The sequence below is a fragment of the Pelodiscus sinensis genome, chromosome 20, assembly GCF_052426305.1.
Source record: "Pelodiscus sinensis isolate ZL-2025 chromosome 20, ASM5242630v1, whole genome shotgun sequence".
Taxonomy (NCBI): domain Eukaryota; kingdom Metazoa; phylum Chordata; order Testudines; family Trionychidae; genus Pelodiscus; species Pelodiscus sinensis.
The window spans coordinates 3954606-4230097 of NC_143071.1; the positions used below are offsets into that span (position 1 = coordinate 3954606).

General features: G+C 59.6%; 6 protein-coding genes across 19 annotated transcripts in view; 4 read left to right on the top strand and 2 right to left on the bottom strand.

Annotated features, from left to right (window-relative positions):
• Positions 1-8870: 8870 nt before the first annotated feature.
• Positions 8871-190128, top strand: SDK2 (sidekick cell adhesion molecule 2). 4 transcript variants are annotated; one of them, XM_075904029.2, is made up of 45 exons: positions 8871-9637; positions 91231-91390; positions 127197-127303; positions 132566-132713; positions 138246-138379; positions 141291-141402; positions 141911-142101; positions 142453-142536; positions 142625-142819; positions 144308-144424; positions 145650-145817; positions 146137-146239; positions 148720-148896; positions 150676-150812; positions 151127-151274; positions 151360-151500; positions 151607-151788; positions 152251-152366; positions 156682-156877; positions 157138-157236; positions 157481-157672; positions 158513-158634; positions 158746-158855; positions 159279-159429; positions 161222-161459; positions 161581-161696; positions 162093-162282; positions 164632-164730; positions 165262-165456; positions 165974-166175; positions 166757-166860; positions 167172-167242; positions 167701-167836; positions 168850-168906; positions 170471-170572; positions 170968-171083; positions 173139-173325; positions 175666-175803; positions 177555-177716; positions 177966-178091; positions 178636-178800; positions 179561-179701; positions 182286-182424; positions 182944-183070; positions 186531-190102. In XM_075904029.2, the coding sequence occupies exons 1-45, from the start codon at positions 9559-9561 to the stop codon at positions 186882-186884; spliced, it is 6534 nt and encodes a 2177-aa protein (XP_075760144.2). In that variant the 5' UTR covers positions 8871-9558; the 3' UTR covers positions 186885-190102. The 4 variants fall into 4 exon arrangements, with proteins under 4 accessions (XP_075760144.2, XP_075760145.2, XP_075760146.2 ...); XM_075904030.2 differs by lacking the exon at positions 168850-168906 and having other exon boundaries at positions 186531-190128; XM_075904031.2 differs by lacking the exons at positions 8871-9637; positions 127197-127303 and having other exon boundaries at positions 91253-91390.
• Positions 190129-207203: 17075 nt separating this feature from the next.
• Positions 207204-223851, top strand: CDC42EP4 (CDC42 effector protein 4). 3 transcript variants are annotated; one of them, XM_075904024.2, is made up of 2 exons: positions 207204-207356; positions 220983-223851. In XM_075904024.2, the coding sequence occupies exon 2, from the start codon at positions 221069-221071 to the stop codon at positions 222056-222058; it is 990 nt and encodes a 329-aa protein (XP_075760139.2). In that variant the 5' UTR covers positions 207204-207356; positions 220983-221068; the 3' UTR covers positions 222059-223851. The 3 variants fall into 3 exon arrangements, with proteins under 3 accessions (XP_075760139.2, XP_075760141.2, XP_075760142.2); XM_075904026.2 differs by lacking the exon at positions 207204-207356 and adding an exon at positions 207653-208048; XM_075904027.2 differs by lacking the exon at positions 207204-207356 and adding an exon at positions 211366-211791.
• Positions 223852-230381: 6530 nt separating this feature from the next.
• CPSF4L (cleavage and polyadenylation specific factor 4 like) lies at positions 230382-240204 on the top strand. Of its 3 annotated transcripts, XM_075904023.2 has the most exons (8): positions 230409-230762; positions 231285-231335; positions 233052-233204; positions 234938-235033; positions 235660-235753; positions 236201-236282; positions 238051-238230; positions 239518-240204. In XM_075904023.2, exons 1-8 carry the CDS (start codon positions 230660-230662, stop codon positions 239584-239586), a joined length of 828 nt encoding a protein of 275 aa, XP_075760138.1. In that variant the 5' UTR covers positions 230409-230659; the 3' UTR covers positions 239587-240204. The 3 variants fall into 3 exon arrangements, with proteins under 3 accessions (XP_075760136.1, XP_075760135.1, XP_075760138.1); XM_075904021.2 differs by lacking the exon at positions 234938-235033 and having other exon boundaries at positions 230382-230762; XM_075904020.2 differs by lacking the exon at positions 231285-231335 and having other exon boundaries at positions 230387-230762.
• A 186-nt stretch (positions 240205-240390) lies between these two features.
• MTNAP1 (mitochondrial nucleoid associated protein 1) lies at positions 240391-248369 on the bottom strand. Of its 3 annotated transcripts, none has more exons than XM_006119068.5 (5): positions 248191-248369; positions 245740-247308; positions 244461-244568; positions 243761-243877; positions 240391-242210 (listed from the first exon to the last, which is right to left on the bottom strand). In XM_006119068.5, exons 2-5 carry the CDS (start codon positions 247298-247300, stop codon positions 242131-242133), a joined length of 1866 nt encoding a protein of 621 aa, XP_006119130.3. In that variant the 5' UTR covers positions 247301-247308; positions 248191-248369; the 3' UTR covers positions 240391-242130. The 3 variants fall into 3 exon arrangements, with proteins under 3 accessions (XP_006119130.3, XP_006119131.3, XP_006119132.3); XM_006119069.5 differs by having other exon boundaries at positions 240391-242215; XM_006119070.5 differs by lacking the exon at positions 243761-243877 and having other exon boundaries at positions 240391-242215.
• Positions 248370-250307: 1938 nt separating this feature from the next.
• Positions 250308-263316, top strand: VCF1 (VCP nuclear cofactor family member 1). 4 transcript variants are annotated; one of them, XM_075904018.2, is made up of 4 exons: positions 250318-250569; positions 253425-253521; positions 259616-259678; positions 262682-263316. In XM_075904018.2, exons 1-4 carry the CDS (start codon positions 250523-250525, stop codon positions 262913-262915), a joined length of 441 nt encoding a protein of 146 aa, XP_075760133.2. In that variant the 5' UTR covers positions 250318-250522; the 3' UTR covers positions 262916-263316. The 4 variants fall into 4 exon arrangements, with proteins under 4 accessions (XP_075760134.2, XP_075760133.2, XP_025038398.2 ...); XM_025182612.3 differs by lacking the exon at positions 250318-250569 and adding an exon at positions 252220-252390; XM_075904019.2 differs by lacking the exon at positions 259616-259678 and having other exon boundaries at positions 250308-250569.
• A 946-nt stretch (positions 263317-264262) lies between these two features.
• The window catches only part of COG1 (component of oligomeric golgi complex 1), a 13642-nt gene continuing 2412 nt past the window's right edge, over positions 264263-275492 (bottom strand). The window contains exons 2-14 of one of the 2 annotated variants that reach the window (XM_089771826.1): positions 274891-275072; positions 273921-274091; positions 273630-273786; positions 272390-272600; positions 271098-271886; positions 269864-270010; positions 268686-268847; positions 267701-267825; positions 266741-266849; positions 266002-266111; positions 265822-265900; positions 265261-265299; positions 264263-264425 (exon numbers count right to left, since the gene is read on the bottom strand). In XM_089771826.1, coding sequence (XP_089627952.1) covers positions 265276-265299; positions 265822-265900; positions 266002-266111; positions 266741-266849; positions 267701-267825; positions 268686-268847; positions 269864-270010; positions 271098-271886; positions 272390-272600; positions 273630-273786; positions 273921-274091; positions 274891-275072 — 2266 coding nt within the window. In that variant the 3' untranslated portion in view covers positions 264263-264425; positions 265261-265275. The remainder of the gene's footprint in view (positions 264426-265260; positions 265300-265821; positions 265901-266001; positions 266112-266740; positions 266850-267700; positions 267826-268685; positions 268848-269863; positions 270011-271097; positions 271887-272389; positions 272601-273629; positions 273787-273920; positions 274092-274890; positions 275073-275492) is intronic. The other variant, XM_089771827.1, reaches the window with a different exon arrangement.

Genomic DNA, 275492 nt, shown 5'->3' on the forward strand with positions numbered 1-275492 from the left:
TATCAAAAGCCTTGCTAAAGTCAAGGTATATCACATCCACTGACTTTCCCACATCCACCGAGCCAGTTACGTCATCATAGAAGCTAATCAGATTGGTCAGGCACGACTTGCCCTTTGTGAATCCATGCTGACTATTCCTAATCACTTTCCTCTCATCCAAGTGCCTCAATATGGATTCCTTAAGGATCCCTTCCATGATTTTTCCAGGAACCGAGGTAAGACTGACCAGCCTATAGTTCCCTGGATTGTCCTTCTTCCCTTTTTTGAAGATGGGCACTACATTTGCCTTTTTCCAATCATCCGGGATTTCTCCCGATCTCCACGACTTTTCAAAGATAATAGCCAAAGGCTCCTCAATGACATTTGCCAACTCCCTCAGTACCCTCAGATGCATTAAGTCCGGACCCATGGATTTGTGTACGTTTAGCTTTTCTAAATAGTTCCTAACCTGTTCTTTACCCACGGGCTGTCCATCTTCATCCCATCTTGCGTCACTTGGCGCAGAAGTCCAGGAGCCGACCTTGTCCGTGAATACAGAGGCAAAGAAAGCATTGAGTACTTCAGCTTTCCCCACATCATCTGTCACTAGGTTACCTCCTTCATCCATTAGGGGCCGCACACCCTCTCTGATCACCTTCTTCTCGTTAACATGCCTGTAGAAACCTTTCTCGTTATCCTTCACATCCTTAGCCAGTCGCAATTCCATTTGCGCTTTCGCCTTCCTGATAACCCCCCGGCATTCTCGAGCTAGACATTTAAACTACTCCCTGGTTATTTGTCCAAGTTTCCACTTTTTGTAAGCTTCCTTTTTGTGCTTAAGTTCACCAAGGATTTCCCTTGTAAGCCAGTCCGGTCTCCTACCATGTTTGCCTCTCTTGCTACGCGTCGGGATGGTTTCTTTCTGTACCTTCAAAAAGGCTTCTTTAAAATACTGCCAGCTGTCCTGGACTCCTTTCCCCTTCATGTTAGCATCCCAGGGGATTCTGCCCATCATATCTCAGAGAGAGTCAAAATCTGCTTTTCTGAAGTCCAAGGTGTGTATTTTACTACTCTCTTGTCTTCCTTTGGTCAGGATCCTGAAATCTACCATCTCATGATCACTGCTTCCCAGGTTGTCACCCACCTCCACTTCCCCTATTAGTTCCTCCCTGTTTGTGAGCAGAAGGTCAAGCTGCGCACGGCCCCTGGTCGGATCCTTCAGCACTTGTGTCAAGAAGTTATCCCCAACATTCTCCAAAAACTTCCTGGATTGCCTGTGTACTGCCGTATTGATTTCCCAACAGATGTCAGGGTGATTAAAGTCCCCCACGAGAACCAGGGCCTGCAATCTGGAAGCTTTGCTCAGTTATCCAAAGAAAGCCTCATCTACCTCATCCAGCTGATTCGGTGGCCTGTAGCAGACACCAACCACAACATCACTGCTGTTGTTTGCTCCTTTAAACTTAACCCATAGACTCTCAACAGGTTTTTCTCCCTCTTTATACTGGAGTTCAGAGCAATCATAGTGCCCTCTTACATATAGTGCAACTCCTCCTCCTTTTCTCCCCTGCCTGTTCTTCCTGAACAGTCTATACCCTTCCATGACAGCGCGCCAGTCATGCGAGTCATCCCACCAAGTCTCTGTTATCCCAATTAAATTATATTTCTTGGACTGGGCCAGGGCCTCCAGTTCTTCCTGCTTGTTGCCCAGGCTTCTCGCATTAGTGTACAAACACCTCAGATAACCAGTTGATTGCCCTATCTTCTCCATTCGAAACAGAGGTCCTCCTTTCTTGATCCTTCCTCTCTGCATTTCTTCCCGGTATCCGACTTTCCCACTCCCCTCAGGGTTTTGGTCACTGTCCCCCGATGAACCTAGTTTAAAGCCCTCCTCACTAGGATTGTGAGCCTTCCCACGAAGATGCTCCTTCCTCTCTTCGTTAGGTGGATCCCATCTCTTCCTAACAATCCTTGCGCCCGGAACAGAGTCCCATGGTCGAAGAAACCAAAGCCCTCTCTGCGACACCACCTGCGCAACCACGCATTTACATCCTCAATTCGACGATCCCTGCCCAGTCCTTTCCCTTCAACAGGGAGGATGGACGAGAACACCACTTGCGCTCCGAATTCTTGGATCCTTCTTCCCAGCGCTACATAATCCGCAGTAACGCGCTCAAGGTCATTCTTGGCCGTATCATTAGTTCGGACATAAAAACACCAAAGTGTCACCGTGCACGGTTACTGACAAATCGCAGTTACTGACACATCACTGACTTTCTCCTTTTTACAATTGAATTCTCAAACGAACCAGCTGGAATATAAATTTTGTACCTACATTTCAGTGTATAGGATATAGAGCCGTATAAACAAGTCCTTGTAGGAAAGATTAGTCGGTACTGACTTTGCCGGTGTTTTTTATGTCGCCTCTTGTAAAACTAGGCACGGTTTAGATGAGTTGATGTCCCCCTTGGGAAGATCTGTGTACCCCAAGGGGTACGCATCCCCCTGGTTGAGCCCCACTGTTGTGAATAGCAAAGGGGCAGGAGATAGACGCCAAGAAGAAAGCCTGGCAGCTCGGAAGCGGGGAAAAGAAATCCATTCCTATTGCTGGGTTTCTCTCCAGCATCACAGGCTGGCAAATCCCAGAGAGTCTGGCATGTCAGGGAGGATTTCTCCTTTTCAGATAAGCCCTTCATCTTTTTTGTAACTGGCCCCGGTTTCTAGAAGAAGTTTTAATTCAAACCCAGCGAAGTATTTTGGGGTTTCTCTTTGATGCGCCCTCTTCAAGCACAGAGCAAAATAACAGCTTTGAAACCTGCAAATAGTGCAGTCAGCCCATTTGCCACATGCCACATGGGTTACACAAGAGCTAACTGGTCATTAGGGAGACGGCTGCCTTCCTTCCTCCTTGGTTTAAGAGCTTAGATTCTGGGCCACGCTGGCGGCAGGCACCGCTAGCCCCGCAGAGCTTGTGTGCAGAAGCCGGGGACTGGGAAACTGTAAATTGATCTCTCCCCGGAGTGCCGCTGCCAGAGACTTGTGAGATTCACGCGGGGGAGGATTCCTACAGAAAGCCCCAGAACGGTATTTTGGTACCCAGACCGACCTGCTTCTCTGGCCTGGCGCAGTCCAACTCCTGCATTTTCCCCTTCCGGCACTGGTCCCATTTCAGGGCAGGTGTTCCAGCCATTCAGTATTGACCGGGGCTAGTTTGCTGTTCAGAATATGACCCTTCAAAGGTTCATCCAAAGTATGGGGGCCCCACGTGCTGGCCTGGAAGGGGGGAAGACTGGGCAGGTATCGTTCGAGAGTTCTGGGGTAAGCACAGTGCGTGGCCTGTAGGGTTGCCAGATGGTTTAACCAAAAATACCAACCCCCCCCCCAAAAAAAAACACCAGGGGAAAAAATTCAGTTGAGAAAAAAAGGGGGATGGGAGGACAAAGTTGTTGAGCAAAAAAAAAAAAAAGTGTAGCCCCTTTAAGAAATACTTTTGAGGCTTTTTGGCCCAAACAGGCTTCTGGAGGCGAAAATACCGGATCAATACCGGACACCTGACTACCCTAGTGGCCTGGGAGGATGTCGGTTCCCTGAAGACAGGAGTCCCTATTCTCTACGGAGCAAGGCCTTGATCCCAGAAAGGTTTGTGCAGAACGACTTGTGTGGCAGGCACAGCGGCGTGCTGCTCTCGACTCTAGTGCAGTGGTGGGTTACCAGCAGCCTGCAGGCCCCCCGTGGCCCATGGGGGTTGCCAGGTTCCGCTGGCATCTGTATTGGGCGTTTTCCTGCCCGTGTTACGAAAGTGACATGCACGAAACGCAAGTGCAGGTGAGCTGACAGACTGGGCCCCTGGGTAAGCTAGGAGGGGCCCGGCTCCATGCTCCCGAAAGGGGCGGGGTCTCGGTGGAAGGGGCGGGGCAAGGCAGCCGGCCCGCAGCACTGCTGGGATCGCGCCATCCCTGCTCCGCTCAGTGCTGTCCGGAGTGCGCTGCCCAGCGATCCGGGAGCAATGTAAAGGGACCGGGATTTCGGCAGCTGGGAGCCTCTGAATCTCCGGGTCCCGGGGCAGTTGGCCCCTTAACTTCCCCGTCGTCAGGCCTGAGCACTGGCCCATGAAGATAGCTGCGTGCTGACTGCACACAACACACACTGAGACCCGGGAGCTCCCTCTGCAGCCAGTCCCAGCTCTGCTACGGTTCAGTCGGCATGCCCTGCACATTCTAGCTACGCCAGCGCCGGGAGCAAAACTGCTCTCATCCCGGAGAGCATTTTAGTTACGATAATTTTGTGGCCAACCGAAATGAAAGCCCCCTCACTAGCCTAGGTTGCCCATCGCTGCTCTGCTACAGGATAACAGTCTACTACTGCTACTGGCTAATGGAGTTACTTCTCTAGCTCATGTGTTAGAGTGTTCCTGGATGAGGGCTCAAACCAAGTGCAGTAACCGGATGCCTCCCTGGTCCCTTTTGGCTGTAGGCCTTGACTTCTCATGACAATGGCCCCCTTTAGTGATGAGGTAGGACTACAAGCTGCTGGGCCTGGACAGTCCCTGTCCTCTGCTGGGAAAGCCAGCAAAGAGGCTAACAAGTCCAGGTGAGGAGGGTAATTGAGTGAGTGCTGGGTTCTTACTGGTGGTGTCATTTCAACACAAGTTGACCATTTTCCCCCCAGAAAATCTGGCTACTATGATTCATATAAACCAGCCAGGATGGGTGGGAAATGGTGTCCCTAGCCTCTCTTTGACAAGGGCAGCACACAGTCAACTTGTGGAACTCCTTGCCAGAGGAAGTTGTGAAGACCAGGACTTTAACAGGGTGCAAAAAAGAGCTAGATAAATGCATGGAGGTTAGGTCCATCGATGGCTATTAGCCAGGATGGGCACAGCTGGTGTCCCAGGCCTCTGTTTGTCAGGGGCTGAGAATGGATGACAGGCGAGGAATCACTCAGAGAGTCCCTGTTCTGTTCATTCCCTCTGGGGCACCTGATGCTGGCCACTGTCGGCCGACAGGACACTGGGCGAGATGGACCTTTGGTCTGACCCAGTGTGGCTGTTCTGATAGTCTTAAACTCTCATAGCTAAAATTGGGAAAGAACTAATTAAAAATTACCTAGACAAGCGAGGTGTCTCCAAGTCGCCAGGGCCTGAGGGAATGTATCCTAGCACGCTGAAGGTGTTGATTGAGGAGGTGTCTGAGCCATGAGCTATCATCTTTGAAAGGTCACGGAAGACAGGAGAGATTCCAAAAGACTGGAAAAGGGCAAATCTGGTGCCCCTCTATAAACAGGGAACTAAAGACAACCCAGGGAATTGCCGGCCACTCAGCTTGGCTTCTGTAACAGGAAAGATAAAGGAGCAAATAATTAGGGAATCCATTTGCAAACATCTCGAAGATAATAAGGTGATGAGTAACAGTCAGCCTGGATTTGTCAAGAGCTAATTGTGTCAAACCAACCTGCTAGCTTTCTCTGGCAGGGGAGCCGGCCGTGTGGATATGGACTGGGTAGATGTGGTTCTATCCAGACTTTAGTTAGGTGTTTGATACAGTCTCGTGTGACCGTCTCGTGCACATCCCAGGGAAGAACAAGTACAACCTAGATAGAGCTACGGTTAGGTGGGTGCATAACTGGTTGGAAAACTGTTCCTAGAGCGTAGTGATGGAGGGTTTAGACTCATGCTACAAGGGCATAACGAGCGGGGTTCTGCAGGGATTCGCTTGGGGTCCCATTCGGTTCAATATCTGCATCGACGGTTTAGATAATGCCACAGACAGGATGCTTATCACGTTTGCAGATGATGCCACGCTGGGAGGAGTTACGTGTGCTAGATACACAGAGAAATGCAAATATGTAGAACGAAAAGACTTACCCAGTGTTGCTTATGTCTAGGGCAGCAGGAGGGCCTCCCGCCAGCTTCTCCCCAAGGCCGGCTCAGCCTAGCAGGAGCTGAGCAGCATGATGGGTGGCTGCTCCCTGCGGCTGAGGCGCTTGCTGCCCCCTTGTGGTCATTTCTGAGTGTAACTGTCCCTGCTATCATACCCCTCCCTTCCCATTTGCTGGGAAACAATCCCATTCCACACGCATCCCATTGTCCTGGCACAACCAAACCCTGACCTTGCTTTAAGTTACGCAAAGTGAAAGCTGCCTACTGAATGTGGTGGCCCTAGCTCTTACTGTTTCAGAGATGGTCTTGAACAAACAGACTGATGGATGGACAGACAAATATATAGTAGATTTATGGGTGCATGACGAGACACAAACATATAATAGCTGTGCGTCTAAGAAATGCAGACAACTGCTTTATGTATAAAGAAGCAATACACCTTATTTAAAAAATGTCCTGTATTCCCAACCCAATTCGACCTTCTAAATTTAGTCAGAGAAAAAGACCTGGATGTGAATGTGAGGAACACGGACAAAAGCTGGAGAGAATTAGAGAAGGTGGCTTGGAAAGAAATTATGGCTGGCCCATGTTCCCATAGGAGCTAAGGGCAAAGAGAGAGAGTACCTGATGCTCCAAGGGAAAGTAGGGGAACCCCAGTCATGGACAGGGGTGGTGCGTGGGAGGGGAGGGGCACACAACTCCCCCAAATGCTGTAAGTGGGAGGAGCAAGGGGATGTGGGAGGGTCTGGAGCCCAAGGCAGGGGTTGCCCCCCGAGCAGAGCAAAGCAGCTCCCCTCTCCCTGCTGCCAGCACACAGGTCCCCCAAGCAGTGCCGCAGGGTGGGGTGAGTGGGGGGAAGAGGCGGAGCAAGGGTGGGATAGAGGCGGGGAGAGGGCGGAGCTGGGGAGGGGCCGGTGCCTGGAGCAGAGCGGGGGTTGTCCTGGCCTCCTCCGGTCTAGTGGTGTCGGGAGCAGTCACCTGGGGGGGCACGTGCCCTCCCTTCATCCCTCCTCACCAGGCGCCCCATCTCTGTGTGTTCCTTCCGAGGCCCGGCTCTTCCAGGCTGACTTTCGCAGGGAGTGGGAGGTTCTGACTCTTTGAGGGGGGCAGGGCTGGGGCAGGAGGGGGTTCCCTCGAGTGGCCCCGGGCAGTGGTGCAGCGGGGGGGGGGGGCTATGGCAGCTTCCTGCCTCTCCTGGCCCCGCAGACCAGGCTGCACCCCAGAAGTAGCCAGCAGCCGGTTCCCCGCCAATGGGGGTGTGGAGCTAGTGTGCATGGAGACCTGTGCATGGAGACCTGTGCTCTCCCCTACACCTCAGAGCCGGGCCTGCTGCTGGCTGCTGCACGGTCTGCGGTGCCAGGCCAGGCAGGGAGCTGCCTTAGCCCCCCACTGCTCACCTGATTCCCCTGCCGCAACGGGCCCCAGACACTCCAGAGCCAGCGCTGGGGCGCGACCCATCATTTGCAAACCCCTGCTCCAGCGGGATGAAGAAATCGTCTCCAGAGCGCACGTGAACGGCACCAAGGAGCTGCATCATCCCATGCCCGCCACCCCGCCCCCTCTGCGCCGCAGGGTTCGGGCGGCAGAGTCAGATGTGAGGTCATAGACGAGTTGTGACAATCGGGGGCGGATTACCACTGCTTACTTACAATACGGTAGGGCCCAGAAGTCACAGCCACCCGCGCAGTGCCGGGCGCTGCACCAACACGACATAAGCTGCTTGCTGTCCCAAAGGGTTCACACACCAAGGCCCCCTGTCCTGCTGGGGGTGGACCACAGTCCTTCAAGGGGCCCTACAAGGAGGCAGGACTGGGACCTGGAGTCTTTTGGGGGGCAGAGCTATTAATTCATAGGTGTCTAAAGCTCTTCTTTTGAAATGCCTTTAAGCCGGCTTTCTCAACAATCTAGTGGCGGTGAGTTCCGCTGGCTCAGTGTGCATTTGTATTGTTTTTTTTAAGTATACGGATTTTTAAAGACCCCAGCCACCCTCCTCAGACTACACAGAAGATCGGAGAAGCTATCCCCAACTAGGGCACTCTGGGAGGAGAGCAAAACCCGATCCCTGAGTTCTATTCCCAGCTGGTCGTAAGACTGCTCCAGTTTGGCTTATCTAAGAGCATCAGAACGGCCACCCGGGGTCAGCCCAAAGGCCCATCTAGCCCGGTGTCCTGTCTGCTGACAGTGGCCAGTGCCAGGTGCCCCAGAAGAAGTGAACAGAACAGGGAATCATCAAGTGATCCCTGTGCTGTTACCTATTCCCAGCTTCTGACAAACAGAGGCTAAGGACATTACCTCTACCCATCCTGGCTAATAAGCATGGATGGACCTAACCTCCATGAATTTATCTAGTTCTTTTTGGAACCCTATTAAAGACCTGGTCTTCACAACATCCTCTGGCGAGGAGTTCCACAGGTTGTGTGCTGCAGGGAAGAAAAACTTCCTTTTGTTTGTTTTAAACCTGCTACCTATTCATTTCCTTTGGTGACCCCTAGTTCTTATGTGATGGGAATAAGCACATAACTTTTCCTTATGCCCTTTCTCCACACCCTTGATGATTTTATAGACCGCCTAGACTCCCGCCCCTTAGTCTCCAGTCCCCATCTTTTCACTCTTTCCGCACGTGGCAGCCATTCCAAACCTCTCATCCTTTTATTGCCCTGCTTGGCTAATTGCCCGGACGCACCATCTGAGGAAAAGACCCTTTGGCCCCCCCCCCCCCCCCAGGCGCTGCCGGCCTCTCTCAGTGGCTCTTTGACTCGCCCTGGCCCGCTGGGGGCCAAGTTCCCCCCCCGCGCTTTGCCAGCGAGCTCCAGCCCGGAGCAGGGAGGGACGAGCAGCTCTGCCGGGAGGTTACCAGGCCCGGAGGAGGAGGCAGGAGCAGCCGCCGCCCTGGGGCCCTTCTGCGCACCCGGCGCTGGTGGCGAGCTCCGCGCCCTCTCCACGGCTGGCCACCGGGTAGCGCTGTGCGCCGCTCCGTCTCCCCGCCTCCCCCGGCGGAGGCTGCCCCCACTGCTCGCGGCTCTGCTGCCGCTGCCAGAGAGCGCCTCACTCCGCTGCCAGCCACAGGCGAGGCGGCAGCCCGCCCGAGAGCCCAGCGAGCCGGAGAGGCGAGAGCCGGGCAGGGGCGCACGCCAGGCGGCGGCAAGCAGAGCCGGGGCGCGCCGGTGCCTCGCTTTCCTCGGGCACCTCTGCGGGCTCCGGAGCGCGGCTGGCAGCCGGAGAAGCCGCGGAGCCTCGGGCCATGGGGATCGCTCGGCTGGCGGGATAAGGAGGGCGCGCCCCTCCCCCCATCGGATCCCTCCCCCAAATAACTTTCCTGCCGAGATGCGGAGCGGGGGTTTCGTCCCGCGTGGCTAAAACTGCCCCGCGCTTGGCGGCTTCTCCGCCCCGCGTGTCCGGGCGGGGGATCCCCCGCAGCTCCCCACGCTCCGGGTTGTGCCCTCCACGAAGCGGGGGCGGGGCTCGGTGAGAGGGGGGCAGCCGAGCCCCGGTCCAAGGCGGGACCTTGCTGCGGACAAGCCCGGGAGGGCTACGTGTCCTGCCCCCGGACCGGGAGCGGAGCCTTCTTCGCCCGGCGCGCTCGCCCGGCGGCCGGGAGCTGTTTCTCCGGGTGCCCCAGGAGCGACGGGGCGCGTGTGCCGGCCCGGCCAAAGGATTATAAAAGTCGGGGAAAGTTCCCTGCCCGCCCCCCCTCGCGGACCATGGCAGGGGGCGGCCGCTGGCGGCTGCTGCTCGGCGTGTTCCTGGCTCTCCAGCGGACCCCCGGCGCCGGCGCTCAAGGTAAAACTGGGGGCTGTTGGGGGCACGGATCTAGGGCTGGGGGGGGGGGGGCTTTCCAGCTCGGCCCCCACCGGGCCTGGAGCAGCCTGCGGGATTGCCTGGGAGGCTCCTGCAGGTTCCAGAAATGTGACCCCCCCCTTGGAGGGGTTTCCCCTCAGGGCTGTCTCTGGGGTTGCCCTTCGCCAGGCGTTTGCGCCTCGGGGCCAGGCAGCGGCGGGTGCCTGCGCTTGTTTCAAACAGTTTTGTTGTGCCTGGATTCTGGAAGGGAGAAGGGGGGCAGCGCTTTGCTGCCGGAGAGGCGGAGCCGGTGGGGGTGGAAAGTTGAGCGTGATGGAGACTATGCGCCCCCCCCCTCCCCGGTTTCCCCCCGAGATCAGAGCGCTGGAGAAGGAGCCGAGTCCTGGGTCTGTGCTTGGAAAAACCAAACCAAAGCCTGGAGCCCGGCTTGCAGAGAGAGGTCACGGGGGAGGGTGTCAAATCTTTGCCTGGCTGAGATCTGGCGGGCCAGGTTGTGACTAACCCTCCAGCCATGAAAACCCTGGTGCAACCTTAGTGGGGTTGCGGGGAGGGGAGCGGAGCCCTTTCCAGACAGGATGTTGCGTCCCGCCCTGGCTGGGCTGCTCAGAAAGTCTTGGGCTTGTCTGCGGGTTTGTTTGCGTTGTCTGGCTCAGGAGGGTGAAGGGTGAGACCTGGGACTTCTCTTTCCTTACCCCCCCACCCGGAGTTCACAGCAACCGGTGGGTCCCCGGTGGCACCTCAGAGACTCACCCACGTATCTACACGTGTGGGCGAAACCCACCTCCTCTGGTCACCCGTAGGGGTGACAGTAGCCAGCTGGGCATCCCATCCATCCGTGCGTGTCCTGAGTCCTCATGGGCGCTGGCCTTTGCCTTCTGGCCCATGCTGGCTTTCTACCACGAACGGTGACCTCCGTTTCCCCAGGCCCTCCCGTCTGGGGCCGACCATAAGGGGTGGGGCTGGTGAGTGGCCAGAGCAAGGCCAAGCTTGTCCGTACCATGGCTCTGGGGGACACGGCTCCCTGCCCCATGCCCGCTTTTCCAGAGCTCGTCTCGTGCGGCTGGTTCCCCCGTTGGCGGTTTGCGGGCCGTGCCGCATGGATGTGCCCCAGCTGTTTCCCCAGGCTGCATGCAGCCCTCCATCAGGTTCCAGTCGCTGGGCGGGAGGCCGTTTCCACGCCAGGAAGTGGTGAACTGTGTTACATCAGCAAACTGCCCGAGGCTGGCTTTCTTTTTCCCCAACCGTGGGGCTATGGCAATGTACCTGGAGAATAGTGCCCATTTGCCAAGCCCCGTCTACACCAGCCAGGCTCCGGATCGGCTGTCTAGAAGCCCCATTTACACCAGCCAGGCTCCGGATCGGCTGTCTAGAAGCCCCGTTTACACCAGCCAGGCTCCGGATCGGCTGTCTAGAAGCCCCGTTTACACCAGCCAGGCTCCAGATCATCTGTCTAGAAGCCCCGTTTACACCAGCCAGGCTCCGGATCATCTGTCTAGAAGCCCCGTTTACACCAGCCAGGCTCCAGATTGGCTGTCTAGAATCCCCGTTTACACCAGCCAGGCTCTGGATCATCTGTCTAGAAGCCCCGTTTACACCAGCCAGACTCCAGATCATCTGTCTAGAAGCCCCGTTTACACCAGCCAGGCTCCGGATCATCTGTCTAGAAGCCCCGTTTACACCAGCCAGGCTCCAGATTGGCTGTCTAGAATCCCCGTTTACACCAGCCAGGCTCCGGATCATCTGTCTAGAAGCCCCGTTTACACCAGCCAGGCTCCAGATCATCTGTCTAGAAGCCCCGTTTACACCAGCCAGGCTCCAGATCATCTGTCTAGAAGCCCCGTTTACACCAGCCAGGCTCCAGATCATCTGTCTAGAAGCCCCGTTTACACCAGCCAGGCTCCAGATTGGCTGTCATAGAGCGAAAGCCGGTGGCTGACATCAGGAATGTGCTTTCCAGGCGGCAAAGTGCATTGGGGAAAAAGGCTTCTTTGACTATTTGATTGTCTGATGTGACACTCGATGAGTCCCTCACCATACACTAAGGAAGGGGGTTTCAATACAACCTCTCTCCCTCCTCCTTTGTTCCCAGCACTCGCTGCTCGGAAAGTTTCAGAAAGGGGTTGAATGTTTGGCGAGGTTTCCAAACAGCTGCCTTAAACGACTAGGAGCAGCTTTTACACTGTGTGTATCTCTCCCAAGCACCTTACTCTCTCTCTCTGCCTTATCTCAAGACCTGTCAAGATAACAATACAGCCAGGCGAGATTTACCTTCAGGAGACAGGAGAAGGTGGCTGTCTGAACCCTGGAAACTTATTACGGTTCCTTAGGAAGGGGGGAGGGACTGTACGCCAACCCCCCGGTGTTGAACTTTATTCCTTTTCTTCCAAGGTCTGCTGAGAGCTGGCAGCTCTTTATAGCAGAGCCTTGTTCAGGGAGCTGCAACTGTGTAGCATGGCCAGCTACAGACCGTTGGGCCGGCTGAATCGGAACAAAAACCCTACAGGGGCATGGAAAAAGGCATCAGGTGGGGGGGGGGGGGGGAGCAGAGCTATAAATACCTATAATGGGGAAGGTGGGCTGTGCAGGAAAATGCTCCATAATCTTTCTGGGTAGGTGGATGGTAAATGCCTTGGTTGCATCCTATTTCACGCTCTTGAATTCCTGCGTCCACGCTAGGCGAATTCTGCTGAGATTAACCATCTGTGCACACTGGGACGAGGCCGGGAGGCAGCCCTGGAATGCGTTCCCGCCCCTGGCTTCCAGAGGCCCCATCCCGAGTCGAGTGGCTGAGAAGTTGCACGCTTGGGTAGTTCAAAGGCCGGCCTGCGAGGTGTCCGGCTGCCCTGTCCGTCTGTCCGTCCCCTTACCCGCTGCAGTCGTGGAAGCGGACGGGAGCTGCAGTTGGAAGGGGATTGGAGGCCACGCGCAGGGAGCTAATACTGCGCTGCCGCACCGATAAGCTAATTGCCTCCCGGGTGCATATGTGCCGACGAGCCTATTTTCAGCTGCCTCTGCCGGGCATGGGCTGGATAGATCGGGGCCTGGTTCCCGGAGGTACAGGGAGAGGCCAGCAGAGCGCAGGCGAGGCCGGGCTGAGGGCTTGCCCTGGCAGAGAGAGACTTCCCTTTTGGACTTCTCCAAAGGAGGACTCGAGCGAGTAGAGAATCTCTTGGCTTCCCCAGCCACGCCAGGGTGCAAAGAATTCAGGGGGAAGCTGCTCACCCAGGGCCCGTCTCCTGCCTACGCATGTTGGGTTTGTGTGGCATAGACTCCTAGAATCCCAGGGCTGGCCGAGACCTCAGGAGTCATCGAGTCCAGCCCCCTGCCCAAAGCAGGACCAACCCAACTCAATCATCCCAGCCAGGGCTTGGTCAAGCCAGGACTTAAACACCTCCAGGGATGGAGATTCCACCCCCTCCCTAGGGAACCCAGCCCAGGGCTTCCCCACCCGCTTAGGGAAACAGTTTTTCCTAATATCCCACCTAGACCTCCCCCACTGCAACTTGAGTCCATTGCTCCTCATTCTGCCATCCCCTACTAAGACCAGCCTCTCTCCATCCTCTCTGGAACCCCCCTTCAGGGAGTTGAAGGCTGCTCTCAAATCCCCCCTCGCTCTTCTCTTCTGCAGACTAAACAAACCCCAATCCCTCAGCCTCTCCTGTAGCTCATGCGCTCCAGCCCCCTCGTTATTTTGGTTGCCCTCCGCTGGACCCTCTCCAGTGCGTCCACATCCCTTCTATCGTGGGGGCCCCAGAACTAGAGGCGGTACTCCAGACCTTCCCGGCTGCTTGCAGCCCAGGAACAGGGAGTACCTCTCCGGGCAGGTGCAAGGGGGAAAGGATGCGCTTTGGGCCCAGGCTGCAGAGGGAGGATCATGGGGCAGCTGGGGCAGCTGGGGCAGGCTTCGGGGGCTGCACAGGAGATGAAGCCGCAGTGGGACGCGGGGGTGCGAGCTAGAGAGGCAGGAGGGAGGGCTGAAAAGAAGTCAGGTGTCTGATGCGCCCGGTTGTCCGTCCACGGAAGGTGCATGGGATGCACATGCGTGTTAAGTGCACGGTTCCATGCAGCACATTTGCCTGCCTCCTGACTGCTCTGTAGCTCTGCTTAGCACCTCCCCGCGGCTTCCAGGTTCTGGTGGTTGGGTGTCCAGAGTCTCTGTGATCAGACAGGGTGGGGATCTCTGAGACGGGCAGATGCCCCCGAAACAAGTCTCTTGGAGAAAGGGAACGGGGTGGGGAGGCAGGTATCTAGATCCCTCCCTCGAGACGGGCAGTATTCCAGGCGTATAATATACGCTCCCTCTAAATTTATAGCCATCGTTTTCAGCAGCAAATGGAGCCAAAGCCCTCTCTGCCCCTGGCTTCACACTCCCCATCCACTGCCTCGCCTTAGCTCCGGCGCTATAATTTCTCAGTAATTAAGTTCCGAACATACCATATAAACTGGCAGTATATTACCCAGGCAGTCCCTGGGTCGGAAGCGGTGAAGGTCTCTTTGATTGATTCACTTTCTCTCTGAGTTGCTCTTCTCCTTGTCTTTGAATCTCTGCCTTTCAGGTTCCCCGCGGCTGCGTTTGTTCCTTGGCTTCGGAGCGCTTTCCTGGCGTGAGGAACGTAGCCTCTCGCATCCTGCGGGGCTCCGTGGGGCGCAGGGAATTTGGTTTGGGTGGATAGTTTTGCCTTGTTGAAAGGTGTCTGGGTCAAAAGTGAGGATGGGGGGGTTGCTTGGTGTCCCCCCCCCCCATTATTTAATTAATGGAACTTGAATTGAATTCCACGGGCCAAGGTGCTGTAAATATGTGTGAGCTTCAGGAAATGGAGCAATCCAGGGAGATGGGAGAGAATTTGGTGGTGAGGCTTAGCCTGTCCTTATTTTAAAAATACTAGAGTGATGGGCCCAAACACCCCTGCTTCACCAGGGCTGGGGTCCGGACAGCATGGCCCAATGGGGAATCTGACGCCTTGGCACGTCTCTTGGGACATCGCCTCTTTGCAACCTGCTGGGGCTTTTAGGAGCCCCTGGTCGGAGCTGGGTGATGTGGGGTTTACACGGGGGTGCTTCCAGCAAGGGCTTGGCCTAGATTTGGGCCTAGTGGCCCCGATGCAGAGGCCCGTGGCTTGCCATCTCCTTCGTGCTGGCAGGGAGGGTAACTTCCCAGCTGCAGCCAGAGGTGGGAGTCACCTTACTAACACCTGGGGGGCTGCTCCTGAGCGTTTTCCTCACCCAGGGCCAGGCAGCTGGAGGACGGGACAAAGGAAACCCGCAGGGGCAGCCCCCCCAGGTGGCTGTGGGCCACAGAAGCTGGGAGCACAGTGCCAACGTGCGTGCGTCATTCCAGTGGTGCCCGCTGGGAGGAGTCGGGCTGTAGCCAACGTGGCCAAGCCGGTGGGCTGAGAGAGGCAGTGAGGGGAGACGGGGGCTGGAGCAAAATCACAGCTGGGTTGGGGGCAAAGCTGCTACACTCCCCCTCGCTCCCCAGCCCAGCCATTGGGTCCCAAGTGGGAGAAACCTCATCAAGTCGCCGTCTGTGTCCGGCTCGCGATGCCAGCCGCGTCCGACCCGCCCACCGCTCTTCCCCACCGACGCGGACCCCCACCCCCTTCGCAGCATACCCCTCCCCTCCTCCGCCCGAAACTCAGCTGATGGGCTGGGAGCTGGAGATCCCGTTGTGGCTCATTCCTGGTGGAAAAGCGCCTCGTCCTCCAGGAACGCCGGGCTGGCTCCTCCAGGGTGCCCGCCCCGCCCCGCCGGGGAATGCCTGGCCGATTCCCGCTTTCCTGCGCCCCGGTCCCTTGACTGTGGCCCCCAGGGCTGAGCAGAGCATCTGGACTCGGTCCCCTGGGGCTCCCGGTCTGGGCGCTGCCCGTGTGAGCTGCGACTTACCAGTGCGGGCCCCGGGCAGGGAGTGGCCCAATCCAGCCCAGCCCCAGTGCCCAGCCCAGCTGATGGCTGCTTCGTATCCACCTAGGTAGCAAACTGGGTTGTCTGTGAGTCGCTGATGGCCGTTTCGGGGGCAGAGATGCCAGCTCCGGAGCCACGGAGACAGAACCGGCTCCGGATCACCTGCGGTACACAGAGGCACCCGTAGCTGTGCTCACTGTACCCCCAGGGCTCTGCCGGTCCGGGCTACGTCTTGGCCCCCAGACTCCATTCGCTGCCGTTGGACGCGGGAAGTAAATCACCAAGCAGAGGCACCAGAGCGTGGGCACCCGACCCACTTTGCTGGTTGGGTGCCTACGCTCTGCGGCTGCGGGGGGGCCGCTCGGCGCCTCGATTCCCTCTTGTGTTAGGGACTTTCAGTCTCCCACTGCTCCCGAAACGCCCCCAGGCCCAAGTGTGGGAAACGTTCCTGCCTGGCGGGGGCGGCTCCCCCCCCCCCCACCTTCCTATTGAGCTACAGCCGGCTTTTGTGTGCGCGCTGTCGATTCAGCCGGCTGGAGAGAGACGGATCGATGGAGCGAAGGAGGGGAAGGCTGAAAAAGTGAAACCGCTCCGGTGCTGCCCCGGCGGAACCGGCCCAGCACCACCAGCTGATTCTAGCTCCCAAGAGAGAGGAGGGGGGCGTTTATAACGGGCTGTCATTAAAACAAAAGACACCCTGACACCTGGAGAAGAGGGAATGAAAGTCTAATTACTGCCTGGCTGTGCCATGTAATTATTAATTACCCACAGCAAAAAATAACTTATTGATTAGGGCCTCTTGCTAATTACACAGCAGAATGCAGTGCTCGGCCCTGGCTAATCAGTCATGCATCTGAAGAAGCAGGGTGCTGGGTGGCATCCCCCCACAACCCACTTCACTGCCTGGCTTTCCCCAGCTGCAGTGGCCAGGGGATGCATCTGCTCTGTCTCCTGGCTGTGGTGAGTTTGGCTTAGGCCCTGACCCCGTGATCAGAGCCCTAGTGTGTGCCAGGTGCTGTTGCAAGATTAAAGCTGTGACGGCGAGGTCTCAAGCCTGTTGTGTTTGTACAGCTCCGGGCGCGCCGACGCTCGGCAATGAAATAGAGCCTGCTGCTATCCCATCCAGGGGACGCTTCCGTTTTGGGGACGTCAGATCTTTGGTTTGTCAAGCCTGTCCTGGCCCAAGAGAGAGGTTCCCTCTAATTTTTCCATCCACGTGTGGAATAAATTTTTGTCATATGCACGGAGGCATGTGCAGATGTGCACCACCCATAAAACATGCTGCCGGCTGTGGGCGCTCTGCTGGGTGGCATTTGACTCTCTCCTGGGCGGCCACCCAAGTGTGAAGCTTAGAGGGAACGCTGCCCAAGAATTTCTTTTGTTGGGGACTGAGAAGGAAATGCCAGCGCTAGGCCTCATGACCTTGCTTGGAACAGCCCGGGCTGGACAGGGCAATAGAGCCAGCGGCTGGTGGAGGCGTCAAAGTTTCACTGAAAAGGGTTTTGCGCAGCCAGGTGGGTTAACTGGCAAATTTCTACTTTTTCCTCAGTTTCCTTCCGCAGGGAGCTCTGCCCAACCCCCTCTCGTGAAATCCCGTCTGGGGACAGAAGGGAGTGAGGCTCCGGGGGAAGGAAGCCAAGATCCGCGTGGGACTTAAACTGCTGTGCTCAGCTCTGCAAGGGATTGGGAGGCTTAGGGCTCCAGACAGGATTTTGGGGGGTGAGGAGACCAGACTAAGTCTCCAAGCCAAAGGGGCACCTGCTCGGGCTTTGGGCCGCCCCACGGCTCTGCACGCCCGTGTTTGCTGGCTTCCCGCCCACCTCTAGCCGGGCTCTGTGCGGTGTTCCAGGCTGCAATGTCTGGGCGGATTTGCTTTGTGGGGAGGGAGTGTTGAACTGGAGGAGGGTAGAGGCCTGTTCCCCTGCTACCAGGAGGCAAACGGGGCTCAGGGAGTTTGCAGTCGGAATTCGTCGGAGCAGATCCAGCAGGGCAGAACGGCCCTGACCCCAGGCCGACTCTGGCGATCGCCTCCTGGCCCCGCGTTCTCCCACCCAGCCCAGTTCCTGGGCAGCCCCCTTCTTCCCCCATAAGCAGCTTCTCCCTGCCAGCCCTCGGCTGATTAGCAGAGCACCCCCGGCCAGCAGCCTGTCTATGAGTGGTGCACATCCACACATCTTGGTGTGCAGAACAAAATTCATTCCGCACATGGCTGGAAATGATTCGAGGGAACATTCACCCTGGGCTCCTCCATCCCCTGGGGCAGGGTGCTGCTTGCGGCCTTCCTCAGCTTTGCTCCCCACTAGGCTGAGATTCCCCCCCCCTTCCCGTCCTACTGATCTTTCACTGCTGCCTCGCACCATTTCCCATAGGCTGAGCCCTCTTGTGCGATTCTCTGTCCCGCCCCCTCCCTGGCCCCTTGGGAGATCTTTGCCGGGGGGTGCCCATCGCCGTACTAGGGGAGAGTTGCGGTGTAACAGGCACCAGCAGGCCAGCCAGCATCGTTCACCAATCCAGCTGCCGAGCGCCGTGCCGGATCGCGGCTCCCCCCTTCCCCGGGTGGCTTGCCCCTCCCCCCATGGCACTGCCCCTTTTTTTAAGGGGGGGCGCCCGAGCTGCCGGCCTGCTGCGAAGCGGGCAGGGAGGGAAAGTGGCTTTCGGGGGCGAAGGGGGCGAGGGAGAACGGGCGATTAAAATTTGATGCGGCTTAGAAAGCCATTAGTGGCCTGCGATGGCCATGAAATGTTGATGATATGATAATCGGGAGGGAGGGACATATTATGGGCTGCCACGCCGCCCGTTAATGACGCTGGCGGGCCGGCCGGTTGGAGCAGGCCGGCGGGGAACACAGAGCCATTGTCTGGAACCTCGTCGAGCGGCTCTAAGCTGGCGTCTCGCTCTGGGTCTCGGTTCCCCAACGGTAACGAGAGAAACAGAATCCTCCGACTTCCCGCCTCTGAGGCCACGGGAGGGGCATGGCCAAGCCCGGGGCGCAGGCCTAAAGCCAGGGGGCAGAATTCCCCCTGACGGCCGCCCAGGCGAACGCTTAAGGATCGGATTTGGCTCACTGGCTGCAGGGGCAGGAAGGCCTAGGTGGGGGTGCCATGTCCCTTTGGATTGGTGCCAGGGGGTGCTGAGCAGGACTGGCTGGATCGAGAGTTTCCTGGGGTGAGTCACTGCCCACCTCTGTGACTCAGTTTCCCCACTTGTAAAAACAGAGGCTATTTTTGGCCCTCTCTCCTCAGCCAGGAACATCGGGCTTAGCCCGTGTCTGCCAAGCAAAGGGACAACGTATTCCCATGGCTTATCACGACTGGGTCTTAGGGAGAGGCCCTTCGTAACCGGTGCTCCCCCATAGTGCAGGGGTGGGCAATCATTTTTGCAGGGGGCCACAATACGAATTTTGGCAGTGGCTGCGGGCTGCCCCCGCAGGGGCGGGCCCTCGGGCAGAAGGGGGCTGTTCCCTCTAGGTGCGGCCCACCCCTGGGGGGGGAGGAGATTTCGTGTGATTCCCCTGACCCCAGACCCTGATTGGCTGGGCGCAGCATGAGCGGAACTGGAGTCGGTTAACGGTGGACGGGGGCCAGGAGAGCGCTCCGAGGCAGGCCGCGCGTCTGGGGGCAGGCGCCAACAGCAGCATTGGGAGGGGGCCCCCGTCCCGCCTGTGGGTTAGCGTCCCTTTTCGCTGTCTGCTGCCATGGGGCCGGGCTGAGCGCTGACCTCGGTGCATGCGCTGAACTGCGTCTAGGTTGCCGTGGGCCCGCGGAACCGAGGCTGTGGCTAGTCTGGGATCAGAACCTGTCCGTCCGTCCTTCTTGTGAGAGGTGACCTGAAGCCACGGGGATGGGCTCCACATGGGAACCGGGGGGTCATTCGAAAGCAAACCCCTACCATGTTGAAGACTCTCTCTCTCTCGCTCTCTCTCTCTCTGCCCCCTTGTAAGCCGTGTTCCCTGCAAGCTGAGCACTTGGGCAGCTGCCCCGGAAAGATTCCATTGCTGCCCACAGCCGCCTGTATGTGTTTCTGCTGGCGGTGCCCTTCTGCACATGCCTCGGTGCACGTAATACAGTTTATTCCGCACCTGGATGGAAATAATTAGAGAGGATCTGTCTGGGAATAGCTGGCCTCCCATTCCCCCACCCTCTGCTGGGGCTTCCTGGGCCGTTTGACCACTCCCCTCTGGCTTTGTGGCGTGGCAGGAACAGGAGGCCTGCAGGAGTTGCTGTCCACCTGCCGAGGTGAGCCAGGGGCGCGCTGGTACGTAGCATCCGGTGGGTCCCAGCATGCCAGAGGAGCGGGTCATGCGAGGCGTCATCGCTGCTGTTCAGGCAGCCTTCGGGGATGTGTCTAAGGAGTCCCAGGGAAGGACCGCCTGCCTCTTCCTCCCCTCCGTCAGACGTCTGGCTTGCGCACCTCGCGCCAGGCTAGTTTCCACGGCAGCAGCTGGCTGTCCTCCCCCTGAAATGCTTTCCCGGCATGGAGGGGCACCCCGCGAGTCCCAGTCTGCAGCGCCTTCTCGAGAGCCCCCCAGCTGGCAGCACTGCGGGATGGGACGTGCCATCGGAGCACGGCCCCTTGGCACCGGGAAGGATGGTGTTGCTGCCTGGCACTCTCAGAACCAGCTTGGACCGGACCCTTGGGCTCTTGGGGGGTCTTTGCCACAGTGACCCTCCCTTGGTCAGGCTCCGAGTGCAGGAAGTTTGCGCGGGAGCGGTCCACAAAACGCGGTCAGTTTCAGCCGTGCTGCAGCTGGCTTTGGAAGTGGCCAGGCCCTTCGAATCCAACTCTGGGCTGTTGCTTTAACACAGAATAATCCTTCCCCTGTCAGTTCGTGTCTCCTTCTCAGTCTGTTTCCAGAAGGGCCAGTGCAGCTTGGCTCCTGTGGGGGGCGAGGCCTTGGCAGAAGAGGCAGGGCTGGGCTGGGCTGGGCTGGGGTGGGGCCAAGGACTTGCTTTCCCCAGCCCTACCTTCACCCACCACCCATGCTGATCCCAACAAAGAGGGAGGAAGGTAGGGGGTTCGCTGCATGCCTGGGAATGTTTCAAGACAAGGGGAGCTGTGTTCGGGTTGGTAGGCGGAAGCTGCACTTACGAATCAAATGCTGGAGCCAAACGTCCGGGGGTCGCTGGCCTGGACTGGATGCAGGCCCTCGGCTTCCCCCCTGGTTTTGGAGTTTGAGGGAGTATCGGGGGTACCGAGACGCTTGGCTGGCGGAAGGGCCTGCGGGAAGCAAGGAGCCCCGGTGGATTTCTTCGACTGTGTTTAGTCAAACTCGCTGGGGGGCGATATGATTAGGGGTTTGGAACGGGTCCCATATGAGGAGAGGTTAAAGCGACTGGGACTTTTCAGTTTAGAGAAGAGGAGACCGAGGGGGGATAGGATAGAGGTCTATAAAATCATGAGTGGTGTGGAGAGGGCCGATAAAGAAAAGTTATTTATTAGTTCCCTAAATAGAAGAACTAGAGGACACCAAATGAAATTAATGGGGAGCAGGTTTAAAACGAATAAAAGAAAGTTCTTCTTCACACAGCGTGTAGTCAACCTGTGGAACTCCTTGCCAGAGGAGGCTGTGAGGTCTAGGACTATAACAGAGTTTAAAGAGAAGCTAGATAATGTCATGGAGATTAGGTCCATAAAAGGCTATTAGCCAGGGGATAAAATGGTGTCCTTGGCCTCTGTTTGTCAGAGGCTGGAGAGGGATGGCAGGAGACAAATCGCTTGATCATTGTCTTCGGTCCACCCCTCTGGGGCACCTGGCGCTGGCCACTGTGGGCAGACAGGCTACTGGGCTAGATGGACCTTTGGTCTGACCCCGCACGGCCGTTCTGATGTTCTTATATCTCCAGGGGGCTGCTGGCAGGGAGCAACCAGTCTACTTGCCATGTGGTTACTTCTATTGATGCCTCCTGTGCCCACATCCATGCTCGGGAATCCCTTTACCTGCCCTGCCTCTGCTAGTGGGCCCACGGAGGGCGTTTCTCCCTACTCCTTACCCCGTGGCATCTCAGCCAGTATTGCTCCCCTTTTGCATCCAATGGGGGGACTTGTGCTTGCTTTCTGTTCCACCCTGTGGGAGCAGGATGCCGCATGTTGTAGGTCCTACGTAAACAGAGCTGGTGGGTGGCCTTCACGTTTTCTCAGCCGCCCCGGGGCGTTGCGTTTGAATCGAGTGTGGAATCCGCCAGGCCTGGCAGGTTACACTGCCCGGCTCAGATCTGCAGCGCGACCTCTGCAGACGCGAAATCCTCGTGCTCCGTCCCAAAGGGGCTAGTTAAACAATTAACACCTTTGTTCCCCGGGCACGCTGTGCACTCCCCTCCCCTCCCGATGGCTGCCCACTGCTGAAGCGAGGCTCTTGGCCAGCGAGATGCCAGCTTCCCACTCCGGGTGGGTGAAGCAGGGCACAGAGGGGCCGGGCAGTAGAAAGCTCCCTCGTTAGCTGCCCTCCGAGCTCATTATCAAGTGGTGCGGTGCTGGGTGAAAACAGTCCGTGCTGGGACCATAATAAATCTGCCGCTGTCAGTGTTGATGTGATTGCACTAATGAAGAGAAATCAGCCGCGAACCGGAGCTGCCACAAGCTACCCCTCGCCCGGCTGGCGCGCTGAGCCCCTTGGTCCCGGGGTTCCGCCAGAGAGGGAGGCCGCCAGGGGACTGTGACAGGCGGGTGGGCGGAGGTGGTGGGCAAGCGAGAGGGGGCTGCTCCCCAGTGGCCCCGGGCAAACACGACAGGAGTTCGGCACCTGCTTGTGAAAGGGGATTTGGGTGTGTCCCCCGAGCGCACGGCGCTTCCCAGGGAACATGCCGCTTTCCAGGTTCGACGCCCGCCCAGGGGGGCTGCTGCCTTGGGAAGGTGCCAAAGGGAGTCACCTGCACCAGGGGATCTGTCGAGCCTCCAGCTGGACCATCCCAGAGGCCGGCAGGGAAACCTTTCCTGGGAGGAGAGGCAGGAGGTTGACTTTTGGGACTCCTGCTGCCGTGGCCTGCGAGACCTGCTTGCACTGTCCTGCCACGCAGCCTCCGTGGCTCGGTCCCACGTGACTCTCTAGCCTCGGTAGGCTCAGCTCGAGGGGAGAAATGGCCTTTGACTTTCCCAGGGAGTTTTCCGAGCAGAATCCTCACCCAAGCCACACGCTCACACCCTGACTGCGGGACAGGCGGCCCAGCCTCTAGGAGGCGCTGTCCTGGGTGGGGCTCTCGGGCCGGTCAGCTGCCTGGCCTAGGGTGGCATGGCTAGGCGGGCGCGGGTCCATCCAGCTGGCCGTATCTGGCATTCCTTCATGCCTTTCTGTCCCTATGCCCCGGGGGAATCCAGGCCAGGGCAGCCTGGCTGCAGGAAGCCAGCGGCTGCCTGTCTGCGGGGCACAGGGCAGGAACCCATCCGTGCCACCTGGCGCCGGGGTGGACCCCGACCCTTGCCTCCAAACGCGGGAGCCGGCTGGCGGTTTCCTTTCCAGCCGGTGTCTCTGAGCGGGTAATTAAGCGCAGCGCCTGCAGGGCTGGGTTCCTCGTGTGCCCGGCGAATGGGCGGGCGGCTCACTGGTGACCTCGTCCCGTGGGCCAGTTCCCAAAGTCCCCGGCCCGCCAGGGGCACTGGCATGCCCGTGCTGAGTAGGGGACCGGCCTGAGGAGCTGTCTTAGGGTAAATTCCCTGCCCTTTGAGGGACACGGAGTTGCCCCCTTCAGCCCTCCCCTGCGGATGCTCTTCTCCCTGGCGGAGGGCTTGGGGGCTGCTCCCTCCAGACCCACTGTGCCCTGCTGATTCGGGGCTGGCGGGATGGTCTGCGGCGTATCTCCTGGGCTGCACCAGGCCTCTGTCCCACGTGGAAGGAGCTGTGGGAGAGCCCCGGAGCCGCCCCGCCCCGAGCTGGCAAATGCTTCACGTTCCTTCCCGGCCCCTCTGTCAGCAGCCCTCTGGGGGCCACCTGCCTCCCGCCGGTTGGGCAGCCCCCTCTTGGGATTTCAGGAATGCGGCTGCTGCCCAAACCCTGGCGGGCGCTGGAGGTGGCTGGGAACGCAGTAACCGGAGCCTGGGAACGGGGCGGAGGGAGGCTGGGGTGAGGGGCAGTGGGTGTGTTGCCTTCTGAGAACGCAGGGGCCGGCTCGCTGCACCGTCCCCCCGGCAACTAGGTGTGATGTCACAAACAGGATTATGACCTCACGGGCAGGAACAAGCAGCCGAATGGGACTGGAATTTTCCACAGCAGACATCTCCTGCGTCTGGTTTTCCTCCCCCGTTCAAGCAGGCTCCATGGCAGAGCAAGGGGAGCGGGGCAGGAATGTTAATAGAAATGGGGGCCACCCGGCACCCCCAAACCACTGTGCAGGCCTGGCCCCCGTGCGCAAAGCCCTGCCTGGCCGAGAGAGGGAGGAGGCCTCTGGGAAGCTAGAAGCTGGAGAGGGGAAGGGGTCGGTTTCCCTGCGTCACACCCTGCCAGGGGTGAGCGCTTGGTGCCCCACGTGGGGCTGGGAAGCTCAGTCAGGGGAGTAGGGCACGGGGAGCCATTCCTGCTCTCTGGAGCCCCAGGGTGTTCTCCCCCCTTCCCCTCCCTCCCCTGCCCCGTTTCTCGGTCTCTCCAGGGGTTTTGTTCTTCAGTTTATAAAAACAGCAGTTCATCCTTTCACCTGACCTGCAAGGGTTAACGAAGCGCATTCATGGGGGAGGGGTAGCTCAGTGGTCTGAGGATTGGCCTGCTAAACCCAGGGTTGTGAGTTCAATCCCTGAAGGGGCTATTTAGGGATCTGAGGCAAATCTGTCAGGGATGGTCCTTGGTTCTGCCGTGAGGGCAGGGGACTGGACTTGATGACCTCTCCAAGGTCCCTTCCAGCGCTATGAGAGAGCATTCCTCCAGTGAGGTGTTGGAGCACTAAGCAGTCATCCCTGCAGCCCTCAGGAGTGCTCCTGTTCAGATGGGGGAAACTGAGGCACCAAGGTGACACAACTTGACTCGAGCCAGCCCTAGAGCTGGGGAGGGGACCCAGGCATCCAACCCACAACTTTTGCTGCTGGGCCACACGTCCTCTTCCCCTCACTGTGGTGCGGGTGACCCCCGAAGCGGCGGCTGCGTCCGGCCCCCTGCGTGAGGCTGGCCGGGTTTGGCTGGTGCCGCGAGCTCGCATGTGCACGCGTCTCGCTCGGCCCCGTCTCATAAATCATTCCCAGCCCTCCTGTGCCAGCGCCACATTCCTCGGAGCAGGGGAAGGGAAGGAAACCTTGACAGCTTCGACCATTAGCGGCAGGAAGTCATTGATCTAATTTTAGCAGCGCCGGCTAATTGCCTTTTACGGTGCTCCCTGCGATGACTACCTGAGCCCCCTCCCTCTTGTAACCTTGAGCGCACGCCCTGGCTCACATCTGGGCACGGTTCCACGCGCTGCGCCGGGCGCTCGGGCCGGCCAGGTTGGCCAAGTCCCCTCCGTGCCCAGGGCGCCTGGCCGGACAGAGCGCTTTGCTCCTGGCAGAGGGCAGTGCTGCCGCGGGCTCTGGGCCGAGCCTGGCTCCGGCGTGCTTGAGATGCATGACGTGTCGGGAGGCAGTGCCGCTAGCTGGGACCCCGTCCAGCGCCCTGCTGTGTCTGGTGGGCCCGCGTCTGAGGCCCGAAGGGCTGAGCCGATGCAGGCGGGATGCGCTGGCCTTGGCTGCCTGGGTTAGTGCGGCGGGTTTCAAACTTGGTGTCTCGTGACCCCGACAGAATGTGGCTGGGGGGCGGGCTCCGGGGCGGGCTGAGGATGGGGGAGGCTCCGGCTTTGGGGGGGCAGGAGGGGATAACCTCGAGCAGCTCCCAGTCAGCTGTGCAGTGGGAGAGGCGACCTCCCCCCCCCCCCAGCCCTGCCTTGGATGGCTAGTTGCAATGAGACAGGGGGCTCCTTGCTGCAGGGGGGTCGGGGGAGCAGTGGGTGGGGGGGAGGCTGAGGCCGCTTCCTGCCTGTCCTGGCACCGCGCTGCATCCCAGAAGCTGCTGCCAGCAGGCCCAGCTCTTCAATGGGGGGGTTGGGAAGGGAGCTGGGACCCTGCTGGCGGCTGCTTCTGGGACGTAGCGCAGTCTGCGGTGCCTGGACAGGCAGGGAGCTGCCTCAGCTTCCCCCCCTCCCCGATCCCCCTGCAGCAAGGAGCCCCAGGGCCCAGCGTTCCACCCCCCAGCACGGGGGCGGGACCCCTCGTTTGAAACCCCCTGTCTCATTGCAACAAGTTGCCCGAGGCCAGGCCGGGGGGGTCTCCTCCCTCGTCAGCTACAGGACTGCGGGCCGGGCTGTGGGCCTGAGCAGTACGTCTGGAGCTGGCCCTGCCTGGCAAGGGAAGGAGCCGTGGGACTAGACCAGGGGTTCCCCCCCCTCACTTTCTGCTCTCCCGTCTCCAGCGCCACTGACCAGGCTCTTGCCTGGCGATCCCGGCTCGCTGGCGCCTGCCTGGGGGCTGTTCTTGGCTGGTGGAGGCTTCCCCAGCCGGGCTGCCGGCTCCCCCGGGGCTGCCCCCATGTGCCGCCTGACAGGTCGGTGCACGTGGCCACCTAGCAACCGATCTACCCCAGCAACGCGCCTAGCAACGGGCAGCATCTCCCTGCTCTTACGCCAGGTTCCTGGCCAGGTAGCAGCAGCCTCCTCCCACTGGCCCTTGCACCGAGCTGGCGCTGCCCCCGCTGGCCGAGCCAAGCGCGGTGTTGGGGCTGCCCGGCCAACCTGGGCAAGTGCTGCCCCCCGCAGGGCGTTTCCCTGGCAGGCCGTTCCCCGAGTGCCCTCCTGCAGCCGCGCTGGGAGGAGAAGCTGGCATCGGCCTGCAGCGAGTTGGTCCGGCTGCCCCGTCACGCAACATGTGGCTGTTCTTTGGCCGTCGACAGGCATGAGACCAGCCCCATTGCAGTGGGGCGGGGGAACGAGATCCCTCTGCGGACACTTTCCTAGGCTAGTTCCCTCCATCCCGGGGCAGCAGCGCACGCTGCCGGCACAGGACGTGCACCTTGGCAGATGGGAACCGAGCCCGGTCCCAGGTGCCTGTGGAGGAGAGCCATACGAGAGGCTGGCGAGCCAGGGGGGCTGCAAATCCGATGGCTCCCAGCCTCTCCTGCCAGCCGGGAGAGGCCCGCGCCGCGGGGGAGAGGGCAGCTCATCTTCCCGCCGCCGGAGCATCCGGCTGCCTGAGTTCATTCTGGGCTCAGAGCACGTTGCGGGAGCGGAGCGCCGTTTTTAGAGCCCTTTTGGGGTGGGGCTGCATGTACGTTCCCCGGCCAGCACACGGGTGTTTCGACGGGACAGTTGACTACATGCGCCCGCGGAGCTATCTGGGCTGGCCCTGCCCCATGGCGTGCGGCAGGTGCCAGCCCCGGGTGCATGGCCGGTCCCGACCCCGGGTGCACCGCGCGTGCCCTGGCACCGGCCCTGGCCTTGGCCCCGCCCCTGGGCACGCGGCGCTTACGGGGGGGGCGCCGGCCCCGGGCACGTGGCTATGGGGGGGGCCGCCCCCAGGCGGGCAAGTGTCCCCGCCCCCTGGTGCCCAGCCGGCGAACGGCCACGCCCCCTGGCGCCCGACAACCTGAAAAGGTTGGGGACCACTGCCATACGGCGTCTGCGAAATGGGGGGACGAGTGCCCAAATCCGCTCCTTCCTTCCTTGTGGTTTTTCCTTGGTTTGTCTCCCCCCTCTCTCCATCCCGCATGGGGGCCTGGCCTCTGGAATGAGATCAGCCAGCCGTCGCCTTCCTGCTAGCTCCAGAGAGTGGCATGACCCTCCTTTCTTCCCCCTGCGCCCAAATCCAGACCTCCCCCGCTTCTAGATTTGTGGTAACTCCAAACCTGCTCCTGAGCGTGTCCTTCAGCCAGCGGCAGCTTGAAAAGAGCTGCCCCCAAATGGGAGACGTCGGGCTTGATCGGTGCCAGCTGTTACCTGGCTCACTCCCTCTCCAGGTGGCTCCGGCATGGAAGCTGCAGGCGCCTGCGTTTCCAAAGGGGCTCTGGTCTACAGGCTGTGTTGCTGCCTGAGAATTGTTCCGCTGCACCCCTCCCAGATAACCCCTTCGGATCAGTGCTCGCTTTCATTTTTTTCCCCATTCATGTGCAGAATAAAATTTGTAGTGTGCACCAAGGCGTGTGTGGCGGTGCACCACCAACAGAAACACATGCTGCCGGCTGATCGGCTGGGCAGCATTTGACTCCCTGTATGGCTGCCCAAGCCAAGTGAATCCCAGCTCTGACACTTGGTCACGCCCTTCTCCTAGTCTCTTGACCCATAGACTCAGACTTTAAGGTCAGAAGGGACCATTATGATCATCTAGTCCGACCCCCTGCACAGAGCAGGCCACAGAATCTCACCCACCCCTCCTAGAATAATCCTCTCACCTATATCTCAGATATTAAAGCCTTCAAATACTTTGAAGACCCCAAGATGCAGAGAATCCTCCAGCTGTGATCTGTGCCCCATGCTACAGAGGAAGGCGAAAAACCTCCAGGGCCTCTGCCAATCTACCCTGGAGGAAAATTCCTTCCCGACCCCAAATATGGCGATCAGCTAAACCCTGAGCATGTGGGCAAGGCTCACCAGCCAGACACCCAGAAAGTTCTCTCTAGTAACTCCTATCATCCCTCCATTGACCTATTTCCCACTGATAATGAATGGTCAATTAGTTACCAAGATCATGTTATCTCAAACCATCCCCTTATCATAGAACCATAGAGCTGGAAGAGATCTCAGAAGGTCGTCAAGTCCAGCCCCCTGCTCTAGGCAGGACCAATCCCATGAGTGTGGCCTTGAGGAGACTGGCTACCTGGCCGGGTGGTTTAAGTCGTACAATGGCCGTGGGTTCTATTCAGGCTTGTCCTTGATGCCCCAGCGTCCCCCTGCCTCCCGTCCCTTTCCAGCCCTGCCTTTCCCGTTTCCACCACGGCGGGAGCTGAGCGCCGTGTCCGGTTTCTAACCGGCGGCCGAGCGTTCCACTCCAGCGCCTGTTTCTCTCTGTTTGCTGCTGAGTCACCCCCCCCCCCCCCCACTCCTACTGCCCTGCTGATATAGGGCTGGGGGGGCCAGGCTGACCACAGAGCAGGTCCAGCGGGAGCCGATCACCCTGTGCTGCCCCAGCCAGGGCTGGATTAAGGGGGGGGCTAACCAGGCAGCTGCCAACCTCTGGGGGCGCCGCACAGTGCCCGTTAGGGCTGCCATCAGGGGCCGCGTGCCCGATTGCAGCTGTAAGGTGCGCAATGCACCCTGGGACAGGGCCGCGCCCTGCGCCCGGGGGTGGAGCTGCGCATGTGTCGCACGCCCACTGCCCAGGGCGCAGAAATGGCTCACGCCGGCCCTGGCCCCACCAATGCGGGGGGGAGTCTCCAGGCCTTGGCCTCTACGCTACCCAGCAAAGGGACCCATTCATGACACCTCTTGGGTGGAGGTTCCTGTATGCCCGGGCTGGGGGTCCCAGGTGGTTGGGTGAGTCTCCCGCAGCTGTTCTCCGTGTTCCATCAATTGCTAATTGCGCCACGCCCTCCTGCTCCCCTTCCGATCCCCCTGGGGCGAGATCTGGTTTCTCTCCGGTCAATTCCTTCTGGTGCCTGGGACCGCGGTGCTGAGCAAGCTGGGAGCCAGGGCGAATAAGCTGCCTGGCAGTTTGCGAGAACCCCACCCATCAGCTGGCCCCTTCGCCCCCGTGACTCCGTTTGGTGCTGGCAGGACAGGCTGGGCCAGCGGGCCTGGAGCCCACGGTTGTAGAGCAGAGGGGGCTGGGTATGTCTGGAAGAGGGACTCGGCGGGGTGCAAGTTCTGGGGAACTCCGGGAAGAGCCTCCGTTTTGCCTAGCTGGGGGCTCCTGCATCTTTCCCGTGGCCCCGTGGCCCATAGAGTGGGCAGCTCCGTGCAGCTGGTGCTCTCGTTCCGAGTCCTCACGCTCGTGGAAATTCCTTTCCGCCAGTCCCTGTGGGCACATCGCCCGGCCCGGCCCCGCTGAGGCATGCCTTCCCAGCCTGAATTAGCCACGCCGGGGCGGGGGGCAGGAACGCCATTCCAGGGGGATTTGAGAAAGGCTCATTCCCGGCCGACACTATTGACTGACACAGTAGGTGGGGAGCAGGGGTCGGGGGTCGGGCACAATAGCTCCCATTTCAGAGCCCCGCATCCAGCATGCCTGAAAACAGCTGACAGCCGCGAAGGGGGATCAAATGGGATTAGCCCATCCTTTCCAAAGAGAGACCGGTCCGCCGAGCATGACAATGCCCTCGCTGTCCCGCCGGCTTCACGCTTAACTTCTCAACCCCCCGCCGAGGGGCGGAGAGGGAGTGGGATGTGGGTTGGCCGATGCGCTGGTAGGACGGGACAATGCCACGGCTGGCTGTGGGGCCCTGCGTTTCCTCCCTTAGCCTCCCTGCCATCCACTCTTCCTCTGCAAGCACACGACCCCACCTGGAATTTCTCCCATGTCTCCGCTGCCTCTGTCCAGCCCCCACCACCCCATACACGCAGCAGCTGCTGCCCTTCTCTGTATTAGGGCTGCTTCCCAGCACATTGCCATGTAGGGAGAGGGCCGCGTGCGTCCGCGGCTGGAAGCCTCGTGGGGACCGCGAACTGGGCTACTCTGCAGGGTGAGAGCAGCCTCTGGTGTTTCTCTTCTGCTCTCAGACCAGGCAGGCTGGGGAGCATCTTCCAGCGGAGAGAATTAAGGGACCTGGCTGCCTCTCCTGCAGACAGGCCGGGGCATTTCTGCAGGCCCTGGAACGGGGTGGGAGGGTGGCAGTAATGTGGGGGGAGGGGGGCGTGTTCGTTATTCCCAGCGAACCTTACTCTTGCAAGCGACCGATCCTAGAATCAGGGGGGCCCCGCACCCCACAGAGATGGGCCCGGCTCTCAATCCCACAGACTCGCCAAGACTTCAGGGGCAGTCGGCCCACTGGACCCTGGGTCGCCTTTGAATTTGGGAGGGCCGGGCGGCTGCTGAATGGAGAGGAATCCGCGAATCGAATTGTCGATGGAATTTGCATCGACGGTGCGATTAGTCGATAAGGGCGCCGCCCCCTGCTGCTGGCTCTCGCTACATTTCAAAGGCGGAAGCACCACGGGGTCAGCAGGAGAGTGTGACGGCGCGTTGGGGTTTTCCCGTCTCCTGCACCCCCGTAATGGCACGAACAGACTCCACCAGCCAGTAGAATAGAGGGAGTTTATTGCTTGTCCAGGATACAGCACAGATGTAATCCGGTTACAGGAACTGGGGCTAGGAGGCCTCAGTGCCCCCCCTTGAGATGGGGGGTGGCTGGGCCCCTAAATCCCAGCGCCCTCCCCAGCTCCTTCCCCCCTGCTTCCCAGACAGAAACTAACCAACTCTCTTCCAGCCCTGCCCCCCAGCCAGGGGCTGCATTCCACCTTCCTTTGTTCCTCTCCCTGGGGGGTAGCTGGTTGGACAGGTTGAGAGATCCCTTTGCATAATGACCCATCCCCTGTCCCGCTGGGCCGTGGTACAGACAGCAGCCAGTGGGGGTTACCACAGCCCCAGCATAGAAACTAGCAAGGTACTCCCACTACGTCACAGTGAGTCACGCAGTCCCCCGCTGGCTGTGGTCCTCACGGTGCTTCTGCTTTTGAAATGTAGCAAGAGCCCCGCTCTTGCTGCATTTCCCAGACAGAAGCACTGCCAGTTCCCTGCTTTTAAGCTGGCTCCCCCCATCACCAGCTCCTGCTTCTTCCACCCCCTTGCTGCCTCTCTCTGACTAGTCACTTCCATCCCTATTGCTGATCCCACGGAGATCGCCTCTTGCCCCATACGTCGGCCATTCCGAGCGACATCCTGGAGAAGGGACTGCATCCGCTACTGTACTTTCCTGCTGGGGAGCCCAGGTCAAGCCTTCCCCAAGGGAAAGAGCCGGAGACGCAGGCTCCATCATCTCCCGTAGCTTGCGGAGGGCCCCGGGGTTTGCCACTCAGGGCTCGGTTACTTTAGCAACGCTGCACATCGAAGAGCAAATTCCATGAGGGGACCCGGCGCACCGATCGATTGTGTACATTGCAGAAGAGCAACGACACACAAGGAAGGGGGCGACGACAGCAGCGACGGAGTCGCACCTGGTTAATTTTCAGCCGCCACGCTGTTGCGATGGGGGGGGGTGGAGTTGGAGAAACGAATTGCTGTTTGTTTTGATAATGAGTTCTCAGTGCATTCCCAAACTAATAAAATCAATTCATTAGGCAGCCTGTTTAATTCAAAACTCCGCTGGGGGGTGATTCCCCCCTCTCAGTGGCTAATGGGTAGTATTCGCACCCTGTCTGGCGTGTGTATATTCTGTATCTGGGTGCGCACCAAGATGGTGAGGGTAGTATGAGGCGGTGTGGGGGAGAGGAGAAGTAGGCATGAGCCCTTTCCCAATTTTGCTGGTTGATAATGCAGAAAGCCGGGCTGACTGCTTTGAAGGGAGAATGAAACGCAGTGGCTAGGCACTAAAGCGAAACAATTTCAGCCTAGAAACAGGGTGCAGTATTTGAAGTGAGGGCAATTAACCACTGGAAGGAATTACCAAAGGGTGCCGTGGATTGTCCAGCCCTTGCAGAGTTATTAGGTGTCTCTGCCTATGACGAGCGCGGGACGAGTACCCATAAGGGTACTTGATCCAAGTCTGGGGAGGGTGCGTTAACACCACTAAAATGTGGAGAAAACTGAACTTTTGTGTTAAGTTTCACAGCGCTTTATTCATTTTGTACTTTTTACACCCAAAAATTTCATCGCCCGCCCGGCTACGATTAAGTTGTTTAAACAAATGTGTGGCAATGTTAGAAAAAAAGTTTGTGTCTGAAAACTGTAGGTACTGGGGGTACTTATAATTTTTTTTAACAGGGGTACTTTATTAAAAAAGGTTGAGAAACACTGCTGTAGCTCAACCACAGGATATGGGGCTGGGGCGGGAATTGCTGAGCAAAATGCTCTGGTCAGGCTAAGTTCACACAGTGACCTTGTGTGGCCTTAAAAATCGATCCTTCGGTATCGATAAACACAAGCATGCTGCTCCCTTTCTTTATATTACCTGGGGAACCCATTAGAGGCTGACTGGCAAATTAGTATGGAGGTGACATGCCAAGACCTAGGAGAGGGGAGTGGATCAGCTGAGTGTGGGAAGGATTTTTAGCCAGACTCTATCGCTGTGGTTGTGTTGTTTAGAACAACTAGAACTGCAATGACTGACCAACTTTCTGGAGAAAGGAAGTCATTGTTAAAGACCCTCTGCCCTGTCCCTAAGACCTTGAATTCAGCATCGTTCCCTGGGTTGGGCTGGCAGACACCTGGATTGCGTTGTGGGTGACAAAGTGTCCAAAAGCATCATTTTTGTGCTGGGCTTTCCCCCACATGGAAGTGTGCGTGAGAGGGGAACTGAGCCCCGTGGGCATGTGGGAACCCTGCAGAGCGTGGGCCACAAAGCGTGGTGCTCGGGCCCCGTGTGACAGGCCGGGGGTGGCGTGCTTTCAGTATGGCAATGCCTTCTGCTGCTGGTAACGCAGAAATTGTTCTTGGCTGCCGCTTCCAGGAGCGATCTCGCAGGTGGACCAGCGCGCGTCCATTAGAGATGGCGAGGGTTAACCAGTTACCCGGCAAGTGTTGTTTTACCGGCATGCTTACTGAGGTAACTCGTAAACCGGCACCCAGGCGAGCTGGAGCAGCCCCCTGCCCGTGGCTTGCTGTTCCAGGCTGGCCAGGCCCACCGCACTGCAGCGAGCCACTTAACCAGTCAAGCATATAAGAACAGCCAGACTGGGTCAGACCAAAGGTCCATCCAGCCCAGCGTCCTGTCTGCGGACAGTGACCAATGCCAGATGCCCCAGAGGGAGGGAACCCAACAGGTAACCCTCCCGGGATCCCTCCCCTGTCACCCACCTCCAGAGAAACAGAGGCTAGGGACACCATTCCTACCCATCCTGGCTAATAGCCATTGATGGACCCAACCCCCCATGAATCCATCTAGCTCATTTTTGGACCCTGTTAAAGTTCTAGCCTTCACCACATCCTCTGGCAAGGAGTTCCACAGGTTGACTGTGTGCCAAGTGAAGAAAAACTTCCTTTTGCTTGTTTTAAACCTGCTGCCTATTAATTTCATTTGGTGACTCCTAGTTTTTTTATATTGTGGCAATAAGGGTATGTTTACACTTGCACCCTCTTTCGAGAGAGAGATGCAAATGAAGACATTCGAAATTGCAAATGAAGTGGGATTTAAATATCCCACGCTTCATTTGCATAATCGCGCTATGGCGCAATTTCGAAATACAATACGTGGTGTAGATCCGGTTATTTCGGGAGAACACCCTTCTTCTGAAATACCCTTATTCCTCATAAAATGAGGTTTAACAGTTATTAAACTGTTCGGAAGAAGGATGTTCTTCTGAAATAACCGCATCTACACCACGTTTTTTATTTTGAAATAGTGCCATAATGCAATTATGCAAATAAAGCATGGGATATGTAAATCCTGGCTTCGTTTGCAATTTCGAATGTCTTCATTTGCATCTCTCTCTCGAAAGAGGGTACAAGTGTAGACATACCCATAGTAAATAACTTTTCCTTATTTGCTTTTTCCACACCAGTATGATTTTATAGATCTGTATCATATCCCCACCCCCCAGTCTCCTCTTTTCTAAGCTGAAAAGTCCCAGTCATTTTAATCTCTCTGCATATGGGACCTGTTCATCATAGTTTAACTGGTTAATGTTTTAAACGGGATTTTACATTCCTAGCATCCGTTCTGCTCAATGCCAGCACTAGGCCATGGGAGCCATGTGCAGCATGCTGTTCCGGGGCATGCAGTGTCAACATTTCATAACTCTGGTGCTTTCTAGCCATCTACCTCAATGCACTTAGGTCTCCTCAGTTAGGACCTGAACTCCTTGCCAGCCCCTGCGTGTGTTCCTTATAAGCTGTGCGCTTGGGCACGTAGGACAGATTCAGCCATGCAGCTGATTAGCAGAGTGCCCACAGTGGCAGCATGTGTTTCTACTGGTGGTGCACACCTGCACATGCCTTGGTGCATTGAACAAAATTTATTCCGCACATGAGTGCGAAAAAAATTTGAGGGAACACTGCTCCTGACTCCTATCCCAGTGCGCTATCTACGGCACTGCAGAGTCTCCTCCTAACAAAGCAAGATCAAAACGGCAGGGTCCTGCTTGACCCCCTTGTGGGGTAGCCGCTCAGGCGAGCCTCGGGAGACGGCAGAGAATTGGGGCTAGACATGCAGCAAGTCTATGTGCAAGCATAATGGGGCACAAGCCACGGGCAAACACCAGTGCTCCCTGCGCGGAGCGTGTTCCCGGCAACGCTCATCACGGGCGACGTGACCTTTCTTCTGCTGCGGCTGTTAGAGAGAGACCCAGCGCTGGGTGCTGCGGGGAAGATCCCCCGTCACCTTTAGCAAGCGTCAGTCGGGGGCTGCACGCTTCCCCCGGCGTTTATTTTTAACCCGGGCCAGAGAAAGAGACGTGAGCGGTTTGAGCGGCTCCCCTCCTCCACACTCCAACCGTGACGGCATCCGCTTCCCTGCCTTCCCCTCCAGCGCCAGCCCTTGGGAGCGGCTTCCCCCCACCCTCAACCCGGGGCTCCTTAAACATCCACAGAGGTGCAAGCCTGAGTCTCCTTCCAGCCCCCTGGCTCCTCCCAGCTCCAGGGCAGCGGGGTGATACGGGGGCTCCCTGGTGCCCCGTCGGCCTGCGGGCTCCCTGGTGCCCCGTCGGCCTGCGGGCTCCCAGGCTGGGGGGGCCGCAGGGGCTGGGGCAAAACAGCCCCCAGCAGGGCTGTCCGTCGCTGCCCTTGGCGCCTGCCCTCCCCCGGACGGCCCTGGCCCGGGCTGTGCTGTGTGGGCCTCTGAAGCGCCAGGCCCCTGCGCCCTTCTGTCGGTGACGCTGCCCACAGGGAGCCGCCTGGGCCGGCCGGCCGTCACTCTCGCCGGTTGTCCGTACCCATGGGATGTAGCGGTGGGGGGAGGGGTGCTGCTGCACCCGCAGGTTTCCCCGCATCTGGGGTTGGCCCCACTGCCAACTCCCCCAGCCCTGGGTGCCAGCCTCCGGGCAGCCGCTGCAGGCCCCTTGGGGTTAAGGATGTAACAGTGCAGTCGATTAAGCAAAAGCGTATTGGTTAATGCTATAGACGACATGCATCCCCCTTCCCGTCCCCCAGTAAATTTTGTAGCAGGCTGACCAGCGCCCGGCTCAGTCCTGGCTCGCGCCAGGTCCGGGACCTTCCCACACTGCGGCTCTGCATTCCAAGTGTATTAGGAGCCGGGCAGGCAGCTCAGCTCAGCTCTGGCTTGTGCCAGTTCTGGCATCTCAGCCCCTCCCCCCCCGGACAGGGGCTGCTGCCACCCCCGCTGCTGCCTCTGTATCAGAGGCAGCAGTGCAGAGTGATGGGCAGCTGGTCCGCGAGGGGAGCTGCTTTTTAAACGGGCTCCCCTTGCGGACTAGCTCCCGCCTGGCCCCCCTGCGCTGCTACAGAGTGGCAGGGTCTCCTCAGGAGCAGGGCCGGATGAACTGGCTGCCGGCCCTGCCCCCGGGGACTCTAGAACAGTCGAGTTCCCTAAGAATTCGTGAGGTGAATCGACTGTTCCGTTAACCGATATTTAACATCCCTACTTGGGTCCCGCCACCTGCTGCCCCGGTGGACTCGGCCGGCCCTTGGCATCACGTGATGGTTCCCTGGTCCCTCTGGGGCCCCTGGTGTTGGCTGCTGTCGGCAGACAGGGCACTGGGCTAGCCGGACCCAGTCTGGCCGTTCTGATGTTCTTAAAGGGGGCCCTGGTGATCATCGTCTGACCTCCTGTAATCACAGGCCAGAGACCTGTCCCGACCCATCCCCCTCCCAAAATCTGGAGGATCCCTCCCCCCACTCCCTCCTTGCCCTGAAAGCTACTCCTGGGGAAATTAGCGGCTCCCATTCCCTTCCCCCTTCTGGCCCAGGCTTCCTTGCACTGAGTCACGGCCAGTGAGTGACCCAGATACGGAGAGTCGTGGCGTCTGAAGGATTTGGCAGCCTCGGAAGAAGTTTGGAGGCATTTCAGGCGGGTAGCTGGAGCGGCCAAATGTGGAGAGCAGGGGTGCTGGGGCCGGGTGCGTGGCTGGTATCTGCTTGACGGACGCCCACCCAACGCCGGCCCCTGCCCGCGCTGCGTCTTGGCCCCTGGCTGAGCGCCTGGGTATGCAGAGCGGGAGTGAATGTGAATCCGGTCCGGGCTTCAACGGCAGTGAGGACGCGTGTCCCCTCTCCTCTACACCGGTGCTTTTGGGGGAGCGGAGCCCCTGTGAATTCCTGCAGACTCTCCTTCTGCCGTGAGGGTCCTGCAGGAGGGGCGGGGGAGCCACAGCTGCTGTCACCTCCCCTACAGACGTTGGGGGCAGAGGCCGGGTGCATGGCCCAAGAGGCTGGCAGCAATGTTCCTTCAAATCGGTTCCAGCCTGGTGCGGAATAATTTTTTTGGATGTGCACTGAGGCATGTGCAGATGTGCACCACCTGTACAACCACAAACCCAACTGGGAGCGTTCTGCTGATCTGCTGGGTGGCATTGAATCTCTACTGCGCGGCTGCATGAGAGCACGGCTCACAGGGACCGCTGGCCGGCAGTGCCAATGGCTGGGGGGAAGAGGTGCCGGGAAGGACTTGGCAACAGCCCCGCCCTGCTCCTTGTGCCCCCCAAAGCTCTGCAACTGGCAGTGCTGGTCACAGACCTGGCCCAGGCTAATGGCTGCTGTGTTGGAGTGAGGGGAAGGGTTTCCTAGTGCAAGCAGATGCCCCCCCCTCCCCACCGGGAATCACCAGCCCTACACCCCAGGCAGGCCCTCAGTGCGTGGTGAGGGGGCTGAGGAAACGTGACCCCCCCACCCTTCTTTGCCCCCCTGCCCTTTCTGTTTTGGGTGTGGCCGCAGAGTCCAAAGCTGGAGGCGTTGAATAGAGCTATTTTTAACCCTGTGAATTCACAGCTCCTTCCCTGCCAGCCAGGGCTTGGGGGGGGGGGGGGGTATGGAGAGACAGCTTTGGTTCTGGGGTGCCGACTGAGCCCTGCCTGGGAGCTCGGGGTCAGCGGCCCGGCCGCTTGCCGTGTGGAGCTGAGCTCGTTAATTGGCAACCCTAATCCGGTGCCAGGGTGCTAATCCAGCAGCTGCTGCCTGCAGACACGGCCGGCCTGCTCATGGCTGACCCAGAGGTCGGCGATAGGCCGGGGGACCCAGCATCTCCGGTGCCCGGGCTGCTCAGTGTCTGTAACCGCAGTGCTTGTCCTCCAGCCGTGGAGCCTGCCTGCACGGGATGGAGCATGAACCCGCCCCATCCTGCTCAGCTGGTGCAGGAAAACCCTTGGGGTTGGGTCCACAGCCTCTAGGCCCAAGCAGGGTCCTTGCCTGGCCCCTGTAACCTCCATGTCTGAGCCCCTCGCCGTGCAATGGGTCTATCCTCGCACGCACCCCCGGGCAGCAGGGAAACTGAGGCACAGCACAATGAAGGGCCCTCTCCACGGAGGCGCCCCCTGGGTGAAACGAAGCTCCCACCGACGGTGAGCGCGCTTCAGCTTGGCACCTTCGGCGCGCTCGGGCGAGCTCTCCCGCGTGTAGCCATGGCGTGAGTGGCGTGGCCATGCCGGGCGTTGGTGGCGCAGCAGGGAAGCAAGCCCAGGCCTCCTGGGGCGCTGACCGCTGGGCTGTTCTGGTTCTCCATCGGGACCATGCGCGCGATGTGTTAAGCGAGAGAGGGGCAACCTAAGCTGGGGGGGGGGGGGATACATGAATTCTCCTCGTTCATCTCTGCATAATCAAGACAGTCTCTTTGCCCACAGGTTGCCCATCACCCTCTTCCTGCCTGGGGAGAGAAGTTGACAATGGCTCCATCTCCTGCCCCCTTTCTCCTGCGCCCCATACCTCTCCAGCGCCTCGGCGTGACACGAAGCCGCGCTAAGGAACGCGCCAGGCGCACAGGAGGGTCGCCAGTGCCGGGCCGGGCTCGGGGACAGTGCGACCTTGCAGTGTTAATGCCTCCCTGCGTCCCATGCCCAGCCCTCCCCCCCCCCAAAAAAAGTCCCCAGAGCGCAGCCTCCGTGTCGGTCGTGTCCCCTGGTTCTCTGCGCCACCCAGCTGGTGTCAGCGCTGATTGATCGGGTGGGACGGCTGGCCAGCCGACGGAGCGGGCAGCCGTTCTCGGCCCCGTGCGCTGATGCAGGCTGACAAGTGAATTTGCCGAAAATGTCGACTGTAATATCAGCGGCACTTGGGGAGGGGCTGATTGGTGGGGGGAGGCTGGAGGATCTGCGCGAGCTGACCGGCAGCAAATGATTCAGCGCCGGCTGGGGGCTGGTCTCCATGTGCACCCCCGTGCGCTGCACCCCCCTCACACGCCTGCTGGGGTCCTGGCGGGGGGAGGCTCCATGGGATTCTCCAAACAAAAGGCAGGGGAAAGGCTCCCCCCCCCCCCATTGACGGTGAAGGAGCTGAGCATGGGAGCCCGTTTCCCCGGGGGGAGCGGGGAACCAGTCTGGCAGCTCCAGGCAGGCAGCCTGTCTGCCCTTGCCGCATATCGCGCTCGCCTCGCCTCCCTGACCGCCTGGCAGCCTCGCCGCAGTGAACCAAGTGCCTGGGCTGGCGTTGGGGGGGGGACCTTTCCGAATGCCCAGTGGCCTTGTACGCATTGCAACTGAGCTCTTGCCCCAGAGTCTGGGGCGGGGGGTTATTAGGCAGGGCCGGACAGACAGACAGACAGTCTCGTCCCATGGCTCCGCAGCCCACAATGGCGCCACCACTGGGGGGTCCGTGTTGCCAGGGTTCGTCAGAGGTTCTCGTTCTCTCTGGCCTGGTTCATCCTCCGGCTCCTCCGCCCCCGCAGCGCCTGGCACCGTGGGCGGGGGCGTGTTCCCAAACTGCCCGCCGGGCGTGTGCCCCGCCGCCCCGCCCGAAGGGCCCTTCCCAGGCCGTTGGGGCGGAACAAAGATGCCAGTGTGCAGGCCTGTGCGCTTCATCCGGGGGCAAATATTGGTTTTTCCAGCAGGCAGGGCTGGCGCTGCGGCCGCCCAGCCTCCCCCAGACAAACGCTTCTTTTCCTAGCTCGTGTCAACAGGCCCCGGCTGAATGCAGCTGTGTTCCCCGGCCAGGACCAGGGCTCCTCGCCCAGCCGAAAAGCGGCTGGCTCTCCGTGCTTGGCCCCGTTCCCTGCCTAGCTCCCTGGGGGTGGAAACATCCGCGCCTGCCCCACCCTGGGAGAAACACGAAGCCCCCCCCCCCCCCGGAACAGCCCAGCCGAGGCCCCTGCTGTCCCTGGAGCGCGCTCTTCAGCCCACCCATGGCCCCACATGTCGGAGCTGGAGGCAAACGGATCGGAGCCGAGTCCGCTTCTTCCCACCCCCGGCCAGCCCAGACGGGACTTCCAGGGACGCTGGAGGGGGGAGGCAGCCGCCCCCTCCATGGGGTCTGTAACCACCCAGGGCTCCCTGCGTCTGTTCCCGGATGGGGCACCGATTTCCGGGAGCCAAGGGATGTTGGGGGCCCCTGCGAGTCCTAGTTCCCAGCCCTGTGGCTGCGTGTGCCCTGGGCCCAGAGGGCTCCTAGAACTGCAGTGATAGAAGAGGGGGGAGATGGGTGGCTGTTGGCAGCGGCAGGTGAAGGGACCCGGTTGAGTGGGGCAGGGGAGGTCAGAGAGACCCCGGAAGGGGGGGATGGTTTGGGGTTCCCGGGGCCGTGTGGCGTTACAGCCTCCCTGCCGTGGAGCAAAGCAAAGCGGTGCTGGCTGGAGGCAGCTGGCGCACCAGCAGGACCTCCGCCCTGAGAGCCGAGCCCCCAGCCTCGGACGCTGGGCAGGGAGAGGGGTTCTCCAGCACCCTGGGTTCCAGGCTGGGATGATAGAGCCCCTGAGCTCTAGGGCTCCCTCTGCCCAGAGCCACCGCTGCCGGGGCAGATGGAGCTGTTTGCTTTGGGGGTCAGCCTCTCTCAAGAGCCTCCTGCCTCTCCGGCCCACGTCCACACACCGGTGGGAGCACCAGGTCCCGGCGCCTCCCGCCGCTGGAGCGCTTGGGTTAGATGTGCGCCCCCCCGGTGGTGCCCCTCAGCCTCCGGGCCCGTGTCCCCTCCCATCTTCCGGGCCACGCTGGCATGGGCGTGCTGACCTCCTTCGCGGAGGCGGGAGGGGGGTGGGCAGAGGGTCTCGTTAGGAAGCCAGCCTGCTTTTAATTAACAAATTTCAGATCCTCGTTAACAACGCTGCCCCAGGGCTGAGGGAGGCCAGGAGAAGCCAGCGCATTTGTTATGGAAACAGCCGCTAATTAAAATAAATAAATAAATAAATGGCCCCAGCCCGGAGCCAGCCGCGGGAGGGGAAGCGGAAAGTCCCCATGCGGCCCGGCTGCGGGCCGGGAAGGCTGGGCTAGCGGGCAGAGGGCTGGTTGCCGGCTCGGCTCGAGTGACCCTAATCCTTGCCCAGGGTTTGGAGGGGCGGGGGCGGTAGGGGGTCGGCTCCTGCCCTGGGGTAAATGCACTGACTTCTGTGGCGTAACTCTGGATTCGCACTGGCGTCCCAGCTTGGGGCCGTGGGGCCGGTCAGGGCTGCGGGGGGCTGGTGGCTCTGGGCTCGGCCCAGGTGGTCGGAGCTGAGTGTAACGCGTCTCGCTGCAAACCGGCGCAGCCTCTGCCCAGCACGTGAGGCGGCGGGAGCCCTCTGGGCTTTGCCCAGCGCCGGGAGAGAAGCCGAGGACGGGCTAGCGAAGTGGCTGATGGATACGTCCGGCCCTGGCCTACGCCAGCGGCCAGCCTCCCACGCCCCCTGGACTCCCTGCCAGCCCCCCGGCGCCTTCTCCAGCCTCGCGGTGCTGCATGTGCGGTGGTGCCCACGGACCGGGGGTGGGCAATGATTTTTGAAGGGGGGCCACTTCCTGAATTTTGAGAGCGGTCGCTGGCTGGCTCCGCCCCCCCGAAAAGGTGGCGCCTGAAGCAGAATGGGGCGGTTCCCTCTAGGCGCGTCTCTTGGCAGCAGGAGGAGATGTGGTGCACACCCCCCACCCCCTGGGTCTTGATTGGCCGTGGGGCGGGGGAGTGACAGGGTGGGGCAGGTCAAACGGCTCGGTGGGCCAGATGTGGCCTGCCTCTGCCTTGAACCCAGCACTGCTGCCTCCAGCAGGACTGGCAGCCCACACCTGTGTCAGGCCCCGTAGGTCTCTCTCCCGGGTCAGCCCTTCCCGTGGGAATCCGGGGGGCGCTGTGTGGCCCCTCCCAGCCTGCCCTCAATGGGGAGGAGGGGGCAGCCCACATGAGGCCTGAGCTGAGCTGCCTGGGGGGGCGGTGTGACCGGCAGGGGAGGGAGGCCAGGGCTGTGACCACGTGTGTGAAGCGAGCACCGTCAGCGAAAGCAGCCGTGGTCATGGGCAGGGCCGTTGTCAGCCTGGGAGGGATTCAGCTGTCGGCGCCTGGTGGGGGGGGGGGACGACCCCGCACAGCCGGCCCCCCGTGTCTCCCGTGACAAGGTTAGGGCGCCCTGCTCTGCTCGGGCTCCGGCGCTTGCCCTGTCAGCACGGGGAGCTGTCACGGCATCCGTCCCGATCGAGGGGGGCACGGGAGACAGCTGCCCCCCCTCCCCAGCCTCCCTGGGCTCCGCGGAAGGCAGCTCGACCTTCCTTGGCTTTGCCGCCGGGCCCTCCGGGAGGGACTGGCCCCCCGCCTGCAAAACAAGGTCACCCCGGCCTTAGCTTCCCGGCAGCCCCGAGCTCATTGCACGGGGCCCGTGCCAGCGGAGCGCTCTGCTCTCTGGGCACTGGCCGTTCCCTGGCCAGGTTGGCAGCGCGGAGCCTGGCGGCGTGACAGCGCCAGCCCCGGCTGTGTCCTCCGGGGGGGGGGAGGGCATGGAGCCAGGACAATGCAGGAGGGCAGCGGCTGTGAAACATCAGGGGTTTCACTCCCCCCTGCGGATGCCTCTGCCCCCCACAGGGGTGCCCTGCCCCCACCCCGCCAGGGATGGGGCTCCTGCCCCCTGGTCGCGGCCCTGCCCTCGGCCCTCTACGGCTGGGTTTCCTGGCTCCCGTCTTGCCCCTCAGCCAGATGTGCTGGGATCCAGGTGGGCCCGAGATCCTGCCTCCCAGCACAGGTCTCCCTGGGCCTCCTGGGGACCGCTGAGACCTCCTTGGCAGTCGCCATGGCAACTCCACAGGCTGCAGCCAATCTCAGCCCCTCTAAGCCCCCCTCACTGCAGCATCTCCCTGGATCGTGTCCCCTGCGTCTTCCCATTGAGCCGCGGGTGCCAGGCAGGTTTTGTCCGGACGTGGCCGTGCAGCTCAGGGCTGCAGCCGGGCCGGGGGGCTGGCGGGAGGAATCTTGCCGTAGGTGGGCACGTGGGTGTCTGCTGCCAGCGCCGCCGTTTCAGCGTGTGGGAGCGCGGGCTAGCGGCTAGAGCAGAGGCCTGGGACCAGGACTCCTGGTGCCTCTTCCGAGTGGCTTTCCCCCCCTGCCTCATTCTGGGCAGCGGGGCTTGTGCGTGCCTCTCCAGGGTGGCGTATGAACTGGTCCATGCTAGCACCGCAGACATGCTGGGCAGTGCCATGGGGGCTGGGGGCCCTGCCAGACCCATAGCGAGCCTTTTTGGCTCTTGACATCTGTTGGGGGGTGTTGTTTTGTGGGTGCCGGGTCACTTTGGCCTCGCCGTCCCCGCTCCCAGCTGTAGGCTGGCATCTCCATCAGCTGATGCTGGGGGTTCCCGGCTTTCCCCAGAGGGAGCTGTAACCATAGAGCAAGGGAATACAAGCAGCGTCCCTGCTAAACTTTTCCATTCACTACAGATTTTTTTCCATCTGTGTGCGGAATAAATTGTATGTGCACCAAGGCATGTGCCAATGTGCACCACTGGTAGAAACAGAAACTTAGCTGTGAGCACTCTGCTAATCAGCTGGGTGGCACTGGAGTCTCCTGAGCGGCCGCACAAGCACACAGCTCACAGGGAACCATGGACAACACCCAGCTCAACCTGAGAGTCTGTTGCCCAGACCCACAGGGAGCAGCCCATCCTACCGGCCGCACGGCCTGACCATGTACCACCCCTCTGCCTGCTCCGATCCGGCCCCCTCCAAGCAGCCCTTGCCACCCGGGTCAGGAGGAGCCGGGTGAGTTTGCGGCTTCATCCCGGTCACATTGTATCCTGCACCTCAGGGCTAGGGGACCCGATCCTGTGTGAATGAACTGTCTGTGCTGGAATGTGGGGGCACAGCCGTGTGGCTTCCTTTGGGCCCCAGCTGGGGTGGGGTGCCCTGCGGCTGAGTCAGCAGGATCGGGACTGGCCCCTCGGCCAGGAGCTCCCTGCTCTTGCGTTTGCAAACCCGCCGGTTGCTTACATGGGGCTTTGCCGACCAGCAGCCCTGGGACACCTGGCTGTGTGACGGTGCCGAGGTCGGCTGTGGGCCCCCTCCCCGGCCCGCCCAGGCAGCTGCACGGAGTCTCTGCAGCCGGTTTCCTCCTGTGTCGTGTTCAAAGGGGATTTTGAGCTGGCGTCTGCAGCAAAGGTGGCCTGGGCCGCAGTGCCCTGCGGGTCATACTCAGGCACCTACCCACTGCATCAGGCCTGAGAGCTGCAGCCAGGGGCCAAGCGCAGCGTGTGTGTGCAGTGACCCCCTGTCCCCGGGCCGTCTAGCCTTCCAGCCCGCCAAGGGAGGGGCAGCCGGCCCTCCAGCAGTGGCATCTCTCCAGGGGCTTAGGTTAAGAACGCAGGTTAACAGCTCCAACGTGGGCAGGAGGCTACATGCTGCTTAACGAGTGTGTGTGTGTTGCTGTCTAGTGTGTGTGTGTGTGTGTGTTGCTGTCTAGTGTGTGTGTGTTGCTGTCTAGTGTCTGTGTGTGTGTGTGTGTGTGTTGCTGTCTAGTGTGTGTGTGTGTGTTGCTGTCTAGTGTGTGTGTGTGTTGTTGTCTTGTGTGTGTGTGTGTGTGTGTGTGTGTTGCTGTCTAGTGTGTGTGTGTGTGTGTGTTGCTGTCTAGTGTGTGTGTGTGTTGCTGTCTAGTGTGTGTGTGTGTGTGTTGCTGTCTAGTGTGTGTGTGTGTTGCTGTCTAGTGTGTGTGTGTGTCTGCTCTGCACTTCAACCCCTGCAGCCGACCCAGCTCGGGGCTATAAAACTGCAGTGTTGGCATTCAAGGCTCGGAGGGACCCCGGGCCCCTCCTTCCACGGGGGTCCCAACCCAAAGAGCCTCTGACCCCGCAGCCCCTCCCTCGTCAGGGAATCCAGGTCAGCTGCAGGGTTTTACCCCTGGGTAGACCTGCCCTCTTGGAAGCCTGCGGCCTAATCCACTTACCACCCCTGTGCAATCTGATTAGCCGGGTTAGAAATCCCCAGCTCCTCAGCCAGAGTCATGTGAGTGGCTGCGGGGGAAGCCGCTTCACCACCATATGCTCCTGCGGGGGCCCTGCTGGGAACAGCGATGCTGCCAGGAGCAGCAGGCTGGCTCCCCTAGCAGCCCTGCGGAGGGAGGGGGACGAGAGTTCCGGCATGGGAGATCGGGGTGGGATTCCCTGGGGGACCTGCTTGGGCCCTGGATGACAGTGGGGTCTGCCCTCTGCCGAGTGCATTTGGATGGGGAGCTCTTTGGGGCCGGCTGCCTCTCCTGCGTTTGTGCAGCGCCTGGCGCGGAGGGATGCCCGAGCCAGGCTGGCGTACCTGCTTCCCCCTTCATCCCCCTTCCTCCTGCTCACCAAGACCTTGGCTGATACTCACTGAAGTGACGTGCCCATGTGACCGCTCTAACCCCGGGGCAGCTGTGCTGCCCTTCAGAGCGGCGTTTGCTGTCCACACCTCAACCCGAGTAGCGACATGGGCCAATCCTTCATGTGGGGGACAAACCCTGAGCCTCACAAGCCTGGCTTGTGTCGTCGTACAGGTGGGGAAACTGAGGCAGGCAGGGGCTACGTGCCCTGGTGAGTCAGTGCTGTAGAATCCAGCCAACTTTCCCTCCAGCTCTGCCCGGTTCTAACCACTAGACATGCTTCCCTCTTGCATATCCTCCACCCCCTTACACTTTGTGATGAGCAGTCCACTTTCCCTCCTCTTCAGTGATGATGCGGGGGCGCTGCTGTGAGCATCTGCACACACACACACACACACACACACACACCCTGTGCTGTGAGCAGCTGAGAAACACACACACCCAGACCCTGTGCAGTGAGCAGCTGAGAGACACACGTGCGAACACACATGCACACGTGGACACACATGCGCACACACACACACCTTACATGCACACGTGGACACACATGCGCACACACACACCTTGTACAGTTAGCAGCTGAGAAACACACACACTCTGTGCGGTGAGCAGTTGAGAGAGACACACGTGTGCGCGCGCACACACCCCTGTGCAGTTAGCAGCTGAGAAACACACCCACCCATACCCTGTGCAGTGAGCAGCTGAGACACACTTGCGTGTGCGCGCACACACACGTACACACACGTGCACGCACACGCACACGCTGTGCAGTGAGCAGCAGAGAGAGGCACACACATGTGCACACACACATAGACACACACCCTGTGCAGTGAGCAGCTGAGAGAGAGGCGGCATGTTCTGCGAAGTTCCAGGTCCAATTACTCTCTTGGAAGAAAGGAACCAGGCTGTGGTATACCTGGCTTGGGAGTGTGTAGGGACAGAGAAAATACATTTGACAGCCACATACGTTATCCCTTATGAACGGCTGGTCTGGCCTTCCCATTTATTATTTGCATTGCACTGTACAGCCCCTCATCCCCCCACACACGCATACACAACCCCCCTTTCGGAAACCTGGCCCAGCCCCCAAGCGGCTCTTCCCAGCTCAGAGTCAGGCCTGCTCCATCGGAGAAAGATGCGCCCATTTCACAGCTTTTGAATCTTACCACATTAAGGCAGCACCAGCCCGTGTGGAAGTTGCCCTCATGGGTCCGAACCGACTCCAGCAAGGGAAAGCCAGCGTGCCCCACAAGCTAACCCCCAGTGGGGGTCTCCTGTAGACAAGCTGGAGAGACGGTGACTCCAACACGCAGCTGCAGGAAGGGGAATGAGGCAGCAAGAGCACACTCCAAACCCTGCCTTTGCCAAATATTTTACAGTCGGCCGTGAGCGTCCGGTCAGAACGGGCTCCGGCCCGGATAGCTGTTGGCCGGGGCATGACACAAGTCACACACACACAGCTATCTGAAAGGGGGTCACAAGGAAGAGGGAGAAAAATTGTCCTTGGCCTCTGAGGTGAGGAGAAGCAGCAAGGGGCTTGAATTGCAGCAAGGGAGGTTGAGGTTGGACATTAGGAAAAACTCCCTACTTGTCAGGGTGGTTAAACACTGGGATAAATTGCCCAGGGGGTTGTGGGCTCTCCAGTAGTGGAGATATTTCAGAGCAGGTTGGACAGACACCTGTCAGGGATGATCTAGTCGCTGCTTGAGGGCCTCACAAGGTCCCTTCCAGTTCTAGAGTTCTGTGATTCTGGGGGAGGCTTGGGGGTAAACTCTTCCCAGCTCAGACTGGTCCCCTCTGGGCGTGGGGTGGGTTCTGAACCGACGTGCCCTGGCAGTCCCCCCTCGCTCCTCCTCACCGTGGCCGCGCAGCCGGCTGCCCCGTGGCCAGAAGCCCAGCGTGAGGCTGTCCGGGCGCAGACAGATCCCTTTCCGCCAGCAAGGTGTGCGGGCGGCACGCTGGCAGATGGCTAGAGGGCACCGGGGGCGGGGAGGCCGGCTGAGCTGCGCCGGAACAATGGAGCGCACGGGGTAGCGTCAGCGCAGGTTAGCTGGCCCGGGCGGCTGACTCGGCCCACAGTTCGTGCTTGCTTTTCGGATTAGTCCTGGTGGCTCAGCGGGAGGTTTTATCCTGCAGCCCGGTGATTAGCAAGTGGGACTGGCGGTGCTGTGACCTTGACACCGGAATGGCGGGGGGCTGGAATGCAGCCGGGAGGCCCGTGCCCTCGGAGGGGTGGCATTCGTGGGCTTTCCAGAGCCCCCTCCAAAGTGATCTGCCCCTCCGGCCCGGCGGCAAGTCACGGAGCAACCCGGAGGAGCACTGCCAAGAACGTGGGGGCCCTGGTACGGGGGGGAGGGGGAGTAAGCCAGGTGGATTTCGCATCTTTCTTGGCCGCCGGTGCTTTTAAGTGCTCGTGCATCTTTCAAAGCAAGGCAGCTGAGCTCCGACCTAGCGGGTACCTTTAGGCCCTGGCGGGGCGGGGCGGGGGGGGAGAGGTTTATTTTTAGAGCTTGCTACGATCTCACACATTAGGCACCGCGAGGGGGCGGGGGGAGCTCTCTGCCTCGCTGTCTCTTGGAAACCCTCGCAACGCTGCTTTGCGCTCGCTGAGAATAGACAGCACCTTCCTGGTGGATCCCCAACCCCAGGATGTGAGCTCCCCCCGTTGTCTCTTACACCCCTTCTCAGGCTGACCCCGGGGCTCAAAACCCTCCCTGTTCACATGGGGAAAGGAGGATACAGGAGGCCGGGGCGTGGCTGCCAAATAGGAAAATGAGCTTTTCCAAGTGGGATTATGAGTCCCAGCCCTGGCCTGGCAAAGAAATGGCACTCAGGAAGCAGGGTGAGTCCCTCGCTGTGTTTCGGGTCTCAAGTTCTCTTAAAGAGGCATAAACACCCTCCCCCCCCATATTTATTGTTTTTGTAGGGCCTATAATGCCTGCTGGGTTGTGGCTCCCACCTGGCCTGCAAATGGGAGTGCAGGGGTGGCAGGGGGGATCGGCATGTCTGGGGGGATGGTCAGAAGGGAAGTGGGGTTAAAGTGCCAGACTCCGATGCAGACCAAGGATTTCGTGACCCTGCCGGGGCCCAGAGAAAGACACCGGAAAAGCCTCGACGTGACTCCTTGGCGCGTGGGCTGGCCCCTCGGGGGACGGCCAGTCATTGTAGAACGGGATTGGACAAGACGCCGGCACTGGCCGGAGGGGAGGGGCACGGCTAGAAGTCTCAATGTTTTCCAAAGTGCCTAGGTGAGTTGGGCACCTCCGTGGTTTTCAATGAGAGCCTCACCTGTGTATTTGCTTCTGCAAATCTCACTAAGCCCCTAACTCCCTTGGCAGCCCGTCGGCCCTTTGGAAGGTTTTCCCTGAGACGTACGCAAGGTTTCTCAAGCATTTGAGCTGTGTCCTTACAGCGGTGGGCGTACCCCGAACACAAAGCAAATTGCACGGCGCGGGTGAGTGGGTTGTTTCAGGTGCACAGCAGTGTGTGTGGAGGGGAGGGGGGGCTCCAGGGGTGCTCAGTCTGTGTATATCCATGCACAGAGCTTTTTCGGATGCTTCCATCTGCAAGACCTGTAACTTTTCCCTTATCACCCCCATCCACGAGGAGTAACAGTAGTTTGGAATAGGAAGCCTAATCCGAACTACCTAGTTCGTGCCGCCTGTAGCCGCAGGCATGGAGTCCGAACTAGCGGACATTTAAAAATGGCGGCACCCGGCAATATGCAAATGAAGCCCGGGAAATTCAAATCCCGGGCTTCATTTGCAACTCCGGTTGCCTACATTAACCACCCTAGTTCGAACTAGGGTGGTAGTGTAGACATACCCATAGTTATTTCAGTTTTACAAGCCTTACAAACAATCACTATACAATTGAAAACATTGAAGGTTTAAAATCTAAAGCAATTAATACAGCGCAAAGCAAAGCAAAAGCAAGTAGTAAAAGATTACTATAATACAAGAATTAAGCCTAGTTCACTTACACTTCACCCGTATGCTACCTACAGTGCTAGGCAGGAGGTCGTGGTTCCTTTGTTTCCCTCGCGTTGGAACGCCAGGCATTGGGCTCGCCGGTGTGAAGGGGTCCGTTCCTTCTTGTTACATCGAAGGCAGGACCTGTGGGTCAATCCTGTGGGTCAGTCCTGCTTATTCCCTCTGTGACGTAGTGGGGGGTGCCTAGTATGCCAATATCTAGGATACATTGTGCTGTGCCAAAATATTGCAAACGTGCTTAATTAATAGGGTTTTTTTGGCTGTCTCTGGTAGGGTTGCCAGGTGTCCAGTATTGACCCGGACAGTCCGGTATTTTCGCCTCCTGTCCGGTAAAAAAAATTCAGAAAATACCAGACACTCAAAATGTCCGGTATTTTCTGATTTCTTTTCCTGGCCAGGAGGTGAAAATACCGGACACCTGGCAACCCTACGACACACTCGGCAACTGGGCCCAGCCCCCCGGGCTGTCCTCCCAACACTCCCAGCCCCCTCCGCCCCCGGACTCTCTGCTCACCTGGTTCCGCAGGGAAGCTGTGTTCTGGCTTGATCAAGAAAACAAAATGGCCACCAGCAAAAAGCCTAAAGACCAAGGGGAAGCAATGCCTTCCCTGGGTCTTAGTGCTCTCCTTCTCCCCTGTTCCTATCCCTATTCTGACTCTGCAGGCACTCTGAAAGGGGCCATGCTGTTTTAATACTGTTTTATTATTTAATTTTTTTTCTTAACTCTCAGAGTTCTTTTTTTGCTCAACAACTTCGGTCCCCCCCCCCTTTTTTTTCCCCTCAACAGAATTTTTTCCCCAGTGCTTTTTTTTGGGGGGGGGGGGGGAGGGGGGATTCGGTATTGTTGGTTAAACCATCTGCAACCCTAGTCGCTGGAGTTTTTCTCTTAGCAAAAAATGGGATGTACGAGTGCCAGGTTGTTTCTGGTCTTCCTGACCTGGTCTTGCTGTCCTGTACCAGTGATGCATAACTGGGCAAGCACTCCTGACTTTCCCCCACCCTTTCTGGCCTGGCCTGCGTGCATGCGTGCTGCCCAGACTGGAATCAGGCCTAGGGTGGTGTGTTAGAGATCCATACTTTGGACAAGGCCGGGAGAGGCCTAGCACAGCAGACAGTGTTGTTCTGGTCACGGGAGGGCTGTCCAGACTTCCCTATAGGTCCCTTGGCGCGTGCGCCTCTAGGAGCCAGCTGCCATGCCGGGGCTTGGGGGGTGCGGCTTGTAGCTGGCTCTGTGGGCGGGGAGGGAGCGGTGGCCCGTGCCCGTGGCTCCCTGGACCCTCTCCCGGATCAGTAGGGCAGGAAAGGACGTTCCCAAGTCTTGGGGGTTTAGAGGCGCCCACGAGGTGCCAAGAGCAACCCACTCGGAGCAGTCCCACGGCCCCGGGGACTCTCACCTGGGTGAGAGCTGCAGAACTGCCTGCCCCCTCGCCCCCCACACGTGTGTGGGGGGGAATGAGGGTCCAGCGGAACTGCCCCGACGTGCTTGGCCGGTGCAGCCCAGGGCGTGTGTCCGTGGGGGCTGCACCGGGCTCCAGGAACCAGAAAGGGGGTCGAGCTGCCGGATGGACCCTCCTGCCCCCTCGCTGTGTTGACTCATTCTTGCCCTGCTGCGGGCGGGGAGTGTCTCCGTCCACCCTCCTCTTCCCAGCAAATGGCTCCTCGGCTGTGCCAGGCTCGCCCGCCCCGGCGGAGCTGGGAGAGAGGCAGATGGAGCCGTCTGGCCCCAGCCAGGACAGAGAGCAGCTGCCCTGTGGCACAAGGCACTGGCCACGCGCCCGCAGGAACAGCAAAGCCAGGCAGCGGGGGGACGTCGTTCTCTCCTCCTCCCTCTCTGCCCGCCTAGCACCTTCCTCCCCCGGATCTCCAGGCGGCAGAGCACTTCCAGGGCTAATGGGACCTTCCCTCGGCGCTCCCGGGCTGCTGGGACGTGGCTCGCGCTGCTGTAAAAGCTCTCTGGGTCGTGCGGAGAAAGCTCTTCCCGCAGCCGTATGGCCCCTCAGCTTCTCTCATGCGTGTGACCTCCTCCTCCTACCCAGGGTGTCTGTGTGTGTGGGGGGGGGCTGCCTCTTAGCGCCTCTCCTCTCCTCTCCTCCAGCCTGGGTCGTCTCTGGGCCTGGCACACAGGCCTGGCCTGGCTCTCTGGGGTGTGTGTGGTGGTGGTGGTGGTGGGGGGGGGGTTGCAGGCTACCGGGGAAGGGGAAACTTGGCTGAGGAGCTGTTTGGGGTGGATAACGTCCTCACGTAGCACCCCTTCACCACCCCGGTTTTGGGGGGGCCTGGCCAGCGCCCTCGTGGCGAATCCCACCAGGTCTCGCTACCCCCTAGCTCCCCTTGCATCCCTCCCTCCCACCCGATTCTCCTCATGTGAGGAGCCTCAGTGGACTCTAGAGAGACCCCCCCCCCCCGGCTGCTTTGCTCTCAGGTACCTACTCCTTTGCCCCCGTCTCAGCACCTGCCTGCCCCCAGCGAGGCGTGGAAAGCTGCGACGGGCCTGGTGGGGGAATAGCAATCGGGGCTGTGACAGGCCTACCCGTTCCCTGGCAGCCAAGCAGAGGTCGACGGAAAGATTCTCTCTGAGTCTGATTCCCTTTGGATCCTGCCCTTCATGGACCATAGAGACGGTGCTGGGCTCGGTCCCTAGTGATTTGTGCTCGTGCTGCCTGGCCACCGACGTTCCCTCTAATTTGTTTTCCATCCAGGTGTGGAATAAATTTTGTGCTGTGCACCGAGGCATGTGCGCACCACCGATAGAATCATCACCGGGCTGTGGGTGCTCTGCTCATCAGCTGGGGGGGGCATTGGAATCCCTCCTGGGCTGCGGCCCCCTCCCCTGGACACGTCCTGAGGCCCAAACAGCCCCTGGAGCTGGCTCTTTGTGGACGGGGCCCATGTTGGTTCCGTGCGCCTGCCTGTCGGAGAGAGGCAGCGAGGAGGACTGCGAGAGGGAAAGTTCCTGGAGCGTCTCCTGGAAACTCGCGGCGTGCTGAGCCAAAACCCGCCCGCTCCGCTGGACTTTTTAAATAATGCAGAAATGGTAGAGCCGTCCGCGGAGGCTGAGAAATGGAGCGTGACTGCGGGGAGCCGCGTCCGGGGCCCTGTGCGGACCGCCCCGTCCTCCATGCCTGGGCCAACCCCACGGTGCCCAAGTGGGGAGAGGGCAGGTTGTGATGGCCTGGGAGGCTGGGAATCCGGGTTAGGGACAGGTGTGTGCGGGGAGAGGGGGGTAGTGGAGCATTGGAAATTACATTTCACGGCACGGCGGGCGGCGAGGCCGCGTCCTGCCCCGTGCGCTCAGCGCGCGGCGAGGAGATAAGATTTGATTAAGAAGGCTGCGATTAATTTATGGCAAGTACACTCGTGATAACAGAGAGGTTGCTTTTAATTAATAGCCAGGAGGAGTTGGAAAGCGCTTTGTCTCGGCGGGGGGAAGGGGGGAGGCGAGCCCGGGGATAGGGGAAGAGAATGGAGCAAAGTAAGTTACCAAGATTAATGGACACGTCTGCAATTATCTGCCGGCACGGTCGCCGCGGTGACGCGGGCGGGGGGGTGGGGGGGAGGACCGGGGCGCACGGAGCACCAGGAGCCCTGGGTTCCCTTTGCGGATTAGTTTTTAATTGTGCCTCTTGTCCTCTTGCAGGGGGTGGGGGAGGACGCAGGTGGGGGGGGAGAGAAAAGGGGGGTGTTGCAGAGAGCCATCCACAGTGGTGCCTGGCTAGCTGCCCAGTTCCCCTTCCCGGTTAAACATGCTGGGCCCAAAGTCCCAGTGCGGGTCCTTTTTCTCCCCTGCTCCACCCCCCCAGCCTGTTCCTGGCCACTCCTCATGCTGCCCGGCCTAGTGTCCTCTGTAGCTGCCCCAAAGCACACCCCCACCCCCCAGCCCTGCCCCGGGTACTTGGCTGCAAGAGTCCTGCCTCCGGAGCTGAAAGCAGATGCTTGCAACTTTGGCCGTGGGTGGACTGTGGATGTGGGTGGACTGCTGATTGGCAGAGCACCCACAGCTAGGTGCTTTGCTGCTCCTGCTGGTGCACAGTCACACATGCCTCGGTGCACCGAACAAAATTTATTCTGCACCTGGGTGGAAAAGATGAGGGAGCATTGGACAAGACCAGCATTCAGAGTGGGAGACTGACTGTCCCAGTCCCCAGCTGGCAAGTGGCAGAGACAGCACCGGAACCCAGATCCCCTGAGTTCCAGACCAGTGCTCTACCCACTGGGAAACGCTGCCTCTCATCTGCCACAGCGGGGTCACTGGGCTCTAGTAGCCTGGCAGGGTCCGTGGAGACAGATCCAGGCTCCTCGTAGCTGGGCTGCACTAATGACCGATGCCTTTTAATGTAAATATTTCGCTGGCTGTGCTGGCGATTGACAGAGCCGGGGCCCGCCGGCTGGGGCAGGAAGGACGTTGGAGCCATGACGCCTCCCAGGTGCTGGGGCGACTTGCTAGGGGAGGGCCAGGCTGGCGAGAAGTTGTCCTTCCAAAGGGGAGGGGAGCAGAGCGTAGGTCCTGGCCCGTGGTCTGAGATAACCCCATGCTCCGGCCCAACAAGTGATCATCGCCTGGCTCTGCTGTGCCCGTTCTGCCTGGTGGCGGATCTTCCGGGGCGGTGTTGACTTTGCCTGGCATGCGGCGCCCTGGACCTGTGTGGCACCCCGGCGGCAAGCAGAGATCTCTGCCCCCACAGCCCCCGGCCAGTGCTCATCCCGACAGTGTGTTCTTCCCTTGGCACTTGCAAGTCCCCCGGCCTTTAACGGGTGCTTAGGCCCTTGGATGAGCACAGCGTCTTCCCTCCTTCCGCTGCTGAGCTTTGCTGTGTCCCGGGATGCCCCTGCCTTCCCTGGCACGGCCACGGATCTGTCCCACCCGCTTCCCCGTCGCTTTTGGCTGGGCCAGCATGGGCTTGGCAGAACCCCCCACCCCGCCCTCCGGACTCCCTGAGCCTCCAGGGAGCAGCCACCCGGCTGAGCAAGCACCAATGTGCCCTTGGGACCAAGGAGTACCCCTCCATGCTGGCATCTCCCCTCCCCGGCGCGGCTCGCCCACTGACTCTGACCCTCGCGGCTGCAGGAGGGGTGTGACTTCGCTCGCCTCGTCGGCCCGGCGGGCTCGGGGTCCAGCGGGAGGAGTGGGTTCCGCTGGCCGCGGAGCGGTGGGGAGGGGTGTCCCTGGGTGATGGAGAGAGGAGGCAAAGTCAGGCCGGCGCTGCTGGAGAGCCGGAGTCGCGTGTTAAGCTAGTGCCGTTGTGTGCGCTGGCGGGGGGCGAACCGTTTGTGTGTTCAGCCCAGATGGTGAGTTACGGGGCCCGTTGTGCCCTGGCACCAGAAATATTCCTGGCCCGGGGCCGGGTTCTACCAAAGTCACCACCTGCCGCCCCCTGCGTTCCCTGCGTCCGCCCGTCTCCCTGATGCCACATGCGCTCCCCCCGGCGTGTCCCTGGGCACTTGTGTCCCTGCGGCCGAGGGGAAGGGAGAAGGGGTCTGTGACAGCGCGTGGGGGACCCCCCGACCCTGCACCCCCGTCTGCAGGCAGATGTGACTCTCAGCCGGCCAGTAGAGTAGGAAGTTTTATTGGTTCACAGAGACACAGCGCAGCTTAGGATCGATGTTAACTCCGGGGCCGGGGCAGGCAGCCTTATTCCTCTCGGGGAGCAGGGGCTTCACCCCACCCACCCCCCGTCCTTGGTCTAAAACATCCTCGCTCAGCGGAGACAAATTCAACTCCCAGCACCAGGGCGCTGACCCCAGGCGGGCCCACCTCTTGCTTTGTTCAGATTCTTCCACCTAGCCCGGGCGTCAGGCAGCCGGGCCGTTTCCTACCTGTCTCCCCCCAGGGACCACCCCCCGCTGGGCGCTGCACCCAGAGTCTCTGCAGACCAGCACAGGGGAGTAGGGATCACACCCGGCACCGCACAGCAACCTGTCTTATCCTGCCAGCTCCGTCCCTGCGGCGGCCTGTGCCGGCTGTCCGGCTGCTCCCAGGGTGGGGCGACCGGTGGTCTCCATGCCGCGCGCCGCTCCAGCTGCGGGGAGCCCCCCACCATTTCTGCCCCCCTGCAGCCCTGGATTTAGTTCCTAAGTTTCCCTTTGGGGCTCTCGGTCCTGACGCAATCCCCTCTCCCCCATTTCCTGACTGTCCCACAACTGCCAAGGTTTCGGTCGGGGCCATTAGAAACAAGGCTTTGGAATGAACCCCATTGTCTGTTGCAGCGGCTTCAACCCCCCGGTGACTTCTGCCCAGCCCCGCCGGGCTTTTGCCTCCTGCTCGGGGCCCGGGGCTCTGAGCGCACGGCTACACCCGGTCGCGTGCGGCTGGCTGTCCCCCCAGGCGAGAAGTGCGCGTGTCCCTCACAGAACCCCCCTTGCCAAAGGGGGCGAGGGCTCTCTCGCGTCAAGGAGACCAGCCAGGCTCGCCCCTCGGTGTGCGCGGCTCCCCATCTTGCCCCAGCCCCGGCCTGGTGTCGCTTCATTTCGGTGCCTGTCTGGAGTTGCCACAGCCTCTCCCTCCGCCCCTGCCGGCGCCCGCGGCTCGGAGGGATTCAGGAGTAAATTAGAGACGGCCTCGAGCTCCCTTGGGAGCAGCTGTGGTGGGATATCCCCGTGCCCCCCGTGCTTCTCGTGGGGGTTTTCCACACGGGCGGTGGAACGCGTCTGGTGCCTGCTCCCCTGCATGTTTTGCGACCCCAGCCACGAAGCTGGGGCGGCCGTGGCAAGCGCAGGCCTGCTCCGCAGAGCGCAGGAGAGGCTAGTTGCGACCCCCCCACCTCCCCTATCTCTGCTAGGAACGCAGCCGTGCGGATCCCAGCTCGGGGCGGGCCGGGAGGCCGTGCGCTGGGACGCCTCGTCTGTCTGCCCAGGTTATCGATGGCCTCGTGCCGAGCGGCACGGCGCCCCGAGTGAGCCACGGAAGGTCACATCAATAACGCGCAGCGATCGGCGACGGAGCCGGTGTCGGCCCTGCGGCAAGAGCGGCAGATGATGAAGGAGCTTGAGGAAGGGCAGGGGGGTTGGCGGCTGAGAGGGGAGGGTCCTTCCAGGTGCCGGAGGCTGCGTCTCAGGTGAGGCAGGGCCAAGTCCTTCATCCCGGACCAGGGCGGGTAAAGGACTCTCTGTCCAGGCGCGGAGCCCTGCGAATGTGGAGTGAGGTGGGAGCGCTGCAGGGCCAGGGGCTCTCCCTGGAAAAGGGGGTGCTGCTGAACCCCAGGGAGTGGGTCCCTGGTGGAGGTGCCCTGCCCGGCTCCGCCTGCCAGGGCCGCCTGTCTGGGAGAGGGAAGTGGTGGGATGCAGTGGCGTGGTGGTTTCTCCGCGCTGTCGTGAGGGGGGAGCGAGTGGCAGAGGGACCGGGCGTGAATTGGTTCGGTGCCGCCACCTCACATCAGGCGCCTTCGTCCGAAGAGCCAAGCGTGGCCGTAGCGGCCGCGTTCCTCGTGGGAGGGAAGCCCGTGTTCCTGCCGAGGCTCCGTGTCCGCTAGGCCCCTTCCTGCGGTAGCCGGCTCCCTGGCGCGTCCCTCCTCAGCCTGGCGTCCGGGTCAGGCAGGGACACTCAGACCGGTGGGCCTAAGGCTGGTTTGGGTCAGGACCTGCCTCGCCTCAGAGACGACCTGGGATTCAGCCCTGGCTCTCCGTGGGCTTTCTTGGCTCATACCCGGGAGGAAAAGGGGGTCTGGCTGATACGGGCCTGGCCCTCTGTCTGCAACGCTGCCCGTGCCCCTCAATCCTGACCCACGGCCCTCCTGCTTGTCCAGCCCACCCCCAGCTCTGCCCATGCCCCTCAGCAACCTCCCCCCCCCCAATTCTGTCCCTGTTTCCCCCAAATCTTGAGCTTCTTCACCAGTGGTGGCAGCTTGCATGGCACATTGTTGGGGAGGGGGCGTTACGGGCCAGCCCCTCTAGAAGGGTCACAAACAGCCTTTCCCTTGAGCTGCCCCCGGGGGGGAGCATCTGAGCTCTTCCAACCCCCCCACAAGTGGGCGCAGTGCCCAGCTGCCAGGGGTGCCCATTGGCGAGAGTGATGGGCATTGAATGTCTGGGTAGTGGTACCAGATGGGTGGCTGCCTCCTGGCTCGTGGGTGGGGCTCAACCCCACAGTCCCAGCTTCCGGAGGCTGAGGTCTTATCCACTAGGCCACAGGGCCCCCCCCCCTCCCTAGCGCCAGCTGACCCCAGCCTTGTGCCGTGTCCCCTGTGAGGCGCGAGGTCGCGGAAGGGGGCGGCGAGCAGCCATCCAGCCCAGAAGCCTGCCCAGGTGAGTGCGAGTGTCGGTGGCCACTGGCAAGGAGCTGAGATGCCCAGTCCCGTGCGGCAGAGAGGTGGGAGAGAAGGGAGCTAAAAACATCACAGAGCTAAAAACTCGGGGGGCAGAGCATGAGGTGGGGCTGTGGATTGGCACGGCCGGGACCTGTAACCCACCCTCAGCAGGGGGCGGCGCTAGCGCTGGTCCCATACGGGTAGATATGGCCCATCTAGGAAGTGAGAGTGCAGGAGACAGGCTAGTGCTTGGCACGTTCCCTCCTCCCTTCGGCAAGCTGCGGCCATGTCTGGGGAGGAGAGGCCAGGGCTGGCAAGGAACAGGGGGCTCCGCCGTGGCTCAGCAGCTTGCTGTATCTCGCCGGACAAGTGGGTCTGAGCGGGGGGGCGAGGGGGTGACCGGCCCCCAGGCCTAGCGCCCTGGCGTTCCCGGCGCCCTGGCATTCCCAGCAGGGCGGGACGCGGAGCTGTCAATCCGCAGCCGGCTGGTGGGGAGGGGAGGGTGCTGGAACGAGACTCTTTCAACCTCGCCGTCTTGGTTCCAAGGGGATCAATCAAGCCAGAGTGAGCGATGCAAATGAACCCTGCCTGATCCTTCCCAGGAAGCGCAGGGAGAGGCAGGCAGAGCCGGGGCTGCGGTAATGAAGACCCTTGGCACAGAAGCTAGGGCGGGGGGGGGGGGGGCACACCTTTTCCCTGCTCGCCCCCAGGGTGGGGGGCAGCCCAGCTCTGCAGGGGGCTCAGCCTGCCGAGAGTGATGGCAGTAGGGGCTCAGGGCACCTCTCGGGGCTACAGCCTGCCCGATCTGCACCCTGTGCCGCCCTGCGAGGCTCTGTCCCATCCTCAGTCTGGGGCTGCTGGTGCCGGTTTACTATTGGCGGCTGGTCCAGAGGCTGGGCCATGCAGGATGGTTGGTTACGGGGGGGTTGGCCAGGGGCTGTGTGCGCTGGTGTGTTAGGGTAGGGTGGGGGGGCTGTGTGCGCTGGTGTGTTAGGGTAGGGTGGGGGGCTGTGTGCGCTGGTGTGTTAGGGTAGGGTCGGGGGGGCTGTGTGCGCTGGTGTGTTAGGGTAGGCTGGGGGGGCTGTGTGCGCTGGTGTGTTAGGGTAGGATCGGGGGGGCTGTGTGCGCTTGTGTGTTAGGGTAGGATCGGGGGGCTGTGTGCGCTGGTGTGTTAGGGTAGGATCGGGGGGGCTGTGTGCGCTGGTGTGTTAGGGTAGGATGGGGGGGCTGTGTGCACTGGTGTGTTAGCGTAGGATGGGGGGGCTGTGTGCGCTGGTGTGTTAGGGTAGGATCGGGGGGCTGTGTGCGCTGGTGTGTTAGGGTAGGATCGGGGGGACTGTGTGTGCTGGTGTGTTAGGGTAGGATCGGGGGGGCTGTGTGAGCTGGTGTGTTAGGGTAGGATGGGGGGGCTGTGTGCGCTGGTGTGTTAGGGTAGGGTCGGGGGGGCTGTGTGCGCTGGTGTTAGGGTAGGATTGGGGGGGCTGTGTGCGCTGGTGTGTTAGGGTAGGATGGGGGGGCTGTGTGCGCTGGTGTGTTAGGGTAGGGTGGGGGGCTGTGTGCGCTGGTGTGTTAGGGTGGGGTGGGGGGGCTGTGTGCGCTGGTGTGTTAGGGTAGGATGGGGGGGCTGTGTGCGCTGGTGTGTTAGGGTAGGATCGGGGGGGCTGTGTGCGCTGGTGTGTTAGGGTAGGGTCGGAGGGGCTGTGTGCGCTGGTGTGTTTGGGTGGGATCGGGGGGGCTGTGTGCGCTGGTGTGTTTGGGTGGGATCGGGGGGGCTGTGTGCGCTGGTGTGTTAGGGTAGGGTCGGGGGGGCTGTGTGCGCTGGTGTGTTAGGGTAGCATGGGGGGGCTGTGTGCGCTGGTGTGTTAGGGTAGCATGGGGGGGCTGTGTGCGCTGGTGTGTTAGGGTAGGATCGGGGGGGCTGTGTGCGCTGGTGTGTTAGGGTAGGATCGCGGGGGCTGTGTGCGCTGGTGTGTTAGGGTAGGATCGGGGGGGCTGTGTGCGCTGGTGTGTTAGGGTAGGATCGCGGGGGCTGTGTGCGCTGGTGTGTTAGGGTAGGATCGGGGGGGCTGTGTGCGCTGGTGTGTTAGGGTAGGATCGGGGGGGCTGTGTGCGCTGGTGTGTTAGGGTAGGATCGCGGGGGCTGTGTGCGCTGGTGTGTTAGGGTAGGATGGGGGGGCTGTGTGCGCTGGTGTGTTAGGGTAGGATCGGGGGGGCTGTGTGCGCTGGTGTGTTAGGGTAGGATCGGGGGGGCTGTGTGCGCTGGTGTGTTAGGGTAGGATGGGGGGGCTGTGTGCGCTGGTGTGTTAGGGTAGGATCGGGGGGGCTGTGTGCGCTGGTGTGTTAGGGTAGGATCGGGGGGGCTGTGTGCACTGGTGTGTTAGGGTAGGGTGGGGGGCTGTGTGTGCTGGTGTGTTAGGGTAGGATCGGGGGGGCTGTGTGCGCTGGTGTGTTAGGGTAGGATCGGGGGGGCTGTGTGCGCTGGTGTGTTAGGGTAGGATCGGGGGGGCTGTGTGCGCTGGTGTGTTAGGGTAGGATCGGGGGGGCTGTGTGCGCTGGTGTGTTAGGGTAGGATCGGGGGGGCTGTGTGCGCTGGTGTGTTAGGGTAGGATCGGGGGGGCTGTGTGCGCTGGTGTGTTAGGGTAGGATGGGGGGGCTGTGTGCGCTGGTGTGTTAGGGTAGGATCGGGGGGGCTGTGTGCGCTGGTGTGTTAGGGTAGGATCGGGGGGGCTGTGTGCGCTGGTGTGTTAGGGTAGGATGGGGGGGCTGTGTGCGCTGGTGTGTTAGGGTAGGATCGGGGGGGCTGTGTGCGCTGGTGTGTTAGGGTAGGATCGGGGGGGCTGTGTGCACTGGTGTGTTAGGGTAGGGTGGGGGGCTGTGTGTGCTGGTGTGTTAGGGTAGGATCGGGGGGGCTGTGTGCGCTGGTGTGTTAGGGTAGGGTGGGGGGCTGTGTGCGCTGGTGTGTTAGGGTAGGATCGGGGGGGCTGTGTGCGCTGGTGTGTTAGGGTAGGATCGGGGGGGCTGTGTGCACTGGTGTGTTAGGGTAGGGTGGGGGGCTGTGTGCGCTGGTGTGTTAGGGTAGGATCGGGGGGGCTGTGTGCGCTGGTGTGTTAGGGTAGGATCGGGGGGGCTGTGTGCGCTGGTGTGTTAGGGTAGGATCGGGGGGGCTGTGTGCACTGGTGTGTTAGGGTAGGGTGGGGGGCTGTGTGTGCTGGTGTGTTAGGGTAGGATCGGGGGGGCTGTGTGCGCTGGTGTGTTAGGGTAGGATCGGGGGGGCTGTGTGCGCTGGTGTGTTAGGGTAGGATCGGGGGGGCTGTGTGCGCTGGTGTGTTAGGGTAGGATCGGGGGGCTGTGTGCGCTGGTGTGTTAGGGTAGGATCGGGGGGGCTGTGTGCGCTGGTGTGTTAGGGTAGGATGGGGGGGCTGTGTGCGCTGGTGTGTTAGGGTAGGATCGGGGGGGCTGTGTGCGCTGGTGTGTTAGGGTAGGATGGGGGGGCTGTGTGCGCTGGTGTGTTAGGGTAGGATCGGGGGGGCTGTGTGCGCTGGTGTGTTAGGGTAGGATCGGGGGGGCTGTGTGCGCTGGTGTGTTAGGGTAGGATGGGGGGGCTGTGTGCGCTGGTGTGTTAGGGTAGGATCGGGGGGGGCTGTGTGCGCTGGTGTGTTAGGGTAGGATGGGGGGGCTGTGTGCGCTGGTGTCTTAGGGTAGGATCGGGGGGGCTGTGTGCGCTGGTGTGTTAGGGTAGGGTGGGGGGCTGTGTGCGCTGGTGTGTTAGGGTAGGGTCGGGGGGGCTGTGTGCGCTGGTGTGTTAGGGTAGGGTGGGGGGCTGTGTGCGCTGGTGTGTTAGGGTAGGATCGGGGGGGCTGTGTGCGCTGGTGTGTTAGGGTAGGGTGGGGGGCTGTGTGCGCTGGTGTGTTAGGGTAGGATCGGGGGGGCTGTGTGCGCTGGTGTGTTAGAGTAGGATCGGGGGGCTGTGTGCGCTGGTGTGTTAGGGTAGGATCGGGGGGGCTGTGTGCGCTGGTGTGTTAGGGTAGGGTGGGGGGCTGTGTGCGCTGGTGTGTTAGGGTAGGATCGGGGGGGCTGTGTGCGCTGGTGTGTTAGGGTAGGATCGGGGGGGCTGTGTGCGCTGGTGTGTTAGGGTAGGATCGGGGGGGCTGTGTGCGCTGGTGTGTTAGGGTAGGATCGGGGGGGCTGTGTGCGCTGGTGTGTTAGGGTAGGATCGGGGGGGCTGTGTGCGCTGGTGTGTTAGGGTAGGATCGGGGGGGCTGTGTGCGCTGGTGTGTTAGGGTAGGATCGGGGGGGCTGTGTGCGCTGGTGTGTTAGGGTAGGATCGGGGGGGCTGTGTGCGCTGGTGTGTTAGGGTAGGATCGGGGGGGCTGTGTGCGCTGGTGTGTTAGGGTAGGATCGGGGGGCTGTGTGCGCTGGTGTGTTAGGGTAGGATCGGGGGGCTGTGTGCGCTGGTGTGTTAGGGTAGGATCGGGGGGCTGTGTGCGCTGGTGTGTTAGGGTAGGATCGGGGGGCTGTGTGCGCTGGTGTGTTAGGGTAGGATCGGGGGGCTGTGTGCGCTGGTGTGTTAGGGTAGGATCGGGGGGGCTGTGTGCGCTGGTGTGTTAGGGTAGGATCGGGGGGGCTGTGTGCGCTGGTGTGTTAGGGTAGGATCGGGGGGCTGTGTGCGCTGGTGTGTTAGGGTAGGATCGGGGGGGCTGTGTGCGCTGGTGTGTTAGGGTGGGATCGGGGGGGCTGTGTGCGCTGGTGTGTTAGGGTAGGATCGGGGGGGCTGTGTGCGCTGGTGTGTTAGGGTAGGATCGGGGGGGCTGTGTGCGCTGGTGTGTTAGGGTAGGATCGGGGGGGCTGTGTGCGCTGGTTTCTTGGGGTAGCTTGGCTGTGTTTTCCATGGCCGCTGGCTTTGACCTCGCTGTGGGCCTGAGGCGGAGGGAGCGCGGGAGCAGCTCTTCTCATTGTGTGCCCACGGTTGTGCGTGCTGGACTTGGCTGCCAGTTACGAGGAGTAACGGGAGTTCGGAGTAGGAAGCCTAGTCCGAACTACCTAGTCTGTGCCGCGTGTAGCCGCGGGGCACGGAGTCCGCACTAGCAGACATTTAAAAATGGCGGCGCCTGGCAAGATGCAAATGAAGCCCGGGAAATTCAAATCCCAGGCTTCATTTGCAACTCCGGTTGCCTACATTAACCACCCGAGTTCGAAGTGGGGTGGTCGTGCCGACATACCCACATTTTGGTGACAATCTGGGTGCTGGCGAACCCAGCCGGTAATTCCCAGTTACCCAGTCGGTAACCGGGACGCTGGCCCTGTCTTTCTGCCACTCACTCTGTCCTACCTCTGCAGAGCAGCCTCGCGGCCGGTCTCCCTGTGTCCGCGCAGCACCGGGCCCAGCTGTGGGCGATTGTGTGTCTGGCCAGGGGAGATGAAAGTGGGGAGCGGCGGGGAGAGGGGTCCCTGTCCTGGCTGGGAATTGCCCCAAACATCCCAGGGCTGCACTTCACCTGCTCCACTCCTAGACCCCCATGGGGCTTGGGGAAAGCGGGGCAGGACACCCCCAGACAGCACCAGATAAGGCTTTGGCGCACTGGGGTCCCTGGCGGTGGCCAACAGAGCCGGGCGCGTGGGGGGGAGTTTCAGGGCTGGGTTAGCAGGGGCTGCAGTTCGGGACTGAGGTGGGGGGTGCCGAGAGACGTTTCCGCGGTCCCTCGACTCAGCTTTCCCCCAAATCCATCTCACCCCAAAGCACACGATCCCCGCCCCGGCACGGCAGCGCCTCCGGCCCGCTGCCCCCGCGCTGCTGCCCTGGAGAGGGGCTGTGGGAGTCTGCGGCCGGACCGTGGCTGGGGCAGCAGCGGGTGTAGGATGGGAAAGGCCGGAGCCCAGGCTGGAGCCTACCTGGAAATGGCTGGAATTCCTCTGCGTCTGGCTCGCTGCATGGAGCTGTGCCCCGTGGGCAGAGGGTGGGCACATGAGTCCCAACCCCTGCCCCACTCTTGAACCCCCCCCAGAAGAACACACCGGACCTGCCCTCCCCCCAGCCCTTCCGTCGATCGGAGCGAGGTGCCGGGGGGCAGGAATGGGGGCAGACAGCAATCGCTGCCGTCGGCCAGAGCTAAGGTGCTTCAGCAGAGCCCGACAGGGTCCCCGGACTGAGACAGCGCAGGGCGGGGGAGGCTGTGTGGTCCCCTGGCAGAACCAAGGGGGTCCCGGCAGGCTGTGTGCGGGCGCATGGCCAGGAGGTGGGGGGGTCTGTCCTATCTTCTCCCCCAAAAGAGCCCTTGAAGAGAACAGCCTCTCCCCATGCGCGCGCGTGATTCCAGCCCCTCTCTGCAGGCAGGGCGCCGGCCCCCGAAGGAAAGCGTCCCCCGTCCCCCCGCCTCCCCCGGATCTTTGAACTGCAGCTTCTGCGCGGCGACGCTCCCTTTAATGTGTGTCGCTTTAACGAGCGCATAAAAATTAAACAAGTTCCTTCCCTCCAGCTACGTTTTGTTCTTTGGCAAATATTTGCCGAGGCTGGGTTTGGCCGGGGGCGCCGTGTGTGACAGAGGCAGATTAGAGAGGAGCAAAAGGAGCTTTTGCTTTGCGATTTGCCGCGCGTGGAATACGGAAAGAGGGGCCCAGAAGAAACCCTTTGCAGACAGCTATTGCTGGCGCGGCTTTGTGTTCCAGCTCAGTGTCGGCTCAAGTGTGCGAGGAGCTGGCAGCCGGCGGGGGGACAGGCTCAGGGTCCCGCCGGGAGCAGCCCAGAGCGGGGGGAGGCGATACCGTGGTTAAAACGCTGGTGCCCCGTGTAAACCTCCGAGCTATGGGGCGGGGGATGTTCGGGGCAGATGAGGCCTGCTGAAGGATTGAGGGGGGAAGCTTGTAAATTAAGGGGGGTTGTTGGTCAGCATTGAGGGGTGTCAGCTGGGGCAGGGAAAAGCCAAGACCATGGATAGCAGGGAGGTGTGGGCTGGGATGGAGGGGCACCAGCAGATCTGGGGGGAGCCCAGGGCTGGGTTGGCAGGGGGCTGCGGGTCGGGAGCGAGGGGCACCAGCAGAGCGGGGGGGGGGGGGTAGGGCTGGGTCGGCAGGGGGCTGTGGGTCGGGAGCGAGGGGCACCAGCAGAGCGGGGGGGGGTAGGGTTGGGTCGGCAGGGGGCTGTGGGTCGGGAGCGAGGGGCACCAGCAGAGCGGGGGGGGGGGTAGGGCTGAGTTGGCAGGGGGCTGTGGGTTGGGAGCGAGGGGCACCAGCAGAGCGGGGGGGGTAGGGCTGGGTTGGCAGGGGGCTGTGGGTCGGGAGCGAGGGGCACCAGCAGAGCGGGGGGGGTAGGGCTGGGTTGGCAGGGGGCTGTGGGTCGGGAGCGAGGGGCACCAGCAGAGCGGGGGGGGTAGGGCTGGGTTGGCAGGGGGCTGTGGGTCGGGAGCGAGGGACCCAGCAGAGCGGGGGGGGTAGGGTTGGGTCGGCAGGGGGCTGTGGGTCGGGAGCGAGGGGCACCAGCAGAGCAGGGGGGGTAGGGCTGGGTTGGCAGGGGGCTGTGGGTCGGGAGTGAGGGGCCTAGCAGAGCGGGGGGGTAGGGCTCGGTTGGCAGGGGGCTGTGGGTCGGGAGTGAGGGGCCTAGCAGAGCGGGGGGGTAGGGCTCGGTTGGCAGGGGGCTGTGGGTCGGGAGTGAGGGGCCCAGCAGAGCGGGGGGGGTAGGGCTGGGTCGGCAGGGGGCTGTGGGTCGGGAGTGAGGGGCCCAGCAGAGCGGGGGGGGTAGGGCTGGGTCGGCAGGGGGCTGTGGGTCGGGAGTGAGGGGCCTAGCAGAGCGGGGGGGTAGGGCTCGGTTGGCAGGGGGCTGTGGGTCGGGAGCGAGGGACCCAGCAGAGCGGGGGGGTAGGGCTGGGTTGGCAGGGGGCTGTGGGTCGGGAGCGAGGGGCCCAGCAGAGCGGGGGGGAGCCCAGGGCTGGGTTGGCAGGGGGCTGTGGGTCGGGAGCGAGGGGCACCAGCAGAGCAGGGGGGGTAGGGCTGGGTCGGCAGGGGGCTGTGGGTCGGGAGCGAGGGGCACCAGCAGAGCGGGGGGGTAGGGCTGGGTCGGCAGGGGGCTGTGGGTCGGGAGCGAGGGGCACCAGCAGAGCAGGGGGGTAGGGCTGGGTTGGCAGGGGGCTGTGGGTCGGGAGCGAGGGGCCCAGCAGAGCGGGGGGGGTAGGGCTGGGTTGGCAGGGGGCTGTGGGTCGGGAGCGAGGGACACCAGCAGAGCGGGGGGGGTAGGGCTGGGTTGGCAGGGGGCTGTGGGTCGGGAGCGAGGGACCCAGCAGAGCGGGGGGGAGCCCAGGGCTGGGTTGGCAGGGGGCTGTGGGTCGGGAGCGAGGGGCCCAGCAGAGCGGGGGGGGTAGGGCTGGGTCGGCAGGGGGCCGTGGGTCGGGAGCGAGGGGCACCGGTACAGCTGTGGGCACTGGGGGGAGCCCGGGGCTGGGATACCGGGGTGTGAAGAGCAGCAATAGACCGGGGTATGTAAAGGTTTTGCTGGCTCGCTCCACCTGTCCGGGGGGAGCCTGCCCCCTGGGGACGCAGCCTTGGGGCCGGGGCGGAGCTGTTCCTCCCCCCGGCCACCTGGCCAATACAAACTGCGGGCGGGATTGGGAGGACCCCTCCCTTTGCGCGGTGGGGCAGCGGAAGGAGCCGTAAAGAGGGGGTCGGCGGGGGGGGGTCAGTTTGGCTGGCGGAGGAGGCTGGCGATGTCTAGTCCCAGATTGTCTTGTGCTCAAAAAAGCCAGAAAATATTCCGGGGTGGGGGGCTGGGGGGGCTCAGCGAGAGGGTTTGCCGTGGGGACATGCGGCGTCAGGCCGGGCTGGCGGGGGGGTCTAGGGAAGAGCTTTGCGGTTCCCCCCCCTCGCCCCTCGGTTGAGGCCGACAGGATATCGTGGCAGAAGAGTCCAGAAGTCGATAGGGGCCGTGTCTGAAATAACCAGACAGGGTGCCGGGGTGTCGCGGGGGGCTGGAGCAGCGGGAGCAGCCGTCTGCCCGCGTTGCAGGTGGGCCTAGGTGGGCAGGTCGGAGGGCAGGGAGCTCCCAGAGGCTTGGGAACACACACACACACACACACACACACACTCTCTCTCTCTCTCTCTCTCTCTCTCTCTCTGTAGCTGTGTACATACACAAATACACACACACTTTGTGCCATAGCCATGTACACACGCACACACGTGCTCCTTCTGTGTCATGGCCTGTTGCTGTGTGCACACACACCATGTCATGTCCCCTAGCCGGGTATGACCATGCACACACACTCATGATCTGTGCCATAGTGATGTACACACACACTCTCTCTGTGCCATGCCCTGTAGCTGTGTACACACTCACACGCTCCATGTGATGCTCCGTTGCCCTGTACACACACACACTCCAGGTCATGCTTCATTGCCCCGTACACACACACACACATTCTGAGCCATGTTCCATTGCCCTATACACACACACACACTCGGTGCGATGCTCCGTTGCCCTATACACACACACACGCACACGCATTCTGTTCCATGACCCATAGCTGTACGTACACACACACACATGCGTGCACACACACACACACACACATTCACACGAAAGGCCATGCCCCGTCACCATGTGTGCACACACGCACACACAGACAGACACACGCGCATGCCATTTAATCAGCGCAATTACTCTACGCAACCGATGAAAAATTAATGGCTCCTAACCGCACGCTGACATTTAACAAGCAGCAAATGTAAGTTGCACGGTGCCGCGCTCAGTTGGCCCCAGAGCAGGGACACAGCTGAACACGCGCCGGTCCCCAGCCTCCTCTCCACCACCAGCACCCGTCTCTCTGCGCACCTGCGAGGTGAAGGGACGGGTGACCCGGGTCAGCCTGGCGTGGGACCCTCCCCTGCCCTGCCAAACTGCCTGTGCAGAGGAAGGCCGGTGCACAGGGCAGGGCTCTGGAGACCTGAGTGCCATTCCCTGCTTTGACATACATCCCGTGGCAGGTCATTTTGTTTCATTGGGCCTCGGCTTAGACCCCCGACCTACTATGGAGGGTAAACACGTTAACGACTGTGAGGTGCACAAAGATACGGTAATTGGGCCACTGAAATTCCTTAGCTGGGGGAAGCGATATCTTGAAGCGCTCAGCCTCCATGGCATCCAGGGGCAGTGAGTTCCGCAGGTTAATTACGCCAATTGGGCAATGCGGTGCACCAGAAGGCGGAGCAAAGCTGACCCTTCCTGCCCATTCCTGAGGCGTTGAGGATTGAAGGCCCTTACCTGGGGTTTTCTCATCAGCTAAATGAATTGACGAGTTGGTTTTGATTGTGTGGGGGGGAGAGAGTTAAATAACTTCCAGCTCATGTACGTGTGCATGCGTGTAAGGACATGTGCATGGGTGTGTGCACATGCACAGCCAGTGGCACGGCCGTGGCTCACGCTCCCGAAGGCGGGAAGGGCGGAGGAGGGGCGGTTTGTTTCGAGGAGCCCATAGTTGTGAAGTCGGCAGCCCAGCCAACCCAGGCCACATCTGGGGGCAGCGGTGTTCCTAGTGCCGGCTGCTGAGCTGTATTTAGGAGAGGGACGGTATTAGGAATCGGAGCAGCCCGGGCTGGCTCCATGTGACTTTGGAGTGGGAGGAGCAGACATGGGGTTACCAGGTAGCTTCGGAAAAAATACCGGACACACTTGATTGGGGGGTGGGAAGGGACCAGCCGGGAGGGGAGCGGGGCTGGCCGGAGGGAGATCAGGGGGGGTGGGGGGAGCGGGGCTGGCTGGGGGGGAAGAGAATCGGCCAGCAGGGGGCAGGATTGACCTGGGCACATGCAGATCCCAGGGCACTGCCTGTCCTGCGCACGGTCGAGTGAGTCAGGCTACAGCTCCACAAGGCGCTTGGCCAGCGCTCAGGAGCACGGACAGGGCTTCCCCTCCTCCCCACGGCGTCACTCCTACATCAGACGCAACTACGGGCTCCCAGCCGCTCCCCCCACCCCCTCCAGGCTTCCGTCCAGCGTCCAGCCGGAAAACCAGGAAATACCGAACATTGCACGTGTCCGGTATTTTCTGCATTTTTTTACTGGACAGAGGGCCCAAAAACCGGACTGTCCGGTCGAATACCGGACACCTGGCAACGCTAGGCAGACGCTGCTGGGCCGGGCTCGCCCTGGGTAAGCGTGGTTGGGGTGAGGATCTAGCCGGCAGGAAAGGGGTCAGACCAGTCACGTGCAAATTCCTCCCAGGTCCCCGGGGCCCGTGCAGCCCGAGCACACCCCCCAGTCGGCTTCTGAGGGGAGGGCCCGGACCTCTTGGAGAAGACCGGGCTGAGAGCTGCTGAAATGTGGGAACCAAAACGGGATTCGAACCCGGCTCTCGGGGGAGGCCAAAGGGCTCACGCTGTCACTCCTTGGCCACTCTGTGTGCATGCCCCCCCAGCAGCTCTATGCATGTGCATGTACACACCCCTGCCACTTGCCTGTGGACACACATATGTACTTGCTCATGCATGCAGATCCCAAATAGGCAGACAATGCCGGCAGGCGGAACCGAACCTGGGACCTTTATGCATGAACCTCTGCAGCTTGAGTTACAAACCAGCGGGCTCGCAGCTAAGGCTGCAGAGCAGACTCGTTCGCTCTCTCTCTGTAAGTGATCTTGGTGCCCGTCCATGGGACAGTGACCCGCACCCAGCAGGGGGTGTAAGTTATGCACGTATGCCCATAAACTCCGCCCCAGCACGTGTGCATGCGTGCAGCCGTACGTGTGTACACGCCACCCCGTCACACGTGTGTGCACGTGTGCCAGCACATCCCTCCGCCCTCTCAGCCAGCCCTGCCTGTTTCTCCAGCTGCAGATCGCTTCTCCTCGAAGCTGCTCCGGCACCGGGGAATTACACCTCGAATATGTTACACAGATGAATAATAAAAACAAAGGAAAATGACCCTCTTTATGGAAACTCATTTTATGAATAAAACAATTATTCTGGTAATTGAAAAAATGTGTCGTTAAATTAAATGCAGCGGTTTCTATTAAAATTTTAGTGGATTTCTTTTCTTTTTTTTTTCTCCCTTGCTCTCATTGCTGGCGGCTAAGGGCTGGTAATTATAGCAGAGGGTTTCGCTTTCTCTTTATTGGTTTTTAATCTCTCTCTGTGCTGTGTGGCTCTGATGATATTGTGATGCCAAAGAGACTTCACTCGAGACCTGGTGAGGGAGAGAAGAAATAGGGATGGGGGCGGACATGCCTGTTGGGCCTCTTGGCTGTCCGGGAAGCAGGTGTTGACCAGCGTTCCCTGTCAGCGGAGCGCTTGGACGGTCACCCAGGAGAGATTCTAATGCCGCTCTGCTAATTAGCAGAGTGCTCACAGCCGGCAGCGTGTGTTTCTATGGGTGGTGCACATCTGCACATGCCTTGGTGCATGTAACAAAATTTATTCTACACGTGGGCAGTAAAAATTAGAGGGGACATTGGTGGCAGCTAGTGGTTGCATGGGATTTTCACACCTTTGCCCCACCTCCTCATTGGCTCCCTCCTCCGGCTCCCCCTTCTCTCGAGTCCTAAAGAAAAGGATTCCAAGAAAGAACAGAAGTAAAGTGTCTGCAGAGAGAGTGCAGTGTGGGTGTTTCCTCTGCCACAGGCTTTGGCAATTTGGAAGCTAAAGTGACTGCGTAGAGATTTTAAAGGTGTAGTGGGCAAGAAATCCAGCATGCAGACGTGCCCTTCCAACAGATAGGGAGAGCATCCCGAGAGGGGATGTGATGCTGATGCTGATGCAGAAGGCCGACCTTGGTCACATCCCCAGCTGCTAGGTGTGGGCTTTGCTCGCCGTCTTAGCAGCACTCTCCTGGCTCTGCTCGTGTTGGCTGCGCCACTAGCCAAGTCTCTGTTGGATTCTCACCAGCATGGAGGGGCTGGATCCTTCGGCTGGGAGGGGAACTCATCTCTCTTCTGGGGGGACGGAGGGCCGGCCCAGCTGGAGGAATCCTTTCCTGGCCCAGGCGAGATGCAGCTTTGCTCCCGCATTGCAGCTGCATTGCAGGCTCAGGTGAGCACACCGCCTGCCTAGCCCTGCTCTGAGCCAAAACATTCCAGCGGGAGACGAGGTCTGGGTCACCTGACCAGGGGCAGGGGGCAGGTATCCCCGGGACACCTTGGGGCTCTTGCTATGGGTCACATGTTTGTCGATGACCTGGAAAAACACCCTCAACTCACACCTGACGCAAACATGGGAGAGCAGGAAATAATCACAGAACCCTCGAACTGGAAGGGACCCTCGTGAGGTCATCAAGTGCGCCGTGGCTGAGGGGTGTGTGAAGAGCTGCTGTGCTCCACCCAAGAAGTGGCTGCATTTCCGTGCTGAATGAGCAGTCTCTGTGCAGCGTGGCTGTGGGGTGGTGAAATAGAATCATAAAATCCTCGGATCCTAGAACTAGAAGAGACCTCAAGACGTCATCGAATCCAGTCCCCTGCCCTCCTGGCAGGACCAAGCCCCAGCTAGACCATCCCTGACAGGTGTCTGTTTAACCTGCTCTGCAATATCTCCAGCGATGGAGATTCCACAACCCCCCTAGGCAATTTATTCCAGTGCCTAACAGTTCGGAAGTTTTTCCTAATGTCCAACCTAAACCTCCCTTGCTGCAGTTTAAGCCCATTGCTTCTTGGCCGATCCTCAGAGGCCAAGGGGAACAATTTCTCTCCCTCCTTCCTGTGACACCCTTTTAGGTGCTTGAAAACCGCTCTCCTGTCCTCTCGGTCTTCTCCGTTCCAGACTAAACAAGCCCGGTTCTTTCAGTCTTCCCTCGTCGCTCCTGTTTTCAGATTCTTGTTGCTCTTCTCTGGACCCTCGCCAGTTTCTCCACATCGTGCCTGAAATGTGCTGCCCAGAACTGGACACAGGACTCCAGCTGAGGCCTAATGAGCGCAGAGCAGAGCGGAAAAATCCCTTCTCGTGCCCTGCTCACCACACTCGTGTGACGGCCTCCCCGAATCACGTCATAAGCAGAGGCCACGTCAATGACACGGAGCGAAGCGTCGCTTGGTCCCCTGGGCCTGGGCAAACAACGGGGATTCTAATGCGCCGGCGTGGGAGCGGCTCTATCTGGGAACAGAGCCCCCAGGCCAAGCCGGGGGAAGGGGGATGCCATAGGGAGCAGGGATGCTAAGGACGATTTGGGGAGCACGGTGGATAATCCGCTGGGAGATCCCCTGCCGCCGGCAAAAGGGCGAACGCGATCCTTGCTCTGGCATCAGGAGGGGCATCGGAAGGGAGCGGTTCTCTCACCTCTGGAGTTGGGGTGAGGCAGCTGCTGGAGCCGGCGGCAGCGCCGGTGTCCACGGTTCGACCCGCCGATACGCTGGTGACGGGTGGGCGAGCCCGGGGAACGGGCGAGGGGCTAGAAACCCCCGTTGGAGCGACAGGCTCACAGCTCTGTCTGTTTAGCTCTGGGCTGGGCAAAATGCGGCCTGGGGCCGGATCCGGGCCTCCTAACACTTGGATGCAGCCTGCCGATGGCATCTGGCCACTTTCGATTTCTAGTCTCCTGCCCGGGCCACCGAATTTCCAGGCAGTGGCTCCGGCAGCAGGATCCTATTGAAATGGAGCTCAGCTCCTGGTCAGGATGCTACCCTGGCAGGGCCCGGAGCCGCGAGCCCTTTAAATAGCCACAGCAGGCCCGGGCGGCTGCCTGGCAACCCGGTAGCGGCAGGGCCCGGAGCCGCGAGCCCTTGGCTGTGTGTTTCATTCAAAGACTCCGGCTCCAGACCACTCCGGGGGGGAGGGGCCAGTCCCCGGCCCCGCCCCTTCCACCTCAGGCCCCGCCCTTTCTGGGGGTGGGGTGGAGCCAGCCCGTGACCAGTTCCAAAATTCATTAAGTGCCCCCCCACACAAAAATTATCGCCCACCCCTCCCCAGCCCTGCCGGTGCCCCTCACTCCCGACCCACAACCCTGCCAGCCCTGCCCTGGGGTGAGGGTCTGCTGGGGGGTGTTAAACATTCCCTGAGGCTTGCACGGTAAATTCCGTCTGAGAGCGGGCGGGCGGCGGGTACCTTGGCAGGCCTGCATCTTTCATTTAACAGGCGTGGGCTTTTCTGTCCAGCTACCCGCCACGTTTCCCTTGTGTCCACATGCTCTCCAGCTGTTGGGGTGGGGCGCGCTCACTGGGCTAGGACCTTCCCCTCGCTGCATCCCTCCGGGTGGCCCTGCCTCCCCGAGGGGCACCCGGCCCTGAGGGGCCCACGCCCTGCAGGGAGACCAACCCGGGAAAGGTCGGTGGAAGGCAGCAGGGAGGTGAGATCCCTGCACGTTCTGCCCCGTCCCCTTCTGCTTGCAATTACCCGTGCGCCGCTGGAGCCGAGCCGTCTTGGCCTCTCCCCGGCTCCTGGGACGGGAGCGCGGGTATAAATAGATACGCAGGCTTTTCGGCAGGCGCTCGGCCGGGCCTGCGCTGCTCCTTGCACGAGGGACGTTCCAAACACAGGCTGGCGGGTCGTGCGAGGGATGTAAACTCCCGTTGAGCTAGTTAACTGGCTGAATGTGGCGTTTGACTCGTTAGCTGATTAAGCAGGGCGGCGGAGGGCTGCTCCCGCTGGAGAACCCTAATCGGTAAGCCTGGCCCAGTAAGGGTGAGGCTTACTGGTTAACCCGTTAGCCATGAACACCCGAGGTTGTGTCCAGGGGCGCGTGCCTTCAGCACCTTGCTGGGGGTAGCCCATTCCCGGAGGCACCGTGCCGGAGGAGTGATCGCCCCGTGCACAGGGGAAAGGGGACTTGTGCGCCTCTTGCCCGTTTCACCTCCCTGCAGGGTCAGAAGGTGAAACACTGAATCACCGAGCTCTGGGAGGTACAAGCTCCACACCTTTCTGCCGGCTTTGGGGGCTTTTCCGGCTGGGCGGGGGCTGCTCTGAGGCTCAGCTTCTCAAGTCATGAGCACTTGTGTGTGCTTGCATGCATGTGCGAGTAATGAGTGAGTGTGCAAGTAATGAGCAGGTGTGCGTGTGCAAGTAATGAGTGTGCACGCGTGTGTGAGTAATAAGCATGCGTGCGTGCGAGTAATGAGCGTGTGCGTGTGCGAGTAATGAGTGTGTGCGAGTAATAAGCATGTGCGCATGTGTGAGTAATAAGCATGTGTGCATGCGAGTAACTAGCGTGTGCGTGTGCGAGTAATGAGCATGTGTGCGCGTGCGAGTAACGAGCGTATGCGTGTGTGAGTAATAAGCATGTGTGCGCGTGCGAGTAATGAGCATGTTCATGTGCAAGTAATGAGCGTGTGCGTGTGAGTAATAAGCATGTGTGCGCGTGCGAGTAATGAGTGTGTGCATGTGAGTAATAAGCATATGTGCGCGTGCAAGTAATGCGCGTGTGCGTGTTCGAGTAATGAGCGTGTGTGTGTGAGTAATAAGCATGTGCGTGTGTGTGTGAGTAGTAAGCATGTGTGCATGTGCGAGTAATGAGCGTGTGCGTGTGCGAGCAATGAGTGTGTGCGTGTGTGAGTAATATGCATGTGTGCGCGTGCGAGTAATGAGTGTGTGCGTCTGCGAGTAATGAGCGTGTGCGCGTGCGAGTAATGAGCGTATGCGTGTGTGAGTAATAAGCATGTGTGCGCGTGCGAGTAATGAGCGTGTGCACGTGCGAGTAATGAGCATGTTCATGTGCAAGTAATGAGCGTGTGCGTGTGAGTAATAAGCATATGTGCGTGTGCGAGTAATACGCGTGTGCGTGTGCGAGTAATGGGCGTGTGCGTGTGAGTAATAAGCATGTGCGTGTGTGTGTGAGTAATAAGCATGTGTGCGTGTGCGAGTAATGGGCGTGTGCGTGTGAGTAATAAGCATGTGCGTGTGTGTGTGAGTAATAAGCATGTGTGCGTGTGCGAGTAATGAGCGTGTGCGTGTGCGAGCAATGAGTGTGTGCGTGTGTGAGTAATAACCATGTGTGCACGTGCGAGTAATGAGCGTGTGCATCTGCGAGTAAGGAGTGTGTGCGCGTGCGAGTAATGAGCGTGTGCGAGTGCGAGTAATGAGCGTGTGCGTCTGCGAGTAATGAGTGTGTGCGCGTGCGAGTAATGAGCGTGCGCGAGTAATGAGCGTGTGCGAGTGCGAGTAATGAGCGTGTGCGAGTAATGAGCGTGTGCGTCTGCGAGTAATGAGTGTGTGCGCGTGCGAGTAATGAGCGTGTGCGAGTAATGAGCGTGTGCGCGTGCGAGTAATGAGCGTGTGCGAGTGCGAGTAATGAGCGTGTGCGTCTGCGAGTAATGAGTGTGTGCGCGTGCGAGTAATGAGCGTGTGCGAGTAATGAGCGTGTGCGCGTGCGAGTAATGAGCGTGTGCGAGTAATGAGCGTGTGCGCGTGCGAGTAATGAGCATGTGCGTGCGTGTAACGAGCAGGTTTGTTGACAGGGCGGCAGTGAGCCGTGTGCAGAGCTGACACAGAGAGGGATCACGCTTGTCACTGAGGCCTCTCGTTAGCCTCTCTCTCTTCTCCCCGCGTGCAGCAGATTTACACACTCTTCTCTGAGGATACAGCCCAGGGTGGCTTGTCAGACTGAGCCCTGTCGGGGTCCCTCTGGCCGGGCCGTAAGTCGCTCCGCAGGGGGCAGAGAGCTCCTGGAGACGCCAACCCCTGCCCCCCTCCGCCAGCCGCCCTGCGTCCGGGCCGCCTCTCTGCTGCTGTTCCCCGTGGGACTCGCGCAGCCTCCTGCAGGTTTTCTGTTCACCGTTCCCAGCTGCCTTGGCAGGATCCGGGGAGCCGCCCTCAGGGGAGCGGGTTTGGCTTTGCCCGGCGCTGCCGGGGACGACAGTTCGGACTGCTCCTGTCGAGGGGCTCTCGGTGCGCCCCTCCTCCCTGTGCCTCCGAGGGATGCTCCGGGCCGGGAGCTGATAGGCCCCGATGGAGCCGGTAGGATGAGTCCGTGGACTGTCTGTGCATCCCCGTGCCGGGTCCTGGCACCCGCTGCTTTGCTAACCCCAGGCTGGCTGACGGCTCTGTGGGGCTGGCTCCTCGCCCTGTCCGAGAGAGGCCACCGGCTCCACCCCCCTTTCCCGGCGGGTCCGAGCGCTGCCTCTGCTGGCCGCGGGGGGAGCCGGCGCCGTGGAGCTGAGTGGGGGGGGGCGTCCGGGGCGGGGAGAGCAGCCTCCATCTGCATGACTTGGTGGGCCCAGGCCACGATGAGACTTTTCCCATCGGAGCTGCCGAGAGCAATTTCCCCCACAGATGCCTGTGGCTGGTCCCGGGATCCTGTCCGTTCTGACCCAGGCGCTGCCCCGGAGAAGAGCTCAAAGCCCCCATCCTGGTTAGGCAGGAGACGCTCCAACAGCCTCCACACTGACTTAGCCACCCTCGTGCACCCCCCGCCCTTCGGTATTTTCACCAGTGTCAGAAGGGACTTGCAGCCGTGCCGGGTGTCTGCGCTCCTGGCGGGCGCCTGGGGCAGTGAGGTCAATGGGGTTACCCCGCGGACGCTCCCCAGGGGCGCGACAGGCCTCCACCAGCCCACCTCCTCTGCACAGGGGGACTGGAAGGCAGGGGCACGTGCGAGCCGGGGGCGCCCAGGCAAAGGGCAGAGTCGCGCACTGGCAGGCAGCCGCCCCCCTTTGGCGGGAGCGTCGTCAGGGGGCCGGGGCAGCGGTGGAGTGCTTCACAGAGGCCGCGCTTGCTAATCCAGCGGTGTCTTAGCCTGGTTAACATCGATTAGCGGGGAGCAGGCGCCGGGCGGTGGCGCTTCCTATAAACCGACCTCCCTCGGGGGAGGCAAGAGAATTGGACCGGGTCTTGCACTGGAATGATGCCCCTCCCCCTGCAGGAAGTGGGGCTGGATGGCAACCCCCATTTTAGAGAAGGGGAAACTGAGGCCCGGAGCAGGGTGGTGCCTCCCCCCACAAACAGTGAGGTGGGAATAGAGCGCCGGCATGGGACAGCATCCCCAAGCTCATCCCTGCCCCTGTAGGGTCCCTGCCCATGCTCCTGGAGTCGGGGCCTTTCTCCCCACAGGGAAATGGAGGCGCAGCAGGGCAGGGATCCTTCTGCATCCAGGCTGGAGCCACTGTCCCCCTCCCCCGCGCCAGACTGCCTCTCTGACGTCTGCGCCTGCCCCTTGCCACATTCCCAGTGAGGGGTCTGAGACCAGCCACTCACCACCCTGGCTACAGACGGGCAGTTGTACCTGCCAGCCTGGTGCGTACTCAGTGCACCCGCGGACCGGCCCGACGAAGCTGTGATTGTGGGAATTGGGTATCTGAGCATAGGGTTGCCAGATGGTTGAGACAAAAATACCAACCCCCCCCCCAAAAAAAAAACACCGGGAGAAAATTCCGTTGGGGGGGGGGAGACCAAAGTTGTTGAGAGAAAAAAAAGAGGACTCCACGACTTATTAAACAAACAAACAAAAATTAAAATAAAACAGCATGTCCCCTTTAAGACTGAGTGCAGGGATAGGAACAAGGGAGAGGTTGAGCACTAAGACCCAGGGGAGTCGTTGCTTCCCCATGGTCTTTTTGCTGGCAGCCATATTGTGCTGGCAGCCTTGCGGAACCAGGTAAGCATGGGGGCTGGGGTTGGAGGGCTGTGGGTGTTGGGAGCCAGGGGTAGGGTGGGTGGGTTCAGGGATGCTGGGTGCTGAGTGTTTGTAGGATTGCCAAGTGCCCTGCATTTTCGCCTCTTGGCTGGGGGGGGGGGAGGAATCAGGTGTCCGGTATTTTCTGAATTTTTTACCGGACTGGAGGCAAAAATACCGGACTGTCCAGGTGAATACCAGACACCTGGCAGCCCTATCTGGGCAGCGCTCGGCCTGCAGGGCTGTGATCGCGGGTGTTGTGTGTCTGGGCAGCGCCCAGCCCGACAAGGCTGTGATCACGCTTATTAGGTGTCTTGGTAGCGTCCGGCCATGTGGGACTGTGATCGCGGTGTTGGGTGTCTGCACAGTGCCCGGCCCAACAGCGCTGTGATTGCGACTTTAATAGGGTTAAAAAAAGAACGATATAGATTCATGGAGGGTAGGTCCCTCAAAGGCTATTAGCCAGGAGGGGTAGGGGCGGTGTCCCTTGCCTCTGTTTGTCTGGAGCTGGGTGACAGGAGCGGGATCATGTGAGGATTCCCTGTTGTGTTCCCTCCCACTGGGGCGTCTGACATTGACCGCTGTCGGCCGACATTACAGTGGACGGGATACCAGGATACTGGTCTGACCCAGTCTGGCCGTTCTTAAGTTCTAGCTCAGGGATGGATTGGCAGGGGCTGTGGGTCGGGAGTGAGGGCACTGGCAGAGCTGGGGGGCTGGGCTGGCAGGGGCTGTGGGTCGGGAGTGAGGGCACTGGCGGAGCTGTGGGTCTGGAGGGAGGGCACTGGCGGAGCTGTGGGTCGGGAGGGAGGGCACTGGCGGAGCTGGGGGGCTGGGCTGGCAGGGGCTGTGGGTCGGGAGGGAGGGCACTGGCGGAGCTGGGGGGCTGGGCTGGCAGTGGGGCTGTGGGTCGGGAGGGAGGGCACTGGCGGAGCTGGGGGGCTGGGCTGGCAGGGGCTGTGGGTCTGGAGGGAGGGCACTGGCGGAGCTGGGGGGCTGGGCTGGCAGGGGCTGTGGGTCTGGAGGGAGGGCACTGGCGGAGCTGGGGGGCTGGGCTGGCAGCAGGCGAAGGGGCGTGCAATGTCTCTCTTACTGGCTTTTCCCAGCACGTGGCTGAGCCTGCTGCCCATTTGTGTGCGGCCTCTGCCCTTTCCCGCCCCGCCCGGGCCTGCCTGACACCAGCTCTTCGCGCTCGCTGGGTGTGGCCCCTGCCCCCTACCGGGGCTGAGCCCGGCCCCCGGCCCCGCTGCGTCAGTTACGGAAGCAAAATTGCGTCCTGCCCGCACCTCTCGGTCGGCCCCCGTCTCCAGGCGCCCGTCACTAACCCGCCCTCGCCCGCTGCCAGCACCTGGGGGCTGCCAGGGACGCGACGTAGCCTCGGCCGCCACCAAACCTCCTTGGCTGCCCTCGGTGGGTCTCCCGCGTTGGCGGCCCCCTCGGCCGGCGTGGCGCTTGGCAGGGGCTGGTATCTCGGGGCTTAGGAGGTGGCGTCTGCAAAAGGGGATTTGCCTGGGCAGGGCGAGGGGCTCTCTCGGGGGTTTATCCGCACAGCTGCCCCATCACGGAGGGGAATTAGGCTCCATTACTTGGTGTCAGCGTGGGGCCGCCAAGCGCTCCCTTGACCTAGATAAGCGGCAGCCCCCTGCTAATGCACGGGGCGCGACTCCTGATGCTGTTGTGTAACTAAAGTGCAGGGCAAAGATCTGGATCCCATTAGGAGGATTAGGGCCTTGCAGCTCTGCCATTACCGGGGCCATGCGAGGGAGCGCCTTGCTCTTTCCACTGGCTTTCCATCCCCGCCCCGGCGCCCCCGCCGGCTCGGGCAGTCTGGCTTGTGCGGGTAGGCGCGCCCGCCGGCTGGGACGGGAGCGGCTCCCTCTCTCTCGCCGCCTTTCCCGGAGCCGCAGCTGCTCCGCAGCCCGCAGGACCACTGGGGCTAATCTGCACCGGCGGAGGGCAAACGCCGCAGCCGGTGCCGGGGTTAACTGGAGCGGGAGCGCCGTGTCTCAGCTCCGACAGGGTGACCGGAGAGCAAGGGTGAAAAATCAGGGAGAGGGGTAGGCATTTGTAGAAGACAAAGCCCCAAATATTGAGACTGCCCTATAAAATGGGGACATCCAGTCACCCTCCCCCCATCCACTGTCCTCGGCTAGTTCTCCCTCCCCTCCGTGCCCCACATGTGTGCCAGGGCCCGTGCCAACCTGCAGGGGACAGAGGCACATTTTTGCTGAGTCGGGATTGAAGGGCACTGGCTGAGCTGTGGAAGGGCAGGACCAGCATAGAGGGGGGGAGAAAGGGGGGAATTGCCGGCCAGTCCGTCTCGTCAGGACAGCGTGGGGGGTGAGCAGGGGAAGGGGGCGCTCTGGTAGCTGAGTTCCCACCGCTGGGCCCCAATTTGATTGCCCCCAGCCCCCGTGCAGCCCTCTCCCTTGCTGCATGGTGCTGGCGCCCGCCCCGGCAGGAAGCAGATGTGCAGATGTTGCGGCGCCCGCGTCGGGGAAGTGATGAATTCCTGCACCAACTAATTAGTCTCTAATTAGCCAGCGGCGTGTCAACAATCCCCACCGAGGGGGGAGAAGGTGGCACCGGCAATAATGACCTGGCAGGGCCAGGGCTGCTTCTGCCAGACAATTTCCTGCCAGGTCCTGGCACCTGAGAGAGAGGGGCTGCACCCCGCCGGGGCTGTGTCCCCTCTGATAGCGCCGCACCTGCCAGTACATGTGTGTGTGCGCGTGTGTGCCCGTCCGGGGGTTGCCTGAGGGCCGGGGGAGCCGTTGGTGCAGACGCTGCTGCCCGTTCTGGGGTGCCCAGCAGCACAGCTGCTGCCCCATGTGGCACAGGGGCAGGGCCCTCTGTAGGGTAAAGGGCCGCTCCCGGTCCCTGGTGCCCTTTGCACGCTCTTTGGCTGAGCAAGAGAAGGCGCCGGTGCCGGGGCGTGAATTGGAAATGGCCTGTTGATACACTCGGCCCATCAATCACGCCTGAGCCGCTCACGTCCCCGCCTGTCAAAGTGCCAATCATCCGGCCGCTGCACGCCTGCTGCATAATGGCATTGTCAGTTACCATTACCGCCGCCCGGGACTGGGGAGCGCTGCGTCTGCTCGGCGGGGGGGTAGGAAGGGCGGAAGGCTGGGAAATGCTATACGGTGGCGGGGGGAGGTCGGTGTGTCTGTCTGTCTCCCTACACTCCCATCTAGCTCCGTGTGTCTCAGCCACTCCTCCTATGGAGCCCCTCACCATTGCATCAAGCCTTCCTCCCGCTTGCCTGGCTGCTCTGCCCGCCACCAATGCCCTCCCCCTCTGGGCAGGATTCAAACTAGCCACCTGGAAGTGTAACACGCCACCTGGCTCCTGTCCCACCGCTCCTCAGCAGCTGTCACCCCCTGCGTACCCCTCCCAGGCCGGCAGAGGCAGCGTTATTGTCACTCGTGAGTTGTACCACTGTGACGTAGTGCGGGGTACCTTGCCGGTTGCTATGCTGGGCAGTGGGTTGTGAGTGACCTCCACTGGCTGCTGGCTGCAGCACGGCCCAGCAGGGCAGGGGATGAGTCATTATGCAAGGGGGCTAAGAACCTGTCTGACCAGTGATCTCCCAGGGAGCGGAAGAAGGGGAGGGGAGCCCTGGCTGGGGGCAGGGCTGGAAGTAAGTTAGTTTTGGTCTGGGAAGCAGGGGAGAAGGAGCTAGGGAGGGGGCTGGGATTGTAGGGCCCAGCCACCCCCCCATCTCAAGGGGGGGCACTGAGGCCTCCTAGCCCCAGTTCCTGTAACCAGATTACATCTGTGCTGTGCTGTATCCTGGAGAAGCAATAAACTCCCTCTATTCTACTGGCTGGTGGAGTCTGTCCGTGCCATTACGGGGGTGCAGGAGACAGGAAAACCCCAACGCGCTGTCACAACCACAATGGCTGCAGGGCCCTCTGTAGGCTTCCGGACCCTGGTGCCCTTTGCACACTCTTTGGCTGAGCAAGAGAGTGCTGCTGCTATCCCCATGGGGAAACTGAGGCACGGTGCTATAACGTGGCTTACTCAGGGTAACACAGGCAGGTGTCCTAGCAGGGAATTGAACCCAGTACTGCCTAGACCCAGGCTAATGCCCGAACCTTCAGAGATCCACCTCCGCACTAAGCCAGGTTTTCTCCTCTCTCCCAGCCCTGCGCAGCCCCTGAGCACCTCTGAATCATTTTGTATTCCCCCCGCAGCTCTTCCTTTTCAAAGCTGAGCCACCCAGGTGCCAGAACCCACATGCTCTGCCTTCCAACTCCAGGAGCTCTAAGCTAAAGGCCTCAAAAAAAAAAAAAAAAAAAAAAAGACAGAGAAAATTCCCAGGGAAAGAACTTTGCCGCATGTAAATTGGAGGCCCAGAAATCTCCCGGCCTCTGCTCTCGCTGGTGCTCCAGTTCGGCAAGCCTGAATCCTGGTGGCTAGTTTGAATCCTGCCCAGAGGGGGAGGGCATTGGTGGCGGGCGGAGCAGCCAGGCAAGCGGGAGGAAGGCTTGATGCAATGGTGAGGGGCTCCATAGGAGGAGTGGCTGAGACACACGTCGCTAGATGGCTGATGCGTGAATTCCAGAGCCCCTCGGCCAGACCCAGTCCAAATTGTCACTTGTGGGATTTTTGCGATTGGGATTTTAGGAAGACGTTGCTGGAGCGGCGCCCCGTAAGCAGGCTCCTTTCTCGGCCGCTGCCGGGATATTAACTTCCCTCCAGGGCGTCGGGTGGCAAAGGCGGCGGCAGCGAGGCAGAAAACGAGGGTTGGTAGGAAAGCGGGGAGGCCAGTTCTGCCTCGGCTGAGGATAAGTCGCTGACTGAATGGCAGTGGCCCCACTGGGCTGCAGCTGAGACCGGAGCCCGACGTGCAGGACGGACACCCGGTGATCGAGCGGCTCTGCCCCAAAAGAGGGATCAGTGACCTAAGGAGGGGGAGAGGCCCAGAGATGAAGGGATGTGCACAAGGACGCACAGGGAGGCAGTGGCAGAGTTAGGAGCTGAAACGGAGAGTTCTAAGCCTGTGCCTCAGCTGGCGGGTCCGTTCCCACTAAGGGGAGCAGGGAGCCGGACACCGACAGGGCAGAGCTGAGCTGTGAGCTGCCACCTGATTTCAGGAGCAGGCTCCGACTCAGGCCCTTGGTTAGTGCTGAACCCGCTCCCTGCAAAGTCAAGGGGCGTCTAGCTCTCGGTTTCCGCAAGTGGCAGAGCAGGGCCTGTGAAGGGAGATTGGCAGGGCAGGCGGAGAGCAGGTTAATCTTGTGAGCAGCCTGCCTCATGTTCCCTCCTCCGCCTCCCGCAGGCCTCCAGCTCAGGTTCTCAGGGCTCCTGCTGCTTCCTCTCCCAGCCCCACCTGAAATCCCAGCCTGCCCTGCCTCCCTCCCCCGCCAGCTGCCTCCTCATTTCCACAGCAACCATCCTCGTCATCATGGAGCGGGGCTGCAGGACTCCAGTGGGGAAGGAGCAAGCAAAATCTTCAGGCCCCAGCGTGCCCTCGGCATGCAGAAGAGGAGCACGTCTGCGGGAGGAGAATCAGAGTTTCTAGTCACATTCTGCCGACACCGGTCCATCGCAGCCACCTCTGGGGTGGAGCACGGCCACCTGCCAGTGCACAGAACAGACACGGAGACCCGAAAGCCGAGCCGGGGAAAGCCCTCGGCCTTGTGAAAGCCATCGTGAGACGCTTGGTGTGGCAGAAATACAGAGGGACCGGCGGCGGGGATGGGGCAGGGGAGTTTGCTGAGGATTTAAGAGCAATGCAGGCTCTGCCCGGAGCCGGCTGCGTTTCCGTCCTGAGCGAGCAATCGCTGTGCGACGTTGCTGAGGGTGTGTCAATAGCTGCTGCGCCCCACCTAAGAGGTGGCTGCATTTCCGTGCTGAATGAGCAGCCTCTGTGCAGTGTTGCTGTGGGGTGGTGAAATAGAATCATAAAATCCGAGCATCCTAGAACAGGAAGGGACCTCGAGAGGCCATCGAGTCCAGTCCCCCACCCTCACGGCAGGACTAAGCACCATCTACATCAGGGTTTCTCACCTTTTTTTTAAATAAAGTACACCTTTTTCCAAAAAAACAGTTCTAAGTACCCCCAGTACCTACAGTTTTCAGATACATGAAATTTTTTGTCTACCATTGCAACACATTTGTTTAAACAACTTAATTGTAGCTGGGCGGGCAATGAAATTTTTGAGTGTAAAAAGTACAAAAATAATAAAGCGCTGTAACACTTAAAAGAAAAATTCAGTTTTCTCCAAATTTCAGTTGTGTAGACGTACCCCCCCCCCCCCAGACTTCTCTCCAGTACCCCTGAGGGTATTTGTACCCCTGGTTGAGAAACACGGATCTAGATCATCCCTGACAGGTGTCTGTCTAATCTGCTCTTAAATCTCTCCAGTGATGGAGATTCTACAACCTCCCTAGGCAATTTATTCCCGTGTTTAACCATCCTGCCAGTTGGGAAGTTTTTCCTAATGTCCAATCTAAACTCCCTTCCTGCAATTTAAGCCCATTGCTGCTTATCCTGTCCTCAGAGGCCAAGGAGAATAATTTTTCTCCCTCCTCCCTGTGATCAAAGCTGCTATCATATCCCTTCTCAGTCTTCTCTTTTCCAAACCAAACATACCCAAGTCTTTCGATCTTCCCTTGTTCGTCACGTTTTCTAGCCCGTTCATCATTTTTGTTGCTCTTCTCTGGTCCTTCTACAATTTGTCCCCCTCCTTCCTGAAATGTGGAGCCCAGAATTGGACCCATTACTTCAGCAGAGGCTGTATCAGCACAGAGTAGAGCGGAAGAATGACTTCTCGGGTCTTGCTCATGACACTCCTGTTCATACATCCCAGAATGATGTTTGCTTTTTCTAGCCAATAGCTGCTGTGCCTCACCCCAGAGGTGGCTGCATTTCGGTGCTGTGAGGGGAATTCAGCTCCGTGGTGGTGCTTTGCAGAGCTCTGGCTGCCAGCGTTCCTCTGCCCCCGTCTCAGCTCCTGCACAAAGCTGGGATGCGTTCCCGGTGCTGCTGCAGTCCCCGCTGCTTGCTGGCAGGCACTCGGCAGATGGGGCTGGGCAGGGGAACACAGAACTAGCTGGCTCTAAAATGTGACCTTTGCGAGCACATAACCAGGGCAGGATGCAGGCCAAGCCGCTTCTCCTCTTCTGCGCGGCGTCTCAGCGGGCGGGGGGGGAGGACTTCAAGGCAGCAGAGTTCACTGTCTGGAGGGGGCTCTCGGCTTGGCACGGGGAGGGGAAGCCCAGGTGCTCTGAAGATGCCCGGCCTAGGCCCTGGGTGTGTCTGGTGCGGCTGCCTGCAGCCCTAGCACATCGCTTGCTGCTGGTGGATTGGGGGGAGGGGGAGATTCTGGGGCCCTGACCTGGTTGCTGACACTTTCTGGAGTGGGAGGGGCTGGTCTCACCCCGCTGCCATGACTAGGATCAGAGTCGGGGGTGGCCAGAAAGGGAGACTTAGGGATGGGGGGGGTCAACTGCCATCCCCGCTTCCTCTCACCCCTCAGGGGGAGCCCCCCAATACCCCCCCCCCCGGAACAGGCTCCCTCCCTCCCTGGGTCTCCGCGGTCTGTCTTCCCCTCCACCTCCTGGGTGTTCTCCTGCCGATCCGGTTTGCCAGTCACCTGTAGCCGGGATGTTTGGGCCTTGCTCATTTCAGAGGGGCCGTGCCACCAGAGCGGGGGGGGGGGGGGTCATTCAGTATAACCCCTACCCCCTCCTGCCCTTCTTGGGGGCAGTCAGGGCACGGGGGCAGGGCTAGAGACTGGCTGTGTGGGAGGAGGCATCTGTCCAGTGGTTAGGACCCTCCCTGGCTCGTTCTTCTGTCTCCTGCCAGGCCCTGTCCCCTGGATGCTTTCTACCTGCGTGGGTGAGGGGCTAGCTGGCTCGCAGGGGTATGTTCTGGGTGTGTCCGGCACCCGGGCTGGCTGTTCCGGAGTCAGCAGCAAGGCACGGATGGGGGCGCCGAATAAACCCGGCCAGGCTCAGACACCGATGCCATGTCGCCCATCCCCCCTGGCCTGCCCGCTGCGGGTCTGAAATGGTCCGGCCAGGCACAGCAAGGAGCTGCGTGCTGGGGGGCAGGCGGAGAGCTGAGTGTGGGGTCTGCCTGCCTATGGGAATGGGGAGGGGACCTCCAGCCTGGAAGCAAGGCAAGAAGATACAGCCAGGGGAGGGGGGTTGCAGGAGGGTAGCCTTCCCTTTCACTGCGGGGTCGGCCTGTTGGAGCAGCCAGCTCTGGCTGGCGCGTTTCAGCCAGGGGGGATGGGCGCGGGGGCCTTTAATACCCCAGATGTGTGTATCCCATGCTCTCCCTGCCAAAGGGTCGTGCATGGGGGCAGGGGGTCCCTCTGATCTCCCTCCACTGCGAGGAATGCGTCAGGCTAGTAGACAGAAGGCATTTGTAGTCGAGATTGGCATCCATTTATTGTCTTCCTCTCGGCTCCCAAGACTTAGCCGTTTCACTTAAGCTAAAGAGCTTGACTTATCCCGGGGGGCGGGGGTGAAGGCGTTTTCTCCTTCGTTCCTCTTTTCCTTCTCCAAGAAGATTGAAAATAAAAGAGAGGGAGATTCGCCAGCATTGGAGAGTCTGGGGGAGTCAATGGAAGAGACGTTTGGGGGGGGACTTGAAACCCCCAAGAGGATGGAGCATGAGAAGGCGTCAGACCCCCCCTTGCGGTGTGGGGTGCCCCAAAACACACCAGGATCCGGTTTGTTATTGTCCTGTTCCTGGGCCTGCCGCAGGTACCCTTTGTCGCTGCGTTTCAAAGCACTGCCCCAGCATCACGGTGCGCCTGCTAGGCAGCTGCGTGTGGCGGGGGATCCCGAAGGGCACAGCAAGCAGGTCTAGACGGGGGAATAGATCACCTATAATTAGCGTTCCCTCCAAGCTGTGGGCAGCCCCCAGCTGGTTAGCAGAGCGCCCACAACTGGCTGCATTTGTTTCTCCTGGTGGTGCACATCCGCACATGCTGCAGTGCACATAAAATTTATTCTGCACGTGAGTGGAAAATGGGGAGGGAAGACTGCTTATAATCTGGGTGCATGCGTGCAGACTGGCTTCCCTTGTCTGCACTGGGCATGGCCGAGGCGTCATTCGCCTCCCGCCCTCCTCTGGGCCCAGCCAGCCTCTGGGCGCAAGGGGATCGCCGAGAGCCAGGCATGAGAACCTGAGGCCTTCAGTGTTAAGTGTTCAGCGGAGACTTTGTGCTGCCTTTACTGGGACAGTCCGGAGTTTGGTCAGCGGGCGAGAGAAGCCAGGAAATCCAGACGCTCCTCTGGGCTGGAAAGGCGCGTGGAGCCTTTTAATGCTCTCCCCTCTCGCTGGGGTTGCTGGTGGCTGTGAGCAGGCACCCGGAGGCACTATTGTCTTCGAGCACACGGTGATGACGAGGGAGGGGAAGCGGCTTTGTGCCGTGTTTATTTGCCCCCTCCCCCCAGTAAATAAATAACTCAAATAAAACTGCAATTCAAAGCGCACTTGAAAGCTACGGGGGAATATGAATGTGCCTTTGAAGTCCAAGGGCTTCCATTTGTTAAGCCGAAAATGGAGCGGTGTGTTTCTACTTAGCGTTCCCTCAGCAAATGAAAGCAGAGCGGAGCATCGCTCTCGTCTCTCTCTGCTGCGCCGCAGCCCCCAGGGTTAAAAGTCCCGCACTGTCAGCGCCCCTGCAAAGGGAATAAAGGAAACAAAGCGGCTTCAGTTAGCCCTGGACGGACTAAGCCCTTGTCAATGGGGTAGCCAAAAGGGCTTGGAGGGGAGAGGTGGAGGGAGGGTTCGGAGCCGTGTGATTAATAGAGGTGACCTCTTGGGGGTAACCAGGTTCAGACACCCCCTGTTGGAAGAGTGACTGCCTGGCAGAGGGAAAGGGGGTTGCATCTAGCTGTGTCTGTGGGCCTACCGCCCTCTAGCGGATGGATCAGAACAGCTCTGTTGTGTGGCATACGACCTATATGGTCCTCGCTAATGGAGATTCTCCTTTAGCTCAGGTGGCAAGGGCTTGAGCTTCTGGATAGGAAGATCCGAATTCTGCCCCATTCATGCCAGGATGTTCCAATGGCAGCCGTGAACTCCTAGGTATCCCAAGAGCACCCATTGGCTTGAGTCAGTAACCCCATTTACATGGGGTGCAGGGGAGGGATTGGGGTGGAGCAGCGGCTCTCAACCTGCCCAGACACCTGTCTCCCCTTTCAGGCGTCTGATTGGTCTTGTGGGCTCCCAAGTTCCACCTCACTTCAGAACGCCTTGCTCGACAAAATCGGGCACAAAGCCCAGGCGGGTCCCAGTGTGCTGTGACGGACAAATCATAGAATCATAGAATAATAGGACTGGAAGGGACCTCGAGAGGTCATCGAGTCCAGCCCCCCGCCCTCAAGGCAGGATCAAGCTCCGTCTACACCATCCCTGACAGATGTCTATCTAACCTGTTCTTAAATATCTCCAGAGAGGGAGATTCCACCACCTCCCTTGGCAATTTATTCCAATATTTGACCACCCTGACAGTTAGGAATTTTTTCCTAATGTCCAATCTAAACCTCCCCTGCTGCACTTTAAGCCCATTACTCCTTGTCCTGTCCTCAGAAACCAAGAGGAACAAATTTTCTCCTTCCTCCTTGTGACACCCTTTTAGATATTTGAAAACCGCTATCATGTCCCCCCTTAATCTTTTTTTCCAAACTAAACAAGCCCAGTTCATGAAGCCTGGCTTCATAGGTCATGTTCTCTAGACCTTTAATCATTCTTGTCGCTCTTCTCGGTACCCTTTCCAATTTCTCCACATCTTTCTTGAAATGTGGCGCCCAGAACTGGACACAGTACTCCAGCTGAGGCCTAACTAGTGCAGAGTAGAGCGGCAGCATGACTTCACGAGTTTTGCTTACAACACACCTGTTGATACAACCTAGAATCATATTTGCTTTTTTTGCAACAGCATCACACTGTTGACTCATATTCAACTTGTGGTCCACTATGACCCCTAGATCCCTTTCCGCCATGCTCCTTCCTAGACAGTCGCTTCCCATCTTGTATGTATGGAACTGATTGTTCCTTCCTAAGTGGAGCACTTTGCATTTCTCTTTATTAAACCTCATCCTGTTTACCTCTGACCATTTCTCTAACTTGCTAAGGTCATTTTGAATTATGTCCCTATCCTCCAAAGAAGTCGCAACCCCACCCAGTTTGGTATCATCTGCAAACTTAATAAGCGTACTCTCTATCCCAATATCTACATCATTGATGAAGATATTGAACAGTACGGGTCCCAAAACAGACCCTTGCGGAACTCCACTTGTTATCCCTTTCCAGCAGGATTTAGAACCGTTAACAACAACTCTCTGACTACGCTTACCTTCGCCTTTTCCCCGCGGATTGTAAACGCCCTCGACTGCGATAGAAACGTGGAGCTTACGTTTCAAGGTCTAGTATTCAGAGCCGTGAAAACAAGTCTTGGTGTGAAATTGTAGTTGGTGCTGACTTGGCAAACGAGGCGACGATCTAGAGCAGGGGTCCCCAACGCGGTGCCTGCCGGGGCATTTATGTATGTAGCCTCCCCAGGAATTGAAATTAGGGGGGTGTTCGAATTTACGGGGGGGTCAGGGCCGATGAGGGGTGAGACCGCGAGGGTGAAGGTGGGCTGTATGGCAGCATAGTTCACAAAACTGGGGGGATACACCCCTATGGGAGGAACAACGCTGGGAGGAACAACGCTGTAGAAGAGCAGCACCTCCATAGGCAGGCCCCCCTGCCTGCTCCTCCACCCCCTGCAGGATCCTGCCAGTCCCTGGGGTCCTGCCTCCTTGGACTTTGCTGGCCCTCAGGGTCCCATCACCAGCTGGCCCCATGGGCTCTGCAGCTGCCCCCAGTTGTGACCCCGGTCTGTGGTGGGGAGGGTTGCCAACTCTCCCGGACTGGACAGACCGGGTGCCGTTTGCAGCAAGGTCCGGTGGAGTTGGCCCCCCGATCTCAACAGGGCTTGGGGGAGGGGGTGCTGCTCGGCACCCCCACCCCACAAATAGTCCCCAGGCCCCGAGCACCTGAACGTCCCAGAGACGGTCACAACGACACCCCAGGGAGAGCCAGTCCGGCCGCGTCCTTCGCATTCTAATCCCGGCTGGACCAATACCCGCCCGCCCGCCAGCCCAGCGGCTCCCAGCTACCGAGCGTCCAGCAGAGACGGAGGGCCCTGGGCACGAGGAGAGGCCTGTGCAGAGACGTAATGTGTCTCTGCGCCCGGACCTGCGCAAAGGAGCCGCGGATGGGAAGTGAGTGTCCATGGATGGGCAGGGCTCTCGGCACTCACCACCAGCGTCACGTGGGCAAAGGCCGGTGGAAAAGGAGGGCTGAATGTGAGAGGGGGTGGTGTCGGGCGGCAGACAGCAGGGGGGAGCCTTGTTCGGTTGATGGCCCATGGACGGCGGGGTGCCAAGGTTGTCTGGGTGACGGCTGGTGGCCAGGGAGATGGTCAAGGGGCACTGTCTATCGCCACGTGCCCCCCACTCTGCCGGGGGCGGAGAGCGCTTGGCGTGTGGAGAAAGTGAATAAGGAAAAGTTATTTACTTGTTCCCATAATATAAAAACTAGGGGGCCCCAAACGACATTAATGAGCAGCAGGTTTAAAACAAACAAAAGGAAGTTTTTCTTCACGCAGCGCGCAGTCAACCTGTGGAACTCCTCGCCTGAGGAGGTTGTGAAGGCCAGGACTATCACAGGGTTTAAAAGAGAACTAGATAAATTCATGGAGGTTAAGTCCATTAATGGCTATTAGCCAGGAGGGGTAAGGACTGGTGTCCCCAGCCTCTGTATGTCAGAGGGTGGAGATGGATGGCGGGAGAGATATCGCTTGATCATTCCCTGTTCTGTTCCCTCCCTCTGGGGCACCTGGCCTTGGCCACTGTGGGCAGACAGGACGCTGGGCTGGATGGACCTTTGGTCTGACCCAGTCTGGCCGTTCTGATGTTCTTATGTTTAACGGCCTCAGCCTGTGAGCCTGGACTCCTGGCTTCCACCCCCTCGTGCGACCAGGGGCTCTGCCCTCGTGGGTTCCCCGGTCTGCGGCGCCGGGGCACGGCTCCTGCCCTGCCTGGCAGGGTGGGGAGGAGGTTAGCAAAGAGCTCAGAGACCCCCTGGAACGAAAGCCTCGTTCTCTCCCTCCCCTGGCCAGCCTGGAAGCCGTGGCTGTCAGCACAGGAGGAATCTTCCCCAGGGCAAAGACGTCCTCAGTCTCCTCTCAGCCTTGGCAGGGCTCTTTGAAGCCGCAGGTGGCTGGAAAGAACAAACCCATCAAAGCCCCCTCACACTCTCGCTTCCCTTCATTCTGCGCTTTTCCTCCTTCTCCGTCCCTCCCTCCTGCCCCGGCTGCCCGCGCCTCCTCACCCGGACCAGGCCTCTGCCCCTCTGAGAAGGGTCCAGGCGGGCGAGGGGCGCAGCCTGAGAGCAAGGCCACCGGGGCTGGCCCTGCCTCGCTGAGGCTCAGCCCAGGCAGGTCGCGGTGCTTGCGGAGGAGAGAATCGGCTCCGTGTCACAGCCCAGCTGGACGCCGGCCCTGCCAGCCAGGGGTGACGATGAATACGCCCCCGGCAGCTCCGTCGGGGGGGGGGTTCTCGGTGGAAAACCTGCCCCCGCCCCCTCCCGGCTCCGGTATAACGCGTTACCCCGGTTCTGGCAACAGCGGGCCGGGCCCGTGAGCATGGGCACCAGGGGAGAGCAGGGGGCTGGGAGGCGGGTCAGGCCAGGTTCCTGCCATTGAGGAGGGCGCTTGTTCTAGCTGGTTGAGCAGGACTCCTGGCTCTGTCCCTGCCCCGTGCCGCCCTGCCCTCCGTCTGCCGAGTGGGGCTGAGACTGGCTGTGGTGGGTCAGGGGGTCCCTGCAGAAGCACTGTGCCTAGGCCTGGCACCCCTGGGAGAGGGAAGCAGGCCTTGGGGTGCAGCACTGGGCTGGGACTCAGGAGATCAGCTCCCTTCCCTGCCACTGAGCCCCGGTGTGCCCTGGGCAAGGCTCTTCACCTCCCAGGGCCTCCGTCCCCACTGTGTCATCCTGGCGCTCTGAGCCCAGCACCGTCCGGGCTCTGCCAGCCAGGAGGAGGCCTCAGACTCACGCCAGCCCCGTGGTGCCGCCCCCCATCTCCCTGCTGCTCTGTGGGAGTCAACGGACGCCCCTGCCAGCCACTCGGGGAGGCGGCGGGACTGGCATGTGCACCCCGACGGGCTGAGGCTGGTCGTGAGAGGTTGGGTCACTCCTGGGGGGCTGCGGGAGACCCGTGAGGCCGTGGGCAGGGGGCAGTTTTGCGGTGGGTGCTGGGGAGCCAGCGGGTTTCATGTTGGCCTCTCTTTGCAGACGACGTCGCGCCGTATTTCAAAACGGAGCCCGTCCGGAGCCAGGTGCACCTGGAAGGGAACCGCCTGGTCCTGACCTGCATGGCGGAGGGCAGCTGGCCGCTGGAATTCAAGTGGCTTCACAACAACAAGGAGCTGACCAAGTTCTCTCTGGAGTACAGGTGAGCGAGCCTCTGCACCCGCCCCGGACCTTTCATGTCCAGAGTAGCTGCAGTCAAGCGCCGGAGCCGCAGGGGTCCCGGAGCCCTCAGCCACGCTGTTCCCCTTGCTCGGTCGCCTGCCAGCTCCGTCCCCGGAGCCGGCTCTCTCGTTTACCCAGAGGAGCCCCTCCGGATGTGGCTCTTGAGGCTGTCTGTCTCAGGCAGGCTGGCCGTGGCTCCGCTCTCGGCTCCGGGAGGGGTTGTGCTCAGCTCTTTCGTCTGCTCAGGCTGTTGTGTGGGGGACGCGGGATCCTGGTGGGGGGCACACGCATCAGGGGTGACTTGCCGGGGAAGAGGGTGCAGGGACAAGCTCGGAGCCAAAATGGAATGATGGAGCCCTCTCCCCAATCCACCAGTTGCAGCCCCCCCGAGGCTGGTCAACACACCAGGCCTGGGAGGGAGGGCAGGCAGGACTCCCAGGGGTGCACCGGCTCCCACCTCCAAAGGATTGGAGAGCAGCAAAGGAGTCGGGGCTGCGGACACAGGGAAAGTGGTGGCAAACGTCTGTCCCCTTTGCTCTCTGAGCTCCTGTCTCTCAAGACCTCCCCTCCCCTCCCTACCTTCAGGGCACCCTTTAGCCTCCTCTTCTAATGCAGGAGCCAGCTCCATCCCTGGGGTAGTTGGTGCTGGCTGCTCCTAGGAGGCGCTGGACTTGAACCCACCACCCTGCTCTCCCCCGGTGAATGCCGTAGCTCCTGGGCCACTCCAGAACCTCACCCTACGTCGAGACAGTCCCTTATCCTGCACCTTCCTAATGCAGGCGCCAGCTTCATCCCTGGGCAGCTGGTGCTGGCTACCCTTCCCAGGCAACCGGCTAGCAAGGGTGGCAGGTGCCGGCTGGTTTCCCAGGGGTGCGGGTAGCTGCCCTGCGCTGGCCAGGCCCATCCAAGAGGGAAGTGCCGGTTACTTCCCGGATTCACCCTTCTCCCAGATGCTACAGGCAATCTCAGGCACGTGCCGGTCGGTGGCAGTCTGCCAGCTCTCCCTGGGGGCTGCCCCACAGACATTAGGCAGGGGGCTGGGCAGGGGCTGACCCGTCCCTTTGAACACAGAGTCGAGACTACAGGTCCCAGCATTCAAGGCTCCATCTAGGCCCAGTACAGAGATGAAGGGGGCGCATTGCCTGCAGAGGCCTGTGCTCTCTGCTGCCTGGCTCCCTGCACAGAGGAGAGCGACTGGTCCTGGCCACATTTTTTAGACAAATGACATGGCACTGGTGTTCCCTGTAAGCTGAGCGCTTGAGCGGCCACTCAGGAGAGAATCAGGTGCCACCCAGCTGATTAGCAGAGCACCGACTGCCCGCAGTGTGTGTTTCTCCTGGTGGTGCACATCCATTCATGCCTTGGTGCACAGAACAAAATGTATTCCACAGATGGATGGAAAAACGAGAGATATCGCTGTGTGACCCCTTCCCACCCCACCCTCTGCTGCGTTTCTCTTTCGGGACTGGCCACTCTTGTTCGGGACTGGCCTCTGTTTCTGGCCCATCTGGGTGGGAGGAAGGAGCCATGCGTGCGGTGTCCATGGCGTTGGCGCGTGTCTGGCGGACATGCCAGGGAAGCAGATTGTATCACGCCAGCATCAGGAGGAAGTGCTCTGACAGAGCGGCATGAGGGCTGTGCCGTGGGCGGAGGCCAGGGCGAGCCAGGCCATGGGTGGGAGAGGTCTGCGTGTTTGTCAAGGGGGAAGGAGGCAGGAACCGGAGCCCAAAACTCCCTACCAGGAAGGTTTAAAACCTGCTTCCCGGGAGCAGCGTGGCTGCGGACTCTGCCCTGGACCAGCACCGACACATTTCTAGGGAGCGGGTGCGGGGCACGGGGAGCATGGAGAAACCCCATTGGACGTTGAAGTATTTAGCAATGGATTTCACTGCAGTTGGCAAGGCCGCCTCCTCAGCCCGGCGGCCACGGCCCCTCACTCCGACCCCGGGGCCTGACCCCCCCGAGCAGGGGGCAGGAAACCCAGAGTCGCGGCCACGCAGGGCTCGCTTTCTCATCATGCCGGGCGCCTCTCCCCGTCTCCTCCGCGTGTGTCAGCCTCCACGTTAATCAATAATTCAGCCCTCGACTCGCCGCTCCCCATTTCCAGTAATCAAATCCAAAGGCTTCTCGTTGCCCTAGCAACGCCTAAGTGGTCCAGGACCTGGGGAAGGCAGACAATGGGCCTGCCTGTGAAATCCACCCTCCCCCCCGCTCGCCTCCTCAGGGGCCCGGGGCTGGCGGCTGGGCCCCGGGCCTGCTGCGGAGGGACGTAACTTTGTGTTGTGCGGGCTGAGCATGGAGGACCCAGGGAGGCTGCGCTCGGTCTTTGCCGGGGGGAGGGGGATGTGATTTCCGGAGCCCAGCGGGTGGGATGCTCTGACGAGTTCCCTGGCGTGTCCGTGGGAGCCCTCCCCAGGAGGCCGGCTCTGTCCCACCTCGCACAGTGCCGCCGGGCCGGGAGGGGGTGGGGGGGCTTTGCTTTGAGGTTTTATTTTTCCCGTTGAAATCCTGGGAGGAGCAATACAGAGCCGAGAGGCACTTCTGCCCCTCTGTGCTGCGCCCCGGGGAAGGCCAGAGTCACACCTCAGCCCCTTGCCCCCAGGCCCATTCCTGGGGCCTGTGCCCCAGCTAGCCCCTCGGGGCATTGGCCTGGGTGAACGATGCCTCTCCTAAGGGCACCTCGCCAGCATTAATGAGCTTGCATAAATCCCTGGAGCTGGGCCAGAGCCACTGTCCCCGTATTAGAGAGGGAAACTGAGGCACGGAGCTGCACAGAGTCTTGCGTGGAGAACCAGAAGCAGCTGGGGGGGGGGGGGATGGAACCCAGAGCTCCCCGGTACCGGCCAAACACCTTAACCGCTACCCCCCAGTGAGCACCCAAGGCCTGCGGGGAATCTCCAGGACAGGGCCGGGGTGTGGAACTCACCAACAGGACAAGTGTAGAATAAATGGAGAGCGCTCAAAGCTGGTGCCACCCAGTGGAGTCAGGGTCGGGTGGGGGAGCAAGAACCAGCACAACCCACGGGTGTTTCACACACAGCCCATCACATGCTCGGCCTTCCCTGCCCCCTGCCGCGAGACCACACCTCCCCCGGCTCCTGCACCCCAGCCTGGGAGGGAAGCCCCACCGTGATGCCTGTAGAAGCCTCGTGTGCTCAGGAGGAGTGTGAGGCAGTGAGGGGAGGGGGGAGAGCTGTCCAGGGTCCATGAGAGCCCCCTGCAATGCAGCTAGTCCCATGAACACAGCTGACAATTTGCAGGTGCCAAGCAGTGTTCCTTGTAAGCTGAGCACTTGGGTGGCTGCCCAGGAGAGATTCGAATGCCACCCGGCTGTTTAGCAGAGTGCCCACAGCTGGCAGCGTGTGTTTCTATGGGTGGTGCACATCTGTGTGTGCATGGGTGCACTTAGCAAAATTTATTCCACACATGGATGGAAAACATTCGAGGGAACATTGGTGCTAGGGAGCTGTGGGTGCAAAGGGTCCCAGTCATGGGTCTGAAAGCTCAGCTATGCCCTGCAAGCCCCAAGAAATCCTCCTCGGCTTTCAGCAGCACCCGCCGCTGGAACCAACCCACAGGGATACTGAGTGCAGCCATCTCCAGGGACTGACAGGCCAGGGGAGGCACCGAAATGGGGACTAGAGGGCACAGTTGCAGGGGGGAAGCTTGTGAGAGTCCCAGCCGGGCCATGGCCCCACAGAGAAGGAGCCAGAATGTGAGTGTCTGTAAACTGCCCTTCGCTGCCAGAGGCGACAGAAGAACCGTGGGCGCTGAGGGGGGGTGGATTCTGGGCCGCCGCAGGGGGGCCGGGGATCGGCGTGATGAGCAATATGGGGAGCCAATTAAACAGGGCAGCGAGAGACGCGCCGAGGTGGATTCCGACATGACAGCTCCTCTGGCAGCTGCCTGCCGCGGCGTTTCCAAGGTGGGTTTATTTATTCATGTGACAGGTGCTGGGGCCGGCTCGGCAGCGTGCTGCGGAGCTGCCTGGAGAGGAGCCAGGCGTTGCTCGTCAAGAAGACGGGAAATTGGCTCCCGCTTCACTTGTTGCGGCCCAGGGCGGCGTGGCCCGGGTTTCTTCCCGTCCACTTGCCACGGCCGCGTGGCGCAGCACCGGGCCCCGGAGCCACCCTGCTCGCCAGCCTCGCTGCCGCGGTGCATCTCAATCCGGGCTGGCTCTGCCGGGAACCCCGCTGGCAGTTTTGTGAGCTGGGGAGGGGGAATCGAGACCTGTCCCCGTGGGAAAGGCCTGGGTGGCTAGGGCTGCTTGGAGGGGAGAGATGTCAGGAAATGTCGATTTCACCCTCTCCCTCCGCACACGAACCCACGCGCCAGGTGCTCCATCTGTGAGAAGTGAAACATCCAGCGAGGCAGAGGAAGGGGATGGCTGCTTGAGAACTTGTTTGACTTGGATTTACGGTTCCTTACAGTAAAAAGCCTCAGCGGGATGGCCGAGTTAGTCTGTAACTGGAAACATTTTAAAAGCAATGAACAGTCTAGCAGCACCTTAAAGACTAACAAAACACGTACAGAGGATCATGAGCTTCCGTGGGCACCACCCACATCTTCAGATGACTGGAGTGTTAAAAGTCCGGATCCAAAAATAAACAAGGAAAGGCAGCGGCAGGGGGAGGAGAGGAAGGAAGGGGGAAAAGAAAAAAAGAGAGGAAAAAAAGTAGTGAATTAGATTGTTCAAGTGACAAGAGGCTGATAAGAACAATTTGCACCTCCGTAAGTACCCCGAGTTAGGTTGTCATCTGGAGAAGTGGGTTGTACCCATGAAAGCTCATGATCCCATCTACAGGTTTTGTGAGTCTCTAAGGTGCTGCGAGACTATTTGTTGTGTTTTAAGTTTTTTCACTGTTAGGTTGGTTGGTTAAGTCATTAGGATGTGGAAGGGAGTGTACCAGCCGGCCTGTCGCTTTATTCATTCCTCTCTGATAGGAATCAAACTTGTACATGAAGTTAAGTTCCAACCCTTCCCTGTGTATCAGGCTTGTGGAATTGGCCTGAAACGACAGGGTGACTTGGAGATCTATTAAGGCAGTGTAGCCCAAATGGTGTTCCACGAAACCCTGGGATTCCACGAAGTGAAAGTAAGGGTTCTGCGAGAAAATTCCATTACAATAACATTTTATGCTTTTAAAAATATATAGTAATTAATATTTAAGCATTTATGAATGTTATTGAAAACAATTTTCATCTGTGTTGATCTCATGAACTTGTTTAGCATTTGTTTATCATGACCCTTACTTATCAGTGCTCTACTTTTTCAGCTCCATATATAAAACTGTTATTAGGGGTTCCACAAAATTCTTTCGAATTTAAAAGGGTTCCGTGGCCAAATAAAATTGGGAAACACTGCATTAAGGAGTGCCCAGGCAGGTGAAAGTGTTCTCCAGCAGGTTTCTGTGTGTTGCTTCTTTGGATATCTGCTTTGTGTCCATTAAGTCTTTCCCGCGGAGACTGTCCTGTTTGGCCAATATATATGGCAGTGGGGCATTGCTGGCATTTGATGGCATAGATCACATTAGTGGATGTGCATGTAAATGAGCCGCTGATGTAGTGGTTGGTTCCAGTGATGAAATCACTAGTATATGTGTGGACAGAGCTGACACTGGGGCTGATTGCAGGGGTGGGTTTCTGGGTGATTATGATGGAGGTGTGCTGCGTGGTTACTGGAAAGAATTTGTTTGAGGTTAGGGGGTTGTCTGTAGGTGAGGATTGGCCTTTCCCTCAAGGCCTGTGAGGGGTCATTTCCAGGATAGGCTGTAGATCAGTGGTCCCCAAACTTTTGTGGCTGCCGGGCACCCAGGGGCGGGGCCGCTCACATGCCGGGCATCCGGGGGCGGGGCCGCTCACGTGCCGGGCATCCGGGGGCGGGGCCGCTCACGTGCCGGGCATCCGGGGGCGGGGCCGCTCACGTGTCACACTTCCGGGGGCGGGGCCGCTCACGTGTCACGCTTCCGGGGGTGGGGCCATGCATGTGCCACGTGCTGGGGGTAGGAGCCGCCCACACGCCCTGAGCCCAGGGCCGGCACCACGCATGTGCCACACACCGGGGGCGGGGCCAGCCCAGATCGTTCGGTGGGCGCACATAAATGCCCCGGCGGGTGCCATGGTGCCAGCGGGCACCGCGTTGGGGACCACTGCTGTAGATTGTTGAAAATGCTTTGAGGAGGAGGGGTGTTAAGTTATGGGCTGTAGTTGATGACAAGTGGAATTCTGTTGTTTTCTCTTCTTGGCCTGTCTTGAAGTAGTTCGTGTCTGGGGATTCTTCTGGCTCTGTCGATCTGTTTTTCCACTTCTCCGGGTGGGTATTTCAGTTGTAAGAATGCTCGATATAGATCCTGTGGGTGTTTGTCTCTGCCTGTGGGATTGGAGCAAATCTGGTTGTATTTTAGGGCTTGGCTGTAAACAGTAGTTTGAGAAACGTGTTTGGGATGGAAGCTAGAGGCATGAAGGTAAGTGTAGCGGCCGGTAGGTTTCCGGTATGTGTCCGTCACGTAATTGTACTGCAGTGTCAAGGAAGTGGATCTCTCGTGTGGACCGATCCAGGCTGAGGCTGATGCTGGGGTGGAAGTTGTTGAAATCCCTGTGAAATTCTTCAAGGGCTTGTCGGTTAATCCTGTCGACTACGGGCACTCCCACCCCCCACTGCTGCTGTATCAGAGGCAGCAAGGTGAGGGGAGACAGGGTCTGCATGCACAAGGAGCCAGCTTTTAAGGCAGCTCTCCTGCCCTCCCTCCTTGCTGCCTCCCACAGTGGGGGGTGGGAGGTGGGAGCCGGTGCTTGTGGGGAGCCAGCTGCCCACGAGCACTAGCTCCCACCAGCCTCCCCCGACCCCCACCACGTGTAAACGTGTAACCGCTAAAATGTCGTGCGGTGACACGTTTACCCAGCTCCCCGATCGTTAACATCCCTCCTGCGGATCCCGCGTGTAAAATGTTGACTCTCAGGTCCACCGTCGTTCCAGAATTGTCTGACCCTCCCCCGCCCCGTAGTCGGTCACTTCTGGGAACGTTTAAATTGCCGACAGACGAAAGGGCTTGAAAAGAAACATCGCCAGTCCCCATCCAGCAGAGGCAAACCTGAAAATGGGACCCAGCCCCGCCTAGAGGGGGCACATGTGATGCCAGGGTGGGAGGGAGGGACGTGGAAAGTGCTTGGGGCAAACAGGGAAGATTAGATTTTGTCCGGGGCCTTATGCAAGGGATAAATGACTTGGTGGCTTGTGCCTCGGAGCTGCTGGCGGAGGGAAACCTTTCCCCTTCCCCGAGCAGCGTGGAAAGGCAGGACAGCTGACATAACCATTCCTCTAAGGTAGTGGTTCCCAAACTTTTCAGCAATACGCCCCCTCTTTTGATTTTTAAGAAATCCTCACCCCCCCCCTTAGCAAAAAAACTTGCTGAGCAAAAAACAAAAATAGCAGCAGAACTTAAGGGGTGATTGACCGGGGGAGGGGGGGTGTCTGGGTCACCTTGTGCCCCCCCTGGAGTTTCTTCACGCCCCCACAGTTTGGGAACCTATACTCTAAGGACTCTGGTCCGTCTACGCTACAGAGGAAGAGTGACGCTGCCGGTGTCGATCTTCCAGGGCTCGACTTAACGGGTCTCATGAAGACAGCTGATTCGAACTGAGAGGGGCGCTCCGGGCTGGTAGTCCTGCTTCCACGGGGAGTGAGGGAAGTCGAAGGAAGTGTTCTCCCTTCAGCTTCCTGCAGTGCGGACAGCGCCCAACGCCGAGTGAACGGTGCTTCGATATCAGCGACGCAATTAACGTAGCTGAAGTTGTGTAGCTTAATTCGACTTTGTCCCGTTGTGTAGACGTACCCTCTGGCTACCAGGGCGAATCTATCCTGGGGCGCTATTTCAAAATAACTCCCCTTATTTCGAAATAACGAGGTGAGCATCCGCACAATCCAGCCTGTTATTTCGAAAGAAGGGGCTAGTTATCAAATAACAACTCCTGCTTTCCTTGGGGAATAAGCTTATTACTTCGAAGTAAGTGATTTCGAAATAACTCCCCAGTGTCGACAAGGGTCCAGCTCCCAAAAGGGTCGGTGGAGATTAACCCTTTCTCTCCCTGGCTACATTGGGCCACAAGCCCTAGAGCGCGAGGGAACGTTCTCTGGATTTTTCAAGGCTGTGCCCAGGATTCCTGGACTTCGGGCATCCAGGGCGCAGGGCCAGGTGGAGGTCGTCGAGCCGACGGTCTTGGTGGCCTGGGCAGATTGGAAAACGAGCAGAAACAAGCGCGTGGTGCAGAGTGAAAAAGAATAATTTCTCCAGTAACAGTTCTGGCCCCGGACTCTGCGGCCCCCTCAGGCGTCCCTCTCCTCGGTCAATCCCTGCCAACACCGAGGGGCAGAAGAACGCTCCGGAGTCACTGATCCAGCGTCTGGCCAGAGGCCTGCGCGAGGAGACGCACGCGTGCAGCAGGGGAAAGCAAGCGGCCCCCAGCACCTACCACTGCTCACCATGAACCTGCCTTCTCCAGCAGCCCGCGTCCCGCCGGCCCTCGGCAGCTCGTTGCACCAGTCCCTGAGGAGACCGATGCCCCGGAGAGGCGGCCTCCTGTCTGGACATTGAAGGCAGCCGAAGCGCTGGAATTAGCCGTGATGGGCGTGCACGGGAGGTTAATAGAGATGTCGGTGGCACGGCGCCAGCCCGCGCAGCCAGTGGTGCGGCTGTAATGAGCCGTTAACGAATTTAGAAACGGACTCGTCCCTGGGGATGGCCGGGCAGGCCTGGGCGGCCCCTTTATGCCGAGGGTGCCGACCTGCCTTTGGTCGTGCTAAGGTGGCCGGGGAGCCACCGTGGGCACCTCTCCGGCAGGGGAGGGTATCGGCGCCGTGGGGCCGCCTTGCAGAGCGTCTCACGCCTCAGGAACTCTAGAAGTTTTGTTCTTTGCTGCCGGTTTGGGCTTGGGAGAACTCACACCCACCGGCCCAGGTGCCTGAAGAATGAGGCACCCCCAGGAAACCCACTGCCCAGCCTGGGCGGGGCATCGCAGCGGGGTGGGCTGGAAGGATGTGGAACTGCGTGGGCATCGCTTCTCGCCTTAGGCCGCCGGCCTGCTCACACCGAGCCTGCGTCCATCCACCGGTGCACTGAGTAGGCGCTCCGGCAGGGCGTGCTCCCCGGCCTCGTCCGCACGGTCCGGGTGCATACGGCGCCTTGGGACCGTCAGCCGAGCAGCGGACGCCCCGTAGGGCTGCCAGACGGTCACTCCCGCGGGGATGCTTTGGGGCTTAGCTGCGATGCGGGAATGTGACCTGAAACCCAATGCTGCGGCTTTCTTCCCCTTGTCTCTGCAGCAAGCCCTGCCAAGAGCTCGCGCTTAATGGCACAATTACTGCACTGTGTGGCCCTCGTAACAGGAAAATCACTCTTGGTTTTTTAGCAACTACCAGTTTCAGGGGGGAAAAGTAATTACGTGGGTCACAATTGTTTATCATGTTTAGCGCTTCTCTGTGCGAGCCGGGGCTTTGGCTCGGAGCAATTGCTTTAGCAGTGAAGTTATTTCACAATTAAGAATGGATCCTGCCGCTGTGGGTGCCAGCGTTTTCCCGTCAGGTGCGCCGGGAGGAAGGCAGGCGGGCCGTGGAGTTGGCTGTTCTAACGCTCGGCACGGGGGGCGTGGGAGTTCTGATCCTGCCTTTGCGAGTCGTCGGCCTTCCCCTCTGCCCTCAGTTTCCCCGTTTGCAGAGGGGTTCTAAAGAGAGGCTGGGATGCCGGGGGGGCAAGGCGCTTTTGAAAGGCCCAGTGTGGTATTTTAGATGCACTGTGGTAGCACCAAGAGGGCAGGGCCGAGACCCAAAGGTATCTAGGCCCCTCGATTTTAAGGGGAGTTAGGCACTCCAATGCATTGATGATCTGAGCCCCATGGCCCTGGGCACAGCAGACACGATCCCTGCCCTGCAACGCTGAGTTTCAGACGAGAGGTGCTGGCAGCAGATCCCAGAGGTGCAGCGAGCCGGCAGACAGCAACAGGACAGGGTGAGCATGGGCCGTTTCCAGCCGCTCAATCTGGCCGGCTCCATGGCCGAGGCTACGAATTAATGCCCAGGGGGATTTCTCCCTCTTTCTCCATCCAGTGGAGGGAGCCGGCCATGGCGTGGGGGGTTATCTGACAGCCACGGCTTGGATGGTGGCCCTGGCCATTGGTTACTGTCTGGGTCACTGTGTCACCCCGACACGGAGCCAGGACTTCGGTCGCTGCATGTGGGACAAACACCGGACAGAGAGCCACGCCCAGTCCCAAACCATGGGCAGCCTCTCAACCTACCACAGGGAGCCCGCAGGCCTGGACTGAGAGATGCGAGCGCTGGATGTGCGGGCGGTGGGGGAGTTGTTACCACAGAATCCTAGAACGGGAAGGGACCTTGTGAGGGCATCGAGTCCAGACCCCTGCCCTCACGGCAGGACCAAGCACCGTCTAGATCATCCCTGACAGGTGTCTGTCCAACCTGCTCTTAAATATCTCCAGAGATGGAGATTCAACAACCTCCCCAGGCAACTTGTTCCAGTGTTTAGCCTCCCTGACAGAAAGTTTTTCCTAAGGTCCAACCTGAACCTCCATTGCTGCAATTTAAGCCCATTGCTTCTTGCCCTATCCTCAGAGACCAAGGAGAACAATTTTTCTCCCTCTTCCTCGTGACACCCTTTTAGGTACTTGAAAGCTGCTATAAAGAACATAAGAACGGCCGTACTGCGCCGGACCAAAGGTCCATCTAGCCCAGTGTCCTGTCTGCCAACAGTGGCCAATACCAGATGCCCCAGAGGGAGGGAACACAATAGATAATCGACATGTAATCCCTCTCCTGTCACTCATTTCCAGACAAACAGAGGCTGGGGACATCATTCTACCCATCCTGGCTAATACCCATTGATGGACCTAACCTCCATGAATCTATCTAGCTCTTTTTTGAACCCTGTTAAAGTCCTCGTCTGCACCACATCCTCTGGCAAGGAGTTCCACAGGTTGACTGTGCACTGTGTGAAGAAAAAATTCCTTTTGTTTGTTTTAAACCTGCTGCCTATTCATTTCATTTGGTGACCCCCTAGTTCTTATACTGTGGGAATAGGTAAATCACTTTTCCTTATTCTCTTTTTCCACACCAGTCATGATTGTATAGACCTTTATCACGTCCCCCCTTGGTCTCCTCTTTTCTAAGCTGAAAAGTCCGTCTTTTTAATCGCTCTTCATATGGGACCTGTTCCAAGCCCCTCATCATTTTTGTTGCTCTTTTTTTGAACCGTTTCCAATGCCAATATATCTTTTTTGAGATGAGGCGACCACATCTGTACGCAGTATTCAAGATGTGGGCGTCCCATGGTTTTATACAGAGGCAATATGATATTTTCTGTCTTATTCTCTATCCCTTTTTTAATGACTCCTAACATTCTATTTGGTTTTTTGACGGCCGCTGCACACAGAGCGGATGTTTTCAGAGAACTAGCCACAATGACTCCAAGATCTCTCTCTTGAATGGTTGTAGCTGAATTAGTCCCCATCATATTGTATATATAGTTGGGATTATTTTTTCCAGTGTGTATTACTTTACCTTTATCAACATTACATTTCATTTGCCATTTTGTTGCCCAGTCACTTAGTCTGGTGAGATCTTTTTGAAGCTCTTCCCAGTCTGCTTTGGTCTTAACTATCTTGTGCAGTTTGGTGTCACCTGCAAATTTTGCCACCTCCCTGTTTACCCCTTTCTCTAGATTATTTATAAATAAATTGAATGGGATTGGTCCCAGGACAGACCCTTGGGGGACACCCACTAGTTATCTCTTTCAACTCTGAAAACTGACCATTTATTTCTACCCTTTGTTTCCTGTCTTTTAACCAGTTATCAGTCCCCTCTCAGGGTACGTCTACACTAACCCCCTAGATCGATCTAGGGAGGGTAATGAGGGCAACCGGAATTGCAAATCAAGCCCAGGATTTAAATATCCCACGCTTGATTTGCATGATCCCGGCCGGTTGCCATTTTATAAATTGACTAGCACGAAGTAACTGCCTGCGTCTGCATGCGGCAGTGAAACGGGATTCTGATTTAAAGCCCTAACTCGAATTAGCTGGTATTCCTCTTTCAATAAGGTTTACCAGCTAATTCGAATTAGGGGCTTTAAATCGGAATCCTGTTTCACTGCCACGTGTAGATGCAGGCAGTTACTTCGGGCTAGACAATTTCTAAAATGGCGACCGGCCAGCAATATGCAAATCAAGCACAGGATATTTAAATCCTGGGCTTGATTTGCAATTCTGGTCACCCTCATTAGCCTCCTGTCATGAGTCCTCCCCACTCTCCAGGAGGGTCTGATGCCCGGTGGTGCCGGGCCTTCCCGCGTTCCTACGCGGCTACGCTTAGCCCCACTGGGCTAAGCGCCGAGCAATGGGTGATCCGACGCTCCTTCCTGCACTTGTACACAGGGGAGAGGGGAAGGGGGTCCGGGCCCCCGACCCAGGGCCCTAAGGTGAGGTCAGCATCCTCACTCAACGGAGGGGGTAGCTAACCCCAAACCCTCCGTTCTCGGGTTTCGCGGCCCCGCCCTGGGCCACTTCTTCCCCCTCCTCAGACAGCAAACTGCCCCTCTGGGTTCCTGTCCGGTGGGGTACCTTACCCTCCTCGGCCTCCCTGTCCACCTCCGGCCGCCCCTGTCCCTCCTCTGGAGGGCCTCCCTGGCCCCCTTTTGAGTTCCCCGCCGTCCGCTGCTGGCCCCACCCCCACGCAGCGTCCCTACCATCCGGTAGCCCCGTCCCCGGCGCGGGGACGTCGGTGACGTCATCAGTCGGCGCCGGGGGTTGGTCCGCCCACCTCCCGCCAGCAGTGCCAGCCGGGCCTGTGTTGCCCCTGCTCGGTGGCGCCTCCGAGCCCGCCCGCTGGGTCCCGGGATTGGCCGGAGTGCGGGGCGCGGGTGCACCGGACGCCGCCCCGTCACACCTCCCTAGATCGATCTCGGGGGCTAGTGTAGATGAAACCTCAGTCTTCTCTTTGCCAGAGTAAACAAACCCAGTTCTTTCCATCTTCCCTCATAGGTCATGTTTTCTGGACTTTTAATCATTTGTGTTGCTCTTCTCTGGATCCTCTCCAGTTTCCCCACATCTTCCCTGACATGTGGTGCACCCACCCTGCAATCTAGAACGGCTTTGGCCCCTGGCTCTCTGTGGGACACGGAGCAAGGCGCAGGCAGGGTGGGCCAGGAACCCAGGCATCCTGCCTCAGTCTCCCATTTCACTGCTCCTGCGAGACCCGCTCTCTCGCCCCTGACAGGAAAGCAGCCCTCGGCCACACGCCGGGCAGAGACACCCCCCAACCCCATGGGCAGAGCAAGGGGGAGTGAGGGCCGTGACTCCAGAGGAGTTTAAGCGGTGCACTCTTGAATCAGGGTGCTACCTCCGCCCAGCCCCAATCTGTGCTGCCCCCGGCAAGGCAGAATCCGCCCTCGCAGGGAGCATCTGAGGAAGTGGCAGCCCGTCTGCCGAGGTGGATCCAGGCGAGCCCTCGGCCAGGCATTGCTGGCTCCTTGTGCCGGCTTGGGGACTGCCCAGCCTCAGGTTCCCCTCACCAAGGCCGGCCTCGCTAATTCCCAATGCAAGCACGCCGCCACCCGGCCGGGCAGCAGCTCCGTTGGTTTTCCCACCTCATGCCTGATGTGGGGCCGGGTGCCTCCATCCCCACCTCCCCCCCTTTCCCTGCAGACGCGGAAGGGATTGAAAGGACCAGGCCTGGCCCTGCGAAGCCCTGCGGCCGTAGCCCCCGGCAGCGGAGGAGGAAGGCGCGGGGGCACGAAGGCTGATTAGCCCAGCGGGGCGCCCCGCGCGGCCTCTCAGTCATTACGGCGTTCAAGGCTAAGAAGTTCACTTTTCCCCTTTTCAGAGCGAAGGAGCTTTGGTCTCTCCCAGTTTGGCGTCGGGTTTCCATAGCAACGCCCCTTTTCTTCCCGCCGGGATTCCGGGCCCGGCACACAAAGGGGAGCAGAGAAGGGCGAGGGGGAAGGATGCGGGTCAAGCGGCCCTTCCTCCGCGTGCCGGCCTGCGCTCGCCTCAGCCTGGCGCAGAGCCGGCGAGCTTCCGCTGTCAAGCGTGCAGGGCTCGCTCGCTCGTTGTGGCGCCACTAGCCTGGCTGTTTCGAAATAAGCTCTTATTATTATTTCGACGTAGCACGTCTACACTGCAGGGAAGTCTCAAAACTAGTCCGGGACAGGCTTCCCTACTGTAGACGCGCTACCTCCATTCAGAGCCCCAGGAGGCACTGGGGTGAATACCTTTCAGGTACAGGAATTCCACTAGAGCAGTGGTCCCCAACCATTTGGGGTTGCCGGGCGCCAGGGGGCGTGGCCGTTGGCCCACCAGGCGCCGGGGGGGGGACAACCCCCCCCCCATAGCCGCATTCCGGGGCCAGCGCTCTCCCCTCAAGCGCCGCACGCCCGGGGCCGGCGCTCTCTTCTCCCCCCCCCCCTTCCCCAAGCGCCGCTCACCCGGGACCGGCGCTCTCTCCCCCCCCCCCTTCCCCAAGCGCCGCTCACCCGGGACCGGCGCTCTCTCCCCCCCCCCTTCCCCAAGCGCCGCGCACCCGGGGCCGGCGCTCTCTCCCCCCCCCCCCTTCCCCAAGCGCCGCTCACCCGGGACCGGCGCTCTCTCCCCCCCCCCCTTCCCCAAGCGCCGCGCACCCGGGGCCGGCGCTCTCTCCCCCCCCCTTCCCCAAGCGCCGCTCACCCGGGGCCGGCGCTCTCTCCCCCCCCCTTCCCCAAGCGCCGCGCACCCGGGGCCGGCGCTCTCTCCCCCCCCCTTCCCCAAGCGCCGCGCGCCCGGAGCTGGCGCTCTCTCCCCCCCCCTCTTCCCCAAGTGCCGCGCACCTGGGACCGGCGCTCTCTCCCCCCCCCATCCCCATGCGCCGCGGGGCGTGAATCCGTGGCGCCCCCGGGGCCGGCGATCTCCATGTGCCACGCGCCCGGGGCCGGCTCCGGCACCGTGCATGCGCCACGTGCCCGGGGCCAGGCCAGCCCTGAGCACTTGGCGGGCACAGAGAAATGCCCCCGCGGGCACCGTGTTGGGGACCACGGCACTAGAGCTATGTTTCAGAAAATGAGCGTGTTACGTGAAAACGTGTTATACGGGGTCAATTTTCCCATTGAAAATAATGGAAAAGGTGGGGGGTTGCGTTTCAAGGGGTGGGGTCTGTTGGGACCGGGACATAAGGTTGGGGGAGAAAGGGGATTGGGGTAAAGCAAGGAAGGGAGGTGTTTGGCTCTGGGGGAGGAGAGGGGGAGGGGATTGGGTTGGGAGTATGCCCCTGTGACAGGTCTGCTGGGACCCGCACTGCATCCAGTGAGGGGGGGTCGCCGGGGAACGGCGCGGCGAGCGGCGAACCCTCCACTGCTTTGCAGGGAGGCGGGGGAAGCCCCGCGCAGCCGCCAGCAACACTGGGGAGATCGTGTTATTCCGGGGACAGTCGTGTGATTCAAAAAACGTTCCCTAAAAAAAAAAATCGTGCTATCGTGAAAACGTGTTAAGCGGGCACATGTTAAATGAGGAATTACTGTATCTAAAAGGGTGTCATGAGGAGGAGGTTGCCTCCGCCTTGTTCATCTTGGCCTCTGAGGATAGGACAAGAAGCAATGGGCTTAAACTGCAGCAAGGGAGGTTTAGGTTGGACATTAGGAAAAACTTTCTGCCTGTCAGGGTGGTCAAACACTGGAATAAATTGCCCAGGGAGGTTGTGGAATCTCCATCTCTGGAGATATTTAAGGGCAGGTTAGATAAATGTCTATCAGGGATGGTCTAGACAGTACTTGGTCCTGCCATGGGGACAGGGGACTGGACTCGATGACCTCTCGAGGTCCCTTCCAGTCCTAGTGTTCTATGATTCTATGATAAGGATGGTTCTGGTGAGCGGTTATTTTGAAATAGCAGCAGTGGAGCGTCTACACAGGCCTTAGTTTGAAATAGCTACTTTGGAATAGGTGTTATTCCTCGTAGAATGAGGTTTACAGATTTTGGAATAAGCCGTCTGTGATTTCAAAATTATTTCGAAGTCACGGAATGGCTGTGAAGACGCTCGCATTACAGCGCTAGTAATCTCGTAATAACGGTGCAGTGTAGATGCACCAAGAGACGCTGTTTTCATCGCTCTGTTGCTTAGCTTACTTCTGAGCATCAGTGTTTGTAGATCTGCTCCCACCCTCCCATTTTACCTGCCTGCTGCATCCGCCTGGAAAAATCCCAAGGAGGCTCTAGGGAAAAAGCTAAACTACTCAGAGGAGAGTTTTGTCCTTCCTTGGGGAGAAGGCAGCTTAACCCAGCATCCCCTGAGAGTTTGAGGCCAAGAAGTTGGAAAGATTTTGCCTAGCGTGTGCTGTGCATTCTCCACCCTAGCTCCATGCAGACACATTCCGACGGCTCGGGGCAAAGACATTTTTCCACGGCTCCTTTCTCCAGCGCGTGGCTCTCCTGTGGGTTCTCTGAGCTCTTTTCATACCAGGAATCAGAACATGCAAATCAGGCAGCGCGAGGTCTTTTAATGAAACCCTCCGAAGGAAAGCGCGTCTCTGGCGGATTGAGGGTATTTATTTCCCGTGCAAGAAATTTAACATGCAGATTGGCTAGGGCGGGTAATTTATCACATGAGATTGTCGTATTAGGGTTTGCACGGAGTTCTGCTTCCTTCTAAAATGACTTGGTGCATATATTAGAATATATCCAGACAGACAGACAGACAGACTCTCGTGCACATGCTCCTCTCCGTCTGTGAAATAAATTCTCATTCCGCATCCATCTCTTTCCCCTCCACCTCTGACCCAGGACTCCAGCACCCGCCCGGAGAATTTCCCATGGCTTCTCTTGAGCCCAGCAATCTCTCTGCCAGAAGCTTGGAGGCGAAGAAAATGTAATTAGTTCCTTGGCTTGCATTTGAGTTTCACCAGACACATCGCTCACCCCCAAAATATCTTTGCATGACTAATTCCCCACAAGACTTTGGTCTGGGTTTCCTTTCCTACATCCCCGCCCCCATGCCACCTTGCGTGGGCCGGACGCCTGCGGGTTCCCTTTCTGGCTCGGGAGAGTTGTTTTGTCTCGCGATACCTTTCTTGGAGGAAGCTGGGAAGGAAACGGGCCCAGTTCTGCTCTTGCTCATGGGAGTGGCTCTGCCCGACTCTGGTTTTGCGCCAGTGCAAATCTGATGCGAACGAAAGCAAGAATCGGTGGCTAAAACCGGCGAGCAAAATTCCAGTTTGGTTTCTGGGCTTCTTTTACACCGGCCGGCTGTGGGGATCTAGGCTGAGTCAAGAGCTGAGGATGTGGCCAGCTGATTGGAACTGATCACAGAGCTCATCAGGGAAATGCAGCCAGTTAAAAATCAGACGCATCCCAAACATGGCGAGGTTCTTGAAAGTTCAGTGAACAAATTGGAGAGTCCAGCGGAGGGCAACGAAAATGGCTAGGGGTCTGGGGCGCATGACTTAGAACACAAGAACATAAGAACGGCCGTACTGGGTCAGACCAAAGGTCCATCTAGCCCAGTAGCCTGTCTGCCGACAGTGGCCAGCACCAGGTGCCCCAGAGAGGGTGGACCGAAGACAATGATCAAGCGATTTGTCTCCTGCCATCCCTCTCCAGCCTCTGACAAACAGAGGCCAAGGACACCATTTTATCCCCTGGCTAATAGCCTTTTATGGACCTAACCTCCATGAAATTATCTAGCTTCTCTTTAAACTCTGTTATAGTCCTAGCCTTCACATCCTCCTGTGGCAAGGAGTTCCACAGGTTGACTACACGCTGTGTGAAGAAGAACTTTCTTTTATTAATTTAAAACCTGCTCCCCATTAATTTCATTTGGTGTCCTCTAGTTCTTCTATTTAGGGACCTTGTGAGGAGAGGCGGAGGGAGCTGGGCGTAGTTAGTCTGCGGAAAAGAAGAGTGAAGGGGGAGTTGAGAGCAGCCTTCAACTCCCTGGGACGATTGAGTTGGGCTGGTCCTGCTTTGGGCAGGGGGCTGGACTTGATAACTCCGGAGGTCTCTTCCAGCCCTGGGATTCTATGACTCTACCCGAAGGGGGTTCCAAAGAGGCTGGAGAGAGGCTGTTCTCAGTGGGGGTGGATGACAGAATGAGCAGCAATGGTCTCAAGTTGCAGTGGGGGAGGTCTAGGTTGGATCTTAAGAAAAACTATTTCCCTAAGAGGGTGGTGAAGCACTGGGATGGATTCCCTAGGGAGGGGTGGAATCTCCATCCCTGGAGGTGTTTGCGTCCCAGTTTGACTAAAGTCCTGGCTGGGAGGATGGAGTTGGGGTTGGTCCTGCTTTGGGCAGGGGGCTGATCTCCCTGGAAGCAATTTCTGGGGGTCACTTTGTTTTAAGGGTCAACTCAGTGCAGCATGTGTGTAAGTGCTACTGCCCTCTGCTGGGGAGCAATGGGAACGGCTCTATTCACTGTGACAGACCCTGTGCTCCTCCGTAGGCGCGGAGACTTGCTTTTAGCTCACATGACAGGGGAGGGTGCATCCGGAGCAGGGGGCTCTGAGTTCTAGCCCCATTGCTGGCAGAAGGGCCATGCTTCAGCGTTCCCAGCCCTCGCTTGCTTCTGCAGAGGGAGCATGATTTTTAAAACACAGAGAAGGCCGATGTCCTGGGAATCGGGCAACGCAAAAGGGAGCGTTTCCCGATTATATTTGGAACGAGAAGCTTTTCTGATTTTATGTTTTCTTGTGAGTCCTGAACTGCCCAGGTTGCTGTGTTATTGTAGGGTTGCTCAGAAAGCCTGGGTGGGGTTTGTTATGGTTGGGTAATCAAGCTGTGCATGGTGATTGGTTCCTGGGGAAAGGAGGGGACTGTTCAAGAGCGAGTTACAAACAGTGTTTCCTTGTGCAGCCATTCAGGAGAGATTCGGATGCTGGCCCAACTGATCCGCAGAGTGCCCACAGCTAGTTTTTTAAATTTCTCCTGGTGGTGCACATTCACACATGTCGCGGTGCACGTAACAAAATTTATTCCACACCTGGATGGGAAAAAATCCGCGCATGGGTGGAAAAGATTAGAACATAGGATACCTAGCCAGTGTCTATGCGGGAGTTTGGAGCAGTAGTTTAGGGAAGCACTCATCCCAGCAGTGGAGGAAAAAAGGGACGTGTTCCCAGTCTCCTGCCCTGACCTTGGATACCCTTTTAGATACCTAAACATGAATAGCCGTCTTGTTGTTTGTGCGTCTCCCCCGCCTGACGAGGCTGGGCCTTCCGCCCTCTGTAGGAAGCCAGCAGATTAATGCATGTGAATAAATTATTAAATGGCTTATTGTTCTAGCCGGACCAATTGAGCCGGCGATTTACAAGGCCGCTGGAGTTACTGGAATTCCCCTGACCGCAGCAAAATGCCTCTTTGGCAGGCGCTGTGATGGAGGGCCCTGGCCGCATGTGTCAAAATGCAGCCTTCTCCAATCAGGAGCTAATTGAGAGTCAATAATATCGTTAACCTGGACTGATTAAATACCAGAGTGTTGAGGGGCGTTAAAAACATACGGAGTGAGGTTCCCCCACTGTGGCTGGCCGCTGCTCTCGCCATACCTGGTGCTAAAGCGTGTGGGAAGCTGGTAAATCTTGCTAAGTGTGTTTTAATGCTCCCTTGCCATTTCATTAGCACACAATAACGATTCGAGTACATGTCCCCCCTGTAGAATTAATTAGTCGTTACACAGTATGTTAATCAAAGGGGCGGTGCCAAGGAGCCGCGATCCCACGGCTCTTGAGCCACGGCCAGCGTGGGAAGCATCACACAGGCCTTGCCACGTTCTGGTTTTTTATTTGCTCGAACAAACGCTTCAGCTGTGGCGTGCTCCTGCCCCCCTCCAAAATAAATCAGTGGCATCAGCCACTAGACATCCCTACAGTAACAAATCAGCCCGCACGATCGTGGGCAACCCTACAATAACAACTCAGCCTGCACGATCCTGGGCAACCCTACAATAACAACTCAGCCTGCACGATCCTGAGCAACCCTACAATAACAAATCAGCCTGCACGATCCTGGGCAACCCTACAATAACAACTCAGCCCGCACGATCCTGGGCAACCCTACAATATCAAATCAGCCCGCACGATCCTAGGCAACCCTACAATAACAACTCAGCCCGCACGATCCTGGGCAACCCTACAATAACAACTCAGCCCGCACGATCCTGGGCAACCCTACAATAACAACTCAGCCCGCACGATCCTGGGCAACCCTACAATGACAACTCAGCCCGCACGATCCTGGGCAACCCTACAATAACAACTCAGCCCGCACGATCGTGGGCAACCCTACAATGACAAATCAGCCCGCACGATCCTGGGCAACCCTACAATAACAAATCAGCCCGCACGATCCTGGGCAACCCTACAATAACAAATCAGCCCGCACGATCCTGGGCAACCCTACAATAACAAATCAGCCTGCACGATCCTGGGCAACCCTACAATAACAAATCAGCCCGCACGATCCTGGGCAACCCTACAATAACAAATCAGCCCGCACGATCCTGGGCAACCCTACAATAACAACTCAGCCTGCACGATCCTGGGCAACCCTACAATAACAAATGAGTGCTAGCATCCCAGGGCTGGTAAGCAGCCGTACCGTAACAACCGGCACATGCAGCCCAGCCCTTGGGAGTGACCCTACGATAACAAAGCGAGAAGATCTTCAGAGTGACGCCTTGGGCCAGGCCGCTGCACCCCAAAATATCCCAGCAGCCTTTGCACGAGGCTTGCGGCCACGGAGGGAAGTGCCAGCCACCGTTTCATCTTCCCGCAGCAGAGGAGCCCAAGAGAGCGTCTCCCACCCAAACCGATGGAGCAGATGAACCCAGAAATCTCCACGTGTCCCCCGCCCCCCACTCTCCTACGCAGAAGGGGCTGTTTTCCAGCAGGGGCACCCTGTGGAGGGGGGGTTGGTCACCCCATTTCCAAACCCCGTTTGGAGGGGAAGGGCTTTGGGTGATGGATTTCCGGGGGTGGCTTAGGGCTGTTTCTTTTCTCGGCCTTTGCTGTCCCGGCACCGGATTTTCCAGGCCCCGAAGGCAGGCGCCCGCCGCACGGATTGGTTTGGCTTCGCCTGTGCTCCGTGGGATTAGAACAGCGTTACTGGGGGTAGGAGCAGCGGGGTGACAGCTCCGGGGCTGTGCAAAGCTGCCAGCCTGTCGGGCCTCTTCGCTTTCCTGGATGGACAGGGAAGGGGGCTTCATGAAGCTGTTCCCCACCAGCGCACCCCTGTGTGCCGAGTTTGCACAGAGCACGTAGGCATTCCTCTCCGGAGGCCTGGGTTTCCCCCAAAACGATGTTTGCTCTAGCACTGAAGAGCCTGGGAATCAATGCCAGCAGCACATATGAGTGACCCTACAATAACAAACCAGCGCGTGTCCCCACCCTTGCAAGTGACCCTACAACAACAAACCAGCATGGGTTCCCACCTTCCGACTGACCCTACAATAACACACCAGCATGGGTTCCCACCTTCCGACTGACCCTACAATAACACACCAGCTCGTGTCTCCTCCCTTGTGAGTGACCCTACAATAACCAACCAGCGCGTCTCCGCCCTTGCGAGTGACCCTACAATAACAAACCAGCATGTATCCTATCCCTGGTGAGTGACCCTATAATAACAAACCAGCACTTGTACCAGCCCTTGTTGTGAGAGACCCTACAATAACAAACCAACACATGTCCCTGCCCTTGCAAGTGACCCTACAATAACAAACTAGCGCGTACCCCCGCCCTTGTGAGTGACCCTACAATAACAAACCAGCGCGAGTCCCCGCCCTTGTGAGTGACCCTACGATAACAAACCAGCGTGTATCCTACCCCTTTTGAGTGACCCTACGATAACAAACCAGCACTTGTACCAGCCCTTGTTGTGAGAGACCCTACAATAACAAACCAGTGCATGTCCCCGCCCTTGCGCGTGACCCTACAATAACAATCCAGCGCATTTATCCCCATTCTCGTGAGGGTTTATACCATAAACCAAACTTCCTTCCTAACGATTTCAGAGCTGCCCTCCTTGGCGCCGTGCTCCCCAGTGAATTCCCGCCCCCCAGGCCCTCAGCGCCTGCACCCACGACCCTTTGCATGCTCAGGAAGCTCAGCAAGGAAAGCCAATTAAAGGCCACGTGGAGAAAAGCCGTTGCGGACGGGCAGCCGTGGAGAACAAAGTCTCTCCTCTGGTTTGGTTAATAACTGCAGGCCGGGCTGCGCGGAGGAATTTATTTCCTGGCTCTGGGCGATTCCCATCCATTCAGGTGTGCAAACCAGGCCGGCTCCTTCCCCACCCCTTTGCCTCTGGGTTGGGGGGGTGGCCGGTTCCTGGAGCCTGCAGGGGTGTCTGGAGTCAGGGCCCTAGTGGAGGATCTCCCCGACTTCTCCCCGACCCACGCTCCAGGTCCCGCAGCCTGGCCTGGCTGGTTTGATAGAACCAGCCAGCAGGGGAGGCTGAATGCAAATGAGACTGGAGCCCTGGCCTAAGATGAAACTGAAATTTCCCGGGCGTGGGCGGACCCTGGCAGCATTAATCCAGGGCTGTGAGTGAAATGGACGAGGGGGTCGATTTCCGCCCCCCCTCACCCCAGCACACAGTACAAACTCGGGGGGGGGGGTGCAGCAGCCGACGCGTTTTGCGTCTGTCTGTGCCTTTCCGCATGTGGCACGCTCAGCAGGCGCAATGCATTTGCACGCAGACGTGGGTGTGCACAGTGCACACGCTTGTGCATGCACGCGGGCCACATCCGTGAGCAGGCTGCATGTGCACCACACATGATGCAAACCCCGGTGGCGAGGGGCTATTCCGGCCAGGCTGGGCTGAGCCCCCCGCACCAGCAGGGCCGGTTAACTGGTTACCTTGGTCAGCATGCTGCTAAGGCGAATGCTAAGTGGGTAATCGGTTAACGCTTTGCATCCCTAGGTGTCTACATCCTGTTCATTTACACAGTACTGGGCATGCTCTCTGCCTGCACAGTGCCCTCAAGGGGGACAGGGCAGGGTTCTCATCCCCCTTTTACAGATGGGAAACTGAGGCACGCAGCGGGCATGTGGCCGCAGGTCACACCGCGAGACAGTGTCAGAGCTGGGAGCTTCCCTGCCCTCTGCTCTCTGCACTTGCAGCATCGTGCGGGCGCTGTGTCCCTGTCGGCCGCGCCCCAAGAGGAGCAGGCATTGGGCAGGCATGCCCGCTGGGGGGGGCTCGTGGAGCGCGGCGCTTTGGGTGCAGCGTGTCTGGCCGTGTCTGCCTGGCGGATGGCACCCAGGTGGGAGCTGGGTGTGCGGGGCGTGGTGCAGGGAGAAGCCCGGAGGGGCGGCCAGCCCTTCCGCCTCTCTGAGCAGAACTCTCCTCCGGTGGGAGCCTGAAGTGAGCAGGGAGCCATTGGGGGGGCAGCTGACACGCTTGGGGTTCCCTGGCTCCCCCGTGCCTGGTGCATTAGGGTCCCTGCGTCACGCCAGTCCGGCCGGCTCCCTCGGGACACGAGCGTGTGTGTCGGGAGGGGGCTACAGCCGTGACTGGCAGCCTGGGGGGGTGCCCAGCTGTCACCCGGGGGGCAGGCGCGGTTCGGCGCGTCCCTCCGGGGCCACCCCAACACCGACACCCCGCGGCTGAGCAGGGACCTCTGCCCGGGCACCGTCGCTGCCTCGGGGCGAGCCCGGAGAGCCCTGGGGGGATGGGCTCAGCAGGGGAGCAGCTCTGGTGTCCTGCTTAGGGCGGGGGGCCCAGGACTCCTGGGTCAGCGAGCAGGAACTGACGTCACTGCTGTGCCAAGGAGCTGCAGGACGGAGTTTTTGATGGGGGGAGGGGTTAGGGCAGGGGACAGCTTCCTGCCGGGAGTGGGGATTGTCTGGGGCTGTGCCCAGCTCCTACAGCTGCTTGCTCCATCTCAGCAGGGTGGGTCATTGCTCTGGGCCCCAGAGTGGCTGCAAACCTCTGGGCACCCTGTATAATTTCCACCAGGACACAGAGTCCTCTGCAAGCCCCGGCCCAGCAGTGTTCCCTCGAAGGGTTTCCATTTCCCTGTGCAGAATAAATTTTGTGTTGTGCACCAAAGCGTGGGCAGATGTGCACCACACCTAGAAACACATGGTGCTGGTTGGGGGCGCTCTGCTAATCATCTGGGAGGCATTTGAATCTCTCCCGGGTGGCCCCGCGAGTGCTCAGCTTACAGGGTACTCGGCTGCCTCCCCCCACCAGACCCACACTTGTCTGACCCAGCTGCCCCTGTGTGACTCGGCAGGGAGGCACCCACTCTGCCACGCTCCGTGCATGGTTCCCGCATTGTATTACTTCCCCCGGCACTGCCAGCCTGTGCGTCCACTGTTCCCACAGTCCTGCCGGGCCTTGGCCTCCCCTCCCTTCCCGGGGGGGTGGCGTGGGGAGGATCCGGGGGAGGGCAGGGCAGGGGTGCGAGCACACAGCTGTGTGTGCGCGTCTGTGTAAGGGAACATGCCTGGGTCTGTGCTGGGGGGGAGGGTGTGAGCGCACGTGCGTGTACCTGTCCGTGGCTCCATGTGTGTGTGTGTGAGCCGGTGTGCGTCTCGAAGCCGGCGCTGGGAGCACGTGTGAGATTTAGTGCCGAGGACGGTGCAAGGAGAGTCGGCCCATTATTCCTGGCGTCCACGTCGGCTCCTGACAGCGCGGCGGGATGGAAATATCTCAGTGAAAGCCAGGCAGGGTCTCTGTCGCTGTCGGGTGTGAGTGACACGCCAGGGCTCTCTCCATCGGGCGCTCCCAGCACAGCCAGGCACGAGCCCCAGGTCGATCCGGTTCTTTTGCCTTTGTCTTTCGAACCGGACCCGCTCCGGGAAGCTTTGCTGGGCAGCCGGGTGCTCGGGGGTCAGGCCAGGGATGGGGACAGCAGGGGAGCCCACACCGGGGGCAGGCCCAGGTCTGATCTCTCCACGGGCGATGCCAGGTGTCACCCACCTCGGACCAGACCCCTTGGCTGGTCTCCCTGTCCCAGCAGTGCCCAGCCCTGGTGCTGGAAACTGCCGGGCACCTTCCCACAGTGAACATCCCTGGGGCTCGCCCGGCCCCGCTCACCTGGCTCCCAGCAAGGGACGGCTGGGTCAGACGTTTCCAGCAGAAACCAGTGACAACCGGGTCCTGTTGGGGGTTAGTGGGGAGTGGGGCAATTATACAGCGCCCAATGGACACCAGCCCAGAGAGCATAGCAGAGCGCTGGAGATCCAGGGCTGGGTGTGGCAGGCACCCCCGGATGGCCCTCACCCACATCCCCATTTAGGCAGGGCGTGGGCAAGCAGGCCTAATGGCTGGAGCAGGAGTCAGGGGCGAGCAGGCAGGAGCAGTCACAGCTGGGAGCGCAAGCCCAGAGCATCCAGCGACCTGCCCCCCATATGAGCTGATAACCTGCCAGCCGCCCCGGTGCAACGCGTTGTGTGCCAGTGGGTTAACCCCACCTCCACCCCAGAGGTGGCTGCATTCGGGGGCTGCTGCTGGAGCCGGGCTGGGATTCATGACAGTGAGGCCTGCCAGATCTCCCGCAGGCTAACGATTCGGGACAACCGGGGCTTGGGACCGCAGGTATGCTTGGCCGCCGGGAGGAAGCCGGGGACTGGCAGGACATGAAGGGCACCTGGCCCGGCTCTCTGGTGAGGTCCCTGCGGGAGAGCCAGGAAACGCTTGATGAGACCAGCCACTGAGGGTACCGACCCAACGGGGGGCTTGTGCTGCCACCTAGGGGCTGGCCGGGGAGCCGGTGGCAGCGGTGACTGGCACAGCCACCTGCATTGAAGAAGGGGGCCGAGATACGCCGGCCGACGCTGGCCTCGCAGCACACCTGGCCCCCGTGCCGACCCGCACACCGGGCCGGCCCGCGCCTGGCCCCGGCTCCGAGCTGCCGGCCTGCTCCGTCCCCGTGAGCCGGCGGGGGATGGAAGATACAAGGATCCTGCTCTCAGACACGCTTGGACAGCGCTCGTCTTGTTCCTGCAAATCCCCGGCTGCCTGCCACGGCCGGAGCAGACAGGCAGCGCAGACAGGAGATGGCCTGGTGTTGGCAGCCCATGGCCGCCCTGGCGTCCTCCCGGCTTGTCAGGCGTTCCTTTGGAGCTGTGGCGAGACGGAAGGGGGGGGGGGAGCCATCTAAGCTGTGGCGCTGCGTGACGGGAGTTTGCAAGGTCTCAGCAGAGCAGAAGGCCTCCATTTCCCCGAGAGCACAGTTCAGCGCAGTAGCAGCGTGTGGGGGGGAACCCAGAGCTGGCCTAGCTGGGCCTGCAGGTCGGGGGTGAGGGGCACTGGCTGAGCTGTATGGGGGGAGTCTGGAGCTGGCGTAGCCGGGGCTGCAGGTCGGGGGTGAGGGGCACTGGCTGAACTGTGTGGGGGGAGTCTGGAGCTGGCCTAGCCGGGGCTGCAGGTCGGGGGTGAGGGGCACTGGCTGAGCTGTGTGGGGGGAGTCTGGAGCTGGCGTGGCCGGGGCTGCAGGTCGGGGGTGAGGGGCACTGGCTGAGCTGTGTGGGGGGAGTCTGGAGCTGGCGTGGCCGGGGCTGCAGGTCGGGGGTGAGGGGCACTGGCTGAGCTGTGTGGGGGGAGTCTGGAGCTGGCGTGGCCGGGGCTGCAGGTCGGGGGTGAGGGGCACTGGCTGAGCTGTGTGGGGGGAGTCTGGAGCTGGCGTGGCCGGGGCTGCAGGTCGGGGGTGAGGGGCACTGGCTGAGCTGTGTGGGGGGAGTCTGGAGCTGGCGTGGCCGGGGCTGCAGGTCGGGGGTGAGGGGCACTGGCTGAGCTGTGTGGGGGGAGTCTGGAGCTGGCGTGGCCGGGGCTGCAGGTCGGGGGTGAGGGGCACTGGCTGAGCTGTGTGGGGGGAGTCTGGAGCTGGCGTAGCCGGGGCTGCAGGTCGGGGGTGAGGGGCACTGGCTGAGCTGCGTGGGGGGAGTCTGGAGCTGGCGTGGCCGGGGCTGCAGGTCGGGGGTGAGGGGCACTGGCTGAACTGTGTGGGGGGAGTCTGGAGCTGGCGTGGCCGGGGCTGCAGGTCGGGGGTGAGGGGCACTGGCTGAGCTGTGTGGGGGGAGTCTGGAGCTGGCGTGGCCGGGGCTCCAGGTCGGGGGTGAGGGGCACTGGCTGAGCTGTGGGGGGAGTCTGGAGCTGGCGTGGCCGGGGCTGCGGGTCGGGGGTGAGGGGCACTGGCTGAGCTGTGTGGGGGGAGTCTGGAGCTGGCGTGGCCGGGGCTGCAGGTCGGGGGTGAGGGGCACTGGCTGAGCTGTGTGGGGGGAGTCTGGAGCTGGCATGGCCGGGCCTGCAGGTCGGGGGTGAGGGGCACTGGCTGAGCTGTGGGGGGGGGAGCCTGGGGATGCACCAGCAGCGCAGGGAGATATGTTGCAGCTTGGAATCGACGGGCGCCATGGAAGCTGGTGCGGGAAGCTTTGCACCGCCCGTCCCCACAATCTGACCCACTTGCCCTGCACTGTCAGCTCACGGCTGCACCCGTGGGTGGCTCAGGGCATGACAAGGCCTGCTGAGACCCCTTTGGGGTGAAACAGCCTCCCCCTGACTCCATTCGCCCCCACTTGTCGTCGGAGCCCTGCCGGGCTCTCTGCGCAGCCTTGGACCAAAACCTCCAACCCCCTCTTCTCCTTTGTCCCATCAAAACCTCCCGTCTCCTGTTCCGCAGCCGCCGCATGGGGCGGATTAAATTCCCAGCGCAGCAGCCCAGGGGCTGAGGTGTTCAGCTCGTGCTCCTGTCAGGGTGCCAGGGGAGCAGGGGGGGACACGGGCAGGGCTGATGCCCGCAGCAGGTGGGCGGCTGGGTGGCAGGTTCCAGTCTGTAAGGCAGTGACTGTCCGTTAGTGTCTTGTTATTAAAGTTTCATTTAAACCGTGCATCAAAAGGACAGACGCAGCCGTGTGAAAGCAGCCTGCGGCCCTTTGTAATACTTGATTGAATTTCAGGGGCGAGGCTCGGGTTTCCATATTTATTTCCTCCTCGCCTACATCTCTGATTTCTCTCTGCTCCGTACAGAAGCAGTCTGGTACTGCTTGAACCTGCGAGGTCAGGTGCCTGAAGCAAAGGGGCAGCATGGCCTAGTGAGTCGCGTGCTAGCCTGGGACCCCGCACAGCGGGGGTTTTTCCTAGGTTTGCACTCCGACTGACCTTGGCAAATCACGTCCCTTTCTCTGCATCTGTCCCTCTGCTGCCTGGTCTAGACTCTGAACACTTCAGGCTGCAAGCCCTGGTCTACACTTGGTTGAAATAACCCGGCTAAGGTCAAAGTAGTAAGCGGTGCGTCCAGGCGACTACATCCGATCATATATATAGTAGCCCAGTGTCTGAGAGTCTGTAACGCCGAAATGCTGGCTGTTCCCTCTGGGGGGCGCTGTTGCTGGAATGCTGGCTGTTCCCTCTGTGGGGCGCTGTTGCTGGAATGCTGGCTGTTCCCTCTGGGGGGCGCTGTTGCTGAAATGCTGGCTGTTCCCTATGGGGGGTGCTGTTGCTGAAATGCTGGCTGTTCCCTCTGGGGGGCGCTGTAGCCTGAAATGCTGGCTGTTCCCTCTGGGGGGCGCTGTTGCTGAAATGCTGGCTGTTCCCTCTGGGGGGCGCTGTTGCTGAAATGCTGGCTGTTCCCTCTGGGGGGCGCTGTTGCTGGAATGCTGGCTGTTCCCTCTGGGGGGCGCTGTAGCTGAAATGCTGGCTGTTCCCTCTGGGGGGCGCTGTTGCTGGAATGCTGGCTGTTCCCTCTGGGGGGCGCTGTTGCTGAAATGCTGGCTGTTCCCTCTGGGGGGCGCTGTTGCTGAAATGCTGGCTGTTCCCTCTGGGGGGCGCTGTTGCCTGAAATGCTGGCTGTTCCCTCTGGGGGGCGCTGTAGCTGAAATGCTGGCTGTTCCCTCTGGGGGGCGCTGTTGCTGAAATGCTGGCTGTTCCCTCTGGGGGGCGCTGTTGCTGAAATGCCGGCTGTTCCCTCTGGGCGGCCCGTGCGGGGCCCATACGGCCGCTTGCACCTCTTGCTCCCCCGTGGCGGCCTGGCTGAGCAGTGCAGAAGTCAGCCAAGCGCCACGGCGGGAGGCGAAGGGGGGCGGGGCGGTGACGTGCGGCGTGACAATGTTGCAGGCCCCACCCCCTGGCCGTGAACGTCACCGCCCCCCCCCCTTCGTTTCCCGCCGTGGCGCTAGGCTGACTTCTGCGCCGTTCAGCCGGGCTGCCACATGGGAGCAAATGGCGCAAGTGACGGTTTGGGCTCCACGGTCCCCCGAGTGAGAGGCAGGACGGGGAGGAGAAGAGAAAGAGAGAGAGAGAAAGGCAGGAGGCAGAGGAGAGCTGAGAGAGAGAGGGGAAGGCAGTAGGAGGAGGAGAGAGAGAGAAAGAGGCAGGAGGCAGAGGAGAGCTGAGAGAGAGGGGGGGAGGCAGGAGGAGGAGGAGGAGAGAGAGAGACCGAGCGAGAGACTGGAGGCTCAGGAAAGAAGACTGACGTGGAGGAGAGACCTAAAAATCCGTCTTATGATGGGCTAATTGGCTAGTTTCAAAATAACAAACCACTTAAATCAGAATCTGCCCTCCTGCTTTCCTCGAGAGTAACGCTCATTCCAAGGTAGCTATTTCGAAAGAGCGGCAGTGTGGACACGCCGGTGCCGCTATTTCGAAATAAAGATCCCCAGAGTCATTCGAGCTAGTTACTGCCCCGTGCTTCGGGGGTCTGAGTCGAGGTAGCACATCCACATTAGCGGAGCCTGTCTTGGATTCATTTCGAGGATTCCCCGCGGTTCGAATTTGTTAAACCGGGAGCGAAGTGGAATTTAGTTATTTCGAAAGAGTTTCCTCGTGTAGACATGCCCCAAGCGTGCCGTGGAGCAGGGGCCCTGTAATTCCCATATGATTAAATAGAGGGGAGGGGGTTGAATATTAAATACCGGGGGAACTTGGAGCCCCATTCCAAGCTGGGGAAAGGGGACCGGGCTGGAAGGGTTAACGGTGCGTGCCCGAATGAGCCGATGTGCGTTTATTTTATCTCCTAATCATCGTCTGAGGCTGGAGGGAGAGATAAGAGCAGCAGCCACAGGTGGCGGGGATGATAAGCGGTTTGACGTGCAGCACAGTCCAGACTCCAGAACCGTGCCGGGCGGGCCGGTCCTGCTCCCCCTCCTGGGAGCGGCTGGCCCCGCTGTTGCACCCAGTCTCTGAAGTCCAGCCCCGGCGTAGGGCCAGAGTGCCATGCTGCCAGCGCAGTCTGGAAGTGAGCAGCGAAGAGTTTCGAGGACGGGCAGCGGCTCAGCCCAGGAGCAGGCAAAGGGCAGAGTTCGCTGGAGGCGGCCGTGGGGTTTCAGGGCCTGGAGCTCGTTTGGGTGATGCCCGTCAGTGTTGCTCCTTGAGCTGAGCCAACTGGCTTTGGCCCTGGGCTCCTCTCCTGACGAGAGCAGGGAGGCCAGGCTGTCCCTGGGGGAAGATGCTGGCTGCTCCGGAGCAGGCGAGGTTTCCCTTTGGATCATGCTGGGGGGCTGTATCAGGTCCCAGCAACGGCCACGCCGAGAAAGCAACGGGATCGGGCTGCTCTGCATTAGCAAATGCTCTGACAGCAAAGGCAGAACCCCGTGACCACTCGCTTGCCCTGGGCGTGAGCAGGCGAGGAAGAACGTCGCCGGCCAAGCAGCACTTGGCTCTTCGGCGGTTCCCGCTGCGTTTGACTTGAGCCTTGAGCCACGGGGGTCTTGTTTCTCCTGGCTGCCTCAGCAGAGGGGCCGGGACTCCGTCTGCACAGGAGTCCTTGGCTGCAGGCGCGACCTGTACAAAAGCTGGAGTCGAACTCCTAAGACAGGGGAACTAGACCGCCTGGCACGGAACGAAGCTGTGGGTGCAGCGGAAACTTGGTGGGACGGGGCTAGTGTGTGAGACGCGGTCGAACCCGGGTACAAAAGGGGTGAGAGTGGCCGAGGAAGTGGCGTCGCTGGGGGAGTGGCGCTGGGTGGGAAAGACGCACTGAGTCAGAGTCAAAATCGGGAAGGAGTCGAACTGCCCCGCAGCATCTAGACAGATAGAAATTCCACGTGTGAGGAGCCAGGCTTGTCACCCGCCTGCCTGACCAGGAGCGTGATGGGGATTAAGAACGAAGGAATGGCCAGATTGGGTCAGAGCAAAGGTCCATCTATCCCCGTGTCCTGTCCGCTGACAGTGGCCGATGCCAGGGGCTCCAGCGGGAGGGAACAGACCATGTCATCCGTCCCCTGTCATCCATTTCCAGACAAACAGAGGCTGGGGACACCATTCCTACCCATCCTGGCCAATAGCCATTGATGCACCTAACCTCCATGAATTTACCTAGGTCTCTTTTGAACCCTGTTAAAGTCCTGGCCTTCACAACATCCTCTGGCAAGGAGTTCCACAGATTGACTCTCAGGGAGGCTACAAAGGCAGAAAATAATGGGGCATTTCAACTCTTCCCCCTATTGTCTCTCCTTCAGGGTGGGATGCAGAGATAACATTTCTAATCACTATTAGGGTGTGTCTAAAATACATGGCTCCATTGATGGAGCCATGTAGATTAGGGTGACTGGCAAAGGGAAATGAAGCCGCAATTTAAATAATCGCGGCTTCATTTAAATTTAAATGGCTGCCGCGCTGAGCCGGCAAACAGCTGATCAGCTGTTTGTCTGCTCAGCACGCTAATCTGGACACTCCCATGCCGACCTGAAAGCCCTTTATTGACCTCCCCATTATGCCTTGTAGGCAGGGGCGGATATAGGGCAGGGCGAACGGGGCGGTCGCCCCGGGCCCCGCGCTTAAAAAAGCCCGGCGCATGCGCCGTGGCAAAGGGGGGGCCCCGCGGAGTTACACTGCCCGGGGCCCCACAAAACAGTCATCTGCCCCTGCTTGTAGGATGAGGTTTACCGGGGTGGTCGATAAAGGCCTTTCATGTCGGCAGGGGAGCGTCCAGACTAGCGCGCTGAGCCAACAAACAGCTGACCAGCTGTTTGTCGGCTCAGCGCAGCAGCCATTTAAATTGAAATGAAGCCGCGATTATTTAAATCGCGGCTTCATTTCCCTTTGCCGAACAAACAAATCTACATGGCTCCGTCGACGGAGCCATGTAGTTTAGACGTACCTTAAATGACTGTGCCTTGGAGCAACAAGGCACAAGGGGAGAAGCAGAGGGGGAGAGACAGTTCTTCATTTAGTCCCATGTGTCACACTAGTGTCCAGGAGGTGAAAACCGCTGGTAAGAGTGACCATAAGGCAATGAAATGTACCAACTCCACACAGAGGACCGTGCCAAAGAAACCCAGTGAAGTAGCATTGAACTTCACAAGGGGAATGCCATGCAAATGAGGATGCTGGTTAGATGGCCATCAAAAGGAGCAGTCGCCAGAGTGAAAAGCCTGCAAGCTGCAAGGAGATCATTCACACCTTAATTGAGGCTCAAACGAAATGTAGACCCCCCCCCCCCCCACTAAGGGGGCCAAAAAATGCCTCAGGGGCTGAACTGCAGAGTAAAAGAGGCAGCTAGAATTGTTAATTGCTAATATCGGGGTTTCCCCTTTTAATTCACGATTATTTAACCTGCGTGTGAACAGTTTCACCATCGACAATAAGAAAGGAAATGAGAGTTAATCTTATTAGTTATAGAAACATATATGATTTGTAATACCTAATTATACCCACTGACCTTGCCACGGTTCATATTCCTCATTCAGAAATAGCCAATTACTGATGTTTCAGAGAAAAGCAAAATAATAAATATAACCAGCCAACGCTGCATTGCTTATGAAATCCCTCCTAACCCTGTTTGTTCTAAAAAAAGGATTATAACGATTAGAATTTGTTTTCCTTAAAACATATTAATATTAATAAGTAGCAGGCTTAAAACAAAGAAAAAGTATCAGAGGGGTAGCCGTGTTAGTCTGAATCTGGGCCTCATCCTCCTTGATTGGATCCACCTCGTCATCTCCAGCCTGACTCTGGCCTGCATATTTATGCCTGCCCCTGGAAATTTCCACTCCATGCATCTGACGAAGTGGGTCTTTGCCCACGAAAGCTTATGCTCCAACACTCCGGTTAGTCAACAAAGAAAAAGAAGTTCATGCAATGCACAGCCAACCTGTGGAACTCCTTGCCAGAGGATGTGGTGAAGTTCAGGACTTTCACAGGGTTCAAAAAAGAGCTAGATAGATTCATGGAGGTTAGGTCCCTCAACGGCTATTAGCCAGGATGGACAAAGATGGTGTCCCTACCCTCTGCTTGCCAGAAGCCAGGAATGGGTGACAGGGGAGGGATCACTTAATGGGCTAGCTGGACAGGACACTGGGCTAGATGGGCCTTTGGTCTGACCCAGTCTGGCCGTTCTTATGTAGAAGCAAAAAAGCCTCCTTTGAAAATTGGAAGTCAAGTCCCAGTGAAAGCACAAATGTAATAAACAGGCCCCGAGAGACGCTGGCCGAGGAGAGCCTAGCTAACGGCTCCGCTCCGCCCGCTCATGCCGGGTGGGTCGGGGGGTCATTTCCTTACCTGGGGCCCTCAGCAAGGGGGCAGAACAGAGTCGTTTGCAGAGACAGCCCCCCTGTAAGCAGGTGCCCGGGGGTCCGGTGTGATGCATTGACCAGTGACACCGGTTCCCAGCAGTGACCCCCAAGTGAGAATCCCCCAGGCCAGGGGCCCACACAAGCCCCCAATGCTCCTGCCATGCTGAATGGCAGATGTGGGGACAGAGAGGCCATTAATGGCATAGCAGCAAAGGGGGAAAGCACGTGGGGGGGGGGGGGAGTCCTGAACCCAATCCCCTTCCAGCAAAGGGGGAAAGCACGTGGGGGGGGGGGAGTCCTGAACCCAATCCCCTTCCCTCCTGGGGTCAGTGGGGCCCAGGGGTCTCCTTCCCCACGGCACAGAATAGACCGAAAGGACGCAGCGTCCTCTCTCAGGCAGCGCTGCACAGCCGGGCACTTGCGGCTCGGAGCAGCGCTTTGCGGGGCATCGGTTTGGCCTCTGCGAAGCTCAGAGATTGACTGCAAAGGTCAGGAGTTCTAAACGCTTCTGCCTTTGACAGCCTGGCACCCCTGGGCACCCCCTCCATCCCCCCACCCCCGCCGCTGGTGACCGCTGCTTGGTTCTCCTGGCAGAAACGCGTCCTCAGCGTTGTTTCCTGCTCAGAGAGAGGGCCGAACCCTACACCCAGGCCGCAGCAAGAGGTTTCCCCCGTCCCTCCCTTGGCATGGTTGGTTTTTAAAGGCATGCGCACTACCAGAGCTGTGTGAGAGCACAGGAAACAGCATGGCTGTGAAGAAAGGCCATACTGGGTCACGTAGGCACCAGTGGCATGGACAGCCCCTTCCATCCGCTCCTGCCCCCCCAGCACCTCCTGCCTGCTGGGGACCAGCTGTTCAGCAGCATGTAGAAGACAGTGGAGGGAGAGGGAGGAGGAAAAGTGGAGTGTGTTTTGGGGAGGGGCAGGGCCTGGGGCAGAGCATGGGGTCAGCAACTCCTACAGACAGTACGTGTGTTGGGTCCATCTAGCCCAATATCCTGTCTTCTGACAGTGACCGGTCCCAGATGCTTCGGAAGGAACCAACAGAGCTGGACAGTTTATTGACTGATCTGTCCCTGATTACCCAGTCTCAGCGCCTGGCAGCCAGAGGTGTAGGGACCCCCCCACAGCATGGGCTTGCGTCCCTGCGCACCTTGGCTAATAACCATTGGTCAGCCTATCCTCCAAGGAGCATCATGGGTAAAAAATGCAAATGTATCCTGCAGGCAGTGTTCTCGTAATTCCATTTGCTGCCAGCAGGGGGATGTAGAGTTCATAGAACACTAGAACTGGAAGGGACCTCGAGCGGTCATCGAGTCCAGCCCCCTGCCCTCACGGCAGGACCAAGCTCCGTCTAGATCATTCCTGACAGGTGTCTGTCCAACCTGCTCTTAAATATCCCCAGTGATGGAGATTAAACAACCTTCGTAGGCAATTTATTCCAGTGTTTCACCACCCTGACAGTGAGGAAGTTTTCCCTCAACCTCCCTTGCTGCAATTGAAGCCCATTGCTTCTTGGCCTATCCTCAGAGGCCAAGGAGAACCATTTTTTCCCTCCTCTTTGTAACACCCTTTTAGGTACTTGAAAGCGGCTCTCATGTCCCCTCTTAATCTTCTCTTTTCTAAACTAACCAAGCCCAGTTCTCTCAGTCTTCCCTCATCGCTCCTGTTTTCTAAACCTCTCATCATTTTTGTTGCTCTTCTCTGGACCTTCTCCAATTTCTCCAAGTCTTTCTTGAAATGTGGGGCCCAGAACGGGACACAATCCTCCAACCGAGGCCTAACCGGTGCACAGCCGAGGAGAAGAATGACTTCTCGTGTCTTGCTCACAACAATCCTGTGAATGCCTCCCAGAGTCATGTTTGCATTTTTTTGCAGCGGTGTCACGCGATTGACTCATAATTAGCTTGTGGTCCACTATACCCCCAAAATCCCTTTCTGCAGGGCTCCTTCCTAGACAGTCACTTCTCATTCTGTGTGGGAGACACGGATTGTTCCTTCCTAAGTGGAGCACTTTGCATTTGTCCAAATAGAACTTCAGCCTATTTCCCTCGGACCGTTTCTCTGGCTTATCTCTATTTCCTTCCCCCGCTCCATTCCTCCAGCTGTCTGGCGGGTTGCAAAGTTTGTGGTTGTGGCTTTGGAGAAGGGAACGGGTCCTTGGGGAGGTGATTGCACATGAGTCAGTAAGTGCCGAGGGCGATGTGGATATCGGTCATGCTGGAAAGGGAGCAGGAACTCACGTAGTCTCCGATGGGTGTTTTCTCTCAGTGTGTCTCTATCAACTTAGTCACCTCTCTCTCCCCGTCAGGTACATGATCACCTCACTGGACCGCACCCATGCCGGCGTCTACCGCTGCATCGTCCGCAATCGGATGGGGGCCCTCTTGCAAAGGCAGACGGAAGTACAGGTGGCATGTAAGTGGCACTCTCCTCATGGCTCCGTTGGGGGGGTCTTAGTCTCAGCAGCCGGGGTGCCCTGAATGCCCAGCCGGGCTCAGACGACCTTCCCGGCCCACGGCGGGTGGGTGTCATTGTTCTAAATTAGGGTTCTGCCGGTAGCGCCTGACCAAGGCTGGGGCCCCTCGGTGCTACGTGCTGTATCAGCACAGAACAGCAAAGAGTCCCTGCCCCAAGGACTGTCCAGTCTCAGGTCCGCATGGGCAGCCCTTTGGGAGCAGTGCTGCCCGGGGCTTGCAGTTCTCTGGGTAAATTCCTCTGCAGCATGGGCGGCTGGTAATATAGGCAAGGGAAGGCTCTGCCTTCCCAAAATTGCCTACGCACCACAGCTGCCAAGAAGGCTGGGGCCACGGCATGGGAGCCTGACTCCCCGGCTGCCAGGGAGGGCGAGAACACGGCAGCCCCAGCGGTCCAGGTGGCCAGGAAGGAACAGGCTGGAGGTGGGCGGGGCTTGGTTCCAGGGGCGGGCCTCAGGCGGAAAGGGGCGGGGCTGGGGCTTGCCTTAATCTGTAGCTCCTCCCCGTCATGTCCACTGGACAGAGGCTCCGTGCAGCCGATGCGGCTGGCTCGGGGTAGCCATCCGTGCTCCATTTTCAACCCAATAAAAGCTTCACGCGGGGGAGGAAGGGGGGGGAGATCCTGGACCCGGCTGGAAAATTTTGGGGGGGAGGGGCAGCGAGGTGACCCAACGCGCCGACGGCCCAAATGCGTTCTGTGGGTCAGGGCGCAGGAGAGGGCATGAGGAGCGGATGAAGCCCGGCCAACCGGCAGCACATGGGGACACGAGGCAATTCACACTGGAAAGGCGTCTTCTGAGCCGTGCACCCCCCGCCACCCCGCTGGGCTTGGAATTCCCTGCAACCGAGCCATGACTGGGGGGCGCTGGCGGAGGGGTGAGGGGTTTCCAGACCTGTAGGAGGGGATCAGCAGATCTGGGGGGTGGGAAGCCCCAGGGCATGGGCCAGGACTGAGGGGTTTTGACAGAGCGAAGGCAGTTTACACCACTCCTCTCGCAAGCCACCATCCTCCCGGCTCCACTCAGGAGTAAACTCCCCCCTCCCGCCCCGGCAAGAGGAACCCGCTCCCATGGGGAGCCTTGGACCAGCACCTAAAGCAAACAGCGTTTGTAATCATTATGGAAAGCAAATGCAAACACTGGTGCGGGCAGCGGCGCCCGCATAAATCAGCAGCGAGGCAGCTGCAGACGCCCTAAAGAGCGGGAAAGGCTGGAGGGAAGATGATGGATTTCAGGCTGGCGAGAGGCGCGGGAGCGCCGGCCGGCCTCCGCCGAAGAGACAGGGAAAACTGGGAGCAAAGGGGCGAGGGGAAGCGATGGGCCCAGAGGCGGGCCCCGACCCAGGCCGGCACCCTGTTGTGCCAGGCGCTGCACAGACATGGAGTGAGGGACGGGCAGTGTACGGACACCAGGCAGCCGGGCCAGGCCCCAGGCCGGCACAGCCCCTCTCGGCTGGACTGGAGGGTTGTTTTGGGGGTTCACGCGGAAGGCAGGGACCCAGCGCCAGCCGTGCGCCCAGGATTGGCTGACCTAACTCAGCCTGGGAGAGGGGCAGAGGCAGACGTGGCTGGGAAGAGTGAAAAGGGAGGGGTGGCCGAGGCTGACGGAGCTGGAAGAAGGGGTTCCTCGCTGGGCATGGTGCTGTCCAAACGGGTAGGGGGGTGCCGCACCGTGGGGCAGAGCGCCCCGGCGGGCAGGGGGCTGATCAAGCAGGGATGCCAAGAGCCTGTCGCGTCCCATGGTGCCGAAGCTCTTTCAACCTCCCTCGCTCAGCGCTGGGATGAAAGCCTGGGGCCAGGACCCAGCAGTAGGAGCTGGGTGGCTTGTTCTAATTCACTGAGCTGCCTCTCGTCCGGCAGCTACACAGCCAGCGGGGACTGGAAGGGGAACGCTGGAGCAAAAGGCACCCTCCCACTGACCACATCCGGGGGGTCCTGTCCTTGAATGTTTGTCTCCCCCGGCCCCACCGCTGTTCTTTCCGCTTCTCTTCCGTGTCTGGTTCTGCCAGCTTCCTCCCTGCGCAGGCCTGTGGGGATGACGCCGGCCCCCCGGACATGAGCCCCACACACGGAGTGGCCCCTCCCTAGCGGCTTTCAGGTGCGACCCCCGCGAGGCTGGGATCCCGCCCCAGCTGCCAACGAGGAGACGAAAGTATTTTCCGGGTTTTTTTGTTTGTTTTTAATTGGGCAGGGGCCAGAAATAACGGACTGTCCGGGCGAAAACCAGACACCTGGCAACCTACACCTGGGCGGGCCGGCCTCCTCTCGATCGGGGCCCTCTTGGGTAGGGGCGTCGTGGTCAGCCACATAGGAACAAAGCCTGGCCCGTGCTCTGGGCAGAACCTATGATTCACCACCAGCGGGCTAGTAAGATGGAGGCTGCACAGCACATTACTCTTTTCACCATCCGGTCACCTGCCCCTGCTGTGCACCCCGGCTGGGTGGCAGCCTCTCTGCTCCCTGCCGGCAGAAGGGTGAATTAGAGGCTCTGCTAGAAGGGAAGGGCAACCTCTCCTCTATGACTCCAGGGATCGGGGTTCAGGGCAGCACCCTGCCACAGCCTCCCTGTGAGCCCTTGGGCAAGTCGCTTCACTCTTCCCGCCTCATTTACCGGGGGATACCGATCCTTTCTCATCTGTTCAGGTATCGAGGGGCCATCTCCTAGGATGGCTAAATACAGCGCCGGAGGCAACCGGCTCCTGCTCTCATGGGTGGAAGCAATTAGAGGGAACTTTGGTCACCAGGTCTGGTTTAGACTTGAGGGCTCCTGAGGCTGAAATCAAAGCCCGATGACCACCACGCAGGCTTAAAGGGGCCATCAGCTCTGGGCATCGTGACTCAGTTTACCAGCTGCCTGCCTGGGACTGAAGCCCTTGGGCTTCTGCTTTGACCCATCCTGCCGGGGGTGGCGGGACTCGGACTGTGGTCCCCCAGCCCGTGGTGATGGGGCTCGGTCCAATTCAGGCTTCAGATCCCTCTCCTGGGGTTGTGCCGTGATTTTGTTGTCCGAAGAGGATCGCGGGGCAATGACGTTGACGAACCCCGGTCTCAGATGGCCTCCCTGTGCCCTTCTACCCTTAAAAATCTGGGACTCGAAAAGAACCGGCAGAGCCCGGCCAGTTTTCCTGGGCTCCTCCGACACGTGGCCCATCCTCCGCAGTGCGAGGACTCTCTGGGCCACGTCATGAACGGCTGAATCTGCCCGAGCCAGGCCCCGCGTGTGCCTCGGCGTCTCGTCTGGCGTGAAGGTGTCCGCACAGGGCCAAGCCGCGTCAGAACAACACGAGCCCCCTGATCGGCCTTTGCAGCGTAGCGTGAAAACGGGCCAGGACTCGGGGGTCGGAGTTTGCACCGGGACCCTCCCCAGTTGCCATTTCACCCCAGGGCTGAGCGATTGGCTTTCTCCTTCGCTCGTTTGAATGGGAGCCCCATCCCACCCCCCTGCCACCCCCAAACCTGGCGCCAGCCCGATCCCCGCCGGCCCGGCTCCCGAAGAGCGATGACAAATCAAGAAGCTAATGAGAAATTAATAAGGCAGCTGCGCTAACAACTAATGATAATGGCAAAGTCGTTAAAAAAAGATTCTTTACATGTTTTTAATTACAGCAATTAAGAGAAGTCAATAAAATATCTCCCCTTCCCTCCCCCTTCCTCACACGCCCTAGTTTATTCCTGTTTTTTTTTTTTTTTTAACTGCGATAAACTTCCAGCAAGCAAATGGCGGAGCAATAAGGAGGAGGAATGAGACGCCGACCTTGCCCGCAATGCCAAGGGCGTGAGTTGTCGCGAACCATGCGCACCGCTGGCCTTTCCTCCTGCTTCTCTTGGCCCCGTCAACTTCCTCGAGGGTTATCCACGTAGGGTCTGGAACCTTTCTCTCTTCAGCTCGGCCTACCTGTTGCTTTTCAAGATGGCCCCTGTGGGCAAGATGGAGGGGGCATGGATGGGTCATCTTCGGCTTGGATTGAAGCACGAGGTCCATTGTGTGGTGGCGGGAGGCCAATCAGAGCCCCCCCATATGCTATTTCTTTGTGGCCCCTGGAAGCCCCAGGCCTGAACCTGGCCCCCAGCGTGCTGGGCGCTGTACAAACCCAGAAAAAAAAAAGGCTCGGGAGCAGCCCTGTTAGTTTGTAAGGCTACGTCTACGCTGCAGCGCTATTTTAGGATACCTCCCGTATCGTGAAATACCCATTCCGTGTCTTTTGAACGTGCCCGTTATTTCGAAATATAGCGGGCTCGCTATTCTGGCGACCCTGGAAACCTCATTCCACGAGGAGGAAGGGACATTTCGGAAGAGCGCTTTATTTCGAAATCAGTGCTGCGTGGACAGCGCCAAAGTTTGAAAGAAGCCATTTTGAAATGAACTGGAAATAAGCTACGCAATTTGCACAGCTCAAATTGCGTAGCGTATTTCGAGCCACGGGTGCAGTATGGCTGCACCCTAATTGTAAAAACAACGAGTAGTTTTGAAGACCAACATATATAGAACTCACGAGCTTTCGTGGGCAGAAGCCACTTCCTCAGATGCGTTGGAGTAGAAAGAACAGAAACCAAGAGATAAATATGCAACAGCAGAAGTGCCTGTCAATTGTAGGACCCGTGATAATGAGACTAATTAAGTGGGCTGGCTGTGTCCCAGTCATCGCTTTGGATGGGGAAACACAGATGAGAATGGCAGGAGAAACTGGCTTTGTAATGTGCCAGCCAGTTTGTGTCTTTGTTTACGCCCAGGGCGACGGTGTCAAATCTGTAGCTGAATTCCAGTGTTGCAGCCTCGCTCTGGAACTGGGTAGCGAAATCAGGCCTTGCCGGTGAACGTGAAAGACACAAGATGGATGCAACAGGTGGGGGTGGGGGCATAAGGAGGCAGCTGGACAGGATGGGTCAGCATGGCCGGCGGTGGTCTCAGCACAGCAGTAGCCGAACCGTGGCCAAGGTTGTGGCAGAGCAGAACTAGCCCTGCCACGAGGAGGAGACGAAGAGCCACTATGTCCGCCGGAGCGAGCCAGGCAGCTGAGCAGTGAGGCTCGTGCTGGCCCAGGCAGCATGGGCACCCGGACAGTCATGTTGTTCCTGCTCAGGAGGAGGGCAAGGAGTAGACCCACACTACAGCACGGAGACAGGCGCCCTTCGCTCCGGCACTGGGCTCCGAGCGCACCGTGCCGGCTCCCTGCCCTCATGCCTCGGTCTCTGTTTGTTTTCCAGACATGGGCAGCTTCGAGGAGAGCGAGGCGCACCAGAGCGTGTCGCACGGCGAAGCGGCCGTCATCCGCGCCCCACGCATCGCCAGCTTCCCCCAGCCACAGGTCACCTGGTTCCGGGACGGCCGGAAAATCCCCCCCAGCAGCCGCATGTGAGTCGGTCCCGGCCCCGGCGGGGTACCTGGGAGTGGGGTGGGGCCAAAGGCCGTTGCCATGGTGCGCCAGCGACACCACCTGCAACGGGACGGGGTGAAAGTTTGGGGCTTGTGGTGGGGGGGGGAGCATGATCCATTCAGGCAGAGGCTCCCCTAAATCAATAACCCGTGACAGAGCCCCCCGTCTGCCCAAGGGGACCTCCCCGCCGGCTGCTCACACCCCAGTGGTGAGCACGGCCCCCCCGGACCACAACACAACCGGGCCTGAAAGCAGCTTCTCCTCCAGGGCTTGACTGGCATGAGGGCACCGCTCACTCGGCCCCCTCCCACAGGGCATGTGGGGGGCACGCTGGGCCTCCTCTTCCCCGTCGACCCGTCTAGCGTCACTCCCCCCTGCCGGCTGCACGCCAGGAGCCATAGAATCCCTGCGCGCCTCCCCCATCGCCTCCGGGGACCCCGCGTGGCGCACGCCCTCTGGGGGAGTCGATGCTCCGGCACGTGGCGAACGGCCCACCGAGGAGCCAGCCTGCAAACCCACCCTGGCTGGGAGCGTTCCCAGCCCCCCGCCTCCTCCCCGGGCGCCGTGCTGATTCTATTAAACGCCCGCTCCATCACCCGGCTCCAGGCAATTACCGCCGATTAATATTCATGGCGGAGTTCAAAGGGGTCCCTGAGAGCGGATCGGCTGGCGTCTGCGCGGCGGAGATATGGATCTGATGAATGCTATCGGGCTGGCAGGGACAAGCCAGGGTGGCATGTTGCCACCAGCCCTGGGAGCCCGCTATCTGACCGGGAAATTTAGCTTTCTGCCCCCGAGTGGTGATTAGCAGCCGCTTATCGACCCACGGGCCGTGTCCTGCCCACGCTGTGACAGAGCAGCCGGGGGTGGCCTTGTTTATTCGCTTATTTATTTGGGATTGATTCGCTTGTGTCCCCTAATTAAATTATCAGGCGGCTGCAGGAGCTCCGCTAACTAACTAACTAACTCCAGAATCCTGTCTCGGAGAGCAGGGAGAGGGAGGAAACGTACCCATGGCAACAATGGATAACGAGGAGACGCAGCTCTTCATTTATTTAGCACGGGCTGGCAGGGACGTAGGTGACGGCTCACATCCAGACAGCAGAGACTTCTCCTCTTGCCACCCTTTAGTGCCCTGGGCATCATAGGGGCTTGGCCCTCGGTGGCTCGCCAGGTACCCCCCACTCCTGCCCCGCTTCCAAATGGCACCTGCACCGTGCCACTCTCGGAGGGACATTCAGTGTCGCCGTTCTACTGGCAGCATGGGCGGCGAGGGAGAGCCCAGCTGGAGGCAAACCCCAGCCCTGCCCCGCCCCTTCCGCCTGAGGCTCCGCCCCTGGAGTCAAACCCCGCCCACCTGCTGCACCGCCGCCTTCGGCGGTCGGGCGTGTAGGCAGCTTTGGGAAGGCTGTGTCTTCCCTTGCCTACATTACCGACCGCCCATGATTTCCGGTCTGGATCGGTTACCTGTGGAGGGGTAGCACACGAGAGACATCCCCCAGCGGAGCAGTGCTACGCCTCCCCCACACTGGCACAGCGGCAGCACGTTCGCCGGGCCGCCGTCGCGTAGACGCGTGGCTAACCCAGCTCCCCGAGCAGCGGCGGCAGCTCTGTGGATGGAAGAATTCCACCGACCTAGAGCGTCCACACTACGGCGCGCCGGGCGTGGGACGCTTCACGGCCCTGAGCGCTGGAGCCAGTGGGGTGGAGCCGGCCTGAGAGCAGCTGGCGCTAAGTCTTGCATTGTCTGCCTGCGGGACACGGACGAATCGACTCTTTCCCGTGAGGCACCTGAAGGGTTCATTTCCTTGAAAAGCAGTGAGCAGGTCAGACCCAGCCACCTGCTGGGGACCCCAGGCTGCTCCGTACAGTCACTGCCCGGCCATCATTGTCCTTACGTTCCCAGAACCCCTCTCATCCCCGGGATCCACTCGGGGCTTTCGAGTCTGTTCTTAGAGCCGTCCTGGCACACACACCCCTCCCGGGACAGCAAGCAGCCACGCGGCAGGCGCTGGGGAATACGGCGAAGGAGCCGAACTCTCCAGGGGGAGCCCAGAGCAGAACAGAACCGGTCCAACACACTAACCACCATCTGCAGCACCTCCAGCAGCACAGCGCCTCCTAGTGGCGTGTCAGAGCGTTGCTCCAAAACTATTTGGGAGCAAAGAGCGCCCCCTGCTGACGGACCTGTGGAGTGCTGGTTCTTCTCCTTGTACAGAGGCAAAGGGAAGGGGATAATCATGTTAACTGGAGCCACATCCCTTTGACCTCAAAATCTCTGTCGCGCTTGGTTTCCCAGAGCTCTGCAAATCTAAGTCCCAGGCCCCCAGTGCCTTCGGAGTAGCCCATCCCAGCATGCATCAAGGCCCAGTCGCCTTCTGCCATTGGGTGGGATTCTCAGCTCTGGCGGCTCCATAGACTTGACTTCCCTTCCCACCCTGACTGCAAAGGCTGCTGCTCTCTCCAGCAGCCCCAAGCTGGAAGAATTGGCCCGCGCTCTCCGTAGGCCAGCAGGCTGGTCACCCAAGGGCACCTCTCCTGAGGTTTTGTGGGGTCATGCGTCTCGCCTGCTGGCACGGAGGTTAACACAACTCTCAGATTACCCCGGGCCTGCCACCCCGGTGCCACGCCAGCCTTAAGACACGCGGCCGCTGCTAAGCCGTGACCTGACGCTGCCTCCCAGCGTGTGGCACCGGGGTCACGCTGGCGCAGCAAACTTGTCCTGCGTGGCCGGGTTGCTTGGGCCAAGGGCTGGTTTAAATGACGGGCATCGTAGGCCCGGGAGATGCAAAGTGAACTCTCACCCCAGCTTTCATTTAAGACCCTCTCAGTTTTTCTAGCTTTCCTGCATGCCACAAAAACCACGACAATGTGAACCGGCCATGACTGTTGTTGCCTGCGTTTGCAGAGAGCCGGCTCCCATAGCTCCGAGAGGCCGCGTTCATCTTCATTCTGAAACCTCAAGGGGTAGTGGGACCACAGAAGGGGGCAGAGCCGGGGGGGGGGTGTACCTGCACCCCTAGATTGTGCTAAGCTGTGGGTCAGGCTATTTGAGTTTGGGCTGGGACAGCCTGCTGGATCATCGCTATCGTGAGGCTGCGGTATGGTACTTTGGCCGTCTCTCTCAGCCTTTCAGCCACGTGTCAGGAGCCGCAATCCCCCCCTCCCGCCGGCCCGACTGCAGGGAGGCAGAGACATTAGCGGCGCTGTTGACAGGAGAGAATCCATCCCAACTTCACCACGTTCACCTAATGGGAGAACACGAACGGAACACGCCTGGATTTGTCCTTGTTAAACTAGCATTAAAGATGCTTACCAGATGTCGCCGGCGCATCACATTAGGAGCCGGAGATAGACTTGACAAGCGAATGGTTTTGTTTATCATTGAGAAAACGAATTAAAAAAAAAAAAAGAGGGAGCCAAACAAAATAGGAGAGAGGAAATGCTGCAACTCACACAGGCTGGACTAGTCTGCGGGGGAAATGACTCTGTCTCCCCACACAGACAGATACATTCATAGAGAGGCATGAATTTCCCCCTGGCTTAGTCCTTAGCCTAGATTGATCTCACCTCAGCCTCCTATCTGCTTGCCTACATACCTCTCGAATGTACTCGCACGTGTGTAACTCACACACCTCGGCTATGTCTACACGCGCGGCTTCTTGCGCAAGAACATCTTGCACGAGTGTTCTTGTGCAAGAACTCTTGTGCAAGAAAACGTCCACACTGCCATGTGCGAGCTGTGCTTTTGCGCAAGAGCGCCCATGGCAGTGTGGACGCTCTCTTGCGCAAGAAATCCCTGCCCAGCGTTCACACTGCCCTCCTGCGCAAGGAGCCCCCTCTTACCACGCCGTACTGTAAATTTCCTTGCGCAAGAGCAGGCGGGCAGTGCAGACGCTCTGCGGATTCTTGCGCAAGAACGGCCATACTTGCACAAGTAGCCGCGAGTGCAGACATAGCCCTCGTGTGGTTCACTGTCCCATGCAGTGACACCTAGACCACAGCAACAGATAAGGCCAGGCCTGGGCGCCAGCTGGCTTTTAGCTCAAAGGGTAGAGGCTCCTATACTAAGCTCCAGAGGTCCCAGGTTCAAATCCACCCTGTGGTGGTTACACACACACAAAGGTACTAGCAAAAGGGCTCATAGCCTCGGACATATGCCTGTACAAGGCACGTTTAAATGTGCACACCCGTATCGCATGCTATAGTCATGCATGTGTGTAATCGCTCTCTAAGATACACCCCTATGGGGTATGCAGATGAACCTGGGCACACCCGTGTAGGCCTGTGAAACAGCCCCTCTGCTTCAGGCAGCCCTGGGGTTTGAACTCCAAAGCCTGTGAGGAATCTGCAGGCTGGATCTGGCCCACAGCAAGTCTCTGTGCTTCGGGCTAGAAGGCCCGAGTCTTGGTCCCCCCACAAAGGGGCAGAGAGCAAACCTGGTGCCACCCACCTCTGCAGGGCTGGCATGCGAGGAGTTACGGGTGGGGTTGGTTTGCTTTGTGTCGAGGGTCTTTTGCTTCTCACTGGGGGATCAGGTGAGTAGGGAGATGTTTTGCTTGTCGGTTTTTTTTTGGTTTGTTTGTGGGTGGGTCCCGACTGCTTTTTTTCTGTGGGTCAGTGGCTCCTGACCAAAAAAAAGTTTCCCACCCCTACCTTGACTGCCTGCTGTTTTCACTAATGGAGTACCTCCACTCACTGGCAGCGGTAGGAGGCTTGTAACTTCTCCTGCAGACCAGCTGCTCGAGTAGGCACGTGCTCCCCTGGTGCGTTTCACATTCCCACGGGCACACACCTGTACCCCCCTCTCCGGATCAGAGAGACACACCTGCTCTCCCACGCCCCGGGAGACACGCCAGTGCAGTGACACACGCACACACCTACGGACACATGCCCGCACCGCGGTGGCAGCGGCACAGGGCTCTGACAGCCGCGGCGAGCTGGAATTGAATTTGTAACCCACATTATGTGGGAATTGAACTGGTCTCTTTTCTATTTGCAAAGCAGGATTGAGGCGATAAAACTCCTTTATCTCATATTTAATGGCAAAATATCTCCCGCGAACCATTTTATGCTTCCAGCCGATTAGATCCCTGGGTAAAAAAAGAAAACTCTATTAATCGACAAGTATCCGATCGGCTGGCCCCCTCCCCCCGTACTTAGGCACCGGGTACCGTAAAGACGGACGGGAGCCATTGTGTGCATTCGGCACTCTGCCCAAAATCAAGGCTTTGGTGGGCTTGTTCCTTTGTGGCTCCCTGCGCCGCTCTCGGTGCCCGCTGTGGCCTTTCAGCGACACTCGCGATGGGAGCGTGTGAACCACGTCAGAGCTGGAACGCGAGCTCCTGTCCCCCCCGACGGCACCGAGCTCGGGAGCCGAATGTCCACTGGGCCCCTCCCTGGAGAAGAGCCAAAACTAGCCCTGGGCCGAAGATCCCTCTCTCCCCAGCTCTGTTCCCCTCGGCGGGTTCGCGCGTCTCACCCTGTCTCCTCTGCGCTGCCCCCGGCAGAGCCATCACGCTGGAGAACACCCTGGTCATCCTGTCGACGGTGGCGCCCGACGCGGGCCGGTACTACGTGCAGGCCGTGAACGACAAGAACGGGGATAACAAGACCAGCCAGCCCATCACGCTCACCGTGGAGAGTAAGTGTTGGGCTCTGAGGGTGTGGGGGGGTGGAAAGGGAGCCGGGGGCTCTGGGAGCTTCTGGAGGCTGCCCCAGGGGCGTGTTCCTCAGCCCAGGAATCCCAGGGAGAATATACGTGTCCTGCCGGCTCTGGGCCACCTGGTGCATGGTCCCAGGGCCAAACCTGCAACGCCAGACTCAGTGCAGTGTGCTGCGTGAGCAGCCTGAGAGAGCGGAGAGGCGAGGAGCTGCTGGGATGCCACCTGGGTAGCTTTTGTGTGCACCAGCGGGTGCGTGTGCACAGGTGTGTGTGTGCGTGAGTGGGCAGGTGTGCACTGGTGAGCATGTGTGCATAGGAGGGCGTTTGTGCACTGACAGGTGGGTGTGCATGGGTGGTCAGGTGTGCACGGGTGGACAGGAATACACAGAAGTGCATGTGTGCACAGAAAGACGCATGTGCACGGGCAGATAGGTGTGCACAGAAGGGTGGGTGTGCACAGACGGGCACGTGTGCATAGATGGGTAGGTGTGCACAGGCAAGTGAGTGTGCACAGAAGGGCATGTGTGCAGAGAAAGGCAGGTGCACACGGGTGGGTAGGTGTGCATGGGCAGAAAAGTGTGCACAGAAGGGAATGTGCGCATGGACAGACTTATGTGCACAGAAGGGCAGGTAAGTGTGCACAGAAGGGCATGTGTACGTGGGCGGGTAGGTGTGCACGGGCAGAAAAGTGTGCACAGAAGGGCATGTGTGCATGGACAGGCTTGTGTGCACAGAAGGATGGGTAAATGTGCACAGGGCACGTGTATGCGGGCGGGTAGGTGTCCACAGAAGGGCACGTGTGCACAGCTGGGTAGGTGTACACAGGCGGGCAGGTGTGCACAGAAGGGTGGGGGTGCACTCCCTCCCCTCTGTGTTGAATGAGAGGAAGGTGACAGCTCTGCATGCTCAGCCTGGCGTTACCCAGAACTGCCTGGGGGCAGGGAGTGTAAATGGCTCTGTGGTCCCAGGGACACTGGGGGAGCAGCCAGCGGCAGAACACATGCCAGCCTTTCCGGGACCCTGAGCGGGGGGGTGCAGCCTGCGCCCTCTGTTCTCTGAGGGAATTGCCCCGCCCAGGAGGGTCCCCCCAGTGTCTGGCTTCTGGCCAGACGCGCCCGTTGGCTCAGACCCACATTTAATTTGCAGTAAATCTCGTCGGAGGCGTCAGCTTCTTGCTGACTTAACAGCTCAGCCTCCTTGAAATTTATTTCGGCTCTTTGGGCCATGCTGCAGGAGGCGGCCGGCACTAATTATATCGGCAGCCCAGCCTGCTCCCCAGACGCCTCCCTCTGCCACAGGCCCCCGGGGCCCAGGGCTGCCCTGGCCTCAGCACCGTCCAGCCCCGGTCCGGACCCCGGGGAATGGGAGAAGCTCTGGGGACTCTGCACAGGACAGGAACTCCCCAGGCACGAGTGCACCGGGGCTGTGCCCTGCAGCTCCCCAACTCGGCCAGGCCCGTCCGGGGCTCTGCACCCCAGTGCCCGCCGGGGCCCCTCCCTCCTGACCCGCAGCCCTTGCTTTCCCGCCGGGCCATGGCTTGGCACAAATCACCCCCCTTTGCTCCCTCCCCCCGGCCTGCGCGCCGCGGCCGCTTTATGGCTTCCCTTGTCGGGCTTTATCGGCCCTGCTGGGTCTGGCAGGTCGTTAATCCGTCGTGCTGCACCGGGCGTCTCTCCGTGTAAATAACAACGCCGAGGCCCTGGTTATGCATTCGGCTAGATCAGCAGCTTTCCCGCCCATCACTTTTTACAGCGCCTACATGAGGGTTTTTTATGGCTGCAATCATTTTGCCTTCTACACGTCCCCGCTCCCTCCTCCCCCGCCGACGCCGTGCGCGGCTGCCAAGATTACCCGGGGCGGGGGGCCGTGGCAGGGGGTGAGTGGGGGGATTCCCGGCGCCCTTCAGGGCTAGTCGGGACCGTGCGGGAGGGCGGATCGCAGGACCCCCGAACCCCGTCCCAACGGGGATAGCCGGCACTCAGCTAAAGCGCCCCTTGCATCCCTGATCACGGCTAGGTCGTGACGGAGAGCAGGTGGGGGCCTGCACCCACAGGGCTGGCAGCGTGCAATACTGAGCACCCCGGCTCACTAGTGCTCACACCCACAGGGCTGGCAGCGTGCAACGCTGATCACCCCGGCTCACTAGTGCTCACACCCACAGGGCTGGCAGTGTGCGACTGACCACCCCGGCTCACTAGTGCTCACACCCACAGGGCTGGCAGCGTGCAACTGACCACCCCGGCTCACTAGTGCTCGCACCCACAGGGCTGGCAGCGTGCAACTCTGACCACCCCGGCTCACTAGTGCTCACACCCACAGGGCTGGCAGCGTGCGACTGACCACCCCGGCTCACTAGTGCTCGCACCCACAGGGCTGGCAGCGTGCAACTCTGACCACCCTGGCTCACTAGTGCTCACACCCACAGGGCTGGCAGCATGCAACTGACCACCCCGGCTCACTAGTGCTCACACCCACAGGGCTGGCAGTGTGCGACTGACCACCCCGGCTCACTAGTGCTCGCACCCACAGGGCTGGCAGCGTGCAACTCTGACCACCCCGGCTCACTAGTGCTCACACCCACAGGGCTGGCAGTGTGCGACTGACCGCCCCGGCTCACTAGTGCTCACACCCACAGGGCTGGCAGCGTGCGACTCAGACCACCCCGGCTCACTAGTGCTCACACCCACAGGGCTGGCAGCGTGCGACTGACCACCCCGGCTCACTAGTGCTCACACCCACAGGGCTGGCAGCGTGCGACTCAGACCACCCCGGCTCACTAGTGCTCAGAGCTGGGGCGTGGCCTCACGCCCTGCTCTTGTGGGAGGCTCGCCCACCAGCCGAGGAGGCGGGTGCTTTGCTAAGCGTGTGCTCTGCCATTGGCTCCCCTTAGATGTCGGCGGCCCGGCTGATCCCATCGCTCCCACCATCATCATCCCACCCAGGAACACCAGCGTGGTGGCCGGCACCTCGGAAGTGACCATGGAGTGCGTGGCCAACGCCAGGTGGGTGGCTGGGGCTGGGCTCCTGTCGGAGGCCTCGCCAGGGCCCCTGCATGGGGCAGATCCTGAGCAGGCTCCTCTAAGCCTGGCCGAGGCGTGGGGTTGGGTTCCTGGCATCGCGACGCCAGTGGTGCCCACCGTCTGTGCTGCCTGAGGAGCCCTGCTGGCATGGGCAGCTGGCTCAAGATGCAGAGCATGTGCCCAAGGGTGGGGCTGGCTCTGAAGGCCCCTCAGTGTCCTGGTCTAGGGGGCGCTGCCCCATGGCGAGGGAGGCGTGCCTGGCTGGGACCCAGACCCGCGGAGCAGGAGGCGGTTTGAGGGGTGCAGTGCGGAGATGGCTCCGAACCCACCTCCCGCTGGGGGGCAGGAGACAGCCCAGTGACGAGGGCATGTGGGGCAGGTAGCCCGCCGTGGCCATGTCCAGAGACTCCTCCATGGCAGTGCCCCGTGGGGCGGGCGGGGGGCCGGGGCCGTGTCCGAGGCAGCTCTGCCATGCCCGCCTCGCCCCCAGGCCGCTGATGAAGCTGCACATCGTGTGGAAGAAGGACGGGGTGCCGCTGGCCAGCGGGCTGAGCGACTACAACCGCCGGCTCACCATCCTCACCCCCTCGCTGGGCGACAGCGGCTACTACGAGTGCGAGGCCGTGCTGCGCAGCAGCAGCGTGCCCGCCGTGGCCCGGGGCGCCTTCCTCGCCGTGCTGGGTAAGGGGCGGGCTCTCCGGCAGCCCAGGCCGGAGCCCACGGACAGCCAGGCTGGGGAGATCTGGAGCCTGCCTGTGCTCGGTGCCGGGGCCCTGTGGGGACGAGCGTATCTGTGCCTGGGCCGTGGGTTGAGGCTGCCCAGGCTCCCCTTGCCTCTGGGGCGCTCCCCCGGGCTGCACAGTGAGGCCTGGGGTCCCGAGAGGCCCCTGCACCTTCCTCCCTGCCTGAGGGAAGGGCTCTTTTGGGGCCCGTCGGAGCCGTGCCCTGCGGGGGCTGCCAACGGCCGGCCGGGGAGGGGGCAGGAGGCTGCTCCGGCCGTTCCTGCCTCCACCTCTGGGCGTCTCGTTGCAGAGCCACCCCAGTTCGTCCAGGAGCCGGAGAGGCACGTGACGGCCGAGATGGAGAAGGTGGTGACCATACCTTGCCAGGCTAAAGGTAACGAGTCCCCCGTGGCGCCCTGCCGCTGCCCAGCGCCCGGGCTCTGTGTCTCACGCCGCCTCTGGGGACGGGCTTTGGGTTGCAGGCGTCCCGCCGCCGGCCGTGGCCTGGTACAAGGACGCGGCCCTGGTCCACGCGGAGAAGCTGGCGCGGTTCCGGCTGCTGGCTGACGGGAGCTTGCAGATCAGCGGGCTGGTGCCTGACGACACCGGCATGTTCCAGTGCTTCGCCCGCAACGCGGCCGGCGAGGTGCAGACCTCCACGTACCTGGCAGTGACCAGTAGGTGCCAGCTCTCAGCCCCGCGGGCCATGGAATAGCGCCCAGCCGGGGGCTAGGACCCTAGGCTCCTGGGCCTGTCAGTGCCTGGCACCAGCCCCTCGCGTGTGCCACAGGCTGGGAGCCCAGCTGGGATGGGCCCAGGCTGCCCCTAGCTGGGAGACCTCCAGAGAGAATCTAGCTAGGCCCTGCTGGGAGTGGGGTGCCTGACTCGCCCCTCGCTCTCAGTGCTGACCCCCAAGTGGGGATCCCCAGCCTGAAGCGCTGGCCCCAGTGAGGCACTAGGGGGCGCTGTGCTGTGGGGCTCCCCAGTAGGAGGCGCTGGCCCCAGTGAGGCACTAGGGGGCGCTGTGCTGTGGGGATCCCCAGTAGGAAGCGCTGGCCCCAGTGAGGCACTAGGGGACTGTGCTGTGGGGCTCCCCAGTAGGAGGCACTGACCCCAGTGAGGCACTGGGGGACTGTGCTGCAGGATCCCCAGTAGGAGGAGGCACTAGGGGGCTGTGCTACAGGATCCGCAGTAGGAGGAGGCACTGGGGGGCTGTGCTACAGGATCCGCAGTAGGAGGAGGCACTGGGGGGCTGTGCTGCAGGATCCGCAGTAGGAGGAGGCACTGGGGGGCTGTGCTACAGGATCCGCAGTAGGAGGAGGCACTGGGGGGCTGTGCTGCAGGATCCGCAGTAGGAGGAGGCACTGGGGGGCTGTGCTGCAGGATCCCCAGTAGGAGGAGGCACTGGGGGGCTGTGCTGCAGGATCCCCAGTAGGAGGCGCTGGGGGGCTGTGCTGCAGGATCCGCAGTAGGAGGAGGCACTGGGGGGCTGTGCTGCAGGATCCCCAGTAGGAGGAGGCACTGGGGGCGCTGTGCTGTGAGGATCCCCAGTAGGAGGAGGCACTGGGGGGCTGTGCTGCAGGGATCCCCAGTAGGAGGAGGCACTGGGGGCGCTGTGCTATGAGGATCCCCAGGAGGAGGAGGCACTGGGGGGCTGTGCTGAGGGCTGTGCTGCAGGATCCCAGTAGGAGGCGCTGGGGGGGCTGTGCTGCAGGATCCCAGTAGCAGGCGCTGGGGGGGCTGTGCTGCAGGATCCGCAGTAGGAGGAGGCACTGGGGGGCTGTGCTGTGCGGATCCCCAGTAGGAGGAGGTGCTGGGGGGCTGTGCTGTGAGGATCCCCAGGAGGAGGAGGCACTGGGGGGCTGTGCTGCAGGATCCCAGTAGGAGGCGCTGGGGGGCTGTGCTGCAGGATACCAGTAGGAGGCGCTGGGGGGCTGTGCTGCGGGGATCCCCAGTAGGAGGCGCTGGGGGGGGCTGTGCTGCGGGATCCCAGTAGCAGGCGCTTGGGCACAGGCAGGGGTGGCAGTGGGTCCCAGGTCCCTGGCCTGGGGCGGCCCAAGGAGGAGGTGCCGAGAGCCCGAGCGGGCCAGGGTCTGCCTCCATCTGAGGGGAGCCGCCGGGTCACCCCGGAGCCGGGCTGCAGGTTTCTCTGTGTCTCTGCTCAGGCATCGCCCCCAACATCACCAAGGGCCCTCTGGACAGCACCGTGATCGACGGCATGTCCGTGGTTCTCAGCTGCGAGACCTCGGGGGCGCCGAGGCCGGCCATCACCTGGCAGAAAGGTACGGGGGGTCGTGGGGAGGGTGGGCCCCCCGGGTCCCCTCCCACTCCCCCGGGTCCCCTCCCACTCCCAGGCCGCATCTCAGTCACCCGAGGTCCTTGTTAGCAAGTCCCTGCCAGGGCCCTGCCCCACAGCAGAACCTGCCTGCTGCCGCACATCCCCCCCTCCCCTCCGCCTCCTGCCCCGCATGCCTGGGCAGAGCCCTCCCCGCCCCTCTGCCAGCGCCCCAGTGTTCTCGCGGCTTCCCCCCAACCCCCTGCCCAGGTCCCCGCCCTGACGGGGGCACAGTCGGGGGTTAATCAGAGCAGAAGCTGGTTTGGCTCAGGAGCTGGCATATGGGGGGCGCAGCGGGCCCTGGGCTAGTGTGGCCTGGGCGGGGGCTCAGCTCCCCCTGCCCGGAGCCTGGCCAAGGTAGTGGGGCTGCCCCGGTTCTCAGCAGCTGCCAGAGCTCCAGGCCCCGCCCCCACGCCAGCAGGCGGTGGGGGGTGTCCGTCCGTGGGCAGAGCCTGGGTGGCCTCAGCTGGGTTTCACTCCCAGGCAGCCCCGGGCCCACGGGGCCAGGCGGGGTCGCTTTATGCCACGCCCCCAGCATGGCCCCCTCGCTCCAGGTGCAGCCTCCAGAGCTGGGGGCTCACGCTCGGTGCCCGGCTCGCCTGCCCCCTTGGGAGGACGGCTCCGGGTCACGCTGTTCCCTCCGCGGGCCCCTGCTCACCAGGCACCAGCTCCCGGGGCCGCAGCATCCTCGTGAGGCGGAGCCGGACCAGAGCCCGGCTGAGTGCCTCGGAGCCTGTCTCCTGCTGGCGTTTCCAGCCCCGGCCGGGGGGCTGGCTCCAGGAGCGTGAGCCTGAGGGGCTGGAAGCTGGGCTCGGAGCCAGGCACCATGCAGCTCTGCCGGTGCCCCTCACGCCTGACCCACAGCCCCTGCTAGCCCAGCACTGGGCTCCCCCACAGCCAGCCCTGCCAGTGCCCCTCGTTCCCAACCCACAGCCCCTGCTAGCCCAGCACTGGGCTCTCCCCCTTCCCCCCAGCCCTGTCCCCCTTCCCTCGAGGACTCTGCTACTCGTGTCATGTGTGGGCCGGCTGGTTTGCCGGCCAGGAGGACGAGCCGGGGGCCCTTGGCTCCTTCCCCGTCTGGCTGGGGAGCACGGGGCCAGGCGGGCCTCCGGCTACCGGGCCATGGCTGGCCCTGGCTTCCCGCGCTGACGGGGCTGCCCCTCTGCCCTCAGGGGAGCGGATCCTGGCCAGCGGCTCGGTGCAGCTGCCGCGCTTCACCCTGCTGGAGTCGGGCAGCCTCCTGGTCAGCCCCACGCACATCGCCGACGCCGGCAGCTACACCTGCCTAGCCACCAACTCCCGCGGGGTGGACGAGGCCTCCGCGGAGCTCGTCGTGTGGGGTAAGGCCGCGCCGCCCCTGCCCCCCCCCCCCCCCCCCGCCGGCTGGGCCCAGCGCCGGCCCGACCCAACCACGTCTCCTGTGCCCCGCCGGCCCCGCTTTCCCCCACGCCTCCTGCTGGCCCCATTGTGGGGGACCCGTGGGGCTCGACCCCGGGGCCCCGGCACGGCAGGACGGAGTGCGAGCCCCCTCTGGCCAGGCTGGGACGCTCTCTCCTGCCCGCCGCCCCAGAGAGAGCCCCGCCCAGGCTGGCCCCCTGGCTGGCAGAGCCCCTCACCCCTGGGAGCAGTGCCGGCGGCTCACTGTGTGTCTGTCCCCAGCCCGCACCCGCATCACCAGCCCCCCTGAGGACCAGAGCGTCATCAAGGGAACCAAAGCCTCCATGAGCTGCGGCGTCACCCACGACCCCAGCGTGGCCGTCAGGTATGTGGCCTGGGCTTAGCGGGGGGCGGCCCGGGAGCCCCGGCTCCTACAGCTGCTGGGGGGCACTCGGGGGTCCCAGCTCGGCTCCCATAGCTCCTGGGGGGGGATTTGGTGGGTCCAGCCCAACTCCCACAGCTCCCTGGAGGGGAACGTGGGGGGTCCCAGCCAGGCTCCCACAGTTCCTATGGGGCATTCAGGGGGTCCCAGCCAGGCTTCCACAGCTCCCTGGAGGGGAAATGTGGGGGGTCCCAGCCCGGCTCCCACAGCTCCCTGGGGGGGAAATGTGGGGGGTCCCAGCCCAGCTCCCACAGTTCCTATGGGGCATTCGGGGGGTCCCAGCCCGGCTCCCACAGTTCCTATGGGGCATTCGGGGGGTCCCAGCCCGGCTCCCACAGTTCCTATGGGGCATTCAGGGGGTCCCAGCCAGGCTCCCACAGTTCCTATGGGGCATTCGGGGGGTCCCAGCCCGGCTCCCACAGTTCCTATGGGGCATTCAGGGGGTCCCAGCCAGGCTCCCACAGTTCCTATGGGGCATTCAGGGGGTCCCAGCCAGGCTCCCACAGTTCCTATGGGGCATTCAGGGGGTCCCAGCCCGGCTCCCACAGTTCCTATGGGGCATTCAGGGGGTCCCAGCCAGGCTCCCACAGCTCCCTGGAGGGGAACGTGGGGGGTCCCAGCCCGGCTCCCACAGTTCCTATGGGGCATTCGGGGGGTCCCAGCCTGGCTCCCACAGCTCCCTGGGGGGGAAATGTGGGGGGTCCCAGCCCGGCTCCCACAGTTCCTATGGGGCATTCGGGGGGTCCCAGCCCGGCTCCCACAGCTCCCTGGGGGGGAAATGTGGGGGGTCCCAGCCCGGCTCCCACAGTTCCTATGGGGCATTCGGGGGGTCCCAGCCCGGCTCCCACAGTTCCTATGGGGCATTCGGGGGGTCCCAGCCAGGCTCCCACAGTTCCTATGGGGCATTCAGGGGGTCCCAGCCAGGCTCCCACAGTTCCTATGGGGCATTCAGGGGGTCCCAGCCAGGCTCCCACAGTTCCTATGGGGCATTCAGGGGGTCCCAGCCAGGCTCCCACAGTTCCTATGGGGCATTCAGGGGGTCCCAGCCCGGCTCCCACAGTTCCTATGGGGCATTCGGGGGGTCCCAGCCCGGCTCCCACAGTTCCTATGGGGCATTCAGGGGGTCCCAGCCAGGCTCCCACAGCTCCCTGGAGGGGAACGTGGGGGGTCCCAGCCCGGCTCCCACAGTTCCTATGGGGCATTCGGGGGGTCCCAGCCTGGCTCCCACAGCTCCTATGGGGGATTCGGGGGGTCCCAGCCCGGCTCCCACAGTTCCTATGGGGCATTCAGGGGGTCCCAGCCCGGCTCCCACAGCTCCCTGGGGGGGAAATGTGGGGGGTCCCAGCCCGGCTCCCACAGTTCCTATGGGGCATTCGGGGGGTCCCAGCCCGGCTCCCACAGTTCCTATGGGGCATTCGGGGGGTCCCAGCCCGGCTCCCACAGTTCCTATGGGGCATTCGGGGGGTCCCAGCCTGTCTCCCACAGTTCCTATGGGGCATTCGGGGGTCCCAGCCTGGCTCCCACAGTTCCTATGGGGCATTCGGGGGTCCCAGCCCGGCTCCCACAGTTCCTATGGGGCATTCGGGGGGTCCCAGCCCGGCTCCCACAGTTCCTATGGGGCATTCGGGGGGTCCCAGCCCGGCTCCCACAGTTCCTATGGGGCATTCGGGGGGTCCCAGCCCAGCTCCCACAGTTCCTATGGGGCATTCGGGGGTCCCAGCCTGGCTCCCACAGTTCCTATGGGGCATTTGGGGGTCCCAGCCTGGCTCCCACAGTTCCTATGGGGCATTCGGGGGTCCCAGCCTGGCTCCCACAGTTCCTATGGGGCATTCGGGGGGTCCCAGCCCAGCTCCCACAGTTCCTATGGGGCATTCGGGGGTCCCAGCCTGGCTCCCACAGTTCCTATGGGGCATTCGGGGGTCCCAGCCCTGCTGCCATGGGGTGAACAAGGACTGCCCATACACCAAGGCAATGCAGAAACTCAGGGGGTGAACTAATCCCCCCTCCCCCACCTCTGAGCTCTGACCGACCCGCTCCCCTGAACCCAGCTAAGTGTCTGCGGGGCCGTGGGTGAGCCCCCACCAGCTCCTTGAGCCGTGGCACCGCAGCCTTGCACTGCCACCCAGTGCCCGGCCGGGGCGCAGCGCCTGCTGGAGGCTGCCGGCTGTGCCAGGCCAGGCCACCCGCTCCCCCCTGCTGGCAGCAGAGCCCCGGGCCGGGGGTCGCTCTGAGCCCCCCGCAGCCAGAGCGCGTGGGGCTGCCCGTGGGCCACGTCCCACTGAGGGCCGGTCGGACGGAGCCAGAGCGAGACGTGGCCGGGTGACGGCCTGGGATATCTAGGTCCCCCCCAGCGGCTGGGGGGCAGTGGGGTCAGGACGCCTGGGGGCCTGGCTCTGGCCCTGAGCTGTGGGGGCTGGCGGCAGGTACGTGTGGGAGAAGGACGGCGCGCCCCTCAGCGTGGACGGCGTCCCGCGGCTCCGGCTGGACGAGGAGGGAGCCCTGCACATCTCCCAGACCTGGTCCGGGGACATCGGCACCTACACCTGCCGGGTGCTCTCCGCCGGGGGCAACGACTCCCGCAGCGCCCACCTGCGTGTCCGGTGAGGGGGCCTGCCAGACGGGGACCCTGCGGGGCGCGTCCCCCCCCCCACACACACCCTGCTGGCCTCCCGCCCGAGCACCCTCCCGCCCCCACACACGCACCTGGGCAGCCTCCTGCCCGGGCACCTCCCCCCCCCACACACACCCTGCCGGCCTCCCGCCCGAGCACCCTCCCCCCCCCCCACACACGCACCTGGGCAGCCTCCTGCCCGGGCACCTCCCCCCCCCACACACACCCTGCCGGCCTCCCGCCTGAGCACCCTCCCCCCCCCCCCCACACACACACCCTGCCGGCCTCCCGCCCGAGCACCCTCCCCCCCCCACACACGCACCCTGCCGGCCTCCCGCCTGAGCACCCTCCCCCCCACACACACACACCCTGCCGGCCTCCCGCCTGAGCACCCTCCCCCCCACACACACACACACCCTGCCGGCCTCCCGCCCGAGCACCCTCCCCCCCCCACACACGCACCCTGCCGGCCTCCCGCCTGAGCACCCTCCCCCCCACACACACACCCTGCCGGCCTCCCGCCTGAGCACCCTCCCCCCCACACACACACCCTGCCGGCCTCCCGCCTGAGCACCCTCCCCCCCACACACACACGCACCCTGCCGGCCTCCCGCCTGAGCACCCTCCCCCCCACACACACACCCCCTGCCGGCCTCCTGCCCGGGCACCTCCCCCCCCCACACACACACACGCACCCTGCCGGCCTCCTGCCCAGGCACCTCCCCCCCCCACACACACACGCACCCTGCCGGCCTCCCGCCTGAGCACCCTCCCCCCCCCACACACGCACCCTGCCGGCCTCCCGCCTGAGCACCCTCCCCCCCACACACACACACACCCTGCCGGCCTCCCGCCCGAGCACCCTCCCCCCCCCACACACGCACCTGGGCAGCCTCCCGCCCGGGCACCCCCCCCCCACACACACACACACCCTGCCAGCCTCCTGCCCGGGCACCTCCCCCCCCCACACACGCACCTGGGCAGCCTCCCGCCCCTGTCCAGCACCCCCCCCCCCCCCACACACACCCTGCCGGCCTCCCGCCTGAGCACCCTCCCCCCCCACACACGCACCCTGCCGGCCTCCCGCCCGAGCACCCTCCCCCCCACACACACACCTGCCAGCCTCCTGCCCGGGCACCTCCCCCCCACACACACACACGCACCCTGCCGGCCTCCCGCCTGAGCACCCTCCCCCCCACACACACACCTGCCAGCCTCCTGCCCGGGCACCTCCCCCCCACACACACACACGCACCCTGCCGGCCTCCCGCCTGAGCACCCTCCCCCCCACACACACACGCACCTGGGCAGCCTCCTGTCCGGGCAGCTCCCCCCACACACACACACACACACGCACCCTGCCAGCTTCCTTCCCAGGCACCTTCCCGCCTCCCCCCCACACACATGCACCCTGCTGGCTTCTTGCCCGAGTATTTGCCTACGCCCCACGCAACCTGCCATCTGCCACGGGTGCCCTCCCACCTGCCACGCCTTTCTATGGCATCTCCCCCTGCCCGTGCACCCTGACTCCCCCTGCCAGCGTGGCACCTTCTCTCTTGTGAGGCGGCTGATCTGGGCACCCTGCAGCCAAGCCCCCGGTCTCCTGCACACCTGTGCCACGGCTGCCGGGCGGCACAGGCCTGCCCACCCACGCAGAGCCAGACAACCCAGGCAGGGGTTCTGTGACCCGCCCCCAAACGCCCGCAGCGCCCTGCCCCCAGGGCAGCGTCCCCCCCGGTTCCAGCCGTGGTTTCTCCTTCCCCTCCAGGCAGCTCCCTCATGCGCCGGAGAACCCCGTGGCCGTGCTGAGCCCGCTGGAGAAACGCGCCATCAACCTGACGTGGGCCAAGCCCTTCGACGGGAACAGCCCCTTGCTGCGCTACACCCTCGAGGTCTCCGAGAACAGTAAGGGGCCTGCCTTCCTCACCCAGCATGCCGGGCGGGGCTCCGAGGCCATGGGGGGGCCGGCGTGCGAGGGCCGAGCTACCGACGGGCGTGCATGGGGCCGGTTGGGCCCCTGGCATACACAGCGCCCTGGCTCGTGGCGCTGCCCCACTGGGACAGGGCTTGCAGGCGAGAGCAGACCTCCCTGGGGCCGTGCTCGCCGTGTGCCCCACGGAACGGCCCCTGCAGAGCCAGGAGCGGTCACCAGGCCAGGGGGACCGGTGGTGACCTACCTGCTGGCGCCCTGCTCCACCCCTCCCCTGTGTGCCCCGCAGACGCCCCCTGGACCACCCTCATGGCCAGCGTTGACCCGGAGGCCACCTCCGTGGTGGTGCGAGGCCTGGTGCCCGCGCGCTCCTACCAGTTCCGCCTCTGTGCCGTCAACGACGTGGGCAAAGGGCAGTTCAGCAAGGACACTGAGAGGTAAGGCGGGGTCGGCAGGGCCCGGGAGCCGGCCAGGGCAGGGAAAAGGGGGCTCACGCGCTACCTCTGCTGCCTCCCCTGCCAGGGTGTCCCTGCCGGAGGAGCCCCCCACGGCGCCCCCCCAGAACGTCATCGCCAGCGGCAGGACCAACCAGTCCATCATGATCCAGTGGCAGCCGCCCCCCGAGAGCCACCAGAACGGCCTCTTGAAAGGCTACCTCATCAGGTAGGCCACGGGGGGCAGCCGGCCTGGCCTGGGGGGCGGCGTCTGCCCGTGGGCCGGCTGGAGCCAGAGGGGTCCCGCTGGCCTGACCTCCCCACCCTGCCCCCAGGTTCTGCCTGGCCGGCCTGCCCGTGGGCTACCAGTTCAAGAACATCACCAACGCCGAGGTCAACAACCTGCTCCTGGAGGACCTGATCATCTGGACCAACTACGAGATCGAGGTGGCGGCGTACAACAGCGCCGGCCTGGGGGTCTACAGCGCCCGGGTGACCGAGTGGACCCTGCAGGGAGGTGGGCGAGGAGGGGGGGCCCGGTCTCCGCTGGCCTGGGGCTGCGTGGGGGGGGGGCCGCGTCCCGAGGGATGCCCTCGTCCGGCCTCCGCTCCAATGCTGCCTGGGGCCGCCAGACGCCCCCAGGTCTCCGCCCTGCAAAGCGGCCCATGCCAGGCAGCCGAGCACCCAGCCGGTGCCTGCCCCAAGCTGCTCCAGACCCCACTCCCGAGTGAGCCTGCCCTGCGGCGGAGCTGGGCCCTGCGGTGCTCCCCGACTCCAGGGAGGGTTGGGGGGGGGCCTCTGAGGGTCAGTGCAGTTTTGGGGGGAGGGAAGCCCAACCTGCCGCTCCCTGCCCCACACGGTCCCGGTGCCACGGCTCGCAGGGGGGCAGCCTGGGCAGAGGGTGGCGGCTGCTTCCCCCAAGCTGCAAACCCCAGACACCCCCCCTCCCCCGTGCTGAGCCTCCCTTTGTCTCCTGCAGTTCCCACCGTGCCCCCGGGCAACGTGCAGGCCGAAGCCACCAACGCCACCACCATCCGCTTCACCTGGAACCCGCCCAGCCCGCAGTTCATCAATGGCATCAACCAGGGATACAAGGTGCTTATCCGGGGAGGGAAACTGAGGTACCGAGGTGGGGAATCGGAGCAGGACATGGCGGGGGGGAGCTGCCAGAAGTCCCAGCTCCCTCACGGTCCTGCTTTCATCCCACTTCCCCCTCAGAGCTGGGGAGAGCGCCCAGGCGTCCTGGCTCCCAGCCCGCTGCTGGCCTCGACCGCCTGCTCCCAGAGTCTGACTGCCCCGGGCATGGAGCCGCTGGGGGCTGCGGCAGCCCTGGGGGGGTCCCTGCGTGAGGAGAGGGGGCTGCAGCCTGCACAGGAGGGGCAGGTTTATAGTCCCCGCACGGAGCCAGCCCCGGAGCTCAGCCTGCGGGTGGCTGCGTCCCACGCACCTCGGGACGGGCTGCTCACAGGCCCAGGTAGCAAAACGAGGGCAGCTGCTGCTTGCGCATCCCGACCTCCAGGTGCGTGGGCAAGATGGGCACAGGCAGGCGGCCTTCGGGGGGCAGGACCCCCAGCCCCACAGCCATTACAGTCCTTTCTTCTCCCGCAGCCGGCCCGTGTCTCATGTCCTCACCCGCTCTGGCGAGAGAGCGTAACAGCATCCCCCATGCCACGGGCCCTGGCTCGGGTCCGAACCTCCGGCACCACGCTCCCCAGTGAGCCAACAGAGTAACCCCACGAGCTGGCAGCAGTAGGAGGTTGTTATCCTCCATGTGAGCCAGCCATGGGCAGGCAGGACACACTGCCCGTGTGTTGCTCACACTCAGCGCTGCACTGGGAGACCCTCCTCCAGCTTGGCTCTGAACTGCGGTTGGGTGGTGTTACCCAGCAGCCAGGGCCGGGTTCGATATCCAGGGGTTCGTCTCCATCTATCCCACAGAGCTGGCTCCAGCCCCCGCCCAGTAACCTGGGAAATTCACCCCCCCCCCCTTCCCGGGCACACAGAGGCTGAGCGTAGGAAAGAAACGTTTAATAAAAGGAAAGGGGGGGGGGGTGACATGGCATGAATATGGGCAAACACCACAACCAGGGCTCATAACCAAAACCCTAAGGAACTGGCCCACCCCATGGAGGTTGCCATGGCAATATCTCCTTCATGGGCCCAGCCCTTCCCTGCACCCCACTGCCAGTCGCTGCGGTGCAGCTGCAGAATCCACCTCCCACCCCGAGTGTGGCCTCTCCTCACCTCTCTCCACCAGCCACTTGCTCCTTCCTGCCACCTGCTTGTGGTGGATTTGGCTTTGAGCAACCCCCCCGGGATTTTAGCTCTTGGCCTGAGGCACAGTCCGGCCCCAAGAAACCCCAGCAGCCACGGGAGTCAATTTAAAATAATAAAAGAGACTCCGTACGGAGCCCGTTGAGACGGCGGGGAGGAACCGACTGAGCCAGCCATACAGCTCACGCCAGGAGGGCATGTCAGCTGCTGACTCACAGTCCTGCCCTCCCCTCTCCACCTCCTCTTCCTCTCCACGAGGAGTAACGGTAGTTCGAACTAGGAAACCTAATCCGAACTACCTAGTTCGTGCCCCGTGTAGCCGCGTGGCACGGGGTTCGAACCAGCGGGGATTTAAAAATGGCGGCGCCCCGCTTATGCAAATGAAGCCCGGGAAATTCAAATCCCGGGCTTCATTTGCAAGTGCGGTATGCCTACATTACCCCGCTAGTTCGAACTAGCGGGGTAGTGTAGACATACCCTAACAAACCTAAGCAAAGCTGGGGCAAACGACATTTCCAAAGACACACCCAGGGTCTGTCCCTCCTTCCAGCTCCTGCTCACGTTGGATTCATTAGTGAAAAGGGGGCATTTATAGAATCATAGAATCATAGGACTGGAAGGGACCTCGAGAGGTCATCGAGTCCAGCCCCCCGCCCTCAAGGCAGGATCAAGCTTGACAAGGATTTATGACTCAGTTTCCCCAAGAACGATGCTCTTCCAGGAAGGCACGCCGGCGATGTGAGCAGAATCAGCAGCTTAAGTCCTCAATTCACACTCAAGTCTTCAAACTTTTTGTATCTCTTTCCATTGTCGGCTTCCCAGATCCTTAATAACAATGGCTCCCCTTTGCATGCAAATACCCCCTAAAAGCTGGTATGCTAATTGAGTGACGCCTATTAAAATTATATTGACTAAGTTTTAACACTTGCCCAGGAGCTCAGCCTCTGATGCTTCTGTAATTAATTCCAAATCATAATTAATTCAAATTTACATTAATTACATTGAATTACAATATAATACTTGTTTCTTAATCTACTCCAAAGAAGTTCAGGAATTTAATTGCCACCGAACGAGATAACCAAAATAAGCAGAATATTTAACATACTTATTAAATGCCACTTAGTATTTTTGATTAGTATTTTAGGGCCTAATTAGTATCTAATTAACTTGCTATAGGCTATCTTCCATGGTCCCAATTTAATGCCCAGACATCCCATCTAAATGTAACGCCATCGCAAAGCAGCTATGGTGCGTTGTTATCAGGGGGAATTAATCACAAAGCATCAGCTGTCTATTGTTTTCTATGGATTCATACACACGCTTATTAAAACACATTGAGGGTTTGTTTTCATCATTCATTGATGTTTAATCAACTCTGTATAAATGCGAGGCCTGGAATGAAAGGCTTGGCTTTGGAGATGCGCTGGAGGGTTGGTATTGTCTTGAGACGACAAACGGAGAGAAGTTGCCTCCTAAAACAGGAAATCTCTGTTACCCCGGAGAAAGCAAAGCACTCCCCGCCCTGCCCTCCGAGTTCAGCTCCGTGGCTGTGCCTGCCAAGTTGGTAACGGCTGCTGCTGGAAGGTTAAGAACCCTCTGTTCCAACGTCCACGTCCCCACGCCGCCTGCCTCACGAACAACTCCCGTTGATACGGCAAAGCCACTCCCTTCTGAGCTTGTCTGACCGCCCCCCTCTAGGGTTGCCAGACAGTTTCACAAAAAATTCTGAACCTGGCAGGGAAAAATTGGTTGAGGGAAAAAAAAAAAACCAAAATTGTTGAGCAAAAAAAAAAGAGTCACTGCACCTTTAAATCCCCACGCTCCCCCCACCTCTGCCCCCACCAGATGCAGCCGGGAAGAATGTCCCAAGTGGTCTTCTGTCCAAGAAAAAACAGAAAATACGGAACATTTTACATATCCGGTATTTTCTGGGGTTTTTTACCGGACAGAAACTGCAAATACCGGACTGTCCAGGCCAATACCGGACACCCGGCAACCCTACCCCCCTCCAAAGCTAGCCCCACGGAGCTTCCTTGCCCGATGCGGAGCAGGCGGGGAAGGTGAGCGAAGTTCGGAGGAGAAGAACCTCTCATGGACTCATCAGAAACAAACTCTTAGTGCCTGACCCAGCACTCAGGGCTGACTCAGCAACAGCGGAAAGTAGATTAATGTGCGGCTTTGGCTTTTCGATGGCCGTCTGGCTCGCCCCGCCGCAGGCACACCTGCCGGCCTGTCCCGGGAGGTAGTACAGGGGGGTCGATTCTTCCTCACCCCGTGACTTTGCCTGGAGACGGAAAGACGCCCTGCCAGCTCAGCCGCGGATGGTGGAGTGTAACGGGGGGGGGGGGGGGTGTTATGGAGGAGGTCGGACGGGCTAGCTGCTCAGAATGGCCCCTCCGGCCTGGTCACCCCCCCACATGCCCTGCTAAGGAGCTGTTTGCAGAGCCCCCACGCCGTCAGCCTGAAGGGACCCGGCGGCTTGGTGTCCTTCTGGTCCCAGGGATTAGTGGCCCCCCGTCACTCGCCCACCCGCCTTTGGAAGGAGCAGCTGCTGAGGGGGCAGCCGTGGGGCTGAGAACTGGTTCTCTCACACGCACGCACATACCCCATTCATCCCCTTGTGTACACACACACACACCCTGTTCACACACATGCGCCCCGTTCACCCCCCTGTGTACACACACACACATGCACCCCGTTTTCACACACGCACACACCCTGTTCACACACACACACACTCTGTTCACACATACACACATACACCCCTTACACACCAACACCCTTTTCACACACACACACACTGTTCACACACATGCACCCTGTTCACCCCCCTGTGTACACACACACACATGCACCCCATTTTCACACACACACACACACACACACACATCCTGTTCACATACACACATCCTGTTCACATACACACACGGTGTACACCCCCCCATTCACATGCACACCCTGTTCACACCCACACACCCCTTTCACACATACACCCCAACACCCTGTTCACACCCACACACCCCATTCACACATACACACCAACACCCTTTTCACACACACACCGTACACACACAGACTGTTCACATACACACACACACATACCCACAGGGCTGTGATGCTGCTTTTGCGCCCCTAGCTGATCGCGTGGGAGCCCGAGCAGGAGGAGGAGGCGACCGTGGTGACGGTGAGGCCCAACTTCCAGGACAGCGTCCACGTGGGCTACATCTGGGGCCTGAAGAAGTTCGCGGAGTACTTCACCTCGGTGCTGTGCTTCACCACGCCGGGGGACGGCCCGCGCAGCCCGCCGCAGCTGGTGCGCACCCACGAGGATGGTACGGGGCGGCCTCGCGTTCCCTCGTCACGCTGGGTGGGGCGGGCCCAGCGGCACCTGCACAGCCAGGGACCTGGGCCCCAGAAGCTGCCCCTCCTCACCCTGGGGAACACCCCTGGGAGACCCCCCCCTCCATGCACTCCCAATGGCCAGCACCCCGGGGAGACCCCGGCTCCCCTGGAGGTGGCTGCCCTGGGGGGGCCGAGCCGGGCACTGGGTTTGCTCAGCTCTAACTCGTGGCGTTGGGGGGCTTGGGGGCAGCGCCCGGCCCGGTGGGGCACCTCGGCTTCAGCGAGATCCTGGACACGTCCCTGAAGGTCAGCTGGCAGGAGCCCCTGGAGAAGAACGGCATCCTGACAGGTAAGGGTGAATCTGCCAGGGCAGAGGGGTTGGCAGGGGCGGGGGAGAAGGGAGCAGCGTTCACTCCAGGGGCTGGCCCTGCCCTTCTGCCTCCGGGTAATGCCCCTCGCGCTAGGCTGCTGGGGGACTGGGGCAAGGCAGGGGGGGCCCAGGGGAGGGGCCTGGGTGAGTTGGGGAGAGTCTCCTGGGAGGGTCCCGCATTGGGGGGACAGAGTGTGACACGTGGCTGGGTTGCGTTTTCCAGGCTACCGGATCTCCTGGGAGGAGTACAACCGCACCAATACGCGGGTGACGCACTACCTGCCCAACGTCACCCTGGAGTACCGCGTCACCAGCCTCACCGCCCTCACCACCTACACCATCGAGGTGGCCGCCATGACGTCCAAGGGGCAGGGCCTGGTCTCCTCCTCCACCATCTCCTCCGGCGTCCCGCCAGGTAAACCCGGCTCCCGTCACCGCCCTCCAGCTGGCTTCTGGCAGAGGACGAGCCTGCTCGGCTCGAGGGCACCCCACGGAGACCGCCCTGGGCGCGGGTCTGGAGCCAGGGCCAGGGCTGACCGGCACCCCGGCTGCAGCACTGAGCAGGAGCTGGGCCCATCAGGCCTTCATGGCCATCAGCCAGGCCCGGCTGCTTGTGCTGGGGGTGTATCTGCCCCTAGAGCTGTGTGTGTGTGTGTGTGTGTGTCGGGCTGGTGAGTGGGTGTGTGTGTGTGTGTGTGTGTGTGTGTGAGATGGGCTGGTGGTTGGTAGTGTGTGTGTGTGTGTGACGGGCTGATGGGTGCTACTGTGTGTGTGTGTGTGTGTGTGTGTGAGATGGGCTGGTGGTTGGTAGTGTGTGTGTGTGTGTGTGACGGGCTGGTGGGTGCTACAGTGTGTGTGTGTGTGAGATGGGCTGGTGGTTGGTAGTGTGTGTGTGTGACGGGCTGGTGGGTGCTACAGTGTGTGTGTGTGTGTGTGGGGCAGGCTGGTGGGTGATACAGTGTGTGTGTGTGTGTGTGTGTGTGAGATGGGCTGGTGGTTGGTAGTGTGTGTGTGTGACGGGCTGGTGGGTGCTACTGTGTGTGTGTGTGTGTGTGGGGCGGGCTGGTGGGTGCTACTGTGTGTGTGTGTGTGTGTGATGGGCTGGTGCGGGGCTGGTGGGTGGCACAGTCTCCCCCTGTTGCTGCCACGGGCCCAGGCACCCAGGCGTGGGCAGCAACAGAGGGGGCAGGCCAGCCCCCCTCGCCCACTGGCCCCACAACGGGACGCCCCCTCCCATCCCGGCCTCTCCCTGCAGAGCTCCCCGGCGCGCCGACGAATCTGGGCATCTCCAACATCGGCCCGCGCTCGGTCGCCCTGCAGTTCCGGCCGGGCTATGACGGGAAGACCTCCATTTCCCGCTGGCTGGTGGAAGCTCAGGTGAGGGCATCCGGGGAGCCCGGGGTGTGGGGGCGCGGGCACCTTGCTCTGGAGGGCTGGGACGTGGCGTAGGCAGGGCCCCGGTGCCTCACGCCCTCCCTTTGTCCACAGGTGGGTCAGACCGGCGAGAACGAGGAGTGGGAGCTCCTTCACCAGCTGGCCAACGACCCCGACGCCCGTGCCATGGAGGTACCCAACCTCCGCCCCTACACTTACTACAGGTGGGTGCCGGGACCGGGCGAGGCTGCCGCCCTGTCCCTACTACGGCTGCTACGGGAGCGGCTCTAGGTCAACATCCCTCTACTCTTTTCCTTCCGCGTGCAGACTTTTCCCATCCACGTGCGGAATAATTTTTTTCTGTGCACCGAGGCACATGCAAATGTGCACCACCCGTAGAAACAAAATGTGGGCGCTCTGCCCATCGATTGGGCAGCACGTGGGTTGAACCTTTCCTCTCGTGTCGGCCAGAGCACAGGGCGGAGGCAGCATTGCTGGCGGGGGTACTCCCCGCCCCCCGTGCGTTCCCTGCCCCTGGGCTTGTACTGCGGCCCATGCCCTGTTGCGCTAGGGGTGGGGCTCAGCAGTGCCCACAGCCGCCCCGAGCCCCTGCCCTGCCCGCGGTGACTCGGCTCTGCCCCTCGCAGCTTCCGCCTGAGGCAGGTGAACATCGTGGGCACCAGCCCGCCCAGCCTGCCCTCCAGGCGGGTGCAGACCCTGCAGGCCCCCCCAGATGTGGCGCCCACCAACGTCACCCTGCGGACGGCCAGCGAGACCAGCCTGTGGCTGCGCTGGATGGTGAGTGACCCTGCCAGGCGCTGCCTTGGGCGGGAGCCAGGCTCGGAGCAGGGCCTGAGGGCTGCGGTCCTGTTGGACGCTAAAAGGCCTTTGTGAGCGGGGGGGGGGGGACCTGCCCATGGGAGTGGGGGGACAGTAATGGGGGGCTGGGCGTTAGGGAAGGGACGTGGGTTAGCGGGGGACAGTGCTGGGGGGCTGGGCGATAGGGAAACGCGGGGAGGGGGCTGTGCTGGGGGGCTGGGCGATAGGGAAGGGACGTGGGTTAGCAGGGGGCTGTGCTGGGGGGCTGGGCATTAGGGAAGGGACGTGGGTTAGCAGAGGACAGTGCTGGGGGGGCTGGGCGATAGAGAAGGGACGTGGGTTAGCGGGGGCTGTGCTGGGGGCTGGGCGATAGGGAAGGGACGTGGGTTAGCGGGGGACAGTGCTGGGGGGCTGGGCGATAGGGAAGGGACGTGGGTTAGCGGGGGACAGTGCTGGGGGGCTGGGCGATAGAGAAGGGATGTGGGTTAGCGGGGGACAGTGCTGGGGGGCTGGGCGATAGAGAAGGGATGTGGGTTAGCAGGGGACAGTGCTGGGGGGCTGGGCGATAGGGAAGGGATGTGGGTTAGCGGGGGACAGTGCTGGGGGGCTGGGCGATAGAGAAGGGACGTGGGTTAGCGGGGGACAGTGCTGGGGGGCTGGGCGATAGGGAAGGGACGTGGGTTAGCGGGGGACAGTGCTGGGGGGCTGGGCGATAGGGAAGGGACGTGGGTTAGCGGGGGACAGTGCTGGGGGGCTGGGCGATAGAGAAGGGACGCGGGTTAGCGGGGGCTGTGCTGGGGGCTGGGCGATAGGGAAGGGACGTGGGTTAGCGGGGGACAGTGCTGGGGGGCTGGGCGATAGGGAAGGGACGTGGGTTAGCGGGGGCTGTGCTGGGGGCTGGGCGATAGGGAAGGGACGTGGGTTAGCGGGGGACAGTGCTGGGGGGCTGGGCGATAGGGAAGGGATGTGGGTTAGCGGGGGACAGTGCTGGGGGGCTGGGCGATAGGGAAGGGATGTGGGTTAGCGGGGGACAGTGCTGGGGGGCTGGGCGATAGGGAAGGGATGTGGGTTAGCGGGGGACAGTGCTGGGGGGCTGGGCGATAGGGAAGGGATGTGGGTTAGCGGGGGGCTGTGCTGGGGAGCTGGGCGATAGGGAAGGGATGTGGGTTAGCGGGGGGCTGTGCTGGGGGGCTGGGCGATAGGGAAGGGATGTGGGTTAGCGGGGGGCTGTGCTGGGGGGCTGGGCGATAGGGAAGGGATGTGGGTTAGCGGGGGACAGTGCTGGGGGGCTGGGCGATAGGGAAGGGATGTGGGTTAGCGGGGGACAGTGCTGGGGGGCTGGGCGATAGGGAAGGGATGTGGGTTAGCGGGGGACAGTGCTGGGGGGCTGGGCGATAGGGAAGGGATGTGGGTTAGCGGGGGGCTGTGCTGGGGGGCTGGGCGATAGAGAAGGGACGTGGGTTAGCGGGGGACAGTGCTGGGGGGCTGGGCGATAGGGAAGGGATGTGGGTTAGCGGGGGGCTGTGCTGGGGGGCTGGGCGATAGAGAAGGGACGCGGGTTAGCGGGGGACAGTGCTGGGGGGCTGGGCGTTAAGGGAGGTACGCGGGTTAGCGGGGGGCTATGCTGGGGGGCTGGGCGTTAAGGGAGGTATGCGGGTTAGCGGGGGGCCGTGTGATGAGGTGCCTGGGGTAGCCAGGCAGAGCTGCACGGGGGTCAGGACAGGTGCGGGAGGGCCAGTGAGGCCGGCCGGTGCTGAGCGTCTCCCCCCAGCCGCTCCCCGAGCTGGAGTACAACGGGAACCCGGAGTCGGTGGGCTACAAGCTGCGGTACACGCGGGCGGACGGGCGGGGCAGGACGGTGGCGCACGTGATCCACGACCGGGTGGAGCGGGAGTTCACCATCGAGGACCTGGAGGAGTGGACGGAGTACCGCGTGCAGGTGCAGGCCTTCAACGCCATCGGGGCCGGGCCCTGGAGCCACGTCGTGGTGGGGCGCACCAGGGAGTCAGGTATCTCCCGCTCCCCGCTGTCCCTGGGCCTGCTGTGCCGGCAGAGCCCCAGCCTAGCAGGCCCCGCCCGGCCACGGGGAGCAGACAGGCCGGCTTCTGACTTCACTTCTCCCCTTGCCAGTCCCCTCGTCCGGCCCCACCAACGTCTCGGCGCTGGCCACCACCTCCAGCAGCATGCTGGTCCGATGGAGCGAGATCCCCGAGGCCGACTGCAACGGGCGCATCCTGGGGTACAAGGTGGGTGCCAGCCCCTGCGACCCTTCGCTGGGACCCCTCAGCCCCGCTCTGGACAGCTGGGACCCCCCCACACAGCCTCCTGCAGCAAAGCCCTGGGCTCCCAACCAGCTCTGCCCCCCAATTCCGACCCCAGGCCTCCGCGATCCCAGTCCCGTGGCTGCTCCTTCGCTGAGCTCCCCGAAACGTGCCAGTCCCTGCTCCCCGCATGGCTTTTCCGCAGGGCGAGGCTGCCTGGCGTGCGGCGTGGTGCTCTGGGACGTGGTGCCAGGGTAGGGGTCCTGTTGGGATGGGGCTGTGCCGTGACTGGCGTGTGCCCCAGCCCTGCCGGCGAGGGGGCAGGGCAGCCCCGGGGAGGGTGGCGCGGGCTACAAGGGTGTCACCCCGGATGCTTTCCAGGTGGTGTACAAGGAGAAGGACTCGGACGCCCAGGCCCAGTTCTGGCCGGCGGAGGGGAACGCCTCCCGCAGCGCCCAGCTGGCGGGCCTGGGCAAGTACGTGCTGTACGAGATCCGCGTGCTGGCCTTCACCAGGATCGGCGACGGCGTGCCCAGCTCCCCGCCCGTCCTGGAGCGGACGCTGGACGACGGTAGGCCCCGCGCCCACTGAGGGACGGTCTGAGGCGAGGGGAGGGGGCCTTGGGGAGAAAACAGCCCCTGGCTGGCCCTCTGTCACGCCCGGTGGGGACAGGCCCCCGCCGTCGTCCCGTCCCTGGGGGCGCAGGGGTGCGGCTGCAGCCCCAGGAACACAGTGTGGGGGTGGAACAGGGAGGAGCGAGCGCATCGCCCTCCCTCTGCCCCCCTGAGTGTGACAGGGTGGGGTATGCACACACGCTGGGGTGCGTGCCCGGTCACGTGGGGGTGTGCTGGGGGGTGCCCCAAGGGAGTGAAAAGAGGGTGCATGCCCCAAAAAGGGGGTGTAGGGATGAGGGGTTCCCCTACAGCATGTGTATCCCTACAGAAGCTGCGGGTGTGGGAAGGGTGTCTCTAGGGGAGGGGTCCATGGGTGTCCCTTCAGTATGGGGGGCAGTGTGTGTCCCTACGGGGGATTGGTGTGTCCCTGGGGGGGAGCTGTGTGTGTCCCTAAGAGGGGGCAGTCTGTGTCCCTACGGGGGATTGGTGTGTCCCTGGGGGGGAGCTGTGTGTGTCCCTAAGAGGGGGCAGTGTGTGTCCCTACGGGGGATTGGTGTGTCCCTGGGGGGGAGCTGTGTGTGTCCCTAAGAGGGGGCAGTCTGTGTCCCTACGGGGGATTGGTGTGTCCCTGGGGGGGAGCTGTGTGTGTCCCTAAGAGGGGGCAGTCTGTGTCCCTACGGGGGATTGGTGTGTCCCTGGGGGGGAGCTGTGTGTGTCCCTAAGAGGGGGCAGTGTGTGTCCCTACGGGGGATTGGTGTGTCCCTGGGGGGGAGCTGTGTGTGTCCCTAAGAGGGGGCAGTCTGTGTCCCTACGGGGGATTGGTGTGTCCCTGGGGGGGAGCTGTGTGTGTCCCTAAGAGGGGGCAGTCTGTGTCCCTACGGGGGATTGGTGTGTCCCTGGGGGGGAGCTGTGTGTGTCCCTAAGAGGGGGCAGTGTGTGTCCCTACGGGGGATTGGTGTGTCCCTGGGGGGGAGCTGTGTGTGTCCCTAAGAGGGGGCAGTCTGTGTCCCTAAGGGGGATTGGTGTGTCCCTGGGGGGGAGCTGTGTGTGTCCCTAAGAGGGGGCAGTCTGTGTCCCTAAGGGGGATTGGTGTGGCCCTGGGGGGGAGCTGTGTGTGTCCCTAAGAGGGGGCAGTGTGTGTCCCTACGGGGGATTGGTGTGTCCCTGGGGGGGAGCTGTGTGTGTCCCTAAGAGGGGGCAGTGTGTGTCCCTACGGGGGATTGGTGTGGCCCTGGGGGGGAGCTGTGTGTGTCCCTAAGAGGGGGCAGTGTGTGTCCCTACGGGGGATTGGTGTGTCCCTGGGGGGGAGCTGTGTGTGTCCCTAAGAGGGGGCAGTCTGTGTCCCTAAGGGGGATTGGTGTGTCCCTGGGGGGGAGCTGTGTGTGTCCCTAAGAGGGGGCAGTCTGTGTCCCTAAGGGGGATTGGTGTGGCCCTGGGGGGGAGCTGTGTGTGTCCCTAAGAGGGGGCAGTGTGTGTCCCTACGGGGGATTGGTGTGTCCCTGGGGGGGAGCTGTGTGTGTCCCTAAGAGGGGGCAGTGTGTGTCCCTACGGGGGATTGGTGTGGCCCTGGGGGGGAGCTGTGTGTGTCCCTAAGAGGGGGCAGTGTGTGTCCCTACGGGGGATTGGTGTGTCCCTGGGGGGGAGCTGTGTGTGTCCCTAAGAGGGGGCAGTGTGTGTCCCTACGGGGGATTGGTGTGTCCCTGGGGGGGAGCTGTGTGTGTCCCTAAGAGGGGGCAGTCTGTGTCCCTAAGGGGGATTGGTGTGTCCCTGGGGGGGAGCTGTGTGTGTCCCTAAGAGGGGGCAGTCTGTGTCCCTAAGGGGGATTGGTGTGGCCCTGGGGGGGAGCTGTGTGTGTCCCTAAGAGGGGGCAGTGTGTGTCCCTACGGGGGATTGGTGTGGCCCTGGGGGGGAGCTGTGTGTGTCCCTAAGAGGGGGCAGTGTGTGTCCCTACGGGGGATTGGTGTGTCCCTGGGGGGGAGCTGTGTGTGTCCCTAAGAGGGGGCAGTCTGTGTCCCTACGGGGGATTGGTGTGTCCCTGGGGGGGAGCTGTGTGTGTCCCTAAGAGGGGGCAGTCTGTGTCCCTACGGGGGATTGGTGTGGCCCTGGGGGGGAGCTGTGTGTGTCCCTAAGAGGGTGGGAGTTTTTGCACCCAGCTGCCCTGGCAGGTTCTGCGATGGAGCCCCAGTGGGCGCTAGCATAGGGGCTTGGCCAAGGGGCTCCCCCAGCTGCTGGGCTGGGCCGGGCTCCCTTCCCCGAGGGCTCTGAGCCTGGCTGCCCATCACCCAGCGCCCTCTGCTCTCGCTCAGTGCCAGGGCCCCCGGTGGGCATCCTCTTCCCGGAAGTGAGAACCACGTCCGTCCGGCTGATCTGGCAGCCCCCCGCCGCGCCGAACGGCATCGTCCTAGGTAAGCGCTTCCCCCCGCGGGCTCGGGGCGGCCCTGCCGGTGCTGCGCTGGGAGCCCCTGGCCGGCAGCTGTTCCACGGTCGGGCAGCCGGGTGTGAGCGGGGCGGGGGGGGGGCCTCTCCGGGAAGTGTCCCACGAGGGCCCGGCGCGGCATGTTCCCTCGGGGCCCCAGCTGCTCTCCTGATACATCACCAGGCAGGAGCCAGCGACCTCGGCTCCTGGACACGCCCGAGCTGCTCCCCGATGCATCACGGAGCCAGGAGGGACACAGAATCCCCCCCCCTTGGAAGCAGACTGTGCTCCGGGCAGGTGGGCGGCTGAGCGAGCTGCCGCAGGGCGGGGTACGGCAGCCGGTGCCAGCCCTGCCTGGCGCTGTGATGGGACGGGCCCAGGCCTGGGAGCCCCCAAGGGCCCGTTGTGAACGTCTCCCCCGGCCTGGCCCCCCCCCCCGGGCAGGCAGGGATAGGGGCACCCCCGGCACGTCTCCCCCTGCCCAGCACTCGCTGACCGTCTCTGTCGCCCTTCTCCACAGCCTACCAGATCACCCACCGCCTGAACACCACCAGCGCCAACGCCGCCACCGTGGAAGTGCTCAACCCCAGCGCCCGCCAGTACACGGCCGCCGGCCTGCAGCCGGAGTCGACGTACCTCTTCCGCATCACGGCGCAGACCCGCAAAGGCTGGGGCGAGGCAGCCGAGGCGCTGGTGGTGACCACCGAGAAGAGAGGTAACCATGCGCCAGGGCTGGGGGGGCCGAGGACACCACCACCTCACAAGCCTCGTGCCATGAGCCGCAGCCGCCTCACAGAGGCCTCGTGCGATGCACCACTGCCTTCTCACAGAGGCCTTGTGCAATCCACCACTGCCTTCTCACAGAGGCCTCGTGCGATGCACCACTGCCTTCTCACAGAGGCCTTGTGCGATCCACCACTGCCTTCTCACAGAGGCCTCATGCAACGCACCACTGCCTTCTCACAGAGGCCTCGTGCGACAGGCCATGACTGCCTCACAGAGGGCTCGTGCGACAGGCCACGGCTGCCTCACAGAGGGCTCGTGCGACAGGCCACGGCTGCCTCACAGAGGCCTCATAGGCCTTGTGCAATGTGCCACTGCCGCCTCACAGAGACCTCGTGCCATGTGCCGCGGCGCTGCCCTCCGAGCCAGCAGCGGGCCTGGAAGCCAGGCCCTGCCCGAGGGGAGATGGGAGCAGCCCCGAGCCCTCACGCCCCTCTCCCTCTCCTCAGACCGCCCGCAGCCCCCCAGCAAGCCCGTGGTGCAGCAGGAGGACGTGAAAGCCCGCAGCGTGCTGCTGTGCTGGGAGCCAGGCAGCGACGGCCTCTCCCCCGTGCGCTACTACACCGTGCAGACCCGCGAGCTGCCGGCGGGCGAGTGGACGCTGCACTCCGCCTCCGTCAGCCACAACGCCACCTCCTTCGTCGTGGACCGGTGAGGCGGGGCCTTGGGGTGGGGTGGGGGGAAGCGAGAGGCAGCGCGGCCTAGGGGCACTGGGCTGGGAGTCAAGAGGTCTGGCTTTTCTTCCCGCTGCTGCTGCTGACCTGAGGCCCCACTTCGTGCCTCGGTTTCCCCCCCAGGAGAATGGCTTTGTGACGCCTCCTGGGCACTTTAGCTGATCTCATCCCCCCACACCCTGGCCAGAGCAGGGCTGCTCCATTTCATACCCTGCCTCTACTGGAAAGCTCTGGGTTCCCACAAGCCCCTGGTCCCGGAGCCCCCCAGCCATAGGCGCCAGCTCCGGGAGTGCTCCGGGGCTGGAGCACCTGGGGGGGGGCAGGGATTAGTGGGTGCGGAGCGCCCAGCAGCCAATTTCTCCCCCGGGCCTCCCTCCTGCCCAGCACTTCCGGCTAGTTTGCGGGGTCTGAGGCTCCGGGAGCGAGGGCGAGGAGGTTTGGGGGAAGGGGTAGGGTCTGGGGGTGGGGGTAGCCCCCCACCTGCGGCTAGAAGGGAAGACAGCACCCATGCCCCCTCCCCCCGCTGTGCCTCATGCCCCTGCCCTGCCCCTCCCTCAGGTTGAAACCCTTCACCTCCTACAAGTTCCGCGTCAAGGCGACCAACGACATCGGGGACAGCGCGTACAGCCGCGAGTCGGAGTCGCTCACCACGCTGCAGGCCGGTCAGTGCCTCTTCCCCGCCCCGGGAAGCCTGGGAGACACGGTGCCCGGAGGCTGCTGGGAGACACGGTGCCCGGAGGCTGCAGGGCGCCTGGTCTCCAGCGGCTGTGGGGGGCTGTCACGGGGGCCCCTCGTCTCGCTCTGCACCTGGCCCAGTGCAGCGGGGATGCCGCCCAGGGACCGCGTGGAGGGCGGCGACCCCCTGAGCTGTCAGGGAGAGAGCCGGGGTCTGGGGCCAGCGCACCTGGGCTGGCCCGGGGGGAAGGGACCCTCCTGCCTCTCCGCTGCTCACCTGTGTTTCTTCTCCCCTCAGCCCCAGAGGAAGCTCCCACCATCCTCTCGGTCACGCCGCACACCACCACCTCCGTCCTGATCCACTGGCAGGTACCGAGCGGCGCCGCGCCGCCCCCAACAGCCGCCCCACCCCGGCCTGGCCCTGCGGCACCACGCTGCCCTCCCCTCCCGGTCTCACTCTCTCTCCGGCCAGGCTGCCGGCACGGCGTCTCCCAAAGCTCCCGCCCGGTGCTGCTGGTCGGTAGAACCCAGCGGCCGGCCGCGGGGAGAGGCCAAGCAGGCTGGCTCCAGGGGGTGCTGCTGCTCCCCAGGGACCTGCAAGGGCTGGGGGTGCTGCTGGCGTCTCTCAGCCCTGATCCCTCCCCCACCCCAAGGCGGGGCTCTAAAGACCCCTCCCCGGCCTCAGGGGGCCTGCAGAGTGCGGTGGGGGGAGGGTCCGGGAGTGGCCAGCGCTGCGCAGGTTGGTGGGGAAGGCCCCCTCTCCGTGGGCTCCCCGTCCCTGACGGCACCTGCCTCTTGGCTCCTGCCCCCCCCCCCGCCCCGTGCAGCCCCCCTCCGAGGACAAGATCAACGGGATCCTGCTCGGTTTCCGGATCCGCTACCGCGAGCTGGTCTCCGACGGGCCCCGCAGCTTCACCACGCGCAGCCTGGGCGGCCCTGGCGCCAAGTGGACGGAGCTCACACGTGAGTGCCTGTGCTCAGCCCTGGCGGGGCAGGAACCGCGGCCCCTGGAAACGCAGATGGGTGGGGAGGGGCGTCGGGGGGGTCCTCTCACCCCAGACCATGGGGTTCTCCAAGATCCCCAGCCCCACCCTGGGCCCTGCCTTGTAACCCCCCCGAGCGCTCTGTGCAGGAACACCGGCCGGCCGGCCCCAGGGGCTCGGGGCAGCAGGCTGAGCCCACGCCTCGGGCAGGGAGCGTGAGCGCTGATGCCAAGGGGCCGGGGCGGGGGGCTCTGGAGCAATGGGAGCCTGGCGGGAGGGACGTTGGTTGGGGGGGAGAATCCGAAATGTGTCCTGGCGCTTTTTTAACCTCCCCGTTTGCCAAGTCTCTTGTTTGCTTCCCCCACGGGAACGGGGCAGCTGGGGACCCCCCAGACGCATGCGAAAGCCCCCTGACAACAGCCCCACCCCCCTGGGGGGGCTGGGCCGAGGGCTGTCAGTCATCCCGGATCCTGGCCCCGCCCCTGGCCCTGGGGGGTGCACTCCCTGGCACCGGTTCATGCCCAGGCTGCTACTCAGGGGAACAGCCCCTGGGCAAGGTGGAGGCCTATGCCCTGGTCATGCAGAAGGGGAGGGGAGGGGCGGGCCACCCAGTGCTAGGTGGGCACCAGACCGGACTCCCTTCAGGGCAGGGGGAGGGACAGAGACCCGGCCCCCCGCGCCAGGCCGGGCCGGAGAGGCAGTCCCGAGGGCGGACCCAGGGGTGTGCACTCAGCCAGGGTACCGCCAGCCCGTCACTCCCAGGGCCCGCTGCCCGGCTCTCCCCAGCTCCCTCTCCCCTGAAGCCCTGGCCGGCAGAGACTCCCCAGCGGGCCTGCCCCCGCTAACCACGCTGCCCCTGCGCTACCCCGGGCATCCGCCCTGCTGCTCCCGGCTCCGCGGGGCGCCTGGCCTGCTTGCCCCCTCGATTGCGTCCCTCTGCGTGTGCGCCTAACCCACTGACCGCTCTCCCTGCGCTGCCTCTCCACGCCGCAGCCGGCTACGCCGTGCGGAACCTGACCGGAGCCAGCCTCACGCAGCACGAACTGGACAGTAAGTCTCCGCTGGCTGCTTCGGGCTCCTTGGCGTCTCCCCGTCCGTCTGCGTGCCGCTTTCCGCCTGGCCTCCCCACCCCCGCCGCATGCCGGGCTCGTCCGCTGGCCAGAGACCCCTGGGGGCCCCGGGGGTGAGCCCCCCCAGACCTGCGCTGGGGGAGCTCCGGGCTCTGCAGCGTCCACAGGGAGCTGCAACAGGAAATCTCTCCTGCTCCCCGTCTTGCCTTTCTGCCCTTGCATGCGCCCCAGGGAGCTGTCTCTGATTTCTCCTCTCTGCTAGAGGCCTGTGGCAGTGGGGTGGGGGGTCGGTACCGTCGGGCAGGTGGGGGCACCCCCGCGCCCCACTTTCTCTGGAAGCCAGCAGGTGCCACGGCATTGCCCGTTCGTGCCCTCACCTGGCACCAGAGCAGGGCCGCGACTTTCCTTTGGGTGGCTGCTTCCAGCCAAGTCATCCCCTGCCCCTCATGAATGCTCCTGGCGGCCCAGCTGATGGAAATGGGGACCTTTTCAGGTGTGGGAGCACTGAGGTGGCCGGCTGCTCTGTGGGGCGGGGGATTAGAAATGTGGGCAGCAGGCCAGCCCAGCAGCAGGGCTGGTATCTTCATCTTCCCAGTGGCGCCGATAAGAAGGCAGGGGGCCACTCCTCAATGTTCCCTCTGATTTTTGCCTTCCATGTGTGGAATACATTTTGTTACATGCACTGACACGTGTGGATGTGCACCACCCGTAGAAACACAGGCCATTGTGGCCACTCTGCTAATCAGCTGAGCAGTATCTGAATCTCTCCGGGTGGTTGACCAAGCACTCTGCTTACAGGGAACTCCTCGGCCCCACACATGCACCCAGGTCCTGCAGCTGAGCCCAGCCCTGCTCCGGTGCAGAGCTTGCTGGGGCTGGGGTACGGCAGGCTTCCCGCAGGGCAGTCGTCACAGCACGGCTCGGGTCCTGTGCACACGTCCCTGCCAGGCGCCAGGCCCCTTCGCAAGGCCAAGGGCTCAGAGACAGGCCCCACCCTCCGCTGGGGATAGCCCAGCTCTGCAGCTGTCCACCCCTGGTGCAACCTTGGGTCACAGCTGTGCAAGCCATGGGGGGTGGGGTCCAGAACAGGCCAGTGAGGGCAGGACCCAGGGGAGTAGGGAGCAGGGTCCAGAACAGGCCAGTGAAGGCAGGACCCAGGGGAGTAGGGAGTAGGGTCCAGAACAGGCCAGTGAAGGCAGGACCCAGGGGAGTTGGGAACAGGGTCCAGGACAGGCTGGCAGAGCCGGGGCCCTGGGGCGCAGCAGAGCAGCCAGGGCCTTCTGGAGCCAGCGCCCCAGCCAGTGCGCCCCCGCCAGAGCCCACGTACACCCCTCTCTGCTCACGGGCGCAGGGTGCCCAGCCACGCCACTGCTCCCCATCACACCAGAGAGCGGAGCAGACCTACCAGCAGAACTGCCCTGCGGCGGGGGCATCCCAGCACCCTGCCTGGCCCCGGGGGGCAGGGAAGGGACTCATGGGGGTGATGAAACTCCCCTGCCCTGCTCTCCCTGGCACCCACGTCCCCCCCCTCTCGCCCCCTGCAGATCTGAGCAAGCACAGGCGCTACGAGATCCGCATGAGTGTGTACAACGCCGTGGGCGAGGGGCCCTCCAGCCCCCCCCAGGAGGTCTTCGTGGGCGAGGCGGGTGAGTCAGGGCTGCGCGGGCATCTCCGCGTCAAGCTCCCCCGTGGGTCACGAAGGGCCACGGCCACAGCCAGCCCTCAGCGGGGAATCCACGGGCCCAGCTGAGCTAAGGGAGTTTCCCAGAGCGGTCGCCGTTCCCCGAGCGGCAGCCGCCACGCTCCCCCACAAGGAGCCAGCCTGGCCCGCTGTCTGAGCAGCCACGGGCTGGGGCGCGGCGCCTGGACCCCGTGACAGCAGCACAGCGCTGCAAGAGAGGCCCCCCTGGTGTCCCCAGGCAGAGGGTGCCATCAGATGGAAGAGGGGACGTCCCCTTCTCCTGACACCCCGTCGCCGGGCCGGGGGACGGGAGCACTGGGGGGCCCTGGCGCGCTCACCCCAGCTCGCTCCGCTTTGCAGTGCCCACCGCCCCGCCACAGAACGTGGCCGTGCAGACCTCCACGGCCACCCAGCTGGATGTCACGTGGGAGCCGCCGCCCCGGGAGGCACAGAACGGCGACATCCAGGGCTACAAGGTACTGGCCCCGTCTCCCACTGCCTGGGCTGCATGCATGGCTGACAGTCGGCACAGCCCCTGGAAGCCCACCCCCATGCCACCCCACTCCCTGCGGGACATGGTGCTGAGGGGCACCCCCAGAGCTCCCATTGGCTTCCCTCTAGTGCCAGCTCATTAACCCCGCTCTGCCTCAGTTTCCCTCTAATGCCAGCTCATCAACCCGGTCTGCCTCAGTTTCCCTCTGATACCAGCTCATCAACCCCGCTCTGCCTCAGTTTCCCTCTAATACCAGCTCATCAACCCTGCCTGCCTCAGTTTCCCTCTAATGCCAGCTCATCAACCCTGTCTGCCTCAGTTTCCTTCTAATACCAGCTCATCAACCCTGCTCTGCCTCAGTTCCCCTCTAATGCCAGCTCATCAACCCTGTCTGCCTCAGTTTCCCTCTGACAGCCCATCAACCCTGTCTGCCTCAGTTTCCTTCTAATACCAGCCCATCAACCCTGTCTGCCTCAGTTTCCTTCTAATACCAGCTCATCAACCCTGTCTGCCTCAGTTTCCTTCTAATACCAGCTCATCAACCCCGCTCTGCCTCAGTTCCCCTCTAATACCAGCTCATCAACCCTGTCTGCCTCAGTTTCCTTCTAATACCAGCTCAACAACCCCGCTCTGCCTCAGTTTCCCTCTAATGCCAACAGGGCCAGGAACAGTCCCGGGTGCATGCCAAAGCAGGGGTGGAGTTTAACGGGTCCGTGCTGGGGGGATGCATGGGTAGAAGGTGCTCCAGGAATATGAGGCACCGGGAGCCAGTTTGATTTGAGTCCGTCCGAGCCAGGAGGGCCCATGTCACCACCACCCCTCCTTGCTCAGTCTGTTGCCACCCTGCGCCCGTGCTCCTCCCTCCCGGGCGTGGGGGGCCGGAGCTACAGGGCAGCACCCGTCTCGCAGCCAGGAAGGGGACCAGGCTGGGGCTTTCCCAGGGGCAGGAGCCCCCCTGAAATGCAGAGGAGCCGGGCTACCCCCCCCCCCCCCGCCCCGCCCCCAGAATCAGTCACAGCTGTGGCTGTTCCCAGTGTGCTCAGCAGGTGGCGCTGTTGCCCTTCCAATCCCACACCGGCCCTTTCCTCGCCGCCCTCTGGGGGGCCGGGGTGCACCCCCCAGCAGGGCCCTGCCAGATTTGGGGGCCCCTGGCATTTCCCCCGGGCCAGACTTCCGTGCCCCACACCCCGGGGCAGCTTGCAGCTTGGCCACCCGCCCCCGTGCATCGCGGTGCCCCGGAGCTGACGCTCGCTGCAGTTCGGGGCGGGGGGCCCCAGGGAGCCGCCGGCTGCGGGACGCTGGGTCAGCGACGGGGGCACAACGGGTCCGTGCCCAGGCCCTGGGGCGAGCTGGCTGCCCAGGCCCATGCAGCTCGCAGGGAAGCAGAGCTGGGGAAGGTTGCGGGGGCTGGGCAGCCTCTCCCCGGATGTTCGGGTATCACCAGGGGTGGCCCAGCCCGCGTTGCTGGCTCCAGAACGCGGGACGGCCCAAACGCAGCCGCTGCAGGGCTTCCCCTTGGCGGGGCGGGACAGGGGGCTTCGTGAAACCGGTGCCCCGTGTGGACGCGCTTGCTCCACTTCGCTTTGCAAGCGGCCCTGGCTGAAACTGATCAGGAGGCTTTACATTAAGCCCAGAAAAGCTGCTTTTAACCCACTGTTGATATCTCCCCTCCCATGGGGGGGTCGCAACTCCCCTCCCCCGGCCCTCTGCCCAGCGGGGGGTCTCTTTGGAGAGGGCACCAGCCTGGCTACGCAGCCGCAGGGTCTGCAAGGCCGTCGGGAGCGTTCCTCTTCCTGGCGCATCTGACCGTCTCCCGCGGAGCGATGGGGCCGGGGTCGTCCTTGGGGGTCAGGCCCCACGTCTTAGCCACCGTCCCTAGTCGCTCTGCCAGGGTCCCGCAAGGTGGCGCTCTTGGAGTCTGTGTGGGGTGCCGGGGGCAGGCTGTAAGGGGCACCCCCGGGATCAGTGGGGCTAGAGCCATGTTGGCCGCCTGCCTGCACTGGGCCTGGCCTTACCCCCGTCCCCTTCTTCCCCCCAGATCTATTTCTGGGAGGCCCAGCGCCGGAACGGCACGGAGCGGGTGAAGACGCTCTTCCTGCCCGAGAACGGGGCCAAGCTGAAGAACCTCACTGGATACACCTCCTACCTCATCAGCATCTCGGCCTTCAACGCCGCCGGGGACGGGCCCCGCAGCGCCCCCGTCCGGGGCAGGACGCAGCAGGCAGGTGCGCTTCTGGCTGGGCGAGGGGGCGCCGGCCCACCCACCCGTGAGGCTGCAAACCAGGCGGGCTCCCCCAGAGTCCTTGTTCCACTCCCGACCTGCACCCCTCGCCCTGCGTTATCCCGGCTGTCGCACGTCCGCTTTCTTCTGGTCTCACACCCCGTTCATTGACAGTGTCTAGCGTGCCCCGATTGAGTCGTGACGCGCCACGCCCCTGGGTCAACTGTAAGGCCCCCAAGGAGCGGGCCTTTGCCTTCTTAAGAGTCGCCCATCAACCAAACGAGGGAGGGGGGTCCGGGCCCACCCTCTCTCACAGACCCCGGCCCAGGGCCCTGACACTGGGAACCGAGCTCCCACTGGTAGCAGGCGGGAGCGTACCCCTGAACGTGCCCAGTCTCGGGCTCCGCAACCGTACCCTGGGCCAACCCTCAACCCTGCCACCGGGCTCCCCCTTCCCGGAGCAGCCCTCACTGCCCCTCCATCCCCCTCGACCCCGTACTTCCTCCACGTTCACCTGCCTTCCCTTGTCCCTCCCGTGTCCCACTTTTTATTCCCCTTCACCTCCCCCTCCACAGGTGACCTCCCCCTCCCGGCGCGCCGGCGACATCCTCCCCCGTGGCCGGTTCCGGGTGCTCCCGGAGTGCCACTGCCGCTTCCGCCCGCCGTAGCTCCGCGCCTTGCCGGCCCGCCCCTTCCCCGTCAGCGTCTGGCGGCATCTGCCTCGCCGCCGCCCGGGCCGTGTCCGCACGTGCTCCCGCCGTGGCCCTGTCCCCTTGTTGGGGATAGTGGTGGGGTTGGCTCACCCCATCACGCCAGCCCTGGGCTCCTGCCGCCCAGCCCTGCGCACTGCCGGCCCCTCGCTCTGCCTGCTAGTCCTGCCCTGAGCCGAGCGGTGCTCCTGGGGGCGCAGCTTTGTGCTGTTTGCAGAGGAGGCTCTAAGCTGAGACCTGGCAGGCTCGTCCCACTGTTGGCGTGGGGCTGGGAAGCCAGGCGGGGAGGGGAGGGGAACTGCAACCGAGCGCTCCGGGTGTAGAGCCAGCGGGGAGCCCACCGGGAGAGCTGGGCTTGTCCTGGGTCGCCCCAACAGCTCTGACGCCCAGGGAGGCGCTGGGCGAGGTTCCAGCCCCTCTCCCGCGGGGACGGGGCAGCCTCCCGACACACCCTCGGGGTTGTTCTCAGCCCAGCACCGAGGCTGGAAAGAATCGCCCCCGTTCTTTGCGCTGGACCTGCCCAGGTAGCTCCGGGGCTCCCTGCTGGGCCAGGCCCCCCGCGCCAAGCAATCTTTGGGGCCTCGGCCCGGCGAGCGTTGTGCACCGCAGGGCTGGCCTGCCCTCGGCCTCCTTCCCCTTGACAGTCCCTGCCCCCCGGGACGTGGGGAGATGGCCCGCTGGCCCCTCTGCAGCCCGCGGGAGACTTTCCAGCCTGTTTCTCACACCTTCCCCTCTCGCCCGCCCCAGCGGTGCCGGGCGGGGCAGGAAGTGGCCTTTCCCCAAAACAACCCAGCCGTGCGAGGTGTCTTGGCTGGGCGCTTGTCGCCAGGGCGACCGGCCGGCGCTGGCGGCAGGAGGGGACATGGCCCAGGCACACCGGGCACAGAGAGGAGCCCGCCCGGCTCGTGTCTCTCGCTCTCTGGCGTTGTGGGGGGAAGAGGGGGCCCTGCAGGGTCCAGCCCCGCCGCGGGGGCGTTACTGGGGACTTGGGGATGCGTTTGGCGTTCTTGGCTCACTCGGGCTGCCCCCCTCACGGCCGGGGTCGCTCCATGGCGCCCTGCCTCAGTGTCCCCCCTCTGGCAGGCCTGTGAAGAACTCGCTTGGTCCAAAGGTACCTCCCACGACCCCCTCCCGGCCCCGGCCCCAGGCCGGCGTCTCTCCTAAGAACCCAAACGCGTCCAGGGTCTTTCGAACAAACTCGCCTGGGGGGGCTGCCTGTCTGCCTCCCGCTCCCCCAGCCTGCAGCTCTCCGTGCCCCAAGGCCTGCACAGTCGCTCCCCTGCGTGGCCAGGTCTCGTCCTCACTCTGCTGCTCCTTTTGCGCTGGGATCCCGGAGCCAGGGGGGCTCACCCTGCGGTCAGGTGGCCTTTGCGCCAGGCTCGGCCACCCGTGGGGCAGGCCCTGTTCCGCTCCCCTCTGGGGCCTGCGCAGGGGCGCTGGCGGGGGGAGGTTTGGGCAGGTCACACACCCCCCCCCCGTTCCTGCTGCCGGCCAGAATCCGTCCCTTTCCCCCGGCACACGGACGCTCCTCGGGCCAGCGAGCTGCCGGGAGAGGAGCGCGGGGCCGGCAGGATCGCCCCTCGCGCACAGGGGTGTGGGGGAGTCTGCCAAGCCCCTCTGCTTTCTCCACGCAGCCCCCGGCGCCCCCAGCACCATCCGCTTCAGCGAGCTGACCACCACCTCGGTGAACGTCTCCTGGGAGCCGCCCCTGCTGCCCAACGGCGTCCTGGAAGGGTACCGGCTGGTCTATGAGCCCTGCACGCCCGTGGACGGTAAGGGGGCGAGGGTGGGAGCAGGGGGGAGAGCTGTGACCAGGAATTGAGGGCCACGGCTCCCCGGGGGGCTGGGAAGCAAAGCCGGTGACGGAGGCCGAAGGGTCCTGTGTCTAGGGGAGGGGGAGGAGGAGGAGAGCGGCGGGGGGGGGGGCTGGGAGCCACGTGGCCCCCTGGGTGTGGCCACCAGGCCTGCGTCCTGGCCCAGCTCCCACCTGTTCTCTTGAAAACCCTTCCCGTGTGGCTCCCCAGAGGTGGCTGCAGGAGGAGGCCGGGGAAGCCTCGGCGTGTCCCACGGGTGCGCAAGGCTGCACGGGCCTGGGCACGCCCGAAGTGTCGCCGCAGGAGCTGGGCGCGCCCGTCCCAGTGTCATGGCAAAAACGGGGCCGTGCCTTGGACAAAATGGACATTTCGGCCACTGTCCTTTTGGGGCTGAAACGGTCCAGGGACTCGGAAAAGAAACCCCGATCCAACGGGGCCGAGAGGAGAATTCGGGGGGGGTGTTGAGAGGTTAAAAACATCCCGGCACTGCCAGCTCTCATGGGCCTTCGTTACTTCTTTAGCAAGGGCAGCACCACTTCCAGGCTCCCCCCGCTAACCCCCCCAGCTCCCACCACATCTGCTGCCCCACGGCAGTGACACGGGGGAGACCTTGGCCCCCTCCTCTTCCCAGCACCAGCCAACAACTGCTCAGTGTTCCCTGCTGCCACCTGGGCTCGGGGGAGTGCAGGTCGGAGGACGTGCCGTGCAACCGGGGCTCTGGAGAGGGGCCGCAGCGACCCCGGGGGCCCGTCTCCTTTAAAGCCACGCCAGGCAGGATGCCCTTTGATCCTGCGACTCCGACTCGCTGGGCACGTGCCAGTCCCACAGGGTCAGGAAGGCTGGTGCCGGGCCAGCTAGCGCCAGGCAGCCCCAATGGGGGACCGGAGGCAGGATGCGGGACTAGCTGGCTACGTCTAGACTGGCATGATTTTCCGCAAATGCTTTTAACGGAAAAGTTTTTCTGTTAAAAGTATTTGCGGAAAAGAGCGTCTAGATTGGCACGGACGCTTTTGCGCAAAAGCACTTATTGCAGAAAAGCGTCCGTGCCGATCTAGACGCGGTTTTGCGCAAGAAAGCCCCGATCGCCATTTTCGCCAGCGGGGCTTTTTTGTGCAAAACAATTCTTCCCTGTCTACACTGGCCCTCTTGCACATATATATTTGCACAAGAGGGCTTTTTCCCGAACGGGAGCAGCATCGTATTTGCGGAAGAACACTGACAATCTTCCATGAGATCGTCAGTGCTCTTGCGCAAATTCAAGCGGCCAGTGTAGACAGCTGGCAAGTTTTTCCACAAAAGCGGCTTTTTTTGCGGAAAAACTTGCCCGTCTAGACGCAGCCGCTGTGTGTTAACAGAGCCAGCCTAGCTAGTGTGATGCCCACAGGCGGAACCAAACCGGGGACCTCAGTGCTGGAGTCAAGAGCCAGCCGGCTCTCAGCTGAGGCTGCGGCGCACTCATCCCCTCCCTCTGTAAGTGGTCCCGGTGCCTCTCCAGGGGCCAGCGAACCACCCCCCGCAGGCATGTGGGTCACACTGTCGCGCAGTCGAGCCGGGATCCGGTCTGCAGAGACGCTAGTCCGGAAACTGCTCCTCCACGGAGGCCAGGCGAGGTGATGCGGGCCTGGATTTCACGCCGGCCGGGGAGGGTTGGCCACAGGGAGGGTGAGCGCCAGGGTGGCTGCCTGCCACATCCGTGCCCTTGCCCGCAGGCGTGAGTAAGATCGTGACGGTGGACGTGAAGGGGACCAGCCCCTTGTGGCTGAAGGTGAAGGACCTGGTGGAGGGCGTGACGTACCGGTTCCGGATCCGGGCCAAAACCTTCGCCTACGGGCCCGAGGTGGAGGCCAACATCACCACGGGGCCGGGAGACGGTAGGGTGCTGCCACGCAGACTCACGCGGCCTCGGGACGGGGCCCCCGGGATTCCCACCAGCGGGGCTCTCTGGGGCAGGAAGGAGTCCCCCAAAGGGCCCCAGTCGGGGTTGGACGTGGAGGGTGGAGCCATGGGGGGCTGGGGAGAGAAGCGGGCAGAGGGCCGGGCTCCCCCCCTCCCCAAAGCGACATCAGACAAAAGCTGCGGTTTTTCTCCCTGTGACGGCGTCTTTGGCTCTGGTTTGCCAGGTGCCCCCGGGCCGCCGGGCGAGCCCTTCATCTCCCGGTACGGCTCAGCCATCACTATCCACTGGGCGAGCGGGGATCCCGGCAAGGGGCCCATCACCCGCTACGTCATCGAGGCCCGGCCCTCAGGTGCGTACGCTGCCCCTCAGCCCCCTTCCCACTCCCTGGGGGGCTCGCTCGGCTCTCCGGCCACCGCCGGCCTGGCTGGAACACGGGGCCCGGCTCTGCCCCTGCGCTTAGTCACGGCCGGGCGGGACATGGGTCGCTGGCCTGGCAGGGCCTCTGGGCCGTCTCCAGGGCCCAGCGCGGGACCAGGCCCGACGAGCCCCCCCAAGCATCTTCCTCGCCAGACAGCGCCTCCCCAAGTCCGGGCTCCTCCCCTCACTGCTGGGCTCCTCCCCTCACCGCTGGGCTCCTCCCCTCACTGCATGAGGCTCCTCCCCTCACCACTGGGCTCCTCCCCTCACTGCACGAGGCTCCTCCCCTCACCGCTGGGCTCCTCCCCTCACTGCACGAGGCTCCTCCCCTCACCGCACGGGGCTCCTCCCCTCACCACTGGGCTCCTCCCCTCACCACTGGGCTCCTCCCCTCACCGCTGGGCTCCTCACCTCACGGGGCTCCTCCCCTCACCACTGGGCTCCTCCCCTCACCGCACGGGGCCTCTCTCCCCCAGACGAGGGGCTATGGGACATCCTGATCAAGGACATCCCCCGGGAGGTGACGTCCTACACCTTCAGCATGGACATCCTCAAGCAAGGCGTCAGCTACGACTTCCGGGTCATCGCGGTCAACGACTACGGCTACGGGACGCCCAGCGCGCCCTCCCCTTCTGTCTCAGGTGCTGGGGCCGGGGCCGGGGGGGGTCGTGCCCTGGCTGCTCTCCTGGCCTGTCTATGGGGCCGCTGTGCCAGGAAGGGGAATTCGGCCATGGGGAGGCAGGGATCTCCTCCCTCACCTTGCCCCCTTCCAGTGTGCCCCCTCCCTGCAGGCCAGTCCTGTCCCCCTCCTCCCCTCCCCCCCCCCGCGTCCCCTGGCTGGAGAGGGGTAGAGAGATCTGGCAGTGGGGGAGCCAGCAGCGGGGGGGGGGCAGTGGATGCTGGCGGCAGGGGCCATGGGCTGGGGGGGGCGCTCATCGGAGGTAGTGTTAAAGGGCACTAAGGGGGTGATAGGAGGGGAGGGGGAATCTCTCCATCTGCACTGGCAGCAGCTTCCTTGGAAACAAGAAAACGCTCGGCGGCTCGGCCCGGCTGCCTGGAGAGCCAGCCACCGAAACGGGGCAGATCCAGCCAGGGCACTCAGCTGCCTCATATTGTGATTCCCCTTCCCGCCCCACACTCACTCCTGCCCCTGCCAGCCCAGCCCAGGGCTCCCCCCAGCTCTGCCGGTGCCCCGAGCTGTCGGCCCCCCCAGTCGAAGCGGCTCCATTGTTTGCGCCTCTATTGGGGGTCTCCTGGGACCAGAGGAATGGTCCCTGGGATGGGCCGGGTCCTGCCCCAGGGCACACCCAAGGCCCCGGGCCCCGCCAGCGCCCAGGACACGCTGGGGCTGAGCCGGATGGGCGGGCAGGCACTGACTCTGCTGGCCACGCTGCCTTCCAGCCCAGAAAGCCAACCCCTTCTACGAGGAGTGGTGGTTCCTGGTGGTCATCGCCTTGGTCGGGCTCATCTTCATCCTCTTGCTGGTCTTCGTCCTCATCATCCGCGGGCAGAGCAAGAAGTATGCCAAGAAGTCAGACTCAGGTGAGTGTCGCCCCCCCCCGGGGGGTGCTCCCTTGCCTGCCCCACCCACGGAAGCTGCGGTGTGGGAGGAGCGCCCGGGCCCCCGGCAGGCCGCCCGGTGCCAGGAACAAGGGGGGCAGGTTCCGAGCTACAATCCTGTTGAAGAGACGGGGGCCGCGCGGGGAGCCAGAGCCTGCCTGCGGGAGGGGAGGGCTGGGCCGTGGAGGGCGGCGGGCAGCCTGGCCCTGTCTGCAGCTTGCCAACGGCGCCTCCGCATGGCCAGGAAGGATCAGGCTGGGGTGGGTGGGGCTTGGCTTCAGGGGCGGGGCTGGGGCTTGCCTGACCCAGCTGAGCCTTCCCGCGGTGCCCATGGGGCCTGGCTGAAGACATGCTGCCTGGACCTGCCTGCCTGGATCCATGTAGCTGGTGGGCAGGCCCCTCTCTGCGCCCCTCACACCGGTGCCAGGATGGGAGGTGGCTTGGTCAGTGCCGCCACGCCCAGGGGAGCCAGCGCCGGGGTGCGCACCGTGCTCCTGCGTCCCTGGGGGCAGCATGCTGCCCGCTCCGGCTGCCCAGGGCTTGGAGTGTCCCCAAAGGCTCCACCCAGCAGCCGGCCCCTCTCACCCGGCCCTGCGCCGCGCCGGCAGGCGGCGGGTTGGGAGAGCGCGTCACTGGCCGTGCGGAGGTCCCTGGGAGCCACTGATCGAAAACGGCTGCTCTCCTGGCGAGCTGCCAGCAGCAGGACTGGCCGGGATTAGCACACGTGGCTCTGTTTTCTCACACGGGGGGGGGGGCAGCCGCCCTGCTCAGTCCATACGCTGGTGTAGCAGAGCAGGGAGAGGTGGGAGCCCGGGTTCCTGGCTTCTAGTGCTGGCGAGTCGCAGGAGAGTCGCTAGGGCTGGTGCCGGGAGCTCGTGGGGAATGGAGTTAGAAGCCAAAGGGCCGATTCTCCACCATCCTGCTGCTGGGTCATTGCTCGCTCGGGGGTGTCAGGTGCCACCGCACCGTTCGCCCTGCCGGGGCCGGGGGCCGGGGGCCGCTCTGGCTGGGAGGCAGTGGGCAGGTGAGCCCCAAGGGGACTAGCGCCAGGCAGCTTGTGCAGCTGTTGGCTCTGGAACCCTGTGCCCAACCCAGCACTGGCTCTGCAGGGCTCTCCAAGCGCTCGACGGACATTGACGAGCCGATGGGGGACATCAGGAGGCATCGGGGAGGGGAAAAGCCAGACACGAGCAGCATGGTGCCGTGCCCCCGGGAGCCGCTGGCAGAGCCGGGGTGCAGATCTCCTGATGCTCAGGGCCTGCTCCCCCCTCGCTGGGCACAGCGCGCCATTAGCCCCTGGTCTGCTTGAGGGTGTCATGCCGGGCGGGACCGTGCCGCGCTCGCAGCGGGACAAGCATGTCTGGTCCGACACCGCGGTGAGACCGATGCACCGGCCTTGTGGTCCGCGCCTCACTCCTCCAGCTGCGCGGAGGGCTGGGCCAGCCCGGGCAGCTCTGCGTGTCCCATGCCCCCGGGCACCTGTGAAGAGCAGCACCCCAGTGTTGAGCCCCACGGAGGCGCCTCAGCCCTGGCACCGAAGGCTGGCTGGCGGGAGGGGACGGGGGGGGGGACTCTGCCCTCGGAGCCCTCTCAGCCCCGTTCAAAGCTGTGGTTGTCACCAGAGCAAGTGATGAGACACGGCAGGTGAAGGCTGGGCGTGGTGCCCACGTGCCGGGCGTGGAGCGTGCTGTGTATGGGCCCGTGACGGTGCGTCGGGGAGCCCCCCGGTCCTGCACCCCTGTAGCAGCAAGATGAGACTCTGCCCGCTAGTAGAATAGAGGGGTTTATTGCTCCTCCAGGATACAGCCCAGCACAGACGTGATGTGGCTACAGGAGTCAGGGCCAGGCAGCCTCAGACCCCTTGGGATAGGGGTCCACCGGCCCCTGAACCCCCAGCACTCAGCTTAGTCTCTTCTCTTCGGCTTCGTCTAGATTGGCAAGATTTTGCGCAAAAACTTGCCAGCTGTCTATACTGGCCGCTTGAATTTGCGCAAGAGCCCTGACGATCTCGTGAGATTGTCAGTGTTCTTGTGCAACTACGTTGACACTCCCGCTTGGGCAAAAGCCCTCTTGTGCAAATGTCCGTCTCCGCCTCCCTTCCTTTGTCTCTCCCCCTGGAAAGAGCCTTGTTACCTGCCCAGGTTGGGCCTTGGTGTCTGGGCCCATCCACATGTGGGTGAGTCAGTGGGAATCGCACCCCACAGCGCGGGGGGACCCCGCGTTACAGAGCAGACAGCCCCCCGCTACGTCACAGGTGCCCACAGACGGAGCGTGCCGGGCATGGTGCCCACAGGCGGAGCCAAAGCTGTCTTATGCCCATGCACCTAGAAGTTATTGGCCTGGGGAACCCCTGGCTACAGTTCCCCTACCTGCTCCCCCTTTCTTCATCAACTTCCGGGGGAGGGGGAGGTTTCCCGTTGCTCATCACCAGGCCTGCGGGGGCAGCAGGCTGCTCCCCAGCAAAAGTGCGAGCGGGTGGGCCCCAGCGTCCAAGCTGGCCCCGTAGCCGGATGTGAAGGGCAGGTTCCCCCGGGGCTGGCTGAGGTCTCCCCTCCCGCCCCGGCAGGGAACAACTCCAAGTCGAACGCGCTGAGCCATGGCGAGATGGTGAGTCTCGACGAGGGCAGCTTCCCCGCCTTGGAGCTCAACAACCGGCGCCTCTCCGTCAAGAACTCCTTCTGCCGGAAGAACGGCATCTACACCAGGTACCGGCCGGGGGGCGGGGCGGGGCCGAGCTCTGGGCTCCGTGTGTCCCACCCGAGGTCTGGGGCCAGCTCCCGCGCCCACCCTGGGTGTGAGCCGCTGGGCCCCACCGGCGGGTTCCTGGCAGCCAGCACCTTCGGATGCTCGTCAACGCCAGCCGCGCCCACAGGGGGTTCTGGGCTGGGCGGTGCAGCCGGTGGCTGCAAAGGGTCGGATGTGGCTCTGGGGCCGTCGGTGCCAGTGGGGCTGTGCTGCTCAGCCCCCCGCGCGTGGCCGCAAAGCCAAGCCCCGCTGAGCAGAGAGCCGCCAGGGGAAAGCAGAGGGACCCGGGGCCTCGGCCCCACCGGTTGATGGCTCAGCCCCAGCCAGGCCCGCAGTGGGGAGGGTGGGGTGCCAGCTCCCGAGGCTCTGAACAGCCCTGCTAGCACACGGGGGAGCAGTGGGTTCAGGGGCGGCTGGGGCTCCCGCGCCAGGGCGCCCCCTTTCCGAACGACACGTAGAGCGTCCGTGTCCCTGCCGAGGTCCCCGCCGCGGCCCAGCCCCGGGAGCCTGCATTACTCCGACGAGGACGTCACCAAGTACAACGACCTCATCCCGGCCGACAGCAGCAGCCTGACGGAGAAGCCCTCCGAGATCTCCGACTCCCAGGTGAGGCCGGCCTGGGCTCTCAGCTCAGCAGGGCAGGACCAAGAGCACGTGCTGAGCCTGGCCGGAGGGTGAGGGGTGTCTGCAGGCCGAGGGGTGGGGGTCGGAGTCAGACAGGCCACCCCATACGGCCATTGCCCCTCGCACCTGCTGCCTGGGGCTCCCCAGGTTGGCTGCCCCCATCCTCCCCCCGCAATGCCCGTCCCCTCTGTCAGCAGCATCCCTCGTCCTCAGTCCCTCCCCCACCCTGTAAAGGGGTTCAGGGGCACGACAGAGAGAGGAGCGTCCCCCAGTGCACGCTGGGAGAGGGAGGAACGATACACCCCCGATTCATTCCTGGCAGAAGCCCCTTTGCAGCCTGGCGCTCCAGCCGTGGGGCGTACAGTCCTAAAGGATCCCGCCGTGGGGCGTATTCTCCTAAAGGATCCCGCCGTGGGGCGTATTCTCCTAAAGGATCCCACCATGGGGCGTATTCTCCTAAAGGATCCCGCCGTGGGGCGTATGCCCCTAAAGGATCCCGCCATGGGGCGTATTCTCCTAAAGGATCCTGCCGTGGGGCGTATGCCCCTAAAGGATCCCGCCATGGGGCGTACACTCCTAAAGGATCCCACCGTGGGGCGTATTCTCCTAAAGGATCCCACCATGGGGCGTATTCTCCTAAAGGATCCCACCATGGGGCGTACACCCCTAAAGGATCCCGCCGTGGGGCGGACGCCCCTAAAGGATCCCGCCGTGGGGCGTATTCTCCTAAAGGATCCCGCCGTGGGGCAGACACCCCTAAAGGATCCCGCCGTGGGGTGAACGCTGTTTGCAGGCTGCCCCCGTGCATGCTGGGCAGCACCACGGCCTCAGGCAGCACCCGGTACCAACCCCCCCCCACCTCCAAGCACCTGGGCTGTGGTTCAGCATCTCAGCTGGGCCGGACCAACACAAAACCCCTGGGCCCTGGCATGTGCCCGCGGGGCTGTTTGTTCTGCCCTCCCGGGCACAGCACCTGGGCAGGTGGCAGATGCACCCACAAGCCCCTGCTTCGCTGCTCAGACAGGCTGCCCGCGTGGCCAGCGGGTCTCTGGCGTTCCCCTTGCTGGGGGTGGGCTCGCTTAGTGGGGGTTTGAGCCTGGGTCCAGGAGGCCGGGATCAGGTTGGGCTGGGACCGACCTGCGGGCACTGCCGGATGCCGGATACACCCGGGGAAGGTACCGCAGGGCCGCACCGCCGGCTCTCTCCACGCTGGTGTGTGCTGCACTGGGCCACCCCAGCTCCCTGCCAAGGGACCATCGGCTCCGGGACCCCAGGGAGGCCTGCGTCCCCGTCTGACACGCCCCCCACCCCTGCTGGGGGGTAGCTAGCATGACAGCGGGTTCTTCTCCCCCCTTCCTTAGCTGCCCTGCAGGTGAAGGGCCCCAGGACTCCGGCCGTGCGTTTCCAGGCACGGATGCTGCTGGCATTGGCCATTCACGAGGCCGGCCTAAACCAGCCCCTGTCCTGCCGTGGCCCTGGGGGCTGAGATTCAGCCGGCCCCACGGAGCCCCCGCTCCATCAGGCCGACTGAGAGTGACGGTGAGGCGGCCCCAGACCCTGCCGCTCGGCTCTCAGAGCTGCGTGCAGCCGCCCGGCCCCTGGGTGTGACGCCGGGGGGGCTGTCCAGCCATGCGGCACCTCAGGGGGCCTGGGCCTACACACCCCACTCCGGCAACGCTCTCACTCTGCGCCGGGTTCCCCTCACCGGGGCGAGGCTACGGCATCCCTGCTGAGCAAGGCTCAGGACCCGCCGGAGCCCCGGAGCAGGGGATGGTCCACGCTGAGTCGGGGGATACTCCGGAGTAGCAGGGATCTGGCTCAAGGCCCCTTTGTCCTTTCGCTCACACTCAAGACTCCTTTCCGCGGCCGCAGCAATGGGGGTGGGACGCTGGCTCTGAGGACGGGACAACCGGCTCTTTCCTCCCCCCGCCTTGGGGGGCTGTGGCTGGGGGGCCACGCAGAGCGCTGGGAAGGGGAGGGGGAGCCAGAGCGGGGGGAGAGGCGGGCTGCAGGCTGCCTGAGCACCAAGCTCCCCGAGGGCACCACGAGAGGGGGGGGCCCCGAAAAGCAGGCCGCAGAGGGGTGCTGTGTAGCCCCACGCCGAGGGGAAAGCCAAAGGCTGGGTTTTTCTTCCTGCAGGAGAGATGGGGCCCAGGCGGGCGGGGCTGGTTACACGGGGCATTTGCAGCCCAGCTGGGAATTCTCAGGCGCCTTCCGTCCTGGCACAAGGCCCTTCCCATCACCTGAGCCTGGGGCACACGTGGGGTTCGGAGCCGCGGAGGGGAACCGGCGACTGGGGGCTGCCAGCTCTCCGCGGCTTCACAGCCCCCCCTCGCCCCGAAGTTCTGGGCCCGGCCTAGCGAATCCCCCTTCGCCCGATCGCCCTGGAGTGCCTTTGAGGAGCTGTTAAGAGCCGAGGGAGCTGAAAGCTGTCGCTTGATCGCTTTCCTGGCCTGGCCCGGCTCCTCGATGAAAGGGCCCATTGTGCCTCCCCTGAAGGAGGGAGCTGAATTCAATTATGGAAAGCAGGGGATGAGTTGAAAGGAGGGACCTGAGCCAAGCCAGCCTCTGCCTGAGTTCTCTGCTCCTCCCGGCCCTCCTCCCTGTGCCCGCTGACCAAATAGTTCAGCTGTTCCCAGGGAGGAGAGCCCTGGGCCTAGGCGCTGGGGGAGAGGTGCCGAGCCAGGGCGGGCGCTGGAGGGGGATGCTGACATGGGGTGGGTGCTGGGGGAGAGGTGCCGGGCCAGGGCGGGTGCTGGGGGGGATGCTGGGGTGGGGTGGGTGCTGGGGGAGAGGTGCTGGGCCAGGGCGGGTGCTGGGGGGGGATGCTGGGGTGGGGTGGGTGCTGGGGGAGAGGTGCCGGGCCAGGGCGGGTGCTGGGGGGTGATGCTGGGGTGGGGTGCGTGCTGGGGGAGAGGTGCCGGCCGGGGCGGGTGCTGGGGGGGGATGCTGGGGTGGGGTGCGTGCTGGGGGAGAGGTGCCGGCCGGGGCGGGTGCTGGGGGGGGATGCTGGGGTGGGGTGGGTGCTGGGGGAGAGGTGCCGGCCTGGGCGGGTGCTGGGTCTGATCGCTGGGCTGGGCTGGGCTGGGCTGGGTGCTGGGTCTGGTTGTTCTCTCCCTATCACCAGCTCCCACAGGGCCTGATTCTGACCCTCCCTCCCTTCAGTCTCTCCCCTGGGATCGCCCTGGCCTCATGCCGGTGCTCCCATGGGAGCTGCTGCCCCCCCTCCCCGCCCAGCCTGGGGCAGGTGGGTGAAGGAGTCGGGGGCAGGTCTCTGACGTCACGTAGGCTCACGGTTCCCGAGCTGCCTCTCCCAAGGCCGCCCCGGTGCCTGATGCTGGCCCCGCCCGGCAGGACCCCCCTCAGCAAGTGCCAGCTCCGTGTCCCTGCGGGCGGGCGGGCGGGGCCGGGCCTGAGGCAACCCAGCGCTCTGTCTCCGCAGGGGAGCGACAGCGAGTACGAAGTGGACCAGAACCACCAGAAGGCCCATTCCTTCGTCAACCACTACATCAGCGACCCCACCTACTACAACTCCTGGCGGCGCCAGCAGAAGGGCCTCTCGCGGGCCCAGGCCTACAGCTACACGGAGAGCGACTCGGGCGACCCCGACCACTGCCCCCTGTCCAACAGCACCAGCACCCAGCAAGGCAGCCTCTTCCGGCCCAAAGTCAGTAGGACTCCCACCCCCCAGACTCCCATCAACCCCCCCAGCCAGCAGAACACCTTGTACCGCCCCCCCAGCAGCCTGGCGCCGGGCTCCCGAGCCCCCATTGCCGGATTTTCCTCTTTCGTTTGATGGTTTCAAAAGAGAGAAAGAAAAGTGAGAAAAGGACAAAACGACCCCCCGCCCACGTTTACGCCTGGAGTGACTTTTCCCGAGGCGAAGCAGACGCCCGGCAGAGCGCGCCCGGCGCTGGCCAGCAGGAGACAAGCGGTCCCCGTTCTGTTTCTTATCATTTGCCGCTTCCAGAGGCGCGGAGAGCCCTTTGGAAGAGGAACCCCTTTGAAGGACCTTTGCAAAGGCTTGTGGGGCCACGAGTCTGTCTGGAGGGGCCTTCTCTTCTCTGGGAGGCTGGGACACAGCGAGGCAGGTCGCAGAGTGAAGGACTGCAGCCAGGCACCCGGCCGAGGCTGGTGTCTCCACCGGACACTGGTGTCTCCACAGGATGCTGGTGTCTCCACCGGACGCTGGTGTCTCCACCAGACGCTGGCTCTTCGCAGGCAGATTTCCACAAGGGCCTCTGCTGACAGGACAGCCCCATTCCTTTTTGGCCAAAGCTTTCCTTGTGCGATCCCTGAGGGGCCGGCCAGCTCGCGTGCGAAGGAGCAGGGCGTGCAAGGGCCGTGGGCCAGCGTGATCACACAAGACTTCAACCAATGAACCTCCGCCAACGGTCCTCGTCCCAGCGCTGCCGAGCCGGCCGTGGGATGGGAGCAGCGCCGCTCCTGCTCCGTGTTGGGTGGGAATGACGCCCACGGGCCCTGACTCCCCCATGGGTTGCAAGGCTACCCACTCTGCTGGCCGGTCCTGCCTCTGCCACTCTCGTCTCCTTTCCACTCACGTGGAAACGTGTGACCACGGAGCCCGTACGCGGCTGTTTCTTTGGCTGCTCTGCTGCAGGACAGGGGGGGTAGAGAGCGGATTTTGGGGGGGGGGGACACTGGCGTCATGATCCGTCTTCTGAAGGAGACATCCCCTGCCAGCCTCCTCATCCCAGGAGAGCAGCGCTGCCCGTTGGCGAGGGGACCTCTGCGGCCAAACTGCACTGCAGGGCGGGTGACCCGGGCAGGGTGGCACCTACTTTCCGTTCGCAGCAGCAGCTCATTTCTTCCGCCCTGGACCCCGCTCCGGAGACGGGAAGGAAAGGAAAATGCCCCGGGTGGTTCCGGGGAGAGGGGCGAGATGCACGTTCCGACTACAACGTGGTCCTCTCCTGGCGTGGGCCGGATGCTGCCCCTTGAACTCCAGCAGAACCCAGGGGCAGGGTCAGGGTGGTGCCAGCGGGGCGGATTGGCAGCCGCAGCCTTTATGTGGTGTTGTACTTGAGGGCACAGGTTGGGGGGGAGGATGCGAGGGGAGGGGATCTTTGGCGGTGGTGATTTTCAGCATTGCAAAACACACACAGTGCCTACCCGTCAGCTGGATCCCGAACGTCTTCGCCGTCTTCCCTTCCTCCTGGGCGCAAAATACCAGCTGGAGGGTCGAGCTGGCGCTCTCTGTGTCCTTGCCCTGCGGAGGGGCGTGGGGGTCCGGAGCTGTGACCGTGGGTGACATAGCTGCATCCATTGCGCCCCACCTGCCCTCACCCATCCTTGCACATTCTCTGCACTGTCGGGTTGACAGAGGGCTGAGCCGGGGGTGCTGGGTCCCTTGAATAAAGAATCAAGAGCACTGGAATGGGTTGTGGGGTTGTTTTGGTTTTGTTTTTTTATTTCTCTCCCCCAAAAGTAGAGAGCGCTGCTCAGGAAGAACCCTGTAACCTGCTGAACGAACATAAGAACGACCACACTGGCTAACACCAAAGTCCATCTAGCCCAGTGTGACGGACCGGGCCGGGTCTGGGCACAGCTGAGGGCATCCGCTCAGGGCGAATTGCTCAAACTAGGGGCTCCTTATAGCCCCCAGACTGGTGACCTTTCCAAACAGGCCACAAACCAGTCCCACCGAGCGCTTCAGCTGCCTGCCTGAAGCCTCATGAGCAAAACCCCTCCGACACCCCAGCAATATCAGTGCCCCAGATGGCCCCGGGCCTCATACACAGGTGGGGGGGTCCTAGCACCCAATTCCACCTACCCCGAACAAGTTCTGTCCATTTACAAGAAACCAGCCACAGATCCCAAGTCAATTTACCCTCCGGATCTTACCCACAAATCACGCTGAGCCAATCCTTTAGCATCTAACATCTAAAGGTTTATTGCTACGAGAAAGAAAAGCCTGAGAGTGAGGTTGCTAAAGAATCATACATTACATGTATTGAATCTCCCAGTTCTCGATGCAGGCTCTAGCAGAGATGTCACAGCTGCTGGCTTAACAGTCCTTGTTGCTCATCCTATAGCAGGATGGATCTACTGTTCTTCCCGGCTCATGATTCCCTGCGAGGCCGCATCTGGGGTCAGAAGCAGATCTGAAGACCAATATGGAGTCGACCACATGGTCTATTTATCCTTCCTTCCTGGTCTCTCCTTGGCTGCAGCAGGTCACCTGGCCAGCATCTTATCCCTGTGATCCCTGCTGGCCGCCCTTAGGTGTCAGCCCTCATTCTTGAGGTGTGTCCTTGGCCTATTGAGTGCCATTGTCCCACAGGGCCTCGCTAATTAGCATGTCCATAGGCCGAGCTTTGCCCAATACTCAAGCACGTTCAGAGAGACTTCCAGTCTCCATACAGATTACGGATTCCTAACTCCACAAGCAGACATTATACAGATCTATGAAGAGCCAATACAGAATCAGAAGAAAGTAGCTTTTGTTTGACCCGTCACATGGCCCCCTTTGTACCACTTTTGGGGCAAACACCCCCCCATGGGTGCATCAGTGACCCGGCTGCTCCCCTCACAATCCAATAACGTGACACCCAGTGTCCTGTCTTCTTTCTCTGACCAATGCCAAATGCCCCAGAGGGAGCAAACAGAAGAGGAAATCATCCAGTGATCCCTCCCTTGTCACCCATTCTCAGCTTCTGACACACAGAGGCTGAGGACACCATCCCGGCCCATCGTGGCTCACATCCATTGATGGATCTCTCCTCCATGAATCTATCTCGCTCTTTTTTGAACCCTGTTCAAGTCCTGGCCTTCACCACATCCTCTGGCGAGGAGTTCCACAGGTTGACTGTGCGCTGCATGAAGAAAAATGTCTTTTGTTTGTTTTCAACCTGCTGCCTATTCATTTCATTGGGTGACCCCTCGTTCGTATATTGTGGGAACAAGTAAATAACTTCTCCTTATTCACTTTCTCCATACCCGTCACGATTCTATCATATCCCCCTGAGTCTCCTCTTTTCTATGCTGAAAAGTTCCAGTCTTTTTAATCTCTCTGCATATGGCAGCCGTTCCAAACCCCTCATTATTTTTGTTGCCCTTTTCTAAACTTTTTCTGAAAGGGATGGAGCTGGAATCACCCCAACTGTCCCAGCTGCAGGCGTGCTCCTGCAAGGGAGAGTGATGGGGCTAAGTCGTTGTGGCCCATGGGGTCTCTCTCGCTCCTACGTTGAGGTGGGTGGAGAAGGAGTGGTGGTGTCTGGCTGACCAATGGTTATCCCAAGCGTTGGCCGGAGGGATGTGAAATGGGGACCGATGCTGCGGATGCAGGCCAAGCCAGCCAGCACAGGGTAAAATCCCAGCACCGCTAGAGTCTCGTCTACACTCAAGTTCCTCCTGGTGGAGCATTACGGAGCCGAGCCTTCCGACGACGCAGCCTGAGATTGTACCCCTGCTTGGCAGGGTGGTCAAATATTGGAATAAATTGCCAAGGGAGGTGGTGGAATCTCCCTCTCTGGAGATATTTAAGAACAGGTTAGATAGACATCTGTCAGGGATGGTGTAGACGGAGCGTGGTCCTGCCTTGAGGGCGGGGGGCTGGACTCGATGACCTCTTGAGGTCCCTTCCAGTCCTATTATTCTATGATTCTATGATTCTACCAAAGGTGAGTGCCGTGTTCAAGGTCCCGCCGCCAGCCTAGCCTGTGCCTGAAGACGAGGGCAGCAACATGGCGGGCTGCAAAAAACGTTGCGGCCTGCGTGGGGCCATGAGGCCGACCTACGATGCGTTGGCACAGCAGGGGCGGGAGAGGAATGCGTCCAATGGGCTAACGACCCCTTCGTGGAGAGCAGGGACGGAAAATGGCTCCTGGCACTGGTCAGCCGGGCTGGCGCCAGGCCCTGAGACAGTGCCAGAGCTGGGAGTGTCACCCCCCCTCACGGAAAGGCAGCTAAATTGCACCCCCCCACCACCACCAGCAATGACTGGGGGCTTCCCTCAAGCCCTGGATTTCATCTGTCCCTTCTAATTCAAGGAGAGGACACTGACCCTGACTTGCAGGCCAATGGCAGATTTGGTTGCTCACTTGAAAGGGTTAGCCTAGGGCCAGGAAATAGGCAATAAACACTCGCAGGGGGGAAGGCTGGGAGTTTAATTTGCAGATTCCAGACCCATTCACAGCCGGGCTGGTTTCTCCGTGGGGTGAATGGGGGCAGGTCACTCTGGATGCAGAGGGCCCCCGCTGAAGTCGGGGGGGTACCCTGCCTGGGCAGCACCTCACACGTGCCCCCAGCTGATCTCAAACTCCCCACACGGGCTACGTCTAGACTGCAGGCTTTTTGCGCAAGAAGCTTTTGTGGGAAGAGATCTTCTGCAAAACCTTCTCGCGCAAGAGCGCGTCCCCACTGCAGAAGCGCATCGAAAAAGCGATGTGCCTTTTCGAAAGGGAGTGTCCAGACTGAATGGACGCTCTCTTGCAAGTAAGCAGTGATTGCTATGGACAGAATGGCCACCAGGGCACCTGTGCTTTCTCCTCTTCCCTCACAAAAAAACCCTCTTCCCCGTCCACACACGCCTTTTTGCACAAGAACTCTTCCTCGGAGAATGAGGATTACCAATTGTGCAAAAACCTCCTGAGCTTTTGATTTACTTGCACAAAAATGCGCTTGAGGTGTGGACGCGCCGTGAGTTTTTGCGGAAAAACACCTGTTTTTCCGCAAAAACTCTGTAGTGTAAACAGCCTGACGTGGGTTCAAGTGGGGAGGTCAGATGTGCAAACGCCTTCCTGTGCAGCATTGATGCCTATCCTACCATCCCTGTGCCCAGAGCCCACAGCCAGGGTCAGGACAGAAAGAAGGAATCACATGGACAAAGAGGTTCACACAGCTGGTGTCCTTTGCCTGGCCAGACAGGACTCAGCCACGTAGCCCATATGACATGGACTAGAAGCCGGTTAATTGCCTGGCCCACATACACTGTAAATGAAGACCCATTATCCGAGGGTGGGGAAGGGCAGTCCCAAGACTCGGTTCATGGCCCAATGTCATTCAATATCTTTGTGATCTGGGAGAAAAGATAAAATCGTGGCGGATGACGTGTGCAGCTGACGCTCAATGGAGATAGATCACACGTTCATGTGGCTTATTGGAACAGCCTGCATTTTACTACTGCCCGGTGCAAGGACCTACATCTGGGAACAAAGGCCGTGGGTCACGGGGTAGGGGAGGTAACGCTCTCCAGGAATGCAGGGACGCCGAAAAGGATGCTATGGCCGTGACTCCACACCAATTCCTGGCGCAAGGCTGCAGTTGAGAGAACACAGGCAAACATGGATACAGCAGGGAACAGCAAGCGGCTTCTGCCAGTGAGCCTGTTTCATGGATATTCTGTCCTGCTCCGGGGTCCGCTGGAAAAGCCAAGGGCTACAGAAGCGGTGCCCGGTCTGGGACACGGGGCTTAGAATGTGCGAGGAAAGTCATTCGGTTTGAGGATGGCTGAGAGGAGATGCGATCACAGTCCCTACCTGGGAAAGTTTTCTCAGAGCAGATGGCTCGTTAATCTAGCACCTAATGGCCTAACGAGGTCCTGGGGCTGGAAGCTGAAACTGGACAAACTCCCACTAGAAGTAAGTTGTACATTTTTAGGCGAGGGCGAGAGGGGGAATTGACTCTCTCAGCAAGAGAAGGGGGTGGAGCCTTCTCATGTGATGGATTTCATTCCAGAGGTCTGCTCTAGTACAAATGGGAGTTACAGGCCGGATGCCAAGATGCCTGGGTGCGGGTCTCTGGCCTGTGTCACGGCAGGAGGTCGGACCAGATGCTCACAAAGGCCCTCGTTGCCTGACAAGCTGTGAAGCGCTCCGGCGTTATTTGCATTTTGGTTTTGCATCGTGGGAACAGCATTTCCCATAAACTCAGCACTTGGGCAGCCACCCAGGAGAGATTCGAATGCCGCCCGCTGATTAGCAGAGTGCCCACAACCGTCAGCATGTGTTTCTTTAGGTGGTGCACCTCCACACATGCCTTGGTGCACATAGCAAAATTTATCCTGCACATGGATGGGAAAACATTAGAGGGCATCTTGCCTGAGAACGTCACGTCGGCTACGGAGCCCTGGGTCGAAAGCCCTGGAAAAGAGCTGGGATTTCCCTTTCTGCCACCTTTCCTCTTAGCTTTCCATCAGCTGGCAACACTGCTCCGAGATCAGGGCAGGCAGAAGAGTTGTCAGCCTGTCTCTTTTCCTGCCCCTTGGCTCCTGCTCATGCGGGCATGAAGTGAAACCCCAGCCTGGCCACGGCAGAGCCCTGCCAACACAGCCTGCCATAGCCCCTGTGGGCTGCTGAGCCGCTAGTGGCCCCACCCGAGGTGAAAGTAAAGGGGTGCACCCCGGTGCGCCGCTCCAGCAAGAACAGGCTGAGCTGCGGCAAAAGCCAGCAGGGAGCTCTTGAAAGCGCTGGCAGGGATGCCGGTTGCAATAGGCAGCCCCATAAGACATTTGAGTTCCTTTCACCCCTGGCCCGCACCTAGAGCCTGCTGGCCTCCTTGGAAGGTGGTGGTGCTGATGGGGCCGCCCAGCAAACCGTGCCCCCCCTCCACAGCGCTGCCCCTCGGCTGCAAGCAGGCAGAGTGTGCGCGGGGGGAAGGGGCCTTCGTGCGTTGCTCCTGACCGCGTTTGACTGGAAAGGCGTCGGCTTAAGGGGGCCCAGAAGGAGGCCGGGGAGTGTAACGACTCGAAGGGCTGCTGGAGGTCTGGGAAGGCCGGTGGAAAGGGGCTTTATAGACTCCCATCCTCCCCCCGTGCAGAGGGAGCCCAGCTGGGACGGGGGGGGAGATCAAGCCACAGGGGTGGGGGGAGGCGGAAGAGCAGCGAGTGCTGGGGGGGCGAAGGGGGAGGGGACTGAAACCAGCCACCGAAGCAGCCTCAGGACAGGGGTCCTAAGTGGCCCCCGTTATTGGCTGTCGGACAAGATGCGTTTGCAGCTGGAATGGGATGCGAGGGGGGGGGGGTCCAGGCGCTAGAGCACTCAGCCAGGCCAGCGGGGGGGGGGGGGGGGGAGGAGAGCGGAAGGGCAGGCGCCATGCAATGCCAAGTCCAGTGTGTGACAAACCCAGGGCTGCCCCCCTCCCAGCGCCGGCCTGGCAGCCCCTGCATGGAGCTTCTGCCGTTTCCACGGCAACGCATCATGGAGCCAGCGGCCTTCCTGGGGCGTCTTTCCCAGCCCCGGTCGCTTGGTGAATGAGCCTGCCCCAGACCCCTTCCAGGAGACCCCGGGGCTGCTTTCCAGCCCCACGCTCAGCCTACGTAGCGAGAGCCCCACGGCCGCTGGGCTGCTTCTGCCACCAGGCGCACCTCTCCCCCCGCCTATGGAGACAGCCGGCCGGAGGCCTGTGCACCGCGTAACGCTTTGGGCCCTCGCCCCCAATGAGTGGCGCACGGAGACGCCCGCCCAGCCACTCCGCCAGGAGAGCTTGGCGCAGGGCCGCTTTATTCGGGAGCAGTGCCCAGGCCGCATGCCACAGGGCTGGCTCCGCAGTGGTGCCGCTGGGTTTCACTGGAGTCATTGCTGGTCCCGGCAACCTCTGTGAGAAAACTGAACTGAGTGCACCTGCCACTCCACATTGTATTTATAACGAAGCTGCACGCAGGGAGGGACACACACACACACACACACAATTGTACCACTGGCGCGCACGCACGCGCACACACACACAATTGTACCACTGGCGCGCACGCACACACACTCAGAATTGTACCACTGGCGCGCACAGACACACACACACACAGAATTGTACCACTGGCGCGCACACACACACACAATTGTACCACTGGCACGCACACACACAGAATTGTACCACTGGTGCGCACGCACACACACACACTCAGAATTGTACCACTGGCACGCGTGCACACACACACACACACAATTGTACCACTGGCGTGCACACACACACATACCACTGGTGCGCACACATACACACACACACACACAATTGTACCACTGGTGTGTGCGCGCACACACACACACACACAATTGTACCACTGGCATGCGCGCGCACACACACACAATTATACCACTGGTGCGCGCACACACGCACACACAATTGTACCACTGGTGCGCGCACACACACACACACAATTGTACCACTGGTGCGCGCGCACACACACACACAATTGTACCACTGGCTGGAGCATAAGACCCTGCGTGCGTGTAGCTGTGGCATTGTACCAGGGCAGAGAGCGACAACCAGTGCCCAGGCCGTGCGCATGGGGAGGCACAGCTCCCTGCGATGGTGCCATTGTTGCTCAGCCAGAGACGAAGAGGATTTCTGTGCAAATAACCCAACGCCCTGTGATTCCTGGACACCCCACGTAGAATCACAAAACCCTAGAACTGGAAGGGACCTCGCGAGGTCATCAAGTCCAGCCCCCTGCCCTCACGGCAGGACCCAGCCCCATCTAGGCCATCCCTGACAGGTGTCTGTCCAACCTGCCCTTAAATGTCTCCAGTGGTGGAGATTCCACAACTTCCCAGGCAACTTATTCCAGTGTTTCACCACCCGGACAGAAAGTTTTTCCTAATGTCCACCCTACATCTCCCATGCTGCAATGTAAGGCCATTGCTGCTTGTCCTATCAGCAGCCAAAGAACAATTTTTCTCCCTCCTACATGTAACACCCTTTCACACCCTTGTAATATTTACCTTCAGCATTTGCTTTCGTGGCAAGCCAACCCCGCCACCAGAAAGCACCAGGTTTTATTTCAAATAGATCATAAAAAAAACCCCAAGGTGAAATCATTATGAGAGGTGGCCAGATGGCATAGAGCAGGAACGGCCAATAGCATGTTAGCACGGTTAGTTTTTTAACTCCAAGGGTGGGGATCGGGGGCGCGGGGGGCCCTATTCATGGTGGGTCGGAGTTTTCTAAACATCGTTTTGTTTCTTCTGCATTTCAGCCCTTCTCCCGGGAAGTGGCTGCAGTTAGTTCACCCTCTGCAGCTGACAGGTGTCTGTCCAACCTGCCCTTAAATGTCTCCAGTGATGGTGATTCCACAACCTCCTAGGCTGAGGGCCAGGTTGCTCGGGGCTTGGCTGAAGCGGGGAATTGCTGTTCGTTTCTCGGGGACGGTCTTGAACCTGCCCCGTGTTCAGGAATGATCCGGCAGCTGTTCCAGCTGGAAGGCGAGGAGCTGGGCCTCGTGGAAAGAGCTTTGGTCTGGGATGAGATGGGATCTAGTCCTGGGTCAGCCGCAGGCTTCTCAGGCAAAGCCGCCCGGGACTGGGTGTGTCCTGGGGCGACTGTCCCCCAGTGGGCGAGGAGGGGGGGGCACATCACAGTGCCGCTCTCCGGGGACTCCCGGCTGGCAGGAGCTGTACTGAGTCAGGCGACAGACTAGTCCAGGTGCTGACCTGCGGGGCAGGCCTGATGGACAGGGGATGGGCTCCCGCTGCCTTTGGCTTGGGCTCCTGGTGAGCAGCCATCGGTACGTGCGTGAGTGGGCCCAGCGGCTCCATCTAGCCTCAGAGCACTTCCCCCTCCCCGCCCCCTGCTTGCTCAATTTCAACTGGGTATGCAGGGTTCGTTTGGCCCCTCTGCCCTATCGGGGGGAGGGCTGGTTGCTAGCGCCCCATGGCTGACACTGTCTAGACCCCCCCTCCCACGCTGCCAGCAGGGCGTCCCTGCACCCACAGCTGCTGAGAAACAGGGAGGGATCTGGGGGAGCAAGGTTTACATGGCTCCTCCCCTTGCATACAACCCTCATACCCCCATTGTAACACGTCAGCTGGCTCCCCCCCTCCCCTGAGCCCATCCCCCCACTGTAACACACCAGCACAGAGAGGCAGCGGGGCCCAATAGTCAGAACACAACAGCCACACCCAGGAAACCAGGCTTGATAGTGTGAGCGCCTAGCTCCCCTCTTGGTGCCTCAGTTTCCTCACTGGTAAAATGGGGCGTCTGGGGCTGAGGCTGCGCCTAAGGGCCACCCGTGGAGCAAGGACTGGCAGGACATTTCCACACCCGTGTTGTGCCAGGACGGGACGCGTTTCCCAAGGTGGCAGCGCCTGCCTTCGAAGGGCTGCCCCTACCCCGGGGTGGTCAGCGGGCACAGGGGCGAGGGGGGCAGGAAGGTGCAGCGAGGTCTGGCTGGATAAGCGGGGAAGCTCACCGGCAGCTCGGGGCGCCGCTCAGATGCCCTGGCGCTGCTGCGTGAACTCGCCAGCTCGCGTCTCGTCACTTCGCTGGCCTCGGCAGTGGCTGTCAGCGCTGGGCTCTGCAGACACCCGTGGCCGCCCATGCGTACGAGGGAGCAGCGGGCTCGGGGAGCGCGCGCTGTCGCCCTGGATCAGCACGGGGACCAAACGGGCCTTGACAGGCCTCCGGAGCTTGGCACTGTTGTGACTAGCGCTTCTCCCAAGGGCAAAACACAGCCGCTTAGCAGCAGTTTGCAAACCCGGGAAGGGGGGAGAGGGAGCAATTCTGCAGGCAAAACTCTGGGGCAGAGAGTGGCTGGATTCCTTCCTGGCTGCCTCAGTGGCCACCTGGCTGCCCTTGCCTGCCCAGGGGTGATTTCCCGAGCCACACGCCCTGGCTAGGCGACTGGGCGGGAGTGGAAGCCAGATCTGAGCCTGCCTGGAAAGCACCGAACAGCCGGGAGCGATGGGCCCATGTGGCGTGTGTTCACCTGCCCGAGTGTCGTGGGAGGTCGAGCCGATCCCCTTGGCTCTGCGCCAGGCAGGGTCAAACCTGCCCCCACATCTGCCTTCCTCCCGGACTGGCAGCCGCACCCTCATCTCGCTGATGCCAGCAGCAAGACACCCACGGGCTGGGTGCTGCGGCAGCTACCCCCCCACGGTCCTTGCACGAACGGGCTTTGAGATTCCCAGAGCTGCTTTAGACTGACGCACGCCTGCCGGCACTGGTGCGGAGTTATTCCTGTGTCTCACTGGGGTGCCCTGAGACAGTCTGGCCCTTGCACTGGGGGGGGGGGGCGCTCCTTGGCACCCCATGTGCCGTGGGCGGCCCCTGTGAGCCACCAGGAAGCAGCCGGGCAAAGGAACCCTGAGTGCTGGGGGGTGGCGCTCTGTCTAGCAAGGCATCCTTCGCAGGGAGTGCAGCCAACGCTGCTCCGCCAGCTAAGGAGCAGGGGGGTTATCTGCGGCCTTGCGCTATCAGATCGAACGAGGAGGCCTGTTCCTTTGAGCTGCCCGCTGGGCGCCGCCCGCCACGCCTCGCTCCTCCAATAGCACCTTTCAGCTGCGTGGGTGTGACGGCGCGTTGGGGGTTCCCCGTCTCCTGCACCCCGAAATGGCACAAACAGACTCCACCAGCCGGTGGAATAGAGGAAGTTTATTGCCTCTCCAGGATACAGCACAGCACAGATGGAATCTGGTCACAGAACTGGGCTAGGATGCCTCAGGCCCCCTTGAGTTGGGGGGAGACTGGGCCCCTAAACTCCAGCTCCTCTCCCCAGGCTCTCCTCCATGCTCTCCCACAGTAACAACTAAATTCCCTTGCAGCCCTGCCCCCCAGTCCAGGGCAGCATTCACCTTCCTTTGTTCCTCTCCATGGGGGGTGTCTGGCCACTGGTTCGACAAGTTTGGCCTTACCTCTGCCTAGCGAGGTTTTCCCTGCTGGGTCTTGCTCCAGACAGCAGGGGTCACCACAGCCCAGCAAGTACCCCCACTACGTCACAGTGGGCACCCCAGCACCCCGGACCGAGCCAGCATGGGGGACTGGGCCCTGCAGCTGCTCCATTGCCGGAGGCACATTGTGACACTAGCACAGTTCTCAGGGCAGGACTTGGCTTTGGTGCAAAGGACGTGGTGAAAGGCTGGAGCCTTGCACCATGAAACTCAGTAGCAAGGGCGGGTACCCCGCCAGGCCCCTGCGAGACAGATCCCACCCTCTGTGCCAGGCAGCGCCCCGGCCCAAAGCGGACAGGGCCCTGAGACTGCATCCCGCAGTCACACCGGAGTGGGTGAAAGTTACAGGTCACCCCACCCCACCCCTGCCTTGCACTTTCCTGGCCCGGGGCAGGGGCGAGCGGGGAGCAGAATTCCTTGCCCTAGTTTTGCTGTCGTGGGATGGGACCAGGGTGATTCATGCCTGGCGCGAGGAGGGGGTGAACGTAGCTGGGGAAATTGGCACGCCGAACCGGCGAGTGTACAAGGGGTGTGATTCTCAGCGCCTCGCATCCTCCCCTGTGGAGCAAAGTGGCTCAGCTCCCTCTGCTACGTGCCAGCCCTACCCTGCCTCCCCTCAGAGCAGGGGGGGGGGGCTGCTCTAATGTACGTCCCACTGCCCAGGGTCCCCCCAGGAGCTGAGACCGGCCGTAAGGCAGTGCTATCTGGCCACACCATCGCCTGCACCATGAGCGAAGAACAGGGCCCTAGCACCTGCACTCCCCCACCGGGGGGACCCTCAGGCGGGGGGTCCCAGGGTTAAAGGGTCCCGAGCAAGCTCGGCGTCAGACCCAGTGGGTGACAAAAGGGTGGGACACAGAGGAGGGGCCAGCCGTGTCGTGTGTAAGTCACACTTGGGTTCCACTATCCCTGAGCGACCTGGACCATTCATACGGCTGTGGGTTTAGCCCCGCCGAGCCTTCCCCCTGGGGTTCCACCAGGCCTGGCTCATGTCAGAATGCCACCACCAGCTGGCTGCAGCTGCCAGGCCCTGTACTGCTGAGTTCCCGACCCTTGCTCTCCTGCCTCTGCCCACCTCCACCCATGGCCAGCGCTCCCTGTTAGTGGTGCCCTTGTGCAGCTGCTCAGGAGAGATTCTAGGGCTGCCCTGATGATCAGCAGAGCACCCCAGGTAAGTCTGTGTGTCTGGGGTGGTGCACATTTGCACATGCCAGCGCACACAACAAAATTTATTCCTTACACTGATGGAAAAACCGCCACACATGGATGGAGGGGACATTGCTCGTCGCCCCAGAGCAGACACTGTGCCTTGGTGGGCGTATGGAAGCTAGGCGGCTGAGTTTGCATCCTGGCATCGCAGTCAGACCTGTTGCTTCCTGCTACGGGTAAAGGCAGGAAGCAGGAACTGGTGAGGGGTCTACACATGCAATTTGTGCACTCAGACAAGTGTGCGCACACGTGCACTTACACATGCACACACACGTGCATGGGCGATCCTCTAAACCGCCGTCCCCACCAGCTGGGCAAAATCCATCGATTTCCCCTCAATCCTCGACACAGCTTTTAATTAGCCACATGTGGTTATGGCTGAAGGGCTGCTTATAGTTACTCACGTGGCTGAGTCTATACAGAATTCCTCAGAGCTTGGACATTTTTCTGTTGTTGTGGCGAATGGGGAAGGGACCCACACCGCTTGCCCCTCCCCACCACCAGGAAACTCACTCCCCCATTTAAGAGACTGCAAAAGCCCAGCCTGAAAAGGAGAGGAGAGGGCACACGATGAACTTGCAAATTCAACACTAGGCCAGGAACCTGCTTCTGGCCCAGCATATGGTTAGCTTGCGGAACTCTCTGCCACTGGATGTCATTGAGGCCAAGAAGTTAGCAAGCCTCAAAGACAGACTGGACATTTACAAGGACAGAGTTGTAATCATTCCTGTGAAGAAGGAGTAGCGGAAGGGAGATTTTTAAAAAACCATTCCTGTCGGAGGGTTTAAACCCATCTCCTTTATATACTCAAGCATTAGGCTGAGACCTTCATGGGGAGCCACATTTCCCCACATCGGGCTCCTGCGGGGTTTCTTGAACCTTGCCCTGGAGCCATTGGTCCCCTGGTGGTGAGCCAGGCTGCTGAGATAGCTGGCTCATGGGACGGATCCCGTCTGGCGAGCCACTCCGGAGGTGCGCACCCTCGTATGTCAACCAAACCTGGGTCGTTCTGGGTTTCCCGTGTGGGCTGGATTGGACTCACCGCTCTCCGGCCGTGCTCTTCCGAGAGGGTCTCCTGTGCCCCGGCTGGCAATCCCGTTAGACAAACCTGGCATTCCGATGCCTTGCCCGCTCAACTAGAGAGCGTGGCGGAACACCGGCATGAGCGGGCGCCGTCTCTGCGGCCTTGCGCACGAGCAGGTGAATTGGTTGCTTGCCACGTCTTTTGAGAGTGTTCCGGAGTAACAGGCTCTGGGAGCCACGGGAGGGGGGGGGGGGTGTCTGTTATAGAATCAGCTTTGTCTTCTTGGTCTGCCTGGGGACAAATCTGCAGCCTGCAACCCATACCGAGCTGGGGCAGGCTTGGTGCACCCGGCACCCACGGGCAGTTTTTGCACCACGTCACACTCCTGCAAAGCCCAGCTGATCCTCCGGGTGCAGCCTCATGTCAGCCCAGCTGGGGTGATTGATTCTAATTCCTCCTGACTGCGCTGTCTCACACAAACACACGCTCTCCTGCCAGCACCCTGCGACGCAGCCGCTGGGGGCTGGGAGACCAGGGGGTTAAGTTAAATGTAGTTTGTACTGTGTATACAAACAGTTATCAGCCAATGAGTAGGGAGCCAGCATGGGGCAGTGGGTAGACCCCCAGCTGGCATTTGGCAGAGGCGGGGTCCAGTCCTGGCTCTGCCTCTGGCTCATCTTTGCCCTTGGGCATGTCACTTCAGCCGTCCTCTTCCTCAGTCTTCTCAGCTGTAAAATGGGGATAATGGAGCCCTCCCTTGAAAGTGCTTTGAGGGCTCTGGACCCTCCACCCTAGGCATTCACTGCATGCAGCAGCTAGGCAGGAAGAGCCTCTAGCCAGGTGGGCACCCTGCAGTCCCTTAGCTCTGCTGAATTCCTTGTCCACAAATCCCAGCCAGGCACCGTTTGTGAGCAATTTCTTCCTCTGCCCATTATCTGCTCTCCCCGTGCTCAGGAATAACAAGCTCTCTCCCCAGTGGCAGAGGAGCCGCCATCAGTAATCAGTGGAGCCAGCCGATGAGACATTAGAACTGAGTTGGTTTGTTGCAAACTGACAGTGGCCGCCATCCAGGTGAATTCCTTCTGCAGAGTCAGTGAGCCGAGCTCATGGGTGAAGGGCCTTTGAGGCAGAGGCCAGAGCAGAGGACTGAGTGCATCTAATCCCCGCCAGTGACTTACTGCTTGCCCACAGGCAAGCCACTTAACTTTCCATGCCTGGGCCCAGGCAGACTTGCAAGCAGGGCACTGCGGCGGTGCATCGTCTGCACTAGGGCACTGCGGCGGCGCAGCGTCTGCACTAGGGCACTGCGGCGGCACAGCGTCTGCACTAGGGCACTGCGGCGGTGCAGCGTCTGCATTAGGGCACTGCGGCGGCGCAGCGTCTACACTAGGGCACTGCGGCGGTGCAGCGTCTGCATTAGGGCACTGCGGCGGCGCAGCGTCTACACTAGGGCACTGCGGCGGTGCAGCGTCTGCACTAGGGCACTGCGGCGGCGCAGCGTCTACACTAGGGCACTGCGGCGGCGCAGCGTCTGCACTAGGGCACTGCGGCGGTGCAGCGTCTGCACTAGGGCACTGCGGCGGTGCAGCGTCTACACTAGGGCACTGCGGCGGCGCAGCGTCTACACTAGGGCACTGCGGCGGTGCAGCATCTGCATTAGGGCACTGCGGCGGCACAGCGTCTACACTAGGGCACTGCGGCGGCGCAGCGTCTACACTAGGGCACTGCGGCGGTGCAGCCTCTACACTAGGGCACTGCGGCGGTGCAGCGTCTGCACTAGGGCACCGCGGCGGTGCAGCGTCTGCACTAGGGCACCGCGGCGGTGCAGCGTCTGCACTAGGGCACTGCGGCGGTGCAGCGTCTGCACTAGGGCACTGCGGCGGCGCAGCGTCTGCACTAGGGCACTGCGGCGGCGCAGCGTCTGCACTAGGGCACTGCGGCGGCGCAGCGTCTGCACTAGGGCACCGCGGCGGCGCAGCGTCTGCACTAGGGCACCGCGGCGGTGCAGCGTCTGCACTAGGGCACCGCGGCGGTGCAGCGTCTGCACTAGGGCACCGCGGCGGTGCTGCGTCTGCACTAGGGCACTGCGGCGGTGCTGCGTCTGCACTAGGGCACCGCGGCGGTGCAGCGTCTGCACTAGGGCACTGCGGCGGTGCTGCGTCTGCACTAGGGCACTGCGGCGGTGCAGCGTCTGCACTAGGGCACCGCAGCGGTGCAACGTCTACACTAAGGCACAACGTCTGCACTAGGGCACTGCGGCGGTGCAACATCTACACTAAGGCACAACGTCTGCACTAGGGCACTGCGGCGGTGCAACATCTACACTAAGGCACAACGTCTGCACTAGGGCACCGCGGCGGTGCAACATCTACACTAAGGCACAACGTCTGCACTAGGGCACTGCGGCGGTGCAGCGTCTGCACTAGGGTACTGCGGCGCCGCAGCCTCTACACTAGGACACTGCGGCGGTGCAACATTTACACTAAGGCACAACGTCTACACTAGGGCACTGCGGCGCCGCAGCCTCTACACTAAGGCCGTATAGCTGCACAGCGTCTATATTACAGTGGTCCAGCATCAACAGTAGGTAGGGGCACGACAGCATCCAAGGTGACACATGAGCCCGTGCTGGGTGCAAATCATCTCTTGCTGCATTTGCCCGCAGAGGCTAGGACCAGCCAGCTTGGAGCAGACCCATGGGCCACCCATCTGAGCCACCTGTGTGTGACGTAGCCGTCACCAGCCACTTCTGAGGCAGGAGCCAGAAACCCCACAGAAGGCAGATATGCAGCCATCCGCTCCCACTGAGGTCTCACCCTAATCCCTAAGGGCATGGCTGCACTGGGGAGTTATTTCCAAATACTCCCCTTATTTCCAAGCAACAGGGAGAGCATCCGCACAGCAAGCCTGGTATTTCGAAACAAGGGGCTGGTCGTTTGAAATAACTCCTGCTTGTGGAGAGGAATAAGCTTATTTCGAAATAGTTATGTCGGGCGTTATTATGTTGAATGAGTCCTGTGGGGGAGCAGGAAAGGGCGGGACCAGGAGAAGGGCCGCCTGTGCTTCCTTCCCGGCAGAGGCCGAGTTATACACAGTGATGTGAACGCTGCAGCCTGAGCAAGTACAAGCCCGTCTGTCCCCCTGGGACAGTCCTCAGGTGGCCAGCCTGTGCCGCCACGCGGCAACCCACGCCGTTAATTTTAGAGTGCCAGTTCCAGGACAGCTAGCAGGTTTCCATGAGCCAGGCTAAGGGGCTTGCTCGGGGCTGCCGGGTTTACAGACTTCCGATAATCCGGAACCTTTGGGACCTAGGTGGTGCCAGATTATCAGATATGCCGGACTCTCAGGACGTACTATAAGCTGGTTATATATATAGGCTACGTCTAGACGGGCATGATTTTCTGCAAATGCTTTTAACGGAAAAGTTTTCCGTTAAAAGCATTTGCAGAAAAGAGCGGCTAGATTATCACGGACGCTTTTCCGCAAAAGCACTTTTTGCGGTAAAGCATCCCTGCCAATTTAGACGCGGTTTTGCGCAAGAAAACCCCGACCGTCATTTTGCCATCTGGGCTTTTTTGCGCAAAACAATACCGCATCGTCTACACTGGCCCTCTTGCGCAAAAGCATTTGCGCAAGAGGACTTTTGCCCGAACGGGAGCAGCAGAGCATTTCTGCAAGAACACTGACAATCTTACACGAGATCGTCAGTGTTCTTGCGGAAATTCAAGTGGCCAGTGGAGACAGCTGACAAATTTTTCCGCAAAAGCAGCTGCTTTTGCAGAAAAACTTGCCAGTCTAGACGCAGTCTATACTGTATACATTATATACTGTATACAAAGTGTTCTTAACCCTTTTTATTGTACATACTGTATACAGTATACTGTGATGTTTTACTTTTTTTAACCCTTTTTTACCCTTTTTGCTCGGTTCAACTGCTGCCGCTGTTGCTTTGTGACTCGTTTTTTGCCGAAGCTCGCTCACTAGGCTCTTGTTATTTTGATCCCGGACTATCAGGAGTGCCGGACTATTGGATGCCGGACTATTGGAGTTTTACTGTAATAGGCAGGGGGAGGCTTTGCCTTCCCAAACCACCAGCCTGGCCCCACCCAGACTCCACCCCCAGAATGCCACCTGTAGGCAGACTGGGGACAACATGTTGCTGCTCCCGAGCACCCTCCGTCCCCATGCTCCCCATGCCAGGGAGTGCCCGCTGCCCCATCTCCATGTGGTGCTCCGGGTGGGGAGCGAGACCTGGGCAGAAGGGGCGGAGCTACCTCATCCCAATCTTCCCCCACCACCCACGGCTTACCACGCCCAGGCTCTATTCATACCCCCTCGGATAGTGTCAAGTTTGCCTATGAATTCCAGCCCTGCAGGTTCAAGCGGCAGGCTGTTTGTGAAGTGCTTTTGAAGTTAGCCTGTAACAGGAAAAACTTAAAAAACAGCCAGCACAGTGTTTCCCAATTGGTGCTCTGGGGAACCCTGGGGATCCGCAAAGTGAAAGCAAGGGTTCCACGAAGAGCCGGCACTCCCCCGCTCCCTGTTAAAGAGACAGAGCCATGGCGAGGGCTTTTTTTTTGTTTTTGCTCAACGAAATGCGGCAGGGGCCTTTTTTCTAAAGGCAACTCTAGGGGTTCCGTGGCCAAATAAAATTGGGAAACACTAGTCTAGCAGCATCTTAGAGACTAACAAAACATGTAGATGGGATCCTGAGCTTTCGTGGGCACAACCCACTTCTTCAGACGACTTTCTAGTCTGTTACTGATCACTGGTGTTTCCCTCAACCTCCCAGCTCCTGGAATTCAGTGGAGATGGGCCGATTTCAGCCTTCCTTTCTTAAAGGGAAAGTAAGGCGCTAGGTCTTCGTGGCAGCAGAGAAAGCCTCAAAATGAGACTTCACTCACCGAAAGCCTCCAAAAGCAGAAGAACAATACAAAGAGGGCCTCTCTTGTTTTTATAGTAATAGAGATGTAGCTGTGTTAGTCTGGTTTTGCTGAAACAAAAAACAGGACTAAGCAGCACTTTAAAGACTAACAAGATGGTTTATAGGTGATGAGCTTTCGTGGGCCAGACCCACTTTCTCAGATCAAATTATGGAAGAAAATTGGCATGACCATTTATACCAAAGGGATACAACCAAAAAAAGTGAACACATATAAAATTGACAAATCAGATTTTAGAACAGAGGCGGAGGGTGAGGGGGGTTGGTTAGTGGCTATGAGCTAATGATATTAGGGGTGATAACTGGGGAAGCTATCTTTTTAATGGGCAAGATAATCAGCATCATCCATGTGCAGAATAAATGTTTGGGTGCACCACTGTGCATGCAAACGTACCCACCTATAGACTGTCATTCATGCTTCAATTTGACACTTTACACCGGGGTCTTAACAAAGATGCTAATTATCTTACCCATTACAAAGCTAGCTTCCCGTTATCACCTCTAATATCATTAGCTCACAGACATTTATCTCCCCCCCCCCCAGTTCTGAAATTTGATTTGTCCTTTTTATATGTGCTCACTTTTTTTTTATTGTATCCCTTTGGTATAAATGGTCATGCCAATTTTCTTCCACAATTTGATCTGAGGAAGTGGCTCTAACCCAGGAAAGCTCATCACCTAATAAAACATCTTGTTAGTCTTTAAAGTGTGACATAGTCCTGTTTTTTGTTTAAACCTAGCGGTGGGCGCTCCGCAAATCAGGTGGGTGGTTCTGCAATCTCGCTGGCGGGGCCACGCAAGCGCTCACCTTACCGGGCACACTGGGCCAAAGTCTGAGCCACCTAGAGCCGGCGGTGTCGGCCAAAGTCGAAGTCCAAGCGTTCAGCCCTAGGCAGGAGGGCAGTAAACTTGAGCCCGGCTGCCAGGCCTAAAACCGACAGGGTCTGATCCCAGGCCTCAAGTCTAAGCCAGCCCTGGGGACCCCATTGCAAGGGGGGTCGTCATGACCCACTTTGGGGTCCAGCCCCACAGCCTGACAGCTGCTGCCTGAGTCTCTTTGTGCTCTGGGGTGGGAGACAGTTTGGCCCCCCCCGGGGCCGGGAACGCGCTGACTAACTGGCTCTCTCCTCGCAGATCCATGTGAACATGACTCGGGAGGGACTCTCCAGCGTTAGGCAACCGGGGCCCCCTCCCCGCCTGCCACATGGCACGGAAAAGCAACGCCAGTCCCGTTTTGAATGGCGGGGAGGGGGGCTGTCCCTGTGACGCCGCCGCACCCCATTGGCCCTGGCCGAGCCATGACATCATCCCCGAATAAGTGATTAGCTGGGGGGGGGCGGGGGGGGGGGGGTTGATCCGTTTCAATCCGGAGGAGAAACAAGCTGGGAAAGTGACGGGATGGGCACCCGGGAGCGCAGCGCGCGGACAGGCTGAGGACTCCGGGAACAAAGCCCGGCTGGGAGCGGCGACGAGGTAGGTCCCCACGCGGCACAGCCCCACCGACCTGGGGAGGGGAGGGGGGCAGATGGATTCCCACGGGGGGGGAGGTGGTAGGGAGCCAGCTGTGTGCGGGGTGGGGCAGGTCCTGCCTGGCTGGCAGCAGAGTGTGGGGACAATAAGGGGGGGTCCCTCCATGGCTGCACTTTGCCTATGAGATGGGGGGCGATCTGGGCTGCCTTTGGCTGGCCGGAGGGGTCACTCCTCGGGGCCAAGTCCGCCTCTCGCCCCCCGCTGTCCGGAAGGAGACGATCGCTGCGCGCACACAGCTCCACGTTCGCAGCCGCTGCCCTGGGCGCGGAGGCCGGGCAGGATGGCACCGAGGCGCCCCCCTTCCCCGGCCTAGGAAGCCGGAGATTCCCGGCCGCTCGGCTGGGGCGGGGGCTTGCGGCGGATCCTTCCCGCAGAGGCGCGGGGCTTTGTCTGCCTCGCCGGGCTCTTTAAAGCCGGGAGGGGCGGCGACCGGCGCGCTCTCGCCGCTGTTTTGGCTTTGCGCGCTGGGCGCCGAGCAAAGGGCAGGGGAGCGCGGCGCGGCGCGGTTAATGATTCCCCAGCGAGCTCGCCTGCGCCTGGCGAAGGAAGGGCCCCGCTGCGCGGCTGGGCAGAACTTGGCGCCCCGGGAAACTCGCGCAGAGGGGGCCGGTCCCGGCTGCTGCGCGGGGAGACAAGTAGGTGCCTTGGTCCTGGAGGGGGGCAGGCGGGGGCTGAGCCCAAGCGCTGCGCTTGGAGAGGGGCTTTCCGTGCAAGGGGCGGGGTTCTGCAGAAACTGGCCCCAAATGCGCCCCGGCCCGAGGGCTGGGCTGTCTGTGCGCGCCCTGCCCTGGAGACCCTCCGAGCCCGGGACGCGCTGGCGGGGCTGGGCTGCAGGAAGGGGCCATGGGCCCTCCGATTTAGGGGCCTCTTGTAGGCTGGGCCAGTTGAGCACCCACCTTCTCGGATTGGCCTGGGTCCCTCTTCTCGTTTTACGTTCTCCCCCCCCCCAATCTCATAGGCCCAACAATGGCCAATACACTGCCCCCCACGCGTGCCCGGAGGTGCCTGTAAGAAGGGGCTATTCCTGGGGGCGCCCTGAGTGACTCCCCCTTCCCCAGCTGGCAGAGGGAAATGTGATGGAACAAAGAGCCCCAGACCCGAGCGCACACAGGCCCTGCTGGGTTACCTCCCCCAGCCGCCCTGCCAAGCTGTGGCGGAGCAGTGGTTGCTCTGGTTTGTGGCTGGCTGGGGAGGCGGGCAGCAAGCGGCTCGTTCCCCTGACTCCGAATAACTCTGGCTAACTTGCTAACTCTGGCGTGGCTCCACGTTCCCCAAGCCTCCTGCACAACAGGCCCGTGGGCAGCGAGACTGTGCCGCGGGGCTCCGGCGGAGTGTATTTTTAAAACCCCTTCGCCCGTAGGGTAGCCCCCTCCTGGCACGGACCAGGCGAGCTGTGTTGCAGCCCCCCCCGGCTGGTTGCGAGGTCGCCAGGTTTCGCCTCTAGCAGCCAACCCCTCTTCCAACACATCCCCTCTCCTCAGCGGCCTCCACCTCTTAGCTGAGCCTGGCTGCACCCTTTGTGAACAGCCCATTGAACTGCTCTGAGGCCTGCCAGCTGGGGCAGCTCCCAGCCACCATGAATTATTTAGCTGGCTTCTCTTGGGAGGCCAGGAGGATTCAGAATAACTGCGGCGAGAACGCAGCCTCTGCCGTGTCCGTGCCGGGTCTGGCTAGCTACCGCGCAGGCCTTCGGGGCCAGCAGATTTTAGTCGGGCACCAACACCTGGCAGGGGGCATGAGTAACCAGCTTATTCCTAGCCTGGGCTTGACTTTTCCACTGCTGGGCCAAGACTAGGACCCTGACTTTCAGCTGTGCAGGGGTAGGTTAAAATGCGTGTCATCCGCTAACCGTGTAGCCGACGCTCTCGGTTACACGGATACCCGCCGCGGCTCTGCACCAAAAGTACTTTAGGAGCCGGTGGGCTGGCAGGCTGGCTTGTGCCAGGTCCTAGCAGCTACCCCTGCTGTTGGTGCCGCATTAGTGTCACTCCTAAAGTACTTTTAATGCAGAGCTGCAGTGGGGCTAGCTGCTGGGACCAGTGCGAGCCAGGCCTGAGCCAGCTTACCTGCCCGCCGGCTAAAAAATGTACTGGCAGAGCCGCAGTGGCGGGGGAGGGGAGTTGCATGTCGTGGGTAGCTGGGTAATTGTTTAACTGCACACGCCGTTACATCCCTCCCCTGTTGTCCGCTCCTGGCAAACCGAGGCGCAGGACGGTCCCGAGCGTGGGGTGCCACTCTGCCCAGCGTGGCTGGGAGCTATTGCTGGACCTGTCCTCCAGGAATGGCCGAGTTGGGCGTGTTTCAATGTGGGGGTCACTGACAGGGGGCCCAGCCACCAAGCCCCATCTGCCCTTTGGGCTTGGCCCTGCTGGGGGATGCAGGCTTTCAGCCCTGCCCCCGGCTAGAGAACGAGCTCACAGCCGGAGCAGGGGGCAGCGTCAGCGTGGGAAGGGAGGGCAGAGCCGGGGCAAAGGGCTCTGGGGAGGGGCCAGCGCGTGACAGTGCTTGGGGTTGGCCCCTCCCTGCCTGGGAGATCCCTATGGATCTCTTCCAGGGATGCTCGGCGCTCACCCTCTGGGGTTGTCTCTGGCAGCTGATGCAGGACCACAGGGCCAGCCAGAGGGCGAAGGGAGCTAGACGGAGGCTTCTGCATCTTATTGGCTTTGTTAGAGCTGGGATCCCGGCTGCAGCCTGGGCTGTGCCGAGGCTCCGGGGGCTGGGCTCTTGCTTCATGGGCCCACGGCTCTCCAAGAGACGCAGCGAGTGCCCCGACTGCCATGGGGCGGGCGCTGGGCCTGGCGCTCTGCCAGGTGGCTGAGGGCTCTGTGCTCATCTGCTTGGTCCAGGGCGGGGCCTTCGTGGCCAGTGGCACGAGAGCAGGGACAAATTGGTGGCGTGGCCCCTGCCGGTGTAAGACCCCTCCCTCCCCCCCGGTTGTGAAAACGTGGCTGTAGCTTATGATGCGTGTAAATCTCCGGAGCACTTTACAAGCGCCCGTGCGATCCCTGTTGGCAGGTGGGGAAACTGAGGCACGGGGCGGGACATGACTGGCCCAAAGCCAGCCAGCAAAAGAGGGGCAGATCTGGGGCCTTATCCACTAGGCTATGCTGCCGGCAGGGCCGCCTTTGGTGCTAGATCTCTGCTGCTCCTCGGAGTGTGGTTTTACTCCAGGTGAGGTCCAGAGTGAAGACGATTCAGTGCCTCTCTTGGCCCCCAGTAGAAAGGGGTGTGTCCTCGTGTCACAGGCTGACCGAGCCTAACTGACAGGTCATAGGCTGGCATGGAGCAGACCTCTTGCCCTGGCATGGCACTCGGCTAGCCGCGCCCGGGCCCTGCGTTGCGGCAAGTGATTGGTAAACCAGTCTGGGTGGGTCCGGATGGAATCCAGGCTGGATTCTGCCTGGGAGCAGCCCTGGCATTCGGTGACTCAGGGAAACCCGCTCCTGACACTCCTGCCGTGACAGCGGGTTAGTGTGCCCGGGCTGGGAGTCAGGAGGATTTCTGCTGATGGTTGCGTTCTGGGTCCCATTGTTCTGTGCCTTTGTTCTGAGCAGAAATTGTGATATGGGGCCTGGGAGTTAATCAGTGCCCTGGTGAGTCATCCCTGAGCACTCCCCACTGCATTGTGTTGCCTTGCAGTGGTCTTGCACCCACAACCAAATATGGGGATGCAGCAAAGACACTGGCCAGTATCTGCTATCTTAGGGGATGGTGTAAGAGGTATTTAAGGAATAGCTTTTCCCCCAGGGAAAGCTTTCTCCTCAGCCCTCCCGCTCCCACCACTGATTAGAGCTTGGCTCATGCCCTAACGCATGAGCGTTTCTAGCCTTTCCCAAACTCCTGTTATCCCGAGTTTCATCAAAGACAACCTTGTCATTCATAGAACTGCCCAGCCCCCTTTGGGAATCTCGCTAAGCTTGTCTGGGTGTTGGTATCTTGTGGCAGTGAGTTCCACAGGTTAACTGTGTCTGCGCGTGCTGGAGTATGCTGGCAAGAGCCAAGATCTGTGTGTCTCTCTGGCCAAGCACTCTAGATGGGGATCTAATTTCCCCTGCCTGCTTTGCAGTTGATGCTGCAGATGTTTCTCATAAATGCATTGAAGGTTCATCGTATCCGTTTCTTGGCAAAGGCTAGTCCTGGGTTGCAGCTTCTGTCTGCAGTGGGATAAGATAAACTCACCACTCCCCTCCTGCAGTTGTTCTGTATTGGTCGGATGCCTTGGTTGGGGTACGGCTCCGGTGTGCAGTCAGGCCCTGTACGGGGGTGGGAGGGTGTGAGCAGAGCGCCGTGTTGGATAGCACAGGACTGGTCTTGGACGCTTTCCCTCTTCCCGGTTTCAGCTGGGGCGCCCTCGCTGCAGCAGGACTGAGCAGCCCAGGTGAGCGTGACGGAGGAAAGGGCGGGGGGGTGGAAACTCCCGTGATCCTGTAGCCTTGTGAAGCAATGCACAAGCTGGCGGCTCCAGTATCCAGCCAGCCGGCCTTGTTACACATGTCAGAGGAGAGTCATGGTGACGGGGCGAGTCAGAGCCGGCCTGTGCGAGTGCGTCAGGAAAACCCTGAGTCAACGCTCTCCATGTCGAGTGACTTCCGGCTTGTCGCCCCAGCCTGCCCTTCTCTGGCCCCGTGTGACAGCGTGCCGTCTGTGCAGCGGCGTGGGCGGAAGCCGGGGGAGGAACTGGCATAGACGTGGGGTTGGGAATTCAGAGCCCCTGGGTGCCAATCCTTGCTCTGCCCCGGACTTGTTGACCGGCTGCGCCAGGTGCTGTACAGAAGTATTGGGCTGAACAGTCTCTTTCCCCAACACCTCCTGCAGCTGCTGGCACCGGTGTGACGTGCTCCTAAAGCAGACAGCTGCAAAAGGCCACAAGGTACAGGCAGCGTGCCCTCTCGTTTTTGCCACCATGTGTGGAATAAATTTTATGTGCATTAGGGCAGGTGCAGATGTGCACCACTAGTAGAAACACAAGTAGAATTTTTGCCACGCGTGTGTGGAATAAATCTTATGTGCATTAGGGCAGGTGCAGATGTGCACCACTAGTAGAAACACTAGTAGAAATTTTGCCACAGTGTGTGGAATAAATTTTATGTGCCTAAGGGCAGGTGCAGATGTGCACCACTAGTAGAAATGGTGGGCACTTTGCTTATTATCTGGGAGGCACTTGAATCACAAAGGCCTTTTGCCCCGAGTCCTGCCCAGCTTGCTTGCAACTTCCTAACGCCGGCACGGGCTTTTAGATGCAGAAAAATGGTGGTTGTGGCATTTTTTAGAGCAAGTTGCGGGGCAGGGGGAGCTTCAGAAAGAACAAGGTTGTGAACCCCGGACTGGAGAGCAAATTCAGCAGCCATGAGTCAGGGGAGGAAAGGGGGGGGGAGGAGTGTAACTGACCGAGCCGATTAATCACTGCTCCCCTCTGACCCCTCTCACTTCCTACTCCCCTGCTTACAAGCCACCCGCCCTCTGAAAGGGGTTTTGGCCTCCTGCCCTGCCGAGCGCGGCTGTGCCCGGGGAGGGCGCTTGGAGCCATCTGACCCTGGATGCTGGCGTGGCTTTTCCGCGGCTCAGGTTACTCTTGCTCTTTCTCTGCGGCGTCCGAGGGGGCAGGCGGCTGTGCGGCTTCTCTCGGCTTTGTAGAAAAGCAGCCGCGGGCGGGAGCGTCGTGGGATCTTGGCTCCTTTTGCGCGGCGTAAGAAGCCGAGAGAGGGGCTCTTTCTTTTCACCCCTTCCCGGCAGAGGCAAGCCAGCCCTTCCGTAGGGGGGCTGGAGCGCTCCGGAAGTACCGGCTAGCACAGTTTCTTCTCCCACTCGACAACCCCCCCCTTCCCTGTCTTCCCCAACTATCTCTGGAGCGAAGCTTGACAGAGGAGACGGCATCCGGCGCCTAGGCAGGGGCTTGTTCTGAGCCTGTAGCAGGCTGCTGGCCATGCTAGTCAGTAACTCTTGGGTCTCCAGCTGCCTCGGCGCCAAGCCTTCAGAGTCTCTTATGGCTGCTCAAGAAACCAGCTTGTCCCAGAATGAGCTGGGGGGGCCGAGTCCCCAGCTGGCCTAACTCAGTGGCTTGTCAGTGACGTGCACCAGCTGGGGAGCTGGCCGGGGGCCTCTCTCTGGTTTATGTAAAGCCCAAGGCCAGTCGAAATGCGGCCCGGAATCCGGCAGAGGCGAGCGCATGGGCAAGCGTGTAATCTCCCCTGAGAACCAGGCAGGGAAATTTGATTAGAAACCGACGAGTCTGTTTTCCCATCCCTTGTAGCTCCTTTTGGCTGGAGAAAGGGCGAGAACCAAGCAGGCTTGGCGTTTATAAGGAGGCGCTAGTGACTGATGAGCTAGTACAGGTTGCACCTCCCTTGTTGGCGCCCTCGGGACCAGATAACGGGAGGTCTCCTGATACCAGCCCTTAGCCCGCTGCCCCTTCTCGCTGCCGTCTCCTTCGGCCCGGCTGGGCTGTCTGCAGGTCAGCCCTGGCTCCGCTGCTGGCACGCAGCTCCAGCCCCGCTGCCCAACAGCACGCTGCCCGATGGGTCTGCCACAACCTCAGCCCCGCTGCCGGGCAGCAGGCAGCCCCAATTGTGACACGGCCACTGCCACCCAGGGTACTGCGGCCCCGTCACCATCCAGGCTGACACGGCCCGGGCAGACGTCCACGCTTGGGCGTCTGTGGTCTCGGCCCCGCTGCCGGGTGGCAGACAGCCCCCATTGCGTCCCGCTGCTAGCAGACTCACAGGGTTGCACTGGGCTCCCAACCGCCAGCCCTCCTGCTCCGGGGCGCTCTCATCCGGGAGCATCCGTGGTCATGCCGGATCAGAGGATCCCGGATTTGGGAGGAGCAACTTGTAAGGATTATTGGGCACCCCAGGAGGGGGGGAGGGGGATCATGCCCTCGCTTCAGTACCGAGCACAGCACCTCTATGCAAGGCCTTGACTAGGGCCTGGAGAGCGGGGTGTTCAAATCGCTGCTCGACCACAAGCTTCCTGTGGCAAGCAAGTCTGTTTACACTGGGTGGAAGCACCCCCAAAACCTGGCCCGGAGCCGGGGGCCGCTGGCCCTGAGCCTCGGAGCCGGGGGCCGCTGGCCCTGAGCCTCGGAGCCGGGGGCCGCTGGCCCTGAGCCTCGGAGCCGGGGGTCTCTGTCTAAAACACCGGCGCGCCAAAGAGCAAGGGGCGATGTTTGGGGCTCGGGCTCTCGCCCGGACTCTGAAACCCAGAGTGGGGGAAGGGCGCAGAGCCGGCATCTACACGGCGGTCAGCCCTGCAAGCCCGAGTCAGTGGATCCGGGTCTTGAGACGCGCGCCTGTGCGGCTTTTCTTTGCGCTGTGGCTGTTCCTTCGGCAAAGGGAGGTGCCAGCCCCGGGGTGGCGCATTCGCAATGAGCGTGGGAAAGGTCTCTGGCCCGCGTGATCCAGGCTAGGACCCCCAGCCCGTGTTAGGAGGATGGATACGTATGTTAGCGGCGTGCTCCGGCACCATAGCCACGGGGGACGTGCAAGGACCGGCCGTGATGGGTGGATCAATTCCTCTGAACTGCCTGGGAGAGGCAGGCAGTTGGCAAGTTCCTTGGAACTAATTTTCCGTCCCCTTTGAAAGGACGCTGGAGAGGGGAGGGAGGGGCAGCCGTGCCCGGAAGAGCTTTGGGCCGGAGTAGCTGGCGGCGGGCGGGGGAGCGAGTGTCTAACGGGTTATTGTTTAACGGGGGCAGAGGCTGGGAAACCGTTGGAGCCTCGTGAAGCAAGAGCGGCGAGATGGAAGTGACTGCAAAGCAGGAAGTCTCCCCTGCTGAGCCATGGAGCAGCCGTGGCCACAGCGCGGAGTGTGTCTGGGGGGGGCTCCGTACAGCAAGAAAACCCTTTCCCCTGGCCGGCTGACCCGGCTCCGACTCCGGCTCCGGCTGGGGAGGAATTCAGAGCCTCAATTTCCTCCCAGCGCAAATATCTCCACTGCGGTTTCATAGCCCCACAGCCTGTGCTGGCAGATACAGGCCTGTCGGGGCGGGGGTAGCTTGCAGTGTAGCTGTATCTTGTCGCTGCGGGGGAAGCAGGGGGAACCCCGTAATGGGACAGGGCGGGCTGAGCTGGGACGCAGGGCAGGGGAGAACCTGCCCGGCTGGGGACGTGCTCACGGAGAAAGTGTCGGGACTTTGCTCCGGCAAATGAACCGGCCTTCCGAGGATGCCAGAACTGCTCGTGAGCATTCGCTGGGCACAGCCTGCCATGGGGATCTGCCTGTGGAGAGGTCTCTATGCCATGGTCCCTAGCAGAAAGGGGGGGGGTGAGTCCTTTTACACGCTGCTGCCAGGCGAGGTCTTGCTGTCCCGAGCATGGCGGGGGTGCTGCACAGTGACACCGTCTCTCTGGGTCTGAGAGATGCCGACAGCTTGCAGCATTTCGCTGGCCAAGCAGCTGGGTCCAAATCTGGAGCTTCCCATAGAAACCTGGGCGGGAAGGTGACTCGGGTGCCCGTTCGCTGCCCTGGGAAGGTGTGTGGGGGGCAGTTGCTGCCGCTCTGGGAAAAGCAGCTCCGTGGCTGGTGCTCCGTGGCTGGTGCGCCGTGGCTGGTGCGCCGTGGCCGAGCAAGGCAGGAGGGCGCAGGGCGGCGGGACATGTCCCACCTTCCAAAGCCCAGCGCCATCTCTGGGCGAGGCCTCCAGCTTCTCCGGAGGTAGCAGAAAAACGCCCGGGAAAGGCGCACGAAGCTTTGCCTGCCGCGGCCTGTGGCAGCATGGGGAAGGCGTCCTGTGGCCCTGGGCTAGGATCTCCCGATGGCTCGGCTTCCAGAGCAGTTACAGGCTCCCTCGAGGATCCTCTGCGTGCAGGCCAGTTCCTGTCGGCCCTGCTGTGCGGTGCAGAGAGAACAGGGCTGGCGTGAAAGCCCAGCCGATTTATTATTCCGGTCACAGAGGCAGCAGCTCGAGTCCTGGCTCCATTACGCCGAGTGCGGCACCGACACCAAGCGAGAGCCCGGCCAGGCCCCACGCAGCCTTCCCCGCTGGCTGTTCAGACAAGGCTTTGCTGCCCCTCCAGACGGGATTGGAGAGCATCTTGTTTCCCCTGCTCCTCCGGGGCGAAGGGACTTGCCCAAGGCACACGGGGAGTCAGTGGCAGAATCTGGAATTGAACCTAGCTCATCCTGCCCCCAGTTCCTGAATCAAGAGAGCGTGTGCCTGACCCTGCTCACTGTGGGAAGCTGCTTCCCCACAGCACCCTGCAGACGTGGGCGGGACCTGGCCTGGAGGGGCCTTGCTCTTGGCCCACGGGGAGGGGCATTCCCGTGTGGCGGCCAGTCCTTGGTCCGTCTGTGGAGACGCTCCCTGGAGGGCTGACCGGAGAGCTGTTCCGAAGTACCCCAGAGCCGTCTCGACCCGGGGTGTGGCTGAGTTGGGCCGGGGCTGAACCGGCTTCATGACAGCAAAATGCTCCGTAACCCAGTGCCGATTTCCCCAGGCCTTGGAGAGCGAGAGAGCTGGAGCCGTTGCGGGCACCAGGCGGGTGAAGGGATCCCGAACGCCAGCTGTCAGAGGGGCTGCCCCACAGCTGGCGGGGGGGTTGTGCCTGGGCCCAGGGGCGGGTAGCAAAGACTCAGAGGCTGCCGGGATGAAACTCAGCGGGAACAGACGAACGAATGAGACCCAGTGCCAGGCCCTGCCGCCCCACCCCCTCCCTGCTCAGGGTCCCGGCCCCACCCCCAGAGTCTGGTCCTTGTAGGGCTGGGTCTGCCCTGCTCTGTCACGCCCCTGCTTGGGGGGTGACTGCGACATGGCTCAGTCCATTGCCGGACGGGGCAGCCTCCGCCCCAGGGCTCTGCAGGGGGAAAGGGGGTGTCTGGACTGTGTGTGCTGAGTGCCAGGCTGGGGTACCAGGGCCAGGGTATCTGGGTTAATGCTGCAGTGCTGGGGGAAAGGGCACAGGACAGGCCCACGGCTGCATGGGCAGCAGCCACACGGCACAGAGGCCCTGCAGAGCGAGGTTGCAGCCTGGCAGTGTCTCGGGGCTATTGATTGCTCCTAAGGAAGCCTTCAGCGTCGCTAGCCCTGAAGGGGCAGGAGACTGTGAGCTAAACGCTAGGCAGGAGGCAGGCTCAGGGCGGCTGGGCCGGGGGAGCCTGTGGCCTTAATTCCCTCCCCCAGGTTCGGAGAAAGGAGCCTCTTTCCCGTAATGTGGGGGCAGGGTGGTATCTGCCAAAGCATCTTGTCCCCCTTCTCTAGCCGGAGTCCCAGCAGCCCCAGCCTCTGGGACTTGGCAGCACAGGAGTCGAGCGGTGGAAGGCCCGGGCCCGGGGAGGGAGAAAAGGGCGCAGGGGCGCCCCGCTGCATAGACTCCTGGCCCAGTCGGTGTGGGCTCCGGGCCGGCTCCTGTGTGCTGCTGCCAGGGACCCCGCATCGTGTCCAGAAACACCAGGAGTCCATCGCAGCCTGCTGGGGCGAGGGGGCCAGAGGGCCTGTCCCCTGAAATAGGGACAGATGTCGCCCATATTTCAAGCAGACATTTCGGGCCAGGTTTTGGGCAAGGCAGGAAAATTCACAGAAGCCTGTGACCTGGCCCTGACTTGTCCTAGAAATAGTCTTGACTCAGTGGGGAGCTCCGGGCAGCGTCCCCACACTGCCTGCAGCTGCAGGGGCCTGCTTGGGGCTCCGGGATTTCTCCCTCCACCGCAGCTCGCAGCTGCCGTGGGCTGAAGTCACAGGTTCCGGTCCACAGCCGCCGTGGGAAAACTCGTATGTCTGTGCGCGTGTGTGTATCGGTCTGTCCTTTCTCTCTCGATGCCCATCTGCATTGCAGGCCTGGCCGGCTTCTCTCTGCAGTGCAGCAGCTCCCCCCCCCCCCCCCGGCAAAACTGCTACCTCTGCACAAGCTGCTGAGGAGGGGGCTTGAAGCTGAGGGAGTCTGAATACAGAAGGGGGTGATGGCTCTGGGGTGAGCCCAGAGATGAGGGGGTTGGGGTGCAGGAGGGGACCTCCAGGTTTGAGGAGGGGTTAGGTAGTAGAGGCTGGGGGCTGGGCTTTGAGTGGGGCTAGGGATGAAAGGTTTGGGGTGCAGATGGTGGCTTTGGATGGGGGGGGTCAGAGAGGGACGGGGGGGGGAACTCAGGCTTCTGTGGCGCTGAGGCAGGCTGCCTGCCTGTCCTAGGGCACTGAGCTACACCCTGAAAACAGCCAGCAGGTCCCGCTCCTGGGGGGGTGGCTCCGTGGCACGTGCGGCTCCGTGGTCCTTCGCCTAGGAGCTGGACCTGGTGTCCTGGCCGCTTCCCTGCAGGCCCCAGAAAAGAGTTGCCCCAGCTGTGGCTGAAGGGACAACTTTGGCCTGGAGGCCTTGCGCAGAGACGAGAAGGGCGGAACTTTGCCTGAGGACGCCGGAGCCCCCGTGTGCTCCCATCCCCTGACTCCAGCATCTGCCTGGATAGTGAGGGTGCCGCACAGGGCAGGGGCGTCTGCAGGGGAGAGCTGGCACCGAGCCACATCCCCGCTGGCGAGGGAGCCCGGCCACTTCGGCTCTGACCCAGGGGATCCCCTTTCCGCTGGTGGCTCCACGTGACCGAGCCAAGGAATCCGGTGCACGTGGCCCGAGGGGGGTGGAAGCCGGCTGAGCTGGGAGCTGGAGCCAACACGGGGAGAAGCTTGGATGCCTCTTTCTGCCCCAGCCTGCATGGCTCCTTGTGCCAATCCCCGCCCGTGCTGGTTGGCAGGGGCAGCGACTGGTTTGGCGCTGGCTGCCCCGCTCCTTCAGGGCTCTCGTGCCCCCCGGGACTGGGGGGCAGGGCCCTGGGCATGGGGGGCCCGGCTCAGGCTGCTCCCAGCCCCTGGGAACCAGCAAGGGAGCTCTGGGCATGCTGCAAACTCAGCTCCCTCATCCGGCTCTCTCGCCTTGGCCCCTGTGCTGCGGATCTCAGGCCCGGTCCAGGCAGGGGACGTTTCCGCCACGGCAGCTGCCCCAGGGGCTCAGAGCAAGCCTCGGCCCTGGGGTTTAAACCCGGCCTTGCTGAGGGCTCCGTGCCCCAGCCCGGTGGGGGAGCCGGGCCCATGTCAGTGCTGGGGGGTCCGGGCCAGCTTGCTGTCCAGGGAGGAGGCTGTCGCTGGGGGTTCTTGGCTAGCTCCCAGCGTGGGGAGTGTGGGGCTGGAATGGCTAAGAACTGGGTTGTGGGGAATTCCCATTCCATGGGGCGGCTGCAGGTGGCGTGCCAGCCTGCTGTGACGAGCCCCACGACATGGGGAGCTGGGGGGGGTGACAGGTCAACCAGTACACGGGTGGGGCTTGCTGGTTCCGGTTAACCGGTGACCCGGGGGGGGCTGGAGGGGGGCTGCCACCGACTGGCTGCTCTCGCCTCCAGAGCAACCTCTGTCCACAGGGAGCCCGGGCGCCCCGCAGGTGGGAGGGGGGGCTGCTCTGAGGGGGGCTGGAAGCTCCCTCCCTTTTAACTGACAGATCTGGGGGGGGGGGAGGATTTCACATCCCTACGTCTTCCCAGACCCGTCCTCCTGCCGCCCCGCCAACCGCGAGCCCCTTTCCCTCCCGTGGAAGGCGACTGGCTGGTTCCGAGCCGCCTGGCGCAGCCCTCAGCTCGCGGGGCCTCTCGGCACCTTTCCAGCCTTCCTCGCGCGCTTCCTGCCGTCTGTTTCCAATTCGTCCCCGCGGCCGCGCCTCGCCGCCGGCTTTCGTGGGGAAAAATCCAAAGCATTTTCGCCATGTGGCTTCCAACAAAGCCGCCACCTCACGACCCGCCCTCGGGGAGAGGCGCAGGGCCAGAGCAGGGGGGAACCGCCCTGGCCCTACAGACCGGCCACTTCTGCACTGGGCTCTTGTTTCGGACTTCCTCAAAACCTCTCCTGGGGCTCCCTGCCTCAGTTTCTCTCGTTCTTCTCCAGCCCGGAGCATGGATTGTCCCCGCATGGCGGCTGAACGCTCCGTCCCTGTATTGTGCGTGGCCCTCTTATGCTATGGTGGGCAGGACGACTGGTTCTTCCCCCCCGTAATCGGGATGGAAAATGTATCCCATCCCAGCACCCTCGATGAGCTGACGGAGCAGAGAGCCCCAGTTCTGGGGTGGAGCGCAGCGGCTCCTCCGCAGACCCAGCGGTACTGGCCGTTCAGCACAGGAAATAGAGACGAGCCCTGTTTCCAAGTTTCTCCCCCTCCCCGCGCTCTGGCGTCTGACACCCCCTGCTATTAAAGGAAGTGGCCTGGGGAGGAAAGGAGCTCGGTGGCGGAGGGCGGCCGTCTGGGCTGTGCAAAGCTCCCCTGTGTCAGTTGGGGGGCGGTTCTGGGGGGTATCAGTTGCAGGGAGGGGGCAGGGGAGAGCCTCTTGAATTCACTCGCGCAGGGCGCTGAACTCAAGCCAGCGCATTCCAGCAGCAAATGCAGGTTTCCTGGCCCCGGGGGGCTGAGCAGGAAACAGGCTGGGAGCAGCTCTGGGTTGTGTCGGGGACGGGGGGGTGCGGGGGGGGGTATTCTAGCGCAGTCTGCGCTTTGAGGGGTGCAAAGGGAAGTGCTCCTGGCACGGCCGCGGCCTGCGAGATACGGGGGAGCAGCACGGCGCGCTCTCCGCCCCCCAGCCTAACCCGCGTCCTCTCTTCTCTCCGTGTAGGTGAGCGCTGCTGGGGAGGACCGCGAGGCCTCGCCGCCCAGCTCCGGGCTCTAGGGGGCACCGCCCAGCCCCCCCTTGCCGGGACAATGCCGATCCTGAAGCAGCTCGTCTCCAACACGGCCCACTCCAAGCGGCGCTCGCGGGCCGACCTGACGGCCGAGATGATCAGCGCCCCGCTGGGCGACTTCCGCCACACCATGCACGTGGGCCGCGCGGGGGACGCTTTCGGGGACACCTCCTTCCTCAACAGCAAGGCCGGCGAGCCGGAGCCCCCCGCGGAGTCGGGCTCCTCCAAGCCCGGCTTGTTGTCGCGCAAGTTCCGCAGCAGCAAGCGCTCGCAGTCGGTCATCCGCGGCGACCGGCGGGACATGCTGGGCTCCCTGAGGGACTCGGCCATCTTCGTGAAGAACGCCGTCTCCCTGCCTCAGCTCAACGAGAAGGAGGCGGACAAAAGCGCCGGGAAGCTGCCCAAGAGCCTCTCCTCCAGCCCCGTGAAGAAAGCCCCGGAGGAGGCGGCGGCCCCGGAGCAGACGCTGCGTGCCAACGGTGCCGCCGCCCGGCCCCAGAGCCCCAGCCTGGACGAGCGCGATTTCGGGGACCTCACGGAGCTGCCCGTCGTGGTGCCGAAGAGCAGCTATGGCATGAAACATGCCGAGTCCATCATGTCCTTCCACATCGACCTGGGGCCCTCCATGCTGGGGGATGTGCTGAGCATCATGGACAAAGACGAGTGGGACCAGCAGGAAGACTTGGGTGCCATGGTAACGGAGGAGCCCTGGAGGGATGGAGGCCCGACCCGGGTACCCGCAGCCCACCAGCTCATCCGGGAAGGGAATCCGGATTCCCTACCGTCGGCACCACCCTGCCAGGACGAGAGCAGAGCTGCGGCCTCCAGCCTGGGCCCCGCCCGTGGCCCGCTCGGCAGGGACAGCCACTCGTTTTCGGCACAGGAACGCCACCCGTCTCCCGCAAGACAGAGCTACGGGGTCCCTGCAGATGCCGGGCACAGCCCTCCCAAGCGGCCCGACAAGGAGTTCTCCTTTGCGGATGAGGAGGATGACGAGATCCGAGTGTAGCAAGGCGAGACTGGTGTTCGTTTGCGGTAGCTTGGGCACACGAAGGAATAACCGGCAACTGACTGTCAGAAGAAATAGCACCGGGAAATACTTAACTCCTAACTCCTCTTCCTTTCCCCACAGACTGCAGACAGAGTCCCGTCTGCTCCTCGGCTGTCCCTCTGGGGACTGTGAATGAACCTGTGGAACAGGAAGATGATAAATGTTGAAGGGTTTTTCTGAGGTTGTTGCGGGAGAGGGAGGAACTTGGGTTTAAAGTCCGAGGATTACGTCACACAGCCTCTCCCTGTACGGCTCTACGAGCCAGGGGAGAACAGCAGTCGGGAGCTGGCCCGAGGCTGCTCGCCACGCGGGAGACGGTTACTTTCCCCGAAGAAAACTCCAGCGCTTCCAGCCAGGGGGAAATTTACTATCGTTTCCATTGGACTTTGGCTAGAACCGCGATTGCCTGCCCACATCAAGCGATATAGAGTTGAACTACAAGGAACAGGCTTCCAGCTCGAGGGCCCTTTGGCATCTCTAGTCTCCCCCCTGTGTTTTTATTGGGCTCTGATTTGTACTCGGCCCGCTTTGTCACTGCGGAGGAGGGGACGTTCCAGTCGGACGGAGCGTGGCTCCGGAGTGGAGAATTCTGCATATTGTGGAGCGGAGCGGGATCGGAAAGCCAGCCGGTGCCAAGCCGGCAGACGCGTTAGGTTGCCGGCGTGTCTCTGGGGAGGGCAGTAGAAGGGTTTTAAAAAATGTTTGTATCTAATTTCCATTTTGTGTGTGTGTCCTGCTGCAGTGTCTTAAGGCCCACGGGCTCCCTGGAGCCTGCCCTAGCTGGTCCTATGTATTGGACCCCGACCTCATCCCAGATGGGCTGCTCTTGGAAAATCCCTCTTCTGGGATGCTGCAGCAGGGACATCTGCCATCCCATCCTCTCCCCACCGCCCAACCGGAACATCCTGGTACGATGCGGAGCGGTCGCCAGCGTGGCAGGGGGCCTGCCGCTGTAGCAGCAGGACCCAGTAGCTGGTGCTGGTACCAGATGTGTGGAGGGTGATGGCGGAAGGAACCTTCTGGGGCGTCCCGCTAGCCCCAGCTGTCTGGATGCACAGGGCTGGGGCAGAGATGTTGGCTGGCCCTCCAGCTGTTCTGTCCCTAGGCTGGCCTCAGCCCCAAGCCCACCGTGCCTTTCCTGTGCAGCGCGGACGGATGGGATGCTGTGGCCGGGCAGTGGCGGGGTGAGACCCAGCTGCCCTCTGGGGGAAGGAGGGTAGCCCGTGATCTTGGACGTAAAGTTTAGGGGGGCCCTGCTTGGCCCCTCGCCCGGCCTGCCGTGGGGGCTGATCTCTGTGCCCGTGGGCATGATGGGCGTGGCTCCGCTTCCTGGAGGCCAGCAGGCTGGGAATGGGCAGCGGGCGCGAGAGGTAGAATCACTCTCCCTGCCCCATCTTCTCCCCGGGTGACGGCCCCTGTTCAGACACGCCCGAGCGGCCAGGTGCAGCCTGACCAGGGTGCGGAGTCCGTCGGCTGCAGCGATGGGCCCCTGCCCTTCCTTCCGTGCACTCGTGGGTAGCAATAAAACACTAACGGGGACCTTTTCTAACTTATTTTCTTTTTTTTCCAACTTAATTTTTGTGCTCAATTTCCCCCTGCCCCACCAGGAGGGAGCAGCGGCTGGATATCCTGCAGCGTGCCCGCCCGGCGCGCTGGGAGCTGTACGGCGCAGCCGAGCAGAGGATGTTGGGGGGGGGGATTTTATGATGTATGTAAAATGCAGAACAGAATTAAACAGTAGTGAAAGCAGAGCCTGGCTCCTGGGGGGGTCTTTGCAGTGCCGGGCTGGCGGGGAGGTGGGGGGCATGGTCTGTCACACTCCAATCGTAAGCCCTGCTTGGGCAATGTGTGGGCGGGGCGGGGGGGGGTCGGAGAGATGCTGAGTATCCAGTTGGTGCTTCCATGCCTCCTGCTGCCGTCCCCAGGGCTGCACACGCATCCACCCGCTCTGCTCCCAGATACGTTGCATCTCTCTGCTGGAGTGGGGAGCCGGCCTCTCGCCGGGCCGCCCTGTGGGGGGAGAGAACCGCCAGGCTGATCCTGCCTGTGGGGCTTTCTCCTGGCAGGAGATCCGCCCAGCCCCACAGAACCCCAGCGGGCCTCCGTGCTCAGACGCGGGCTTACGGGCTGCGGGTTTGAAGGGCAAATGCGATTGCTGGTGCAGCTGCAGTCAGGCAGGTCATGCGGGGGGGGGGGGGGATATATCAGCTGGCTAAAGAACAGACCTGGAGGGAGGAGCCGCACCCCTGCTGGCTGCTGTCCGTCTCCCCCCGGTGCCCCCGAGCCTGCAGATGCTGCATAGGCAGGGCCATTCCCTACGCCATCACGCAGCGAGCCTGGACTTGTTCGTAAGCCCCCCACCCCCGTGAGCCCTTGTCCTCAAGGAAGGTGGCACCTGGCAGCTGTGTTCCCTGTCATTTTTCCCATCCATGTGCGGAATAATTTTTGTTACGCACCAAGGCACGTGCTGATGTGCACCACCAAGAGAAACACAACCCGGCTGGGCATGCTCTGCTCATCAGCTGGGTGGCGTTTGAATCTCTCCTGGGTAGCCGCCCAGGTGCTCAGCTTACAGGGAGCCTGCAGTGGGACAGTGTGGGGGGATGTGGGGCTGGTTGTGTTCTCATCGCTGCCTGGGGGGAGGAAAGGGGGCGGCTGCCAAGCCGAACCTGCAGCTGGCGGGGCCGAGGGCTGTGGGATCCAGGAAAGAGACAGCAGCATGCGAGGCTGCAGCTATAAGCGCTTTGCAGCAGCTCTCCATACCCCTGCCGCCCTGGTCCCTCGGGCACGTCTCTCTGCTGGCAGGCTGCTCCTTCGCATGCCCCTTCCCCCCACCCGCTGCTGCCAGCCCTGCCGAGTGGGTCCCCAGAGCCACGTATGTCCAGGCTGGGCTGCTCCAGAACATCATGTACCAAACCCAGGGGAAACTGGCCCGGGGTAACTTGAGCCGCAGACTCCGGCCTCGTCTTCCCCCCCCCGGTGGCACGCTCGGCCGCGGCGCACAAAGCGACTCTTTCAGTGAGGCCGGTCCCCTGCACAAGGCGGCCAGTGTTCGGACGTCAGCTGCTGCTTTCGTAACCTTCTGCCCCGCGGGGCTGTTGACCTGGTTCCTTCGCCTCTCTCGGCACGGCGGCCAGGCCCAGCTGCGCAGCCGAGCCCCCGGCTAGACCCCACCGGGCCAGCTGGTTTCGCTCGCCTCCCAGCAGCTTGGGGGATGGTCCTTTGGATGCCGGAGAGGCTCCTGGGCCGAAGTCCAGGTGTGGGGAAAATTGGCCGGGCCTGGGCTGTGTTGCTGTGGATCGGCTGGTGGGTTTGCAGCCAGGCACCGGGAGCTGGCTGCAAGGAGAGCCAGGCCTGGCTGGTGGGGAAGAGCCGCCTGGAGAGGCAGATGCAGAGCTGGGGCGGGGGGAAGCACTAGGGCTGGAACAGCATGGACTGCCTGTGTGTGCTCCCCGAGCTGGGGCAGCTGTGCTATAAGGTGGGGGGGGAGTGTGAGGGCTATTGGTGGAGCTGTCTGGGGGGGGGGGAGAGGGAGTAGCAGGGAGCTGTGGGCAATGCTCCCTCTTAATTTTTCCATTGCAGAATAAATTTTATTACACGCGCCGAGGCATGTGTGAATGTGCACCACCAGTACAAAGCCATGCTGTGAGCGCTCTGCTAATCAGCTGGGTGGCATTTGAACCTCTCCTGGGCAGCCACCCAAGCATCCAGCTTCCAGGGGCCCCTGGTTGTGGGTGGGACTGAGGGATATTAGCAAGGTCGGGGGAGGTGGCAGGGGGCCCGTTCTAATGTACCAGCATCACTTTGTACGGCAGGAGGAAGGCCAGCGAAGGACTGAAGCACATGGGGCAGTGTGCAAACGCCCGGGTGTGCAGGGGGAGAACGTGCAAACGCCCGGGTGTGCAGGGGGTGAGCGTGCAAACACCCTAGTGTGCAGGGGGTGAGCGTGCAAACGCCCAGGTGTGCAGGGGGTGAGGTTGCAAACGCCTTGGTGTGCAGGGGGAGAACGTGCAAACGCCCAGGTGTGCAGGGGGTGAGCGTGCAAACACCCTAGTGTGCAGGGGGAGAACGTGCAAACGCCCAGGTGTGCAGGGGGTGAGCGTGCAAACACCCTAGTGTGCAGGGGGAGAACGTGCAAAGGGGAGAGGGTAGGGCCAGGCTTCTAAGCCTCGATACACTAGAGGGGCAGTGCCAAGTGAGGGCGGCGCAGGGCGGGGTCTCTGGACAGGCGGCAGCTGATACAATGGGAGTTCTGGGCTGGGACATTGGCCTATTGTTGGGGGAAGAAAGCAGCAGCAGCTGGCGGCTGGGTGAGGGGTTTGCCCTCTGTGGTTTCTTAAAGTCCCAGTGTCGTGGTACCAGCTGGCAGGGGCAGCCAGGAGGGCTGAATTCCGCGTGTGCACGAACCTGGGAGCCCCCTGCCCTGCCCGTGCTGGAGCGAAGGCAGCTGGGGCAGGTGCCACGGGGGTGGGGCGGGGCGGAGCGGGGCAGATCTGCACCAGTGGCACAGCCAGAATAGGATGGGTGAGCAGGCCCGGCTTTGGGGGGGGAGGAAGCAATGGGGCCACCTCTCCCCCTGCTGGCCTTGGAGGAGGAGAGACAGATGCTCTGGCCAGGGACACCTGTACAAATTGGAGCCCCCAGAAATGTGTGTCCCCTGCCCCCCCACTTCATCCCCGGCCGGGGAGCAGGCTCCAGACACGGAGGCTTGGGCCGGCGGGCGCGCTGGGGGGAGAGGGGCAAGCCCCCATGCGCCAGTGGGAGCCTAGGCAGGGCTGGGGGGCTGGGCCCCTGGTCTGCGTCTTAGGGGCTTGGCTTGGGTCCCTCCTTGCTTGGCAGGGGGGGACAGTAGGTTGGAAAGAGGCTGCCCTCCCCCCCCGAACCCTCTTCCCTGCTCCACCCTGAGCTCCCCAGGCCCTGCCTCCCCTGGAGCTCGGGGCAGCCTCCTGGCGGTAGCGTCCTCCGCCGGCTGGTCCTGACCCCTAACCCTACTGCTCCCCCGCTGCCTGGGGGCTCGGCTGCCTGCCTGAGCCGGACAACACCGGCTGCCGCAACCTCCACGCAGGCAGGCTGGGGAGGACGGTGTTGCTCTGGTCACGGATGCAGGGACCGGTCTCCGGGCAGAGGGGTCTCCGGGCAGAGGGGTCTCCTGCTTCCTTCAGGCTTGGCCATGTAGCCTCCCCGCCTCCCACGGGGCTCCGGCTCGCCCCAGGAGCTGGGTGTGGCAGAGACGGGGCCGTGCTGCGGGGCCGGATGCGCCTGCCCCCACTGACACTCGCACCGTCAGCAGGCACGCGGCCTAGGTCCGCACAGAGCCGCAGGTCAACGCCTAGCCAGGGCCATGGGACAGCTCCAATGGCTGCTAGGTGCCAGCACTCACGTCTCTCTGTCCTTTGGGACCCGGGGCGGTTGCCTCCCTGCTGAGAGGTGGGGAAATCCAGCTCTCTCTGGAGCCTGGTTGGTAGGTGTCAATGTCCCGGTGGCTGGATTTGCCGTTGTCTGGTTCTCCACAGAGGTGGGACCAGCCTGGGCTAGTGCCTTGTCCTGACCCATCCTGGCTCAGACAGCACGGTGACGTTCGCAGCTATGTCTCTTAGCCGGCCCAGAGAGCAAACGGTCCTGTTTGCCCCACAGCGTAGTCAGGTGTAATACGGGGAAACTGAGGCACACGCCGACATTGTAAAACGGTTAGAGACGGTTCCCATTTCATTGCAGCCCTGTAGGTGCTACAGCCAGCCGTGTGGCCATCCCAATAACTATGGACTAGACTCCTCTGTCCCTGCCGTCATGGGATGAGCTGCGTAAGAACATCCATCCTGGATCAGAACAAAGGCCCATCTAGCCCAGTGTCCTGTCTTCGGACAGTGGCGGATGCCAGGTGCCCCAGAGGAAATGAACAGAACAGGGAATCATCAAGTGATTCCTCCCCTGTTGCCCATCCCCAGCTTCGGCCAAACAGAGGCTGGGGACACCAGTCCTACCCCATCCTGGCTAAGAAGCGTTGATGGGCCTGTCCTCCATGAATCTATCTCGCTCTTTTTGGAACCCTGTTCAAGTCCTGGCCTTCACAACATCCTCTGGCGAGGAGTTCCACAGGTTGACCGTGAAGAAAAACTTCCTTTGGTTTGTTTTAAACCTGCTACCTCTTCATTTCCTTGGGTGACCTCTGGCATGTATTAGGGTCCCCAGTGGTGCCCATCTCCTGAACTCTGCCCGGGTCCCTAATGGGCACCACGCACGCCAGTTTCATGCCCACTTTGCTAACAGTTACTCTTCGGAGAGAAGCGAGATCTCAGACTTTCCGCGTGGCTGCAGCCGCTGGGTCTGGTCAGCAATGGAAGCTGCTTTCCAGGGGTGTGGAGAGGCCAAGTCAGTGGGAGCCTCTGAAAATTAGGCTCCCGGTGGGATCCAGGGGGCCATGCTCTTGGGCGTGGAGTGCTCCAAGTAGCAGCCCCCCACCGCATCCCGCGTAGGAAGGGTCCACGTGGCACCTCCGGGCCCAGGTCTCCAGAGCAGAGCGTGGAGAGCGAAGTGTCCCCCTCTGTCCTGCCTCAAGGCCGCTCAGTTCGCTCTGTCGCCGCCAGGATCTTAAAGAGGCTCCCGTCGCGAAAGGGAGCAGGACGGGGGAACCCGGCCGCTCTGCCCTCCCTCCCCGTGGCGCGCCGGCCTCAGAGCGGCTGCTTCGCTCTCGCCTGTGGGAGAGGGAGCACGCCGGCCCCTCGCCTTGGAGATGGTGCGCGAGCAGCGCCCCGCCACCAGGGCCGGCGCCTGCCTCACGAGCCCCCTCAGCCGTCAAGCGGCTGCCAGGGATTGTTCCGACGGCTGTCACCTTCGGCTGCCCGTCGGCGAGCGCCCCGTGCCTCACGCTGACAGGGCCGAGCGCACAGCACGGCTGGCTGAGCAGGCTGCGGCCGGGGCCTGCGGGGGGAGAGGGAGGTGCTGGCAGGGGCGCATGGGGCTGCCGGGCCGGATGCCGGGGGGAACGCAGGGAGGACGGTGATGGAGGCTGAGATGCCCACATGGCTGCAAAGCCTCCTCCGGAAGGGGCATTGCAGGAGGGTTAATACCTAGGCCAGCTCCTCATTCAGCCTCTCCTTGGGCACAGGGGCAGCGGGTGCCACGAGTCACAAGCCACGTGGCACGGGCCACGCCCTTCAGGCTCCACCCAGAGGAGAGACACGAGCTGGGCTGGGGAGATGCCGATACCTCCATCCCTGCCTAGAGCTGACGGCCGGAGTCTGCCGCTGGCCTCGGTACCCCTTGGATGAGGCCCGTGTTAGCAAGCTGTGCCCAGGCCTTTCCCCCTGCTCAGGTACCAAAGGAGCAGAGCACGAGCATCCCAGGGCTAAACAAGGCCTGAGCTGGCTCCAGGAAGGCTGCACCTGAAGCTCCCAGGACGCACCGTGTTGGGTGGCACGTCGCTGCCCCTCCGGAGTTTTGTGCCACCTTGCAGCACGGCCGCAACCCCAGAGTTCCCTGTAAGCGGCACGCTTGGGTGGTCACCCAGGAGCGAGTCACACGCTGCTCGGCATATGTTTCTATAGGTGGTGCACATCCACAGGTGCCTCCGTGCGCATGACAAAATTTATTCCGCATCAGGGTGGAAAACATGTGACTGCTGGCTCGTGGGCACGAACGTAACACAGGCCAGTGGCACTTTGAAAAGGGGGCAAATGAGGGCCGTTTTTAGTGTTTGTACAGCACCGAGCGCAACGGGGGCCGCCCACCATTGCTGCTCCTGACGGTCGAAACAATAAATAATTGTAACAGTTCTGGCCAGGCGAGCGTGCTGGGCTGTTGGTTTTTTATAACACGGGCCAGGTGCCAGGGAAGAGCGGAGCCAGATCCAAATCCAGCTGGGGAGGGGGGTTCAGTAACACGTCACCAGCTGAGCAGAAGAGCTGCTGTCAGTGTCAGGGGATGGAGGGAAACCCGATAGGCCTGTCCCTCGCTCTCTGGAACTGGACCCAGGTGGCTCCCCAGAGAAACAGCCCCCGGAGCGCCCCGCCCCCCACGGTGATGGAGTTGCCCCCCAGCAAAGCTTTGTGCAGTGAAAGGGTTAAGGGAAAGCACTCGGAGGGAGCCTGGGGTTCGGGGGGAGGTGCTGGCCAGCTGGCAGTAAACGCCCAGGTCTGTGCGGAGGGCCACGGGGAGCGAGGGGTTAACCTGGCCGGCCTGCTTGGGGCCCAGCCCTGATTTCCTTACAGCTGGGGCCCAGCCCCACTCAATCACAGCTGCAAATTGAGAGCAGATGCTGGGAGCTGTTCCCTCCACATTGCAGCCTCCTTGCTCGCTTCCCTGGGTTGCTGCCAGAGCAGGGGGGGTGCAGATTCCTGGGGGGCTCTGAGCTGGGTGGGGGCTCGTCTGGGAGCAGCTGGGGGCTCAGGAGGGAAGGGAGGCAGCAGGGAGCTTGCAGCATCCGGGGAAGGGCAGATTGGAGAGAGGGGATTTGCAGTTGGCCCCTTCTTCACTCCCCTTCCTCAGCTGGGCCTGTGCAGGCTGGCTTGGCTCCCTGGGCCTGGGGCTCGGTGGGGGGCGCCCCCCGGTGGCGGGGCAGAGATGCAGGAGCTCATCGCTGGCCTGGAGAAGCTGGTGTTTGACTTGGAGCGGGATGTGGCCCTCCAGCGAGGGGCCCTGCTCCTGCCGTTCCCAGGCATGGACAGTAAGTGGGGGACCTGCGGCTTCCAAGCTGAGGGGCCCTGGCCTGACCCCCAGGTCTTGCCCCAGCTCTGAGTTCACACTCCCAGCTCCCTGGGGTGTCTCTCTGCAGCCACCGGCCCGGAGAGGGCTCCGGCGGGCCATGCAGAGCGGCCGGGTAAGGTTTACCCAGCCGGGGGCTGGCAGGGGGCTCGGGGTGGGATCTGGCACTGGCAGCGCTGGGGTAGAGCTGGATGGGGTGTGGTGAGCACAGAGAGGGGCCCCCTGACCCCAGCCTCTCTGCAGGTGGCGATGCCGGCGCCCAGGTGCCACGGTGAGGGGCTTGCCCCCAGAGTGACACGAGGGTGCTGCATGGGGATAGACTGGTGGGTGGAGGGGGAGGCGTTCCCCTTCCTAGCTGGGGGGTTGGCCCAGCCCCGGGGTCCCGCCTCTGCAGAGCGACAAGTGGGGTGGGAGTGGGGCGTCCTGCAGGGGCTTACGGGTGGGGGACCCGCCCCCGCCCCCCGCTAACTGCCTCTCCCCCCAGAGTCGGGGGCGTCCGTGTGCGAGTTCTTCCTCCGAGGGCTGTGTGCAAAGGGTGAGTTGGGGGGGGAGGTGGCGCAGGGACGCTGGCATTTTAGGGGCTGGGAGCCTGGCGGGGAGCCTTTCGTCTCCAGGCCCCCAGGCAGATTCCGGGACCAGCCTGTGGGGTCTGCCACCCACTTGGGATCCAGCGTCCCAGCTGGCACGAACGGGCGCCGGAGCAAGCGGGCTGCTTGGAGGCTGGCAGCACCACTCCCTGACCTACTGGGGACCCTCGGGCCCAGGGCCGGCGGCTGAGCATGGTCCCTCTATAGCAGGGGTGGGGAATCCTACGGCCCAGGGACCGGTTTGCCTAGATCTGGCCCTTCCGGCTTTGGGAAGCTGGTGCTCCGGCCCTGTGGCCCCCTCCTATCCGGGCCCTGCCCCCCCACTCCGCTCCTGCACCCTCCTTACCATCCAGACCCAACACCCCCACTCTGCTTCTGCACCCTCCCTCCCACCGACCTCGCTCCCAAGCCTGATTCTCAGCAGCCCCCTCCCTCACACTAAATGCCTCATTTTTGGCCCCACCCCACAGTGTGTGTGTGTGTGGGTGGGGGAATGCCACAAAATCTACCAGCCCCGGCTCCCCTAGGCTCTGGTGTGCAAGGGGAATGGGGGGGCGGGGGAGGAGAAGAGAGGGGGTTGCTTCTTATTTTTTTGCAGCCCGACCCAAAAAAGGTTCCCCAGCCCTGCTCCACATGCGTCCCAGGGAGGAGGAGCGGGCGGCTGGCCTGGGGACCGAGGCCTTGGTCTGTTTCTGTCTCCGCCTGTCCCCTTCCATGGGGCTAGTGCCCTGCCCTGGCCTCCCGCCGGCGCCCGGGTACCGTGCCGAGGGGGTGGTCTGGAAGTACCTCGGCAGGGAGCCCTTAGCATCCGAGACCCCAGCTCAGCCGAGTGCGCTTCCTGGGGCCGCTCCCACCGGGGCCTGGGGCTCCACCCCCCGAGGTCCCGGGCGCGGGAGCGTCTCCTTCCCGGTGCCGTGCGAGACCCTGCTAAGAAGGGGGTCCCCACGCTGTCGGCTGTGCCTATGGCAGCCCCGGCTGCGGGGGTGCTGGAGAGGGGGTGTGTGTGGGGGGGGGGGAGACTCCTCATGGTGGCCTCACATGGGTGGCAGGCAAACCTAGCAGTGGGGGGGGGGGCAAATCCCCCAGCCCTGAGCCCCTCCCGCCTGATGCCCTGCTTCCCCTGGGAGCCAACCCCCTCCCGTACCCTTGCCTGCCCAAACTGCCAGGCACAGCCCTGTCTGCACTCCGTCCCCAGTCTGCCCCCATCGAATGGCTCCGTGCCCCCAAGAGCCTGTGCAAAACCCTTCCCCACCACCGGGGACACCTCCATGTGCCACCCCCCCTCCGGGCAAGACCCCCACCACAGAGGCAGTTTCCCAGCCCCCTGCATGAGCCTCCCTGGCCCCATGGCTCATGGAGGGTAGGTGGCATGTGGGAGGCCAGGTATCCTCAGTCTCCTGGCCTGGCCCCAGACAGAGCGCCCTGCCCCAGTGGCGGCAACCCCAGCATGGCAGAAGCCCAGGGGCAGGCTGGGAGCCAGGCTAAAGGGGGTGGAGTGTGGGCGGGGCAGTTTGGAAAGGCAATGCCTCCCCTTGCCTCATAGCTGCGGTTCAGGAGCACCCCGGGCAGGGGTGGGAGCAGGAGCCGGCATCTCTCGGCAGGCGGGGGGGGAGTGGGCTCCTGTGGAAAAAGGAGGGACGAAGGCGTCTCTGCTCCGTGTCCAGGCCTGATGTGCCCCTTCCGGCACAGCAGCGGGGAGCAGACGGTGGTGTGCAAGCACTGGCTGCGTGGACTGTGCAAGAGGGGGGACCAGTGCGAATTCTTGCATGAGTACGATGTCACCAAGATGCCCGAGTGCTATTTCTACTCCAAGTTTGGTAGGTGCCGGGGCCTGGCGGCTTCGTGGCGCGGTTCGTTGAGCGGGGGCAGCTCCCGTGGGGCTTGCGGGGGGCGTGCGCAGGCTCCGGACCCCGTCGGAGCCGGTTCTTGGCCTGTCCGGGCCTCGCTCTGCCGGGACGGGTGGGGAACGGGGCCTGTCCCGTGCGAAAGTGAAGGCACGTTCAGGTCCTGCCTGACCCTACTGAGTTCTGACCCGGGCGGGTCTGTGCCCAAAGGCGGCGTAGGTTTGAGATAGCTGGGCCAGCACCGTCGGCTCCGTGTGAGGAGAACCGGCCTCTGGACCGTCTCGGCCGGCCGGCCCCCTTGGCCACGCTTTGTGCAGCCACAGGGCCAGAGTCACCTTGCGTGGGCCCCAGCCGTGGCCTTGCCTCTGCTTGCCCCCCACCCCCACCGGACCCTGCCTGCTGCTCTCATTGGGGAAGGGGTCAGGCAGAGAGGAGCAAGCTGCAGACAGGGGAAAGGGGGCCAGGAGGAGGGGGAGAGGAATGTGAAGTGGGGAAGGGGCAGAGGGAAGGGAGATGCGGGCGGGGGAGGGGACAGAGGCATGGGGCTGGGGAAGGGGCAGAGAAGCAAGCAGGGGGCAGGGCCGATTGGGCACAGGAGTTCAGGGGGCATGCAGGTGGGGAGGGGCACAGGCTGAGTGTTGGCCCGGGGCCATCGGCACCCTTATAAATCCGGACCTGGCAGCGGGTTCCCGTTGCACCAGGGAAGATGGGAATTCCCTGCCGACCGTGCCGGCTGCCCCCAAGCGCAGCAGAGCCGGTCCCTTGTCGAGGTGCGTTGCTCAGCCAGGCCTTTCATGCTAACGGCTGCTCCCCGGACCCTGAGGTCCATGTGCCCACATGGGAGGCGGCCCCTCTACCACCCTGTTCTTGTTCAGGGTGTGAGCTCTGGAGAGCCCCATCCGTGTCTGGCAGGGCCAGCAGCTGAGATGTGGTGGGGTCATGCAAACCCAGAGCTCTTCGTTGGGTTGGGGGCAGAGGCTGGAGGCAGGTGCTCAGGTGTGTTTAACCTTCTGGTACCGTGTGAGTGATTGCCAAGCTGGGGGGCTAAAGGAAACCCCCAGAAGGAAGGGGGCATTGTAAGTATCCGGTCAGGAGCACTTGAACTCCCCCAGATCATCCCAAGCAGTGTTCTTGCTAACTTTTGCCATCTCCGTGCAGAATAAATTTTGTTACGTGCACCAATGCATGAGCAGATGTGCACCACCTGTCAAAACACATGCTGGCCATGCTTTGCTAGTCAGCTGGCCAGCGCTCTCCTGGGCGGCCACCCAAGCACTCAGCTTTCAGGGAACACTGCTCAGGTTTGATTCTGTGCTGACTTGACCTTTCGTGCTTTTGCTGGGGGCGGGAAAGGGGGTGTATCTGGCTTAGGACGTTACGGGCCAAAGCCCTGTTTGCTTTAGTGGGAACACATGCCTGTTTCCTGAAGAGCTGAGGTTCAACCTGGTGCCTGTGGCCCAAAACGTTCTCTTCTCTCCTTATTCTGCAGCATGGTCTCTGCTCGCTGGGGGCTGCGCTCCAGCCCAGAGGTGGCTGCCTCTCGAATTTTGGTGCTCTCTAAACTGCTGTTCATATGGTTCTTTACAGGGTGGGGGGGGGGGGGAAGGAGGGATCTTTGCTGGCTGTCATCTTGAGAGGCAGGCAGCAACAGGACTTCAAATATGTGGCACTACAATTCTTTCTTCTCCATAAATATCCTGTCCCAGGCGAGTGCAGCAACAGAGAGTGCCCCTTCCTGCACATTGACCCAGCCTCCAGAATTAAGGACTGTCCCTGGTACAACAGAGGGTTCTGCAAACAGGGTGAATGCTTTGTGCTTGGTAACTACGGGAATGGGAGTGGGGCCTAAGGATGGGAGCCAGGAGACCAAGGGGCGGGATGCCTGGGTTCTATTCCTGGCTCAGTTACTGAGGTGTGGCATAGCCTTTTTTTTTTCTTCATACCGCAGTTTGCCCATCTGTAAAATGGGCCCGATACTTGCCTGGCAGCACTCTGGGCATATTGAAGGCCCTTCAAGTGCTTTGAGATCTTCCAGTGATAAACACTTTGTTCTCTATAGAGTCCCTTGCATTATTCTGCAACACGTGATTGTTCATGAAGCTAATTAAAAAATTGGCAACCAACAGGAGGTAGAAATGGAAAAGGGTACGTGTGTAATCTGGCCCTCATGACCCCCAAAATGCATGGCCATTGGATATGGTCTGTGTCTAAGCAGCTGGCTGGAATTCTGGGCACTGAGCACGCAGTGGGGGGCAGGGAGTTAGACTGTAAAGGAAGAAATGAGGCCACAAACTCTTCACAAAGGGGGGGGGGGCTCCGTTCTCTGGTCCCAGGAAGAGACCCATCGCTGACCCAGCCCCAGTGGCGGCCCTGCCCCCTTTCCGTGCTGACTGACCTCTCTCCCTCTCTGGCTGTGCGTCTGTGGCAGGTCCGCTGTGCAAATACAAACACACCAGGAGAGTGATGTGTGTCAACTACTTAGCCGGCTTCTGCCCGGAAGGACCCAAGTGCAAATTCATGCAGTATGTATCTGGGAGGGGATAGGAGGGACTTTGGCAAGGCCTGGGGGGAGGGGTACCATGGAGACTGCCTCTACGAAAGCCCAGAGAGTGGGCAGTTGCCTCGGGGAGATGGAGGAGCACCTCTGTCTGCAGACCAGCTGGATCTTAAACCTGAGTTAATCCCTTCCACGCAGCCTCACCAGTTCTGTTCTGTGCCCGTGGCGCCATCTGCTGGGCAGGGCAGGTGACTGCATGTGGCTACCAGCTTCCCGGAATTCCGAGCCTGGGAATTCCCTGGCTTCCCACTCTGCCCTCCTGCCTCCCCTCCCCCATTTGGGTCTCGCACTTGGGTTTGCATGACACTGCCTGGGCCGGCCGGACAAGGCTGCTTGTGACAGAGGTTTGCTTGGCCTGTCAAATCCCCTGCTTGGTATCACTGACTGTCTTTTCCTTCTGCCCCTCCGACAGCCCCAAGGCCGACGTGACGCTGTGTAACTCGGATCTCTCCCAGGGCAGGCCTGGAAAGGCGCCCATGTGGGCGTCTCCTGAGGTGAGGGCTGGACACTCTTCAGCGACTGGCTTCTCCCTCCCCTCCACCCTTCTCCCGAACCCTGACTTGGATGATCCAAAACCGTTCACAAATTCACAGCAAGATCCCTGAAAACTGACCCCCGCCCCCAAAATCAGCACTCGTCAGTAATGAGGAAACTGAACCCAAAGTTTTACGGAAGTATTAAAAAACAACAGGAAGTCTGGTAGAACTAGACTAACAAAACATGTAGGCTATGTCTACGCTCCCGGCTTTCTTGCGCGAGAAATATGCAAATGAGGCTACGCGTGGAATATCGCCGTGCCTCATTTGCATACCTAATGAGCCGCCCTTTTTGCAGAAGAGGCTCTTGCGCCAGAAGGAGCTGTCTACACTGCCCCTTCTTGCGCAAGAAAAAATCCGCTTGCGCAATGCTGTTATTCCTGAAAATAATCGGCATAGCGGCGTTGCGCAAGAGGGTTTTTCTTGCGCAAGAAGGGGCAGTGTAGGCAGCTCCTTCTGGCGCAAGAGCCTCTTCTGCAAAAAGGGCGGCTCATTAGGTATGCAAATGAGGCACGGCGATATTCCACGCGTAGCCTCATTTGCATATTTCTCGTGCAAGAAAGCCGCGAGTGTAGACATAGCCGTAGATGGGATCATGAGCTTTCGGGGGCATAGCCCACTTCTTCAGACGGTTCTGAACATCCTATACTCCAGTCATCTGAAGAAGCGGGTTGTGCCCACGAAAGCTCCTAATACTATCGATGGCTACGTCTACATTGGCATGATCTTGTGCAAATACTCTTTAACGCAAGAGTTCTTGTGTTAAAGTATTTGCACAAGAGAGCGTCTACACTGGCATGTGCCTTTGCGCAAGAGCATCCGTGCCAGAGTAGATGCTCTCTTGCGCAGGAGAGCTCTGATGGCCATTTTAGCCATCGGGCTTTCTTGCGCAAGAAATTCACGTTGCCTGTCTACACTGGCCTCTTGCGCAAGAACAGTTGCACAAGAGGGCTTATTCCTGAGCGGGAGCATCATCGTTCTAGCGCAAGAAGCACTGATTTCACACATTAGAACGTCAGTGTTCTTGCGCAAGAATTCCCTGCCAGTGTAGACAGGCAGCATGTTTTTGTGCGAAAGTGGCCACTTTGGCGCAAGATCGTGCCAATGTACACACAGCCGATGTGTTTTGTTAGTCTTTAAAGTGCTACCAGACTATAAGTAGGTTGTTTTTTTAAGTCTATCCTGTACAGACTAACTCAGCTACCCCCTGAAGCTTTTTTACTTACGTGTTGGGGATGTTTGCAGAAGCCCAAGGACTGGATTTACCCACCACTGGGGCGGGGAAAGGGTTGGGAAAAGGTGCCTGCTTGTACCCTTTAGCCTGGTGGCTACCGTTCTCTGCGAAGATGTGGGAGACCAAGATTCAACTCCCCGCCCCCCGACACCTGATGTGGTGCTGGGATTTGAACCACATTTCCCGCGTCACAGGAGAGCCTCATAACCGCTGGGATCTTCCGGAGCGGGGTCTTTCTCCTCTCCCTTGCTGAAGTTGTGCCGCTTCCGAGAAATAGGCAGCAGCACAAGGCTTTGAGTACTCTCGCCCCCAGCTAGAAAGTCCTTCTCAGGCCCAGCGGCTATCTGTGGCAATTCACAGCCAGGGGTGAGATTCCAGCAGACCGGAAAGCCGGCTGTGAACCCCGGATGCTCCTGCCCTGTAGCTGTGCAGTAGGAGGTGCCAGGCTTGCCCTGACCACAGCTAGCCTGGCTGATTTCTCCTGTGCTGCAGGGGCTGACCCCACCAGCCGCTGTTGGCAAGCGAGGTCAGGAGCCGCAAGCCTTGGAGGTCCCCTCGCTTTCTCACCAGCCCGGGGTGAAGGCTGCCCCATGCCAGATGAAGAAGGCCCAAGAGACTGGGGGTTACCCCTACACCGTGCTCCGGCCCCTTGGGCAAGTCACGTGTTTCAAGGTCAGTGTCTGGTGCCGGGGAGCCCTTTACAAATGATTCTTCCCCCACGCTCTCGGCTCCAAAAGAGATGCCAGTGCTTGGAGCAAGCCTTGTCTAGTCTTGTTCCGAGGCTACTGCTATTATGGGACCCACGGACTCGAAGCCGTCGCTGCCCGGCTGCTGTTCCCCAAGGGGACGGAACAAGGTTCTACTCCAGCTTAAAAAGCACTTGGGTTTGCTGACTTGCAGCAGCTCCTTGCCTTGTTGTTGCCCGTTGCTGAGCCCTTTGTCTTCCTGGGTTTGCCACGATCTCTCACGCAGCCCCCAGGACTGGAGTGGGGGTCTGGATTGGCAGGGGAGTGGGCCGGTGCCATAAAACCAGAACAGACTCCAGTGCAGTGGGGGTGAGGCAGAAAGATGGGATGCTAGTTACCCTGGGGGGACTTTAGTCAGGAGTGTCAGTTCATGGGGTCGGTACGACGAGTGCCTCGGTGACCCCACGTGTGGGACGGCCGCTCCGTCCTACCACCGATTAATTGGGACAAGAGTGGCGCAGCTGGCTGGCCACTATTCCTGCGGACGAGCCAGGCCAGATCCTACCAACCCGATATCTCCGTCTCCTATGCCAGGACAAGGGGGCTGTGTCTAGACTGGCAAGTTTTTCCGCAAAAGCAGTTACTTTTGCGGAATAACTTGCCAGCTGTCTACTCTGGCCACTTGATTTTGCGCAAAAGCACTGACGTTCTACTGTCCGAAATCAGTGCTTCTTGCGCAAATGCTTTGTCGTTCCCGTTCGGGCACAAACTCTTTTCTGGGAATGCTTTTTGCGCAAAAGGGCCAGTGTTAGACAGCTGAAAGCTATTTTGCGCAAAAAAGCCCCGATGGCGAAAATGGCGATCGGGGCTTTCTTGCGCAAAACCGCGTCTAGATTGGCCAATCTAGATGCTCTTTTCCGCAAATGCTTTTAACGGAAAAACTTTTCCGTTAAAAGCATTTGCGGAAAATCATGCCAGTCGAGATGCAGCCGGTGTGTTGTGTTAAACCAGGAGTGGGGAATCTTCTTTGGGGTCGGGGGCTGCTGACCCACAGAAAAATTAGTTGGCCGGGAGGCAGTGGAGGCTGGAAAGGCAGGGTGGGCTCCCCAGTCCTTAGGGGGGTGGAGCCCTGAGCCCCGGGCACTGGATCCAGGCAATCCAGGGGCCAGACTCCCCACCTGTTTTAAACCCTCCATCCTGGGCAATTGCTCTGTGCTGTACTAGGTTGATCTCCTTGCCCATGGGGATGTTCTGCTATTCGCTTCCCTTGCAGTGTGGAGAAAAGGGCCACTATGCCAACAAATGCCGCAAGAGTCGGCTGGGAATCCAGCCGGGGAAATGATTGGCGAGCACGCCAGGAAGAGGAGCCAAAGGAAGAGGCTGTGTTGGGATACACTGGCGGCCAGTCAGGACAGTGGGTGTCTTTCTAAAGCCCAGTCGGAGTCATCCTGCTCCAGGCAGGTTTTTTTACCACTCTTTGCTTGGGGAAAGGGGAGGGAGAAATGCAGTTGCTTTGGAACTGTAACTGGATGTTTATTTTCTGACCCCACCCTGTTGTGTTGGCAGGGGGCTCAGGCCCGGCTGGTGTGTCAGACACTGATAATCATGCCAGCACTAAACCGTGGTTTTGAAAGGCACGGTCGAACAGTCCGCTTGGATTCTGGCTACTATTCAGGGGCCTGCTGTGTGCTGGGGTCAGGAAGTATTTCAGTAGGCGCGAAGTTGAAAAGGGCAGCCTCTGGCTTCTAGACTACAATTCACAGCCCGTAGCAGGATCCTGTGAATCTACGGCCGAATCCAAGTTCTTTCCTCTCCCAATACCCAAGGTGCTCTCTCTCAAAACATCTCCTGCAATTGCTGAGAGATGGAGAAAGAAGCTGACCTTTCCGTAGCCTGGAGTGGTTAGACGACAGGACGGGGACCAGAACTGGGTTTCATCACTAACCGCCACCTTGATGCGTGAACTTGGGCAAGTCACTTAATAGCTGTGTGCCTCTACTTCTCCTACTGTACAATGGGGTTAACACGCCCTCAAGAGGGGTGCTAAGGCTCCAGTGGAAGGCGGGACGATATTGCCTTGTAACAGCGCGCCTCGTACAAAATCGGAGTTAAGAAAACACCAGATTTATTGCAAGGGAGAGAGAAGTCTTGGTAAAATGTGGTTTTACTCTTGTTCGGCAGCCGGAGTGTTGTTTTTTAATGCTACTGTAATGTATTTGTAATAAAGCTTTTGGCCAACAGTTCTGGGTCCCCTTTTGATTGCATTACGCTGTCCTGGAGAGAGGAAATAGAATCCTAGCTGGCTAGAGGCAGGGTTAGAATCAACACTATTTTAATCACTGACTCTTGTTTGTTCTGCTAGAAGGGTCATGTTCTACCCAGAGGACCGTCTGAATAGTACGGCTTGTCCTGTGCCGATAATAGGATGCTGCTGAGTTAATGTCATTCCTGCTTTGCTTTAGTGCCTCTTTACACGTCATTACGGCAACAGCTTCTGACAGGCCGCGTGTTGCTTACAAGGGAGAGACCGGGCTGGGTGGCTGCCCTCGTGCGTCGTGGTGGCTGTGTGGCGGAGAAGGGGTCTGTCTTACCCCGACTGCTGCGCTGTCAAACTGTCAGCTTGGAGCTCTCCAGATCAGATCTGACGTGGTTCCTGCAGCGCTTGACTGGCTCACAGCCCTGTCCTTAAACGAGCCAGGCTTTGCAGAGTGTGGCGTCTGGGCTCAGACTGTCGTGCAGAGCTGGGCCAAACAGCATGTCTTGCTTAGCACGGGTGCAGGACGCGGATTGGGACCAGGGGTTGTCATGCTTCCCCCGCTGAGCGTCTGTCATAGGTCCCTGGTGCCATCCCACTTTTACAACCGAGCTGGGGGGCTGGGCAGATGGTCCTTCCAAACTCCTCCTCTTCCTCTTATTGCTGGGATAGGCAAAAGGGCCTTTGCAGGCCCAACCTGCCACTCCCTTGCCCCAGGCCAATCAGGACGTGCTTGGCCAACCCTGGTGGTTGACTCTAAGTACCATGTGCCGGAGGGCAGGGAGCCCTGCAAGAGGCTCAGCACTTAAGAGTCAACCTCCAGTTGCTGCTCAGCTGGTGGGTGACTAAGCACGAGGTTCCCTTGCAGGGTGGAGGCAGACTTCATGGGATCCTTCCCTCCCAGCCCCCGGGTCAGTCCAGGCCTGGGGGGAGGGAGTAGGCAAAGTCTCCTCCCACCACCAGGGGTGTGGGCGCCTAGAGGGAGCTGCCAGCTCTTCAGAACAGCTGGCGGTTTTCTTGGGGGAGGCAGTGGGGGCAAAGACTTCATGTGCTCCCACACCCACAGACCAATCAAGGTCGTGGGTGGGGAAGCACGGGAAGTGTCCTGGCCCCGCCCCTTCCACCTGAGGCTCTGCCCCTTCCGGGGCAGCCCAGGGCCATTGCAAAAATTTTGCCCACCCCCGTCTTATTGGCTGGGGTCCTCTGCCCAGTATTCACACTGGAACCTGCCATTCACCTTTGAAACTAAAACATGGGGGGAGCAGGCGCCTGTAGTCCCTGCCCCCTCCCCTGCAAGTTCTCAGGGGTCTAGAACATCTGGCACCAGATTCAGGTGCTATATGAGCTAAAAGCAGGAGCTCTCAGGTTTTGATCTTCCAGTTTCTGCCCTATAATCCAGGTCTGGCTCTGTGGGTACTAAACATCAGCTCAGATTTCCTGCTAGTGCTCTCAGAAAACTGTCAGTCTCTGCAGAACGTGCCCCTCTGGCTAACACTACACGGTATGGGAGAGTAAATAGAAAACATTCCCTTTGGCAATAAATTAACGGAGCTGATTAAAACAGAGGAGAGCGCTGGCCTCCAAAGCTGTGCGATCTGCCGGAAAGTGGGTCGTACGCGCCGTGCCGGAGTCTCACCCGGCGGTCGTGTATTTTCTGTCTCTGATCCTCAAATGCCCTTGTGCCTTCCTTAGTGATGTCTGCGCCAGCGATCCTGTTCTTTACAGAAAAAGAAATACAATGTGAACGTTTCTCTGGTAGCATTTAAGCTCAGCCGGGACTTTCCAGTGGCCATCAATGTCTAAGCCTGAGTGCGATTTCACTGATTTGTTGGGTTCACTGTAATTGTCTCCTGCAGGTTAACTCAGCTGTCCTGTAAATGCCAGGCAGCGGAAGAATGATAGTTCAAGCAGGAAAGGAAGAGAACCCAGGGGAAATGCATCCTAATTACACCCAGCTAGCAGAAATAAGAGTATTGCGAGCACAACTGGCTAGATGCTTCCATGTACGTACTCACACAGAGTGCAAGGCACACCGCTTTGATTGTGCTTTCCCCAGCATAAATACACAGCAGCATGGCTGCGTCTCGACTGGCAAGTTTTTCCACAAAAGCAGCTACTTTTGCAGAAAAACTTGCCAGCTGTCTACACTGGCCGCTTGAATTTCCGCAAGAACACTGACTTCCTACTGTCTGAAATCAGTGCTTCTTGTGGAAATGCTATGCTGCTCCCGTTCGGGCAAAAGCCCTCTTGCGCACAGAAAGGCAGCACAGAAAGGCAGGCTTAAAAGCTGGCTTGCCGTGAGCACCAGCTCCCCCCTCCCACCACGTGTAACTATGTAACCACTGAATTCAGCGGTTACGCGTTTACATGGATTTGTGTATGTGGATTAGGGATGTTAAAATTCATGCATGTGGATACCTGCAGCTATCCACAAATGTGCAAGATGCTAGATACAAAATGTATACATGTATCCACAAAAATGAGCCGCGAATATCCGCATTCCTATCCGTGAATGTGGATACCTGCAGATATAAAGTGAATATCTGCGGATTTGCAGGGCTCTAGTTAGGTACCCCAAACATCTATATTTGTAAATTGCACTTTTACGATGTACATCTACTATCGTGCCATTTGTTTGAAGTGAACTGAGAAATACTATTTCTCTTACCATTTTTACAGAGCAAATATCTGTAATAAAAATATAAAGCGAGCACTGCATACTTGGCATTCTGTGTTTGTAATTGAAATCGATATGTTTGCAAATGTAGAAAAACATCCAAAATATTTAATAAATTCCAATTAATATTCATTTTTTTGACCATGGGTTTAAAACTGATTTACCATCATTCAGTCTTTTAAGCATGCTTTATTTTTAGATAACTGTGATTATCGACAGCCCTAGTATTCAATGTTCCCTCTTTTTTTCCATCCATGTGCAGAATAAATGTTATGTGCACTGAGGCATGTGTGGATGTGCACCACCTGGTGGTTAAACACTGGAATAAATTGCTGAGGGAGATTGTGAAATCTGCATCACTGGGGATATTTAAGAGCAGGTTAGACAGACACCTGTCAGGGCTGGCCTAGATGGTGTTCGGTTCTGCCGTGAGGGCCGGGGACTGGACTTGATGCCCTCTCGAGGTCCCTTCTGGCCCTAGTGTTCTATGATAACCCTGAAATCACTTGGCTAACAGAGATTTGCCCCGCTCTAATATAAAAGGACCGGCTTGGAAGAGACAAAACATCAAAAAGAAAACCTTACTCAGATGCTCATATCTCCAGCCATAGCTCAGGATGCAATATCCAGCCACCAGCATGGAGATCCCAGCAGCTCCGCCCTTCTTTACGTCGATGTATTTGTTGTAGTAACAGCTCCAGGCTGGGGAAACCGAAATGCAGGCCAGCTTGGTTATTCGTCTCCAGCTGGGGCTGACAGACTAATTTTAGAAGCTGAATGGTTGGATGAGTCAAGCCACTTCCGTTTCCATGAAGATAACTGATGCCACCTACCTCGCCTTGTCTCCCACCCCGATGTGCTGTTGCTACGGGTTGAACCTCTATGGTCTGGCAACCAGACCGCGGCTGTTGCTGGACAACAGACACTCTGGACCGGAGAGCTCTGGGAGGCTGGCAGCATGGAGCCCAGCATCCGGAGCTGTCCAGGGAGTCAGAAGCCCAGCAGCGGTGGCCCGAAAGCAGCGGAGCCCGGCAGCCCTGAGGCAGTGAAGCTTAGCAGGGGGCCTGGTGTCCCAGGGCCAGGAAGCCTGGCTGGGTCTGCTGATGGATCCCAGGAGACCGTCAGCAGAGGGACTGGAACTGACCTCCCCTGGTCTGGCAAACTCCCTCCTTTGGGACCAGTCAGGTCCCGAGGGTGCCAGATCAAGGAGGGCCAATCTAATTTTTTTTAGACTAGGTTTCAGACAAGTCAACGTACAGAAAGGAAGCAAACGATCCAGGCTCACCTTTCCGCACTGCTCTGACCAGTCCCTTTGGAGAGAAGTCACAAGCTGCCAGCCAGCCAGGCAGCTCCTTGAGTTTCACATCCATCAGACGCCTTTCTGCAAGGGGAACTATGAAACAAAAGTCAGAGGTGGGACAACAGGGCTGGGTTATGTTGTCTCCCTTCCCTCCCAGTCTGCAAGCTGCACTCCCTGCATGCAGCAGAGTTCAAAATGATTCCAACAGTGGGATTTTCCCTGCTTCTTTCGAGGCGGAAAAACATACCACCCTTCCCCCTGGACTGGAGAGATCATAGGCCGCATGAAGAGGTGCGTCTTATCTAGAAAAAACAAGGCCTACGTTGAGGGAAGCATGCTTGCTTTTCTAGGGAAAGCCATGCTAATCCTCGTGAATACAAATTAAGGTTCCATGTGACAGCTCGTAAATGAGGGCTTATTTACTCAATTAATCACTCAATTAATCACTTGTTAACAGGAGTGTTGTGAGCAAGAGCAGGAAGTCATTCTTCCGCTCTGCTCTGCACTCGTTAAGCCTCAACTGGAGTACTGCATCCAGTTCTAGGCAACACATTTCAAGAAAGATGCGGAGAAACTGGAGAAGGTCCAGAGAAGAGCAACAAAAATGGTTAAAGGTCTAGGAAACGACCTATGAGGGAAGGCTGAAAGAATTGGGTTTGTTTAGTTTAGAAAAAAGGAAACAGAGAGGACATGATAGCAGCTTTCAAGTATCTAAAAGGGTGTAACAAGGAGGAGAGAGGAAAGCTGCTATCATGTCCCCTCTCTCCTCCTCGTTACACCCTTTTAGATACTTGCAAGCTGCTATTATGTCCCAAGTATCTAAAAGGGTGTAACGAGGAGGAGAGAGAAACATTGTCCTCCTTGGCCTTTGATGATGGGCCAAGAAGTAATGAGCTTAAATTGTGGCAAGGAAGGTTTAGTTTGGACATTAGGAAAAAATGCCTGTCAGGGTGGCTAAGCACTGGAATAAATTGCCTAGGGAGGTTGTGGAATCTCCATCACTGGAGATATTTAAGAGCAGGTTAGACAGACACCTGTCAGGGCTGACCTAGACGGTGCTTGGTCCTGCCGTGAGGGCAAGGGACAGGATCTGATGACCTCTCGAGGTCCCTTCCAGTTCTAGTGTTCTATGATAGCTTTGCCCCTTATCATAGAAGACTAGAACTGGAAGGGACCCCCTCCCTGATATTATATAATGGATGTAGCCCATCTGTGATTGCTAGGCAGAACATCTCAAAAGTAGTGACTGAAAGCCTCCTTTTACCTTGCAGTCCTTCCAAGAAACCAGGCTCTATCTTCTTCATCTTGATTTCCGTGTCCCCTTGAACAGGTCTCCCTGGAAGCATGCTCAGCCTCTGATAATTAGGATACAGTTCTGGAAACCACTCCAGCCCAATGGATCTTGCCTGTATATCTCTGCCAGAAGACTGGAACAGACAAGTCGGCTGGTTTTCGGAGGTGTGGACCAAGTGGTGTTTCAAAGCCAGCTCGCTGTTTCTTCTCCCTGCAATCAGGGCAGGCTCAGAAAGGAAACCAATCTGCTTTTCAGCCTTCTGAAGCTGTTGCACACAGGTTAGGTAGTGGCTGGCTATGCCTTCGCTGGCTCTACTAAGAGTCTCTCTTGCTGAATGGCGCCTCTCGATGAGGGAAGCCGAGAAAGCGGCCTTAGAATCCACGTCCCCATTTAAGTAAAACTGCTTCTCTTCTGTCTCGGTTTTATCCACTCTGTCCAGCGGGGTGAGGCAGTCGGCCTCCCTGTTATCAGTGCGTGTGTGCATTTCAGTTGCTGTTAAACTATCCCCTTTTTCGCGCTCTGCACTCAACGTATTATTTTCTGCAAGCTCCAAATGAAAACCATTTGTGTTCACGGCCCCTATAACGTTCTCGTTCTTCCAATGGTCAGGCTGGACTATCGCAGCATGGCTTTCAGAGCTGTCTGGGGCTAGTACTTCCATATAACATCTCTGGGTCGTAGAATTACCTGTGGTAGCACTGTCTGCCAGAGAGCCCTGAATTTTGGATTCAGTCCTACCTCTTAGCACTTTGACACGATGATTCTTAATAACTACTTTAGCTCCCTCAATAGCTGCCCTAGGAATACTTTCAAGCTCACTAGTGGGTAAATCCAAAGGACCCGCCACCTCCCGTGTTGGAGACCCTACCTTTCTTTGTTTCTGTTTTGCAGAAGATCTTATTGGGTCGCTAGGGAACTTCAAGGCAGATTTTTCATCCTGATTTGATGGAGGCTCTAGAATGCCACCAGGTGCCAAATTCTCAGCACCAGAAGTATTTTTACTTCTGCTTTTTTGGGTTTTGGGTAACTTCTTCGCATGCTTTGCTTCCGAAGTTCTATCCTCTGATGCTTTTGTGTGCGTACTGGCCTCTTCTTGAACTAGGCTCATTCCTTCCTCTCGGTGGGTCTTTTCAGAAGCCAGTTTAATTTGCCGCTTTGTATTTTTACCTGGCTTTTCTGCAGGCAAACTGCTGGCTATTTCTGAGCCAGCAAAACTCCCTCTTTGCAAGGGATTTAATTTGCTTTCTGCTTTGTTCCCTGTTGTGTCAAGGGGTTTTTTCTTACTTTCTCTTTCTGAGCCATTGTCTATGCCTATCATCTTCTCTTTGCTTTGCCCCCTTTTTTTCTCGGGGGCCAGAGGTCTAACTGGCTTGGCATAAGATGCTTCCAAGTCAGGATATAGCACCTTGCCTGAGTCAAAAGCAGTGTTTCTGTCTCCTGCCATCTTACAGTGTGGTAAATGGGATTTCAGTCGTTTAAATGGCTTCCCACAATAGGGGCACAGTTCCATTCCTGGTGGGACACCTGCCATCTTTCTATCTGCAAAGGTGGGAAAATAAAAAAGGGTTATTTATGAGCAAGAAGAGATTCTGTGATAGGAATTATGGTGAAATGCTGCTCATTTCAGGAAAGGTGTGTAGGAGTGGAGAGAGGCCAGAAGCAGGGGCTAGTTTAGCAAGAGGAAGTTGTTTGACAGCAGGATAAAATGCATGACTAGTACATGGAAAGGGAAGCATGCATGGTTAAGTGATAAGCACTCCCAAGTTAAAAAAAAAAAGACAGTGGCAGAGAGAGATGGAAGTGCAACAGTTCTAGAGTGGCCACAATTGAAAGACTGCAAAGTGAATGCAACTTGCAAGGGTCACATGCAGAAAACATGTCATTAAGCACAGCACTTCCATCTGTCCTGCCTGCATTAAACCTTGCATGATTGATCCTTGCCGCAGCCGTGTGAACATTGCCTTTTTGATGCTGAGGGTCCCAGAACAGGATACCTCATTCATGCTGCCATCCCCGCCCCTTACAAAAAACCCTCCACCCCCCTGGAAGGAGATCTGAGTTTTGCAGTACCCCCGGCGCTCCTTCTGATGTTTTCCCTTCCCTCCCTCCAGCAATTAGACACACAAAACCTCAAAGCAAAAAAGTTTGCCAGCCCCTTCCAGAGAAGGGCTGGCCTCTCTCTCGGTGCGTTGGGGGAAGGGGAGAGAACAAAACAGGATTCAAAATGCTGCCTGATTTGTCTGGGTGCTGGATGTGTAAATAAAAAACCACACCTCCCTACTCCAGCCTTTGTCACGATGACACTTCACTGAGAGCAGAAATACACCCAATTTCCTGGCTAAGCTCTCTCCTTCCTCTCTGCTCCATTAGCATCCTCCCTCCTCCTGCAGCAAGACCAATGGCTGCCATCCCATTTCCTACCTGCTCAGTGGGGACAGCTTTACTTCCAGCCCTGAGCTCCAGGAGCCTGGAGCCAGCAGCAGCATTTCGGAGGGGGAACACAAGCCCTTCTAGAGCAGTGGCTGGCTCTAGCTCTGTGTCCTGAGGGCTGCACCATCCTCTCTGCTCAGTCCCACGTGGTTGTGTTAATAAAGCTCTTGTTGAAGCTTGACCCTGTCACATGACACGTTATGTGCTACTTTGTAGCATTCCTGTTGCAAACTGCAAGAGTTCAGGAACCCTGGCTCAGACCTTTCAAAGCCCCCTCCCATGTTATGAGATTGGCCTAAAAAATTATGTGATTGTAAAAAATAATACTTTTTGAAGGAGGAGAGTAGTTGATTTTTTTTAGCTTCAGGGGGTAGCCGAGTTATTCTGCACAGGATAAACTTAAAAGACAACAAATAGTCTGGATGCACTTTAAAGACTAACAAAACATGTAGATGGTAGCATGAGCTTCCGTGGGCACAGCCCAGTTCTTCAGATGACCCGAGTGTTGGATGTCCAGAACCCAAATGAAACTGATTTTTTTTAAATTTGCCTTTTGGGTTTTGAGCCTGAAGGTTCACCTTTCCTCTGTGAGGGCTAGAAGATTATTTTTGCAAAAATGGCGAGGAGTCCTGTGGCACCTTATAGACTAACTGAAGTGTTGGAGCATAAGCTTTTGTGGGCAAAGACCCACTTCGTCAGATGCGTGATTATTTTTGTTTTTAAATGAAAGCCGACAGCATCATGACTTTGGGAGCCAGGGGTTTACGCAAAACCACAAAAATACCCTGACCAAGGAAGGTTCCCTCTATTTTTTTTTGCACCCCTGTGCATACATTTTGTTCTGTACACCAAGGCAGGTGTGGATGTATTCCACCAGCAAAAACACATTATGCCAGCTGTGAGTGCTTTGCTAATGAGCTGGGAGGCATTTGAATCTCTCCTGGGTGACCGCCCAAGCACACAGCTTACAGGGAACATTGATGTCCCTGACACATGTGATGATAAAACCATGAGTTGGGTAACTAAAAGCAGCAGCTAAACCTAGGCCTTCTGTAGTGACCACTGTCTCAATGTGAAAAGATAGGACAACGGTGGGGCAGGAGGGTGGTTTCATGACCCCCCGCCCCCAAATAAGGAGCATCTCCCTCTCCTCCTTCCCCAGGGGAGAGCAGTGATAATGTCTATGCCTCTGCAGCCCCCTTGCTGTTATCACGTCTGCCAGTCTCCAATCTCACGAGGGAGGTGTTCAAAGGTTGGGGTGACAGGCACTAGTATGAGCCTCTAAATAAAAAGAAACAGAATAAAGCAGTAGGTGACCTTTTTAAGGAGGTGAGTAAAGCCATTGTTGAAGGTTGCCCTGATAAGGGGAATGACTGTTTGCACTGAGGGGCATCGGTAAAACTGAGTGATGGAGCCCATGTGGGGGCAGTGTCAATAAAGCTGTTGTTGAAGGGGGCTATGGGGGGGCTGTTTGCCCTGAGGGTGTCAATCAAGCTGTTGTTGAAGGAGGTCATGGGGACTGTTTGCCCTGAGGGTGTCAATAAAGCTGTTGTTGAAGGAGGTCATGGGGACTGTTTGCCCTGAGGGTGTCAATAAAGCTGTTGTTGAAGGAGGTCATGGGGGGGGCTGTTTGCCCTGAGGGTGTCAATAAAGCTGTTGTTGCAGGGGACCTACCCAGCAACAGGGTGACTTCTCACCTGCCTGATATTAAATGTCACTGACTGTGGTTGTGCTACCATCAGTCTGGCTGAGTCGCTGGGAGGACTCAGATTCCTGCCTGGGATGCCCCGCTAGGATTCCCTAAAAATAACATTTCCAAACAGGAAATGCAAAGGTCACCTAGACGGGGGCCTAGCGCGACTGCACGCGCTTGATTTGTTGACCCTGTCTAGGTTGAGGGAAGACGCATGCGCCGAAGACTCAGGAACCCGCTGAGGCGAACCAGGCCGGTAGTCCGGCCTGCAGACATGCGCAGTGAAGCGGCACGTAGCCAGTGCGCAAGCGCGATACGGAAATACTGCGTAGTGCAGTGGGGGCGTGGTCCCTACGTCTACGCGAGAGGGGGCGGGTTTTGGTGCGCGCGCCTGCGCAGTAAGGGCAGTGCCCTGCGGATGGGACAGTGCGCCTGCGCGGAGGACAGCTGGGCGGGGGAGGCGGGGGGGAGGATGAGCCAATGCGCTTGCGCGGGAGGCGGAGACGCCGGAAGCGGCTGTGAGAGCTGAGGAAGGGGCTGAGTGTCGGCAACGGGGGCCGCGGTCTGGGCTCCGGCCGGAGACACCCCCCCCCCCCCCCGCCTCTGAGCCCCGCCCCCTGGAGCCCCGCCATGAGCTGCCGGCAGCCGCTGCCGAGCGAGCGGGGAGCGCGGCAGAGGTGAGCGCGGGGGCGGGCGGGGCCTCGGGCTGAGGTAGAGGGGCGGGGGCGGGGCCGTGGGGGGAGGGGTAGCGCGGGGGGCGGGGCCGGAGCGTGGCGGGGGGCGGGGCACCCTGAGGGGAGCAGTGCAGTGGTGGGGGGGAGGGGAGGTTCGGTTCGGGGGGGGGGGGGCTGCTATTAATACAGTGGGGGGGGGGCACGTTGTGCCCCTGCCCTGGGCCCCTCTCGCGCTGCTCCAGGCCTCTGTTCGCCCCTCCCCGCTGCCCGCCAGGGTCTGCCTGCAGGGCGCTCAGCTGCCGGGCTCCGAGGGAGGGGCTGCGTCATTGCCCTGTCGATGCTGGGCTGGGGCACCCCCCGCGGTCCAGAGCCAGGGGGAATGGCTGCACAGCAGTGAAGCGCTCAGTCAGGTGTCTGGTTGCAATAGAAACATACCCAAGGTGAGCAGCCTAAGCAAGCAGTCGGGCCTGGGAGCAGGGTAACCTGGCTCTTCCTCATTTCCCCCTCCTCTCAGCCTGTTCCATTACATCTCTGCTATGGAGAACAAAACTCTCCTTCCTGCAGTGTGGCTGTCATCCTCCACTCAGACCTCTCTCTACGTCCTCACACCTTGCAGATGCTTTCCGCGTAACATAGCTAAGATACTGTCTCGCCTCTCTGTCTCATATCCTTTCAGAATGGTGCTGCAAAGATACCTTTCTAGCCTGTCACATTGATCATGTCACCTCTTTCTTATCCCACAACTGATTCCTTCTTCTCTATCATATCAAAAAACCTACTTGTCTGTACTTTCAAGGCCCTTCATTACACAGCCCTGCTATCTCTCAGTATAATAATGTCAGTTCCCACTGCTGATTGGCTCACAATTCCTGTCATCCATCTGTTAGTACCTTTATGTTTTCTTCCGTGCTGTGCCTCATGTTCGGGAAGCATTCCCTGTAATCATTCATAAAGCAACTTCATTATCCTTCTTCAGATTCCTTCTGGAAACTTTCCTTTGCCACAAAAAGCTTGACAAGGGGTAGGCTGGTGATATCTGAGACCACATCCTATCATACTGATTAGTATTTTACCATGGTTTTCTTTTATACCTCCATCAGTTCATCTGTATCTTTCTCTTGTCTTAATGCTTAGTCCCTGCCCCAAAGAGCTTACACTCCATCTCTGTTCTGTTTGCACAGCACAAGCACTGTGGCTTCCTGGTCCATGACTGCGGGCTCTTAGAGATCCAATTATACAAATAAAGATGCATCATTATTTTGTTATCCAGAAGGCATTGACTAAATAACAACTTGTTTACAAAGGACAGAATCAGTACAAAAGCCAAGTTTCAATACAAGTGCCATGTTTAAGCCCATTATGCGGCATGCAGTGATTTCCAGAAGCTAGAGCAGCCTAGATTTTATATACCAGCAGGTTATGGCTCTGATTCTGACAACCTTTTGTGTGTTACCATCATCATATAAATTATGAGAAAGAGTTATGAACCACTAATATTAAGGTTTTGCCAGTTCATAAAGAGATAGATACATCTTAAGAGGTTAAATACCTTGTGGTTACAGTTAGTTTGTCTTCATAATATCATGAAGCAACAGTGATGTCATAAAAGGTTGGCAAAGCCATCCTAAGCAGTGAGAGATTAACAGGACTGGCCTTTAATGTTATGTTTTTCAAAGCCTCAGTGGGATGCTTTCTTTCAGTGTTTAAAGAAATGTTGACCCGGAATCTTAGTTAACTTAAAATGCTGTCAGAGTCAAGAGAATAAAGCAAGGCATCGTGGGTGTCTAACTGCAGGATCCATATAAACAAGATGAATTTAATTGGGTAGCTACTGAAAATTTAGTCACTCCCATTCTATTCCCTGCTGCTTTCCTTGGTCAGATGTCATTCAGAAACCCCAACCTTATTTTTAGAACGTCTGAGTATTAGATAAATGCTTTACATGTATTGCTAAGACATTCAAAGTAGTCTAGAGAATTTAAACACACTTTTCTCTTTTGGTGGAAGATCAGTCCAAATTCTTCCAGCTGGTTATGCTGGTTATGTAGTGAGAGAGGGAGATGTATTTCCTAGTACTTTCTTGTCAGCAGCTGTGGAAAAATATATGTTCTAAGCTGTTGGGTTCTTGAGACATCCAATAAGTAGCTGTAGCTTATGGTTTTTGCTGTTTATTTGCTCACAGATGTTAGAGAAGAAACAGGTAACCCAGGAGCGGATGGGGTAAAAGGAACTGCACGTTTATCTTGGACATTCAACACAGTGTCCAAGTGGCCCCGAATTGGCAATAGTCAGAACCTTTTATCTATTTTAGTATGTTAATTCACACGTCTATCACTACTTTTCCTAAAACTTTATTTAGTAATGTTAACTCCCATAAAATGAATATTAATAAGCAAATAATGAATACAATTATACCCACCCCTAATTACTATTTATATAATTTCTAATTGAATCAACAGTTTCCTATACTACAAATTAACATGTTACAGAGATTACAAGGAATTTGACCCTGAAGATGTTATGCAGAGCCAATGAGGATAAGCAAGAGACATAACAAAATAGAGCAACTCCATAGTTATCTAGTTTCCTAGGCTATGGAACAGAGAGAGAGAGAGAAAGAGCAAGTTTATATATATATCAAAACATAATACTGGTCTTGACTGGACCCTATCATCCCAAACTATGAAAACAAAAGGAAAAAGCATGTTTAAGGGTAATGCTGTGGCTGAACCCTGAACCGCTAATGCAAAAGGCCATTCCAAACCTATTAATTTTTACCCTCCACCAACAACAGATTCATGGGGTTGTCTACAAAGTGAGGTAATTTCTCTTAAATCTTTTCCCATAAATTTCTTCAGGAAGAGGAGACGGAATGGCAATGAAGAAGATGGCCACATCCCACAGACAAAGCGTAGTACCAGAAATGCTGTTCTTCAGGACTCCTGGGACACTGAGGTGAGAGATTTTCCAATTAGATTCTGATTGACTTAATTTTGTAAGATGGAGTCATAACTGCAATGTGTATAATTGTATTAATGGAAATCAGCTAAGTAACAGTGATTTTTTTATGACATATTTTGAATATAAAATTTTGAGGCTTGAAGCACAATCAGCATGTTCTCCATTGCAGTTGATTATTTTTTAATGATTTTGTGTGTGTGTACTGTTTTATAACAATTAATTTACTTGAATTGGGTGTTGTACAAAATATATATTTTCAAAATGTGTTAAGCACTTCCCATTTAGAAAAGAGACATTTTCTGCCCCAGAGAGTTTATAGGCACACTATATGCAACACAATAGGGAAGACAACAAGGGAATAATTTGGTGGTAATGTATGGTAGCTCTGTCTGGCTAGACACACTACTTAGGATCGCAGAGTTTTTTTCTTGTTTATAACAAATGATTGAAAAGTAACGGAAAACTAATGAGCACTCTTCCCTGTGCTAATAGCCTGGTAAGTGTTATGATGCACAGTGTTCTTTAGTAAGCAGTGGTGTTCATTGGATATTTGCAAAGTACTATATGGGTGCCAAGTATTTCAGTTTTTTGTGGGGAGAGCTTTTTGTGGTTAACATGGGACTTGGACTTTAGCTATCTGGATACTCCTATCTCTGCCATGTACTTTGTGTGTGACATTGGGTGATTTCTTAACCTTTCTGTTCCTCAGTTTTGCCCATCAATAAGACATTGTTAACCCTAAGGCACGGTTAGAGTGAAAATTGAGGGTCAGTCCATTGAAGTCAATGGGAAGGCTTCCATTGATTTCAGTGGGTATTAGATAACATCCTAAATTAGTTGCTTTCATAGCACTTTGAGATCTGCACATGGACGTTGTTATGCAAGGGCTAAGTAATAACTTTCTAACTTTGAGACTTAGTTCCAATGCTTATTCCCAAAATAAACAAGTGGTGTCCAATGCTGCCTAAATTACTGTACATGTTGACACTGAGAAGCTAGTACAGATTGAACCTCTGTGGTCTAGGACTCTTTAGTCCAGCAAGATCTGTGGCCCATTAGGACCACGGATGTTGCTCGACCAAAGAGCCCCAGCCATAGAGGTTGCCAGCAGATGGGAACTCAGCTGGCAGGCAGCCTGGAGGGCCAATGGCCTGGAGGGCCAGGAAGCCCAGCCAACTGCTGGAGCAGGAGGAGGCACGAGCCCTGCCAGCTGAGAGCAGAGCTCCGCCGGCAGGAACACGAAGCCCCTGGTGGCTGGGGGTGTGGATCTGCTGGAGGCCAGGGATAGGGATCCCCTACAGCCAGAGGCATGGAGCCACTGGCCGGGGACAGGGGAGGTGCAGAGCCTCCAGCCAGGCGTGGAGCCCCACCACAGGCTGGGGGCAGCACATTGGCCAGGCCGGTGGCCAGGAAGAGGCCTAGTCACTGGATGGGGGCCAGGAGGGGAGCCCTGGGAGAGCTCCACGCCTGACCTGCCCTGGTCCAGCAAACTCCCTCCTTCAAGACCACTCAACTGTATGTGCATTGCTGAATTGTAGTAACTTTCCCATTGCACATCTTTCCCAGTCTATTTGTAGTAGAGAGTTCCTCATGTTTGAGATGGTAACGAGAGTTTTCTAAATGTGTTCATGGAATCATGGTTGTGGGTGTGGGATTTTTCATGTGTACACCACTTATTGTTAAGCCTGGCTGTTTGTCATGGCAAAAAAAGAGAAGGTGTGTACACGTATTTCAATTAGTATAAGCTGCTAGCTTTGGTACTGTATTTTAACAATACAAAAAGTTGTGTGCTACATCATTTTAAGCAAAATACTGTTTATTTTATTGTCATGGCTCTAAACTATTTAATTTTAAAACAATATGAAAATTCATACCCCATCCGCCTATTTGGACTTACTTGTAAAAACTGGGGGACGGACGAGTCTTGCTGCTTAAAGGAGTGGCTGGTATGATAGACCATGACTTTATATGGAAAAAGTTTAACAAGTTGTTTGTCATGAAAGCCCTTGGCTGCTTTGACTATCCTTTTACTGGAAGTAAGACTTCCTGGGATGAGCTTGCCCTTTGGTTCTTGGATATAACAGCAGGGCACAAATATTGGCTTTCCATTTTTCACATTGAATCACTTATCCAACAGAAACTTCCAGGTGTGTTAAGCAGCTTCTGGCAAGCCAAGCTTTGTGGAGGGAGCAGGGGGGAAGCAGGAAATGGTGTTGGTGGAAGCCGGCTTAAAAGCTAGTTCCTCCCAGCACCGTCTCCATGGTGCTGCTTGCCTCTGTCAGTGGCCAGAGGCAGATTGGGAGGAGTGGGGGGAGCAGGCGAGGCTGCTATGAAGCAGCCTCTGCTGCAATGGGCCCAGGCTCACTGTGGGCAGAGGCTGCTCCGGCAGCAGCCCATGTTCACAGTGGCCCGGGCTGTCCTTGGATAGGGGCTGCTTTGCTGCAGTTCCTGTCTACAGGTGATCCCAGCAGGGAACTGGGACTCTCCCTCTCCCCTGCCCCTCGGTGGACAGGGGCTGCTGCCGGAGCAGCCTCTGCCCATAGTGGACCCAGACTCGCAGCAGACAGAGGCTGCTTTGGCCAGCAGGCAGCCTGGCTCAGTCCCGCTTCATGCCAGGTCCGAACCAAACCCCGCAGTGGCTCTGCAATTTAAAAGGCAGTAGGAGCCAGGCAGTTTGCCCCCCAGCTCCTACTGCATTTTAAATTGCAGAGCCACAGAGGGGTTTGGTCTTGGATCTGGTGCGAGCCGGGACTGAGCCGGGCTGCCTTCCCTTAATGACTAATTGAACAGTGAGTATACATTCTGTGAACTACTTGATTCGTAAATGAACCTCATTTTAACATCCCTATTCCTGATGTTGTACAGAAGAAGTGTTTCTGCCTGGCAGCTCTGGCAGTAGACTTAAAAATCTCTCTGCCTATGTGATCTAAACTTCACAATTTCTATCACGGATGCATTCAGTTTATATAAGAAAATTAGATATTACTATTTCAGCATATCTCTAAAGACATCACATGGCAAGTTGTGAAATTGAATCTTGTGCTCAAGGTGCATGAAGATTCTTTATTTATATTGCTTTGACATATGGAGCTGACCATATGTAACATCTGTGCTTTGTAATTGACAAATTGCCATGAAAACAAGGCAACCTCTGCTCGATAGAACAGTTCCAGATGGCTGAATTTGGGGTTCACAAATGCACATATTAGAAAATAGCTACATTTAGGGCATTGTGCAAATGTTAAATCTTGGTTATTGCACTAGCACTCGGAATGCTATGACATGTTTTCTGTCCTGCTCAGGCGTGTGGTTTTGCATTAAGACTTTAACTTTGCTCCTTAGTCATACTAAAGATCTCCATTTATAAACTAGAAATTTGGGTCCTGCCTTCAGATGCACATGTGTATATTTTTGCCTCCTATATAGTCTGCTCTAGCACACACGGGTTTGCTCTGTGCTGTAGCTGATTTTGTAAGCTGCCTGGTGATGAGGCCACTTTAAGGGTTCCATCCTATACCACCCATAAACCCCTAATGATGAACAGAGTCATCAGCGAGAAGCAGCACTAAGAACTTGTTTCTCCTGAGGAAGAATGAGGATCTTCATTATTTCAGCTAATGTATGTTCCTTCCTTCATGAATAAGCTTTCGCTGTTGGACCATTAGGAAATGGGGTTTCTATAATTGGTTGGTCAGGCTGAGGACAGGATACCAGGTCGTTAGACCTTGCTCCATCAGCTGAGCGAGTTACTGTGTTATGACTTGCTTTGAGAACCTGAACATGGTTCTGCCAAGCACTGCAGGTAGGGTAGCTCCCCCAAACGTTCTGTGGTAAGGGAGGTCTCTCCAGCTCTTTATTGTGATCCCACATGATGTATGAAGGCCTATTCCCAAACTTGTCTCAGACTCAGAGAATAATGGTCTAAATCAGGGATTCTCACAACAGAAATCATGGTGGTCTCAATCTTGCTCTGACCACTTTTCCTAAAATACTTTATGGGGGAAAATGCACACACGTGTCCAAATCGTTGTGTATTTAGGTAGGGTCTTTTTGCAGACTTAATAACATCATGTCCAGTTCTCTCTGTTCTTTACTGCAGTGGCTCTCCACCTTTCCAAACTACTCTTCCCCTTTCAGAAATCTGATTTGTCTTGCAGACCCCAAGTTTCACTTCACTCAAACTACTTGCTTACAAAATCAGATACATGCAGGAGTTTCACTGCACACTATCACTGAAAAATTGCTTACTTTCTCATTGTTACCATAGATTTATAAACTAAATTGATTGGAATATAAATGTACTTTCATTTTAGTGCATAATATGTAGAGCAGTATAAACAAGTCATTGCTTATATGACCTCTTTAGTTGGTACTTTGCTAATGCTTTTTGTGTAGCCCATTGTAAAACTAGGCAAATATCTAGATGAGTTGATGTATCCCCTGGAAGACCCTGTACTCCGAAGGGACACGTACCCCTCGTTGAGGACCACTGCTTTAACAGACTTAAACAGTATAGAAACACATAAGGTGCTTGCATGTTCTTGGGTTTTTTTTGTTTTTCATTTTTAGACTAGTTGACTAGTAAATCTGTTTCTGTGAACAGTGTTTTGTTAATGCCTCTTTTCAAAGCACAGACTTGCAAGCCAGATGGGAGGCAGTGAAAAGAGAAAGTAACAAAAATACAAATACAGGAGGCCTCCGACCTGTGACCACCAGAGTGTTCCAACCCCCCGCACTTACAGCCATTTTTGTAAGTGCAGAAGGGGCCGGAAACCCCGACTTTTGTCCTCAGCCTGCATTTACGGCAGGTGCATGGCGCCTATCGTAAATGAGGGTTCGAGTTATGACGCTCCCGGCTTGCGACGCTTCCCCAGGAACGGATCGTGTCGCAAATCGGGGGCCTCCTATATCACTTTTCACAATACTTAGCTTTGGCAAGCTGGGAGACAAATTAAGCTCTGCATGAGGAGATGGGTAGGGAGGCAGCAGAGACCTGGAGGGATGGATGGGGAGGCAGCAGGAAGCTGCAGGGGTGAGCCTGGGGCCCGGAGTCCTTTCTGCACCCGGCACCAGAAATGAATACATGTGTAGGTGAGCCTGGGACCAGCACCTGCCACCACATAGCTGGGGGATGGAGCGTGTGGCTGAAACCTGGATGCAGCCAGAGTCTCGAGCCAGCACACGTGGCCAAAGGCAGTGTGTGTGTGAAGGGGTGAGTCCGAAGCTCCACTGCCGTGGTCAGAGCCTGCAGCCCCCATGCTGAAGGGGAAACCCCCTTGTCCCTGGGAGAGTGGGGATCTCTCATTAGTTGCCTGCTTCTCAATGGGTTGGGGGACCAGGGCAACCCCTGCCGGTGGCCCTGGGGGAGAGCCACTGCTCCTTGCCGCTCAGCTGTGGCTGCACAAAAAGCTCTTGGTGGCCATGTGTAACCTCGGTGTCCACGTTTGAGAAACACTGGTCTAACTGGCTGTATGCTTTGCTTGGTGCTCCATTACAGAACAGCAAAACAAGCCCACACGCTTGACTGATCTCATGTGTTCCAGTTCTGTTTTTGTAATTGTAGCTGAACTGAAGCATTGTAGCTACTTGGTGTATGTACTAGTAAAGTGGGATAGATGTGACAGATGAATTTTGAAGATTTCCTTCAATACTGAAGATGTTTGAAATCCTTTTCCTTGATCTTGCCTTTGATATCCATCTATTGTTGGGTAGATAATTATGATTTCAGCAGTGATCTTAAAAAGGACCGTATGTGCCTAATTATGGTCCTCTTTCAATAGAAGAATTTACAACTGTTTGTTAACAAGGTACGTCTTCAATGTGATTTGGGCAATAAAGAGCTTCACATTTTGTATCCGTTCAAATAAACGGAGAACTGTTTGACTGAGACACCTGTAAACAGCCTTAGAGGTAGGAAACGCGTCCCAGGACACAAGCTATGTCACATTTTCACTTAATAGTTACAATTAGAAAGCTTTTAGAGACTGGAAACTATATTCAGTCAGTACTAAAAAGTGTGTTCTGTTATGACTTAAAAATTTAAGTATTACTACTAAGTACTGATCATAGTTTTTACCTTGATTTTCAGAAGGTGCCTGTAACGAAAAACTGTAAGGAAAGCAGGATAAACGAAAACAAAGTGTCCTGTGCGGTGGGTTTCTCTCCAAGGCTGCTGTAATTTTATGAGTGTAAAAGTGCACAGTTTATATTTTATGCATTAAGTAATTTATGAAAAATGAGGTGACTTAGCAAATGTGAATTAATGACCACTATGTGCCCTTCTTGTGTAATCTCTGCCTCTGTATAACAGCTGTAGGAAAAACAGCCAGTCGTTCATACAGCATTGACTGTTTATTGTATTCTTAACAAAGGAAGTTTGAAATACCTTTTTAGTTGACCTGGTGAATTCTATTGCTCAGTGGTCTTGCACTGATTTCAAATGCCCATAATTCAGACTCACCGTTTCTATCAGCCTCAGCTTTGTGTTCTTGTTTTATTTTATTATTATTATAATAGTTGACCTAAAAAAGCAAAATGGAATCGCTTGCTGTTATGGTGCAATAATTAAAACCTGTTATATAAATCGATTTTTCTACACTCTGCTTAACTAGTTTGGTGTCATGGTCCATGTCAAATGCTTGCTTTCATTAGCAATCTGATGAGCATGGATATTTTTGGCTGATTTTTGGAAGTGGTTTCTGTTGCAGTCTGGTCTGGTCTGATCTGATCTGTGAGCATGCATTGCTCCAGATCCTAGGGTAAACCCTTCAGTGTACTCTTTCTTCGGTAGTAGATTCTTTCAAGGGGATGTACTGAGGCTTTGCCTACTTTGAGAGTACAAACATACAGTTGTTAGGGATGTAAAATCCCATTTAATTCACATCCCTACTGGATGTATCTTATTGGGCTTGCTTCTGATCAATATAATTGCTGCTGACTGTTCTTAAGAAACAGTACTCTGCCAAAAAAATGCATAATGGCTGCCAAATTTTGATTTATATAATACACACATTACTTGTATGATGGTGCCTCATACAAAAAGCTGAAGTGGCCTTGTATTCAAACTAGAAGTTGGAGGATAAGATGGGATTTGTTACAGAGAGATGTATATATTTGCAAACATTTCTCTTCCTTTTGGCCAAAGTAATGTATGCTAAGGTAAAGGTATGCTATCAGATGAAAACTTTTTTTATAAATTACTGAAAAAAATTACTAACAATAACCATAGATTAAAGTCTACTCTATAATGCTCACTTCTTAAATTTAATTCTCAGTGGATGGTAAATTAACTGTTTTCACTTTCAGATTCTCAAGCCCTTAGCACAATATCAGTGTGAACACTACATGAGAATAGCAAAACAGGAAACTGTTTAAAACAAAAACAAATCCATTAAAACATTAGTTATCCTTAAACTTGTTTAGCCTAAACCACTTGGGCTACGTCTTCATTGTGAGTTCTTCCAGCAAAAAATATGCTAATGAGGGACTCAGCATAATTTGCAATCTCTCCGGGACAGACATAAGGATCTTGCAGAAAACGGTTTTTTTGCACAAAAAAGTCCACACTGCTGTTTTTTGCTCAAAAAGAAATGGCAGAAATTATGCTAATGAGATTGCAATTTATGCTAATGAGTCCCTCAGCATATTTTCTGCTGGAAGAACTTGCAGTGAAGATGAAGCCTTGATGTCTTTTTGGAACACCAAAAATAAGCTGTGTGCGTGTGGAATACTGAAAATACTTTATTGGTGTCATGACCATTAAAACCACGTACACATTTTATTCTGGTTACAGAGAAAAAAACCTGTCCTCTTATGCAAGCTAAATCATGAGTTCTGTCTTGCTTTCTGCATGAGTGATTTAGGGGCTTGCTGTTTATTGTAGCCTTGAGGTGTTTGGGTAAACGTTTCCCACTGCAGTATAAAATGCATTATGTTGCAGAAAACTAAGTACAGGCTGGACCTTGCTGGTCCAGCATCCTTGGGATCTGACTGGTCCCTGATGAGGGATTTTGCCGGACCAGGGGAGCAACCGCTCCACTGCTGCTGGCTCCCACCCCTGGCCCAGCCTGCTGGCGTCTTAGCTGGCTCTTCACCTCCGGCTGGGCAGCCACATGTGCAGTGCTGGGGCTCCAGGTCCCACAGGGAAGCTGCGTGCATGTCTCCCAACTCCACTGGGCAGACCTGCCATCAGCTAGCTGTGGGCAGCCTAATGCCCTGCCAGCCCCGCAGGGAGCCTTGCTACTGACCCTCCTCTGGGACTCTCTAGTCCTCCAACATCTGTGCCAGACCATGGAGATTGCCAGACCAGAGAATCCTGGTTAAGTGTGTCAATCTGTACCTGGTAGGGATGTGAATGGTTAACCAGTAAGGGCTGAGGCGGCTCCTATCTGCAGTGAGGGGAAGGGGGCGCTCTAGCCTGTCCACAGTGTTGGAATGGCCCCCCTGCCCTCCTCCCCTTTAATCGGTTAGATGGTCAAACATTACATTTGACTGGCTAACCCATTAAACAGGTTTTTACATCCCTAGTTCCAGGACAGAAATCTAACTTGCAAATGGAATGGAAACGTATACCCTGTTGCTTATGGTCCCATGACAATTTGGGTGTTTTGTGTCCTATGCGCTTTGTGTGATGTGCATAGCTGTTCTGAACTTGCTTACTGACAAATGAAAAAAAGTATGTGTGTGTGGGGAGGAGGGGGTGGATTTTATGAAACTTTACACCTTACTCTAGAGATTTGTAAAATTTACTAAAATCCTGTTCTCATTTCCAGTTCTTAGCAGACCAAAATTTAATTAAAATTCACTTGTGCTAACACAAGTAATGGGATGAAGTCTGAAGTCCTGATTATAAATAACTGTTAACCTGCAGTTTTCCGTAAGTTGGGTCAAACAGCCCTAGTGAATAGTGGACACAATTAATTGCACATCACCTGGGCTTCCTGAAATGTCTTTGGACTGACCCTCATTAAAACAGCTGGATGTGCTTTCTTGGCATTCAGTAGATTTATTTATCAATTGTCCAGACTACAGGTGATCTATGAAACTCTGTGGGAGGGAAATACTGAGAAGAATTCTTGCTTAAGCTGTAAAAATATGCATAGGAGGGGAAAAAAAAAAGCATTACCTTCCTGTTAACTTTCTCTTTGTTTCATAGTCCTCCAGCAGCGATAGCAGCAGCAGTTGCAGTAGCAGTAGTATCAACAGCCCTGACAGAGGAAGCGGTCCAGAAACCAGCTTAAACCAGATACTTGCAGCATCCAGTCCTGTCACCCCCCCATCCTTCCATGAGCAGTCTGCACTAAGTCAAGGTCCTTACTTCCACATCAACCAGATCCTGAAGGAGGCACACTTTCACAGCTTACAGAACCGTGGACGCCCTCCTACATGATGAACCAGCAGTTCCTTGCCTTCTGTGAAGGGACAGCACTGTGTAGATTTGATATTTCAACTTAAAAGTTTGTTAAAATTGCACAAAACGCCTGTTGCCTTTTCAGTCTATATTTGAAATAACAGGTTAACAGGAAATTGTTTACTTGTGGTTTGCTGCACTATTGCAATGCAAAAGGGGCTTTGAAGCAATTTTTATAGGATTATTTTTGGGGTGGGTGTCAAATACATGTACAATGAGTCCGAGGAACCCACATCTGTATTATAGGCGTGCATAATGAGTCCAATTCAGATTGACTGCCTAATCTGTTAGTTAGCAACTGTTGCTTTATGTAAAGTCCTTTCAAACGTTCATCTTCAGTTTTATAAATCTTTTTTAATTTCAATAAACTAGTAACCTAGTTTCCATGGTCAAGTATTATTTGCAAAGCTGGAGAGTAGTTAAAGGGACACTCGCTGCAAATGTCTAGTGGTATTGGTATCACCCAAGATCACTAACTGGAGAACTTCCTGTGCAGTGTAGTGAGCTGGGCCTACTAAACTTTACCTTTAGTCCTCCACACAGCGGTAAGACAAACAGTTCTTCTCAAGAACTATAAAGAAAACTTAGATGAAACTTCAGCATGAAGCCAAGGTAGCAGCAGCTTCCCCCCTTGAGACAGGAGGCGTTGGGCATTTTCAGAGAGCATGCCACAGTACTCTGAGGCTATGTCTACACTGCCATGATTGTGCGCAAGAACTTGTGCAGAAGAGAGCGTCTACACTGGCATGTGCTTTTGCGCAAGAGCATCCATATCAGTGTAGAAAGCTCTGATGGCCATTTTAACCATAGAGCTTTATTGCACAAGAAATTCATGTCGCCTGTCTTCACTGGCCTCTTGTGCAAGAACAGTTGTGCAAGAGGGCTTATTCCTGAGTGGGAGCATCATATTTCTTGCGCAAGAAGCACTGATTTCATACATTAGAACGTCAGTGTTCTTGCGCTAGAACTCGTGGCCAGTGTAGACAGGCAGCAAGTTTCTGCGCAAAAGGGGCTGCTTTTGCGCAAGATTGTGCCAATGTAGACACAGCCTGAGATACACAGCAAAAGGGAAAGCTGAACTTCGCAGTCCACTCCTTCTCTTACCCAGCCTTAAGTGATAAAGCTTTGAGAAGAGGAGAAAAGGGTGAGTGTATGGTCACACTGCCATCTCTTAACCTACTCCTAGTTTAAACAATGGCATAACCACTCTCCGGTTGCTAGGGCGAAGGGATAAGGGCATGTGGTCTTAGAAACTAATCCTGAACAGGTTCGCCAGTACAGGTATGGGAGAATGTGTTCTCAGTGGAAATGAATGTGTAGACAAGCTTGAGTATTTCATCTTTTTATTAGGTCACTTGGTCATGCTAGAAAGCCAACCTAATTTGAACAGAGATGGTGTAGCAGTGTCTCCCTCCTCCGTTGCAAGCTGTCTGAACAAGGAACCAGGGCGGAATGTTTCTTCTGCTGTGATGACTGAAGGAGGTGGAACCTGTTTTTTTAAAATGAGAGACTCAGTGACTGCAGTAGCACCACTTACATTGATTCCACACACAGCCCGGTGTTAGCAACTGCAGGGAGGCACAGTAAGGTAAAAGAATCAGGAACTTAATTGAGTTGGAACCAAGTCCAGCCTGAACCCCTGCTTCTCCCACTACATATGCAGCATTACTCAGCCTTATGATCCCTTTCTAGTAGATTTCTAGTACTTCAGGTGGCTACTTCCATTTTCTCCCTTGCTTTAAAAATGAGCAAAAACCTACTCTTGTTGCTTTTATACATAGACAGCAGTTTAAGTACTCTACAATTGTACATGATTCACTACATAGGTGGTGAGAGCGTATTTGCTAGCCCTTCAGAGAAGGGGCTTTCTATGTAACTAGATAGACATGCATCACTGCAGCCACCACTAGTAACACAGGCAAGACACATCACTGTTTCTAAACTACACAAGCTATCCTGAGGCCAAGAGGTCCAGAATACCCTTTTAAAAGCTGATTTACACAAAAAGTGAAGTAGCAGAATGCAATAGGTTGGCCCCCTTTTAGGTAACTATCCCTACTCTTATACAAGAGCAGGGGATCTTTACTGGGCCATACTGAGATACAGGTTCAGGGAGTGCATTTAGAAATACCACTTCCTGTAGCAGGTAGGTATTCCTTAGCTCTCCCAGTCCTCAGCACAGAAGCCCTGTCTAAACAGGCATTTAAGCTGTGGGACATATGTACCACTGTACACATTTCATGTTAATACAGAGCAACTGGTAAACATTATAAATGCCACTTTAGGTGAAGCAAGCCACTCAGAATGCACACAAGCTTAAGTACCCAAGCAAGATTTCTTCAGGAGTACGGGTCACCATCACACTGGAATGAAGTTTATAAAATAGTTAGATAGCATCCATTAATGGTTGAACATTCCTCTGCTGCTTCTCTTAAATACAGATGGAGAAGCCAAGTTTTAAATCATCAGTGGATCAACTGTGTTATCAGTGCACTTCATGGTCTGACAGCTGGGAGCCTGGGGCCTGAGGCACAATCTAGGCATTCAGGGCTATCAGTTGCTTTTAGCCTTTGGCAAATTAGCTCATTTTTGCAAGCAATCAGGTTCTTTAAAAGGGGAATTTCTAACATGCAAAGCTACTGTGAGGATTACGATTTGTACAGTACTTTCCCAAAAAGGACTTCTCTTAAAAGGGACTGCTGACATATTTGCTCAACCCATTCTTCCTTCTTTAGGATCCCTGAACTAAGTTCTTGTTGCTCTTTTTTTTTTAATTTTAATTATCCTCCTTAACCCTAGGACACTTACAAGAGGCTCCTTTCAGACCTGGTAACACAGTAGGGACGTGGGGTAAAATTAGGATAGTTTATAACAATTTTACTAACCTGAGTTGGATTTTCTGTGGTTTTAACAGCAGATTTAGTCTTTCGAGAACTTGACATACTCAGTGGTAGAAGTCCAAATCTTCGAGAGAGATGACAGTTAAATGCAGTCAGTCATACAGAACTATCAATTCAAGACAATTGCTTTCTAAGAAGTAGTATGTGTATAACTGAGCCGCTTACCTGATTTGACTAGATGCTAATGGCAAGATATTGTGAGGCTCCTGGGAGCTCAGATGATTGCTTCTATTGGTATACTGATTCTCTGCCCCCGTTAGTAAGCCAAACAGGACCTAGACAACAGGAAATAAGTGTTGGGTTTTTTTTTCTGGTGGTTGAGGATTCCGTTAAACAGCAACAGCGCAAGGAGCAAGAAGCCCCTGCTTATACAGAGAAGCCCTCAAATACACACACAATTGTTTTTGATGTAATGCTGACTCGGTTTCCTCCAACTAGCTTAGATTTTTACATTTCAGTCTTGCCCCCCCAGACGGGGCTGCTGCCACCCTGCGCTGCTGCCTCTGTATCAGAGGCAACAGCACAGGGTGACAAGCAGCTGGTTCCTGAGGGGCGCTGTTTTTTAAACAGGACCAGCTCTTGCCAGGCACTCCACATTGTTGACTCTGATACAGAGGTAGCAGCGTGGAATGGCAGGGGCTCCTTGGGAGTGGGGCCAGTGCGCACTGTCGTCTGGCCCTGCCCCCAAGCAGTATAGAATAGTTGAGAAAACGATAAAAATTCATGAGGTTACTTAACTGTTAAATTAACCAATATTCCCTAGCGCATAGGCCAACAGTTAGCTACTGTTGAACCGTGTAACAAAGAAATGATCGGCCTGCCTGGTAACTCTACAGTAGACTAGGGCAGCAAACAGGTTTTGCAATGTTTACTTCCGCTAGAGGATTGCTTTCCCTCAACTTACTGAGGTTCGTTGCACCAGGCGGTTAAGGCCGCTGTTTAAATGTGGAGTGAAAACATCCAAGTCAAACGGATCAATGTTGGCTTCTAAGAAGTCTGTCACCTTCTCAATCCTACAACAGGCCCAAAAAAATTCCAATTACGTTCCTCCTATTAAAGCAGATTTACAAGGTGGACAAAAGCTGATGATGGGGCAAATGGAAACTGTGCTGTTGCCAGGGTCCCTCAAACAAAGCTGCTCCCCTCTCAGCTGACCTGTGTCTCAGGACAAGCAGGTGGCACAAATCAGAGGAGCAGCAGTTGTCAGTTTTACCAGGCTTCCCCTAGTTCATTGGAACAGGGGAAAACTTGCATTTAATTAGCCTCCTATTGTGTCACTTAACTGTGGCAGGGACCAGGTGAAAGGGTTTTGAAGGCTTTTCTATTCCTGTTTACAAAACGTTCCTGGAGAGGAAGCCATCTGTTCTGAAGTGCCGGAGATGGGTTTGTGCTCCTGGCTCTTCTGCTTCACAAACCTGCTGCTAAACAGGTGCCTCGTTTCTAAAAATAAGATTAATCAAGACTACTTCGAGAGGCAGAAGAGTTTTCTGGAGGCATCTGTTAGAGATATAAGATCTACCCTAATAAAGGGGACTGGTTGGTGTGGCTCAGCTCCAATACTCCACCTGCATCCCACTCTTCCATTTTTAGACTGCTTAGAGCTGGGGAAAAGATACTGGAGCCTTCCTTCTATGGGACAGGAACATGACAGGTAGAGGCAGACACATCAGTGCCCCACATGCTGCCCTGAAAGGCTTCTAGCTTGCTCTGATGGATTTGGGTAGGTGGCTTCTGTCCTATAGCAAGACCGAATGAGCCACTAAGTTGTGGTTGTGGGTGAGGAAGGAGGATGTCACCGGTGGACTGACTTTGCTTTAAACACTGAACAGCCTCTCTTGTATTTGACTTAGGACACTGGCGGTACCTGGAGTCCTGCTTGCTCCTGCTGGCTTTTGCTTCCTCACTCTTAGCTGTTAGGACTATATTCAAATAGCGTAGATCATAGAGCAGCTGCAGCGCCCTGTTCTGAGTCATTGGGAATGACCCTTTCTGCAAGGAAGACAGACGGGTACATTTCAACATTCTCTTCATAACGATTTCCAAAGGTGTTCTGAAGACAGAACAAACAAATTACTTGGATATCAATAAGCAGCAGGCTTCAGACAGCTACCCTATGTCACATCCTCTTTGTGTGCTGTCTTTTACCGTAAGTTCTACAGGGCATGCTGTCTTGTTTGTGAAGTGCCATGAACGTATTAGTTCTAACAGTGCCAAAGGCTTCTGGACATATTAGCAAAGCAGCATCGAAAAGCAATGACCAAACCAGACATGCCAAGTATCTCCTGGAGCAGAAGAAAAGATCAAGGATGTAGTGACACACGGACTAGACAAAGAAAGCACTTGCTTCAGTTTCTCAAACTGAATATACAGAAGATCTCCTGTCTTGTCTGCATTACTATAGTAACACCACCACCCCCTGAGAACTGCAGCCATCTCTACTAGCATCATACTAATGGGAAAAGTGAGACCTTACAAAGGTCTGTTTCCCTTTCGAGGCCTGTGTTGACCATGTAGGCAGACAGGTGGAAGCGTGCAACCCACTACTTCCCTTCCCTGCATAGACTCTCAAGGGGTTACGGCACTTTACAGTCTCAAAATCCATGAAAGGGAGGCTTGGTTGGGGAAACGGAGGCACTGGCATGTAGGGATGTGGCATAGATCTCAGTCTAGGGCGAGGCCCCACAATGCATATTCCCATTTCTGGGGGCTTCTCGGCGGTGAATTTTTGTAGGGCTCCCTGGCCAGCAGGAAAGATTGACTAATAGCAATGGCACTTGCAGACCCCTTTTAGCACACCCTTAAATCCAGCAGTTTGTCCCCGAGTGGAGAATGAAATCCCAGTTACAAACCTTCTCCTGCTTCTCTTCGACAAGCTTCTCGTAGCCAGCCAGCACTTCTGCCAGGCACGTCTTCAGCAGCAGCTGCAAGGTACGCTTTGGCAGAGCATGGCCTCCAACCCGGTTGACTTCTTGACACAAACTGAACAGGAGGCATTGAACATACCAGGATGGCTGTGGGGGTGGGGAGAAAAAAAAAAACCAATGAAAGGAGATATGGTCCTGACCTTTCTGTTGGGGATGTTGGCACGATCAAGGAAGTAAGATGAGCTCTGAATTCTGGGTTTCCCCTGGTATCATTTCCCTCTTCTCCATCGCCTCCCATGGTTCTCTCCTCACAGTACCCTGCCCCAGTGGTCCTATCCTGACCTATCTCCTTACTTTTATTAGCCCTGGACGTATCCTTTCCCTCTCACTTTCCTCTGGCTCTTCCCTTGTGCAGCATGTCTTGGTCTCCACAGCCTCCAACCCATCTGTTAGTCCTAGCTGCCTTGCCAGCTATCATCCCTTCCACGCGAATATCATTAAGTGTGCAATTTCCAACCAATGCTCTGATTTCTCTTCTAGCCCTGCCTTGTGGTCCTTCCAGACAGGCGCCTAACTTGCTTTTGCGGCATGGAAACGGGTGTCATTCTGGTCTTCAGTTACCTCTTCTTGGCCAAATCTCAGGGCTTCTACTCTACTCTCATCCTACTTGGGCTGCTGCTCAGCCCCTCTTTCCTGACCTCTTACACACAATGGGGTTTTGAGATACTGTTCTCTCTTGGTGGGCTCAGCTCTTCCCCTAGGGCTCTTTCCCTTTATCGTTTCAACCACGGACTGTATTGCTGATAACACTGGCCTGTCTCCTATTTAAGCCCACATCTCAACTCATGTCGTCCTCAGGGGGATGAAGAGGTCCAATACATTAAAGATTAGAAGGTGCTCAGAGAAGTACTTATCTGGCTTCCATTGCTGTATTAAGATCTTAAACTGAACTCGTCTTCCCTCTTTTTCTATCACTGTTCACAGCACCATCCTCCCAATCACTCAGGCTTACACTCGGGAGTATTTTTTACTCCTTTTCACGCCGCTAGTGAAGTATAGGTTTGGGAGCTATTTAATAAGGCAGCAGTCGGAGAAAGTACTTCTACTAGCTTTTGGCTCTAAAGATTATTTCCCTCCATTCACCTAGAGGACGTTTCTCACACCTGTACAGGGAGTCGGATCTTTGACGTTACACTGCTTCCAGATTCTGTCTCCTCCTGAATTTCAATTTCATCCCAATTGGTGGCTGTCGCTAAGATAGAGCCAGCTGTATCTAGCAGCAAAGTCTGGGTGAAACGGTGAACCAAGACCTAGGAGGGGAAAAATACAAATATTCAGGAACAGGTCACTGCAGAGAGGAGGGGTCAGATGGTTTACTTATGGCTTTGTGCTTTTCACTTAGTGAATCTGCTGAGGAGACTGAGGTGGGCAAAATTGTTTCCATTTGTCTTTAACGTCACACAACGGGATCTGGCAGCAGAGTGTGACTAGGTCAGAGCTATTGCTCAGCCATATTCATTAGCATTTGATCAAGTACCTGACCTGGATGGACCACTACATTCAACACCCTAATGACATCAAAAGTGAAGTATCCTGCACTTATAGCCCACTCTATTAGCCTCACTTAGCACAAACAGAGCTATGCAGCACTGTAAAGACTAACAAGATGGTTTATTAGGTGATGAGTTTTCATGGGCCAGACCCACTTCCTCAGATCAATTTGTGGAAAAAAAAATTGGCACGACCATATATACCAAAGTGATACAATTAAAAAAAAAAAGTGAACACATAAAATTGACAAATCAGATTTTAGATCAGAGGGAGGAGTGAAGGGGGAAGGTTAGTGTCTGTGAGATAATGATATTAGGGGGTGATAACTGGGGAAGCTAGCTTTGTAATGGGTGAGATAATTAGCATCTTTGTTAAGGCCCTTACATGTCAAATTTAAGCATGAATGACAGTTCTGAGGCTTCTCTTTGAAGTCTGGAGTTAAAATCTCTTTGAAGCAACATGCATGTTTTAAGGTCGTTGAGAGAACGGTCAGTCTGGTTAAAATGGCAAGCAACAGTTTTCTCTCTGCACAGACACTCTAATTGACAAGATTTTTTTCCCTTCTCTTTCCCTCCCCGCGCTCTTTTTCTGGTATTGACTTGTAACTCCAGACCCCTTGCTCTATTCATCTGAAGTGGGTTGTGCCCACGAAAGCTCATGATACAATGTTTGTAGGTCTCTAAAGTGCTGCAGGACCATTTGTTGTTTAAGCAGGTACCGTAACTCTTGTAGCAGCAGTGTTCTAACGAATGAAAAGTCTGTGCTGAACTAGTAAGCTACAAGCGTAATAGTGGCTGTGGGCAGCTGTGAAAGAAGCCTAAACAGAAAAAGAAACCTGCTACTTACTGTTATAACAGCGGAGCTCCAAATCTGATAGGCAAACAGGCTCTGTTGCAGGAGTTGTTCTTTCACTTCCTGCCACTTGGCCTGCATGGGATTCACCTCCTGGGCTTTCCCTTTCCCCAGCTTTTTAGAAGACCGGGTCTCCCTCATTCCATTCTCTGTGCTGCCCGATTTACCCAGAATGCACTGCTTCAGGTGAGGACACAGTTCGCCTAGCGATTGACACAGTCTTGCCATGAAGAGGACGGCATCAAGCTTGGCATCCTGAAGAGCGTCGGTGCGTCCTTTCAGCTTGTCCTCGGCGCTCTTCAGCTCTTCTCTAGCACAGCCCAAGACGTACTGGATGCAGGCAACACAGTGATCCCGGAGCAGCTCTTCTACGGTGCCAGCATCGGCGTATCTATCAAAAGCAGAGTTCCTGGCCTGCACGCCCCGTGTCTCCTTGGGCGTGGAAGAGTCAGCGGGAAGGTAGAACAGAAGGTCGTCCAGTTTCGCCTTCAGTTTGGCATCCAAGGCAGAACAGAAGCTCTGCACACAGGGCGTGAGAGCCTGGGCCTTCATGGATAGGCCACTCTTTGCAAACGGGCTGCGGTTTGCCACGCTGACCCAGGCCGCATCGGGAGGCAGGTCGCCGGGGCTCTCTGACCACAGAAATAAAGCCATGTTGTGTTCAAACTGGGTGTGCTTGCTGGGGGCGGAGGTGCTGGACTTGGCTTCAAGCTCCTGGAGCGCTAAAATGAGAAGCTGCTTCGAGCTGCTGGAGATGGAGTCAAATCCTTCCTTTGTCAGGGTCTGGAAAAGAGAACTGGGCTCTCTCAGGTCTTAGTGGCTGTCACAGCACCCATTTTCAGGGTGCCAAAAGGTACTGGGGACAGCCCTGGAGAATAAAGGCCCCTCTCCACAGACTGTACAGCAAAGGGAGCAGCTGGGTAAACCTGCCCGTGCATCACCAGCCTCCCCCTAGCCCGCTAATGTGGGTTCCTCCTGCCCACTCATACAATCTGTTCTCTGCTGAGACTACCAGGCAGCGTTCCCTGTCAGCTGTGCGCTTGGGCGGCCACCCAGGAGCAATTCAATGCCACCCAGCTAATCAGTAAAGCATCCACAGCTGGCAGCATGTGTTTCTACTGCTGGTGCACATCCACACATACCTTGGTGCATATAGCAAAATTTATTCTGCCCACGGATGGAAAAAATTAGAGAACACTGCTGCCAGGCTGTGAAAGGCGACAGCACTTAAACACTAATTTCAAGCAGCCCATGTCAGCCTGGCTGATTCCCTGACCGCATCTCACCTGTAATCTGTCCAAGAAAAGCTGCCGCAGCAAGTCCTCCCAGAAAGAGATGGACTTGTCCAAGAGTCGACGACACACCGTGTCCCAATTCTGCCTCATGGACTCACTGGTGAGCAGCTCCCACACAGCGTCACGGATGCCAGCCAGGCCTTTCAGGCTCTTCACGTAGACCAGCAGAGTGATGAGTCCAGATTTGATATCTTCACTACACCTGAAAGTAACATGCACTTCAATCCCATACCCCCTCACAGCTCCAGAAAATCCAGCCAAGAACCTTTACTGTGATAGGCTGGACTACAAAGGGATTCTTGTTGTTCAGTGAAAGGGTGTAGCAAGGAGACCTCTGGCAGAGCTGAAAATGATCTAGGAAGTTACCTATTCCCGCACAGTGATCCAGCTACTTGCATCCCTAGCCTCATTAACCCGCATGCTGAGTCATCCCCAGGAACTACTAGCAGCACATCAGGTTCTCTACAGAGAGGCCTGACTGTCACTCTCCTCTTGGCAAGGCATGCTGGGAAAGGGGAGGAGCCTGGGCCCTTTATAAGGTAAGCTCTGTCTCACAAGGCACAGCAGGACAGCAATAAGAAGAGAGATGCTGGACTGAGACCAACCTCAGGAAAGAAAAACTAAAGATTACAGGTACCGACCGAGGCGCATTTTGCAATGTGAATAAGAGTTTGCTGGACTTTCTATTCTGTAATACTGTAGGAACCCTAGACACAGATCACTCAATGTTGCAGAAACAAAAAACAGGACTATGTAGCACTTTAAAGACTAACAAGATGGTTTATTAGGTGATGAGCTTTCGTGGGCCAGGCCCACTTCCTCAGATCCTCAGAAGTCCTGTTTTTTGTTTCAGCTAGACTAGACTAACATGGATACATCTCTATTACTATTCTCAGTGTTGCAGGGAAGAGATCTGTGCATAATTTGCTGTCTTACAGCATATTGAGCAAGCTGGCTTTCAAAAGAGCTTTTTGTCTGTATCATCCTCAATCTCAGCATTTCTGTGGCGGACAAACGTGTCCTGACAGGCAGATGAGAATCCCATGGGAGCAGCCATGGCTTCATTTTACAGCTCCCAGCCCAGGAGTGCTGCAGGAGCACTTAATTCTGTCAGACAGATCTAGTGGTGTCTGATGGAGCCGTACTCCTCTTTCACTGTAGAAGAAATGCAGTGATAGAATGAGCACTGTCCTAACCCATCCCTTAGAAAAATCTCCCTCTATACACTCACATGTTAATCCACTTCTGGAGAGTGTCTCTCAGGTAGTCCTGGCTGATTGGATGTGCCAAGGTTCTGAGGGTTGGCTGGAACTCTACAATGGACGGTGGTAGAGATTTGAACCAGCTGCTCAGCTTCATCTCCTCTTTCAAAACGTGGATGCCTTTGCCTAGAAGAATGGTGCCACATGAGCGGGGTGGGTTCACCATGGCCTTGCCCAAGCCCTGGTTGCATAAGCATGCACAGAAGGCCATTAGACAGAGAAGCCAATCCCAAACCTCACTGCCTGAGCAAGCGGCTCACCTGCTGGGTCCTGGCTTGTCGTGGTCTCCAGCATTGAAAAGAGCAAGCTGCAGGGCAGGGAGGGATCTGAGAGCATCCCTTCAGGCAGGGTGTAAAAGAGGGCATGAGCTTGGTACAGGGTTGTGGTTAGTAACTCCATCAGCGAACACACGTGGGCTTTTATGCCAGCACCTAAAAAAGAAAACATCTCCTCTTAATGTGTAGGTACAGTGAAACCTTTGCAGTGAAGATAGATCTGCACTTACCTGCTCCCACCGTTACTAGAGAAGGGCCTAACACAGTGGTCTCCAACCTTTTTAAGCACAAGATCACTTTTTGAATTTGTCAGTCCAAGAACTACCTCAAATCCAAGTCCTCCTGCCCCCCCCCTTTGCTGAGGCCCTGCCCTCCTCAATCTGTGAAGATGGGGTACAACAGAGGGGGACAGAGACATCAGTGCCCCCCTGCCTCTGTCTCCCCCACCCTGCACAACAAGCAGGAGGTTCCCAGGGGAAGCTCTGAGGCTCTGGGTAAGATCAGTGGGGCAGTGCTGGGAGGGGCGGCTGAAGTGCCAGCACTTGATAGCCTCCTAGCCAAACCAGTCAGGAGCACCTGTCAGAGGCTTCAAGATCTACCAGTAGATCCCGATCTATTGGTTGGTGACCACTGGCCTAATATAAACAACTCATACATGCAGCCCGAGCAGTTATTGTGACAGGTCAATTAGCTACAGAAGTCGCTCTGAGCCAGTCACCCCCTTCTTGTGCTAAAGCAGCCTCCTGGTCCCAGCTATCTTTGGCCACTACTGTTTTAAAGGACAAGAGAAATAATGAGCTGTCTGTTTGCCTTGATTCAAAGCAATGACATTCCCACAGTGGCTACAGATAGGACAAATCCCGTTCCGCTCAGTTCCTGCCCGTTTCTTGAGAAGAGAAACAAACACTGGAGCTCCCTTTAACATCAGTTCCGGAGAGAAGCCAGTTGTACTGACCGTGATGCGGTTGGTTGAGAAGCTGCTGAACAGCTGATTTCCTGGCCAGCAGGAAGTCTGCCAGGGCTTGGCGCGGAGAGCTGTCCTCCAAAAGCATGATTGAGCATAAGGCCTCTGCCACTGCTTGGTCAGAAACAGCCTGGCATTTTAGCAGTGATTTGCTTTCGTGCAGTATGGTGGATCTAATGAGGAAACCAGGCAGACACAGTCACCACGTGTGGAACAGGGTTGTCAACTTTCTAATTGCTGACCACCAGACCCCTTCCCCCAATTGCTCTTCTCCACTGTCCTCCTCCTCTGGCCACTCACCACACACCCTTCCCTCTCCCCCTTCATCTCCTCCTCCCCACTGCACGGCCAGCTGGGCTCCCTTTGCTCCAGAGCTGCTGCCTGATGCATAGCCCACAGGATGAAAGTAGGAGGTGGCTGCAGCTGTGCAAGAGACTACATAGAACAAAAGGGGAAGCCGTTTCTGCATCCATGGGGATAATCAACAAGAATCACCTATAAGGCACCCAAGGCAGCTGACTATATGGCTCAGTCCTGGAGGCTGAGCTCACCAATCCTTCCTAGCCCAGTAACTGTAAAGTGCAATCTTAAAG

What these genes read in the sequence shown, in the direction of transcription:
- MTNAP1 (XM_006119068.5), bottom strand. Translation starts at nt 247,300, where the DNA reads ATGGCAGGTGTCCCACCAGGAATGGAACTGTGCCCCTATTGTGGGAAG. An exon ending in TTTCTTGGAAGGACTGCAAG is followed by an intron (nt 244,569 to 245,739) that starts GTAAAAGGAGGC and finishes TTTGTTTCATAG; the next exon opens with TTCCCCTTGCAGAAAGGCGT. An exon ending in GGTCAGAGCAGTGCGGAAAG is followed by an intron (nt 243,878 to 244,460) that starts GTGAGCCTGGAT and finishes CGGTTTCCCCAG; the next exon opens with CCTGGAGCTGTTACTACAAC.
- CDC42EP4 (XM_075904024.2), top strand. Translation starts at nt 221,069, where the DNA reads ATGCCGATCCTGAAGCAGCTCGTCTCCAACACGGCCCACTCCAAGCGG.
- CPSF4L (XM_075904023.2), top strand. Translation starts at nt 230,660, where the DNA reads ATGCAGGAGCTCATCGCTGGCCTGGAGAAGCTGGTGTTTGACTTGGAG. An exon ending in GCCGTTCCCAGGCATGGACA is followed by an intron (nt 230,763 to 231,284) that starts GTAAGTGGGGGA and finishes CTCTCCCCCCAG; the next exon opens with AGTCGGGGGCGTCCGTGTGC. An exon ending in CCCAAGTGCAAATTCATGCA is followed by an intron (nt 235,754 to 236,200) that starts GTATGTATCTGG and finishes CCCCTCCGACAG; the next exon opens with CCCCAAGGCCGACGTGACGC.
- VCF1 (XM_075904018.2), top strand. Translation starts at nt 250,523, where the DNA reads ATGAGCTGCCGGCAGCCGCTGCCGAGCGAGCGGGGAGCGCGGCAGAG. An exon ending in AGGACTCCTGGGACACTGAG is followed by an intron (nt 253,522 to 259,615) that starts GTGAGAGATTTT and finishes CTTGATTTTCAG; the next exon opens with AAGGTGCCTGTAACGAAAAA. An exon ending in AAAACAAAGTGTCCTGTGCG is followed by an intron (nt 259,679 to 262,681) that starts GTGGGTTTCTCT and finishes TTTGTTTCATAG; the next exon opens with TCCTCCAGCAGCGATAGCAG.
- SDK2 (XM_075904029.2), top strand. Translation starts at nt 9,559, where the DNA reads ATGGCAGGGGGCGGCCGCTGGCGGCTGCTGCTCGGCGTGTTCCTGGCT. An exon ending in GGGGCGCACCAGGGAGTCAG is followed by an intron (nt 161,460 to 161,580) that starts GTATCTCCCGCT and finishes TCCCCTTGCCAG; the next exon opens with TCCCCTCGTCCGGCCCCACC. An exon ending in GCCGAACGGCATCGTCCTAG is followed by an intron (nt 164,731 to 165,261) that starts GTAAGCGCTTCC and finishes CCTTCTCCACAG; the next exon opens with CCTACCAGATCACCCACCGC.